Below are 288,358 nucleotides of genomic sequence, written 5' to 3'. Positions count from 1 at the left end.
TGCAGAAGAGTTTAGGTGCTTTATTTGACTGACTGCACTGAAATACACTGCACATAGCTAGCTACTTGCACGGATCACTGTATCACTCCGCTGCTTCGCGGGGAACAACAAAAACAGGGGCGCGCGCGCGCGCGCCTTCGATCAGCGCACTCGCTCACTCTCGGTCACACACCCACCCTGAGCTGTCCCGAACTGAACACATTAAAGACACATCTCTCAACAATAGTATTGCGTCAGTTAGTATAGCTTCAAGTTAGCGTAGATTATCTGTATTTAGTACAGTGGTCAGGATGGTACGTAGGTGTAGTGTTGCTGGTTGCAACAGCACTGCTGGACTGTATAGCTTTCCAGCAGACTTTGGAAACGTTCGAAAAAGAACGTTTCCAAAGAACGTTTGGAAGTGGTTGCACGTCCTTGGCCTGGAAGACCGCGAGTTCCCGCCTAGAGCTGTAGGAGTGTGCAAACTGCATTTTACGCGGGATTGCTTCTCCAACGGAAGTGGAAATGGGCTTCTCCAAACAGCTCGCGCTGAAAAGTGACGCAGTGCCAAACGCTGCTCCTCCTGCATGGACTCCACCACCGCAGCGGTGTCTTGAGGTGAGTGATCAAATATATTTGAATCACAATTTACTGGATTTGCTGGATTTTTTCACATAGCGGCAAAATATGAATATGCCTACAGAGCGCGCGCTATTGACATCAACTCGATAAAACTCATCAGATTCATGTACATGCTTGCGACCGTGTGAGGAATAATAATAACATAATAGTAATACTCCTGGAGAAAATTACCACTCCAGTCACTCTCCATTTTAGAGTCTGACAGCAGCTGTCAATTAATCCGTCACTACGGGTCTCAGGTGCACGCCCCCCCGCTCAGCCCCGCCCTCGTTTTGTCCCCTCTATCCCCGCTGGTGTCTGCCCACTTTTCCAGCATTTTTCAAATATTGCTAGTGGGTGGAGTCAGACTCTGAGCAGGGGTTTAGTTACCCTTTAAAATGAATGGGAGAAATTTAAATGCCCAATGGCAGCCAGCCTTCACCGGATGTAGAAAGGAAGACCCGCCATCCAGGTAAAAGAGCCAATCACCTTTTAGATTAAGACATTACCTGTCAATCATCTCAACAACCAGCAATTAGCTATTCAAGATGAGAAAATTGTGTTTTTTAGCATAACCCGTGGTCAGATTTAACTGCTGATTTGAAATATGTCTTTTTATCATAATCTTGATCAACCGTTTAGGAGATTTCGGTCTTTTCCCATTCAAGTAGATAAGAGCTGAACTGCATTACTAGAAAAAGCCTCCCGAGAGTGTTCCAAATATGGCCGACAGTGGACTGACTTGGTAGAAAAACTTGACAAATTAAAGAAAGATCTGCAGCTTCTCTCTTCTCGAGACAGCTGCATTTTGTTCAGTTCATTTTATTGCATCTAGCTTTTTTTTTTAATTAAATGAATCCCCTTTCTTCCAATTTGCAATGCCCAATTCCCACTACATAGTAGGTCCTCGTCGTGGCGCGGTTACTCACCTAATCCAGGTGGCGAAGGACAAGTCTCAGTGCTACACTCCGCGATCCACACACAACTTAACATGCACCTCATTGAGAACGAGAACCACTAATCATGACCACGAGGAGGTTACCCCATGTGACTCTACCCTCCCTAGCAACCGGGCCAATTTGGTTGCTTAGGAGACCTGGATGGAGTCACTCAGCACATTCAACACATTAGGTGAGCTTTACACTCACATTTTTGTGTTGTGGATTCCAGCTGACCTCATGTCGGTAATACAATATTCATTATTTTTATATTCTATAGAAAATCAAATTATTATGCAACAGGCTAGTACTATCTCAATTCGTCATTGTCACATGTCATATTAAGGCGAACTCACCTTTGAGCTTTTGATAATGGTTTTACAATTTCAGATAACCACCATTACGCAATTATGTAATAATCACGACAGGTTTAGAGAGGAGAATACAATCTTACCACAATGGATTATTTCACCACAGAGCACACTCTTACGCAACACTATATATTGTTTTCATTGATAACAAAAAAATTAATGAACAAACCTGGTCACAAGTATGAATAGCTGCCAGAAGCATTACTGCTCCTGTGGAAGGCCTGTAAATTCTTCTTGCACCAGTTTTTAGAAGACGCGAATGCAGAAATCTAGATGAGGAAAAGAAAAGTGATGTAACATAACCCTGTATTCCAGCAGAAACTGAGACACCTTGTTGCGCTACATACTGTACAAATAAAGACTCAACTAAATACGAAGCATGCAACATTTAACAGCTGTTTATTGCACAGCTTTCTGGAATGCTTGATTCTGATTCGTTAACAACAGCAGGCTGCGGTCAAATATTTGTGTATAATGACCAGCTTACTATATAAATGACTGTCATCCCTGATAACCGTTTTCTTATATACAGTTGTAGCTGGAATGGAGCCACCTGTTTGTTTTTTATTGTTTTTTGACAATTATTACAAATTTAAAATGCTAAACATCACATTATCCACCAATACAAGTGAAAACACTGGAGACCAGAAAACAAAAACTGGCTTCCAGTATAAATCGTGGAACACTTCTGCATTCAGGGAAAAGGTGGATAAGCAAAATAATGTACTGTATAGTAAGCTGCTCATAATAACTTATAACTAGGGCTGCATTAATTCAGTGCGATTAATTTGATTAAAAATAAAATGTTAAAAACACAATTAATCGCAATGCCCCCGGACCGTAATAAGGAAGATTCATGAGAAATGAAAGCTTGTAGTACCACCTGTTTACTCCAGAGGGCAGTAAGTGAAACTTCAGCTGTATGAGCAACACACAGTTTATACAGTGAACAAAACAATCCTTCAGCAGTCAGCACAACACAAACATGCAACACACTTGATGTCTGAACACATGATGCAAATTCGAACTAAAGGATCTCAACGTGTGTTCTAAGTATTCAATTATATTTAACTCGTATATATATATATCATTTTTTTATATTTAAACATAACTATGTATACTAATTTCATTATTAAATATTGAATTATTTTTATATGAGGAGCTTTCTCAGCAAATATTTGTATATGCGATTAAATGCGATTAATCTGGATTAATTAATCGGGACACCATGTAATTAATTTGATTAACATTTTTTAGCGATTGACAGACCTATTTATAACATATTAGATACTGAAATATAACATGCACAATAATCTTACCTGTTTCTAAGGTAGCGGATAAAGTCTGGGTGGTACATTTTGAAATGTTCTACAGTCACATCTTCACCAAAATATTTAAGTGGTCTAGAAGAGATATCGATTATAAAGTGTAAATACATTTCAGTAACTTAAGTGTAATTACCATACAATACATCACAACCAATTCTGTTCATCGTCACATTATAGAGCAAAACAATTTAATTGGAAGAAACTGATCACAATGAGAATTAGACTCATGGATCCATGTAGAAAACATAGAATGTGTTTATTCAAATATGAAAAATGAATTGTAGATACGTTTTGCTGCGCTCAGGGCCTTTCTCAATTATTGTGTGTGTGGCAGCTGCCCTCATAAGTATGTAATCTCTGTCATGATCTGGCAGGAAAATGTATCTAGTTTCCTATACAGAGGGAGATAAAAAGATAGAGAGAGAATTAGCAAAAAACATAGCTGAGCTAATGACCTATTAAAATATTTGACAAACATTCCTCATGGTGAGATAAACACAAAAGCTGTCAAGATACCAGTGGTTACCTTCGTTACTGGTGGTCCCCTGTAGCCTAGGCCAGCATAGCTACGCATGGAGTTTCTCATAGTGTTGGTGGAGAATGTATAAAATGACGTCCTAGATCCCACATCCTGCTCAAACCCCTTAAGAACTGCACCATTCACCCTACAGGTGCGAGAGAGGAGAGAAGCATTGTGAAATAAATATGCACACAATAAACACTATAAATACTTCCTTTAGTTAAAATATATTAATATAAATTTAGATGTGTGCAAACTAAAACACAACAAATCATATTTTTTGTGACACCTTTCCTAAAAAAAAAATTAATTGTAAAAAAATTGTTTCCGTAAGCATATGTTTCTTTATGGGTTAGAATAATTCATAAATTGTCCCTACCTGAAGACATAGTCATGTTCATCGATCTCTTTGCCTTTCATTGATCCATTCAGAATTCCTCCGTTTCCCACCACGGCACAACGGATGCACTGTGATCTGTTCTTCCTCTGTTCCCAGTCGTCGAACATTAACCGATTTGCTGTTGTATTTAAAATTCCCAGTGAGCTCTTTAATACTGTGAAGGACAACAGACACAAAATCCCATTATTTTTCTGGACATGACACTTTACATTATAGTGTCTACTGTATGTTTCACATGTTGCATGCTACTATAAATAGAAAGTAATACCTAACACACCTGATTCGACTTATTAGCTCATTAGTAGAGACTCTAGTCTATGACCTGAATTCTGTGTCAGATAAGGGAGATATCCAAAATGTGCAGTGTTGGGGAGCCTCCAGGAACATGGTTGGGAACCACTGGTATAGGCTATAAGCTATACGTTTTAAACTAGTTTTTTTTTTCTTCTTAAACATAGCTTTTTTTAGCTTTCCAACCAGCGTGACACAGCAAAACTGGCTGTCATAAACGTAAAGCCTTTTTTAATCTAAATATAAATTAAATTGTTATCACTTTGAACATCCTTATTTGTCAGTGACCCACCCTGAATTTATGGGTATGACAACAACATCCTACAAACAAATCCTCATCCAATCCAATCACCCACTGAAGTATATCTATAGCAACAGCATTTGAAGCATCATTCAAATCCATAGCAACGAAAAACACTATTGGATTGTAAATCCAATTCAAATCCTAACCCTGAATTCTTTTATTAAATCAGTTCTTTTCAACTAATCTAGCAAATGCCGAAAACACACATACCATCGAAATCAACGCCTCCCCAGCCATGCGCTCCACTGTAGCGCTTCAACCGCTGGTACTGATCTTGAGTGAAATGCTTTGCCCACTGAAGGACTGGAATGCTTTGATGAAACACCTCAGCAAATGAAGTCTGAGGCACGTGCTTTCTAATGCTGCTTGGACAGTTCTGCAATAATGAAAAACATGGTTTTGACAATTTAGTGAGATTAGAATGTATTCCGGCAGTCAATTTTTTTTTACATTTGAACCAAAAATTTAATAAAAAAATGACAGTTTGAAGTTGAAACAGATGCTTTTATCCAAAGTGACTTAAAGTACACTTGACTTGAGTAACCAGATCACACTGTAAATTTGGCGACAATCAGGGTTGGGGAGTAACAAAATACATGTAACAGGATTACGTATTTAAAATACAAAATATAAGTAACTGTATTCCACTACAGTTACAATTTAAATCAATTGTATTTAGAATACAGTTACATTAAAATAGTATTTTGATTACTGAAGAGATTACCTTGCATTTTATTGTCATTTGTTTCATGTAATATTTAGTCCTTTCGGATGGAACACATTTATCCATATAAATGATGCGATCCAAAGTGCATTTGAACAGCGGTGAAACAATTTCTTATGATTCGTATGATGATTCATACGAGCAGACAGAGAAGTAAGTTTGAAGTTAGTTTGGAGCAGAATTTTTTTTTTCAGCTTTATGCTAAGCTAAAATGCTATTTCTAGCCATTTTACATGCATGTTACCAGGCACGATCATATTTTTTATCAAGAAAATTCACGTTGGATCATAATATCTTTGATATTAGAGCAAAAATTATTTTTGTATTGTTTTCCTGTAAAAATATTCTATATAACAAATATATAAAATATAAAAAAGATTCATTTGATTTAACTTGTTTTAGAAACAACACTGTATACGATATTTATGTTTTTCAGAGGATGTATTTTATGATGAGTTTTTATAGTCAAAACAAGTGAAAAAATCTACCAGTGTTGAAGAAGTAATCTAAAGTATTTAGAATACAATACTGACCTCGAGTAACATGTATTCTGTAATCCGTAGTGGAATATATTTCAAAAGTAATCCTCCCAACCCTGGCGACAATAGGTCAAAAGTTAATCAGCTAAAATCTGTCTATTCTTATTGGATTGCTCACTGTCACCCAGTGGCTGAAGCTGGAAGAGTTGTTGAATGTATAGTAAGTAAAATTGATTTCTAAAGCACACTCAAACATAGCAAAGCTGACTGAAGTGCTGAACAGAAAAATATAAAATACAGTAAATAAAACAAATATGTACAATAAAATGTGACAAGACAATCTCAATTGATATTGCAAAATGCTAGAGAATACAAGTGAATGGTATTAATTTTCTCTTGGAAAATTGTAGGAGTGGTGTGTAGGAGTGGTGGTGGCGTAGTGGTCTAAATCACATAACTGTTAATCAGAAGGTCGATGCTTCGATCCCCACAGCCACCACCATTGTGTCCTTGAGCAAGGCACTCAACTCTGGGTTGCTCCAGGGGGATTGTCCCTGTAATAAGCGCTCTGTAAGTCGCTTTGGATAAAAGCGTCTGCCAAATGCATAAATGTAAGCTTGGATTTATTGCCAAATTAAAATCTTATGTCTATTAGAATGTGTATTAATAAACTTTGAAAGGTAAATTGTTCTTGCCAACTTGGACTCATTCTGAAAGATCCTCAAACAATCTTTAAAAATCTCTTAAGATACATTCTTCCATCTCCTCTCAGCTCTACGGCAGGTCTGCCTCAATGATCAGGTATGTTCATTTAGCCAATGGAAAGATTTCTTTGTTTTTGATTGTTTGTACTTCAGAATAAATAAAAATCTGGTTTATCAGGTAATAAAATCTGAGACTGTTGAACAGAATGAATACAATATTAAAATCAAATCATCAGGACTAGATGTGGTTTGGGCAGTAGATAAAATAAACGATTCAAAAGCATTTTCCTGATAGTGGTCAGAAAAATGAGTAATAGTGGAAGAATTAATAAAACAGGAATAATGGCCAACAGGCCTGACAGTAGATAAAGGGCTATAAGCAGTAATATTGAATTCAATGGGCCTATGATCTGAAAAACATGCATCTTCTCTAACAATATTATCAACAGGAATTCCATATGACATAATAAGATCAAGAAAATGTCCAAGAACATGAGTGGCACTCGTTATATACTGATTAAAACCAAAGGAGTCCAAAACATTATTCAATTCGGTAACCAAGGGTCTACTGGGACAAAACACATGAATGTTAAAATGTCCCAGCAACAACATACGGTCATACAGTGGGACCATAAGAGATAAGAATTCAGAGAATTCTACTATAAAGTCTTTGTCCAGCTTAGGAGGTAATGTAGAGAACGTCCCGACGAGCCAAATGAAGACTCCCATAAACTGTTTTATGCAATGGAGGCTCAGTCGAAGTTTGCAAAAGTGGGACACTTACTGCCCTCCTAAGCCTCACGTGAATACCACCACGATTCCCCCTCTTCCTGCTGCGTTTCCTTTGGAGGGGAATGCAGCAAGATGTCTAATGCATAGTCTCCACAGAGAGATGAAGGAATTTTGAATTGTGGTGATCGTGTAGAGCAGGGCATTCAAGGATAGAATATTTGATCTGGATTCAAGTTTGCCGGTCATAAATCAGCACCAATAGAGAGAATCAATACGCATAATACAGACAAGGCAAACAGATCTAACAGATAAAACAGCAGAAAAAACAGACGAGATAGACGGCAAGCCGACAAACACACTGGCACCATCTTGGAATTATCTCATATTACTGAAAGCTCCAGTTTACGGGTGAAATGTCCACAGGGTGGCGCCAAAAGAGAGTAACATTTTTTGTTGTAAATTATGTAATAAAGTGAACAGGAATGCATATTTTATTAACCATATGCCCTAACCCCAATTCCAACCCTAAACCTAACCGTCAGAATCGCATTCAAGATTGTTTATGTGAACACAATTACTTTCTGGTTCCCTCCCACAATCAGTACTAAAATTAAAGGTGATCATGGTTGAACTGATGCAAAAATGTCTGATAGGGGTTGGCGCTTGTCAATCATTTGGCAGAATGGGGCTGAGGGTGCATTAACTTTTGGAAGCAACATGGCAATTCGTAAATCAGTGGAGTTTTCAGAGTTTCGTGTGGACCTGCAATAACTCACTCAATGTAACTACTATCCTTTCTGGATTTCTGTGGGCTAGTTACTGAATTTGAATGACCATTACATTTGAATGGCCATTTGTATGAACACAATTTGTAAGAACAAAACATTGAATGAATCTTGCTTAACTTAAGTTAAGCAGATGGCTTCTGGAAATTGCACATACTTTCTATTCTAACATAGATACAGATACAGGGCCAAAAACCACTAGAAGCCAATAATAAAACTATAGGCCAAAATCCACAGACAGGCACTTACTGTTTGTGAAGGAACATCGTCCATGGCATACTGGTCACCAAAAAAGTCTGGTTCAGTTGGTTTTGCTGGTTTGATGGATTTTGTCTCATTTTTTGGCACTTGTTTTAAGGAGCTTGTGTTTGAATTTGCATGATCAGGCTTTGAGTTGTCTGATATTGGCAAATCATGAATATCTGATTGCTGGGATGAACTCTGATCTTGCTCTTCAGCACTGGGCAGTTCCTTCTCAGCAGATGTGTGGTAGTCCATAAAGCTTTTGCTCTCATTACTGAAATACCTGTGGGCAAGGAAGGCAGAAAAGTAGACAATGCATTATGTCACTTTCTTTAGCCTAACATTAAAGTTGATGTAAAATACTGAACAATATACCTTTCACAGCTTAATTTGAAGAGACAACTATAAGTTAGCCATCTATGGGTTAATTAACTAAAAAGTGTAAACACTAAGGCTCTGTGGTGCTTTCAAATCATTTTGACCATGCGACACAGCAACATTGGCTCAACCAATGGTAGGATTTGGGGGTGGGACTAGCTTTTTTAGGGGTTTCATAAGTTAATATTATTGCAATTCAGTTTGGTGCTGACTTGCAGCTTGGAGGAAACAAAAATACTGGCCCTAATAAGACAACTAAACTGTATTACATAACAAGACTAGAAATGTTGCACACAGTACAGCAAATGTTCTTGAATGGCCTAATTGTAAGAATAAATCTACATAATGAACCAAGCTCAAAGTTCAGTAAAATATTCAGTGTTAAAATCATCAAGTGAATTTAATTACAGATCAAGTGATTTTACACCCTAATTGATTTTAACACACTGTCTGTTAATGTAACAGAGGATTATAGTATTATACTCTATATCTGTGTTTTCCATTATTACATAACTGTGCAAAGTGATATGATGTAGATATGTTTGGCACCATCATAGTGGGGTATTGGGTATTTCGCAATACTGTTTTTCTTTGACTGCTCTGTCTTAAAGATTTAATCAGTGTGAGTCTATTGTCTTGCTGATTACAAAAATAAAAAAAATTCTGCAATCAATCAAGGTTTGTAAAAGATAAAAACAATCATAAACAACCAGTTATGCAAAAAGGTAATCCACTACAAATTACAAATTTCTTAAGATTCCTTTGCTGATTACTTGATAGTAAAAGTAATCACATTATTAATGACTTTACTTTTAAGTTACATTCTACAACACTTTTCACAGAATGTTTTTTCCTCTCAACTAATTTAATATTCTGTCTACATTTTCCCTTTGTGCATTGTCACACATGAGTCATACACTTCGGCTGTCACATATGTGCAAACAGACATACTTATGAACATAATTCATGTACTAAATGTATTCTACATTAAAATTACTATATCAGAAATATGTGTAACTTAAGTAGTGTACTTAAAAATAATTAAATTAATTGAAAGTCAGTAACTGTTATTGGATTACAAGAATTTAAAATTGAATCTGTTACACTATGTTTTGACCAAAAAAGTAGTTAGATTACAGAAACGAATTACTCAAAAAATATTTAGCATATTAAGATTTACGCATTTCAGTTTCATAACAAAATTTCATCAGATTGAATTGAGTAATATTTAACAAAATACAATTATTCAAACATAAAATATTGAGTTTTTTTATTTATTTATAATAATTATAAAATAATTAATCATAAATTATTTTTTTTATGTACTTTGTAATCAGATTACACCCAACACTGTAAGCGACAACATATGACATCCTTAAAACACTGTATGGATATTTGGGATAATTCTTAACAATGGTTACACAAGGGATCCTGGGTGGCTCAGTGAGTATTGATGCTGACTACCACCCCTCGAGTCGTGAGTTCGATCCAGGGTGTGCTTTTGTCTCTGCATATTCACTTTTAACAACAGATAATTAGTTCATGTTCATTCAGACAGGCTACTTAGAAATGTCATCAAAACACTGTGAAGCAAGTATTATGAGAAAATGAAATACTGATCTTTACAATCACTTTAAGATCACTTTACTGAACGTGTCATTTTGAAATGCCCTAAATTTCGGAATTTGTACTGAATCACAAGTTTTGATGCCTACTGGTGGAATATGCCTTTTCGTGACCTTCAGGGTGTTTTTTGAGTATGCCTGTGTTAAAATTAGCATCTGGGCTACATTTCACATAATAGACCCTACTTTGAGTGCAATGATTGTGTACTTCTCTTGAGCTCACTGGCATTACTAATGCACTTCACAGGATGAAAGAAAGCCAAACCAGAATGATTATATGCCTGGCAGTGCACTATACTGAAGGAGCACTACCAAAGCAGCTCTTAAAGTGATAGTCCACCTCAAAAAGTGCAAATCTTGTCATAATTTAGCTAATCACCATTTAGTGGTTCCAAACATGTATGATCTTTTTTTCTTTCATGGAACACAAAAGATGATTTGTTTTTTAAGAATGTCTGGGGCCACTCTTTTCCATATAATGAATTGAGCCATACAATAGACTGAACAGACTGAAATTTAAGTAATTTAAGTAGTTATTTAAATATGTATATGGTACCAATACAATCACTGTGTCAGGTTTGACATCAATGACGTTTGGTCATAAGGAAACTAAGAACCAATGCCATTTGGCTTCAGTGGCATTGTGTTTTATGGAATAGAGAAAGTCAAACAGGTTTGGAACATGATGAGGTAAATGATGACATAATTGATTTTTTGGGTGAACTACCCCTTTATTGGAGAACAAAGTAAAGTAAATTAGCATTAAATAACTAGGTATAAACAATGGAAAATGTGCCAGCTTGAGGAAGTAGGCATCCCAGGCTTGAATTTGATTTCACCTAAAGTTCCTCCCTCATACCCCAATACTTCCTAACCCATCTAAGGGAGTACTTCCTTGCCACTGTCTCCCTTGGTTTCTCTCTGTGGGGATATCTAAGGTACTATTCATTGTTAAGCTGCATTGACCATTTGTATTGTGAAAAGCACAATCCGAATCCAAATAAAAAATATCTAAAACCTGCACTCACTTCGTCATTGATAAACAAGACAAAGAACAATAAATAAACAAACAAACATAAATAATAAAGTTGGCTCTGCTTCTGAAGCTTACCTCCATAGTGACAAAGAGCATGTATGTGATCTCTGCTCTCTAAAGACTATGCGCCCATGCTGACATCATCAGTAGTTCCTTAATGACTAACAACCACTGCCTACTGCCAAGAAACAGTCAACAGAAGACAACTAAGAAGCCTTAACTTCAAGATAGTTCTGATCTTGTATTGTTCTGCAGTACTCCGCTGAAATAGAAAGAGAGTTTCTTGTATTTGTTGCTTTTGCTTTCTCATTTGAAAGTCGTTTTCTTTAAAGAAAGGCCCTTGAAACTTACATTTTTATAAAAGTGGTATGTACACAAAAACAGACATACACACTCAAGGCTGAAATGATCGACAAAGTTTGAAAAGAAGTCTGTGCGTCAAAATGTTTGGGCTGAATTAACTACAGAAGTTTCACACTTAGGAATCAGGATTAAAATAAACCCAAACCAGAATCAAAACAGTGCTGCCTTGCATGCAAACATTGTAATTTAGTCTGTCTAGTCATCTCAATACCTGTGTTTTATTGCAGTGAAGCTTTGGAAGTTCGTCATTTGCCATGGCACCAGGATCTGCAGAGCCACACATACCACAGTTAACGCCAGCAATCCGATGCCCAATAACACAATGAACCATAGCAATAGCTTCTGGGGTAGTCGGCCTGTCATCGTGGTACTTTCCTCTGGCCTGAGTCACCAAGAGTTCCCCAAAAGGTTTGGTAGGACATGAGTGTTCTCCTGAGGAGGGGAGGAACACTGTTTTGATGAACCTGGAGTTTTAAAGTAAATCTCAAAGGGTTGGCAGTGTTTGTGACCATTAATTCGTCTCTGGGGACACTGGGGAGTCTCCTGTGCCACCGAAGACTTCTCTGAAGGAGAGAAAAACAACATAAGACTGAAACTCCACATGGTGGTTTCTACACTGTAATCCTATTTTAATTAAAGGGCCTGAAAAACCAGCAAGATTAAATCCTGATTTCAGAGTGCATCTTTTCACAAGAAGGTTTAACTACTTGTTTAAAGAAAGAAAGAAAGAATTTAAAACATTTACAACATATTTAAACAATGCAATAATATGTAATTGTTATTATTTTTTAGATTATCAAAATGGAGCACTTCTGATTTGTTTGCAAATTTCGAAGCACTTGTTCAGTTTTGGTCATAATGCCTTCATGCATTGTAAAGTAGAGCTTCTAAGCTTTCAAACGATACCTATTAAACACAATTCACAATGGTATTTTATCAAACTACACAATGATGACTCTAAGACATAATAGATCTTACAGATGAATTTTCTTTTAATGCATGATTTTCTGTAAATCTGCTTTGAAACGATGTGTGTTGTGAAAGGTGCTATACAAATAAAAATGTGTGTTGGTCAAGACTGTAGTTATTAATATTTTGATGATTTGTTTTATTTTTTTGCAGATCCACCAGCAGGCCCAGCCAAGTTTAAAGGGTTAGTTTATTAAAATACTGTTGTTCAGTGTTTATTCATGTAGAAATTAACATTAACCAACATTAATAAATGCTGTAAAAGTATTGTTCATTGTTGTTTCATGTTAACTAATGTTAACAAATACAACCTAATTGTACAGTGATATTACCAGTTTAATTAATCACTTTTGTGTCTCAGACACTGGAAAATAAAGCTGAACTGAGAAAAACAAAGCTTTATATTATAAGTTGTTTTTCCCCATCTCAAGAATTACTGCTATTTTTTCTGTCAAATGTGGAATGGCAAGAATAGTTTTCTGTAAACACAGAAAGAAAGAATGTAAAAGAACAGGGTTGGTTAAAACAAAATTACAATTATGTATTGTTAATACATAATAGTATTTCTTCAAGGGAACAAGCATTACACCCTCAGAAAGTATTTCTCTCAACTGACATCTTGTGATTATGTGTCCGGAAACACAAAGCTTATTTAAACAACACAATTTAATGGTGCAATTGTCAAAATCACTACAAGCTTGGATCTCAGACTGATAGATGAGTGAGAAATCAAATAATTTTGTAACCAAGTATTTATTACTATGTAAATATAACTCAAACTTTTGTGAAGGTCCACACTCTGGCAGATTATTGGCAGTGACATGCATTTTGTGTTTCGCAAAGTTTTCTGCTTCAGTTGTTGTGGTGTTGATTCACGTTGTTTCTAGATTATTGTGCAGAGTGATCAGATGCATTTTAAATAATTGAAAAAAGCTTCATTGGCCAAAAAAATTTACTTTATCACAAAAACCCAAATTTCACTGTTTTTTGGCCCTGTCACAGAATGACCAGCTAACATAATTTCACTAATCATATCAGCACCTGGGAAAGTGTGAACGAGTACTAGTCAGGTGAAATCACTCTATCATTCTGATTGGATGATAAGAGCAGACTGATTGCTATAAAAGGAGGGAAGAAGTGCTTCAAATCATTGTGTTCATGTTAGAAATGGTTACCTCTAACGTAAGACGTGCAGCCATCGTCGCTTTGCATAAAAATGGCCTCACATGCAGAGAAATTGCTGCAAAGAATATTGTACCTGAAAGAACCATTTACCGGATCATCAAGAACGTCAAGGAGAGAGGTTCAACTGCAGTGAAGAAGGCTTCAGGACATCCCAGAATGTCCAGCAAATGCCAGGACTGTCTCCTCCTGAGGAGTCAGCTACGGAATCGTATCACCTCCAATGCAGAGCTTGCTCAATATTGGCAGCAGGTTGGTGTGAGTGCATCTGCACGCACAGTGAGGCAAAGACTTTTGGACAATGGCCTGGTGTCAAGAAGGGCAGCAAAGAAGCCACTTCTCTCCAAGAAAAACATCAAGGACAGACTGAAATTCTGCAGGAAGTACAAGGATTGGACAGCAGAAGACAAGTTCAAAGTTATTTTCTCTGATGAAGCCCTCTTCCAACTGTTTGGGACATCTCGATAGTCTGGATAAGAAAAGGTGAACGCAACCATGAGCCTGTGTTGTGCCAGCAGGGAAGAATCCTGATACCATCCATGTGTGGGTTTTCTTTTCATCCAAAGGAGTGGGTTCTCTCACAATCCTGCCCAAAAACACTGCCATGAATAAAGAATTGTATCAAAACGTCCTGCAAGAGCAAATTCTCCCAAAGATCCAGGAGCAATTTGGTGATGATCCGTGCATTATCCAGCATGATGGAGAACCATGTCACAAGGCAAGAGTGATAATGAAGTGGCTCGGAAATCATTACATTGAAATTTTGGATCTGTAGGCAGGCAACTCCCTGGATCTTAATACCATAGAGAATCTGTGCTGAATCCTCAAAAGGCGAGTGGACAAGCAAAAGCCCAGAAATTGTGATCAACTCCGAGCACTAATAAGGCAAGAATGGATCGCCATCAGTCAGGATTTGGCCCAGAAGCTGATATCCAGCATGCCAGAGCGAATTGCGGAGGTTATGAAGAACAAGGGTTTTGCCAATAAAAGCCTTTAAAAGTTATGAAATGCTTATCATTGTTTTCCAGTATATCATAGAAACATGTGAAAAAATAATCTACAAATACTGAAGCAGCAAACTTTGCAAAACATTTTTACGTCACTGCCAGGGCTGGACTGGCAATCTTGCATGCCGGGCATTTTCCCTGTGGGCCGACGCAATTTTGGGCCTATCGGGGCGGACTTGCCTGCGGGATACCCGAGCGGGCCGGTGGGTCGGCCGCGAAATGTGCAGAATGGGCCGCGATAAGGAAAAATTGGCCGCAAAATTTGTTATACAGAACAGACCACAAAAAAACTTTCCAAAAATGTCTCCAAACAAATAAACATTAATAATTGTAAATAAGAACTAATGACTACACAACAACGACTAAAGGTCTGAGTAGCATGAAGACATGATATTAGAAAATTAGATTTCACAGAATGAGTTTCATTCTGTGCCATTTGAGTCATCATTGAGTCTGTGTCATGTACTGTACGCCATCGCCTGGTGGCCATATGTAACATTGTGCTTCTAGTAGATTATCTAATGATCTATGCATCCAATTACCTGATTAAAGGTAATCGCTTCTAAGTAATGATATGTGATATTTTATGTTCTGCTTATTTTTCATGAAGTTATAAGCAAAAAGGTGGCATATAAGCCAGCGGGCCCACCAGTGGGCCCATCCCAGTGTTTATTCATGTAGAAATTAACATTAACCAACATTAATAAATGCTGTAAAAGTATTGTTCATTGTTGTTTCATGTTAACTAATGTTAACAAATACAACCTAATTGTAAAGTGATATTACCAGTTTAATTAATCACTTTTGTGTCTCAGAAATTGGAAAATAAAGCTGAACTGAGAAAAACAAAGCTTTATATTATAAATAGTTTTTTCTCCATTTCAAGAATTACTGCTATTTTTTCTGACAAATGTGGAATAGCAAGAAAAGTTTTCTGTAACAACAGGCTGTTTCTGTAACTATTGCTCTGCTTTCTGGAAATATTTGAAAAAGATTAAACTACAAACCAAAGTCCGTCCTTTTTAAGACTTTGAACTGCCTGAAATCTCAAGTCAAATTTTTACAACTTTTACAAAAAAGAAAATCTCTTTTAGTTCCTTAAAAGTCAGTCAAATTAAGAAAAGAAAGTTTTCCACAACTTTAAACACAAAGAAACATAGTAAAACCCAAAAGAAACAATATACTGCTGTCAGACAAAGTAACTGTCACCAAAAGAAATGTTTCCGAAACAGTTGACTCGCCCATGTTCCTTTAACTCAAGGAAAACAACCACAATGCACACACAGAGACACACACACACACACACAAAAAAGAGAAAAAAAATTAAAAAGAGGACAAAAATATCTCGTACCTGAGGGGAAACTTCTGTCAGGCGATAAGAATAAGACTTGGGCAGTAGAGTGACCAGTTTAATAAATGAAACTCAAACAGTCACATGCTCACAGGTCTGGAGAGGCGGCCCTATTGTGGAATGAGTAACAGCTGCTAGCAATTGTTCAACTTCCCTGCCCCCTCCCCCAAAGGAAGACAGAGAATACTGTAGAGAGAGAGAGAGAGAGAGAGAGAGAGAGAGATGATTATCACAGAACCGTAAAGAAGGACTTTAAAAAGCTGACAACCGACCAGACAAAAGCAACAATAAAGATATAAAAAAAAACACAAAAAGACAGAAAAACAGATACACATGTTCAATGAATACCCAAGATGACATGCATCAACATGCAGAATGCACCCTAGGTTCAAAAGCCTGTAAGTCTGTCTTGTTATTACACAAGTCACAGCTCCCTCTTTACAATACAAGACAGTAGAAGTAAATAGGTTGCATAATACTACTGGTTTGGTTGCAAAATCAGTAAAAAGCTATAGAAACCAACAGAAGTGCAAAATGCGAGTGTGTGATTGTGTGCACATGATTGACTAAGAGCCAGAGGTGAAAATGAGGTAAAAAATGCTCCTCAAGAATGGGGGTCAGAAGGAAGGAATGTCCTACGAACTCACAGATGTGCATTTACATGTATTCATGAGGCAAATGCTTTGTTCAAAATGACTTTCAAATGAGAAAGCAAAAGCAACAAATACAAGGGAAAACTCTCTATAGAAACTCTCTTTCTATTTCAGTGGAGTACTGCTGAACAATACAAGATCAGAACTATGAGAAGTTGATATATTACATTTCAATGAGCTCTTTATTTATGTTCAAATTTACAAATACATATAAGGAAAAATGCATATCTTAGGTCCTATAATGGGTACCATTTCTTTTAAAGGAAGGTTCCTGCTTCAAAACAAGTTAAGCTCAATCAACAGCATTTGTTGCATAATATTGATTACCACAAAAATATACTGGATATTCCAAAAGCATTAAAATGCATACGTTTGTTTCAAAAGTATAGCCTCAAGAAGCAGACATAATATGGTAACATTTTATTATGATATGATTCCATATTACAGCTTCATACTCATGACGATGGTAAACACTATAAGCCATTTATTCACACTAAAATTACGTAGAACACAGATTTTAAAATACTATACATTAGTCATGTTAACATAACATTTTACGTCTTGTGGCTACTTTTGAAATGGTGAGTATTTTAGTGTTAAAGGAATATTGCTGAATAACACAAAACATTTTCTTAAAAAAAAAAAAAAAGCACACAATTGAGGTTACAGGGAGGCACTAAACAAAAGAAGTGAATGGGGCCATTATTAAGCGCCTCACTGTAACCCAGATTTTTTTTTAAATAAAAGGATAGATAGATCAAATCCATTTTTTTGTAGTAATCCATATTGTGCGACAAATGCTGTCAATAGAGCTTAAATTGTATATATATTCCTTTACCTGACCTGCATTTTATGCATTTGGCAGATGCTTTTTTTCCAAAGCGACTTACAGTGCAATTATTACAGGGACAATCCTCAATGAGCAACCTGGAGTTAAGTGATTTTTATTTAAAAATCACAGTTACAGTAAGGCAATTAGAATGGAAATGAGTGTCATTGTGGGCTGAAGCACATAACTGGTAAACAGAAGGTTCCCAGTTTGATTCCCACAGACACCACCATGTCTGTGGGAATCAAACTGGGAACCTTCTGTTTACCAGTTATGTGCTTCAGCCCACAATGACGCTCATTTCCATTCTAATTGCCTTACTGTAACTGATTTTTAAATAAATAAGGGACGAGTCAAATATATTGGACAGCAAATGCCTTCGAGCTGGTAAACTTGTATTGAAGCAGGAACATTCCTTTAACTTTTTCAACATATTGAATCACCCTTTTAATTTTAAATAGCCTTGTGATGCAACAGTTGAATTATTTAAAACCACAAATATTCCATGTAGTCTCTCAAAAACCTCATATTAGTAATGCAAGTACTGAATTTATTTATTTTTGTTTAAAGTAGTTTAAGATGAATTATAGCATGTCACACCACATGATACTGCTGATGAAACTGCTTGGAATTTCATGTCAACTAATGAAAAGTCTTTAAGGCTTTTTAACTAAAAGGTGTGTCTTCAGACACTTTTTATGAAGATTTCAATGCATTCCACTGTTTGGGTAAATGTTGAAAGTTCACCATCATCAAAGGACAGAAAGTTTACATTAAACAAGCTTTAAACATAATGAAAGGAGCTGAAAGAAAGAGAGATTTGTTGAATATTTTCTGCAGGGAACACAAAAGCCTAACATAAAAAATGCACCAGACGATAGCAGATGCAAAGCTGTGTGGAATGGCAAATTAACTGAGTGGTGTTAAACTTGGTCACTCTTAAGGGGTGGAAAACTGAGATGAAGTGATCATGTAATTGTTTGTTTTGTGATTTGGAAAAGAAAAACAAAAGTCAGCTAATTCATGTTCAAGATTTATTTACTTAGGGAAATAAAAGAAAACTATTCATTTTAATAAACAAAACACAGGACGTGGGTAAAAGAGTCAAATTAAGAGCTACATGTTAAAGGGTTCATTCAATTTACAAAAAAATAAGACATGCAAAAAACAAAATACCCCCAAAAAACATTACAAAAACAAAAAATGAGGAAATATAGGAGTGGTTTGAAGGCAAAATGTTACCCAAACATTGCGACATTAATTAAGTTTATCATTTATGAAAGGCCAGAGTAAGACGGCGACCAGCGCTTGGCTATTAAAGACCACACACACAAAAGAAGGGTTAATTGGCACGAGTGGGATTGACACGCACAGCTCAGGACCAGCATCTGCTGCCAAAATGGACTTCCAACCTTCTCACAATGCATTTGAAACATTCTCAGAATGTTTTTAACATCATGAACCTTACACTGGGGTTCTAATCAAATCTATCCAACTGACCTTGGATGCACATAAGTGTGATATCAAGAGGTGAGTCATGACCACACTCAAGACATGTGTGGCGTGGTTCCATTCAGTAAGTAGGCGAATCAAGGAAAATCTGACATTCCATATCCGTCAAACAATGGTACAACAAAGAGGTAGGACACAATCAATTTCAGTCCAAGGGGTGGAAAGTTGGCTTTTGAGAAGTCAATTAGTTTGAACTAGAATCAACTTCTCTGGCAAGAGTATTGTTTTGGATAAAGAGAAGAGTTTAAGAAGAAGGTATCCAATCAGAATAAACATCTGGGTCACGATAATAGGGTGAACATTTCCTCCCTTTCTGGGTTGTGCTTTTAGCATTGACTCAAAAAGGTTTAGAGTTCTTTTGTAAGCTGTTAGTGTGATACTACCTTGTTGAACCAACAATTAGTTTACATAAAAAAGAGAAACGGGGAAGTAGAAATAGAAATGACTTCATAAGAAGAAACAATGGAGACCAGTTCTTCCCCATGCAATTCATTTGTCTCGGCTCCTCTCTTGGGTAGGTCGCTTGGTATAGATTGAAAAGAGAGAGTGAGAAATTGACAGGCTGTGACTGTGCTTGAAACAACAGCATGAATACCAGCCATATAATTCTCCCCCGGCTCAACAGGATTTCAGTTCCTGGATCAAAATCTTGTGTTTGTTCGAGAACAAAATTCCTGTCAGAGAATCCCTAATTTAACCATAGGCAAGTCCTAAATTCGGAAGTATGGGTTGATAACAATGTTAAGTCATCCCCAACAATGTCCTAACCAGGGGCGATACGACAAGTGTCCAGCGATTTATCCACACTTAATGCAAAACTGCTTCACAGCTTGACACAATTACAAGTAAATAGTATTTTTTTATGTTTTATATATATATATATATATATATATATATATATATATATATATATATATATATATATAAATTTAATGTCTGATGTTGAGCATGATTTTAGTAGAAGAGGTTACCCAACGCAAAGTCTAAGAAACAAAAACCAAGTGTCGATACCACTCGTCACTGTCGCAGATGGTTAGTATAAAAACTCTAGGAAGTGAAAGCTTGCTTGTTTCATTATTGCTTATCTTATCATCTCCATTCTGTCAAAAAACCTTCTAAAACATCTGTCCTATACCTATGCTGTCATCATTCCCTGACATCTGAAAGAGCTGAGCTTCAATGAGTGCTGTGAGTGAGCACGTTTGGTTGTCCTTGGGGCTTCTAGGACATCTCCTGTAATTTAGAAATAGCCCTGAGGGGCACCAGGACAAAAATCCATATGCAGCACATAAAAAGCCAGGGGAGTCTAGGTGTAGTTGCATGTGTGTTTGTGTATTGGAGGGGGGTAAGTGCTCTCCTTTTTAATGTGAAGTTAACTTCTCAGGAATGAGATTTCAGAACCTTTGCCTGTACCACCTCTCCTGTCCACTGGAACCTCCACTCATTTCCCTCCAACATTGGACAGAAAGGGAAGTGGGTGTGTAGTTACAGAAACATCTGGATGAACTTACTGTAGATGCCTTTTTCCAAGGTTTTCCAATTCTTTTTCCACAAAACATATCCAGGTCACCAAAAAAACAAAAAAACAAAGCAAAAACAAATCACAAGAAAAAATAAATAATTCATATTTTGCCTAAAACATTTAAACCTATATTTAGGATCATTAAGATTTTTTGGATTATGACATAATTGAATGGCAATGAAGCACATATCCCATTCAAATAGTCATTACCGCACATAATGAATTCGTAAGTTTAACTTTTGAGATTTTTTTAAATTCTCATAATTTTCAATGCCAATTCTTTTTACTGCAATACGATATGACTGTATTTCAGTACAAAATTACAGTAATACAATGCATTTTTTAAATCAAAATAAATTAAAGGTAAATTCACAACAAATACTACCAAGATGTATAAATACTTTACAATTCATTTAATATATCATTTTCTTCCCGTTACATTAATGATTATTTTTTTTGGCAAATTTTGAGGAAAAAGAGCTGAATTGTGATAATGCTACAATTCCAAAAATCTTAATGGTCCTAAACATAGTTTTTTAAATAAATAAATAAAATTAAAAATAGTCATATCCATGCAAGATAGACACACAAAAGTCTCCAGGAATCCTAACAGAAGATTAAATTCCTCTCTTATTTTGCCCTGTTCTCATGGGAATGCCACAGGTTGCCGTTCTTGATCAGAAGACTGGTGGGAACCATCCACCCCTCTTTCAAGTCTCCGTCCAGAATCCATCAGTTCATCCAAATGACCAAAAGCAGAAAAATGTAACCAGACAGGAATATGGATAAAGAGATTTTTTTCTTTGTGCAAGTGGACTGTATGATAGAAGGGAAGGGGTGGTGGGGGGAGGAGCTCTCAGGGGCTGATGCACCAACATGTCAATCATTTCCCTAGCAGCTGTTTCCTCTGCTGTTCCAACAAAGACTCGAGATGATCTGCTCTCTTCAATGCAGCCTGAAAGACAGATGAGAAAGAGATAAATTAGTCGCGAATCAAAATACTCACAAGACGGTTATTGCATTTATTGCAAGATATAACAGACAAAGTAATTTATCAGATCTCTCATAATATGCCATACCTCATGTTGCTTCCGCAGATTATTAACAGTTTCTTCCTTCTTGAAAATGGCAGATTTCACTCTAGAAAAGGTAGAGAGAACTGTCATTGTGGTTGAGCACAGGAAGTCAATTCAAACTTGTAATTGAACACCACTGCACCATTTAAAAGGAACTAAAAGAAAAATAGCGTATTTTCCCCAAATAGCATATTTTATTTTTTTATAGTAGAGGTAACTCATGATACTGTATCAATATTTTATTACCAAAATAGATTGCTTTGTTACATTTTTACAGTCTCCACCACTCTTTACAACAAGGTTGTATTTGTTAATATTAGGTTAACTACATTAGTTCACATGAACTGATCATTTAGAGCACTTATTAATGTTGGTTAATGTTCATTTCAACATATACTAATACATTTTTAACATTGAAAGATACATATGTCAGCATAGGTAAATGTATTATGAACTAACACTGAACAATTGTATTTTCACAACTTAACATTAACCGAGATTAATAAATGCTGAACAAATATGTTGTACATTATTAGTTCATGACACCTAGTGCATTTAGTCAGCCGGCTGTTATCCCAAAATAAACCCTGACAGGGTGATCAGGACTTGTGATCATGGTTTTGTATCACCCTGAAGGGGCTTATTTTGCAAAAACAACTGGTTGTCTACATTATCCCGCTTATTACATGGTCACTAACCAAATAAACAAATAAATGAACATAAAGCATTGATTTGCATTGGAATTATGTAAATAAGTGAGAAGAAATAAATCACTGAACAGCTGAAATCCGTTTTGTTGGTGTTTATTTTGTAATTAATGTCAGACTGCTAATTATGCATCTTTTCACAAGACTGCTTACCACATAAATAAATAAAAAAATTAACATGAAACAATTGATTTGAGTTTAAATTATTTTATTAGCTTACTTGTCGAGCACAGTGATTTGCGTAGCAGTGGAGAAGAATACCCAGGTGAGCGGTCTAATACGTTTATGTGCGGTTGTTACTGAGCAATATCAGACCACTAGATGGCGCCACTGATTAATCATAAACTATGTTTAGGACCATTAAGATCTCTCATCATGCAAATTAGACAAATAATGCAAAACTACCTTTAACTCTACAATAAAAGCAATTTGCTAGGTACAATTCCAGAACTTGCGGGTCGTGTCTGGCCCCGAAAAACCATTTACAAAACAGCCACAATTGCTGAATTGGCACCTCAATTATTCCCATTCAACCAAAATGCAAACTCAAAACAAGCCAAGTATATATGTTTATAACTTGTTTCTTTAGACTGCAAGAGTTTTGTGTAATAAACACGTTAGAGCCAAGGTACGCTATTCCAGACAATTTCACATCTAGCCTCATCTTCTTCCTCCGGACCTCTCTCACCTTTGGTGTACCTCCACGAGCTCCTCTTCTTTCTCTCTGGTCACTCGCTCCACCTCTAAGCGGAGTCGTGCCTTGGCATCTGATACCTCCATCTTCATCCTCCTGTTTTCTTCCTCCGTTTCTACCAGTCGCTCCGCAAACTCCTGTCTGATCACCTCCGCCAAGCTGCGGCGCTCCTCTGATAATTTATCACGTGACTGTGACCCACACCATGAAAAAAAGAGAGAGACAAAGCTTTTGTAAGTTGACTTGAGAGGAACATGAGAGGAAAAACAGGCCTTAAAGGAATATTCAGGGTTCAATAAAAGATAAGGTCAATCGACAGCATTTGTGGCATAATATTGACTAAAACAAAAATTATTTAGACTTGTCCCTCTTTTTATTTAAAAAAAAAAGCAAAAATCGGGGGACTGGGTGGCTCAACGAGTATTAAAACTGACTACCACCCCTGGAGACGCGAATTTGAATCCAGGGTGTGCTGAGTGACTCCAGCCAGGTCTCCTAAGCAACCAAATTGGGCCAGTTGCTAGGGAGGGTAGAGTCACATGGGGTAACCTCCACATGGTCGCAATTAGTGGTTCTCCCTCTCATTGGGGCACGTGGTAAGATGTGCGTGTCTCACGGAGAATAGCACGAGCCTCCACATGCTGTGAGTCTCCGTGTTGTCATACACAACGAGCCACGTGATAAGATGCACAGATTGACGGTCTCAGAAGCGGAGGCAACTGAGACTTGTCCTCCGCCACCCAGATTGAGGTGAGTAACCGCACCACCACGAGGACCTACTAAGTAGTGGGAATTGGGCATTCCAACTTAGGAGAAAAGGGGATAAAAAAAAAAGAAGCAGCAAAAATCGAGGTTACAGTGAGGCACTTACAATGTAAGTGAATGTGGCCAGTTTTTGGAGGGTTTAAAAAGGCAGAAATGTGAAGCTTATCATTTTATTAAAGCACTTACATTAATTCCTCTGTTAAAACTCATGTATTATTTCAGCTGTAAAGTTGTTTAAATGGTCATTTTATCACACTAAAATCATGTTTACACGCATATTGTTTGTGTCTTGTGTCTATAGTTTTGAAACAGTGAGTATTTTAACGTAAAAAAAAATTGGCCCCCCATTCAATTACATTTTAAATTCTTCTCTCTAACCCAGATCAGGCCATCTGTTTGCATTCTGATTTGCAATGCCCACATTTCACAATCCAATACATTCCTGGCAGATCAAATCAAGTCCTTATAAATTTTAATAATCTCATTTCACTCGAAAATACACCACAATCCAGAGGAACAATGGGTTGTGAACGTAGTTTCCTCTTGACTTTAAACACTGTGTATCAGCTGACCTTGTGTGTTTGAATGTACTATTTGCTTAGCTTTATCACTGAGTGCATGTTATGTTATCTATTCTTACTTGTTCTGCACACTGAAATTTACATTCAGGTGTTCAGTTAAACAGAGACAGTTGAAGGTCAACCAATTTATCACACCTCAACAGGAACAAGCTTGCATATAATACAGCTTTATTGTCTGATTTCTGCAATGTCATATGGCAGCATAAGAGAAACCTTAACATGTTTCTTGTGACACTTACTGAGTGTGTTGCACATGGATTAGGAGTATTATTTTAATGCATGAAAAATGCAACATGGTAATTCAGTGAACATTTTTGAGTGATGGCGCAAACAAGTAATTAAATCAGAGTTCTGAATACATTTCCAGAATAGACTGTTTGAATTGATTTACTGAAATTATTTGAACTTCCCAACTCTGACAGGTTCTTTGCTACAGAAGATTAAAACATCTCACTCACTCACATACTCGCAAAAAGAGATTGTGAAACTAGTCTGATGACATACTTCATGAACGATATAATGTTTACTTATGGAAAATCTTGTGACATACAGTGGAGTCTGTAGATTCATGAGGCCATTATCCACTTTTAATGACCGTGGACAAATAAGGCAAGGTCCCCATGGCGATGGTTACCTTGGCGAGGTCGCTTATTTCCTGCTCTCTTTGTCGTAGGAGTGACTGCAGGTGAAGGAGTTCGCCTTCCATCTCACTCTGTTTCTCTCTCATTTCCTGCTGTTTCTGCAGTGCCGCCCTCTCCGAATGCTCCAGATCTCGGAGCTCTGCCTCATATTTCTCTCTTACACGCTTTATTCTGTACACAAACACACAAATACACACCCACTATAAATTTGCATTCGGCTCTCAAAAACCACAGACCATCTGGCAAATGTCTGGAAGAATTTCAATGATTTAAATGTAAATGGCCCATATTGCACAAACCCTGGCTGCAAAACATGTGTGAAAAGCTCAATATTTTGGGACCACAAGGCTCTCATCTTTGTCAAAACCCTGCTGAAAAGACCAGGATGGCTGTTAACCAGCATTTGTTGTGTTTTGGACGCTGGTCTTCTGCAGGGGATATTGTTATGCAGTACATTTTCATGTCCCTGTCATATATATCATAATATATCGGATAAAATATTTCACTCACAATTTAAAGATTTGTATTATTATTTAAAGGTGTAAATCAAATGAGTTATTTAAGTATTTTGGTCATTTTAAAAGTTTTTACTATGTCCTCAATTTCAATTTCCATCCTATAAAATTTTGTCATAAGCATTTAACTAATAAACTAATAAAAGAAATCAGCAGGGCAAACATTATTAAGTATTAGTCATTGTTTTAATAAATTTAGTTGTTTTTTTGGCATTGTTGGTTTGTCTCAACAAACCACGCTAAAACATTTGACAAAATTACATAACCAGTATGATATTCAGGTTCATTTCAGGTTGACTGACACCCTCATCATATAGCTACCTCTCAATCCCTCACTGAGCAATGGCAAACTTTAGCTCTTTATTTCCATCCTGTTATGCATTGTTTATTTTCTTGCAGTTGTAAAAATCAAATCACAATTAATATGGTATCTGGTTTTAAGTTTGGTTAATATAACCTTTTATATAAATACTTCCTTAAATTACCAAAACATTATTTTTACAGAGCTCAAAAAGGAATAAAAGGAATGACCCTATCGAATGCTAAACCAGAAGCAGACCAGCCCAAACCAGCATTGAAATCCATGCCATTGAAATCCATGCCAGTTGGTCTTTTCAGCAGGGAAATTGGTGGCACATACTGATCAGTATTACAAAATTACATTTACTAGATATTGCATGAGCCATACAGCAACATCCTGTGCCATCCAACTCTCTACAGACACATATGTTCAGGTTAACAGGAAGAGGAAACAAACCGGCTGTCAGCTGATCTCTCAGACTCCTCCCTCGCCCCTCTGGTCTCCTCCTCTAGTTTCTGAATGGCCAACTCGATCTCTTTGTCTCTTCCTCGACGCACCTCATCTTTCAGCTCCCTCTCTCTGCTCAGCAGCCATGATTCCTGTGAGAGGAAACACATTTAGAGATTACAACAGGGACCAGTTAACATAACACACACACACAAACACATGAATGAACGCTAGTCATACACCTTCAGACACTTTGTTTACATAGAGATATTTGTCCGTAAAACACTGGTTTGACCTTGTGTGTGTGAACACACTGAACCTGAGAGCTATGTGAACTAAGATCACAGCAAAGTACTCCGATATGATCTTTTCCTCTTGCTGGCATTAGATGGAAAGACCATTGCCAATTAGTCCACACGCTAGTGAACGTAATCAAACTGTACATTATAATTAATTAAAGGAACAGTCCAGCATTTGTGACAATGTTGAATGCCACAGAAATAATTTTGGTAAAGGTTACCAAAAGATGCTTACAATGGAAGTGAAAGGGGGCCAGTCAATCAGTCCATAAACATTCAAATAAATAGTTTTAGAAGTACAGCCACAAGATGTAAACATAATACATTAACTTCATTTAAGTGTGACATGGTTTATAGAATCTAAGCTGCAAAAATTATGGTCACCATGAGCATGCTAACATCTGAACACTCATATTTGCATATCAATGACTCATGATTAACCGTGTGAACTATACAGGTTTGTATAGTTGAATACGTTAAAGGAACGTTCCAGATTCAATACAAGTTGACCTCAATCGACAGCATTTATATTGTAATGTTGATTTCCCAAAAAAATATTTAGACTCATCCCTCCTTTTCTTTAAAAAAAAAAAGCAAAAATCTGGGTTACAGTGAGGCACTTACAATAAAAGTGATCGGGGCCCATTTTTGAACGTTAAAATACTGTTTCAAAAGTAAAATTATTAGACGAAAACAATATGCTTGTAAACATGATTTTTGTGTGATAAAATCACTTGTTAACCTTTTCTGTGTTAAGTTATTTCAAATTTTACAACTTCATTGCCATGACAATGTAATGTCAACAAACAATACAACTCTAAATTGATTTAAAAATTATGATTTAAACAACTTTACAACTGAAATAATGCATGAGTTTTAACAGAGGAATTAATGTAAGTGCTTTAATAAAATTATAAGCTTCAAATTTCTGCCTTTTAAACCCTCCAAAAATTGGCCACATTCACTTTCATTGTAAGTGCCTCACTTCAACCTTGATTTTTGAAAAAAAAGATTTGAAAGAAAAGGAGGGATGAGTCAAAATAAATTTTTGTGGTAAACAACATTACGTCAGAAATGCTGTCGATTGAGTTTAACTTGTATTGAAGCCTGAGAATTCCTTTAACATTAATGCTTATAAACCAACATGAACTAACAATTAATATTAGTATATTTATAAATTAACATTAACCAAGATTATTAAATACTCTAAAATATAACGGTTCATTGTTAGTTCGTGAGAATTAATGCATTTACTAATGTTAACAAATACAACCTTATTGTAAAGTGTGACCAGAATTCCTTATTTATATGGTTCTTGGGGAATAAAGTCTCAATATTTTCTAAAGTTTATCCTTAACAACTCTTTGTAATAGGTAGTACTTATGTCTGAGATTATCCGAAAGAGAATGAAAGTGTAGACACTGCGACAAAGTCATCTGTATCTCCCAGTTATCAAAGAATCAAAATGTTTTACAACATCTCATCTCTAAATTGCCTCAGCTTTATGTACTTAAACTTGCCTATCACCAAACATTATTCGTGAAAACACAAACTAAAGAGAAAACATACATTTGGTTCATAAATCTAAGACACTCACAGGTGATTGCTTCTCGAGCATGCGTTCTCTCTTTGCAATCATGGGTACATACAGTACTGTGGATTAGGGCTGAAACAATTAGTCGACGTAATCGACAGCAACGGAAATAAAAAAGTGTCGACAAAATTTTTTTTTGTCAAATAGTCGTTTGATGTCATTTATCATAAAACGAGATTATATGAAACTAATGATGACGTGCGAGAGCAGCACTGCAGCTCGCAACTGTTTGAGGAGAGGAAGAATTACACAGCTCACAGTCCAGCTGCACGCTCAACTTTCACAGCTTCAGGTGATGTAGATCACAATGTATAAGGGTACAACATTTTTACAAAAATACAAAATAAGTAAATACAGAATCACTCTCGTTGTGGAATAAGTGGAGCTGGAGCTGCCGCTCCGTTCTGCTGAAGCAAAACTTGCGCGTCGTGTATCTTTAAAGGAAACACCCTGGCTTTACATCTTTAATGCAGTTATATTTAATGTGTTAAAACTTTATTCAAGTTCAAATAATAAGGATGCAGGTCATGTAAATAACTGCAAACTCTGAAACTGGCATTTCCCTGTCAGTCAGAACCTCTTCTATGAGTTGCGTGAAGAGTCCCGATCTAAGGGGGAGAGATTGAAACTGCACCCGGTTGAGGCGTACTCTGTCACGGGCACACGCTTAATGCAGCTAGATTATAACGTGATGGCTCGCAACTTATTGAATCATAATACAGTATGTGTCACTGTGCATTTCTTATCGTGAAGAAAATTGTCAATATGCAGCTTTATTAATAAGAGAGAGTTTGTTAAGTGAAAGTTTCTTGAGTTAAAGATGGATTAAAGTCAACAAAAATGTTCTCCCCATTATACACTGCAACAAAATACATTTTCCAATATAAATATCTAAAAATCCTTTAAAAAAAGATGCATTCACCTGAGAAGCAACATATACGATATTTAGACTTGCGTTTAGAGAATAGATCTTGAAATTAAGTATATTTTGTCTTTACTGCACTCTCAGAAGTATAACCGGGTAAAAAATACTCTTATATACAAAATACACTAACTGTATATTTAAGATACTTTCTCTTAAAGCAAGTGTAAATATCTTATATGTTGCTTCTCAAATAAAAATATTTTTTAATAGGATTTTAAGACTAAGGATTTTAAGACTATTTTAAATGGAAAACAAGACAAAAACCTAATATGTACACAAGAAAACAGTATATAAATTAAGCTCAAAACACATTATTGGGCAAACACACACAAAAAAACATGCAGATTACCTCTTTTTTCATATAATTTTCTTCCCATGTCTGTTTCTCAATCTCAAGTCTTTCCTTCAGGGCCTTTATTTCAACCTAATAAAACATACATTGCAAACACACACACACACACACACACACACACACACACACACACACACACACACACACACACACACACACACACAAACACAAACACAAACACAAACACACACACACACACACACACACACACACACACACACACACACAAACACACACACAAACACACACAATTAGTATAGTAACTAATCAAAATGTATGTGATGAGCCAACATTTTTTATTTACACAGAAACCTCTGCAAACATTACACCAAACACATTTTGAGTTTTATGCCATATAGGAAGAAGGAAAGTCTAAGTTTCTCAAAGCTAGAATTATTATGTTTCTATTTTGAACTGTTCTCTAGATATACTCATTTAAATGTTTGTTGATACAATAATTTAAATGCTCTTTACATTAGTTTAGTGCATAAAACTCAAAAAGTGTCTTTGGCAAAAGTGACTCAAAATGATAAAGCAGGTCACATATGTACAAAGAGAAACTGGTGGTAAAAAAGGAATTATATATTAGGAAAGAGGAAATAAGTGCTACCAGACAGCATGTCATTATTAATCAAAAAGACATTTCCTAATAAAAGATTATTTTTGATAGGATACATTAAAAATAGCTTCTGTGAGCTGACCCTGGGCATTTTGTGGGCATAACCCACAAAAGGCTAGTCAACCAGCATGGTCTTTCTGATTAAGCTGAAAAAAAAAATCACCTTTTGTTTTCACACATAAAGTAAGGCATGTGGGTTTGGAATGACGAGGATCAGTAAAAAATGATACAAGTTTCATTTGTGGGTTAACTAATCCTTTAATGATCATTGAAAAAACTGTTAATGTGTAACAATATGACTAATGGTGTGCATGTGTTACCTGGTGTCGCCTCTCCTGCTCTTCTCTGCTCTTCTCTAGCTCTTCTCGAAGTGCTCTTCCAGCCAGAGAGCTGTTCTCTTCAAGCTGCTTCCTTAAGTCCTCTAGCTCAGCACGCTGCCTGTAAAGCACAAGCACACAATATATTCTTTGACTTTCATTGCATCTCATTTCCATTCAATGAAAGTAAAGGGAGACTGAGGTAAACATTTTGCCTAACATCTCCTTTTGTGTTCCACAGAAGAAAGCAAATCAAAGGGGTTTGGAACAACATGAGGGTGAGTAAACAAGTTAAGACAGAACAGAATTTTCATTTTTGGGCAATCTATCTCTTTAAGGCAGTGACATAACTCTCTTTTGGACACTGAGAGATTGTTTGAGGTGAGTCTCATTTCTCCAGATGTGGTGCTAGAAAATCACAGAGATACGTGAGGTATGTGACTTGACTCATGTTTCTCTCCACTGTAGTTGATCCCACCAGCCTGCAGTCCCGGGGAAACCAACCAATATATAATGTCCCAGGAGCGGTGTTAATAAACATAGCTTAAAGAACAATACACGATCCCACAGTTGATGGTGTTTCATTAACAATTGGGAACACGGTGTGTCACATAAAAAATAATTTGCATTATTATTATTATAATTATTATTATTATGGTGCAGGCAGATAAACAGTGATCTGCTCATGAACCTTTACTTGACCTCGAATCTGACCTTGCTGCTAGCTGTGTGAGTCGCTCTTTCTCCTCTGAAACGTCTTTATAGAGTCGTCTCCTCTGCTGCTGCAGTGCGTTCTCCTCTTCCTGCAGCTGTTTCTCAAACCTGAGACACACACAAATCACTGTAACTTTAAATCATATAGAACCCCAAAGTCAAATTTAAAGGGATAGTTCACCCCAAAAAGTAAATTCTGTCAGCATTTACTCACCCTCATTTTGTACCAAACCCGTATTAAAAGGAATGTTCTGGGATCAATTCTATTTAAGCTCAGTCAATAGAATTTGTGGAATAATATTGATTACCACAAAAATTTCTTTTGACTCATCCCTTCTTTTCTTAAAAAAAAAGAAAGCAAAAATCTAGGTTGCAGTGAGGCTCATTTTTGGAGAGTTTAAAGACAGAAGCTTATAATTTTATAAAAGCACTTACATTAATCCTTCTGTTAAAACTCATGTATTTTGTGAGCTTTTAATTGTAATTTTTTTAAGTTAAAGCTTTAGGGATGGTTGGCATTACATTGTCATGGCAACGATGTTGTAAAATTGGCTATAACTTTACCCAGAAAAGTTTAGTAAGTGATTGATTAGAGTCGGCAAGGTGGCCCCACCCACTTGTGGGGGAAAGCAAAGCCCTGTTACCATAGTTACTCATTCATTATCTATGTGAAAAAAGGGGAAACATATCCAATAGATTTGGCTATTTTCACAATGAAAATCATGACGAAAAGCTGTTGTAGTTTTTTGCACTTCAGACAAAGCTAAAAATCCCCAGAACTGATTTTTTATTGCCTTCCATCCAACAAATTTAGAAGCCTAAAGAAGACCACTGTGATCAATGTGTTGAGCTGCAGAGCCATACAGTTCAGTGATCTCAAGACAGAAGTTTACATTTACAATTTACACTTTAATGTTTTGTCATTTGATTGGTATCTAAAACATTCGCCAGCTGAGGAAGTTAAACCTGCCACAGGTGCTGTTGATACAGTTCTACTCAGTAGTCATTGAGTCTGTCCTCTACACTTCAATAACTGTCTGAATTGGTGCAGCTACGAAATCAGACATTTCGTAGAAGACTACAAAGGACAGTTCGGACTGCTGAGCAGATTATTGGTTGCCCCCTGCCCCCCCTTCAAGAACTATACACTTCCAGAGTGAGGAAATAGGCTGTAAAAATCACTCTGGATCGCACTCACCCAGCCCACTACCTTTTTGAACTGTTGACTTCTGGCCAACGCTTCAGAGCTCTGAGCACAAGAACCGTCAGGCACAGGAACAGTTTTTTTTCCCTCTGGCTATCCATCTCATAAATAGTTAAAGCCGCCCCATTGAGCAATATTTATGTGCAATACACAGTTTAAGTCTATTTATATTATCTAACATATCCTCTTCTGCCATTACATACAAAAGAAAGGACTACAAAGGACTTTTTGCACTGTACATAACATACTGTAGTTTTGTACTTTATATGACGGATTTATTTTAGATTTGCACAACGTATGTGTGTGTATGTATGAAGGTGTGTGTCTGTGTGTATGTACGTATATGTATAATTAGATTTTATTTTTTATTATCTATGTCTTGCTGCTCTTTTTGTATTGTTTTTTGTATTGTTGTGCACTGGAAGCTTCTGTCACCAAGACATATTCCTTGTATGTGTAAGTATACTTGGCAATAAAGCTCATTCTGATTCTGATTTGAACTGCTTTGTTACTTGCATTGTTTTTGTTAATGATGTTTTGAAATGATTGCACACATAAAATAGCCCAAATTTAAGAGGTGAAACCTGTAATATGGCTGATGCAATTTCAAGGAACCTTTAATTACTTTTATAATACAATTTACAGCCTCAGCAGCCAATGCAAGTAGGCTCAAATTTTGGTAAGCTTAAAATATCAGACAAAATAAAACTGTAAACAAAAAATCACAAAGAAGAGGGATTCAATAATGATGTGCAGTAATATGCGATATAACAACAATTATGCCTACAATCATAAGCGGTTTTCATTATTGTCTCTTCTTAAAGTACTTTGTTTAACAGTAAAGACTAATGGAGTATACATTGATACCCAGTACCGTGTACCTAAACATTTTACCTTATTAATTAAACACTTTGCCAAATCGAATGGCAGAGGTGGACAAAGTACACAACCCCATTACTTGAGTGAAAGTACAGATACTACTGGTCAAATATTACTTGATTACAAGTGAAAGTTTTTAAGATGGATTTTTACTTAAGTAAAAGTACGGAAGTACTTGGTTTTAAAAGTACTTGAGTATCAAAAGTAAATTTCCCTTTTTATGTCAACGCATTGTATTATTGTTGCATTTTTTTTTAACACTCCTACCCACCCCCACAAAAGCAGCATGGTAGTGTTCTCACACAGCTCTGGCAGTGTGCACACATCTACAGTATGTTTCTACATTCATCCACATTTGAATCAAGCGGTCATTCAAATTGTTGTAAATACAGACATGACCGCGCACTTTGGCTATAAGTCCAGGAAGACTAAAAAAGACAGTTTATGAAGCTGTCTCATACCTATACATGGTAACTGCTCTCTCTGGCTCAGCGGCAGCACCAATGCAGATTTTAAAGTTCCGGTATGATTTTTGTTAATAAACAGGCGAATCGTTATCATTTAGGAAAGAGATTGTGTGGGTGTTTGAATTGAGATCACAACCTTTTTATGATTTAATCGTGCAGCTCTACACATAACTATAGTAATTTTGCAACGTAACAACAACAACAACAAATATATATAGATTTTAAGATATTAACTTATTTAACTCTTAAGCTCATTTACATTTGAATTCACACATTTGCATGCTAACTAACATCATTGTTGAACCTTACCTATGCGTTAGCGGTGTATCCACAAGGCTATGGCAACTTGGTGGGCAAATCCATAAAAAATTATTAAACTGACCATAGTTCATACTGAACTTTAGCTCTAAAGCACAGATCATTTCAAGCTTTCACAAGAAATTAAAAGTTTCCATACCTCAATATGTTTCCGCAGGTTGGACGGCTAGTTTTTGAAGGCTGTGATATGGTTAGTTTTAAGCAAACAAAGCAAATATTTCAAACGAAACGAATGTTTAACATTTTCAGAAAACTGGAATATATTTCTAAGTATGGCCAAGGGTGCGCGCACTAAGCCGAGGAACCACCGTCTTCCATTTTGCCAACTGATCAGTGTTCAAACAATGCTGGGAAATCATTGAACTTTACGACCCATGACCCTACAAGAGTGATTATTGATAGGCTGTCTGTCACCTGCAAAAAACAATCACGTTTTAGAGAAGATTAAAAAAAATTCACTGTTTTTCAAAGCTGCTAAATATTAACGACTTTCTACTCGAGGACCTTGATAGAAATGTAGTGGAGTGAAAAGTACGATATTTGTCTTTCAATTGTAGTAAAGTTAATGTCAAAAGTTTCCAGAAAAATAATCCTCAAGTAAAGTACAGATACTCAAAAAGTGCACTTAAGTACAGTACTCAAGTAAATGTATTTCGTTGCTGTCCACCTCTTCCGAATGGTAAGCACAACATACCCCAAAATTTTGATTCATTAAAGCACCTTTCTGTCATGCTGTTCCACTCTCCCTTTCTTTCTGTTTGGACATTTAGATGTGTGCGAGCGTGTGTGTGTGTGCGTGTGTGCGCGCGTGTGTGTGTGTGTGTGTGTGTGTGTTTTCCAATAGCAGTATCCAAGGATATGTAAAAGCAGGGTCCAAAATGAACTAAATTAATGTACAAATTGCCTTTGGTGAGTAAATGAACAAGATGATTCACAAGTTGGACGGTAACTTTATAGTAATCCAACAAATGTTTCTAAGAATGACTAGGCCCATTTTAAAGGAATAGTTCACCCAAAAATTAATATTCTCTCATTATTTACTCACTCTCATGACATCCCAGGAACGTATGACTTTCTTTCATCTGCTGAAGATTTTTTGTAGAATTTCTTAGCTCTTTTGGTCCATACAATGCAAGTGAATGGGTGCCAACATTTTGAAGCTCCAAAAATCACACAAGTCAGCATTAAAGTAGCCTAATCCATAAAACTCCAGGGGTTAAATCAATGTCTTCAGAAATTATATAATAGGTGTATAAATTCTCCTCCCTGCTCAGTGAATCTCCACTTTAATTTTCACATTCTTCTTGTGTTTTTGGTGATTCACATTCTTCATGCATATTTTTTATTTTTATTTTTTTGCTCCCTACTGGGCAAGGAGATGGATTTCTAACAAAAAAAGAATTTATTGATCTATTTCTCACCCACACCTATCATATCGCTTCTGAAGATATGGATTAAAATAATAGATTCATATGGATTACTTTTATGATGGCTATATGGACTTTTTGGAGCATACAAATGGTGGCACCCATTCACTTGCATTGTATGGACCTAAAGAGCTAAAATATTCTTCTAAAAATCCTTACATGTGTTCTGTAGAAGTAAGAAAGTCATACACATCTGGGAAGGCATGAGGGTGAGTAAATGATGAGAGAATTTTAAGAGACCTATGATTTAAGCGCAGAGCAATGCTATACACATCATATGCACAAAATCAATAGGCATGGCCATGAAGCTATGACATTTTTGTGCAAGCATGCACTAAATCTAGTGACAAGTAGGTTGGTGAAAATGAGCACACAAAGTGGTAATGTGCTCAGTCATGTGCAATTTAATTTTGAGGTTCTTCTCTGGTCATTGCACCGTCTATGTCCTATTGCATATTTCACACGGTCGTTGAGATTAGCAATGCGCCCAGCGCAGTCATGAAATTAGAGCCCATAATCTCACCCTCACTGATGCAAAAGAGGTGAGCAACTGAAATCAAAGACATATAAAAGGTATAAATATATACATATAAATATAAATAAAAAACATTCTGGCTTTATCGGGACATTTGAGTGTACAAAGTTGTGTATACCTCTGCTTGGCCAGTTCTCTCTCTTTCTGGCACTGTTCATCTTTTTCTTTCTCCAACTGCTGTCGTAGTTCCTCACTCTGCCTGACGTAACGTTGGGCGGCCCTCTCGTCTGCCTGAAGCAGCTCTGCCTCATGAAGAACTCTCAGTTTCTTCAGCTCTTGCTTGTGTTTGGAAATTAGCTTCTGAATCTCTGGCTCCAGACCTGAACACATACATGAAAAGAGATGCTTTTAACATTACACAAACAAAATGTCAGTTTGAATTGGGTGATGTGTCCTAAAAAATATGAGCAATGAAAAATTATGCAAATAAAGAGTTAAGGCCAGTGATATGTGGTTTGACCAGTATTGGGAATATCAGGTTTGAATAGTTTGCTTTGAATCATGTTAAATTACCAGTTTGCTCTGTCTGTCTGTAATCCCTGTTGCACATAGTTTAAACAAAGACAGTCAGAGACAGTTCAGAATAATTTTTTTACAATTTTTGGTGGCATTCATCAATTTTGTTTATATTTTTAGGGCACAGAGAGAAATCACGAATTGGCCACATTTCAGTAAATGAAGCCCAAATGCCGGGTTGAAATGGATTGTTGAAGGGTGCTGTTGTCTGGTTCAGATCAGAGATTGGAGCACTGGTCCATACAGACGCTTTCTGTTGGCCTCAACTGACCTTTCACTGTGATCTCCTTGATTTTTTTGGTCTTGTCATCGATCCATTTCTCCCTGCGGATCTTCTCGGTGGCACTCATCAACTCTTTTAATTTCTTTATCTCCTATTTGGAGGGAGAAACAGAAGAGAAAACATCAGAATATCAGTTTAGAGAGAGCCAGGCCACCTTAGCATTTCTTTCATTCAAGTCAGTGACAAAATGATAACAAAACAGGTACACTATAGGACTTGAAACTTTAAATGAAGCCAAATTAGCTTAGTTTTCAAACAAGTTTCAACCAGTGAAAACAGAAATTTGACATTTATTTTATTTAAGACTCAAATTTTTGCAATCCTGGTACTGAAGTCAGGATCTTTCTGAATGCAGCAATTAATCTAAGAAACATTTTTAATTGAAAACATATATATATATATATATATATATATATATATATATATATATATATATATATATATATATATATATATATATATATATATATATATATATATATATATTATTATTATTCCATAAGAGTTTACAGGAATACAGATTTAGCCTGAATTACAAAATCACTCAGTAGCTGGTTTGGGGGAAAATGCAGGTATGTAGTTATAGACTTCCTGTCTATTTTCATAATCTATACACAGTACAGCACAAACGTTTTAGGCACTTGTTATAAATGTTGTGTAGTGAGGATGTTTTCAAAAATAATGCCATAAATAAAATCAACTAACTTTATACAAAGTGAAGTAAACATAAAAAAACTAAATCAATGTTTGGTGTGACCACCCTATGCTTTTAAGATGCAATGGAGGATGTCAGGTCGTCGATGTTCTAGTGTGGATGAACTGAAAGATTTGGTGGCTGAAACTTGCACCACAGGTTTTACAGAAACGTGTTCATTCTATGCCCAGACATTGTCAAGAAACTCTACAAATGAAAGTAAGGCAAACTAAAAACTAAAACACTTGAACTTGTAATCATTAATGAAGCCATTATCAAGTATCCAAATACTTTTATAAATAAAATACTTGTTTTAACTTTAAACAATATATCTGTTGATCATTTAAAATGTAACAAGCTACTTTTTGTTAAATGTTCTACTTGAAAAGTGTACTTATGTTCTCTTTCTTTACAAGATGCAAATTGCTTTGATGTTTTGTTCTCAAAAGCATTTTTAAGTTCTAAATAATTTTTGGAGCCACTGTGTATATTTATATATATATTTATACAAGTAAGCGCACGCATATATATATATCATGTTTTGATGATTTTTTACAATAACTTTGGTAACAGGGTTGATTGAAATGAAATGAATGAATGAATTGTTTAATCATGATGAATTCTGTCACTAATACAATTTGTGTCAAAACTGAGAAAATGCAATGAGATGCTGCAGTAATGTTCGTAATGATGTTACATTCTGGATGTAAAAATGTAAGGTAAGGTTCAATTACATCTATGTTGACAAAGGTAACCACTCTTGAAATGCAAAGTGCCAACCATGATGGTGTGTTGATTGACATGACATGAGTGTTCCATCAAACAAACCCTCAAAATGTTACTGAACAGGTGCGTGTGCCAACATACAGTAGATCTCAAGGACATCATATCATTATTTCTTCTGTGACTCTTGGTATACGGTTGAGATTTCCATTGAGAATCATGGCTGAATTCCAAACTACACACTTGAGCAAAATTATTGAGGACTATGTACAGCTGTTGCCAAAATATTGGCAGTGACATAGGACAAAATGACCAGCTAACATTGTTTCACTAATCATATCAGCAGCACCTGGGAAAGTGTGAACGAGTACTAGTCAGGTGAAATCACTCTATCATTCTGATTGGATTATAAGAGCAGACTGTTTGCTATAAAAGGAGGGAAGAAGTGCTTCCAGTCTTCCAATATTCTTCCAAAGAATATTGCACCTGAAAGAACCATTTACTGGATCATCAAGAACATCAAGGAGAGATGTTCAACTGCAGTGAAGAAGGCTTCAGGACGTCCCAGAGTGTCCAGAAAATGCCAGGAGTCAGCTACAGAATCGTATCACCACCAATGCAGAGCTTGCTCAATATTGGCAGCAGGTTGGTATGAGTGCATCTGCATGCACAGAGAGGCGAAGACTTTTGGACAATGGCCTGGTGTCAAGAAGGGCAGCAAAGAAGCCATCTTTCTCCAATAAAAACATCAAGGACAGACTGAAATTCTGCAGGAAGTACAAGGATTGGACAGCAGAAGACTGGTGCAAAGTTATTATCTCTGATGAAGCCCCCTTCCGACTGTTTGGGATATCTCGAAAATCGATAGTCCGGAGAAGAAAAGGTGAACGCAACCATGAGTCTTGTGTCGTGCCAACAGTGAAGCATCCTGAGACCATGTGTGGGGTTTCTTTTCATCCAAGGGAGTGGGTTCTCTCACAATCCTGCCCAAAAACACTGCTATGAATAAAGAATGGTATCAAAACGTCCTGCAAGAGCAACTTCTCCCAAAGATCCAGGAGCAATTTGGTGATGATCTGTGCATTATACAGCATGATGAAGCACCATGTCACAAAGCAAGATTGATAATGAAGTCTCTGAGATCATTACATTTACATTTTGGATCCGTGGCCAGGCAAAACCTGTGGTTCTCAAAAGGCGAGTGAACAAGCAGAAGCCCACAAATTGTGATCAACTCTGAGCACTAATAAGGCAAGAATGTATTGCCAACAGTCAGGATTTGGCCCAGAAGCTGATCTCCAGCATGCCAGAGCGAATTGCAGAGGTTATGAAGAACAAGGTTCAACTCTGTAAATATTGACTCTTTGCATACATTGAATGTTTTTGGGCACGGCTGTAGAGTAAATGTTTTAGGCAACATACATGTGTAACCATGCAAAACAAGAAAGGAGAAGCTGTATGAATAAGCACTCCTAAATTAGCCAACTGAATTACATATCAGAATAAACACTTCTGCTAATCTTAAAACCTGTTGTGGCGAGCATTGCGGGGCTGAACGGCATCTGGGCAGAGCAAGTGGGGGGGGCAGAGGGAGTATTTAATGAGAGGAGACAGCAGCAGATGAGAGAGAGAGAGATGCACAAAGCTGTCAGTGTGTGTCTGCGTGTCAGTGGGGTGTGTGCTGAAAAGCAAACCTTTTGTGTACTGCTGAAAAAGGGTGTCTTATTGTGTGCGACTGAAAAATGCAACAATAAATATCTGCGTGTTTTGTCAAGCTGGCCCCAGTTTGTTAAACCTGTCATGTCATGTCTGGTTCATATTTAATCCCAAAATCAAAATAATAAACATTGTTAAGACTATTAAGATTTTTCAAACTTTTGACTTAAGTCATTATTTGAATGTCACTTAAGCACCTCTCATTCTCTTAACTGTATAAAAAATGTATATCATTACTATATCGCAAATTATATATATTATTTGTACATTATAGTATAATTTAAATAGTTATATGTTATGGTAGTTTTTCTTGTACTGGCTTTAGTTTTTATACTGAATCTATGTGTACAGTAATTTTTAATGTATTACAGTAAAAAACCTTTTACAGTAATGATAATATAATGAGAATCACAACTGAGAAAAACATTATTCAAAATGTGAATGTGCTTATGCTTCATAAAGTGTATACAGTACGGCTCCCTACAAACAAAAACAGCAGGCCTGTGTTGCATCAGCAGATAAGGAATAAAAGGATGGAAAAATTATAAAAAAAATGAAGTGATGAAGAGTTAGACAGGAAAATAAGCATTACCTCGCACATGGGACCCAAAATTTGCCACACCTACAGGCAGACGCAAGGAAAGAAACAGAGAGAAATGCACAGCACAGGCAGAAAGAAGAAAAGAGAGAGAGAAACAGTTAGCAGTTGCAAAAGCAATGCAGTAAGGGCACGCAACAGCATACACATGTTAAGGCACAGCAACAGAGAGAACCAAGAACCACAACAAAAAACAATGCTTTAGCATAACAGACATAAAATAGATTGATCGCCCTCTAGTGGCCAATGCGTGCTGATGCATAGACTCAGTCATGGTTTCGACTCTTTAAAAACTTTCAAAACGCATTTTTATGTTTATACGTAGATATAGTTTAATGGTTAATGGTATCTGTAATTTTATGAAGGTATCTGTCCATGTGGAGAAAATTCTAAATAAAGACTGGTGAATCAAACTGCTCGAGATTGTATGAATGTAAGAATCATCTCCTCTGCAACCGGTTCAGGGTCAACTTTCTGCACCGAAATCTCGAAAAAGAACTTTAAACTGAACTCACCAGTTCATGTTGCTCTTGCATCTGTGTGATCTTCTTGGTGTACTTCTGATCCACCTGCTTGAGTTCTCCAACCACCTCCTCACAGCGTTCACTCAAGGCCTTTTTATCATCAATCAGCTGAGAGAGAAATTGAGAAATGCACATTTATAAAGCACAACCTAATTTAACAGACTAGAGCGGTCAGACAAAACCAAGAAAATAAAATGTTTGGTATGTAGGAAAATTTCACAAAAACATGTTCAGGTTATATTTCCAGCTAGATATCAAAAGAATGAAAAAAGAGGCTACTTGACCATTATTTTTACGAAAATTAAGCATAATATACGTTTAGATGTAAACAGGGTGTGTTGAGGTTTTTACCTGGTCTATAAATGTCAGGTGCCGTTGTATCGTAGCTTCATATTGCTGTTTCTGTAGCTGAAAGTTATGACTGAGCTCCTTCTCTGTCTCCTTCACATGCCGGATTGTTAGCTCCCTCTGCTGGGCCTGAAGACACACACATGTACCGTTACATTTATAGTCTGAGCCTGGGCTATCTAAGGCCTTGTTAACACCTGGTATTAAGATGCATTTTATCTGTACATTATCCCTTAAATCTAGCTGGTGTAATATGCACATGTGCGATTGTTTTACCAGTGCTGTCTGTAGCATATTGGCAGTGCGTTTCTTCTCTTCCAGCTCCAGTTTGAGTCTCATCATAGAACCAGTGACCTCAGCTGCCGTGGCTGAGGCTTGTTCTACAACTGCGAGATCCTCCTCTGATAACACCACCTAAACACACACACACACACACACACACACACACACACACACACACACACACACACACATATGAAATATACACTGACCCAACCAAAAACCCTTAACTTCAAATGCTGGAGTTGAGTTGGGTTTACCTCTCTGTGTGATCCAGAGGTGACCGAGCGTGGTCTATCCTGCTCTGATTGCTCCATTTCATCCAGGAAGCTCATGATGCTCTGCAGTTTGGCCTCTGACAGCAAGGCACCCCCATCTGGTAGGGCAGGAGTCTGACTCAACTGCCTGTGCCGTTCCACGTTATCAGTCGTCAGGGAGTTAGAGTCTCCATCCTGAGAATACAGATGGGGAAATTGAGACTGTAAAAATCCACAACAAAAACATTTACTCAAAGTTCTATACATAGTATAGAGAGTATTTAAATCTTGTCCTGTACTAATTCTTAAAGCTGAATTTAAGTGAATCACTGTGATTGCAAAAACTTACTAAGTTTAGCTTAGAGCTTTTTTTTTATTTTTTTACCAACATTAAATCAAAACTGACCCCACTGACTTTGGGGCCATAGGAAATGTAATCGATCTTGAAATCATCTTTGTGTCAAGAGATTGCAATGGCAACACGTACAGTGAAAAAGGAGTAAGTTTGGTCTGTTCTCCTCCAAAACTGATTAGATCACTTCAAAAGACATGGATTAAAACACTGGAGTTGTATGGATTACTTTTATGATCCCTTTATGTTCTTTTTGACACTTCAAATTTCTGGTCACTGTTCACAGTAAACGATGAGAGAACTGTAATTTTTTGGTGAACTCTCTCTTTAAGACCAGACTCACCTCATCAATCCATGCGTACTTATCCTTCCTGTAGCTCTTGGGCTCTGAGAGTCTCTCTGGCTCCTCTTCCAAGAGCTTCAGCGTGTCCAGCAGGTCATTGAGGGTGGTTTTTGACTGAGCCCTGCTTGATGGTGCCCTCTGTCGCTGGTCCTCCATACTCACAGACCTCTGTAGGATCTCCTGAGGGAATGAGGCCATTTAGTCAGCAAAAGCTTTAGCTTTTGGTTCACATCTGGTGGGATTAGAAGTGCTTTGGGGTGAGGGATTACCTGAGAGCACTGAGACCCTCTGCTTAGAGAGCCAGCAGGTGACACAGCCCTCAGATTCGTCACATCATCCAGATCAGACACAATGTTCACATTGGAATCTGAAGAAAGACACACCTTGTGACTTGTAGAAATTTAAGTCACTTTGTTGCTTTATTTCTGATACTTTTTAGTTTTTTAATGTCATTTTATGACTCATTTTGATGTTTTTTGGATGGGTGGGTGGGGGGTGAAATGTTAAATAGATATGGTTTCATGAGATTTCACACTGCTATATACTACTAGAATTAGATACAGACATGTGACCCAGTGCAAATCACACCTGTGTTCTTAGATTTGAGGTCAGTGGGAGAAGTGGGTGAACATTTGGTGAGTTTTTTATGCCCCACTTTCCCAGCATGCCTCAGTGCCTCTATCTCCTCCTCTGCAATCTGCTGCACCTCTGCAGCACGTTGCACTCTTTTCTGCTGAAGCTCCTGTTTTTAACAAAAATACACAGAAATTCAAATAAATAGCACACTTATCAGTGAGAAAACTGTAACTGTGCTAAGACAGACTACAATTATTGTTGCACCTGTATTGCAGTAAGTCGAGCCAGACGAGCTTTCTCCTCTCTGATACGTTTACGCTCATCGTCCTTCTTCTTCAGTGACTCTGCAGGTTTTTCCTCCTCTGCTCTCTGCTCCCTTTCCTATGGAAAATACACCAAATCACTCACAAGAATGTAAAATAGGCTATCTAGTTTAACCAAAGGATTGAATGGCGCCCACTACAAGTCTTCATTTTAACCACAGCAGAGTGAGAATTAATTATAATTGATATGATCAAATACTTTACCTTTTTTTTGGATGCAAGGAGGCGTTTGATCGTATTCTCATTGGCTCGCTTTCTGTTGGCATGGCAACGATACCAACGTTGAATGATAATAGCAGCATGGTTCACCTGTTGAATAAACCTGTAAAAAGAGAGTTTGTTTATTTCTAAATGTGTTTCTAAATGTGCAAAATTCATTTGTAGAGAGTTGCAAACATATAATAATAATAATAATAATTTAATGATCATGATTATTATGGGGTATTGCTGACCTCTCAGCCTCCTCTTCGGTCACCTCTCGTCTGCGTGGCTGACCTGGGCTTCGGGGGCTTGAGGGAGCTTTGTTGTTGGAGCCTGATGATGCCGAGAAGTTCTTTTGAGACTTAGTGAGAGAACCGCTCACGTCTAATGTCACATCATCATTTACTGTGGCTTTGATGATGTTACTGTTCAAACAGAGGGAGAGAAAGTCAGAGAGAGAGAGCAAAGAGTGTAAATGTGTGAACCAATATGGACACAGAATTCTTAAGCACAACTGGAGCACAAGGACTCATGACTAAGAATAGTTCACACAGTAACAATCATATTAAACTAATAATAGACTTACTTGAAGGAGGGCTTCTGATTGGAGCTCTTGGGAGTAAGGGGCTTCTCTGAGTGGTTGTTATGAAGGATGGGGGTCACTGAGTTACCCACAGCTGCTTTATTGCTCCTGAAAGGAATTAATCTCATATATATTAATATAATATAACATAACAAAATATAATATAATATATGCAGATGAAAGGCTTTTAATTAAGTAAAACACATGCACATACAAACAGACCCAAACAGGAGGTAGATGGTGTTTTACAATAGCTATAAACAACTGAACATAGAAATGTTAAAATATAAGTTTGTTTTTTAACAGCCAACCCACCCATACCAAACTAGTCATGTGTTTTTATTTTATTCACTTATATATCAATCCCATAAAGTCAAAACCATTTCAGCACTCTTTTCCAAAATGCAAGCTTGTGTTTTGTTTGAAAAGCATGAAAAAAGGTGTAAAGTGAATCTGATGTGCATGTCTCAGTCATTGTTGTGACCATAGATTTTAAACCCTACCCATTAGGACACACTGTCTAAGTGGTGCAAGAAAATGGCCTTCCACCTGTTGTTGGCAGTGAAGTTGGCAGCCAGAAAGACCCCAGCATCCCTCTTCTTTAGTCCTGTAGGAGAATCCATACTGCAGGTACTATGAGAGCTGCTGGGCACAGGGAAAACTCTCGGCTGGTCATCCTGAAAGAAACAAGATGTCATGCTACAGCAAGGACAGGCAAAACTCCATTACATAATTTTACCACCGTTTAAAGGGATAGTTCACCCAAAAATTAAAATCCTCTCATAATTTATTCACCCTCATGCCATCCCAGGTGTGTATTACTTTCTTCAACAGAACACTATAAGATGGGTCAATATTGCCTTGTATTACCAATATCACCAATAAAATCTACCTTTATAACCATGGTTTCCACCAAAATACTATAGTTCCTACATTTATGGTTACAGTTGACCAAAAATATGAATTACTTGTTTTGCACTAACCATATTTATTTCTGATAAAATATTCTCTAGAATGAGAATGTCTCTCCCCTTAACACCACTATATAGGTTTAGCAAGTAGCAAATCATAGACACACTTTAATGATAACCGAATTGACTAATTTTAGGAGTGTTGTGGGGGAGACGTGACAGAGCAGTGGCTTATGGTGTGGCCAGTACCAGGATGTTCCAGGTTGTTTGGTCTTTGGAAGTCTTGGTGAGGCTGGCCAGTTTCCTCCGTCCATCAGTGCTGCTGTTGAACAGAGCCAAGAAGTCTTCTGTCTGGCCTTCACTACAATAAGATGCGAAAGACGAAAGGAAGGAAGAAGAGAGAAAAGTGTTATACAATAAACACGATAAACATTGTATACCACATGATACTCAAGCTTGGGGCTGACAGGAACAATATTGCCGACAAGGGCAAATATTGAAGGTTCAACTAAAGTTAAAAAAGTAAGACGCTGACAAAAAAAATGTGATTACAAAACTCTCCACCATGGTGCTAGGCTTTTGTGTGTGGTTGCCAAAATGTTGCTTTTCACTTGCTAATGTGTCCTCATTGCTAGGGTGTTGGTAATGTGGTTGCTTGCTAGCCCAAGTAAAAACAGCCCAACCCCTCGACTCTATGATACTCTGGTCCCTAAATATGGCTCCTGTATGGGATTTTTCACTCAATTTCTGTCTGCTCACTGAAAATTATAAATAATATAATTAATGTCCATACAATCACAAACAAGTTGTGCCATTATTGCAAAGCAATCAAATCCTCAATTCTGATTGATCAATCACGCCATCCAGTGCTCAGACTGACTACACATCTGGAAATATTTCAGTAATATTTCAACTGTTATGCAGGTATTGCGAGTAATCTAAGTGCTCGTATCACTTCAGGTATCATCTCAACAATTAAGTTAATTTAATAGTTTCAATTCAATATTTGTTGTCCATTTACTTATTTGCCAAGTAGTTTTGTAATTAATGGCATAATGAGCAGGCAAATGGCCATTTCGATATATGAATAGCAACAGTACTCAGTTTCTGGAGACTCCATCATCTCTTTCTTAGATAATAATAATAATAATAATAATAATATCAAAGCAAATCAATATTTCATGTACATTTATTTATTTGGTTGGTAGCCATATAATAAGCAGGATAATATACAGTGAGCCAGTCTTTATTACAAAACAAACCTCTTCAGGTTGATACAAGACCACTCTGTTGTTTTTTTGTTTTTTTACAGTAACAACACACTGTTTGGACATTACCCCTTACATTTTAAAACTTAATATTACAGTTACAGGATTGTTCAAATTCATATCCCTTTAAGCAGCTAAAAGCAATTATTGCCTAAGAATAAGCACGACTAAAAAAAAACAGCATTAGGAACTGTAGCCTAAGGTTCAAAATATAGTAATTTTTACTTATTCAGTACAAAAACAGGGTCAAATCCAGTCCAGAGACCAGATATCTATCTCTAACTCTGCCCCAGTAAAAACAACCAGACTATCTAGGCTAAACATTTCAGATGAACAAATAAAGGCCCTGTTTTGGAGGTGACAACAGCTGATTTTTGCACACACTAGAGGCCTGCTACAGCAGAGGCTGCTTTAAAAGGAGCAGATGTCCACACGAATATGGCAATCACATCTACCTTTGCATTAAAATTCCACCAAACATTCAACGTGCAGTCTGACCTGCATGTTGGCAGCATCTGTGCTAGCAACTTCAGTATGGATATGTGAGTGGTTTGGGGTAGATGGGGCATTTACCATCAGCTGGTCCAAAGAAAATCAATTCAAGAGCCACGTTCCTCCACGTTTCAAACATTTCAGAGTGAAGAGAGGTCATGAAATGACAGTTATTAAAAACCAGTAGGAAGGGGGGGAGGGCTATTAGGTTGTTCTTCATTTAAAACTCCTGTGGCATCCCAGGATGCAATGGAAGGGGAGGGTAGGGCTGGCAGCTGTTGGACAAAAGAATTTCAACATGCACACACTTCTCCTTTCACTGCGTCCTCATTTGAGTGAAACCAGAGACCCCAGGTCCTCTCTTGACAAAGCTGAGCCCATTCCCTTGTTTCGCGTCTTGTGCTGCAGCCATCGGGCCACAATAGATATTGTCTGGGGAGAACCACAATCACTCAACCCCCAGGTGTTGCTGCTTTAAACCCCCAAACCTTTAAGTGTTGTGGGTGATCATCCAGGCATACCGAAGACATGCAGGCATGTGTCCTAGACCTGAGCTTGCACGAACATGCCATCATAGCAAAAACATCATACATGTTGAATATGCTGTCAGTTAACAGGCATAGAGTATGACTGCACATAAATGAATTTTGGACTGCAAGGAACAGCTGGCATATGTTGATGTAGCTTGGATTCATCTCACGAATACAAGTCTGGATCACCCCAAAATCAAATAAAATTCCAAATTCCAAATTCAAATTACTGTAATGTGTTTATTCTCAATGACCAGATTTTCCTCTATTCCAGGAATTTTGCAAAAAGTGGCTTTCTGAAAGGTCAGTAAATGAGAATGCTGTTTTTCTTATGCCGTTTAAGGGATTAAGAGAAAGTCGTTTAACACACCCATGTTTCTCCCAGAGAATGCAGCTTATATGGTCATATAAACACATTAGCAGCGTTCATAAAGGTTTTTGCATGTGCGTGGAACAGACCAGATAACAAACATCATAGGACGGAACCCAACAACAAGTCAACATTTCTGAGAGTACAGTGGGAAAAGGACATCCACTATAAACTATGCCCATTTGTACACACCATGTAAAATATCTTACAATGAGGGAGTCCTAGAGTTTTACATAATACGGAAGCCCCACTATTGCAGCGCAATTCCGCTGCTGGTCGCAATATAAATTTAAGTAAACAAACACAGCAACAACTCTGAAATATCTGGCAAAAAAGTTTAAATAGCTAAGTCTTCCTCGATTGCCATGTTTGTTATTTACACAAGCATTGCAGAGAAATTAGGCTGCTGTGGAGAAAGCTGCTTACTGACTGAGCCGCCTGTATATGGGAGGAAAGTGTATGTTGCTTTTACAGTAAATGTTAACGGGAACGCCACTTTCTCACAATAAAATGCTTTCTGTTGTCCATGTAAACATAATCAATGGTGATCCTACTATTGTAAATTAATTGACTTTATTACAGTAAAGAATTACTATTACACAATGAGTTATCTTATTTAAATTGTACTGCCATAATTTATAAATACACTACAAATGAAATAATATATAATTTTTTGCATTACAATAATGACAATAAGACTTTTTTGAAAATGAAAATAATGATAAAATACAAACACGTTGCCTAAATAATAGTCATAAATTGTCTTTTACTGGTCCTAAAATTAGCCTTAATTTTCTATATGCAAATATAATTACTTTTGAGGGTGTAATATGACCCAAACAAGATTGACCCACTTATACTCTGCTGTATACTCTCAACAGCAGGAGAACATAAATGACATGACCAGAAATGACAGATGGTTCTGTACCTGGGGCTTATGATGGCCTGCTGGTTCACCTGTGTGGTGCTGTTAGACCGTCGCAGGTTTTTAATTGCTCGTGAGCTTCCCAATCCAGAATCCGTCTGTCAGCAAAAGAGAGTGATAAACAGTAATAATGGCATTCTATACCTACTACAGACTATTAAGCAGGTGTTAAAACACAACTAAATGTGCGGTTAATTCATTCATGAGCTATTTCTACCTGACATGAACCATATGATGACTTTTGTTGGTGCAACCTACTGTAGTCAAGGTGATTAAATCATATTAATTAATACTTTTGACTTGAATAAAATGTTTTGTCAGGTCACTTAAAATGTGCCTCATGTGGTATCATCTAAATTAACTGGTTTTATTCAGTTTATTCAGTAAAGTCAGAAATATTATTTAACATGACTAAATTAACCTTACAACATTAGGTTACACTAACAAAAGTAATTTTTAAGGGTTAGATCAAGTAGAAATGGATTCTGAAGAAAACAATTGCGTGTTACAACCTTTTACAGTGTATGAAATATAGATATCTGCATTTGTCTAAATGCCTAAAACAATGAGCAAAAAAATAAAAAACAACACACACTGTAATTATAATGCTCTCGAATGGTGGTGCCAACAAAATGTGTGACAGTTTATACAGAGTTCACTATGTAAGATTGCTCTTTATCACACATTCAGTCTCAGAGTGAAAATCGTGGGGTAGACAGTCCAATTGTATGTTTTATTTGTAATAAATTTACGTGGTAATGGCAAAAGCGCATGTATCTATTCTGCACGAACACACTGTAACCTGTTAATTGTAATCACTCTGAGGTGCTATGTAAATACACATGTATAACCATCAGTGTTCATACAAAACTCTTATTCAAGAGGCTCATAAAACACACAATTATACAAAACCATGTGAGATGTAATTATCTCGTCAATCATTTCATAATCATCCAGACTCACCAACGTGTTTCGTTTTCCCCGTCCGTCACTGGCCACGGACACAGATATGGACCGAGAGAAGTGTTTCCCTGGGGAAGCACTGCTGGGTCTGCGGCTCATCATGAGCTGAGAGCCGGTCAAGCTGAGGTCCAGTACGTCTCCAGCTGGTCCGGCCTGGAAGGATGCGGATGGACTGCGAGTTGTATGCATCCTTACAAAGACTGATGGACATAGAATATGATTTGGTCATACAACACTTACACACAAAAGGTGTAAAATGGATGCCATTAAAATACACAACAGGTGGTGCTGAATACTATGTATCATATAGACCAAAAGATGGCAATTCAGTATTTTACGCCTGTACTATTATACTGGAAAAGATGCCATTAGACAGCAAAAGCAAATTCATCCACAGGTGGCTTGTTTCCATGGTAACAGATCTAATGGATATACAGCACACAGTCCATGACACAGCAACAGATACCTCAATACAGCATGGTGTATGTATAGAAACAGCACAATGATTAAACATATCAGCAAGTTAATAAATGCAATACTATAGATTTTGTATGTGTAAAACCAATATTCTTTGTATGCAATTCACATAAAACAGTATTCTCTATAGCCATCTTATGACTGAATCAGATACTAAATCTATCAGCGATCAGGTTGAGAAGGCTATCAGAAAAGACTTAATAAAAAAAAAAAAGCTTTTCATTTATGTTAAAATAAACAAAATATAAATAAAATCCAATTTACCTAGTCTTTATATCGTGATTATCTACAGTTCAGAATAACAACAAACAGTTGTTTAAAGCAAGACGTTTTAAAAAAAGGCCTCCTTCAGTTTAAGCTGAGATTAATGTCAATACACAACACGTTGATATATAGATACTTGCAAATATATATCAATAGGATATTTAGTTTATAGTTTCTGTACAATAAAATAAGATTGGTTGACAGTGGTTCTGCTATGGCGAAACTGTCTTTTCTTACACAACTTTTGGCTAGCTTCGCTTTATAAACACGGTGAAAACTGCTGGTTTAAACTGTAAATTCAATGCTTACCTCCTCTAAACTGTCCACATCGGATAAAGAAACTGTGTTTCTTCAAATAAGAGCGTGTTTATTACCGTTTGGAGCGTCTGACAGTGATTTCTCATCTGCCTCCAACTCCTCATCGCAACATCTTCTCATTGGCAACCAGAAAACACACCGACGCCCCTCCCACTGAGAGTAACGATTGGTGGAGGTAGCAACATGTCAGTGGTCTGATTGGCTGCTCATTTTCGTCTCTCATAAATGCTGGGGGTGAGAGAGGGGTGCCGTGGCGAAAGTGCAAGGTTGGTAGACGTGTAGTACTGGTGGCAGATGTGGCGTCAATTTCAGTCAGCGAGATAAATAATTCAGTTTATGATGACTTATTGTGAGGGAGTTTAAATACTTTAAATAAATGCCATGTGCTAACACAAAAATTATGCTAATAATAATACTCATTAATAAATAATAGAAAAATATAAATATTCGATATTTATTTAAGCAATATCACACTCGCAATCATGCTATATGGCCCTAAATCAGCACTGCCGTGATAACCTACGGCACCCGGGCTGTGGCCGAATCACAGCAGTGTTGATTTAGGGCCATATAGCATGATTGCGAGTGTGATATTGCTTATAAACAACAGTTCATTGAACAAGTACATTTAAAAAAAATTAGGAAAAACTGAGTATGGTCATAAAAACGCATTTGTGCATGGAACTACTATCTTACGTGACCGACCAGAATCTGCCTTTGCTGGTTCAAAACAAATGATGCATCCAAGCCTCCCTTAGTAATTAAAAAATGTAACTTCAGAACTAGTATCACGGCTTGTGCTGTTTCAAACAAGTTATTGGATAAACAAGGATGGATGTATAAGTGTGTTTGTGTGTGTGAGAGAGAGAGAGAGAGAGAGAGAGAGAGAGCTTGTGCAATCATTTGTTGCCACACCTGAGCAAAGATGCTGTCAGCTTTCTGAAGGTCAGCTTTCTCAGTGGTAAAATAGTCATCCAAGCAGGGGTATTCATCTCTATTTTGTAGTAGCCGATGCGCAAGAGTCATTACCTATAGAAACCGCAGTGTCCTCTGCCATTATAAACAGTATGTATCCAATGTGGAAAAGTAAGCCGGTAAGAGAAAAGCACCTTGAGTTCTGTAATCAATCAGTCTGTTGAGTCTCTCAGCTGTGATGAGCCATAATGCTGAAGTTGGTTGTTTAAAGCAGTTTAAAGCTATTTCCTATCTTTAGTAATGTAGTAGTAATAGGAGCAATCACGGTGCACTGTGCACTATGTAAACATTGACTAAAGGATTCACATCACCAACTGGCTCATATTACACACAAAAAATTATCTTTTGCCACCACCTGCTGGCTAACATATGTATTGTAAATATAAATATATGTAAAAAGAGACACATAGCCTACATTAGCTCTTAACACATATGCACTGCTCTTACACTTTAGTTTAGGACCACGAACACAAGCAGAGTAATACACACATAGTGAAGCTTCGAAGTGATGATGGTGTCAGACCATCACTGCTCATGGAACGTCTGTCGTCCAATCTGATTCAAGGACCGGAACTAACTGTTGTTTATTGTAATATAATACATTTACATTTATGCATTTGGCAGACGCTTTTATCCAAAGCGACTTACAGAGCCCTTATTACAGGGACAATCCCCCCAGAGCAACCTGGAGTTAATATGCATAGAACAATGAAAAAATAGCTCATTAAATAATTGTAGCTAATTTTGTGGAAATTTAAAAAGTCCCTTAAATAGATGTCATGATTGTCACTAGTTACGCCAATAATTAAAATGCTTAAAAAATTTAAATATGAATATTCTGTATGTATTATAATATAATATGCATAATATTGCAATGAAAAAAAATTCATTAAATAAACAGCTAATTTTTGTAGATTTTTGTACATTGTAGCTAAAAATAACTCAATCTTTTGAGCTTAAAATACATTTCTCACACTGTAAAAACTCTGCTGATCAGTAATACAACTTTATTTTGAACAAATTAAAACAAACGGTGCATAATAAAAAAAAGACAAGCAGCTGCAACAATATTTGTTCAATTAATTCTTGGCACATAAATCATCAAATAATCATACAAATCACTAAAACATTAGAGTGATCGACTTTATAAAGACACATTCACAGTCTGAAAAATTAAAAAAAAATTGTATTCAATCTATTGTATTAACAAAAACTATAAGTCAAAAGAAAGACTTAGGCTGCTGGAATGACAATATCTATCAAGAATCAATTTCCATCAGAAATAACAAAGGCAGCAACATCTGAATGATCTCAAACCTGAACTATTCACATTTGCATTAATCACTTGTTCCCATAATTGATTTATTCCTGTTGGGTTTGGCACAGACAGAGGTACATTTCATTGTTTAAATTCCACAGCAAGTTTCCAGATTTCTGCTGCTTTAGCTAGGGTAATTTCCTCCGGAAGAATGTCTAGACCAGGACAAGATGTGATGTTCTTATTCTCCAAATGGAATTCCATGGTGGACCTGATGCTATGTGGTGGGGCAGATAAAGAGAGAGGAGTGTTTTCAGTGTTTGGTGAGCTTTAGGATCAACAGTTAGCATTGGAATCTATCTCAGCACATGCATTCCTTTTCTTTCTCCTGATGCCTGCTCAGTAGGTACCCATAGTGGGACACACTGACAGATGGGAGCCTGGAGGGGTCAAAGTGTGCCTCTCTTAGGTCTAAAGCCCAACGGTCACTGGGGGACTACTGGGTTTGGGAGGTCTGCACTGTTGTGATTAAGAGTGCTATTCTGGGTATAAGCTTAAAGAAAAGAGGTCTCTTTGTGTTTGTGTAGGGCTTGATATTACACGTTAAAGGGTAATTTTTGGTGTGCTTGCTTTAATTTGAAGAACAATTCCCCTGAATAATGTCATTTTAAGAGTATGATATTCTGGACTGGCTTGATGTTCACTTAACCCTGGGCGTAGAATATGCGGGGGAAGTGGGGGACGTGTCCCCCTCACTTTTAATAAAACCAAAGTTCCTCCCCTGCACTTTTTCATGGTTGGAAAAAAGTGTTCATATAGCTAATGTCTAAATGTGTAAATGCTAAAGTAAAAATTCACTGGTCAATCATACAATTAATGTAATTAAAAATTAGAATCAATTGACAGCCTTAAAATATATATATCTTATATATTTATGTTCGTCTTGCACTAAACATCCTGTCCCCTCTGTTTGAAATGATTGCTATGCCTCTGCACTTAGCAGTTCCACAAGCTAGATATAAAAAGTCATATGCTTCAGTATCATGTTCTGAAATTGATCACCACATGGCTTTCTTGAATATTTGATTTTAATTGATCAATAGCAGTATTCTGTATAATGATTTTTCTATAATGACTGCTAAACTGTAGAATTGACTATTGTCCTACATAGCTGTGCCAGATTTATATATTTCAATTTAAAATCAAATAAACATTTTATGTGCATTTATCTATTTGTATATTAGGTAAGTAGCCATGTTATAAGCAGGATAATGTGCAGTCCAATGTTCATGATTGCAAAATAAATCCCTTCAGGGTTATAAAAAACGTTCTGCTCTGTGTTGGGGACCTGATTTTCTTCTTCACAATAATGAGCTGCGGACTGCACTTTACAGCTTACAAAGTTTTCATCTGAAAAGTTTGCTAAAATGTGCCATCTGACATATGTGAGAAAGATTGTTAGGCCTACTTTCCCTTTTGTGGCTAGTTTGTCTCAACAAAACACACACTCCCAAATTATACCAAAAGGCTGTAATCCAGAAGGCTAGGCTGCAGAATTAAAAAATACAAATCAGTTCTTACTCCCAGTCTGGAGCGAAGCCACCTTCCACAGTGCTGTTTGTCATGAGTTGAAGGATCTCATGCAGTTCCAGAGAGAGAATATCAATGTCTGTGACTCCAAGGAAAACCTTCACCTTCTTTCTCTCCTCTGAAGTTAGTTTGTCTCTAAACTCTTTAGACAGCCGCTGGAATGGATCCTGTGAATTGTGCATTGGTATATTGAAAGTAATTAAAGAGACAGTGAAATACCTCCTAAGACCACTAAAGATGAAAACTTTATTATTATGTTCTGGAATGATGATGGAAAAACCTGAAAAATACCTGACAACACAAAGTTGATTTCTATCATTATGCAACATTTAACTAAACAATCAGATATCTTACCTAGCTATTCAAAGATACTGTGTTAAATAGTCTTTGAACTGTTGGCATTGGCACACACTCAGTATTTAAAACTTGGCACATTTTGACCAAGATTTTCCCTTGGATTTACAACTCTCATATGTCCAATCTCTCTACCCTGTTTAGGGTCAAACAGAGAGGTCACCAGAGGTTAGTGGTAATGGGGTCAGATTAGTGACATTCTAAATAGCTGAGCAGAAAGAGGCTTTTTTATTGAATCCTACTGTGTGCAAGTAGAGATTAGCTGTCATGTCTAGATGTGTTTTTGTTCATGTTTTGTTTTCATGTCTTTTATTTTGAAATTCTAGTTCCTGTTTCATGTCATGTGGTTCCCTTGTCATGTGATTTCATGTTACCCTCCATGTTCATGTGTCTAGTTTGTCATTTTTTTATGGTTATTAGTCTTGTTATCGTATTTATAAGTTCTGTCTGTTTATTGCTTTTCTTGTTTTTGTTTTACCCAATGTCAGATTAGTGACATTCTAAATGTCTGTGTATTTAAGCCCTCATGTTTGCCATTGTCTCTTGTCAAGTATTGTTGATGTAACCTTGTTTGCTAGGTCTAGGTTAGTCAAGTTTATGCCCATGGTAATTGTTCATGTTTATGTCTCTAGTTAGTGTTTTGGGTTTCACGTTTTTCAATAAACTGCACTTGGGTTCTTCATCTTCACGTCATCGTCTTAGTCAGTGCCAACATATCGTTACATATGTTTTTTAAAGATTTTTTTTTTGTGACTTAAGTTATTTGTACATATTGCATTTTAAACTAAACAAATTATCTTGCTTTATTAATGGATTATTTGAGCAATGATTACATTTTGTAATACATTTCAAAGCATAGACTACTTTCTATTGGCTCCTAATACATCTTTATAATCCTATACAAGTGGTTTGAGTTTAGAATTAAAGACCCTGTTTCCACCTGGTATTAAGGTGCGTCTCGGGTGATCCGATCAGACGTATTTCCTTTTAAACCACTTGTAACCAACAAAGTTTAAACTCTTGTTTTAGTGCAGCGGTTGATTGTCAGACGAGGTGCTTCATTGCTGCCAGAACACATACAGGATGGATTAGCGTTTACACATCAAATGTGATGCGCTCAGATGCGTTTTTGACCACATACATATGTGTTTTTGTGATCTGATCACAAAATGCTGACCACATGTGAGCCGATCACCAAAAACGCATCTTAAAACAAGGTGGAAACAGGGTCAAAGTGTATAGGGAGCACAAAGTTAATAAATGTTAGAAATTGAAACTGGAATGTAATTACTATGTTGTTAATCTAAAAATATACTGCCAGTTTACCTGTCCTCTCCTCATCATCTGTTCACTCTTCCAGCAGGTAAGGAACTGCCAGGTGGCCGTGCACTGACTCAGCTGGTTTTCCCTCAAAGCCTGAAAAACACGGTGGAATCAAATTACAGAAGTAGATCCGTACCCACTTAGTTAAAGTTGCTTCCTCAAGCAGTAAACAAAAAGTTAATATGAAGACTTGTGACCAAATTGAAGCATAGGATCCACTTAGAACTGAGTATAAAGGGACAAGACCAGTAAAAGTACACTCAGTTAACTTTAATGTTTGATTGTCTCACCTCATTTATGCTCGTTGAGATGTGTTGGTCCATTTTCAGTGAGTCTCTAAGATAGGATCGCAGCAGAACCCGTGGGTCACCTCCAGTTTTGCCCAGAAAACGAAGCCCAATCTCAACAGCATAAACTGCGTCACACACATCAGTGAATGAGCGCAGCGTGGATCTCATGGAGCTGAGCACAGAGCCCTTTAGTGATTCCTGTCAAACAGATGGACAAAGTGAGGCTATTTAACACTTACAGTTAGCCAAGAAGGTCTACTGAGGCCTGCCATTTTTTGGGTGAAAGTTTAGTGAATTGAAACAAAAGAGGCTGAAAAATAATACCTGAGGTATTTTTGCTCTGACTTCTTTAAGGACTTCTGAAAAATTCTGATGGTGTCTTCTCAGATACTTATCAGTGTCCTGCAAGGGAGATTTTTAATTAGGAGTTTTTACGAGTATTTGGAAACCACTGAACCCTAGCATGACTGAAAGGCTTAAAATGACTCACTGTTTGAATGCGTGGTTTGCCTGCAAAAAATCGTCTGCTGAGCTCTCTCTCAATAGCCTGATGATCATAGGAACTCACTGTTTGCTGGCCCTTCTCCAGTGTGTAATGGCAGTTAGCTAACACCAGGGGGATCAGCTCCCTCTCTGGGTGACACAGGGCTAGCTGACTCTCAGACAGTGCCATCAATGGCACTCCATAGTCACTGGAAGATGAAATGCAACCAGTTGCAATGCATCAATTAAATAAATTTATAAATTAATAAAAAAAAAAATCATACTAATCCATAAAACTGTTGCAATACAAACATTCACAAATACACACCTGTCTTCCTGGTGACAGAGTTTCCTGGCCTCTCTCACTAGACTGTTCTGAGTTTCAGACAGGAGATCTATGATCGCGTGGAGACATGAGCCTGGTCCATGACGACTGAGGGAGAGAAACTGCCCTGGACTATCTTTAGTCATGTATTTTTCACATAGTGCACGTTCCAAACCCACTGAAGCTGGAATATTGAAGCATTCAACAGATTAAAGTGATAGTTCACCCAAAATATTTAATTATCTCATCATTTACTCAACCTCATGCCATCCCAGGTATGTGTGACTTTCTTTCATCAGGAGAACACATTTGATTTTTTTTTTTTTAATATCTTAGCTCAGTAGGTCCTTAAAATGCAGGTGGATGGTGATCAGACCTTAGAAGCTCAACAAAGAACAGACAGTTAGCATAAACATCATCCATTTGACTCCAATGAATAAATTAACATCTTCTAAAGTGACACAATGGATTTTTGTGCGAAAAAGATCACTATCTAAGTACTTTTTAACTATAAAACATCGCTTCCAGCCAGCGGCAGTATGCGTGTGTGAATTATCGCATTGGTATGTTGACGTGAGAACAGACGCATATGCAACACACCTGGAAGAGCAGCGCTGTTTACAAGTGAGAAGGAGGAACACTGTACAGAAGCTTTGTTGGTTTTGGTTTAAATCTGTATTTGTATCTGTTTGTTTACTCACAATGGTGCATTTGTGTGCTTATCCTGGTCGTCTCAACTGAGAGGAGAACGTGAGATTTACGCGTAAAGTCAGCCCTCTCTCGATTACCTCACGCCCATACTGCTGCTGACAGATTTATAGTTAAAAAGTACTTAATTATTATGTTTTTTGCACCAAAAGCAATCATTTCGCTTTACAAGACATTCATTTAACCAATGGAGTTTATGTTTATGCTGACTGTCTGGGATTTTTGGAGCTTCAAAGGTCTGATCACTATCCACTTGCTTTTTAAAGACCTACTACTGAGCTAAGATATTTTTCTATTTTTTTATTTAGCATCTTTTAACACTGAACAGTAGATCAAAGGTTTCTACACCAAAGAGCAGTTGCATAAAGTCGCATTTGTTTTTATGGTAGTCAATACATATAATCCCCGAAACATATACTGATAAATGTATTCGTTTAATGCACTGTTACACGTTGCTTTGGATAAAGGCATCTACCACATTAAAAATGCAAATCTCTCGCAGCTTACCATTATTGGCTATTTCCATTCTGAGATGGTTCCAAAGCTTCATGAAGATCTCCACCCTTTCCGACAATTTCTTCCGATGGTCTATTTTCAATAACAAATTAAAATACATCAATGTCATATATCTACATGAAGTGCATACATTAATTAATCTGTTAATCTCCCTCAGTGAGTAGAGGCAATGACAGTCATGTTGAATAAGTATCACAGACCAGAAGGAATACTGTGTAGCAATGTAGCGATGGTGTGATTCTGGGTTTCAGTGCCTGGAGGCAGCACTTTCATTAGATCAGACAACAGGGCAGCAAGAGCTGGCAAATGAACCAGCTGTCTCACACAGTGCAGCTTAAAAATACAAACACACAAGTGGATATATATTCAGAAACATGCTTTAAAAGTCATTATGAAACACAACATATTTTACTTGTTACCTGACATATTTTCAATAAGACAGGATTTTAAACAAAATAAAAAGGGTGGAACTGGTTAATCCACAAAAAATGTCATTGATTGTGAAAGATGATGTCTATATGACATCATCATGGGGTTGGAAGATAAGAGCGCTTGGTGATGTCAGCCAAATAGGAAAATCAAAAGGTGGAGTAAGTTATTGCATTTTTTAGAAAAATTTTAAAGGCAAACATTTGACAACATGCTGTGAGTTTGGGGCACAACTACCTGTTTGTTCGACATTGGAAGACAGCTAATGTTTAGAAAACATGTTTGGTCATTATTTTTGCAATTGTATTTGACACTGCAAATGAAACATTGCCATTTTAAAAGAATGGACAATACAGCAAACAGCAAAACATTTTTAATTTTAAAAATAACTCTACACCAGTGAAAGAATGGCTAAAAATGATATGTCTTTTGTAAACTTACATTATTGAGATAAAGGGTAAGCAGGGGAGCTTGACTCTGATCTATTTTCTGGGAGAAGCTTTCCATCGTTAGGACAGGTGAAGGGCTCCAGAAGGCAGAGTTCTGGGTGGGGCAGTTAGTGGGGAGATGAAGGATTGTTTGAGGGTCTCCTCTCAGCACCCTCATCAGGGGGTTGTCAGACAGACTGTTATCTGCTGCAATCAGATCCTGAGCTTTACCCAATGTACTGTTTAAATCCTAAAAATATACAAAGGCAAAGGCTCAATTTAACCAGAAAAGAGTATGCATTTAGGTATGATCTATGATTCATTGAACCATGCTTTAACATAAACCCCCCCCCCCACACACACTTTTCTAATGGTCCCTACACCCCTGACATTCACTCATTGCATGCATTCTACAATATCAAGACTGACCTGTAAAATAGGACTGATAACTGATTTACAGACTGTTGTCTCCCACTGCTCTCTGGACCTGCGTGACGATAGATCCAGGACATCACCTAGAGCAGAGAAAAGGTTATCAATGACTCTAGAATTATGCTCTGTCTTGCAGACAAAACCACCATTGTTGCAGATTTTCAGTTGAAGTAATTTAAGACAACACATTACACATGTCTCATGTAAACAATAAGCAACATTTGTAGCATCCAGTTAGGTATTCTGCTTACTTAATTGTGAATTGTGCACTTGTGGATCACTATTACCATTCGTGTGAATTAAAATGTAAGGCTACAGTGTCACAATTTCAAGCATGCTTAACATTAGTCAAGGTCAATATTCAGACCTCTGGTGGTTTGTAGAAACTTGTTGAGGACAAGATGAACTATGATGGCAGTGTCATCCATGTTAAGATTCAAAGTCTTCCCAAGAACTTTCATGTCCTTCTCAAGATGTTGCCAGAGGAACTCATATACATCATGTACAGTTGGATGAATCACAGATCTGATGCCCTGTGAAGAGCCAAAGCATAATTATAACTTAAAGTAAAATTCCAGGTTCAATACTAGTTAAGCTCAATAAACAGCATTTGTGGCATAATGTGACGATCACAAAAAATATGTTGACTCGTCCCTCCTTTTCTTAACAAAAAGCTCAAATTTATGTTACAGTGAGGCACTTACAACGGAAGTGAATGGGCAATTTTTTTCAGAGTTTATAAGAAGAAATGTGAGACTTATAATGTTGTGAAAGCATTTACATTAATTCTTCAGTTAAAACTAATATTTGAGCTGTAAAGTTGTTTAAATCAAAATTGTTTTACTTAAGGGTTTTAGGGTTTACGTTGTTATGTCGTCATGGAAAAAATTTGACATAATTTTCCAAAGAAAAGGTTATACCGAATTTACACTACACGATTTTAAGCCCGATTTTCGCTCCCGACAAATCCTGAAATCGTAGGCAAATTGGAGTTCGCTCCTGTGAGCGACGATTGCAATCAAAGATGTGATTTGAAAGAATCGCAGATGCGTCGCTAATGTCAGCAAGATATCTAGGATGTTAAATATCAGGACCAGTCTGCGATTCCAAATCTCGCAATGTGAAATATGTTTTGACTGAATACAACTGCAGCATTAACGTACAGCCAATGAGAGAGCAAGAAAAGGGTCACGTGAAGTTTCAGTGGGAGGAGTCATGATGTGCCTGCAACAGAACATTAACTAGCAAGGCTGCGGTATCAAGAAAGTCTCATTGGACCAAAGAAATGGAGGAAAAATTTGGGGAATATTGGCAGGGGCACCAGTGCATATTTGATGTTTCATCTGAACTGTACCACAACCAGTGGAGAAAGAGAAGATTTGGAGAGAAATTGTAAATTCTCTAGAACATTCAGGTAAGCAAATTGGTAGATTTTTCTGTAGGAGGTACTTTTTCATATATTAACCAATAACATATATGATTAAAAACATACACATCATATTCTGAAATGCATAACATATGATCATGCATTTGTTTTCGTGTCTCGTGTCTAATTTGGAGTCCAGGCAGAGTCGTCGGGGATTCGTCAATAGTGAAATGTTTTGTAATGTGTTCACCCCTGTCGCCGATTCGTTGTGTAATTTGAAAACACTACGACTTCAAAAACAATACAGACAGTTGTGTAATATGAACGGTATCACGATCCGACATCTTTGAAAGTCGTGTAGTGTTAGGAGGCATTAGTAAATGATTTTATCACACTCAAATCATGTTAACACGCATATTGTTTACATCTAGAGGCTATATTTTTCAAACAGTGAGTATTTTAACATTTATGGACTGGCCCCATTTAATTCCATTGTAACCCAGATTTTTGCTACTATTTTTTTAAAGAAATCCAAATAAATTTGTATGGTAATAAATACTATGCCACAAAAAGTTGAAGTTAAACTTGTACTAAACCCGGAATATTCCTTTAAGTATTACCCAGCAATCAAGGAACTTTAACACAGCTATTCTTTGTTATGATAAACAAGATGATAAAATGCTAATTTTCACACATACTGCCCATAAACAAACTTGAGATAGCTACTTCAAACTATTTTACCTGCAGGTGGTGAATTGCGCCTTGCAACATGGCCAGATGAAGACATAGACGGAGGATACAGGACTGTGCAAGAGACATATTCCTGTATGGGGCATCTGAACGGTTCTCACCCTCCCCTAATATATGCCCTGGTCGTGTCATGTCTGAGACTCTGTGGGACGTGACTTGAGTAAAACCATCCACTGGGATATGTCTCACGCCTCCTATAGGCACTCCACACTCCGCACATTTGGACAAAGCCACTGGTCTGCCACACTAAATAACATCAGAGGGATAAAATACAAAATCACTTATTTCCAGATCTATATCTATCTAGTGTTCATACCTGTTAATGAAAATTACAGAAAAAATGTGAGTTCTCACCTCTCCCACAAAGCAAGCATGATTGTTTTTACACACTACAGGGTAAAAAGAACAAATTAAATCTTTTATCCAACAGTAAACATCATAAAACTGTATTTTTGCAAGTACTATTGTGATACTATTGTGATTGTAAGCATTTTAATCTCTCCAGGAAAAATTATACTTACAGTACATTGACAAATTGCCATCTTGTAGCCACGCTCTGGCTTCACTTGTGTGATCGTCTGGCATAGTTGGTAGAAGGGCTTCCTGAGGAAAAGCAGAGAAACACAACCATTTTAATAATCATTGTGAATAGGTTCCAATATTGTTGCAATTCCCTTACCTGTTGCAACCTATTTGCAAAGCATGCATTACATTTTGACAGGTCCACAAAGCTATCTGCATTAACAGCTCAAATTGTTAATGTCAGACTGAAATTAAGCTTGGGGTTAATTGTGGACCTTGCTAAAAATATACTTTTTTTCCTAAAACGTTTTTATCCCCTATTCTCCCAATATGGAATGCCCAATTCCCACTAATTAGTAGGTCCTCGAGGTGGCACGGTTACCTCAATCTGAGTGGTGGAGGACAAGTCTCAGTTGCCTCCGCTTTTGAGACAGTCAATCCGTGCATCTTATCACATGGCTCGTTGTGCATGACACCACGGAGACTCCACGTGTGGAGGCTCATGCTATTCTCCGCGATCCACGCACAACTTACCATGCACAACTCACCATGCGCCCCATTGAGAGTGAGAACCACTAATCGCGACCACGAGGAGGTTACCCCATGTGACTCAACCCTCCCTAGCAACCGGGCCAATTTGGTTGCTTAGGAGACCTGGCTGGAGTCACTCAGCACACCCTGGATTCCAACTCAAGACTCCAGGGGTGGTAGTCAGCATCAATACTCGCTGAGCTACCCAGGCCCTCACTAAAAATATAATTAAACCACTCTATCCTCACATTTGGCAGATGCAGGTGCTACCCTACAGGCAGAAACAACACAGCATTTGGCAAACATCTCGCATTTTTTTATTCCTATTGATAGTAACGTTACAAATAGACCAGTATAATTTTATTCTGGTGTTTCTGGTGGTCAATCCTTATTACTTCACTGTACAATTAATTAAAAAAAACACAAATCCTACAAAATGTGTCTAATTCATTAGTGTGACTAAGCCTTACTGTCATGTTCTGAGGTTGAGAGGCAATGGAGTGGAGTGGTCTGAGCAGTCTGTTGCCACTGTGAAACACTGCACTAGCATGCACCAGGAGCTCCAGTAAAGAGCGACGCTGAGCAGGAACATCTGCATTGAGACTTAGGTGAGATCTTGGTCCTCCAATCTGATTGGATAAGAGAGCAGTGCAGAGCTCTCTGACATGTCCTGATATGTTCACTCTAAAAAAGTCTTCCAATAACTTTATCTCCTGTTGAGGTAGGAAATCAAATCCTTCATTAATTATAAAACATTGTGGAAGAATTCTACATGCACCTCTACAGAAAAGAGTTGCAAAACTGCATAAACATGTACCCAAAATACATTGTTGTGTAGCCAAAGCCTTGATCTGCCATGCTGGGTGTTTTGCATTCTTACACTTAAAAGTAAAGTGTGTCATTTCTACCAAACAGAATTGCAAAATATGATTTGTATCCAAAAAGGATTCCCAAAAAGTCCTAATTCTCTATTGGTTATCCAACTGTTACCTGTAATTGAGGACGCATTTTTTTTTCAGATGACATGAGATGACAGGTGACCTGTCTGAACACAGCAAGAGTCAGCAAGACGTCTTTCAAAGAGCCTGAACTGCCCGTTGCCTGAAAAAAACAAAAATTATACTCAATATTCAAGGACAATATAAAATCATACATCATATCAACATACATCTTGCCATAGTTTAGCTCTGTGTAATTTTTTGCTAAATGTAAAACTTTTAAACAGAAAGAAACGGTAAGAAAAATATGTTTAAAATGATGTACACTAACATGAGATGAAGACTCATATGAGTCATATCAGTCTTAGAGAAAAAAGCTGCCCTATTCTACATATAGTGCTGGGTGCACAATCATGAGTGCTGCCATGTTGAGATCACACGACCAGCCAATTAATACTCACTTTACATTAAAAAAAATCCCCTGTAATTGGACATCAGTAACAGAACTTTGACTCTAGGGAGAAGCTGTATTTTAGCAGGTACACATTTAATTAGACCGCTGCGATGAGCTCTTTAATTAGCTGCTACATATAATTAACCATTAACTCAAAAGTTTTTTTATATATTGTACTTTATTAATAATAGGGCTCGAGCCCTTTAAAGTTGGATGGCTTTTGATTGGCTGTCAATGATTTTATCATTCATCAACTGGAAGAAAATCATTCTGAAAGTGATCCAAATAATATTATTCCTCTGTGACATTATTGTTATAGATGTATCAATGTCATTACATTTATCGTTCTTGGTGTGAATGGGCCTTATGTTTTTAGTCTTACCTGTAGGAGGTTTTGATCACACAATATGTTTTTGTATATGTTGTATGTTAAGTATAGCAATAAACTCGGACCTGTAGGGCATCTTTGAGTCCATCTGTCCTGCCTTCTAGCAGTACTCGTCCTACTCCATCTCTTAGAATCCGGTATGACTGTCCACAACACAAAAACCGATCCACCTCAGTAGGAATCAACCTCTGCAGAAAGGAGAAAACCACAGTGAGCTGCTAACTTCTTTTTGAAATTCCTTAATAAATACATAACTAAATCAAAAGTTATTGTATTTCTACAGATTTCAAGAACCACTCTAAACTAGTCAAATATTATTTTAAATGTTCATACATGAAGGCGTAGTATCTCCGTAGGGAAGACCCATTCATAATCGGCGCTGTTGATCAGCGCTTGTACACAGTCCATGCCAGCTTGTCTGTTTAGTGTTCGGAGCAGGTAAACTTTGTACCAGTCACTGTCACAGTACAGACACACAGCCTTCACCTGCTCCAAAAGCTTTTTCTCCTCAATATCACAATTACCTGTAAAACACCAAAAATATGCAAGATAAAAAAGCACAATATATCTATCCACCTATAAATACAAAACATTTTTTTAAATGTTTTCTCTTCTTTCCTAATTCCTTTAAGCATTACGATCAAACAAAAATATTTTATAGTGGACAGCTTTATCACATAACTCATTTGAAAGTGATAAATGCATATATTTGAATAAGCTTATATGAAATGGAATAGTTCACCCAGAAATAATAGTTTAATAATTTTTTCAGTCACGAAGTCTGAAATCCGTATGACTTTTATTCTTCCGCAGAACAAAAGTGAATGAATATGTGAATGTGGCAGGGCGGAGGGCGGGGCCGGGTCGTGATCCTACACACCCGGCACCGCCCTCTGCCCTGCCACAATGATGTTCATCCAAAACAAGTGAATGTGGACCAAATTTTAAGATCCAAAAAGGACATAAAGGCAGCATAAAGGTAATCCATAAGGCTCCAGTGGTTTAATCCATGTCTTCTGAAGCAATCCGGGCCTTGTTTTCCAAAAATATAGTCTAACTAGATCATGGAATCCATCTTACGATTCATCTTAGTTATTCAGCATGCTTTCCAAAGCCATCGTAAATAGTACTTGATAGTTCTTGAAAATGATTGTAGATCGTAGATCATTACGAGAACACATTTACAGCATGAGATCTACTTTTCATATTGCTAATACAGTAAGATCTACCATGCAAAATGTAAATATACATTGTAGGCATTGTTGTCACGATACCAACATTTCAGTAGTCCGTAGCCATTTTTTTATTCTTGATGCAAATCTCTTATTTTCTAATTTGTTTATTGGATAAACATGGTTTCAAGATCTCAAGTAATTATCGAGACAAGGAAACAGTCAGTAATAAAATAAGAACACAGAAACAAATTAAGAAAACTGCTTAAAATTTCTAATAGCAGTATCAATTATTCAAGTAAATATTCTTACATTCTCATGGATGACAGGTCTTAACAGTATGATAATAATGCATTCATATTTTATTTTAAAGCTACTAAAGTTATCCATCCAAGAGCAATGAATGGTTTTCTTGTTTTCTAGTTATTTTTTATAACATTAATATTAATGACATATACAGTGGCAGGTCTATCAGGCTGCATTTACACTGCAAGTCCTAATACACAGGATCTGATAAATTGATATAAATCTGCTTTTTTTTTTAAGCAGTGTTTACGCTTACTTGTAAATGTATTGAAAATGTATTTTACCATAACACAGGCGCATATCCACATCTCACAACACACAAGCACACAAAATGATGTCGTCTGTCAGACAGTGTGCAGGGGTTGAGTTTCGAACGTAGGATGGTTGGGGAAGAGTAATTTATATTCATAAGGAGCGATACCTGATTGGACAATTCAAAAATATTTATTGGAGGAAAAGTGATTGAGGGAGGTGCTTCCTGACCAGGAAGAGTTTTCCCTCATAAATATGAATAAATCTTCTTCTGCCATCCTACGTTTTGGAAATCCACTCACGTGGGAGCTGAAATAAAAGGTGATCTTCAACAATTTTGTTATTTGAGTACTTTCTCTCTCCACCCCTTTACCATTTGACCAGTTAATGAGATTGACCAGTGGTTGTCTTGCGATCGACCAGTCATATGCGATCAACATAAAGAGCACCCCTGATCTAGAGTAATCGTGGAGCACTAAGAGCATAATAAAGAGACGAAATTACACTTAATACAATTTAACACAATAAATATAATGAAGATTACACTTAATGCAGAATACAATTAGAATTCTATATCAGGTTTTTGTCTTTTAAGTTTGTCTAATTTTATATTAAACAAAAATTAAAAATAATAATATATAAATGGACAAAATAGATAAATTGTGTGGATGACGAAAACAGTGTTTCAGTTCCTGTTTAGTTCCTGTTTCATGTCATATGTTCCTAGTCATGTGATGTCCTGTTTTCCCTCCATGTTCATGTGTCTTGTTTTTCATTGGTTTATTGTTTTATTATCTTGTTTAGAGTTCTGTTTGTTCATTAGTTTATGTTTCCCCCATGTCTAGTATTTAAGCCCATGTTTACCATTGTCCTTGGTCAAGTATTGGATGTGTTTTGTGCCACGTTTATGTCAACTCATGTTTATGTGAAGTCATTTATGTTTATGTTTTGGTTTATACTCGTGTTTTGATTTCTGCACTTTGTAAATAAAATGCACGTCATCATCATTTGCCAGTGCCAGCATAACCTTACAGAATAATTGACAGAATGAACCCAGCAGTTCGGCTTCTGTGCCTACGTCAGGGGAATCGTCCCCTGGAGGACTGTGTGGAGGACTTTTGCGGTCTGGCCATCCAAGTGGACTTTAAAGAGGTTGCACTCAAGGACGGTTTCCAATTTGGACTTAATAAACCAATGAAAACAAGACACATGAACATGGAGACGAACTTGCAACTCCAGGTGTGGTAGTCAGCGTCTTTACTTGCTGAGCTACCCAGGCCCAACCTATTGACAAACATAGTTGAGAGAGACCAGGAAACTACAGTGAGAGAGAGGAGAATGGGACGGGAACACGACCTGGGCTGGAACTGAACCGCGGTCCGGAATCAAAAACCTGCACTGTCCAAAAAGGTGTGGCTTGGACGAGACCATTTATTTTGCTATCAGCAACTCTCCACAAAATAATCACAATTAAGGCCCACTTACCAATTCTTTGGTTAATAGCTTTGGACAGGATTTGGGCAGCAGAGTCCAGACACATTCTAAGGTGAGCCATAGACAGCAGAAACTCAGCTGGGTCATGCTGTCTAGAAGCTGTCTGTTTACGAGCCAGTCGGCTGAGGAAGTTCACATTCTCCTGCAGACTAGGGTTCTCTTGCGCATCTGCAGCTCCATTTAATCCAGAACAGATTAGGGAATCCTGAATGAACACACATCTTCTTTTAGACACAAACATGCAGAGCTTAAACAATAATTAAACTGGCTCAAAGAAGGATAAAACTGTAACTGTAGATGGAAGTATTAGTGATGACTGCCTTCAATAATAAGTGAATATGTGTTGCAAAGACCCCTGGGACTGGTAGATCTACAAAAGGGTGGGATTATCACACACCTGGAAACAGTTAACAAAGAGCAGATAGAGTTCAGTTCTGTCCTCTTGGTCAAGAAGCTTGTTCTCCAGGTCCTCCAAGTAGCATTGAATGTGTTTTTTCACCTGTTTGAAGCTGGAGAGATTACATTATATTAAACTGTGATCTTGATGAGAAAACTCTAAGTGTTAAGCAAAACTCTCAAAACAGCTTTGAATATGATATCTCAGTACATAAAGTCAATTCTGCATCTTTAAAGTAACAAAAACAGCAAGTTACATCTGCATGAGTGTGTATGTACAGTTTGTGTGACTGTTATTGCAGTATAGAAGTAGGCACCTGTACTGCAGAAGGAGTTTGGGCAGCACAGAGCGCACCACAGGGCTCTGGTCAACACACTCCAAAAAAGGGGTGAGCTCTCTGGTCTTATACACATCTCCTGTAACATATGCACATATAGAGAGTAAATCATTTTTTGTGTTGGATCTTTTCAATGAATCAGTTGGTCTAGTTTACAACACCTGTGTATTTGATTCCTTCATAAACTGGATTGATCCAGCCCTTAAGTTAAATACATAACACTCAATGATCCAGTTTCAGTGATTAAAGGAATATTCTGGGTTCAATACTAATTAAGCTCAATCGACAGTATTTGTGGCATAATGTTGATTACCAAAAAAATTTATTTTGACTCATCCCTCAAAAATTGAGGTTACAGTGAGGCACTTATAATGGACGGTTTAAACCGAAATCTGAAGCTTATCATTTTATAGAAGAACTTGTATTATTTCTTCCGATAAAACTCATGCATTATTTGAGCTGAAGAGTTGTTTAAATCGTAATTTCTACAGTCATGTTAGGGTTTATGGGTTTGTTGACATTACATCGTCATGGTAACCAAGTTGTTAAATTGGCTATAACTTTACTCAGAAAAGGTTAGTAAGTGATTTTATCATACTAAAATCATGTTTATGAGCATATCCTTTATGTCTTGTGGCTATACTTTTGAAACAGTGAGTATTTTATCGTTAAAAATTGCCGCCATTCACTTCCATGTGCCTCAATGTAACCAAGATTTGTTCTTTTTTAAAGAAAAGGAAGAACGGGTCAAACAAAATTTTTGAGGTAATCAACATTATGTCACAAATTCTGTTGATTGAGCTTAACTTGTATTGAACCCAGAACAGCAGACTGGAGGGAAAGATTATCAGTGAATAATGACTTAAATTTTGGTCTTTGTCTCACCCAAAACTATTTTGTAGACTTAGATAGTAGCATACAAGCTGTACGGACAACATTTATGACACTTTTATGGTACTTTTGCATCCTTTAAGAAGCTTAAAAACTGCAGTATACAGTACATTGTAATTGCATGGAATAGAGCGACCAATTACACTCTTCAAAACAACCCCCTTTATGTTCCACGGAAGAAAGAAAGTCATATCAGTTCGGACACATGATGAGTAAATGATGACAGAATTCAAATTTTGGGGTACACTATCCCCTTAATAGACCCCAATGTTATCCACCCACCTTGTGCTGAGATGAGGAGAGAGAAAAGCAGTTCCACCAGGTCCTCTGGGGGGTCTTGTTTATCAGTCAGAAAAAAATGAGAGACCACCTCCAGGAAAAAGCTGTTGCAACATTTCCTAATCTCTTTATGCTGCCTCAGAGCTAAACTGTAAAATACACAGAATCAAACATACAATTAAAACTACATAAATGAAGTGAACGGTCCCTTATAATGAATATAAATTGTAAAGAACAATTTTCTTGTTTCATTTAATGGGTTCCAGAGATTACACAGTGCAGGAGTTAAACTCACTCTACATTTTTGGCGACAGTGGGCTTGTAGTTGTTGGCCAGAGGTTTTCTGCACAAGGGACAATACACAGATCCTGCTGTCTCTATGGATCTCTTCAGACAGGACAGACAGAACACATGCTCACAAGGAAGTGCAGTGGGCTCTGACAGATCTAATCGACACACTGGACACTTCACACCATACCTGTAAAGGAGCAGCACACAGAATCAATAATAAAAGGAATTATAACTGCTAAAGAGTGGATTGGGATGATATGTAATGCATAATTATTATTATCAGCATTTGTTCCTTCTGTACACAGGATAAGCGGTTGACGATGGATGGATGGATGATCTTTTCCCATTTCACGCATCCATTTAACAAACTTTTATTTTTGTTTCTGTATGTTTTTGAGGGTAGTATCTCACCTCCAGGTAAGCAGTGTGATTATTAAACCCCCAAAAAGCAATGATGTAATTAAAGTATAATATATGGTAAATATATATATATATATATATATATATATATAACATATGGTCTGTATGTGCTGCACGCTTCAGAGCTCTCTGCTCATGGTCATCTACTACACACATACACACACCCAGGACATGAGTGATGTTCATGATGAGGTGTTTTCAGTGTTTTCACGCATTCCTTTTGAAGCACGCAGGACATGCAGATTATATATTTATTTCATTAAATCGCAGCCTTGTGGTTTGATAATCACACTTGAACATATTTTTATTTGATTAACTGTGCATTCAAACATTCATTTTTGTCCTAAATACGTCAAATTCCGTGACATTCCACATTTTATAGCTCTTGCAACTTTTATGAATGGATTCAGTGATTTCATTTGTGTTTTCCGCATCACAGAAAACATAGGGTCCTCCTACCTGTGGTAATGGCGATATAAGCAGACTACGATCCTTGAATTCTAAAAAGAATGTACATACCGAGGTTAAGTCCACATCATCACCATGCTACTACCTCGGGTGTGAATTCATTTTCCAAAAAAATATTTGTTGCCTTCAGTTTACAACTGAAATGTTTTTGTAGTTAACACTACAGCAGTGTTGGAACAAAAATGTTTGCACTATATCAATACTTGTACATGTTACAAAATACTTATGATAGTCTTATTATACTAAAATATTTTGCAGGACAAATAATTATTTTCCAGAACATTTTGGCATTTTTCTCATTTTCCGTTACTTTTCTATAACTGAAAAACTGCATTGCAAAATTCCAGGATTTCCAGGACGTGTGGGAACCCTGCCAACATAAAATTAACACAAGTCCTCTGTGGCCATTTTAACACAGTTTTTGAATTGCAAGACCAAGGAATGATACATGAGAGCACCGATATGTTGCTATGGACAACAGTGAAATATAGTTTAGCTATCATTATAGAAACCAATTTGGCAGCTCAATGTCACGATTATCCAATCCAAATAAAGTATTTCAGACAACCATGCAAAAGAAATAAGCTGACAGAAATACATGATGTATTAAAAATGGTACAGGCAAAAAGCTGTTTCTAAAGTCATTAGTTGTACCCAGTCAAATATTACACAAGAAATTGGAATAGCAGTAGTTTTCAATAAAATATAATTTTCTAATACAGCTCAGTAAAATTGAAGTGTACCGCAGTTCTCTACTGATGGACTCATCGTGATAACCATTGAGTATGCGGATGATTTGCTGAAGATTGTCTTTGCTCCTCAAATCAGGAGAACCCTCCATCAACTGTGACAGAAGAAAAAGAAGAAGCATTTCTACTTGGGACTTTTAGGGTTTCTGGAATATGGTTACACCTAAAACTTAACAGAATGTTAATCATGTTTTGTAAAATCATTAATGAACATTGAATTCTCTGACAAAATCTAATGAACGGAGTAGACAGGAAGTCTAAGAATCACCCCATGTAACTGGTTGCAGTGTTTCAGAGTCAGTGCTTCTATCCTCTCATCTCCTAATTTCATCTTGACTATCACCTGCTCAATGAAGGCAGCCACTAGCAGTAACCCATGCCACACAGACCTAAGAGAGAAAAGGGTATATAAAAATTTATCATGACATATTTATGCATCATTATGTTATATTTTGCATAGAATGGGTGATCACGACTTCTTCTGTTTTCAAATTCTGCAACAGAATCTTCTCACTTTATAGTGTCAAGCTGGTTCAGACAGCCTGAGATGCAAAGGGCGCAGTAGCTTGGATTGAGCACTCTCTCTAAACACGGCTGCAGCTGCTCAACTCTACGCAAGAAGGTCCGGCACGCAGATATTGATGTTAAAGGTAGGAGCTTTGTTTCATCAACACAGATACCAATAGCCAGAATGTCCTCACACTGTAATAAAACAACACAAAAGAAATCTCTCTCAATCCCATGAAACGTGATTTCATTTAAATTTAGTAGTTTTATTATACTCAGAGTTATATTTGGTCTGTTAGTAGTTATATTAGAATATAAAAGTACTGTAGTTGAAATAGGAACTGGGATCAAAGACACCAGCCTATGTTGTGTTTTGTATACTGGGGTTCTTAGGTTCCCCCAACAACATCCCCGAGACTTTCTTGGTCAGTTACCTTTAAATTGGTAAACCATGGCCATACTGGTCCAGCTTTTACACTACCACCTCTGAGTTCTCACCATTTCAGGAGCTTCTCTCTTTTGTCTTTGTAGGTTTATGATTTGGACCAGATGAGGGTTAAGCTGAAGTGCATGTGATAATGTGTCCAGACGTGGTGCATAGATTTGGGCTGCTGCAAGGATCCATGATGGAGAAATCTCAGGGGTTACTGACATCTCCTTCTGCAGAGCATACACACAACCCAGCACTGCAGTGTAGAAGACCTTTAAGCAAAGGCACACATACCCATATTAGAACAATAGAACAAACACATTTATTGAACAAAAATACAAAAATAAAACATATGTGTTAATCTTACTTCTAGCTCTTCCTTAGACTGGATTTTAAATGATAGAAGCACATAGTCCGTCAAGTAGCGCTGACCCAACTCAAGTCTCTCTCCCTCTGAAAGTTTATCAATATAGCTGCCCAGTCCACTGCTTGAAACAGCACTAACAAACTGCAGAATCTTTGCTTTGTTGCCTTGCTCAGTGCCTGAAAGAAAATATTTCAGAATTAAAGGAACATTTCAACAAAAATATACAATTATTTTACCATTTTCCCCTACTTATGTTGTTCGAATTCTATATTGCTTTATTTCATGGAACACAAAACGAGATGTTAGGCAAAATTCATTGTCTGGTAAAAAAAGATGCAAAAGTGAATGGTGACAGAGGCTGTCATTCTGTCATTTCTTCAACAGAATAAAGAAAGTCATATGGGCTTGGAACAAAATTAGAGGGGGGTTATAATAGAATTGTAACTATTTGGTGAAGTAACTCTTTAAGCGTTTTAGACGCAGTTAAAAGGAAACGCATGGAGAATATTGTTTTGAATGATTTTTGCATCCTAAAGCTCCATGTGTTCTACATTCAATGCATGTATGTGGTTAGCTAACTGGCCAATTGAAGCCAACCGCAAATGACAGAAAAGAAAATTTACCTAGAATAAACTCTGATTCCTCCCACAAACTTTGGCAGAATTTTTTTATCAGCCAGCTAAAAGGAGCAGCACAGGAACATTCCTCCTCTCCAATGAACAGGTGACACTGCACGTTAATCTCCTGCTCAGGAGCACTAATGGAGAAAAAGACCCACATCATCAGTTCCAGTTAGACATTTGAAAGCTTTTTAATGCCTCTAACAAAAATCAATAAACAGTGCAAAAAATCATTGTAATGGCAGTAACAGCTATCCACACAACATCATAATCTCAAAGTGTCTCTTTGCCATTATGTCTAAATGTAACAAGAGTATTAGAACATATTTTTCTTTAGGCATTCCACACAAGAAATTGCAGTGTTTACTAAGGTTTTTAAGCATTTAAAAATACCTTGCACTTTGTGAAAGGTTTAGGTCAAGGAGTTGTTGATCTTCAAAGATATCAAGCCAGAACTGGACCAGCCCCTCGCTAAGACTTTCCCCATAGAGTAGGTACAAGTTGTGGTCTCTGTCCAACACTTCTAACACTCGTGCTAGAACTGGGGTCAAAACACACTGTGCAATACGCCATAAAGTGTGGCTGAACACAAACAAAGAAAAAAAAAATTCTTTCATCAAAAAACTTTTTGATGAAGCTAGATAGATTAAAAATATTCATACAGACAGGTAGATTTAATTGTATTGTTTGTTACTTATTTATTTTCTTTCTTTCTTATTTTTATTTAATTTTTTTGTAGGGTTGTCTTTTATTTGTATTATGGGGTCTGACGTGGCAATGGAGTACTACATTACCGAAGTGTTCCGCCTTCCTGTAAAGCTTCACGGTTCTTGGCCGCATTGTAGGCCCAGTCATTTGCATAAGGAATCAGCTGCTCCTTCCGTATCAGTGCAATCACCAGCCGCCATAACAACACTTTCTGGAACCGTACTGAAAACACACATATAAACCACATTTGTAGCCATAAACGTGATATATTCTCACACTTTCTATTTTCAGTATTACTTTACAATGATACATATTTAATAGGCTAACAGTGATGGTCCATTAAACTAACTAACCTCCTGTCCGACCAGGGTCCTCCCTCAGAAGACAAAACAATATGTTCATGCGCTCTATACTCCTGGATGTTTTTTTTCCTGTATCTCTTAGTATTGACACAGCTTTCTGGGTGCAGGATCTCACGAGGGACAAACTGTGTAGACATGCTGAATCTCCCTGCCAACCAAATACACATAGTGTTTCAGTAAATAGGTTTACAATTATCTCTGATGCATATGTTTAAAATGTTTCCATGGATCTGTAAGCTTCAAAAGGCATTTACCTTCTGACCTTGTGGTCCAATTTCTTCTGAATCATCAACATCTGTAAAAGAATAGTGTTTGACTTGCATCTCATGATTTTTAAATCATTTTAAAAAAGATTTTCCTTTTTTTTTAAGGAATGGTTGTTCTAATTATTGCATTATAATACCTGATTCCATCGTCTGCGAGATGAGTTTACTAATTGGTATTCCACAAAAAGCCTTTAGATCTAAGCTCATGTCATCAGAATCTCTGAGGTCATCAATATGTGCAGATAGCCAAACTCCTTCAGCAAAAATGATTAAAAAAAATGTAAGAATATTTATTTGACAATATCGAATACCCTGCATATGTTTCTCCAGTCAATATAGTTCCACTTACCTCCTTGAAAGCCTATGTACTTGTTGCTACTCATTGTACATTGCTCCCCAATTCTGGAAAGCTTTGTAATGAACACTGTATAGATGTTGTAGTCATTTGACTTTAGGGACAATATTTCATTCATGGTACAGTATCTGAGGAAAGAGGAGTGACACATGAAAGGTCATACATGCAGATTTTAATATGGCTAGACAACAATTAAAATCCACATATTCTAAAAGTTTTTATTGGGAGTTTTTTCAAACTACCAGCATCGAAGGACTTACTTTGCTGAAGCAATAAGCTCATTTTTCCACAAGGACTCCTCCATGTCCATCTGAACTAGTAGAATATGTAGAGAGGGCCTAGCATCTCTCAGGAAAGACCTGAGGGGAAACAATAGGTAAAATATTTTTGATTTGTGAACTATTTGGGGCTAAAGTGAAAGATACAAATTACTAAATAAATTCTACAAATAGCATAAATCTTATACACTTTGCAGGGTGTTTATAAATTATGACTGATTTGTACCTTATTTTGCTGCAAAAAGAGGCTTCTGTGTCAAATTGGTGTAAAGAGAGCAGAAGAAGCTGTTCAGTGGACAAATCCAAGGCTGGGGCAAGCTTTTTCACATCAGCTCCAGTAAGAAGACTGGAGAATGTTGTTACCTAAAAGAAATAACATGAAATATGAAATAAGACATGAAATCAAGTTCATTACAAGTGGAAATGATAACAAACTTCTAAACAAGGATACATACATTTATTATCTGCAAACGTCTACTAAAGTGAACATTACCTCTAAGAATCTGTTCTTGTCCTGATCGGTCTTGTTCAAATGGCTATCCATCAAGTCTCTGAGAGAGTTATGGCTTTGCTGATGGAAATATGTTCCCTGAAGTTTGTCTTTTTCCTGATTTCCAAATTCTGAATACTTCAGCCTCAGTACAGAGTCTGGTGTGGCACAGTTCAAAAGAAAGCTTTTGGCAGTTTCAAAGGCTTCCTCTTCCTCATCCATGGTTTCAATGGACACCATGTGCTCTTTTGTCCCAAGGTCATGAAGATCTTCATCCATTTTCACAAGCTCAGAAGCATCTCCAAGAATGCCAGTGTTTTTAATTTCTGCATCTTCTGCCTTGCTGTCGACCTCCATTAAGGCACAGTCTCCTTCCACCTCTTCAGGAAATGTCCTCATTTCTATATTCGACTCTGTGTCAGTCACATCTTTATCTTCACCAATTATTGTGTGATAAGCCTCACATTCCTTATCCACTGAAGAGCCCTCTTTACCTGGTACAATGTTGATTTCATTCTTGGACATAGGTTCATTGTTTTTAATAGCTTTATCATGGCCCTGTTTTTGTACTTTCTCTAAAGCCTGGAGGAGTGCACTGGCACAAGCATCATCATGGAAACCAACAAAGGCATCTGATAGGCTGAAGTTTGCTCCAGTAGATTCAGATTGCTGAAGTCTTGAGAATTTCTGTGCCCATTTTTTTAGTTTTTCCAAAACTCTGTGCTGCCAAGGAGTCAAATCTGTACTCCTATTAACTTTGTGTTTCTCAAGCCTGTTTTTTAGAGGAACAGGAAACCTTTTGTAGACTTTTTCCTGGTCCTCCACCACAACCAGTCTAAAGTCCCTATGAACTCTGCACTTTACTCTATGTGAACCAAGCCCCAAGTCGACATACTGCTGTCCACTGAAGTAGACATAGTATTGATTCAAAGCATCATAGAGGCTCTCATACAGATTGAGGAGATTCAATAGGATGACAGTTCGGCCGGTCTCCATGCATGCCTTTATTCGACTAACATTGCGACATATCTGGGCATACTCCTGGTCTTTTGGAAATCCTGAACCAAACACAATTTCAGGGCACGTGAAGTTCTGCTTTGAGAAAATATGGTGTTGGATAATGTACAAGGCTGCATTGTTAGTTGTGAGCAAAAGAAGGTACCGGCACTCTTCGTCATTGTGGTGGTCAAGATTTTGTTCAATCATTTTCAGTGTACTTGGCCTTTGGACTACTTGAAAACTCTGGAAGAGGTCCCGGAAGTAATCAAGTGGATCAAAACCATCCCTTTGTCCGCTGAAGTTTCTCAACACAGCTTCTGCCAACTCACTGTCAGATGGTTCTTGATCTGAATTTTTGACTGTTGCAAAAATCATTTTTACCAAGCTATAATAATCTCGGAGTCCAAAGAACAGTTCATCATCACTTTTACAGATTTTTAGGAAGCCCTTTGCCAACTTTGGCAGGAGGTGCTTGATTTTGAGAAGAACAGTTTTGGAGGATGAGCAGATTCCTTCGGCTGTCTCTGCTAAGTCTTTCTCACTTGGGTCCCAACGGGACACAAAAATGCCTCTATTCATTTTTGCTGGGTCAAGAGCCCAGTTTGAGATTCCAACAAATCCAACTTTCATGTATGGCTGTGGTCTCTCACTGTCTATGCATCCATCCTCTAGAAGAGGATGCAATGTCTTCAGTGGCATCTGAGGAGAGTCCTCTGCAAGTCCTATTTCATCCAGCACAACTACCGATACATACTCATCCAAGTTCTTATCTTTTTGGAAACGGGCACAGTTCCGAAAGGTTCCAATGATCCCTTCAGGGCTTGAGTGAGGGCTGCATTGGAAAGACACCATGTGAACCTCTTTGAGTTTCTTGAATAAGTCACAGTGAGAGGCCTGACGCTGCATGGCATCTGCTACAACAGTCTTGGCAAGAGATTTTGAACTCCCTGGCTTGCCAACCAGAAAGAGGGGGATTTTCATCTCGATACAGACCACCATGAGGAAAACATTCTCTTTCAAAGCTATATTTTTAGCAATTGTTTCTCTTGTTTTTATGTTTTTAAGAAAACAGTCTTGGCATGAAGATATCACCTGCTCCAGTGATTCTTCAGAGTTGAATGGAAAAGGAAATCTTCTACTGACAGCTGAGAGGTAAGGACCTTTGTTTTCAAGTGATGGGTAGTAGCAAACACCCACGGCAAGCACCAAGCATTTTAAGGTCATCCCTTCGCTTTTGATAAAGGAATTATTTGGAAAAATATCCTTTCTGTGGTTATAGAACCAAACCAGGACACACATAGATCTCTCCACATCCCTAAGACTTACAAAGCTGCATTCATCTGCTTGTTTGCGCATATACCTTTGAGAGGCAGCCAGAACATCTGTGATCACTTTCTGGCATGTAAGAGGCAATCCATGATCTCTCATTTGTTTTTGCACAATCTGACGAATATAAGACAGTTCAGTTGAATCACTTAACTGCCCAAAATCCCATACCAGAGGCACCATGCTTGGGGGTAAAGGGTGTACACGGTAGACAAGCTGTCTCATGGGAACTTTACCAAGGCGATCCTCAGTTTCCTCAGCTTTCACTCTGTATCCAAGGCCAGCTCGCTCCAAGCGATTAACCATTGCAATGCTGTGCCTTCTGTAGGGATTGCAGGCAGCAATTATTTTCAGACCAGAATTTTTCTTCAAAGGGTATCCCTGTACAGTTTTGTCACATAGAACCTCCTTGATGGCAAAGATTGCTTCGGTTGTGTTAGCTTCATCAAAAAACAAAACTGTGTCAAGATTGTATTTTTGGCGATTGTTTTGAGCAAGTTCTTCTGCCTCCCTCACCTTTAAATAGATAGTCTCAGATGTAGTACCTCCATGAACTTTGACTAGTTTCATGTTTTGAACATCTCTGCCTTCACGTTGTAGATCACAGAGAAAGCGCACAAGCCGTGTCTTCCCACAACCAGTTTCTCCCATGATGATCACTGGGATCTCACATCTGAATCGCATATGAATAGCCAAAATCTTCATGACATTGTCAGCAGTAAGTTCATACGTAGGGTCTGGATCAAACCGCCCTTTTACCCTGCTTTTTTGTGCTCCAACAACAAAGGATATTCTTTGTATTTTGTCTTCTCTGGGCAGGTTGTCAAAGTCCTCAGAAAGGTTAATTCTTTGTCGCTCAAGGCCTGAATGGAGCTCTTGTGACATCACATTTCCCATTAACACTTTGCCACTTTGTGGATCGACTGCATTGAGAATTGTTCCGCTTTTTCTCACATGAAATCCTAAGAAAGACATTGTCAAATGGTCAGCATTGAAAAAGATGTATGGGTGAGATTCATTTTCCCATCGCTTCCGAATAGTTAGTTTAGCAAGGATATCTGCATTATCTTCATTATCAGAGAAAAAGGAGGGGCTCTGGTCAGAGATGTCAATGGACGGGGATGCAAAGTCTCGAGCCATGTGAATCATGAATTTTACTATGAAGTCCTTGAAGCCACTTAAGTTGTCAGCAAGAAAGTCTGGATCACAAAACGTGGAATCCTCACAGTCTTTAAGTTGAAGGTTAAGAAACCAAGTAAAGTGTTTTAGTTCTGCCCATGATGGGTCCGTCAAGCCACAGTTTGACAAAAGATGATGAAGACAGTCAATTGGATCACCTTCCACAGTCTGAGCTTGATATATGAAACGATCCAAGTTCAAATTCCGATTAAATCTCTGCAAGTATTGGTAAGGTCTCTGAATGCCTTCACTCTGAAACTCTCCCCTATCCATCAGGGGATCTAAGGATGTATACCCCTTTCTTTTTTTCCTGATCTCCAAATTTTTGACTTCTTTAGGGGGTCTGCAGAAGATGGTAGGTAGTGAATGCATAAACCCATAGTGTGTCTGTTTACAGAAAAATATACATACAGGTTAGTGTGAATATTAAACAGCTTTAACTATGATGGGAGAAGTTAAAGAAATTAAAAGGCCAAACAAGAATTGCACCTCATTTTGGGTCTGACTGTTGAGACTGGGACCCCGTTGAAGTGCTTCAATTGCCAACAAGTGAGCTGCGTTTCTCCGCCATATATTTCCCTTACTGTCACAAAGACATCCTAGAACAAGCAATTTGAAGAGAAACTCCTCCAAACCACAACGCACCTGTAGAAACAATTAAATGATTCAAAATATCCTAAATGTCAAAAGAAATGTAGTAAACATTATAGTTTATATTAATGCATGTTATAATATAGCAAACATTATTGAAACTGATCAAACATACTGCTGCGGTATCAATGTGCAACAGCACAGGGTCCTGTTCTCTTAGAGGAGTCAGTCTCTGGAACAGAGTTTGGACAAATCCATCCATGTCAACACAGGGCTCTATGAGTCTGATTCTTAGACAGGTTGCTGTTGGAAAGTCTCTTTTGAACTGTTCAAACAGACGCTTGACATACAGTGACTTCCCTGCATCAAGATTGGGAAGCAATTACAAAGAAAGAAGAGGATCTGCATTAAATATCTTGTCTGTTACTAAATCTATTATTTAAGACATCAAAACCTAATACATACCCACAGCTGGACGTTCAGATGCAATCATCCAGACTGAGAGTTTGCTTGGATAGACACGTGAGTAACGGACAAGCTCAGATGGGATATGAAAATGATGCCGAAGGTAGTTTTTGCATCTTTCTTCAGATATACACAGACCTGTCTGTACCTTATAGTTACTGAAGAAAGAAGGAACATATCTATCCTGGTTTATAGGACAGACCATCACTAGACGGTAATGAGGCCCAGCACTCTTTTCTAGTGTCTCAAAGCATTCCACCATGGCCACACTCACATCATAGGTCAATGCTCCTGGATTGACCAGTGTGTAAATCTTCTGATGATTGCTTACAGTACCCTGGAATCCTAGACATCGACGAAGGAAGATCTCCACCTCCTCTTCAGTTGTCTCCTCCTGGCACATAAATACCTCATCAATTGTAGGAAGAGGATGCTCTGGGCTCTCTGTGTAAAATGACAGTGTGGCAATAATCAATTCTGCTACAGGACACTGGACAAGGTTTGGCCTTCCCTCTAGTAGAATAGGAGGAATCTTGCGTTTGACATGAGTTTGATTCATGGCAGATAGATTGGAGAGGAACCGTGCAAGTGTTTCAACATCCACATGGTGATTGAGGAATCTGGACATGTTCTTTTTAAATTGCTTCCATAGGTCCTCTAAACATTCCATGCTTTCCACAACATCTTGTAAACTGAAGCTCATGGCCATGTCAATATCACTGTTCTGTTCTGATTCCTCTACCACATCATCTTCAACCATAAATTCCATAGTCTCTGATGCTGTTTTAAAGGCCTCTCTGATGTCATTTAAGGTGCAGTCTGGTTTAACAGGGGCCAAAAGATGCCACATTTGTTGTGGCACAGGTTTCCTTTTGATACTGATACTGTTGACCCATTCGCAAAGATAGACAATTTGCTCAGAAGTGTAATGATTTAATACATAAAACTGAGAGCGCATCTTAGATAGATGTGTGCACCAGTCTTTATGCAAGTCCTCAAGGGAGCGACACAGCTTTTGAAGCTCCTCTACAACTTCACCCTGATATACAACATACTTTTGTAACAGCAAAAAGCTAACTTGAATGCAGGTTTGCTCTTCGTGGTTGCATCTTATCTGTGCTTCCCAGTCTCTGAAGATAATATTACCTGATGCACGCAACCGCAGGAGGATGCAACCCATCCTCTGGACACCTTCAAAAATCTACAGGATGAAAACAGAGGTAACTCTTTACAAAAATATACTTAATTTAAATAAATTAATAGTTAGCCCAAAAATGATAATTCCCTCATCATTTACTCCCCCTTATGCCATCTCAAACGGTTTGGTCTTTCTTTCTTTCTTTCTTTCTTTCTTTCTTTCTATCAAATTTTGATGGAGATACCTACTGGTGGAATCTTCAAACTGCTAATATAGGAACATAATTTAGACCTTGTGCTGAAAACAGATGTGATTCACTTTAAGGTCATCTCTTTTACAGGAAAATAGCTAATTGCGCTCTGCGCTACATCATTAACATACAATACACCCAGTCTGCATGCACACACCCACAGATAGTGCAAACACTCCCACCGAAAATCATGCTTAGAATTAGCACTCAAAAATTAGATAAGAGGTTGCGCACGGACGTTGTGCTTTGCACTGCGCACAGTCATGAAAACAGAACCCCATACCTCAAAATAAATGTTTTTTTGTGTGTTTCGAAGAAGTTAGAAAATCATCAGTGTTTGCGATGACATTTGGGTGAGTAAATGATGAAAAAAATTTAACTACAGAATATTATTTTTAAGTGACATAAATCTAGAGGTGCATCATGTGCATGTGAAATGGGGAATCTGGAATGATATTGAGAACATCTATAATATGACAATTTATATTCATTATACATTAGTCATATTTTCAGATATCAAATAGTTTTACATTTATTGCAAAGGATGGTGGGGAGTTTGGATAATGTACCCACTTGAGTGAACCTGTTGACTTGCTCCCTTCCATGCTCCCCTTTAGATGACATCAGCATGAGCTTATTCTGCAGCTCTAAAAGTTCGTTAAGACGGTATGTCTTTGCTTGTGTATCCTTCATCACCTTCACATAAAAGGCATTGTCCAAACCTGTCTACACACATATCACAACAAGTCATTTTTCTATTTTTAATTGGATACTCACAAACTCACCTATTCTACAGAATGTCTGTTTAATATACTATTTTTATTGATTTAAAGAAACATAATGTTGAAGGTGTCAGAAATTCATTTTAAGCCACAGAGCATTTATTTTAAACACATACATTTTTAAACTAGTGTCTACCCACTTTTCCGGTGAAATCCACAGGCCATCCTACATGATACACGCCTCCAGTGTTGATGGCTGAGGCCAGGGAAAGAGAGGATTGCTCAACAGAGCCATGAGTTTCCCTTAAACCTTTTAGCCAGTCCAGCCATCGACAGGAGTCTCTCTGTGTAAAAGGCATAAATTGAAATATTCCATGATTGTTATTTACGAGGTTCAATTTGCATTAACAACACGTGTGCAGCATAATTCTGCATAGGAGAGCATGTTGACTTCTCATTGGAAGATTAGACTACTTCAAAATAATTACTGATTGTTTAAAAAAATGCATTAGACCAAATGAAGTTTAGCATCACAAACTAACCAATTTAGCCAGGAGTTTGTCATCTTTGTCAAGGGTGTCCCATACTTGCTTAGCATAGAACATAAATTCTTCAAATCCTGCTCTATTGGGAAGTGAGTAAAGCAAAGGGCCATAGCCCACCACAGCAGTCTCAAAACTAGCCAGCCTATCAATGTCTGCATCATTCTCTCCAACAGAAATTGAGGCCAGTTCCATAAAGACTTTCAGGTCTCTCAAACCTGGATGAAATCAAAGATTAAAGAGCCCATAAAATATAATGATTACAGATTTGTCCTACATCAAACACTATAACACAGACAAATCTTACTTTGAATTTGGGTTTTTGCCCATTTGATCAGGGTACCACTGTCTATGAATGCCTCCAGACAGGCTGTGTACTGGGGTTTGACATCTGCCAACTTTTGCCTGGCTTTGATAAGATCATCACTTAGCGATCCCAGAGTGTTTTGTCTGAATGTGTCGTCTCCCTATATATAGAACATTAAAACTTTCACAAAACTACACAAAAACAACTACATTCTAATTATATTAATGATAAAAATCGACCTCTTACCACTTGAGTAAGGCTACATATATGGCTGAAATCTCCTTCTAATCCCAACCCATCTTTTATTTTCAGTATGACCTCAGCAGATTTAGCAGCCTGATGAAGCCATCTATACTCTTGAATCTGAGTGAGACGATGCTCTAGCCAGTTCTCGTCCAGATCCTGAATTCTCTTCAGCATAGTGGCCATTAAAATAAGCTCTTTCTTTAGCCGATCTCCTTCACCCTGATCCCCACACCAATCCAAAGCCTTGTCCACCTCTTCAAAACGAGCTGCTCCATTGGCAATCCGTTGACCAAGTTTGAGGAATTCAGAGAGACAAGGCCTCCAGATTCTGTCATGGACCTCTGTAAAGTCTAGTGAAATTGGCTGAGGACCAGACATTGTATTTTCAAGATCTTTTGCTTTTTTTTCCCATGAATATAGAAGAAGGTTACTTGTCTTCACTTCATGCATCTCCCGTGCCATGTCATGTACCAGCTGATTAGCACCGTAGTATAACACACGCCTTGTGTTTGTTTTGTTAAGATCCTCTTTGGAGAAATATGTCTGCACTTCAACCAATTTGTCCAGTGCTATTGCCTGCAGGTCAGTTTTGACCATTTCATCAAGGAAAGAAACTTCAGGTACTGTTGGGACATTTGTGTCCACAATCAAAGTAGGAAATATCTTATTTTCATCTTAATGAAAATGATCTTACTTTAACTAATCTCATCAAAATCTTTAGAAAGCTATAAAAAGATATACAGTATGTGACCATTTTTTCATAAGGTACCTTCCTTACCATATATAACATCAGCAATCTTTCCCAGCATGTTAATGAGTATGGTCATGTACTCCTTCTGTTCTTCAAAGGCTTTCAAGTCATTTTCTCTTTGGCTGAGTAACTCTAAAACATTGATGGACACATTTTTGTCTTTGTTGTTCTTCTTATCTAATACAAACAGAAACAAAAAAGTTAATAGCCGGTCCATTATCACACCACTGTAGGTAATGACAAATAGCCTAATGAAGTACATGATAAATAAAATGTAAATAAAAACAAAATACAGTCTATAACACTTACACTGACTGGACAGCTTCTCAAATTGACTCTTATATTTAAATATGGTCTTAAGGTGGCCCAGGGGTAAACTTCCCTGGCAAAGGTTCTGAATCAGAGAACCCAAGGATGACTGGCTATTTGCGATTAAATGGCTGGCATCATTATCCAAATTCCACTGATTCCATTTGTCTGCAGAAATTAAATGTAACTTACAGTGTTAATGAACTGTACTTGTGGGTGACGTATGATAAAAGTTAGGATCATGAAACTTATGAGAGCCAATCACTGCACCTTGAGACAAGAGGAAGTTGATTGCTGATTGGGGGTCCAGCAGTCGACCTACATGATCCTCACCAAAGCGAGCTGCTGACTCCATAATAATACAGGACAATACAGGTGGTGAAATGAGCTTGAGATTGTGTAAAAGGTCTCCTTCCTTCTTTGCCTGAAAGCAAAAGGCAAAAAATTATTGAATCAAGAAAAATAAATAAATGTCTAATCTAAAACATGTTCTGTTATGAAATTGTTCTGTTAAGGGAGAAATAAATACAAGTAAACTGCAGCACTGATAACAGTACAGTTATTTCAGCATTAATGACTTCTTTACCTGACATTTGTTCTTAATAGCAAGCTGACACATATCTTGGAAACAAGACTTAATGTTTGCATGATTACTTTCAGTAGTCATCTCCATACAGCACACCACAATCTTTTCAGAATCAGAGATCTGTAGAGCAAAACAAGGCAGGTCACATGCTTTTAAGTACAATTCATACACCAATGTACATGCTATTACAATGTACATGCTATGTTAAAATAGTTTAAAACATACCTGGTCCACCCTCAGTCTCAGGTCTCGGTCTAATAAAGCCTTCCAGTACTCAGAAAAACCTGGTAAGGAGCACTCAATCCGATACAAACCGTTCCACAACTACAATGAACAATACACAAAACCAAAAATTCATTTTATTTAATAGATAGCTTGTGTATGTCCTTAGGTACATGTAATTTCTTGCTTTGTAAAAATGCTTTGAAAAACAGAACTACATAAGATGTTAAGTCTTGTTGTCAGTATAATCTGGTTTATATTTCTCAGTCGGGTAAGAAAAATAAGCTTGTTCACCATATAAATTTCTATCTAAGACTCTCTTGTGGTTGGTTGGTTGGTTTAACACCCCCACCGCATCAACTGTTTTATCATCAATAAACAACCTTTGACTACTTTACAAATGTAAATTGTAGTATTTCATGTAAAGTAAATGCACCAAAAATGTACATTAGAATACATTTATGTAAAGTATGTATTTATGTTTGTGTGTGATTTGTGGATGGGTGGGTAGGGTTAGATATGTGGGTTTGTGTGGGTCAAGTTCTGCTTAAACCACACATACACACGTTTCCATTGACTTACACTGTTTATACATTGAGCTAATAAAATCACAACTTTTGTGTGTTTTTGTGTGAGTGTTTGTCTGTGTAAATATATTGTGCTACTGATATTGATTTGTATTGTTTTCACACAGTTCTGGGTCCTGGTGTCATTTAGTAATGTTTTGACACTGCATCACAATTTTTAAAAATACATTTTCTGGCGTATTACAGCTTTCTCATAATTCTTAATATTCTTTATATATTCTTTATCTTTCGAATTGACCAGTAACAACTTATTTGCTACTTTTTATAGTCTAGTTCAAAAATACATTAAATTAATACTTTTCACATTGTCAGATCCAAATCAACTCTGAAAGACTAAAGTTAAGTTGAGGTAAATCTGTATTAAAAGTTTTAGCGGGTCGAATTGACCTGTTACTGCATTCAAGAGATAAATGCGCTGATATAATAAACCTGTATTTCTCTGGGGTAAGACAGCTTAGACATCTGCATCAGAGGTTGGTGAAGTAGATCATTTCTCCATTTACTTAAACCATTTAGCATGTAATTGAAGTTGGAAAAAAGCTGATTTCGCTGCTGTTTCATTTCCTCTCCACCCTGCAAGATGGAATGATTTGTTTAGTGGGACACAATAACAACCCTTTAAATGAATCAAAAGAATACCTTAAAGACACAGTACCTTTGAAAGCAGATCATGCTGGATTTCAACCATTTTAAGCAGAAGCTGGAATGACAGCACTGTGACATTGTATTGTGGGACAAGTTGGACAATCTTGCAAGCACTCTTGTGAACATTTCTGCAACACGCAACAATTAAGTCCAATGATTTGGACTCCATGATTCTGATGATTATAGAAACAGAACAGTAATAAACGGCTGTCCTATACAACAACAAGAAGAATGCTAAGTGGAATGAACCCCATTTGTAAAGAACTTCAATGAGAAAATGTTTATACCTTCCTCTTTCCTCATCAACCCTCTTCAACAAAACGTTCAGGACCTCTTCAGTTGCCTGCAATTTAAAATGAAGCTCTGGTTGGTATGAAATTGTATCCAAATACAAAACCTCTATGACAAGTTATGTGCCCATATACCTCCAGGTTTCTCTCTCTGCGATTGTGATCAGTGTTTTGTTCAATCTCCTTCATTCTGTACATCAGGCTCTGGATCAGATATTCAGGAACAATTCCTGTCATCTGGGCATAATTAGGGATGTCCTCAAAAGCCACCATGGAAAGCCAGCTAATCAACAAGTAAGGCTTATCTTTGGCCAATGATAATTGATCGTGGATCAGCTCCAGGACCATCCTACAGATTTTTAGAAGAACACAAATAATACATATTCTTTTTTTCTTTAGATCGCTGAGAAGTTTTGTCTCAAAAAGTCATTTTGAGAATTAAAAGTGATGCAATAAAAGTATTTAGACAAACCTCCTCTTGTCAGGTTTTCCTCTAATATTCTCTCTAAAATCATGGTAACATTGTTTTTCAAGCCCTGCCCATTCTTGCTCTTCCATAGCTAAACCTTGATCTGATTTTGCCCCTGGCTTTCTTAATAAATGACAGACAGGAACAAGTAACACTAGTTCTGAGATCAGCTTCTGTGCACACCGGTTCATCAGCCCTTTCACAGTGCTGCAAACAAACCAAAATCATACATGATTATTGTCAGAGATATGCATTCTACATGTAAATGTACAGCAACTACATTATGTGCAATTTTTCAATTGAAATGGTTATTCTCTTGAGAATTAAATAATCAAAATGATTTTTTTTTATTAAATTAAAGAAACAAAACATTTTGTTGAACCATTTTCATCCAAAATATCTTGACACTCACAAGTTGATTAAAGGCAGGGTAGTTTGTATTTCTCCAGAAGTACTTTCAAAGACAATTTGGCAGAGTTTGCCCCATTCCTTTGTGCTGAGATCCACATTACAGCCACAGCACACTTGAAACACTGAGAGCGCCACTTCCAGAGATTTGATCTCTGCTGAGCTCTGTGAAATTTTCCCTTCTGATTCTCTTTTCAAAATCCTGACCAGTTTTTCGGAAATTAGGTCTGAGACCTAAAAAAAAGAGGAATCAACCTACATTCATTCTACTCTGTCATACAATCATTTTTCAAAAAAGGAATAAATCTACAGAAAGGTAACACCTACTTTTGTTTGAAAAGGGATGAAATCCTCTGGGAATTTCAAACGTCTCATGACTGACTCAAAGTCTAATTTGTAATGGTTTAGGTGTTGAATAAATGTCTTGTTGTCGTCATTGTTAAATGACTCCCATTTTTTAAACACTCTGTCCCGCAGCACAACAGCAGAGGTCTCCCAGCCTTTGCAGAGTTGTTTTTGTCCAGTCTGAAACCAGTTCTTCACTCTTTCTGAAACTGATCTTGAGCTTGAACTTATATAACCTTCATATAGGTGCAGTTCTTGACAGAAAATACAACATCAAAGTTCAGGTGTTAGTATCACATACAATAACTTAAAATTATCTTCTGTAAAACTTTTCAATACTGTACCTTTTATTGCATTGTCACAAGGGACAAAAACATGTCTCGTCGCTATTTCCTTAATGATCCCTTGTTGGTTCTGCACTGCATACATATATTGTATAGCAACACCTCTTTTAATGCTTTTCTCAACAGAAATTGTTGCTTCAATCAAATAGCCATCTTGACTTAGATCCCTTTGCAAGAAAAATAACAAGACAACATTTTCAGGAATTTCACATGAGTCACAGGCTCTCATGCAATGAACATTGATTGTGCTTACTGTAGGCAATGATCTACATTATTTAAAATAGTAGCGTACAATGGGGCTAAAGGCACACCTTAAGTAAAGTTAGCTTTTTTCTAGTCACAAAATGTATCAGGATTCAAGAAATACATTTCTTTTAATTGAATATTGATGGAGAAACATAATTTTGCTGAAAAGAGATAACAACAGAAGGTTGTTTTAAATACAATTAATTAAAAAAAACTTTACCACACCTGGGGTAAAAGGGTCCCTCACTTGGGGTAAAAGCCCCCCAGGGTAGTGTAGATACCGGGGCAATAGATATAGGGCACAATTTTTCAATTAACAAATTAAGATAATGCTTATTTTAAATAACCACTTTAGTAGTTAACCATAATTTCTTGTTCATTTCAATCACATTTGACATTTCATTACATTTCTCAATTATTCTATAAACAAATGAATCTCCACTGTGATTTGATCAGTCAATGTGAGCCCACTTTGAAAATTTTCATATTAAATCTATCCCCCCAACTTAAGAAAAACAATGTGCTTTAGAGGGGCCTTTAGTCCCTGCAACAGGGGGGCTTTTTACCCCAAATGCTATCCTTTTATGTATTGGGCAGTTAATTAAATGTTTTTTAAATAAACATCTTGAACAAAATTTAAAATTTAAAATAAGTATTTTATCTCAAAATAAATGTGATAAGTTCCAGGATATTCATTAGCTACATAAATCTGAAACATTTTGAAAATGATTAAATATTCAAAATGATCACACGGGAAGTCGCATGCTGTTTCCGAAAGTTCCGGTACCCTAGGATCAGCAACAGTATGCCGACTCACTGACATGCCCTATCTCCCATCGGACATATCTGAAACAGCTCAATAACTATTTCTTTCCCTCGTGGCACTACTGTTAGAGCATTGCATCAGTTGCATGGGAGAGCACAGTTCAATACCCATTCAAACAAGGAAGTAATCACGTTTTTAAAAACAATCATGAGCGAAATAAATATGATGCATTTTTATCCCTAACATTGTATTTTTTCTCTGGGATTTGGATGGGGGTAGATTAAATAAAATAAACATTTCTCTTCACTGTTTTACACCCTGTTCAGCTGAAAACAATTATTTTTACAACTGGCTTCTGGAGACCTCTCCTGTATATAAATGGTCACACGTTTATATGCTCTGAAACACTTACCGCTTTAGCCTCTAGAGGCAGTGTTATCAAATTTGGTCAACGTTTTCAACGCTAAAGAAAAATTGGCACAAACATGCCGAATTTTATGTGAGATCAGGCTGAAATATTAGATCAAATGTAGTTTATGCTATTTAGTGTTTTGGAAGAAAATAAAATCAAAAGGAGCCTTTTACCCCTCTTAGCTTTCAGCCCCATTGTACCCTACAACAACAACAACAACAACAAAAAAAGAGTATATCTTCAACAAAAAAGAAATTAACGAGTAACTTACTCGAAATGTGTAATTTGTAGTTCAATGTTTTCATTCCCATAAAGGTCAAGGAGCAAAATGGTGTCATGTTTTCTGTTAAATTTGAATCTTTTATCCAGAACTGCAGATATGTAGAAAGTAAACACCGGCTGATTGGCTGGACCTCTTACGGGGGAAGGTTTTCTGTAAGAAATTATTTTTAAAGAATGAGAATGTATAAGAAATTATAAATAATATTTATGCCAGACACTTAAATTAAGCAACATTTTGTCAACCTCTGAGTTCCTTTGCCTTCCACTGGGCTTTCTTGATTTCCTGTCTGATTCCTCTTTTCCTTCGAGTCTTTAGTCTCACTCCCGGCTGCTGCAGCTGCTGCATACGATTTTGGTCCTTCAGCTCCTGACTTGTCTGTGGCTTTCTGTGACTCTCCTCCATGTTTCTCCTTTGTCTCTGTGTCTTTCTGCTTGTCTCCATCTTGTTCTCCACCACCATCTGACAGTTTGGTACACTTTTCTTTTGTCGCCTTCGTCGGCAATGCATTTTCCAACTTTCTGTTATCCTCTTCAGGACTGTGTTCTGTCTGCTGTGATGGCTGTGTAGTCTCTGTGTTGCCATTGATCTCTGTTTGTGTCTCCTGTGTTGCTGTACTTGCAGGTTCTGTTTGAGTCTCTTTATTTTCCACTTCACATGAGCTTGTTTGAGTCTGAAACTCTTTGCTCAAGGTTTCAGACTCTGTTGTGTCAGTGCTGTGCTCTCCATGGCTTCTGGCTCCGGCCGGGCCTTGTTCACCAACATGTTTGGCTTTCGTTTGGTCCTGTGAAGGTTTTTTGCCTGAAGATGTGCTTCCACCAGGGAGTTCCTCTTGGGGCTTCTTCTTCTGTGCCTTTCCTTTCGTTGCACTCTTTCTTTTTCTTGTCATTTTCTATGCTATCACAGCTTGTGGTCCTCTTGGTAGTTGAAAATAAAAGCAACAATAACATTAATGATAAAAACAGCCAGTTCCTATTTAAAATAAATGCTAATACGTTTACAGTTTTTTCCATAATTGCTAAGACACATTTCTTGAAACCTTCACCCATTTTCACACAGCTTTAAAGACAAAACCAAATCTTCCAACTACATTCACAAAACCTGTGACTCTTCTGGCAAAATCAAAACCATTTAATCTGTGCTCAAAATCAAACAATGCTTTAAGATCATACTCACAGTCAACAGATAAACACCACAGAGCATTCTTTAGACACTACATCGTAAAATGGAGAACACAGTCTCCAGGGCATGTAGTTACAGATTTTTTTTATTTTTATTACTGTATATAATAAATGCATTCTGCAATTACTGTAAAAAAAGTAATCACAATTTAGTACAGTGAATTTATTGTATACAGTAAATACTGCAATAACACAGTATTGAATGTCTGTATATTTAGCACTTGCATGCTGTAAAGTAAAGTTGTCCTTCCACCCTCATGTGGCAGTCTTGCAATTCAACAAAAAGGGAGAATGCACTTACAAATGTATACATACAGTGAAAATAGTAATGGACACTACTTCTAAAATGATGTATGATAAGAAAGTTTTTCTTTTTTTTCCCCAGACCCCTTTCTATTGACAAAGTGATGTACTTAATCAAAAATGTATACAGTAAACTTTCAATGACCAAAATACAGTAAAAAACGAAACAATTATCTGTTCTCTTCTCTGAATGTCATGATATTGGTTTGATCACATCATTAGAAAAAAGTGTGAACATTTTGAGTCATTGTGTAAACGATGACAATTGTGTTCTAGTTGTGTATTACTTCTGCCGCCCGTGTTTACCATTTTGCATCACAGTGCGAAATGCGTTTTAATGAGAGAGAATTTGTTTAGAGCTTTGCAAACAAGAGTGGATGAGATTTGCAAATGGTTTCTAACTAACTGAACTTGTTTAAGATTTCGCCAAAAGAGTGACTGATTCGAGAAATGGGTTTAGGCCACAGAACATTTAATTCAGAGAATGGGGTTTAGTGTTTTAGCAATTCAGAAAAACTGTAAGCGATTCCTTATGAAAATGTACCATGGTAGTACCTCTAATCAAAAACGAGGGGCAGTATAGTTTCAAAACACAGTATGTTAAAAGGTGCATTCAGTAATTTTTACACATTAAAAAAGAAATGAATTATACTTTTGAAATGTTTGGTGCCCAAGGAGTGGAAGAGAGTAGACGCAGGTGTAGAATCATTGAATCTTTTAATTACAAACATAGGAGTAGAACATACGCTGGAGTGGAAACAAACATAACCATTCAAACATTACCGTTCAAGGACTGACAACTAATGATCAAAACTACAAGGTATACATACACAGGGAACTTAATGAGGGAATGGCATACAAGTGGGGGTAACAAGGAAGTGATTAGGGCAGTGGATTCTGGGAAATGTAGTGCAGGAGAAAACTTCAAAATAAGAGTCCTTGAACACGGTGGAGACAAACTGTGACACATATGTATAAAATCATCACTACTCGCATGAGCTGAGGATTCTAGTCATATCAGTAACCTTATTAAAGCTGTTCTACATGGGGCAGTGGCGCTCTCATGGAGGCGGCCATTTCAGAATCACATGATCAGTGGAATACAACCCGCTTAATCTCAGTAACCATCTTGTTACACTTTTACTCTTAGATTAAATTAATCATGGCTGATTGTGAATCGTGAATTTCTACAATGGCATCTGTAACTGAAAACTGTTGATTTTGAATGATGCTGCATGAACACTACTTGGTGTCCCTGTAAATCCAAAATGAAATGAGCAAAAAGTTACAGAGTGTACCTTTAAGGATACGACTTGTCCTGACAATAGACCTTATTCACGCTATCTCCATTTTTTTTTTTTTTTATGGGAATGACATCAAGGCTGTGAGGGATAGACACAGTTTCTTCAATGGGCTGTACTGCTGTTTAAAGTGTTTTTGGATCCTTCCGTGGACAAAACATTGATAAAATATCTGTTCAAGAGCATTCGGTATACCAAGACCTCCAGACAACATGAGTTGTGGGAAATCAAATGTGATCTAGGAGCTTTATACAGCTTTATACCGTTTGTGCCATTGAAGAGACTGTAAGGCCTTGTCGACACAAATGCATTTTCGTTTGAAAACACATTTTTTCTCTCCATTTTGGCCTTCCGTCCACACTGAGATGCCATTTTTTTTTTTGCCGTGGATGGAGAGCGTTTTGAAACGAAAATGCCGTTTTCAAATGTACCCGGATTAATGTAGAAGTAGCCTATCCCTACTCAGTCTATCCGTATCCCTCTCAGCCTCGTTGTCATTCCCATTCAAAATCAAAGATGGCGCTAGCGTGAATTTTATGAAACAGCTACTAAAGTGTTTTATGCAAGGCATAGTCAATTTAGGGATGGGTGATACCACTTCATTTCTTTTCAATCCGATACCAATAATTGAAAGTCCAATATCATCGATTCCAATACTTCTATTAACAATTTTTTTTTTTTGCGATTTCTTGGAATAAAATTGGTAATTTAAAATACAATTTTAGTCATAATTCGTTATTCTTTTTTTTTTTTTTTACATTTGTGAGCCTAAACTGAACATTATTAGACTTCTGTTTTGTTTACCCTTACAAAAATTAATAAGTAGTAAAACCATGTTTTCAACCCCCCCTCCTTATTAACAATAATTATGCAGTTATATATATGTGTGTGTGTGTGTGTGTGTGTGTGTGTGTGTGTGTGTGTGTGTGTGTGTTTAGCAGAGAAATACATTTAAAGTGCAAATTATGGTTACAACAGGGAAGCTTGTGCGTCAGACGCTGGAGATGTCCCGCCCCTTAATGAAACGGAATATATGATTGGTTAGCAAACATCGAATGGAGACTGAAATGAACGTTCTGATTGGTGGATCAGCTTAGTCGGACTGTCTGTCTTGCCAGTGTTGTCAGTTGTGTTCCCGCAACTCCGTGCGCATTTAGAGAGAATCTCTGTACACTACATAATTCACTCAAGTGTGCTGCGGCATCGCTTTAGTAGATTTAAAGTTCCAGGTCAAAAGCCTGTTCGTTGTTCAGGCGGATATACGTATAATCACTTATTGCATGTGGGCATAGCGAAATCCTAAAAAAGATAGTATGAAAAAACTACTATGCAGAAGCTGTTTCTCTGATTTCTTTCATTACCTCTACAAGACACGGATCCCTCTTGTTTGAACGAGCCTTGTGACGGCGCGAGCGCTTGTCTTTCAGGATGCATGTTAACAGGAGCGAAATAAGAAATAGTTCCCCTCATGCACAAGTAATTGCAGCCTAATCCTTTTTATTTCACTTTAATGATTATTGTTCATGGTAAACAAATAATAATACCCCTAGTTAAAATAAATAATATAATAATAATACAATATTTATAATCGATATTTTGTGTAGGCTACTATGGCTTTACTGCAAATACCATTTAAAATATTGTTACTATACAATGACTATGGTAAATTAGAGAACATAATGTGATTTAATAATGAATGACAGTCTTAAAACGTATTGCCTCCTCAACCAATCTTACTTAAATCATCTCTTCTACACCAGTAAACAACTTCACTTCCACGTAGATCCTCCCAAGTTTCGTTTTTCCAGAAATGATACTCCCTCAGGAGAAATGCATAAAGGGTCTCAAATATAGTTGTTTGACAAATTAAACTTAAACTAAATTAAAAGCTAGATCATCGTGATATATTTAAGGACATTATATGAATCATGAACTAAAGTCATCGTGTCCAACAAGCCAGGTGTATATTAAGATGTTGCAAACAAAATCTATCGTGCCATACCTGCATAAATGGAAGTTTTAGAGATTCACTCTCTGAGCGATTGGACAGTCATCTTCACCTCTCAGTAAACGGACCGTCTGATGTTCATCCTCTCTTATGGTTTTTATAGGCCTAGTATTTGCACGTTCACTTTAAGTTTCGTTTCACCAGCTGGTTTCGACAGACTGGTGCTGCCTTTTTTCCTCACGTGTTTGTAGCGCGAATTTACCAATGCATCTACTGTGAAGACTTTGAATCATGGACGGCTGCAGGGCTGGGCTGCCGGGGCTTAAACAACGAATGTTTTCATTAAAGCCCCAAATGTTTTGATAATCGTTTTGTACTGACGTCATAAGTACCAGTGCTTGGGTATAAAGTTGATATGAAAACGTATTAAAAAAAAATATTTTAACATTACATTTTAAAGTTAGGGTAATATAAGCTACTGTATATGACTTAATGAGTCCTATCTTTCTATGGTATTGACAACACCAAATACAAACTCAATTCAGTACCCATGCGCTGTCTAGTCGGCAGCTGCTTTCCAGTTCTCAAGTTGCCTTTGTGTGCGCATGCCAGAAGAGTGCTCACTGCACGCGATTGGCTGTGTCTAGGAAGCTGTTGAGTTGGTCCATCTAAATATTGGTAAGTACCAAATATTTAGTTGTATAACCCTGAAAACACTGAGTAATATATACAGATGTATTCGAGGAATTTGCTAACTTTAATGTCAAGAGCAAGGACATTTGAATGTTTAGCAAAACTCTTTATTAAGACACGATGCAATAAATATAGCAAACTTTAGGCAATCTAGCTATTATTTTCCCTCTCTAGTAACAATTTAGCTGGTTTACAAACTGCTTTCTTGTAAATTAACTTAAGCACCTGACGAATCAATGAAAACTATACAGCCGTATGTACAATGTGTGTCGAACTACGGAAAGCCGAAATGGACAAATCGACGCGTTTTAAACATAGACTGTAAAAAAAAAGTATTCAGTTTTAAAGTAGACATTATTAGCAGGCACGTGCACACATAGACATCAAAAGGGGCTTGAGCACCTGCCCTTTTTATTCCTGGAGAGAAAGTGCCCTTTTTTCTGGGGTGCTTTTTTTTTAAGCAGCAGCGGCGGCCCCTCCCAGCAGTATTTTTCTTGGCTTGTGTTGAGGTGAGTGGCGATGAACAAAAGATTAAACTACCAGTGCCTCGAATTTACTGCCGATTAGCCAAAGACAAATATAGTTAACCTGTGTCTTGCTAGTAGGGTTGCCACCCATCCCTTAAAATACGGAATCATCCCGTATTTACAAGTAAAATGATGCGTCCCGTATCAAATCAATAAGGGACGCGATTTTTCCCGTATTTTACATAAGGCCCACACAACGTTGAGTAAAAACTTTAAACCTGCTTCAAACCAATGCGCGACCAGTCAAAAGAGAGCGCGCTGCATGTGAATGTCCTGACTGTGTCTCACAGAAAGACGCGCGCCAGTATCATGCGCATGCACAGACCGCGCGCCAGAATACAGTTCTCTTTCGCGCTTGAACGAACAATAACACACACAATTATGCCAAAATGTCGTTTGTCAAGTATCTTCATAACATAAGAGCAGTCTTATGATGGACATAAAGAGTTGTGAGAGAATGAGGCGCGTGTGAGATCCGCGTCTCAGCAACGGCTGCTCTTAAAGGGCCAGCATCCAGTAAAGCTTTCTGTCAGAAAAGTTAATCAAAGAACAAAGGGAACAGAGAAAATTACTCACTGCTCTTGACTAAAGACCCTGCGTAGCTTTAATAAAGATTAGTCTATATATAATTTATAATTTATGCATCGCAGACTGTCTGATAACTTCATTCAATTCTGTATATGTCCTACCTGTTAGACAGGAAGGGCACAGGTAAATATGACATTTATTATGGGTTTATGTGAGGATTGTTTGAAGTTCACTTAAATTAAAAGCTGTTTTATTTTTTGAAGCCTAATAAATGTTTTTTAAAAATTGAATACTAAGGAGACCATGGTTTCTGTGTGAACTGATTATTTTGTAGACATCTTTTGAAAATGAAACAATTGCTTGAGTTTGAGGAAGATAAAATTAATTAACTTTTTAAATAATTTTTTTAAAAAGGAAGTCAGAGTTGTGTTAATATGTATACTTTTTTGTTTAAAAAAAGTAAAAAAATATGTAATTATGAGAAGTGCCCTTTTTTTTTCACTTGAGCCCCTGTCCCTCAAAATGTCTGTGCATGTCCCTGATTATTAGCATACAATTTCTGATCTTCAAGTGTATATGAGACAAATGTTGGTGAGCCTTTTTTTGTTTACTACATAAATGACACAACATAGATGTATTCAGGTATTTATTATAAAGTGTATTATAGTCTGATATTTAATCAAATGATGTCCCCATATCCACAGAGGACTTCACTAAGCGCCACTGACCTTAGTACCGCCCCTGCTTTGAATATTAAAAGATTGTTACGGGTTCATAATGTTGATGGCCACAAAAAAATCATTTCAACTCGTTCCTCTTTTTCTAAAAAAAAAAAAAATCAAAAATAAATCAAGGGGCAAAAATCGAGGTTACAATGAGACACTTACTACATTTATCAACATTATGCCACAAACTTGTGCCGAACCAGGAAAATGTCTTTAATTAAACACACTGACCTAATTCAGCTTGACTTTATCGTTTTTGTTTTTTATATATATATATATATATATATATATATATATATATATATATATATATATATATATATATATATATATATATATATATATATATATGCAATTACAGGAAAATATTAATTAGCACTTAAATATAACAAGGTTTTATTTATTAACAGAACATAAACGATGTATACATTTTCATTATTACATGGTAACAAAAATGTAATGCTAATAATGTTCCCTAAAAAATTAATATTGAGGCATTAAAGGAGACTTTCAAATTTCTCTTTAATTTTCAAGGTCTTACACTGTTGCCAACAGAGTGTGATGTTTGTGTACAGTAGTTTATGCTTCAATTTAGTTCACAGAGAATTTCATATATTTACATGCACAGACAAAAGCCTTAATTTTCTGGCATGTTTTCTTCATTGACACCATTAGCATTCAACTTGGATGTGGCCAACAACAAGAAACCAACAACTTTAGAAAACACAGAAACATATATGAGACCAGCCATACTAATTACTACTTCTGATATTGATCCAGATCAAACTCATGACATGATTTAAAGGTATTAAACAGTATTGAGTAAAATGTGAACATATAAAGGGCAAAATTTAGGATCACCCTCACGTTGTTCCAAACCCATGTGATTTTAGAACACAAAAGGAATGTTACGGACTAACAGCCTCTGTCACCATTTACTTTCTTTGAAACATGCATTGAAAGTAAATGGTGACTGAGGCTGTACAGGTTGGGAACAACATTAGGGTGAGCTATAATGATGACAACATTTTCATTTTTGGGTGTACTATCCCTTTTACACTTTCGTTAATTTGTTCCCCTTTTCTCCACAATTTGGAATGCCCAATTCCCACTACTTTGTGGGTGCTTGTGGTGGCACAGGTAATCACCTCAATCTGGGTGGTGGAGGACAAGTCTCAGTTGCCTCCGCTTCTGATAGTCAATCTGCGCATCTTGTCACATGGCTCGCTGTGCATGACCACGGAGACTCACAGCACGTGGAGGCTCATGCTACTCTCCGCGATCCAAGCACAGCTTACCCATTGAGAGTGAGAACCACTAATCACAACCACAAGGAGGTTACCCCATGTGACTCAACCCTCCCTAGCAACCAGGCCAATTTGGTTGTTTAGGAGACCTGGCTGGAGTTACTCAGTATGTCCTGGATTCGAACTCACGACTCCAGGGCTCAACGTCAATACTTGCTGACCCAGGCCCCCTGAGCAAAGCATTTATTGAGTTTTGTGTACAGTTAACATCCCCTATCCTCTTCCACAATCTCAAAGAACTCCCTCTCTGTACAGGCCAGCAGTTCCTCTACATTCTCCTCCCCTTCTCCCACTTTCTTCCGATCCTCTTTGCTCTGTTCAGAGAGGCTGCGTTCTACGATCCATAATACGATCTTTTTTTGTAATATATAATATAGTGCTAGACTATACAAATACATAGGCCTATAGGCCCTATATATTATATTATATAGCTGCTACTGCCCCGGAAGGTGCGTGCCTCGCTTTGTGTACAGCAAGTTTTTTCCACCACAGTGAAAAGGGTTTTGAAAGTCTAAACGCCAACAAACATGGATTGAGGCGGAATATTTCGTTAGATAAAAACATGTTGTGAATTTTGGAAATTATTACATCTATCCTTTTTCAAAACATGTTGACTTTTGGACTTTACAACGCTCTGGAGTTATTGGAAACAATCCTATGCAGCCACCACTGGAATCAAAATCCATGAATAAATGAATCTGTTATATTAATAATAAACACCAGGACACGAAATTTTAATTCTAATGAATGTGAAAATATATTAGTTCATCGACAACCACAGAACTTGCTATTGTAGCTGATTACAGATACAAATGTGATTATTTATATTAAATTATTCTCCTAAAAGGGGCCCCTTTTTGTTCAAGTGAGCCCACTTTTAGGAGAATTCGTTCATAATGATTTTACAGCATACTATTTTCCATAGTTTTACAGCATGATATTTTTGCTCACAGTAAAACAAATATTGCTTTCTAAATCAGTTTTCCCACAGTTTAGCGAATGTTCATATTCTTTATTAACCGCTTTGGCCATTTTGGGTTAGGCCTATATGTGTTTCATGTCTAAGGTTTTTACTATGCATTGAAATACACTTTGGTGATGTTTTTATAAGCTATTGTATTGATTTGTTTTTATTTTACAAAGAGAATAATTTAATATAAATAATCAAATTTGTATCTGTAATCAGCTACAATAGCAAGTTCTGTGGTTGTCGATGAACTAATACATTTTCACATTCATTAATATTAAAATGTCGTGTCCTGGTGTTAATTATTAATATAACAGATTCATTTATTCATGGATTTTGATTCCAGTGGTGGCTGCATAGGATTGTTTCCAATTTCCAATAACTCCAGAGCGTTGTAAAGTCCAAAAGTCAACATGTTTTGAAAAAGGATAGATGTAATAATTTCCAAAATTCACAACATGTTTTTATCTAACGAAATATTCCGCCTCATTCCATGTTTGTTAGCGTTTAGACTTTCAAAACCCTTTTTGAAGATCGTATAATGTAGGACTATTTGCGTTCGCTTGGCGCTCCATTTGATCCATATTATTCTATTTTATTCAATACATTTTTAGGGTGATGACGCCATAAAATATGACGACAGACATTATAAGCTTCATTCTAAAACCTCAATAGAAGTTTCGAATGTAAATATGACATGACATTTGGTACAGTCTAGTATGAACGGTCAGAATGACCACTATGGCCATTCTAGTAGTTACAGAATTCCGGTAGTTCTCGTGTTAAATGCAAGTACAAGTCTATTGGTTGATTAGTGTCCTTTGGAAGATCAAAGCGTGTCTCAGCCATGACAGTATTACAAATGTCATAGACAGTAATGTCTTTGTATTGAAGGCCAAGTTTAAAATATATATTTTGAGGGATCTCATTAATTCAGAAAAACAGAACAAAATAATTAATGAAAAATTATCTCATAATTCTGAGATAATTAAGTCGTTAATTCAGAAAAACAGAGCAAAAACTTTTTTTTCCATGAAAAATTATCTCGTAATTCTGAGATAATTAACTCGTTAATTCAGAAAAACAGAGTAGATTGTTTTTTCTCAAGTGAATGCAATACACTTCCGTATGCTTCAGTGTGAGATGTTACAGGAAGACATTATTGACAAACTTTGAGGCTAAGAGTAGGATTTTTCTGGTTAAGCAGGAGATTCTACACATCCAAGGTGCCATCCATCTTTACCATGAAGAAGACTGAAGGTCTGACTGGGCTCCAAAAGCAATCTAAGAGAGAGGCCATGTGATACCTGTAGTAAGAGATTATACATACTGGCACCTGTGCAAGCAGTTAGGCCAAGCATCTAAATCAAACTTATATCAAATGTCTACCGAGTGAACTGACATGGCTTAAAAGAACTTCAAATCAATCATAACATTGTCTCAATTCCATTGAGATTGCAGAAAGGGCAATGTTCCCCTTCTTACTAGGATTCAGCACGAGTCTCTCCATGGGCTCACTCATGTTATGAAGCAAAGTTAGCTCATTGAAGTTGAAGAAAGTGTGGAATCTTGTCAGTAAGCTCTTGCAACAAAATAGTGTGGAGAAAAGCATGTGTCCATCAGCATAACACTGCAAGGAAAAATATATTTACTGTAGAATTCACCCAAAAATTTGACCATTATGCTTTGCAGATCTACATCAACTTGCTGTATACAGGATACAGTAAGAATTTGTTCATCATACAGTAATAATGCTGTGAAAACTACAGATATTTTTTACAGAGAGAGATGTTAGACATAAATGTTCACCGTAAACCTTTCTCAGTCACCATTAACTTTCATTGTATAGAAAAAGATGCGATGAAAGTGAATGGTGACTGAGGCTATCCTTTTGTGCTACCTGGAAAAAAGAAAGTCATGTGGGTTTGGAATTACATGAGGGTGAGTAAATGTTTATTTTCCTTTTAACTTGACAGACAATTAAAATCTCAAAGTGAAGTCCTCTTTTTTACTTAAGAAGTCAAAACCATGTGCTTAAAGGGAAAAAGCTCTCTCAATCCACAATAGGTTTAAATTATAAGACTATTTAATTTCAGTGATTGGCACACTGATTGTATGTATATATATATATATATATATATATATATATATATATATATATATATATATATATATATAAATTTACTACATGAATGTACAATAGTTAATGTAGATCTGTGTATAAATGTTTTTAAATATTGCTAATGACAGTAATTACATAGTGTTACCCATGGGGTAAGCCAAAACTTATCACATAATTTGCTGTATGTCTCACCTCATCAGACATTTCTTGTTGCACTGTGTGCCAACAATACATAGATCCTCATCTATGAAGTTGGCATCCAGGGTGGGGTCAGGGGGATGTCCACGTGAACCACAGTACTTTTGCTAGTTACACAGTTGGCCAAACTCACAGCATGTTTTTGTGAACATACATAATCAAATTTGAATGCTAAAGGTGAAAATAGTGTGAGAGGAAGGCATGAGAAAAAAATGGAGGATCATAACCAGTCAAAAGGTTGAACTCACTTATTACACTCACTTATTACACACTGAAGTAATTTTACCCTGAATTTATGAGAATTCCTTCAGTAATAACAAGCATCCAAGGTTATCTATAGGCAAATAGTGGCCACTTAGAAGCTAATATTTAAGATAGTTTCAGTTTGATTAATATTTTTGGTCACTACAAAACTCCCACATTTCCACTGATGTTATTTCAGAGTTTAACTATTACATTAAAATGTGGAAAATAATAAATGTCAAAAAATTATGGACTGTACAAACTTTTGACTGGACATCCAAGACTGAACCTGCAATATTTATAATAGCAGCAATAAATTGTCCATGCAAACAGCTTTAAACCAATGTCTTCAGGTCTTTAAAACAGACAGCTATCATGAAATTGATAGATACATTTCATAATAATCAATTCAGTGCTTGCCACACTGTCAAATATTATTGAAAATGTATGGCCAAATTCCTAAATTAATCTACAGTGATTCATAAATACAGTAGTTTGCTGTTAAAAATGTTGCATTCTGGGAGATCAAGAGCAGGCTCACTGTGCAGTGAGACAGTCTTAATAGAAGTCTTAGTTTAATTTTGTGTTTTGTTATCAATAGTTGTGTTTTGTTTGAAGTCACCATCATGTTGATTAGTGTTCTCTTGAGCTGGCACCTTGGACCTTCTTTATTATTATATTATGTCCTTCCAGCCTGTCAATATGTGTTTAAGTAAATCACAAGTTGTTGCACTGTGCTACTTGGAAAACAAAACCTAAGGCCAGGCTGAATATCTGATCCTACCTTACATGTGACAATAGTGATCAATTACACTAAAAACATAAAACCAAAAGCAGTAAAGGTTATTTCAGCAAAATGACATCAGCAAATTGAATGTTTGATGTTTCTGATGAACTTACAGTATAGTTTGATTTGTTAGCAAGACACGCACAGAAATCAACTCTCGGCATACAAAACGCAATAATGACAATAATTAACAAACTTACTTTTACATAAAAATTAAAAAGCTGAACATTAAAATGAAAAAGTAACTTAGACTGCAACAAAAACAGTAGTTAGTTAATGTTTTTCACTCCATTTGACTGCAGTTCAACAACATTGCCACTACAGAGCACTAAATAGTGAGCGCCAAAAAAAAAAGAACCCACTGTGGGTCCACTAAGGTCCATCATACCTACTAATGGGCAAGATAAAGATCACAGATTTTGACCTGGCCCCTGTGAATTTAAGTATCGACACTGCAATTGCCACTTGTGGAATTATTTTACTAAAAATGCACAACCTTGAGTGGCTTTTTTTCTTGTTTTAAACAACAGCAATAGTTATATAACTAATAAAAGACTGCCACGTACAATAAATAGTCACATTTACTAATTATTATAATCAGAGAGAGAGAGAGTGAGAGAGAAAACCATTTATCAGCCAAGTAATACAGTTCATTAAATGCATTATATTCAGTAAGCATATAAAAATATTGTAGGCCTAAATACTCCATAAATCTCATATCTTCTCACCTGACAAACATAAGAGATGTAAATCACACACAAATATACATTTTTCTACCTAGATACAACATAATGGATGTCCAGTAGGCAGAAACCTTATTCAATCCTAAACTTGTGGATTATCAGGTTTCTTAACTCTTCGCACAACTACCCTGTTCCTGCGTCCCTGCCTTGTGCCTGGCTCAGAGGCAGCAGCTGGGTTTCCCTCTCCCTCTGGAGGTGGGCGCTCCGCTCTGGGAGGTGAGGGGCTCCTGCCTGCTCGTGTGTCCTCCACAAACGACTCTATGCCGTCAAACTTTGTAGTCAGCTCTGCTAGTCTTTCCTTCAAGGAGTTAAATTCCTTGTAGAGGTCGTTCAGAGCTTCAGATAATGGTTCGATCCTAGAAAGATTACAAACAAAACGAACAAGTAAAAGGCAAAGTTATATAGAAACCTTTGCAACAACAAAAAAATTCTGTATCAGAACACACAAAATGTTCAAATGGAAAAAGCACACATCACAAAAGGGTAATTGAGGGGACCTGGGTAGCTCAGCGAGTATTGACGCTGACTAGCACCCCTGGAGTCCTGAGTTGGAATCCAGGGTGTGCTGAATGACTCCAGCCAGGTCTCCTAAGCAAACAAATTGGCCCGGGTGCTAGGAGTGTTGAGTCACATGGGGTAACCTCCTCGTGGTCGCGATTAGTGGTTCTCTCTCTCAATGAGGTGCGTGGTAAATTGTGCTTGGATCATGGAGCGTAGCATGAGCCTCCACTTGCAGAGTCTCTGCAGTGTCATGCACAACAAGCCACGTGATAAGATGCGCGGATTGACGGTCTCAGAAGCGGAAGGCAACTGAGACTTGTCCTCCGCCAACCAGATTTAGTTGAGTATACGCGCCACCACGAGGACCTACTAAGTAGTGGGAATTGGGCATTCCAAATTGGGAGAAAAGGGGATAAAAATTTAAAAACTAAATAAAAATTAAAAACCACAAAAGGTAATTGACAACTTTCCTTTTGATTTTCTGCTCTTCAGCCAAAAATCCAGTTGCACACATCTAATAAAAACACACAGACACAAACATACCTTGCATAGTCTGGTAGCACTGTGCTGTGGTCATTCAAAAGGAGGTCTTTGACTTGGGTCATGATGGCATATTTCCAGTTATCCAAGACTAAGGTGAGGTTGGCACATGCTCTCAAGTTCACCTTCTCAGCTAAAGAATCAACAAGAATTACCACTGAATATACTGATGGAATAATTCACCAAAAATGTTTAATTATCTAATCATTTACCTACCCTCATGCCATCCTTTTCTTTCTTTAGCAGAAAGATTTTTTTGAAAAAATAAATCAGTTCTGTAGGTTGCAAGTGAATGGTGACCAAAACTGTATAGCTTCAAAAAGCATACAGTAAATGCACCATAAAAGTGATCAGTATGACTCTGTTAAATCCATATCTTGAGATGTGATATGATAGGTGTGGATGAGAAACATATCAATAATTATGCCCCCCCACTTTTTTTTTTTTTTTTACTATAAAACTCACATTCTTCAAATTCTCACAAGCAATTCACATTCTTCACGCATATCTCCACCTACTGGTCGGGTTGTAGTAAAAAATATTTATAGTAAAAAAGGACCTAAATATTGATGTGTTTCAAACTCACACCTTTCACATCATGGATTTAACCACTGGAATCATAGAGATTACTTTTATTTTATGTGCTTTTCAAAGCTTCAAAGATTTGGCCACCATTCACTTGCATTATGGACCTAAAGAGCTGAAATATTCTTCTAAAAAAACTTAGCTTCTGTTCTGCAAAAATGCAAAAAAAAAAAAATAACTAAAAAAAGTCACATCTCTGATGGCATGAGGGTAAGTAAATGATGAGAGAATTTTCATTTTTGGGTGAACTAATCCTTTATATATATATATATATATATATATATATATATATATATATATATAATGTATTTCTTCTCATGATATGAATTTATGAAACCACTTCCAATTGAAATAACTATAGAACAATTTAAGTCACTAATGTAGAGAAAGTGCATATTTTTTTTGCACATATCTCATGTAGTATTTTACCTTCAGCTTTGTAATCCCACTCTGCATTCTGTCTGTTGCTCCTCTGAGCACCTCCCAGTGAAAGAGCAAAGAGTAACAGCAGGAGACAAGTCATTCCTTTTTAAATACAAAAAATAACAAACTTATAACAAATCCAAAAACTCTCTTGACATTCTTCACATAATGGTATAGTAAAATGTCATCAAATGCAGTGGGTTCAAAGTTGGCAGTATTTTAATAATAATAATAATAATAATACAAAATTATAATCAGCATAACAATTGAGTAAATTAATTGTAACATGAATATTGAGAAATCTAGTCACAGGTTTTTTTTTTTTTTACATGTGAGTTACTAAGACATCCTTTATATTTCTTTATTTTACATCAAAGCTTACAAATCGTATTTCCTTGTTTAAATATGTTTTTAAAAGCACAGATTTTATTCCATGAATAATGAAACATATTTTGCACATAAGACTGTTTCAAGTTGTATACATTGGTGCAAATAATTACTTACCTGAGACAGGAGATATGTCATAAAATGCAATGAAATTCAGAAGTAGCCTGAATATTAGCAAAACATGCCTAACTGGTTTTATATACCATCTTATCCATCTAAACCCGCCCTTTGGTTGGGGTTGTGTCTAAAAGAGCTGTAATATTTCAATGCTTTACCCACCTTGTCTCACCAACACAAGTACAGAAACCTGGGATCCATCTGCTTTTCCATGGTAATGTATAGTCAATATACCTAACAACACTGCAATTACAGTTACTCACACAGGCTGGAAGGTAAACTCTAGAACCCTAAACAGGGTCATGGCAAGGTCTGTGTGACTTCCCACCCATTCCAAACATCCCAGGAAGACCCAAAATAATGCTTCTTTACCAGGGCATTGTTGGGAGGCCACTACACCAAATTGTTGTAGGCATGATATTTTTTTTTATCAAATTCTGAAAAATGAATCACTAGACTAGACCTGCAAGAGTAAGTGGATGAGCATTTGTTAAAACACTGGCTATTACAAATACATAGCCTATTTTCACTGATGTGGATGTGTCCACACATGTTCACATAATTTTAAGCCATACTGACCGCGACATCAACATAACAATCACCTCTTTAAAAAAAATAAAAAAATAAATAAACTGAGTTCAGAAAAAAAATATTATTTTGTGATGGGAAAATTGCTGAGAGGCACAGATAAAGAATTAAATTGAAAAGAAGAAGATGGAACTGTCTTAGTGGGTTCCCACTCTTTTCAACCAATGAAACCTATTTCCATGAATTTTCCATGAGTTGAAAGCTAATTTCCATGCCCAAACATTTAGCCTTTCAAAAAATAGCACTGATAATCGCAAATTTGTATAGCATATAATATATATATATATATATATATATATATATATATATATATATATATATATATATATATATATATATATATAATACAACAATGTTTGATAATAGTTCAACTGAATACATTTCATTTTAAATGTATTCAATACAAACACATTGCGTGAATCCTAAAATGGGCGGGAATTAGCGTCACGTTGTCTCTGGTTGTCAGGTATTCAATAACGTGATATATTTTGAACTCTTCACCGTGTGTCTATAATCCACTGCAACGTTACGCCCTGATTAAATATTTGAGGACAGAGCATAATTAATAAAAAATATATTACTGTAATATATATATATATATATATATTACAAAGCTGAAGGTAAAATACTGAAGGTAAAAAAAAATATATATATATATATATATAAATTATTTTTGTCATGGCTTTGAAGATTTTATTATTTTCCGTGACAATTTCCTGATTTTCCTGCAGATAGAAGATTTAAGACGTGCAGGTAAGATGCGTTTGATGTTGATAGTTCACTCAATCATTCCTGCGACTCATCTGCCACGCATATGGCGGCTGGAGGTGAAACATCAGGTCGTTTCTTTAACCCTTGTTTCTAATGTTGAACAGAAACACTCAAATCACAACTACAAAAGACATGAATTGAAAGAATACATAAGAATACCGTAAAGTTAGTCATTATTGAAAAATAAACCCTGACATAGTGTTTATTAGTTGTTTTATCTCCCTGAAGGGGTTTCATGTGAAAGGTACTGGCTTATGAACATTGCTTTTTCCCAAAACAAAATTGCGTTCCTCACACGTTTTTCTTTAATTTCCTAGTCAAATGAGGAGTAGTGATGGGAAGATCGGATCATTTTACTGACTTGAATCTTTGAGTCTCGTTCAGCAATATGAGTGAATCTTTATTCAAGTAATTTCGTTCATTTGAGCAGAATTTAATTAAAATGTTACATTACTAATTATTTCTGTTTCCTGAACAGCGCCTATATGGCTTTCACAGCAACACAAAATGAACAAATCACTCTCTGAGACTACTGGTTCTTGTGAGTCACATAAAAGATTTGTTCAAAATGAATGAATCGTTCATGATCGACCCATCACTAATGAGGAGTTTTTGATAAGGTTGAGTTGCACTCATAAATGAACCTATAACGAAAGCTTTAGATATTACTACACTACACATTTCTCCATTAAGCAGAACCTTTATTTTAAGAAAGCATCCAAAAACCTGAATACAACCATATGTGCTGTCTTCAAGGCCCCACTTAACGTATGGGATATGTAAAGCCTTTGAAGAATGTCTACAGCTATGTACAGTATATGTCATGCAGCACAGGGCCCCATTCTGGTATTTCCCAATATGGATTTGAATTACATACAGACAGTAGCTTCTATGTTAAAAGATAAACATTAACATATATATGTACAACAAAATCAGTAAAAAAAAAAAAAAAAGACAAGACTACTGTATCCAAAAGAATCAGTTTTATTGTTGAACTATTCTCTCTGTATTTAAAATTCCAAAACCAGTTGACAGCACAGAAGTCAGGGCATCTCTTCTTGCACTTTGTGACAATGAAGTGTAAGCACAGCCATCTGCAGCTCAGGGAAAATATATACTTTTATATCCTCACTCCAAAATGCAAGTCATCTCAACTTTTTAGAACAAACCCCAGATTAAGAGAACAATGTGATTTTGACCAACGTAACTCCCTTGAAGTGAACTAGATTGCATTTTTAAAAATGTCAGAGACAGAAATGATGGGTGAGTCTGAGAACCAGGAAACCCTACAAAATATTATGCAATAAAACACTGCAATGGAAACATCTAGATCACTTAATTTTAGAGGGCTGAAATTTTCCTGAATGCATATTTAAGGGATTGCATTTTTGGGCTTGTTTCTAAAATGCTTCAAATCTGGACCAAATAAAAATGTCAAAAGGTGACCGTTCTTGTCTAGAGAAGAATTCATCTGTTGACCTCTACTAACCAATCGGCACCGAGCAAGATCTATGAGGCTGGTTAACAAAATAGTTGCTTCTTTTTCAGAAATCAATTCAAATCAAGGCAAAAATGTAAATTAAGTAGACTCAAGTTTCAAATTGTCATTTTATATCTGTTGTTCTGTTCACTCCCTATCAATCAACCGCTTTCTGAGCCAGGTGTGAGAAACCTGGCTCGACAGGTGGGGAGTGAGCATTTTCAGAGATGGCTCAGACAAAACCCTTTGAAGATAAAATGACACAGGCTGCTATGGGGCTGAAAAGTGAAAAACAACAACAACAACAACAAAAAAAAAACACTTGGACTTGCACCAGGGGGGATGGAATGGGAAATGGATGATGAAAGAGGGATGACAGTGAAATGGTGCAGAAAAGGGTACCAGAAGTAAAGCTGAGTGGCTACAGTTTTAGCAAAGCAAACATATACCATTCCACATTCAAAGCATAGCTTCTTAAGCCTTCTGAGGTCAAATGTCAAACTGCAATCTTGATGAAATGGAACTGCTCTCTGGATCTACGGCAAAACCAAACATTCAGACTTCAATTTAACCAATAAGCATTTAGAACTAACTCAAAAATACTCACCACCAATCAAAAGTGAATTGTGAAAAATAATGAGAAAATAGAACGCACATTAAGAAAGTGTTCTGAATGTGCAACACTACTGTTGAAAATCAAAGAAATCAGTGCGATGTGAAAAGGTCAGTACAGTGTTTATTGTACAAGTTTTGGTGTGCAAGCTAACAGGCCGAACACTTTTCCTGAAAATGAGATTGAACTGCATTTCTCTCAACATACAACTAGCGTCAAAAAAAGTTTCATTTGAAATTAAATAACAGTATTATTCCATCTCTGTTTATTATATACACAACATCCTCAGTTGGAGTTGGGGGGATTGATAATTTTTCACCAATGGTGCCGAAAAGTTACATTGGACCGCTAAGGGAGATGAGATGTGTGGAAGGAGCTTTGCCCAAATAAAAGTCCCAGAATGCACTGGTTTCACACAGAGAGTGCTACATGGGTACAACCCATATTCTTCAGCCACCAATCATCGAAATAATGCAGCTCACGCATTTGATTGGCCGCACATTCAAGTACATGCCGGCATCGGCATTTCGGATTTGAGGAGTTAAGGATTAGGCATACTAAAACGGCAGAAATACAGGAAAGCACTCTCTCACTGCTGTTCCCGGTGGGATGAGTGGTGCAGCCCGAATCTGAAGGTTTTTTTTTGTTTAGCTTTGAGGCAAACTACACATCTCGCAGTGCTCAGTGCCAGGCTGGTTCATAAAGGTGCAGTGGAGGCAGGACCACACAGCTGATGAGGATTGTGGGACAGCTGGCCCGCCCATGGCATAATCCAGAGATCCAGATGGCTGCCCGCCCACTGTGCCTAAGATAATGAATTGAAGATGGAGATAAAAAGAATGAATTCAGTCCTTGATCAAAGTGCATCAAAAATGGAGTTCACAACTAATAGGCCTATTTCTCCAGAAAATCCTTTATCACTTTTCATAGGATTGAAAAAACAGCAACTGGTGAATGGCAAGATTGAGAACATAAACAATGGCATGAATCACTTGACCAATTAAACTCTTTGCTGTGTTAATGGCTCTAGCATCTGGAACTGAACTTCTGTTGTGTTTGGGGAAAAAAAAAAATTGTTCAGTCACTGCTCTCGCAGTCTCATCGATTGCAACCCATGCTGATTGCCACCAAGCATTTTTCTACACTCTAATCTGAAAGCTCGATAACTCCTTTTAACATCTTTAACTTTCAAACGAGTCAAATGATTACTCTAGGCATGAATCTATAAATGCCGTCTGATAGCTTTGTATAACTACTCACTGCAGAGCTGCTCAATGGTGGCCCACTGCTCGGATTTCTTCCAGGTCTGAGCCAGTTCCTCATTGGATGTCTTCACTGCATCCAGCAGAAGCCCAATACTGTCCTGTAGACATAAAAAAAGAAAAAGAGGGGGACTGTCAGCTTTGTACAAGACAGAAATGCAAAACCAGAATATTTTTCCCAGAAGAGGGAATAAGTCATCGAAACATTGCTTAATCTATTAATTCAGCGGCATGCGGTCAGCCCCTTCAAAGCCTTCAGAGAAGGGCTGACATGAATTGAGGCAGCAATGTTAATCAATTAATGAAAAGCTCTTCCTCGCATCTATTTAACAATGTATTTGCATTTAATAAATAAATGCATTAAATTACAGAAATATACAATTTCAAAAACTACTTAAATGTAATATATCTTCGCATTGTTTCTTCTAACGGAGTGTAAGTAGTCTGTGACAGCCAATCAAATCACACTGTAGAGCTGTCACAATGTGACCCTTCAGAGGACATTTTTTGAAGGGTTGTGTGTGATTCAATTGTAGTAGCAGAAATTCTGACCAGTCAGATGTGTTCATTTCACAATGAAGGTTGGCCTTCAGCTGTTTGCCCCCTTCACAGTTCTCGGGAGAAGTGGTTATGCCACTGAATGAATGAATGATAGAAGGGGTACCTGGTTAATGCACCACACGCCACTGATTAAATTGCATGGGAGCATCTGTAGCTGTGTGCCATTCTCTTCTTTTATTGTAAATCATGACCTTTTTTGACAGTGCACCTGCCCTGATTGTTTGGATGTGCACACAACTTGCGTAAAAAAAAAGAAAAGAAAAATATATTATTGTAGGTTCTACTCAAGAACTATAAGCCTCTATTTTATAAAAACAGTCTGCTGCCATCACGCTTTGACTTCACTGATGTACACATGGAGGGCACACATTTTGCAACAAAGGTACAATTAAGCAATAAGTACGAGAAGCCATATACCTGTACAGAAGAGGTAATATTGATTCATATGGGTATATTTAAATTGTAATGTCCACTCTGCTGACAAATGAAAATAATTAATTTTCCAGCTAATGCTGTTAATTATACAGGGGACTTGTAACAAGGTACATTCTGAAAATAGACATTTTACTAATATTTTATTAGTTTTTAAAAATTCTTTCAAAACAAAGTAATGCATTTAATCAATAAACATCATTTTATATTTAATATATACATTTTTTTACATGTTTATTGTTTAATTGCATAATTTTTTATATTTACAAGTATTTACATTGATTTGTTGAACACGTGCTAAAAACCAGTACTGTCTCTTTAACATAAACAGCATTTCCGTAAAGTGTTTGTAAATGGCCGCATGTTAACAAGAGACTTGAATGTCTTTATCTCATCTGAGCTATGCATGATTAGAAATAAATGTAACCTTTTTGTTGTTTTGATCAACAGCTGAAGAACAAAAAGGGTATTAAGAGACATTATTCAATGATAAATGGGTCATGTGGATCGTCTTTGGACACTCATTACACACAACGACTTTATTCTCAACATGCAGTGAAAGGATCTTGCGATTACTCCACCATACTACACAATTATTGATAAATGAAATCTGAACATTTACAAATGAAACAGTTGCTGAATATATACATTTTAGCCGCATACGTTGAAAGTTGGTTGCAAATGTGAATTATCTGCTCTTATTGTACTGGAGGGTTCCGCTTAGAGTAAAGATCGATCTTAGAATTTAAGAATCGATATCAAGATCATTTAAATGAAGATTGTGATGCATCAGAAAATATATATTTTTACCCAGCCCTAGAGAGAAGATAAAATCTTTTTCAAGTCACCAATAAAAAATATAAACAAGGTCACTTTTACACACCCAATCTAGGTTAGTTTAGGGAGGGTTAAGAAATTACACAGACAAGTGTTATAAATTGTAACAGGAACAGCAAGCTTTCATTAAAAGACTACTACTCAACTCTTTGAGGAAGTCACTGACTCAAGTCTTCATTGTCAGGTAAGACAATACGATAAACATGAGGCAAGTAGCTCAATAAGTGAATAAATTAATAATTAGGCAAATAAATATCAATACATATTGAAATGCACTACCTGACCAAAAAAGTGTCACCGTTTGGATTTAAGGCAGTGTTATGATCTGGGGTTTCTTTAATTGGTCTAAGCTCAGCAATGTTATGCAGCAATAAAATGAAGTCAGCTGTCTACCTGAATGACCAGGTCATCCCACCAATGGGTTTTTTTCTTCCCTGATGGCATGGGTAAATTCCAGGACGACAATGCCAATATTCATTGGGCTCAAAATTTGAAAGAGTGGTTCAGGGAGCATGAAGAATAATTTTCACACATGAATTGGCCTCCACAAAGTCCTGAACTTAACCCCATTGAAAGAATTTGGGATGTGCTAGAGAAGACTTTACGGAGTTGTTCGACTCTCCTGTCTTCAATTCAAGATCTCGGCCAAAAATTAATGCGACTCTGGACAGAAATAAATGTTGTGACTTCACAACAAGTTGTCGAAACAATGCCTTGCTTTGGGCCCAAAGCTAAACGCGGTCCAACGAAATATTAAGAGTATGCAACTTTTTTTTTTGTCCAGGCAGTGTATAAAAAATATCTTAAAATATATGTATACAATAAATTGTATTCCTTATTATGTTTCCCTTTTCCTTTCTTCCTTTTGACTTGTAGATTGAAACCATTTAACATGTTTCAGAAATAATTATTTTTATTTATTTTTTCAGTTCATTTTACCATCCAGGTAAATTTTAATAGTTTCAGTTCAGTTAGATATATTCAGCTAAAATCAGAGAATCACAAATACTTAAGTAGATAGAGGCTCACACAGAGAATAAAATCTACCTGGATGGTAAAAAGAACTGAATCTTTTAATAAAAATAAATAATAATACTAATAATACAGTGAGGAAAATAAGTATTTGAACACCCTGCTATTTTGCAAGTTCTCCCACTTAGAAATCATGGAGGGGTCTGAAATTGTCATCGTAGGTGCATGTCCACTGTGAGAGACATAATCTAAAAAACAAAATCCAGAAATCACAATGTATGATTTTTTTACTATTTATTTGTATGATACAGCTGCAAATAAGTATTTGAACACCTGAGAAAATCAATGTTAATATTTGGTACAGTAGCCTTTGTTTGCAATTACAGAGGTCAAACGTTTCCTGTAGTTTTTCACCAGGTTTGCACACACTGCAGGAGGGATTTTGGCCCACTCCTCCGCACAGATCTTCTCTAGATCAGTCAGGTTTCTGGGCTGTCGCTGAGAAACACGGAGTTTGAGCTCCCTCCAAAGATTCTCTATTGGGTTTAGGTCTGGAGACTGGCTAGGCCACGCCAGAACCTTGATATGCTTCTTACAGAGCCACTCCTTGGTTATCCTGGCTGTGTGCTTCGGGTCATTGTCATGTTGGAAGACCCAGCCTTGACCCATCTTCAATGCTCTAACTGAGGGAAGGAGGTTGTTCCCCAAAATCTCGCAATACATGGCCCCGGTCATCCTCTCCTTAATACAGTGCAGTCGCCCTGTCCCATGTGCAGAAAAACACCCCCAAAGCATGATGCTATCACCCCCATGCTTCACAGTAGGGATGGTGTTCTTGGGATGGTACTCATCATTCTTCTTCCTCCAAACACGGTTATTGGAATTATGACCAAAAAGTTCTATTTTGGTCTCATCTGACCACATGACTTTCTCCCATGACTCCTCTGGATCATCCAAATGGTCATTGGCAAACTTAAGACGGGCCTTGACATGTGCTGGTTTAAGCAGGGGAACCTTCCGTGCCATGCACGATTTCAAACCATGACGTCTTAGTGTATTACCAACAGTAACCTTGGAAACGGTGGTCCCAGCTCTTTTCAGGTCATTGACCAGCTCCTCCCGTGTAGTTCTGGGCTGATTTCTCACCTTTCTTAGGATCATTGAGACCCCACGAGGTGAGATCTTGCATGGAGCCCCAGTCCGAGGGAGATTGACAGTCATGTTTAGCTTCTTCCATTTTCTAATGATTGCTCCAACAGTGGACCTTTTTTCACCAAGCTGCTTGGCAATTACCCCGTAGCCCTTTCCAGCCTTGTGGAGGTGTACAATTTTGTCTCTAGTGTCTTTGGACAGCTCTTTGGTCTTGGCCATGTTAGTAGTTGGATTCTTACTGATTGTATGGGGTGGACAGGTGTCTTTATGCAGCTAACGACCTCAAACAGGTGCATCTAATTTAGGATAATAAATGGAGTGGAGGTGGACATTTTAAAGGCAGACTAACAGGTCTTTGAGGGTCAGAATTCTAGCTGATAGACAGGTGTTCAAATACTTATTTGCAGCTGTATCATACAAATAAATAGTTAAAAAATCATACATTGTGATTTCTGGATTTTTTTTTAGATTATGTCTCTCACAGTGGACATGTACCTCACGATGACAATTTCAGACCCCTCCATGATTTCCAAGTGGGAGAACTTGCAAAATAGCAGGGTGTTCAAATACTTATTTTCCTCACTGTAAATATAATAATAATTTCTGAAAAATATAACATTGCAATATGGTTTCCTGTTTCTTTTCAAGGTTAAAATTAATTTATTTTCAGTTAATCTTATCTTGACTTTTAGGATGCAACCATAATCCATTTCAGAAATGCTATTTTTTTTTCTCCCAGTTCCAAACGGGTAGATTTTATTAGTTTTGGCTCAGTTCACTTCTCTGTGTGATCCTCGGTCTACTTATTTGTGATTCACGGTGTTTAGATGAAGATCTCCCATTCAGTTTAATGCTGCAGTAGGTATAGCTGCAGCCCAGAGATCTCCAAATAGGGGTGGAATCTCCAAAAGAGGGCAGGGTAACTCCAGAAGGGTTGGGGTTTCTCCAGAAAGGGGTTGGGCCAACTCCAAAAGATGGTGACACATAGTTAGGGGCTCTGTATATCTTTGCTGGCTGTGCTCCTGCCCCTTTTTGGAGAACGGCCTACAGTTATATCCTCATTTAATGGGAGTTGTTGCCCATTTGTGTTGATATATCACAGTCACACACTAGGGGGAGTTGTATTCAATCAGTGTTTTTAACCATGCATTAAAATAGTAATAAAACAACAACAACCGGAGTTGTAGTACAAATAAAATAAAATATCCTGAATAAGATCTCCTTTTCAATCTCCTTTGCTGACTGATTATATTCAAAATCTAACCGCCAGTCATAAACAGAAAAATATTTAAATGAGTCGTAAGGGAATGAAGTAGGGGGGCGTTCATCAAAAAAAGGTTGAGAACCACTGAATAGAAAGAGTTCTAGGTGCGTGTGCACCACAGCATGTGTAATGGCTATTAAAGGTTTAAGAAGTGCACGCTCGTTAAATTAATACTGCAATTCACATGAATACTTTTGACATTATTCAAACTGAATTTAACAGGGGGTTACACCTGGAACAACTTTCAGGAACCAAAAAAAAAAACTGGGGACAGGCTTATAAGTGTCGGAATAACTAAATTAATACAATAAAAAACAGACCTGCAAGGGCATGACCTCATTGGTGACAAGAAAGAGGAGCAGGTGGAAGTCTGAGACGATGTCCAGGAAGGTTGTGGAGGAAGAACACTGGGAAAGATATGTTGCTAAACTGTGGAAGTCCTGCACATACAAAAATAGACACTCTTTTAAGTGAACATTTCGTGAATGGTGTACTTATGGAGGTGCGATGCCATTGTAAATATTACAGTTTTATTAAAGACAGTAAACAAAGCCAGGGTGATTCATGTTTTCAAACAGAAGCAGATATAGCCATCTGCAGATATGATGGATTGAAAAACAATGCGGTGCGCATACCTGAGTCTCTCCCAGAGCATCTCTGTTTTCAATGGGGAAGCGGAGAGTGGAAGAGAACGTGAACACTGGGTCTTTTGGGAAAGTTGTTGTGATCTGAAACACAGAGGGTTAAACCGCAATGTGAAACATAAGACCAGACTTAACTAAAAGTACAGTAATGCCTTGAACTGTAATCTATATTTTAGCATTAATTAGTTTGAAAATTGACTAATACATAGACTAAGGTGTGAGTGTAACAAGAAGACAATTACTCACATCAATAATCAAGTACTCCACTGGTAGCGGTCGAGCTAAATATGTGATGTCATTGCCGAATTTGTCTTTATCCTAGGTGTAAAAAGAGATTTAAAAAGTTAAAACCGTATACCTTTTTGAAAACTAATCTGCTGCATTCTTCCGACAGAAATAAAGCTGATACAAGACTGTTTATGCCCAAAGCAAGAGAATTAGGGCCCTTTTCCACTGCAGGAACTAAAGGCCTTTTTAGGTACTTTTACCCTGAACTAGTACTCGTCATTTTTGCACATGAGGAATTAGTCAAGTCAAGTGTTTTTTTTTATTGTCGTTCAACCATATACAGTTAGTACAGTACACAGTGAAACTAGACAACATTCCTCCAGGACCATGGTGCTACATAAAAACAACATAGGACAAACACAAAACCACATGAGACTATATAGGTATTTCATTTAGTTGTGTAAAGTGCACGTGCAAACGTGTGCATAATGTAAGGGACAGTACATTACATTTAAAAAAATTAACAGGACAACAGGCTCAGTGAGAGACAGTGCAGCGCCGACCAGTACACAGTAGTGCAAAAAGATGACAGTTTCTAAAAGTGCCAAATGTAAACATAACATACTATGAGATGAGTGCTCCATTCACAAAACAGTTATTGAGGTAGCAGCCAGGTATTAAGTGACAATAATTAAAGTGCAACTCAGGACACGTGTGTGTGTGTCAGTCCAGTAAGTATTGAGGAGTCTGATGGCTTGGGGAAGAAGCTGTTACACAGTCTGTCCGTGAGGGCCCGAATGCTTTGGTACCTCTTGCCAGACAGCAGGAGGGTGAAGAGTTTGTGTGAGGGGTCACCCACAATTCTGGTTGCTTTTCGGATGCATTGTTTTTTGTAAATGTCTTTGATGGAGGGAAGAGAGACCCCGATGATCTTCTCAGCTGTCCTCACTATCCTCTGCAGGGCTTTGCGGTCCGAAACGGTGCAAGTCCCAAACCAGGCAGTGATGCAGCTGCTCAGGATGCTCTCAATAGTCCCTCTATAGAATGTAGTGAGGATGGGGGTTGGGAGATGGGCTTTCCTCAGACTTCGAAGTAAGTAGAGACGCTGCTGGGCTTTCTTGGTAATAGAGCTGGTGTTGAGGGACCAGGTGAGGTTCTCCACCAGGTGAAAACCAAGGAATTTGGTGCTCTTGACGATCTCCACAGAGGAGCCGTCGATGTTCAGCGGAGAGCATTCACATTTTGCTCTCCTAAAGTCAACAACCATCTCTTTTGTTTGTCTTGCTCCGATGTCCATGTGCCGTAAAAGTCGGGCTAAGTGACAAAAATAGCACCATTTTGGATCCGGAGTGGCCGCTGCGTGCTATCGCGCCGCCATCTTGGATCTAGGATCCAAGAGTTCCATAGAGTTCCAACTATAGTTACTCATAGCCGTTAAAAGGGACTTTAGACAGTGTTGCGTGCATGTTACTGCATAGCTAACTTTCATCAAGACTTCCTTTTTAGGTCATTGAGTAAACAGTTCATTACAGTATTTATTATGTTAAATTATTAAAGCCTTAATTGTAAAATATTGCATTGATAAATGGGTTTATAGTGCATTTTGAACAGATTTACATGTTTAAAACAGGCTGCGCGCCTCATCTCTCCTCTCACTGCGGCTTTAGGGATGCAGCATTTTACGCACGGCTCACGCTCCCAGTGTAAAAACTGTAACCTAAAGACACTGCATATGATATCTGGAAAATGCTGCGTTCGTGGTCTGTATAAAGAGGTAGGATGAAAATAAGGTGCGTTTCAAACCGTTCTGAGACCAGTTTTCTTAAAGAGTTCCATTCATTCAAAAATCACTGTGACGAGGAGGAGGGCGTGGCCTGGCCATGAGGGTGCATCTTGTGTGTATGTTGTGTTGGAAGTTTATTTGTATCATTAAAACTTTATGTTGACCACTAAGCCAGGTCCCAGCTTCCTCCATTCCCGACCAAACAGAGATCTTAAGCAATCACTTAAGCAATTAACTGATTAGGCAGCAAGGCATTTGCCTACGTTTTCAGATGTAGCCACAGTGTGTGTAAAACAGCCCTAACAAAAGTGTTGCTACAATCCTGTCATCCTCTGTCAGTGTTGTTGCTGCTACTGAATCACATGTGCAAACAATGTCAGAACAAAATTGGTCGACACTAGATGACGTCACTACAGGGGTTACTTTTGAGAGGGAAAAATCTTGTTGGGTGTGCCGTTCCTCTTTAGAGTTCTCATCTAAATTGTTCCTAAGGGAAAAGTACAGGGACTGTATGTGGGAAAGTGGCTACACAAGATTTGGGGCAACACAGACTGAAGTCACCAGGAACTGTGTGACTGCATGACATATTCCAGAGCTATGCATATCTGTATGCATGTCTATGAATCATTATGCATGCAGCCTATGTATTGCGCAGCATGCTGCGCGAATGATTATTTGTATAGGTGTCAGTTCTGTACCTTATAAAAGACATCAGGGACATACTGCTCTGTGCTGGACTCTTTGGCATAGCCAAGTTCAGGAGCATCTCTGCAGGGAAGTAGACATTCATCCCTCACCAGAGCCATGCACTGATTGGACACCTGGTACCCTTCAAAGTGAACCTGGTTATCGGGACCACCTGTCAACACATTATGGTTTTGTGAGTCAAGTCACCTTGGCACTTCATGTTAGCAGGATGTGCAATGCACCATGTAGCATGCTACGGAGCATTTCAAATCAATCACATATGAGATTTTAAGTTACATACTATGCAGTAGAGAGCAAGGTCACTCATTATGTTTTAGAACGGAGCTCATGTTCAGTGCTCAACATTACCCAATAATCAATTCTACATCAAGCTAAAAAAAATGGACATTCGGAGTCAGTATATGCATTATAGGACATTTTTATTTGTCTAATTTAATTTGTGAGAACCAATAGTCATAAGCTCATAATTCCTTTAGCACTAAACCTGTTCGTCAGGTACTAATAAAATACTCAAACAATTGCCAGAGTGATTCATCAGTCACTAACCAAATACCATACAGATCAAACAGCTGTTTGACCCAGTCAAATGTCATTGTTTAGAACCACACTGTATAAAGGATGAGCAGTAGTACATCTTGCGAAAGAGAAAGCTGTGTACCTGTTGCAACCACTGTAACAAACTTGGATCCAAAATGCCCATCTGGGGAAAGCCGACATGGGTTGGCATGTTGGTTCTGGAAGTGCCCAGCTGTGATGCACTCCTCTGCACTCAGAAAGTGGGAGTCCTTGACAGAGGGACACATGTCCATTCGCCAATCACAATGTGAGGACGCACCATGCGGTCAGTAAAAGGAGCAACTCCCCAGTAATGTCTGTTTCTGGTATGCTTTAGATATTTGGCGACTTACCTTGTTTCTGCTGTAGCGGACAGTGCCTATCCTTGTGTCCTCTGACAGTAGATCTGTAAAAATCCACCCCACCTAAAATCAAAAGCCAATAAAACAAAAACACCTTTCATTAGAGCTTTTTAAAAATCAGGAGGGTAAAAAAAAACAAGATTAAATGACCTCAAGCTGCATTTTTCTTTTGCATGAAACAAACTGTTTCAAGATTACTTAAAGCAAATAAAACAGATTAAAACAAACCCAAATGAACTGTGATATGATGCGTAGGACCTGAGGTAATCTTCACTTCTTTTATGCATTACTATTTTTTGCACATATCCCGGACGAGCCCCCATTTTTAAAGAGGTATGGATCTCACCTTCCGCAGGCCCAACTTGGCAGCAATTTGCTCAACTGCTTCAGCCTTTGGATCCTCAATAAACTCAAGACTGTTCTGGGTTCCAATCTGAGACAAAGCACACAGGTGAGAAGAGGAGAAAATTTAGATGGCATAGTAGACAGTCAGTGGTTTCTATTCCCATATACTAATTAGCTACAAAAATTACAGTGATTAAATAATACAATATAGTACTACTTTATGATTCCTTGACAGGCATTTTAGATTAATCAGCAGACACTGACAGTGAGTTCTGATATTCTCTTTATCATTGATCAGTTCATCCATCCATCATTGGTTTAAGGCACACAAACATTAGCTGTACGCTCAATAACCTTGACCTCTGTTCTTCACAGAAGGACAAAGATTTCTTGCTCACTTAAAAAGGGTTAGCCTACAACTGCCCTCTTGTGTTTGTTTGATACCAGTTTAGCTACTGCTGTATTTGATGTAAAGAATACTGAGACACAAGCCAGTCAGACCTACTATAAGTCTCTCACCTGGGGTGGTTCATAAATGGCAGCCACCTCTGCGCGGATACCAAGAGGGATGTCTTTGTGCTCTGTGTAGCGACCATACAGGTAACCCATCCGCTGGTTACCCGTCTTTCTCCAGAAGTCGAGAAATCGGTCAGCAATGGTGTGGTTCTCGAACATTATGTTGTCCACATGTCTATATTTCTGCAACACAGATTTTTTTGGTAGTTCAACAGACAAAATTACAGAAATACAACACTGCCCCTCAGGGAGTTCTCATTTACTTGCTTGAGCAGGAAACAGAAGCGGAGGGCTCGTTTTAGGGCAAGAAATTGATTTCATGACAGTTTGTCTGTGTGTAATATAAGAGCTAGATGAAAGTGAAGATGCTTGTGATACAGACTGAGAGTAGCTGGCTACCTGTCTGTTGAGGGTGATGGCGCTGGGCTGGCACTTGGTACAGATGCCCTCTGGCCAGGGCGGATGCCCCTCACAGCCAGATTTAATCTTACAGCTAATGTTCTCAAGTGCAACAAACTTCCCCCTAAGAAACAAGAAATCTTGAAAATTACACGGTCCCTGTGGTCTTATTAGGTTATAGAAGAGAGTTCCAAAAAACACTTACTTGTCTGCACCACCAGTGAGTTTCCGTATGTAGGCATGGAAGGACATGTGCTTGACTGGTGGGTCAAGGTGGTTTAGATAGTCTTCATCAAAAGGCTATTAAATAAATGTATATATTTAGAACAGGGAAGATGAAATTGCAAAAGTGTGCTATTAGTCTTAGGTCCCTTTAAGAGGTTTATGCCTTATGTGCAGCGCTATGCGATACATCATATGCCCAAAGTCACTGGGCATGGCCATGAAGTTTTTATATTTTTGTGCAAGTATGAACTTAGTCTAGATGCAATTGGGTTGGCAAAAATCGGATGTCTAGCTGTTTCAAGTGCAATTTCATTTGGTGGTTCTTCTCTGTATATTGAACCATCTGCGTCCTATTATATAGTCCATTCCCTGTCAAGCAATGTCAATTAATTTAGCCCATTCATAAGACTTAAATCTTCTTAAAATGTTTTAGCAATAATCATATTGATCTACGGACACACAAATCATGGTTAGTATTAAAACTGATCAACAGCTCTTTGATATCATCTGCTGGTGGAATCCCCAAACTGCAAATGCTTAGCTCAATGACCCATTTCTCAGGTAAATATGTAGTAGTGGTGTAGTGGTCTAAGCACATCACTGGTAATCTGGTAATTAAGGACACTGGTTCGAGCCCCACAGCCACCACCGTTGTGTCCTTGAGCAAGGCACTTAACTCCAGGTTGCTCCAGGGGGATTGCCCTGTAATAAGGGCTCTGTAAGTCGCTTTGGATAAAAGCGTTTGCCAAATAAATGTAAAATGTAAATAGCAAATTGTGCAAGCCCTCCCATCTATGCCCACTTATGCTTCATGCTGACAGGAAAATTGTACTTAGAATTAGTGCTCTCATAAAAATTAAGATGTAGTGCATAGTCATTGTGCGTAGCGTTGCGCAAAGTGCGGTCACGAAAATAGAGCCCTTAATTAATGTTACAATGGTGTATTAATGAAATGGTTCATGCAAGATAAAGTTATGTGATTATTTACTCATCCCAATATCAAACCTGTATGAAGATATTTTTTATTTATTATGAGATTTAAGTCATATGTACATAAGTATTCACAGCCTTTGCTCAATACTTTGTTGAAGCACCTTTGGCACCAATTACAGACTTAAGTCTTTTTTGTGTATGATGCTACAAGCTTGGGACACCTATTTTTGGGCAGTTTCTCCCATTCTTCTTTGCAGGACCTCTCAAGCTCCATCAGGTTGGATGGGGAGCATCGGTGAACAGAAATTTTCAGATCTCTCCAGCGATGTTCAATCAGGTTCAAGTCTGTGCCACTCAAGGACATTCACAGAGTTGTCCTGTAGCCACTCCTTTGTTATCTTGGCTGTGTGCTTAGGGTCGTTGTCCTGTTGGAGGTCCAGAGTGCTCTGGAGCAGGTTTTCATCAAGGATGTCTCTGTACATTGTGCATTCATCTTTCCCTCGATCCTGACTAGTCTCCCAGTTCCTACTGCCACCACCATGCTTCACTGTAGGGATGGTATTTGCCAGGTGATGAGCGGTGCCTAGTTTCCTCCAGACATAACGCTTGTCATTCAGGCCAAAGAGTTCAATCTTTGTTTCATCAGACCAGAGAATTTTGTTTCTCATGGTCTGAGAGTCCTTCAGGTGCCTTTTGGCAAACTCCAGACGGGCTGTCATGTGCCTTTTACTGAGGAGCGGCTTCCGTCTGGCCACTCTACCATACAGGCCTGATTGGTGGAGTGCTGCAGAGATGGTTATTCTTCTGGAAGGTTCTCCTCTCTCCACAGAGAAATGCTGGAGCTCTGTCAGAGTGACCATCGGTTCTTGGTCACCTCCCTGACTAAGGCTCTTCTCCCCCGATCACTCAGTTTAGCCAGTTGACCAGCTCTAGGAAGAGTCCTGGTGGTTCCAAACTTCTTCCATTTACTGATGATGGAGGCCACTGTGCTCATTGGGACCTTCAATGCTGCAGAAAATGTTCTGTACCCTTCCCCAGATCTGTGCCTAGATACAATCCTGTCTCAGAGGTCTACAGACAATTCCTTGGACTTCTTGGCTTGGTTTGTGCTCTGACATGCACTGTTAACTGCGTGTCAGTTAACTGTGCACCTTTCCAAATCATGTCCAATTAACTGAATTTACCACAGGTGGACTCCAATCAAGTTGTAGAAACATTACAAGGATGATCAGTGGAAACAGGATCCACCTGAGCTCAATTTTGAGTGTCATGGCTGTGAATACTTATGTACATGTGATTTTTTTCATTTTTTATTTTTAATAAATTTGCAAAGATTTCAAATAAACTACTTTCATGTTGTCATTATGGGGTATTGTTTGTAGAATTTTGAGGAAAATAATGAATTTTATCTATTTTGTAATAAGGCTGTAACATAACAAAATCTGGAAAAAAATGAAGCGCTGTGAATACTTTCTGGATGCACTGTACAATACAAGACATTTGAAAGAATGAGCTCTTTTGAGCTCTTGACAGACATGGTCACTATGAACTGTCAATGTATGGAACATTTCTCCTATCATGTTCAACAAAAAAAAAAGCAACATACAGGTTTGAAAAACCTGAGAGTGAGTTCTGTACATAACAAAATCACATTTTCTGGTGAGCTATTCCTTTATCCAGTGTTGTGAAGACTCTCTGAGTTGCACATCTAGAATAGACCCATATTCTATGATGACATTTGTACCTCCAAAGGTACGCAGTGCACACATTTCCCCATGGGACCATGCCGGCACCTAAAAAACAGTGATAACGAATGCCTTGTATCAGAAATATTAAACACACTGCAGTTCTCATAGAAATTAATTATTTAAGGAGTTGAATAATGCATTAGACCCACTGTAAAGCATGGCAGAAAAATAACTTTGAAAATTCACCAGCCCTGGGAATACGAGGCTGTAAATCATTTTCCTGTGTAAAAAGGGAAGGGAGTGTCGAAAGAGAGGCAGACTCACAGCTGTGGGTCTCTGTTTCTGTAGATCTTTCCCTCCTGTTTGGACAGATACTGGTCGATCTCATCTTCTGGGATCTGTGGTGCAGAGTGCGAGCGGGATAAGGAAGATGAGGTGGAGGAAGAAGGGAAGGAGGGGAAGGAAGAAGAAGTGTGAGGCTGAGCAGTGTCCATATTCTCACTGGAGGGACCAACTGAAGATGGGAAGAGGAAAAGCATGTCGCCATGCCTAAAAGACAAAATAAAAACAACTTTGTGAGAATGGTCACATTTACTGGTATGTAAAACGCTAAGACACAAGCCTACAAACGCACAAATTAACAGAATAAACTATCTCTCTCGGCTGCACAATTACTTGATTTTCAGTAAGCTGAGGGCCTTGTTCTGTGACAGGACCTCTTCAGTCTTGTTCCGGTTCATGTAGACTGAGAAGCCATTTGAACTGAAGCCAAACTCTTTGGCAACCTAGTAGAAAGATAAAGGTTAAATCACATTGTCTCTGTTTATTTGATTTAGGAGAACAAAATGAGCAATGTAAGGAGCAAAATGATCAAAAGTGACCAAGTCTTTCCTTCTGTTCCTGGAATGTTTTCTAAAAAGCTATATGGCACTTAAGACCATGCTATTTTGCAACACTCTTTCTTGATCACGTTGAACAACTAATAAGTGGGAAGTTAGAACTCAAAGTTTTGAGTGCAGTGTCAGAACCATATCCGACAGAGATATATATCAGGCAATCAGACAACCAGTAGAAGCCCAAAATCAATGCTAATCCAATCAGCAAAAGCTTTTATTAGTTGCTCATGGTGCTCCCTCCTAAATTTAACCTGTAAGTATAACATACCAGCCTGGAGATGGATGCAATTGTAAAAAATTCAGCATGAACACTAGGGCTGAAATTATTAGTCTGCATTGGCGACAATATACATTGTCGACGAAACTTTTCATTGCCGAATACCGGTAGTGGTTTGATCTCATTTAATGTATCATGAAATCACATTAAACTCTAACAATGACACGCGAGAGCAGCACTGCAGTTCATGCTTGACTGAGGAGAGGAAAAATTACACAGCTCACAGTCCAGATACCTTCCAAACAGCTTCATGTGATGTAGATTGCAAAGTATGAGAAAATTAGAATGCAAAAATACAGAAGTAACCACTTTACTGAACCACTCTCGTTGTGGAATAAGTGGAGCTGGAGCTGCTGCTCCGCTGCAGCAAAACTTGCATGTCGAGCATCTTTAAAGGAAACACTACATTACATCTTTAATTCAGTTATATTTAATGCGTTATAGATTTAATAAAGTTCAAATAATACGGAAGCAGGTCATGTAAATAACTACTAACTCATTTCTCTGTCAGTCAGCACCTCTTCTATGAGTTGCACGAAGTGTCCTGATCTAAGGGGGAGAAATTGAAACTGCACCCGGCTGTTCCCTTGACGCTGGTCCCTTGAGCGCGCATGCTTAATGCAGCTAGATTATAACATGACGGCTCGCAATTTATTATTGAATCATAATACACGTGCCACTGTGCATTTCTCATTGTGAAAAAATTGCCAATATTCAGCTTTATTAATAAGAGAGAGTTTTTTTTGTGAGCTAAAGATGGATTGCTAAAAAATAATGGATGAATGGGGGGAAAGAGCCATGTCTTCAATGCCCAAATGCTTAATAAGTATTATTAGAAGAAATGGTGATGTTACACAGTAGTAAACACTCGACTGTCTTTGATGCAATTATCTGATTTGATATTAGTGTACAGTTGAAGTCAGAAGTTTACATACACTTTAGCCAAATACATTTAAACTCAGTTTTTCACAATTCCTGACATTTAATCATAGAAAAGATTCCCTGTCTTAGATCAGTTAGGATCACTACTTTATTTTAAGAGTGTTAAATGTCAGAATAATAGTAGAGAGAATTATTTATTGCAGCTTTTATGTCTTTCATCACATTCACAGTTGGTCAGAAGTTCACATACACTTTGTTAGTATTTGGTAGCATTGCCTTTATAATTGTTTAACTTGGGTCAAATGTTTTGGGTAGCCTTCCACAAGCTTCTCACAATAAGTTGCTTTGGCCCATTCCCCCAGACAAAACAGGTGTCAGGTTTGTAGGACTCCTTGCTCGTACATGCTTTTTCAGTGCTGCTCACACATTTTCTATTGGATTGAGGTCAGGGCTTTGTGATGGCCACTCAAATACCCTGACTTTGTTGTCCTTAAGCCATTTTGCCACAACTTTGGAGGTATGCTTGGGGTCATTGTACATTTGGAAGACCTATTTGCAACCAAGCTTTAACTTACTGGCTGATGTCTTGAGAAGTTGCTTCAATATATCCACATAAACGGTATGAGATCTACTTTTATATTTAATTTAATCACTGTAGGATAATAATGGGCTCATATAAGTAAATATGCTCTTCAATTTTTAAAAGGGGGAAGAGACAACTTCCTGTAGATTTTGTTGCTGACATCAACAAAAATAATGACACTTGATGCATGTCCTTGTACTGTAAAACCATGAACAAACCTATGCAACATAAAAGGAAATGCAACCCAGGATACATTAAATACAGATTATGTTTAATCTATGGCAGGTCGACACTTGATTTCCAATGTAAAATCTGTCCTGAAGCAAAACCAGTTGAGAACCACTGAGATAAAGGTACAGACAAGAACAGTTTGGCCTCAATGTTGCACCTACATTATATGTTAATTATTAATAATCATAAAACATTACTTTAAAAGCTCACACAGCGGATGTTATTTTTAATTTAGTAGTTCATTTAACATGATATGCTAACATGTAAACTAACATGCTTTAGTTATATAACATGTTATAGTTACATGATATTTTTTATCATGTTTATAATTCTGTTTATTATAATTCTGTTAGATTTCTTATTTTTTCTATTTATTTTCAAAAGGGAGACTTTTTTTTAACACATACTTCAATAAAATAAATGGTTTCAAGTGTCATTTATAATAAAGTGTTTGCTCAAAATAAATAAATTAATAAAATAACCCTTCTGTTTTCACTAATAATTGTAATTGTGTAATACCGTATACCGTGAAACTTTCTGAGATGGTTATCCTACTGTGAAAATCTCATACCGTTGCAACCCTATTAGCAGCACAGTCAAACATTTTTACTATACCAAACCATTCTCCAGGACAAATAATTATTTTCCAGGACATTTAAGTACTTTTCTCATTTTCCATTACTTTAACATGATTGGAAAATTCCAGGTTTTCCAAGACGCGTGGGAAACCTGGATAAACATATGATTATTTCTTGTGTGCATTTTATGAAAAGCAGTGTGTAAAGCCTGCCTTGACTAATTTAAACCAGACTTTTACAGTAGAAGGTAAATAAGGGCACAGAGCCAAAAAGGAGATAAAAGTTAATATAGCCTTTAAGAGTCACAAAGAGCCACTTGTGGGTTTTTCTTTTTACCTTCTTGAGGAACGCTGCAGCTGTCTCACGCTTCGTTGATGGGATTTTTTTCATTCCCCCTGGAGACTGGACACGGATGACCTGTCAATGAATAAACATAAGGGAAGAGACACTTAAGGTTAATGCAACAGGAATGTTTGTTGTACAGTTGTGTGCTTGATTCTTAAACAGATCTCGTACACAACTTAAGAATATTTTTTTTACAATCCTATGGCAAGTATTGAACCAGGATGAAATTCCATCTGTGAAAGCATTTCTGACACTTCCAAAAACAACCCATAACACCACAACCAATGAATTAGATCCAAACAAGCCAGTTAAGAAAAAAAAAAAAAACAGGTGGCTGGAGGGAAGACCTTAGACATTGGACATTCGATAAACTGCCACAGATAGCCACACGTCTCCATGTCCAAACACTCGCTGAATGCCTATTGCACTTTTGTTTTTCACTGTAAATAACTATTGGTAATTGTTTTACCATTCTATTCATCAATCAGCCTTTCATTTTTTATTTTAGAATATGACTCTCTATGTACAGCTATTGGTAAAGTGCAACTGGACTTTTTTTTTTTTTTTAAACATCATTCATCCAGTTCCTTCTTTCACTTGTCACTTTGTACAAAGTCAGGACAAAAGATAATTTGAAATTCAAGACACTTTCATCAACTGTAAATACACCTACCAGATATATACAACTGAGGGGAAAGAGTTTATTTCCGTATCTCACATTTATGGCAGTATCTTCATCTCCCTACTGTTAATAAAAATAAAATTCTGAATCCAGAAATAAAGTAAGTAAAAATAAAATAAGCAGCAGGCATAAAATTACACTGACTCATGCAGTAATGTCTGTGCCAAGCCAAATTATGTCAATCTCAGCAGAATTAATAAAGCACAGCAGTGAATCATAAATTAGTCAGATTAGTATAAGACACATATAACAGTTGTTTTGAGTGTTTAATGTGTTTTTGAAGGATTTGGGCTGAGTCTGATCATTAGCATCATGCTAACAATTCTGCTGCCTCATCAAAGGATGACAGACTTCACTCAAACTCTCTTCATACACGTACAAACAGTCACTTACTATGTTTTCTGTCATGTTGATGAGGTGAGCCGTCCCTCCTAGTGTCGCTGAAATGACAGTTCAAGTGTTTAAATGACGCTGTTTATGTAATGTGATCTGTTCGGATCTGACTAGCGATGCCAAACTCACAGAACCGGTGCTACATGTAAATGAATCCGGGCTGTGACGGGATCCTGCTTAAAGTGACCGGACAGAAACAAGGAAGTTCCATGTTCTGTTCCTGTATTTATTTTGGTTTATTTTTTAAATAAACTTTAAAGGAATAGTTCACCCAAAAATGAAAATTCTCTCATCATTTACTCATCCTCGATGTAATTATCAAAGAGATTATTGTAGTTACAAAGATGTGTCACTAGATGGCGATGTTACAAAGGTGCATCTAAGTAATGTTTATAATGTTTATACATAGAAGAAGAACATCCTTCGGCGGCTGTTTCTCGTATGGTAGGCTGCGTCCAATAAATCCCTTTTCTTTCTTTTTTTAAAGTTGGTTAAAAAATATATTTTATTGGTGACACAACTATTTAACAGCAATGGCAATTTACTTATACTCTCGGAATTCTAAAAGTATCTTTTAAGGAATTTATAACTGTGATTGATGCTATACCTTTTGAAATTATTTAATTATTAAAATATAACATTTTTTCAAGACCAAATATTGACTTTACTGTTAAGTTGGAAGGTATACTTATTTCAGATTAAAAAATAATAATAACAGCTATCATAGGAAAATCTGTCAAAATTGTGCAGCTCCATCAGCCAAAAGTGTTTCAAAATATTAATTGGGAAGAAACCTTTAAAATTACAAGAATATATTGTGTGACCAATATGATTTGTGAGGTCTCGTTTTAAGATTATTCACAGGATTTACCCTGTTAAACAAGTTATTGCAAGATTTAGGAAATATATTGATTTAAAATGTGCTTTTTGTAACATTGAAATTGAAAGCATTGTACAGCCGTGGCCAAAAGTATTGGCAGTGACATTCATTTTGTGTTTCGCAAATTTTTCTGCTTCAGTTGTTGTGGTGTTGATTCACGTTGTTTCTAGATTATTGTGCAGAGTGATCAGATGCATTTTAAATAATTGCCAAAAGCTTTATTGGCCACAAAAACCCAAATTTCACTGTTTTTTTGGCCCTGTCACAAAATGACCAGCTAACATCGTTTCACTAATCATGTCAGCAGCACCTGGGAAAGTGTGAAGGAGTACTTGTCAGGTGAAATCACTCTATCATTCTGATTGGATTATAAGAGCAGACTTTTTATATAAAAGGAAGGAAGAAGTGCTTCCAAGCATTGTGTTCTTGTTAGCAATGGTTTCCTCTAAAGAAAGACGTGCAGCCATCGTCGCTTTGCATCAATATGGCCTCACATGCAAGGAAATTGCTGCAAAGAATATTGCACCTGAAAGAACCATTTAGCGGATCATCGAGAACTTCAAGGAGAGAGGTTCAACTGCAGTGAAGAAGACTTCAGGACGTCCCAGTGTCCAGCAAGTGCCAGGACCATCTACTCTTGAAGAGTCAGCTACAGAATCGTATCACCACCAGTGCAGAGCTTGCTCAATATTGGCAGCAGGTTGGTGTGAGTGCATCTGCACGCACAGTGAGGCGAAAACTTTTATACAATGGCCTGGTGTCAAGAAGGGCAGCAAAGAAGCCACTTCTCTCCAAGAAAAACATCAAGGACAGACTGAAATTCTGCAGGAAGTACAAGGATTGGACAGCAGAAGACTGGTGTAAAGATATTATCTCTGATGAAGCCCCCTTCCAACTGTTTGGGACATCTGGAAAATCAATAGTCTGGAGAAGAAAAATGGAACGCTACCATGAAGGTGCGTACACACTGCCAGCGACTTTGTCGCTGCAGGTCGCCAGTGGCTGGCGGTGAAGTCGCTAATGGGCGTTCCCACTACTGGTTGCCTAGTAACGTTTATAAATGACATTCACGGATGTCATTCCATTGCTGTTGACAGCGAATCTCTTTTCTTGCCACTAAAAACAAACATTTTGGAGGGAAAAGACTAAATATAAATGGAATCAGTACATAAAATGCTTTATATCAAAGATGACTGAGAAACAAGGCGTGCTGTTTGCCATAGCGGCTGTTTATCTGCGGCATGCAAATGCTGTCTGTGTCCATAAAATCCCCGCGATCTCAGATACACCTTTCCCCCCAGTATTTTTCTTAAAAATGTCTTTGTACGTGGGAAGAGACATATCATAGAGCACTGGAAAATTTTGCGCGCGCGATGTCGCTGGCAGCGTGTACGCACCTTGAGTCCTGTGTCGTGCCAACAGTGAAGCATCCTGAGACCATCCATATGTGGGGTTGCTTTTCATCCAAGGGAGTGGGCTCTCTCACAATTCGGCCCCAAAACACTGCCATGAATAAAGAATGGTATCAAAACGTCCTGCAAGAGCAACTTCTGTCAAAAGATCCAGGAGAAATTTGGTGATGATCCGTGCATTTTCCAGCATGATGGAGCACCATGTCATAAGGCAACAGTGATAATGAAGTGGCTCAGAGATCATTATATTTAAATTTTGGATCCATGGCCATGCAACTCCCCGTATCTTAATCCCATTGAGAACCTGTGACCAATCTTCAAAAGGCGAGTGGACAAGCAGAAGCCCACAGATTGTGATCAACTCTGAGCACTAATAAGGCAAGAATGGATCACCATCAGTCAGGATTTGGCCCAGAAGCTGATATCCAGCATGGCAGAGTGAATTGCAGAGGTTATGAAGAACAAGGGTCAACTCTGTAAATATTGACTCTTTGCATATATTGAATGTTTTTTGCCAATAAAAGCCTTTAAAACTTATAAAACGCTTATCATTGTTTTCCAGTATATCATAGAAACATGTGAAAAAAGAATCTACAAATACTGAAGTAGCAAACTTTGCAAAACACAAAATGTATGTCACTGCCAATACTTTTGACCATGGCTGTACCCCTTTTTTTTTTTTGGACTGTATCTATACAAAAATGTGTTGGTGTGATTTAGAATATTTTATTAAGATGAATACGGGTATTGATATGCATTTAAGGAAAGAGGTTGTTTTGTTTTATTTTCATAGTAAAATTGAACATAAAGCATAGTATATTATAAATGTATTGTTGATTTATGGAAAATATTTTATTCATATATGTAAATGGTCGTCACAGAAACCAAACTTATCACACTTCAAAATAGAAGTAAAATAATACTTTAATATATTAACTGGAGTAAAAGACAGTAAAGCACTACAAAGTATGAATACTTTCAAAGTATAAAGCCTTGAATATTCCCTTTTGAATCTTAATATTATATGCATTGTATATTGTATAATTTATAGCCTTTTGAATTCTGTATATTGTCGATATGCCTTTTTGTTAGTTTTTTTATTATTATTTTTGTTTTGTTTGTTTGTTTATTTCTGATGCTTTCAGTTGGTTTGACTCTCATGTTATATTGATTAAAGCAATAATAAAGAATAAAAAAAGGCTGCGTCCTCCGAGGTCGCATTTGTTGGCCGCATACGTCATCGAGGTTGTCTCGATTCAGAAAAGCGACACTTCGAATGCGACCATCTTTCACGGGAATTCGGAGGATCCATGAGGTGTATCATTCGTGGGCAATCACAACCCACAATGTTTCGCTTCAACGGAAATGTAAAAAAAATGACGCCAATTTGCCCGTAAAGATGATTCAAGTTCAAGTACCACAGTAGATGGGTGCAGAGTATATAATATGTATAATTATATAAATATATAATTAAAATAAAGTATTTGACTAAAAGTACACCTGTTAAATCTATTTTCTTTTCTCTTTATCTCATTATAACTCTTCTAAAATGTACCTCATGCATTCCCTTCCAGAGGAACTTTGTTCCCTTCTCACTCAAAGCGCTCGCGCTTGTTAAAGAGTGGCGTGCTGTCATAGCAACCATGTTACGGCTGTTTCGGTTTGTCCTACGAAGGCCATCTCGTTTAAACGAGGCTTGTTTAAAGGAGGACACTCGGTATACTGCAGCCTTCAAAGGACGCGTTCTACCTAGCATGCAGCCTTTGAAACGAGAGACACAGCCAGTATTAGCTATACAAGTCGTTAAAATTGCGTGTTTTGGCGTAATATGGGGTACAGAAGCACGATTTATGATTCCAATAGGATCCAATTGAATTGCTGATTTGAAATATGTTCTTTGATGTAATCTTTACCAACCCTCTTTTGGTCATTCTACAGAAACGTCCACATTTGAGGTAGCAAAATGCCTGAAAACAAATGCTGTTTTTTAAACATTTAAACCTAGCTTACCATTTTGGTCAGCCAAATGTTATTTCTAAATATGTTTTGCACATGTAGTTACAGGCACAGAAGGATTATTATAATGCAAAAAAATTAAGGTTGTAAAAGAGATTTAGCTTTTACTCATTTAAATCAGGTCTGTGAAAAGTGTGATTGTTTGGAATTTACTCATTTGCAACATCGTAGTTTTGCTACAAAAATCCAAATATTTGAAGAACAGACGTCAAAATAGAATGTTACAATCCTTAATATCCTTACTCTTGAATGAAGACATAGTCAATTCATTTAAAATCAGTTATATGTCAAATATGACAAAAATCACCAGTGACACAATGAAGCTGCAAAGATGGTTATCCTCCAATATTAATTACTGAGATCAGATTACAAATTGAGTATTTGTTATAGAAATTAAAGATTATCACTGACACTTTAGAAAAATATCTTTAACAACTTCTTTGAGTGTTTAAAAAAATTAACTTTAGGAAACTTCTAAAATCTCAATAAATAATAATAATAATAATAATAATATTATATATATATATATATATATATATATATATATATATATATATATATATATATATATATATATATATATATATATATAAAAAACTCTTATGCCATTGTCTGCTTCTAGTATGTTTCTGGATTAAGAGGGTGTAATTTGGGACTGTCCTCAGATAACTAAAACATGGCACCTTTCCACCTGATCCACCTATGTACAAGTGCCCCATGATGAACCTCCAGAACCCCTGCTCAATCTGAACTTATCACTTGATCAGTGCCAGGGGCTCTGGAATTAATCAAATAATCACCATAACAATAACTTCATCTGTAGATATTGCCAGAAGCTCCTCTATACATGTTTGGCCATATACAGTACCTGAATAAAAACAACAGTGACAAATACAAGTTATAATCATGAAATGTGTATTAATATGTGCTATTTTATGCATTATAATGTCATGAACAGCATTTATTAAAGCTTATTCACATAAAGTTATCACTGGTGTTGCTGGAAGAGTGGTAATAGATAGGTATATATAAAATGAAAAGATAGGTATTTTATAAAACGGCAGTTGCATTACCTCAAACTACATGTTGCTAATCATGCTGTATTCTATAAATCATGTCATTTAATACATTTTTAAATGACATATTAAATGACAATATTTTATTAAAAATACATGTATTATTTTATAATAAAATCGGTCATACAAGTGACATCATCTAAAAGCCTCAAATTAAATTATGGAAGAAATTAGGACATTTCAAGTTGATAGGAGCTGCACTGGCATGACTGGAAATAGCCTCCGGTGAGCGTATCAAAGATGGCTAACAGTGGACTGACTTGCTAGAAAGACTCTGACATCACACCTGGAAGTGGTGGCAAAAAGACTGGCACAAACAGTAAACCAAACCTGTAGTTAGCTGGCCCAACAGTTCTCAGAAAGTTAGCTATAACCTTTAAATTGTCCAGTTAAGCTAAATTAAATGTTTTCTGTTAAAAGAAGGCTTCACAGAGGGCTTTAATTTATCAGATTCCATCAGCTGTGGCTGACTGGACTAAGGAGAACATTTCCAACTTGTGGTTTTGCAGTAAGCATATATTTAACATGTATGTTATTAACTAATAAGGAGTTACATTTTGTTTGTTCTCACCCAAAATCGATTAGATCACTTCAGAAGACATGGATTTTAAATAGAGAATTTAACTTATTTTATTTTTATTTAAAAAATAACATCTAAAATCTATAATATGTCGTGCCCATTTTATATCTTTTGAATACACTGTATGGACACATGAGCTGCGCTAATGCAAATTTCTTGAAAATTAAAAAGCACTGCATTAATTGCATAGTTCACCCTAAAATGAAAATGTATTAAATCACTCTCATGTTTTTCCAAAACAACTTTCTTAAGTCTATAACTTTATTTCTTCCATGGAGCACCAAAGGATATGTTACGCAGAAAGTTAGCCTCAGTCACCTCCACTTTCATTGCATCTTGCAGTACAAAACTCCAAACAATGTAAGAAAATATTGACTGAGTTTAACATTCTGCTTGACAGCTCCTGTTGTGTTCCACTGAAGACAGTAAGTCAAAGACTACTCTGCATAAAACTCTGAAGAAGGACAGAATGCAGTTGAGAAGATTCGTCAAATCAGTTCTAAGCTTTTTAACAGCAGAACTGGGTGCTAGTTTTGTAACATTTTGAGGGTACATTTTTGTAACATGTCAAAAACTGCATTTTATTCCTGTAGCCTCAACTGAAATAGTCAATCAGGTTATATTCAATCACTTTTGATTAAAATATAAGAACATAGAAAAACATGGTTTCTTTATTTTTTTATTTTTATTTTGATCTTATCCTGTAGAGAGTAAACTTCACTCCAGTCACTGAAGTTTGCAAGAGTCAACCCTCAAACATGGTAGAGACCTTAAGAATTCATGAGCAGCCTGAAACCATTTACTGCAGAATACTTTACAATAGCAGAACTTCACACAGAGCTTGAGATTTTAGGACATATATTGTAGGACATGAAAAGGATCTGGGCGAAAAAGAACCTGTAACCATTCATGTGAAAAACATTACTTTGACTGTACCTTTTTAAATGTAGAATTTACTTTGAGAACATAGAAAATTAAATGTTTATTTTGGATATATTCTTGACTGTGTTGGGAAATGGGCTTTTTACTACAATTCACTAAATAAGATAAAGAAAATTTAACTAGTGGCTAGATGGATGGATGGATGGATGATGGATGGATGGATGGATGGATGGATGGATGGATGGATGGATGGATGGATGGATGGATGGATGATGGATGGATGGATGGATGGATGGATGGATGGATGGATGGATGGATGGATGATGGATGGATGGATGATGGATGGATGGATGATTGAATGAATGACTAAACAAACACAAGAGCCTTAAAAAAGAGCATGCAAAAAACAAAAACGTAAACACAAGCTCAACACAATGTTAATAAAGCGAAAGAAAATAAGAAGAAACAGCCATATTAATGGCTCAAAATTAAATCCAAAATAAATCTATGAAAGATACAGGACATTTAAATGAAGCTATTTATAAAATTATAATCGACAACATTATACAATTAAATATACAAATGGAAAAAATAATATATTTGATATAAATAACACTAGTAAAACTAAAGAGGGACATGATGATGACATAATGCTAATGAGATATGATGATAATGACGATGTTGATGATGAAGGATCAAATAGCACTAAATGATCATGAAAGAGAAAAAAGACATCCACATGACAGCCCAATACTGCTTCCTAACCAAACCTGATACATTTACTGTTACTGAGAAATGTAACTTTAAATGAATGCTAGTGTTACAATCATAATCATAATCCAGGGTGTGATTTCTGCCCAACAACAGTGTGCTTGACCAAAATGGTATTAACAAAAAAATAATAATAATCAAATCAAGCATTTCTTTTCCAGAGCATGTCATTAAGGTTACACACAATGCACAGAAAATAAAAAGTATATGATGGTAGAAAGGCTGAAACTTCTTTAAGGATCTGCAGTTGTTGAAATTGGGTGTTATTGTATAGTAAATGGAGTTACAGATTTGGGGATTGTTCTACTGTAAGTGCAGCATCTCAGCCAAATTACTCTCAGTGTTGGTCGGCAGGGTGTCTCATCTCTACAGGACTTTGATCTTCTTTTATGATCTCGGCGAAGGTGGACAGGGGAAGCACCGAGGCACGTGAAACGAGAAGCCGGACATTTCACGGGTATAACACTTGTTTTTGCTCACTCTGAGGCTGTTTTACTTGTTTGGTGTTTCAAAAGAAAAGAGGGAGGAAGAGTGGGAAAAAGAAAAATAGTGCACAGAAAAGATAAGAGCAGCAGTGCGCCTTTAAAAACGAAACCCAACCTGACAGAATACTGAGCAAAATACAGATGTGTTTTTGTCCTAGTATAAAGCAGATGTGGAAAATGTACTCTGCCTGCAAGAAAGAAGTGAAACCAGAAGGATGTAAAGTCAGACTGATATTTTTTGTTGAGTGTTTTTCCTTGTTTTTCTATTTTTATAAATGTTGCAGTTTTCTGTGTTTATTCTGTTATAAAAGTAGGAATGGTCCACTTGGAGACGATGGCAGGTGGTTTATAGCACATGACAGGAAGGGGTCTAAATTTCACAGATGATGATAGGATGGTGGTGGCTCAGATGATACCATACTGAGCCAACTCGTGAAGTTCCAGATGATTGAAAGCCTCCCAGGGGCAGATGACTGTGATATCTGTAGGAAAAATCACAGCAACGTGAGTTTGATGAAGGGAAATTAACCTAAGCTGCTTGAAGGCAAGGTAGCACTCAGGTCTGCCTAATCATAGTGAAGTCATACATGTCATACAGGATATGTAATGATGCCTGGTGTAAGATGCTTGTCTGGCATACACTGTCTGATTAGACTAATCGTTTCAGACAAGGGCAGCTTAGAATAGGTGGTAGATCACGTATTTCACATTGGCAGAATTGGTCCAGCAAAACACATGATGAGAAATGCAGATTATACTTACCAGTGCCTAAACCTTCCATGCCAGGGATATCATCTCCGAAACTGTAAATAAAAAATAACATTCGATTTTGCAACAGTCACACTTAAAGTTTTTCTACACCCTTTGGGGAAAAAAAGTGGTTAATTTGGGTACTAGAGACTACAGGGTACTTTATTCAACTCCATATAGTGCTTTATTTAATTATTTAATTTTAGTCTATATAACCCTTTTATTAAAAGAGGCACATTTAGAATCGTTTTGGCACAAAATCTATTTATGATCCCATGTTTGGAACCCCTAAAATGTTCTATGTAACACCTTCAAAAAGTAAAAAAAAAGTTAGAGGTAGAGGTTCAATGAATATAAAGGTTCTATATAAAGCTTGTATATGGAACTCTTTCAGCTGGCAACAAAGAACCCTATGGGGTTCTTTTAATTTAATCCTTATAAAAGGTTCTATATGGAACATTTTAAGGGTTCTATACATAAAAACAGTTAACTCATTTAAGGTTCTACATAGTATAATTTGTTTTAAGAGTGTATGATGGAATTCTATAATATTATTGTAATCAGTATCATAGCAGATTACTCCAGTGTACTGTATATAATCACAAATCCATTATCATATAAACAAATCTATGATCCAATTTTGTTTAGTTCTCGCACTACAAACTTACCCTTGCACACCCTTCTTTGGTGGCTTGCTCTTGAACTGACGAGTCTGCCTCTGCTTGAACTTGGGCGGTCCTTTGCGTGGCGTTGCAGGGCCACCGGTGACACGGGTGGCTGACTTCATATCTGGTTTGGGGGGCTCAAGATTCATGGCTGTTAGTTTCTTTTGGTCGCTTTTCTTTGTATTCGCTCTCCGTGACGAAGTGCTTCAATCTGATGTAAATAAGAAAGACAGGAGTGAGTTTATTGTCCACAACCAATGACATATTGATTATTCTATAAATTGGGGTTGGCACGTGCTGCAAAAGAGAATTATGTTTAATATTTTTTTTCCTTTGAAAGTAATGGCCCATAACCAGGTATACTATAAAAACACTTAAAAGCACATTTTAAATATATTTTTAATTACGCATTAGAGACCATGTTGTTTAGGAAGTGTAATTGCAAGGTTAAACTGGCTAACTTTTTGCATAATAAACATCTTTGCAGCCACAGGTCTTCATATCTTCCAGACCTCAGACTGAGAGAACTGTATCCATAATCTTCTTACTAATGATAATACTCAAATTCAAATCCATTTTCTGCTGTTATTGAATGTCTAACATGGCACGTGCTCTAATAAATGAGCTCAGGTAATGGGTAGGGTGACCCATTTTGTGTAATCCAAGGCTTGGATTAATAAATGTCCCCCACCCCATCTGATGGTGGCAATCTGCACTTGGGTTAATCTTATTAGAGTAGGGATAACACCAAACTTGCTTAGCCAGCAAAATATAAGAGTCAAAAAAATGACCTTCAAGTATATTCGGCAAAGACAAAAAGGAATGGTGTTACAATTATGTCAACACTTTATGTTTGCTGTTTAACCAACATTGTGGATCAGTGTTTTTTGGAAGAGAGATTACAATAATTAATTCTAGCAAAATAATTACATTTTATTCATAAAATAAGTGGTTTATACACAAATTCTTAAATAATTTTCATGCATTTGCATTTCATAATAATAGAAGTCCAAATGAATATTCAAAACCTTTAATTTATGAATGTTAATTATAATACATTCATAATAATAATGCTGTCTAATTTGCTTCACTCTAGAGGAAATTCCACAGAATAAATGTAAACAATCCACTTTTTATATCTTTGAAATGTATCATAGGAAATGATTACACAGTTCTCTGGAATATCTGATTCTGATTGGTCAATCACAGCATTCTGTGGTCAAATATCTTTGTTTATTGACCACTAAACTGTATAATTAATCATTGTCCAATGACAACCGATTTCCTAAATATCTGTGCTGATTTCTCTTGTATCGCTCTGGTTACTTCTGACATAATTAAATCATAATTGATTAATTGCCACTCATTACAATTTCTTATCCATTTATTTATTTGGATAGAAGCCAAATAATAACATACATCCCTTCAGGATCAAACAAGACCCCAACACATATTATTGCTTGCTAATCTATTATATGAAATTGTCTGAGAGCCCACTGTTGCATTATAGCATTATGTAGCATTTAGACTTCAAGACTCATTGTATCTTTTCAACCACACAGCTACATTACAACATTATATTATTACTGAGCAACCCATTGCATATCACATAATTCCATATTCCATTCTTTTACTTACTGATTTGTTGTTTGACAGGCTGATGACGGGGTGCGGTTGCAGCACTGTTGAATATGTCTATCCTTTGGAGGAGTGGATGTTAGTGCTGGGCTTTCTTTAGGAGTGATGATGGGAAGACAGGTCTTTTATATTCTCTTCCCCCCTTAGAAGATTAGGAGGGGGACGCCTCTTGCCCCTGATCCCCTTGACTGCAGACAGACACAATGTGTGTGTGTAAATATGTTTAGTGGGGCATGTGTTTTGAGTAACTTCATGTGCATGTAACAACTTGTTTATACACTTTAGTTGTATTTATTTCCTATTGTGGTGAAACATAATGATCACCAAGAGGCATATAAACTGTATATACGTGCCTAGAATGTTTTCTAAGGTAATTTGTTAAATGTTTAACAAATAAAATAAAAAAAAACTGTGACCATTTGTCAAAAAAATGCTGTCAGGTATTCTGCTTCTTTCTCTCATATTGTGCATAGCAATTATGCATTCAGTAGCATAGATAAAACTTAATTAAATTGATTCAATTTATCTACTTTCAGATTTTTTAATATTTTAACATTTTACTGCCTAAGATTAAAGAACGCTTGAAGAAATTTGTTTGTATTTATCAATAATCATATTTATACAAAAGAAAACAAAGACATGTGACAAACAAATGATTCTAGAATGATTCTAGAAAATGTTAATTGTATGTAATGCTTGAGATGGGATTTGCTGATATAATATCATACTGTAATGTTATAATGGAAATATAAAACTGGATTGTAGCTTGTGTTTGACAGTTGAGAGGTCTTCTTGGTCAGTCTTGCTTGTTCTGCAATATTCTATCATTGTTACGCAACAGACCCACATCTGTGTATGTCTGTTACATTATCCTGTGGATCTCATTGGCAACTCATCCTCAAGACTTTAGCATTTTTAGAGATCAACTTCAGCTCATGGTTCACTTTGGACTCCTCCAAAACTACTTTCAGAACAGCACAAAAACTGTTGAAGGTTCTAGATTAAAGGTTGGAGGTTTAATTAGTTGATTACATGGTCAGGATTACTTTGCCTCGTTAAGCTATCTGGCCATCTGTATTGGTAATGTGTTTTTTAATTTTTTTATTGACAAGCTGTTGTCAGTTCAGTGATGAGATTAAATCATTCTGATATAATCTGTGATTAGGATCAACACTCAATAACAAATTTAATTACTCCTTTGTTCGGCATTATTGTGGGTGGGTAGATCATGTTATTTTTTTATATTTCCTCCACAGAGCATTAGATTATTTTATATTATCAGGTTTTGTTTGAAAATTGTAGAAAGTAAAAATAATAATAAAATAAAAAATGTCCACGCTGACAGTTTGGCATAATTGTAACATATATAAAAACTTTGTAGCAGAAATAATTAAAGTGTCAGTATCTGATAAAAATGTTTATAAAGGGATTTAGGGGTCATTGGGTTTTCATAATTCTAAAGCTGTCTGTGGGTCAGAATTTGCCCCCATGACCTCAGCAGAAGGTTGTGGGGTCGAACGTGCCCCTCACTCTGTCTGTGGTTAATGAGATATAAAGAAGAGACACAAGAGAGGACCTTGATCAATGATACAAAGCCAATGCGGTACTGTGGTTCATGTGTTCTAACAATTGATAATTAGTTTGAGCTTGACGCCATTCAACCAATCACACACACACACACACACACACTACTACAGTATATACTATGTATGTACAGTATATATACATATATATATATATATATATATATATATACAGTCTATTCTGCATATATTTAGCAATGCAAGTACAGTGTGCAGGATGTAAATAAACATTCAAGATAAGGTCATAGAATAACCCATATTGATTGAGGACAGATCTGAAAATTGAATGGGAATTGTCCCCCTAAATGGTGGTTGGTTATGGCCCTGTACATATGTAATTTTGAATCTGGAGGAGAATGATCATTCTAAGACCATATACTTTTTCATACAGTATAAATAGATGAGTCAGAATATAAAATAGCCCTAATATCCTTAGTTATATTAAGATATAATTGTTTTTCAAGTGTATTATGTTTGCATGCCTAAATATATTTAAAGTCTTATTAAAGGAACAAACTACTCAAACTTCACTGTCATTAATGACCCCCATGAATCTGTCCATAGTGAAATCTTGTCCACAGAATATCTAACCACGATTCACGTCATTCATCACAAATCCTTCAAGCAGATTGATCATAGCCCAGTTCCCTGGCCTCAGCTCGGCATGTGGCATCAAGCCTTCATATGCTGACTAACGGACACACAGATCAGGATGATTGTCGTCAAAGAAACCACTCATTCAAATGCTGGCCAATGTCATGAATAATCTTTGCTGCAAGGCAAACCTGTTGGATATTCAGAGCCAGGCAATGTGTCCTCTAATGACATGAGACCTTATCAGAGAGAGAAACATATGACCCTTGTCAGAAATAAGCACTTGCAAAAAAGACTTAGCATTATTATTATTACTACTACTATTAAGCATATTTAATTTTTCTTATTTAAACCTGGGAGTACTCATAAATTCTAATAAATAAACAGTGCATTAAGCTGGAAAAAGAATGCAAAAAAGGACGATTTTGACTAGCGGACCTACTGAATGTTTTATAAAGAAACACCTTCATTTAAACCAAGTTTCATACTTAAATAGACTACCTGGCCAAAAAAAAAGGTTGCATACTCTAATAATATGTTGGACTGCCTTTAGCTTTGATTACGCCATGCATTCGTCGTGGCATTGTTTTGACAACCATATGCAACGTCACAATTCATGTGAGAAAATGATTCTTCATGCTCCCTGAACCACTCTTTCACAATTTGAGCCCAATGAATCTTGGCATTGTTGTCCTGGAATATGCCCATGCCAACAGGGAAGAAAGAAAATCTCAACCTGGTCATAACCTGGTCATTCAGTACATTCGGGTAGTCAGCTGACTTCATTTTATTGCCGCATATTGTTGCTGAGCCTAGACCTGACCAATTGAAGTAACCCCAGATCATAACACTGCCTCCAGAGGCTTGTACAGTGGGCACTATGCACGATGGGTGCATCGCTTCATGCGCTTCCCTTCTTGCTCTGACATGCCCATCGCTTTGGAATAGGATAAATCTGGACTCATCAGACCACATGACCTTTTTCCATTGTTCCACAGTCCAATCTTTATTCTCCCTAGCAAATTGAAGTTGATTTTTTCCAATTAGAATCACTAACAAAGGGCTTTCATGTGGCCACACAGCAGTTAAGTCCCAATCCTGTAAGTTCTCATCGCATTGTGCTGTGAAAATGTTCTAACTTTTACTATTAAACATAGCCGTGAGTTCTACGGTACATTTGTTACGATGTGACTTCACCAAGCATTTTAGTGATCTCCGATCATGATCATTCAAGATTATTTTTCAGACCACATATCTTCCACGAAGCTGACGGCTCACCTTCCAGTGATTTCAGCAATCTCTTTAGTTGTTTTATTTGCTTGATGCAGAAAACAATTTCCACAATCACAGGATACGTCTTCCGAGATGGTTGTTTAAGAAACGAGAAGCTACTTACTGCATCAGTTAGAGTTAAAAGAATTCTTGTCAGCATAACATATTAATCACTGCAATAATGATAGGCTAAATGAATAAAGAGGCTAATGATTGGAATAATGATCCAATCATAGGCTCTTAAGTATCTGCTTATTTAAATCCAAACTGCGACTTTTTTTTTTTGGCCAGGCAGTGTATGATTGACAAGCATTTCAGAAGGATTTTAGATTAACTGGATGTTATTGTTGCCTTTCCATGTAAATGTTACATATTCTGTTCAGTTCTGTTCTGTTGGTTATGGTGTAACTCGAATCTTGAAAGAAGTTTGCTCTTATTTGAGCCAACTTTATAAAGATGCGAAAAACAACAACTTTTACATTAAGCCATCATTTTACTCAACAAAATAACACATATCAGTCTTTATAAATACAACAATAAATAAGCGAAAATGTGGGCTTTCTCAAATGTATTAAACAAATATATAAATACATCTTATAACATTTAATACCATTTTTAGCATGACATTATAACACCACTTTATTAGCAAAAAGATCTGTCATGCTTCTCTATATATCAAGGCCTTATCATGAAAGTAGTCTGACGTCAGTCCGTTCTGGTAAGTGATACTGAACATGTTCTTATGTATGACTTTGAAAATTCACAATTCTGTTAAAACACTTCCATATTTATTTCCATTGAAATTAACTGTGCTACAATTTGTAAAGATGCTAAAACATCAGATATAAATTTGACACAAGCATATAATCAAAACTATTATTTTCATAACATTTACTGTAAAGACAAATTAGACATCGAACTCAAAATCCAGGCAACAACAATGCAACCTCAATCATTTGATTCAAGCTCATGAACCCTGTAGGACTTTATTGCATTAGTCAGTTGTATGACAGAAATAGCTTTGGGATAATGTACCACTGTCTTAACAAATAGACTTTTTGTATTGAAATCGTTTTTGAGACTTTTTGTTTAAAAATAGTTTGCTCACCACACATGCTGAATCACTACCACTCATAAGGGTCAATGAAACATAACCTGTGAAGAACAAGTCCATATCAAATTTAACCTCAAAATCCAAAAAGAAAAAAAAGAAGTTATGTATCCCCAAATTCTCATTAGAATAATATGTATTTATTTAAAGGGATATTTCACCCAAAAATGAAAATTCTCTGATCATGTACTCACCATCATGCCATCACAGATGTGAATAACTTTCTTCTGCTGAACACAAGCAAAGATATTTAGAAGAATATCTCAGATCTGTAGGTCCACACAGTGCAAAAGAATGGATGAATAGGGATAGTGAATAATCCATAAGACTGCTGGAGGTTCATATGGAATATGAAACAATATGATAGGAGTGGGTGAGAAGAAGATCGATATTTAAATCCTTTTTACCAATTATCCTCCCTGCCAAGTAGGTGGCGATATGCACAAAGAATGTGAATCACCAAAAACACAAGATGAAGAATGTGAAAGTGGAGATTGATAGCAACTTACCCATACTTATATAGCTTCAGAAGACATGGACTTGACCACTGAAATTGTATGGATGACATTCATGTTGCAAATACTTTCATACCCATTCACTTGCATTGTATGGACCTACTTGGCTGAGATATTCTTCTAAAAATCTTGATTTGTGTTCTGCAGAAGAAAGAAATTCATACACATCTGGGTTCATTTTTGGGTCAACTATTCCTTTATAGCATAAAGGCAGTACAAAAACATTACCATGATATATAATACAGTAAAGTAATATATAAATATAATTATATATATATATATATATATATATATATATATATATATATATATATATATATATATATATATAGGACAAAATATATAGAGTAATCACAACAAATTTAATTATAAGTCATAAAAACTCAAAAAGTAAAATGTCTTGATGCATTGTGGTTTTAAGAATTTGAGTCAATGTGCGACTGTTATAAAAATAATGTCACAATGCAAAAAATCTAAAAAAGTCCTAAAAAATAGGCTGATTTTTCTTTAGGCAAAACATAATCTTTCTTTTTTGATTTTGAAGTGAAATATGACCCAGACCTAATTTTCACAGGCTTTGAGAGTTTCACCTACAAAAATTCACTCCTGTTCTAGTTGTGCAAATATCTTGTTTGCTGCTACAAAACACTGATTCAAAATTCAGGGCCTAAATCTATCACCACCATCATCATGACTTCTTCATCAGTTTGATCTCCATTTTAAGATAAGTCTTCAGGTTGTCATCGAGAACGTTCTCCTCAATTGCTTCCAGAGCTCTGTCTCCACCATCACTGTAATATTTCAACAGCTTTTCTGCATGTTCGATCCACACACAGTTATGACAGCCGCTCATGCAACAGCAGGTGGGGGGAAATGGAGGACCCTGGTCTGCTGGATCTGAGACAGTCTGTGTCTGGTCCACACTATTGAAGGTGGACAGAGACTCAGGGGTTGAACATTGCAGTCCACAGGCAGTGAAGTGCAAAGTTTTGCTCTGAGAGAGCACAGTCCAATGATGGGGTCTGTACTTGATGAGGGCCATGTAGTAGTAGCACAGCTGCAGGAAAAAGTAACAAACATGGGGGTAATGCCAGTAAGGGTGGACTACTGGACTGACAATACACAACCTTTATAGGCCATATATAATGTACAGATTATGCTTTAATTCACCAATTGACCACAATGAATTGTCAGGACATTACTGATGTAAAAAAGAGCACCATTACTATTTGAAAAAAGTTATTTTTTATCAAATCTAAACAGGTCCCAATTATTCCTGGAGTAATCATGCTAAATTGCTAATTTGGTACTAGAAAGTCACTTGCCATTATATCAAACACAGTTGAAAGATATTTGGTTTGTTAAATGAAGCTTAACATTGTCTTTGTGTTTGTTTTTTAGTTGCCACAGTATGCAGACTGGCATGTCTTAAGGTCAAAAATGGCAAAAAATAAACTGCTTTCTCAAGAAACTCATCAGTCAATCATTGTTTTGAGGAACGAAGGCTATACAATGCATGAAATTGCCAAAAAAATAGATTTCATACAAAGGTGTACACTACAGTCTTCAAAGACAAAGGATAACAGGCTTTAACAAGGACAGAAAGAGATGTGGAAGTCCAGATGTACAACTAAACAAGAGGATAAGTACTGTACATCAGACTCTCTAGTTTGAGAAATAGACACCTCACATGTGACAGCTTCATTGAATTCTACCCGCTCAACACCAGTTTCATGTACAACAGTAAAGAGAAGACTCAGGAGGCCTTATGGGAAGAATTGCAAAGAAAAAGCCACTTTTGAAACAGAAAAACAAAAAGAAAAGATTAGAGTGGGTAAAGAAACACAGACATTGGACAACAGATAATTGGAAAACAGTGTTATGGATCTTAACCCCATTTAGCTTTTGTGGGATCAGCTAGACTGTAAGGTGTGTGAGAAGTGCCCGACAAGACTTGCCACATCTATGGCACGTGCTACAGGAAGTGTTGGGTGAAATGTCACCTGAGTATCTGGAAAAACTGACAGCTAGAATGATAAGGATCTGCAAAGCTGTCATTGCTGCACGTGGAGGATTTTTTGATGAGAACTCTTTGAAGTAGTATTTTAATTTTTTTCAAATAGTAATAATAATTTTTCACATTATTAATGTCCTGACTATACATTGTGATCAGTTGAATGCCTCTTTGGTGAATAAAAGTACCAATTTCTATCCATAGAGCAAAATCTGTACATTATTCCAAACATCAAATTACCATAGTTACAGTTGGGTAATTCCAGCTGTGTAGTACATTTTTCTGTGTCAATCAAATATAGGATAATCACTGAAATAAAAATTTTTTAAAGATGGATATCAAAGTATTAAACACTTTTGGAAGTTGACTTGCATTTTACATGCATTAAACATGTGTACATGCTTTACTCCATCTAAGACTACTTTAAACTGCATTTTTTAATCATTATTTTGTCATTATTATACATGTAGTTTTTATGAACGTATAATATTTAAAAAACACATGCAGATTTGTACTTTTCAAACACATTTGTTACAGGACAAGATCATTGTGAGGCAAAATGGTGATTAAAACTGGTATATAATTCATATAAATTGTAACCTTCAATCTTTATGTTGATTAAAATGTAATCTCATGGACATGCTATGTGTCAACTATCAATTACAAAGAAAAGTTAGCGTAGAGCACGGTAATATACATTTATTATCCTTATACAGTTATATAGCTTTAAACTCGTACAGCACTAAACACATTGTATTTACCAATTTATTAGTCATTTTTATTTTTCAGATCAGACTATTGCAGGCATATAGGCGAGGCTATTAGGGTTTTATTTACAAACCCACCCTCCGCAAACTTGAAGGCATCGCTGGAGTTGATGACAGCTCAGACAGTTTCTTTGGGGAACGGCATGTTTTCCATAAATAAAAGAGTCTATCTGCTACAAAATAATAACAATAAAAAAAGTATTTATAAAATGACACAGCAGACAGCGTCCATATTTGAGTCACGTGTGACCTCTGTTGTGAACGACGGAACGTTCCACCAGACTTAACCAATCAGAGTGAAAAGAGAAAATGATGTGAGCCAATTATAAATTAAGAGACGTATCAGGGGGCGGGGATTAAGGAAAGCGCAATTAACCTGCACTACCGAGTATGTCCAATAGATGCCAGTAATAGACTTAAATGCTGCACCTGACATGGAAAATCTGATAGCAGAATGCTTTAAAATTGTTGTATGGACTACCACAACAAATTATGGCATACTTTGACGTTGCAAAAAACAAGGAATATATTCGAATTTTTCAATATTTAAGGCTAGTTACATCAGACTTGCTTTTAAATGATACATTTATTCACAAAGCAATTGCGGTTTAATTAATAGCAATTATAAAAATAACACGAATACTGTATTATTTCAATAGAACTAATGCAAATTGTAAACATTTGTACGTCAGTAAACTGACATGGCATTTTGACATGGATACCTTAGTATTATGGTCAGCCTGGTTGTGAAGTATCAGTTATGCATGTGATCATTAGATCATTCCCACAGGACTGTGTGTTTAGAAACAGAACACACTGCACCCCCGAGACCAACATCAATTCTGTTGGCATGGAAACCATTAATTTTCAGAATATAAACTACCAGTAAAATTTGGACACACCTACTTTTTCTATATAATGTTCTAAAATATCCAATATTCTATATAATATCAACTAATATACTATACTAATATATGATACCAATCTATAAATATACACACATACTGTATGTGTATGTATGTATGTATGCATGTGTAATATCATATTGTTATTAATATTATAATGAAATAGAATAATAATCTCAGCTAATTCAAGTCATATTTATTATCATACAAGATACCGATACTGATGACTCATAAATAGTTACAAGCGCTCTCATAAACAAACAAGTTTTATTCTAGGGAGGAAACAAGGCTTGGTTTCCCAATGATTATGTCTAGGAAAAACATAGGCCTACTTAAAGGGAGGAATTTTTCCATTCTTGGGACAAGTTTAATCATGTTTTGAAAGGTGAATACATTATGCTATCAAAAGTATTAATTAATAGGCAGCTAACCTGATAAGAAAGCCTGACATATTATGCAATGCCATTATCTCATACAAAAATACATGCTAGTTCCAAGTTTATGCTGTACTCAGTGATTATCATTATGGAGACAGTCATGTAAACTTTTGGGGTCTTATCAATCACAGGTGTGTCTGATACAGTTTAGAGATTGGCATGGTGTTGGCATGGCAAAATGATCATACATGTCTGAGCTGTAGGAGCTGTAGGAGCATAGCTAGTCATTCAATTTGGACAGTAACAGAATATCTTTAATAATGCCTTGTTTTCAATGTGCACAATGGGTATCATTGAGGAAAGGCATTTGTAAAATAGTAAGGTTGTTTTTCAAAAAGCAAACAGTGAATATTTGAATGTGAATATGGACAGCTGCCTGGACTAATCTGATGAGAGAGCTTTTCTGACTGTGAATCAGTAACTATGTATGGCTTGTGAGTCTGTCCCTAGATTGAGGGGGAAAAGGTCCTTGAACACACTTTCACACACAGACACACACATACATATATACGGAGGGTCACACACACACACACACACACACACACACACACACACACACACACACACCTAGACACACGCAAACACATTGAGCTGGATATCTTTCAAATGAGTTGCCATGACAGCCATGGATTCTCTGTCTACCTTGGACAAATAGGTTGGACACATTTCCAACAATGACTAATAACAAAACAAGGCATTTGATGGTTTAGCTAACAGACTTTAGAGTTTAGAGTCACACGTAGAAAACAGAAGCATCTCATACATTCAGCCCCAAATCAGAAAGGGGCATTGTAAATACATTAATCAGTAATCCTAACGATAGAAATGCTCTTTGCAGCACAATAAGCCCTGGCATACTTTCTGACAAGGTCTACACATTCCTGACCTGATTCCTGAAAACACAAAACATATACATTAATAATGAAACCTTAATAAAATTCAAAATTTTCTATTAATATTTTTCATAAATAAATTCTGGTATTATAACTCAGTGTCAGTGTGCTTTGATTAAATATTAATAACCCACAAATTCCTCTTTTACAACATGTTTTTGCTAACGTTATCACTTTCAAAATGTTTTGAGGTTGAATGCTACAGGGTGAAAGATCTCAAAAATTCAAATAATTGCCTTAACTAACAAATATTATTGCCACATAGCACATTATTTACAGTCAGTATTCTTGTGATTTGTGCAAAAAATATTTTTCCAGATAAAAATGTATCACTGTGATTTACCCCCATAGCTAAAGTACTGACTTTGACAAGGCCAATACTGTATATGTAAGTCGTGTCTATAATGGAAAACTTATTTAGACCGTAAGAGAAAATGTGAAATGTAAAACGCTCTTGTGAGTGGAATTATTTTCGTCTGTCACGGATTCAGCATTTTGCCCTGATACAGTTCAAGCCTTCGTTGCTAGTTCGAAAACGTCACTTTAGAGCTAGTAATGGAGAATGGCAAGGCTTGCGCTGCTTTACTGGAGCACTCACTGGAGAAACAAGTTAATGCATTTGTGCATGCGTCTAAGAGTTTGTGTGTAAGTTTGCTTTTGAGGGTGCAAAAGAGAGAAGCTCAGAAACTGAGAGAGATTGAATGTGGGATTACCTTATTTTTTGCAGCTCTCGTCAGAATTAACAACGCTTCAAAATAGCCAAGATCTTCTCAGCAAGTTGTAAACCTTAACAACTGTTTTCAACCCTACTGAAATGCAAGTGTGTGTGCTGACATGAAAGCTCTGTGAACTTGCAATTTTAGTTTCAGATAATGTGATTCCACATTTTCTGTTATGTCTGTTTGGCTTGTTGTATGGAATCATTCAAAATTGTTAATAACAAAAAAGAATAATCAGACCAGGCTGTGTTATTCCAGTCTTCAACTGTCCAGATTTGGTGAGCCTTCTGCAGCCTCAGCTTTCTGTTCTTGGCTGGTAGAAGTGGGAGCCGATGTGGTCTTCTGCTGCTGTAGCCCATCTGCCTCAAGGTTCGACATGTTGTGCATTCTGATATGCTGTTCGGCTCACTGAGTTACAGAGTGGTAATCTGAGATACCGAAGCATCTCTGTCCATGTCTGAACTAGTCTGGCCATTCTCCGTAGACCTCACTTATCAACAAGGCATTTCTATATGCAGAACTGCTGATCGTTGGATCATTTTTGTTTCTGGCACACTTCTGAGTAAACTCTAGAGACTTTTGAGCATAAAAATCCCAGAAGATCAGCAGTTACAGAAATACTCAAACCAGCCCATCTGGCACCAAAAACCATGGCACGGTCGAAATCACTAAGATTACTTTTTCCCCCATTCTAATTGATGACGTGAACCTTAACCGAAGCTCCTGACCCGTATCCACATGATTGTATGCATTGTACTGCTGCCACATGATTGGCTGACAAGATAATTGCATGAATAAGTGGGTGTACAGGTGTACCTAATAAAGTGCTCACTGAGAGTATACAGTATACACAGTTTATACACAGCTATTAACTGTTTCTTTTTTAAATATGTTCAGATTTTTAGTAGAAAACATGACAAATATACTGCGAAAGAGAATGCTCCTTGGACTGTGATGTCTTTGAAAATAAAGTTATTGCTTCCAATAAGAAGACTTTTATTCTTTCTGGACCAATACAGTGACACAAGCTCGCTTTAACACCTGCTGAGCCAACACACTAGACAAACCTGGAACTCTCTGGGGTTCTCTTCCTGCTGCATGGCATTCTGATTCTCTGCTAAGTCATTACACTCGGTGCCACCCACACACACTTCTCCATGTGTCAACAGTTGTTCAGCAATTCTGAGAAGTTGAAAATGGTCTGCACTGTAAATTCTGTATTTATACAGCACTCCACAATCTGGTATTAATAACAAACAATCTCTCTTAGACTGAGTTTTTAAGAATTGCATTTCTCTGTATTGACTTCATGTTAAAAGAATGGCTCATCCAAATATTACTCACCTGAGGGTGATATGTTTTGTTTTTGTTTTTGCATGTGTAGGTATGTGTGTGTGTTTCTTTTTTTAATTGGCTCACCGTGTACAGAGGTGACCATTTGGATTGTGTACAGCTTTATTGCATTCTAAATGTGTTGTTGCATCACTTGCTTTCACAAGAGCAGAATCCAGAGTTTGGTTACGTGCGTGTGAGGGTCTTCAGAGGGTCTTTGGCTTCCGTCCTGTCGAACCTGTGCAGGAACATTAACCTGGTTTCACACAGGTCCAACTTTGTCCAGCTCAAAACAAAGACAGCACTGTTCCCCTCCCTTCCCATCAGACTGGCTGAGACAGTCACTGAATGACACCTTTGTGACAGGGTGAGCTACTCTGCTATCTTGTCCAAGACACACACACACGCACGCACACACACAAACACACATGCGAACGCACGCACGCACGCACGCACACACACACACACACATTTTAAGGTAAGAAATTTCTGCACCCCTAGTGTCACCATATGGAACTGAAAAAAAGAATGATTGTTTTCAAACATGTTTCCAGAACACTTCCCTCTTCTTTCATTGTTCGGACACACAGATGATCCCTCCCCTAAAACACATCATTGGTTGAGCCAGTGTTGTTGTGTTGGGCTTGTTGGGATGCTCAAACAAAGAGAGTAAAGGCCCAGGTATACTTCCTTTTTTTGTGTTCCCTATCAAACCGCAGCTGGTCGACCGCATCTCCTTTTTATCTCTTCTGACTGTGAGCGAATACAAATGCTTTTGACACATTCACACTGTGACTGTTTTTTTGTCACTTTTTTATTTAAGTCAACAGCAGGTGTATGCGCACAGATAAGGACTTTCGTCAAATTTCAGATTTCAGATTCAGATTTTGTACAGACTGTGCTGATGATGAAATTTACATCACTCATAATGTGCACGGAGCTATCAACAACACGGACAACTGAAATATAATTTACCATAATGTTTTGTTAGCACCACAGAACACAAAGGTGTTTACACTTTTTGGGCAGGTCATCCTACAAATGGCTTTCTTATATATTTTACTGTCACATAAAATCACACACTTCAGCTTTATACAAACAGTAAATTCATGGATTTATTGCATCTGATGCCTGAATTTGTTGTAGAGGTTTTTAGAGTGGAAATCATGTTCAGCTAATGAAGTCAAAGCTATAATAATTGCACAACAGCTTCCTGTGTCATGATGCTGTTGTGTGTAATGAAAAGTCACAAGGTACAACAAATTGAATCCCAAAAGTGATATTGCAAGGGCAACCAGGCAAACAAGGACTTGGAGTCATGAGAACGGTCCAATTAAGACCAAATGAAGAGCCAGTCAGCCCTTGTGGGAATATCAGTATTCCCTTTGAAACGTTTTGGGATGCCTTCCTTTTAGATATAGAGAGATTGAAAGATAAACAATCTTTGATACTTTAAGCAAATATGACACAAGATTGGGCTTGAAATTCTTGAAGACAAAGTCAAATCAGTGAAAGAAGGAGCTCAGTCTTTAGAAAATGTTCTTTGTTCCCATCTGAATAGCAATCTAAGAACTGTTTTATTTTACATTTATTTTATATGGTTCACTATTTTGTTTACAGAGTCACAAATAATGGTACGAATGCAATTTAAAACATTCAGTAGGGGCAAGCTAGTTTGGTACCAAATGGTTAATTGTTTTTGATAAATGTGTGTGTGTGTGTATATATATATATATATATATATATATATATATATATATATATATATATATAGTAGATGTTATCATAATATATATTATAGTATATTATATTATATATTAATATAGTTCATGTAATTATTTTGTTATTATTATAATTATAATTAATTATACTTGTAATAGTTAATTGTTTTCTTTTATAATAGCTCATTGTTTGCTTTTTATCTTATATTAGTGCTATCTGCTCTGCCTTATCTATTAAAATGAGTTTTGCTGTTGTAACCTAATCCATTCAGGTTGATTCAGTGAAGTTAAGTATAGCCTAATATTTTTAACTTGAATTAAACCAGTTAATTTAGTTGTTATCACATGAAGCGTAATTTTAGGTTAATGTTTTATTCAGTGTACAACCGCATGGGATTTGTGCTTTTAAATAAATTAATGGGACACCAATTTGTACCTTATTTGTAACAAGTGTCCTATACCATAAGCATTTGCAATTGTGAGGATAACACATATAATCTTCAGAAAGCAATTTGCAACATACTACCAAGTTGCTCTTTTTTTTTTTAAATATGAGAAGGATTTTATTAGACCTTCCCTTGGGCAAACAGCATTACTTAACCCGCTTTGGATGATATGTTTGCTTCAGATATGATATATTCTTTGGAATATTGTATTGTATCTCGGTGACCCTTAAACTGCCTTGATACACTATTTAAAGCAACAGTTTTATAGGCAAATAATATGTTCCGGCCATAATACTTAACAGTGACAAATGCTGAAGTTTTATTGCAACATGTTTGTTCAGTCACCACACATATTCAGCTCATGTTTACCCAAAACCAATTTAGCATTTACAGCTGACATAAATGTCACTATATAAACCATTAAAAATAAAGTGCACCAGCTTCTATTCATCCAAGTCCTCCCAGCTTGAAGCCAGCACTTTATAAATTAGTCCATGGGCGTGTGGTTGAAGAACTGCAAGGTGAACTGGAATTTAAATGGGTTGACTTGTGTCAAAGAAACTTAGCAAACATGACATGCCCATTCTGGTTCAATTTTATACCTTCTTTGTTTTTCAATATGAGTTTCACATACTTTAGGTTAAATTACAGATGAATAACTTTTGAATCACAAAAATGACAAAGATCTTTTTCAGTGCTGTTAAAATGATTGTTTGCATGATACTGGATAATACAGAAGAGAGAAATAGCTTAGATGGGTGGGTTAGCTTGAATGAGGACTGTATAGTCTCTATAAACTAGATTACTGGCCACGTGGATGTCCTTTTAAAGTCCATCCTCACCTGAAAGAGAACAGCAAGTTCATTGTGAGCATGGCTTGAGGTGGATGAAATGATGTCATAATGTAAACAATGTAAATGTGTTTGTAAACAAGGATCCAGTTTCAGGCAGTGTTCAGTTGAGGTTGAGTATTAAAAATGACCTGAAGTGAGGATGTCTATTTATTACAGTAATTTGTCCATTTATTATTAAAACTTTATTCTCTTCTGTATTTCTCAAATATGTTTCTTGCTTTGTTCAATACAGAGTCCTCAATACCATAGGCTTAGTACAGCAGTACAACCACTTTTAAAAAGTGGACAGATAAGTACAGGCAAGGCTGTTTAGCCAACAAACAGTTATGTTATAAAAGCTTCGTCCTAATATGTTCCACCACTTTTCAAGTTTGAACAACTGTGTTTACATTCACAAGAAAATTAAAAATAATATTGGAATATGGTTGTGTTCCCAGTTTGTACCGTATGCATCATGTAAATGCATTAACCTGTTTGCCAAAACCCAATTAAGTCAATATTCTGATATCTATAAATCATCAAAAGTCATTATGTTTATGAGGTTTATACCAGTATTAATTCACATTTTTTTTATCATGTAAACATCTTATCTGGGAGACAGTAAATCCGGTATGTGCTTCCTGAAACTCGAAACACTGCCCCCATTGTTTTTTACAGTATGGGCATGTGTGAGCTCCAGTTTCTGGACAAAATGTCCACAGAGGGGCTTCACAAGTACCATCCCTCAAACTCCAAACTTAAACCTAACCATCAGTGAGTAAAAGCAATCTTGGAACCTCTGAATCGTGCACATCATTGATTATGGAAAAGTATAAATGATTGAATAAAATTACACTAATGTGCATCCAGAATTACTCAAATGCATCGTAATAAATGGCAAGAGAGCACATCTCCCGTATTTCCAGGAAAGAATGGCAGAAAAAGAATGAGCATGTCTCAGTTTATTTAGGTTTATTTCACAGTATATTCAAGTAGCTTTATAGCATGAAAACCTTTTGAGAATAATGGCTTAACCAGAAAAGACCTCAGAGACAGTGTGGCAGAATTGCAACGTTTGTTTAAAGCAATTAAATGATTCCTACATTATTTATATTAGAAATGGTAAAAAATGACATAACAGTAGCCAAAACTCTGAACTGTCTCACAACAACAGTTTTGTAGGAGGAAGAAATCAGCCTGATCTCATGAACATTACGCGAACATGGCAACATTTTTGCTCAATTAACCTTCACCAACCCCTAAACCGAGTGTCATAAAAACAAAAAAGAGGTGAACAAAACAGACATCCTAACCTAAACCAACACCTAAACCTAACCGATAGTGTTGTAAAAGCAAAAAAAGAGATGAACACACAGACATCCTTATGCTAAACCATCACCTAAACCTAACCGATAGTGTTGTAAAAGCAAAAAAAGAGATGAACACACAGACATCCTTATGCTAAACCATCACCTAAACCTAACCGATAGTGTTGTAAAAGCAAAAAAAGAGATGAACAAACAGACATCCTTATCCTACACCATCACCTAAACCTAACCGATAGTGTTGTAAAAGCAAAAAAAGAGATGAACAAACAGACATCCTTATCCTAAACCATCACCTAAACCTAACCGATAGTGTTGTAAAAGCAAAAAAAGAGATGAACAAACAGACATCCTTATCCTACACCATCACCTAAACCTAACCGATAGTGTTGTAAAAGCAAAAAAAGAGATGAACAAACAGACATCCTTATCCTAAACCATCACCTAAACCTAACCGATAGTGTTGTAAAAGCAAAAAAAGAGATGAACAAACAGACATCCTTATGCTAAACCATCACCTAAACCTAACCGATAGTGTTGTAAAAGCAAAAAAAGAGATGAACAAACAGACATCCTTATGCTAAACCATCACCTAAACCTAACCGATAGTGTTGTAAAAGCAAAAAAAGAGATGAACAAACAGACATCCTTATGCTAAACCATCACCTAAACCTAACCGATAGTGTTGTAAAAGCAAAAAAGAGATGAACAAACAGACATCCTTATCCTAAACCATCACCTAAACCTAACCGATAGTGTTGTAAAAGCAGACATGAAATGAAAAGTACAATTTCTGAAGCAACCACATAATTTTATGTCACTTCTATGATACTTTCATCTCACGTGTCAACTTGCGTGCTTGGCTCAAACCGGTCTAAAGTCTAACTCCATCGGGTGAACTACCACGAAAGCTAATAATATAGGAGGAATACGTGTGTAAATGTAAGTGGTCTGTAACAAATATACACTCAACGAGCACTTTTTTAGGAACACTATGGTCCTAATAAAGTGCCCAACATGGTCATCTACTCTTGTAGCCCATCCGCTTCAATGTTTGACATGTTGCGCATTCCAAGATGCTATTCTGCTCACTACAATGTACAGAGTGGTTATCTGAGTTAACACAGGCTTTCTGTCAGCTCAAACCAGTTTGAACGTTCTCCGTTGACCTCTCTCATTAACAAGGCATTTTCGTTTGCAGAACTGCCACTTAATGGATGTTTTTTGTTTTTGGCACTTTTCTGAGTAAACTCAAGAGACTGTTGTGCATGAAAATTCCAGGAGATCAGCAGTTACAGAAATACTCATAGCAGACCGTCTGGCACCAACAAACATGCTATGGGTTGAAATGTCCTGACCCGTATCTGCTTGATTTTATGCATTGCACTGCTACTACACGATTGGCTGATTAGACAATCACATGAATAAGTAGGTGAACAGTTGTTCCAAATAAAGTGAGTGTATTTTCAGTATGATAGTTCACGTCTCTGTGGATATGCATCATTGGCAGTGAACGTGACCACAGACAGGTGAGCTGTGAAATCAAGTTCAACGTGTTTTAGTTTTAGGGTTGTTACAGTAATCATTTGTCTTCTTTCGTTCCATTCTGGCAGCCAGATTGCCATCATTTACATAAGAAATATATGTTACATAATTCAGCAATGTTAAGTGGGCGGAAACGACTGAAAGTGATACGTCCATAACACCTACTCATTCAATGTACCAAATGTCCTCTTAGAATGGAATAACATTAAGTGCCAAACACAATTTACAATCTTGGTGTAGATAAGATACTTGTCTCTGGTCATTATGTGTGCTTTCCCCTTAAATACCCAGGATGCTAAGTTCTCAATGTGAGGAGAACATGCTGATCACATTACCTAAAGATTCAGCATCTAGAATTTACTGGCAGCATTTTAACATTTGATACACGGATGGGACAGGCTGCAGGGAAGACATCCAAGAAGGTTGCCAATAGTTGAACTTGTATCCAGCAATGAAGGTGATCAGAGACATCCTACATAATGTTCTGTCCCAGAGAGGGGGTCATTTATTGTGACTGTACCATAGGATGGGATCTTGCAATCACAGCAGTGTTAACTATGAGATATAATGTATTTTGGTGAATTGTGTGAATATATGAGATGACCAGAATACTAATTGTACAATTGGAAGATGGGCTGTTGCCATGTTTTCTCTGTCCCTTTATAAAAATCCCATTAATATGTTTTAAAATACCAACACAGTCTCAAATAAATATTTAAAGATATGGAATCGTAAGATGGTTATTTGGATTGGGGTTCAATTTAGGACACATTTTCATGGTTAGGTTTAGGTTTTAGTAATGGGTTTAACTGAGGAACTGTTATTTATTTTGCTGTATATGTGTCTCACCAACAGCTATACTCAATTTCTGTTGATGACACACTTAGCATTCTCCCCGAAAGCAACATGATATTTAAAAATGTCTATGTTAAGCACCTATATATACAACACAGAGGCTAAGAAACTGAACGGTGCTGTTACAATAATAATATACAATAGCCCAATAAAGTTTTCTCAGCCCTAACACATTGTTCTCTGTTGTAGGGTGTGAGAAAACACGCTGGCTACTTTCAGACTGACTTGACTTTTTTTGTGTTATGCGAGGTATATCCTGTGCTTCATGTGTAGCTCAGTCTGACATATTTCTGAAAAACTTATCAGTGGTATATGCAAATCTCATCAATGCACTGTAAAAAAAAAAATATAATAAAAACAAATCTGTTGTTTTCACAAAAAACAACCAAAAAAAAAAACTGGCAGCCATGGTTGCCAGAATAATTATGTAATTTTTTTTTTTACAACTTTACAGAACAACTTGTACATTTTAAAACTGTTGTTTTTACCGTATATTTTATGTTGCAGTACCGTTGTTTATATTATTAAACAGTAAACTTAATATTTTAACCTTCTGAAACTATAAAAATCTGCTTTTCACATTAAAATGTGAAAAGTAATTATAGGAGGGCACATGATGACATGAAGTTCATCAATAGTGGCCCTTCCAGGATTAATGACCAATAAACATATTAGAGACAGTGCTCAGTGTCACCCACTAAACTCCACATGTGAAATTTAAATTATGCAATAAACATAAATTAACTACGTCAGATATAACACAGAACACCCCAAAATACATAACTGATATTTAAAATAAGAGGAAACATTAGTATTCCCATAAAATATAATGAAATGTACTGGGTCACACAGTGAGTTCTGGAAAAATTACGGTAAAAAAACGTAATCGGGCGATTACGTTTTTTTACCGTAATTTTAACAATCATTTTCCTTAAAAAGTATGTACTCTCTTGTTAAACATAACATATATTTTAACCATATTTATTTGGGAAAATCATCTAAATAAAACATATTTTTACATGTATTGTCATATATTGTACGGTAACTACTCGTTAACCAATTTAAAAAAAATTTACTTTAGCATTTTTACAGACCTTTACCACTAAAGTTATGGACATATTTTACAGTGTGGTTAAGGAGAAGGGAATTTTCCATTCGACAAACCTCCCTTAGGGAAGTTGTCCTCATGGTGTCCCTTTGACCAGGTCAGAAAATAAATACATCAAATTTCATATTGAATTTCTCGTTTATTTTTAATTTGCTGAAATTTCAAATTATGTACAATAATAAGCAGGACATTCAATTTGAATACAGTCTGAAAAAAGTAATGAAATCATAACGCATTTCATGGTGCAAGATTTTCTCAAGAATTTCACATTGACAAATACAAGGTCGGAAAAACAATGTAATAAACATGGATGCTCTTTTAAACAGATGCTGCACCAAATTATTGTGATTGCAAATGTTTTTCTTTTATACAGAATATATATATACAATTTTAAATTAAGGCTTTTGCATATTTAAGGTAATGCCTAACTTCAGTGTTTATACAAGTGATACAAGCAGCATTTCTCCTTATGCAGGATGAGTGATGGTAAATAAGAGCAAATGTATTTTACAGTCTTTTGTTGGTCTGTGCTTATTTTGTCTTAATTAACAAAGCTGGTAGCATTGCAGTAGTCTATACAATCATTGGTGTCAACTAATCTTTTTAATGTGTCCCTTTAATGTGAACAAAAAAGCCATACATTGTGTATCATGAAATTACACATTGTCTTTCAATGGAGCAAACTGACTTACTGTTTGCCAGCTACTCAAGTTCACGGCAGTTGGTCCATGCAGCCAAAAACAGTAATGAAATGAAATCACAAAATCATTATTAGAAACACCAAGGAGGGGAAAAATTAAAACTGGCACTGGAGCTGATCACTGGAGTCTTCTGTGGAAATTCCCCTACGGTGAGAAAAGAGTTTACATTTAGATCAAATATCAAGACAAATTATATAACAGTTTAAAAGGAACAGTCCACCCCAAAATGAAAGTTCTGCCTTCATCCTGTATGACTTTCTTTCAACAGTAGAACACAACAGCAATGTTGAAGAATGTCTGGAAATAAATGGCGACAAGGGATGTCAAACTCCAAAAAAATTACAAAAAGCAAAATAAAAGTACAATATCGTCCAGATGACTTGAGCACTATATTTCAAGTCTTCAAAAGCTAATAACATAACAATAACATTGTGTGATGAAAATTCTGAAATTTAAGTTAAGACTGATAATCACTGATAATCTTAAATCAACCACAGCAACCACAGGCTTTAAAATCTTATTGACGTTCATTTATATTCAAATGTGTGCATCAAAACTTGTCGGCCCAGTGTTGACACTAGAGCTACGTTGAAGAGAAGATCATCAGTGAATTACGTCTTCAATTTCAGTCTGTTCCTCAAAGCTATTGAATGGCTTCAGAAAACTTGGAATATAATGCACAAGTGGTATGGCAAGATGGCACCTGTGTTTGGCATTGCCGGTGCCTGCTTACCTTGTTTTGTCCTACCTGCACTGTGTGTTGCTCTGTTTTTTCTTCTGCTTCTTAACGATGGACTTGCTGCTTGGGTGTACGTTCACCAGATTCTTTTATACATTAGATCGTCTATGGTGGATCATAGTTTTCTGTCTCCATGGGCTGATATTCCACAATCTTTGCTGCCCTCATTTGTGCCTGCAACCGGCCATCCCGGCGAAGTTCCAGCAGACACCGGAGGAAGCGAGGGAGAAGGGACATAATACAGGTGAAGCTGAGGTGATTCTTGAAGCAAGTCGTAGGAAAATGCCACTGATCGCTTCTGATGAATCTTGCCTTGGTTTTTCCTGCTGCTTCCTGGAATGATTTCCCCTTGCCCGTTGCTAGAAATGTTAGATCCTCTTGTCTCCATCCTACCTTCCCCGACACTCATGTGGAGATCTTTTTCTCTCCAGCTAGCGGATTTGACTTGTGCGGCAGAGTGAGTCCCCATCAACTGCGCACCTTTTCCCGTTGTTCCCCCCGGTGAAGACCAGGACTCTACACCTCTTAGAATGGTGCTGGTGAATGCTCGCTCCATAACTAAAAACCTTTTGTGCTGAACAACGCCATTCAGTCTAAGAAGTTAAAGACTTTTTGGTTGTAACTGAAGTCTGGCCGAGGAATATGGAACATGCCCCCCTTATGTGCCCAAAGTATTACACGTTTATCATCCTGCCTAGTATCTCAGGCCGTAGTAGAGGACTTGCTGCCATGTTCAGAAGTTGTTTTTTTTATCAGTTGTTGAGCACTGGGTCTTTCTCTTCTTTTGAATTACAAATGATTACAGCTGGACATACTAATCCTTTTTATGGTATTTTAATTTAACATCCACCCAGCCCAAACAGCTTCTTTATAAATTAATTTTGTGATTTTTTGTCATCTATTATCAAGCTATCTAAAATTTCTGATTATTGGTGACATTAACATTCATATTGATAATGCTTCTGATAAATATGCTTCTAGCTTTATTGATATCACTGAGTCTTTTAATGTTACTCAACATGTAACTGCCCCTACACACATCAGAGGGCATCCTCTGGACCTTGTTTTTACTCCTGGTTTAAATATTGATTCTGTTGTTTCTGAAGATCTTCTAATCATAATTGAGGATTCTAATAATAACAGTGTTATATTTACCTGTCTCTTAAAAACTCCTAAAACTATTAACCTGTCGCAAAATTGAGCATTTGTGGAAATCCACCCATCTAAGTTCACTATCAGTATTTAAAATAACTTTTAACAGATTTTAATAATATGGTTAAGGATGCCAGTTTTACATACTTCTCTAACTTTATTTCAAATAGTAGATCCCAAAATCCTGTTTGACACCATTAGTAACATTGTCTCTCCTGCATCATCTGCTGCTCCAATTTCATCAGTTGATGATTGCAACAACTTTCTCTCTTTCTTTGTTGGTAAGATAAATGCCATACAAGCAAACATCATTCAATCTTTTCCCCCCAAAATACCATGCCCTTGCCGGCCAACAATCCTGGAGATCTCCTCTAGTCCCTTTGACATTGTACCCACTGCTTTGCTTAAAATTTTTATTGATTCCATTGGTCCTTGTGAGCTCTCTATAATCAATTACTCATTGACATCTGGTCATGTCACATCCTATTTCAAACAAGCCGCTGTTCAACAACCACTTATCAAAAAAAACATATCTTGACCCTTCCTTGCTCCAGAACAACAGGCCTAGTTCTACCTTTTATAGTGGTCTTGGATGAACACAACATTTTCAATAAGTTTCAATTTGGTTTCCGTCAGTTGCATTCAACAAAGTGCGCTTCTCAGAGTCTCAAATGATCTGTTAATGCAGGGTGATGCAAGAGAATGTCCTGTATTGGTACTACTAGATCTCAGTGCCGCTTTTGATACTGTGGATCACGGTATATTAACTGAGAGGCCCAAGCAGTGGGTGGGTATCTCCGGAACAGCCTTTGAGTGGTTCTCATCGTATTTATCAGACAGGACTTTCTCGGTCACTGTTCATTATTATGAATCATCAACAGAATCTCTATCTTGTGGTATTCCCCAAGGTTCTGTCCCGGGCCCGATGCTGTTTGCATTGTACTTAATTCCTCTCGTGCAAATAATAAGACATTTTAAAGGTATTTATTACCATTGTTATACATATATATTAAATTATACATTTTGTTTAAGCCTCAAAATGTTTCAAATCTGCCTGTTCGTTTGAATTGCCTCAACTCTTTAAAAGATTGGATGGCAGATCATTTTCTACAGCTAAATACAGAGAAAACAGAAGTTCTTATTTCTGCCCCTGATAGCATTGTCCCAAAAGTGATAGAAAGTCTTGGCTTTTTATCTTCTTCCGTTAAACCTACCCTCCGTAATCTAGGTGTCTCTAAAGGCCAGGCTTTAATCTTGACCAGCATGTAAATAGTTTAGTTCGCTCCTTTTTCTACCAGCTGAGTAATATTTCTATAGCTGAGATGATTACATATGTGTTTATTTCCTCCCATCTTGACTATTGCAATTCCCTTTTCACCGGTCTTAGCAATACATCCCTGAACCGATTACAAGTGGTCCAAAATGCTGCAGCCAAGCTTCTGATCAAGTCATCTAGAGGGTCTAATGTAACATCAGTTCTGAGTTCTTTACACTGGCTTCCTATCAAATTTAGGATCCAGTTCAAGAGTCTTGTGTTTATGTTTAGAGCCTTGCATGGCCAGGCACCTGCCTATATAAAAGAGCTACTGCAGCCATATAATACCAGTAGGAATATGAGGTCATCTGATCAGGGTTTGTTGGTTGTTCCTCGCTCCAGGCTCAAGACAAAAGGAGACTGTGCTTTTGAGGTTGTAGCTCTCATAAACTTTGGAACACTCTCCCATTGGACTTGAGATCTGTGGACACTTTTAAAAAGCAGCTCAGCTTAGACTTGCTCTTTTTGTTTAAATTTGTTTGTTTTTAGTTAGTGTTTTTGTCTTGCATCATGTTTTTATCTGGTTGTCTGCATTTATGTCTTTTACTCTGTTTCTTATTTGCTTTTTAGTCTTTTATTGTGAAGTAATTAGTGACGTATGTTCTTGAAAGGTGCTATATAAATAAAATGTACTTTAACAGTACTTTTATGGTGCCTTTTTAATTTTGGAGCTATACAGTTGTTTCATTGTATAGAAAAAGCAGCACAAACATTCTGCCTAATGCACTTCTGCCTAGTGCTCAATGCTTTGTGCTCGGTGCATTGGAACAACTGGAGGGTGATTACATAATGACAGAATGTTCCTTTTGGGGTGAACTAATTCATAAGATATCAATGTTACATATAAAACTAAATATTATACAAATATAGTGAAAATTAAAAAATAAAATGATTAAAAAAAGTGTAAAATGTAATTTTCAAACAGTGGCACACATCAAAACATGCCCTCTTTCACAGAAAGAGGAAATTAGTGTTTGTAAACACTAATTGGAAAATGAAGTTATTATAAAGTCATGAAAAATGAAAAGTCCGAAAAAATCCAGTTCAATTTAAACTCTACTTAACCACCACCAGAGTACAGCATCCACTTGGATGATACGATGGAAGCCATAGTGCACCAGTACACTCACCAAACACCAGCTATTGGTGGAGAGGAGAGAGTAGGTTTTTTGAGCCAATTAATGGATGGGGATTATTAGCAAGCCATGAATATTAAGGGTCAATGGGGGAATTTAGCAAGGACACCGGGATTATACCCATACTCTTTTCAATATGTGTCCTGAGATTTTTAATGACCACAGAGTGTCCGGACCGCCGTTTAATGTCTCAGCCGAAGGATGGGGCCTTTTTACATTATAGTGTCCCCATCACTGTACTGGGGCATTAGGACTCACACCGCAAGGTGAGCACCCCCTGCTGTCTCCCTTATACCTCTTCCAGCAGCAGCCTTAGTTTTCCCCAGGAGGTCTCCCATCCTGGTACTAACCAGGCTCAACCCTGCTTACTTTCTCTGGGCAACCAGTCTTGAGCTAGAGGGTGATATTGCTGATGAATGACAAGGAAAAGAGGGAGAAGAATTCCCCACAGTGATGTGCAATAGAGAGAGCTGATAAAGTGTGAGGCGCCAGAAGACCAAGGTATTTGAGAAGAAAAGTTCAAGGACAGTTACTTAGTCATGAAACAGAATGATGACAAAGGGGAAGCTTTCACTGTCCTAGATGGTTTGGTTAAGCAAACAATTATTTATACTGTATATATGTGGCAAAAAGAAACCATAGAGGAATGTAAAGATGTTCCACTGTGATATTTTCCATGACAAAGAAGCACATTTTCCACTAAAATTCACTCCACTGTAATGTGTCTGGGTTTGGAATTCCCATTATATTTAATGTTGAATCTCAGTCCAATTACTTATGTATTTTTGTGAAAAATTATTTAAATGAGCATATATTAAAAGGCAGTACAAAAATTACAACAGTAGAGTATAAACACTTTACTATATATATTGTACACATACAGTACATATATTAGGTCTGAGAAATGTAACTTTTAATGTATGAGACTAATTCATGCGTAAAAAATTTTTTTTGTTGTTTTTTTACTTCCTGAAAGTTTGCGTGATAGGAAAAAGGTGTCCCGAGTTGTTCGTTGCAGGCTACTCAGCCTTACAGGCTCCGATAATTATGGGGCGGGGTTAGGGTATCTTCTGCCTGCCAGGAACAAACCCAAGCACCTTTGCACATTGGGCGAAACTTCAAAATTGTTTTCGTTCAATAAAAATTGGCACATACTTGACTAAATTTGGCATATATAAAATTCAAGGAGGTACACGCTCAACTAAACTGCACATCCTAGCACAGAAACTGATTGTGTTAAGCAGTACATGCCAATTCATTACGCATGACGCATGTCCCGGGCATAATAAACACTGGGACGGATTTACCGTACGGAGAATGGAGACTTCACCCACAAACCAGGCATGCGAGAGATACGGGCAAGCTGCTGTTTCTATTAACATCGCCTATTAATGCACAATACTGTCAAAATTGAAACCGAGAGAGACCCAGTGTGTGCGCATTACAGAATTAGAAGGACCTGGCCATTCAGTAAGCTGCAGACAGGTGTACTTGAAGACACTGAACGGCAGCCAGAGAAAAAAGGTTTCGAGATTTAAAACTTCATATAATTAAACTTGAGCGTTCAATATGTTTTATAGAACTGCATGTATAGTGTATAATAATGCACACGTAAGATCTCTTGCCAATAAAGTTTTATATTAATTTAATCTGCCCATTTGATCCTATTATTATTATTTTTTTAAATCTCGCACTGATCAGCCACAACATTAAAACCACCTGCTTAATATCGTGTAGGTCCCCCTCGTGCCACCAAAACAACTCTGACCCATCGAGGCATGGACTCCACAAGACCTCTGAAGGTGTCCTGTGGTATCTGGCACCAAGATGTTAGCAGCAGAGACTTTAAGTCCTGTAAATTGCGAGGGGGGCCTCCATGGATCAGACTTGTTGGTCCAGCACACCCATAGATCAGTGGTTCTCAACCTTCTTTTAATGAAGGCCCCCCTACTTCATTCCCTTACCCTGATTCTCGCAAAGCTGCTTGAGTTCAAGAGCAGGAGCTTTAAGAGCTTTGTGCTCACGCTGCTCTGTCCATTGAGCCGTATCCATTTACTGAGCCATACAGGTTGTGCGCTGTTGTGCCCAGATGAACCTGGGTACAAATGTGTACCAAGCTGTTTAATTGAGAACCAAGTGATATACTCCAAGTCTAGATAAACGTTTTAATGCAAAGAGGAACTTGACTAGATTTGATATTATGACTGATAAATGCCCCCCCATTTGTAACCTAACTCCCCCCTCGCTACTAATTTGCTCTCAGCGCCCCTTGGCATCTTTTGAATGCCTGTGGGCGGCAGAATTTGTAGACCAAGTCAACACCTTGTCATGTACAATTATTGCAGTGTGGCATGATAAATTATCCTGCTGAAGGAGGCCAATGCCATCAGGGAATACCGTTGCCATGAAGGGGTGTACATGGTCTGCAGCAATCTTTAGGTAGGTGGTACGTGTCAAAGTAACATCTACATGAATGCCAGGACCCAAGGTTTCCCAGCAAAACATTGCCCAGAGCATCACGCTGCCTCCACCGGCCTGACATCTTCAAATAGTGCATCCTGCTGCCAACTCCTCCCCAGGTACGTGACGCACACATATGCAGCCATCCACATGATCTAAAAGAAAATGTGACTCATCAGACCAGAGCACCTTCTTCCATTGCTCCATGGTCCAGTTGACACTTACGTGCCCATTGTAGGCACTTTCAGTGGTGGACAGGGGTCAGCATGGGCAGTCTGACGATGCACTGTGTGTTCTGACACGTTTCTATCATGACCAGCATTACGTTTTTCAGCAATTTGTGCTACAGTAGCTCTTCTGTGGGATCGGACCAGATGGGGTAGCCTTCACTCCCCACTCCCCATGAGCATCAATGAGCCTACCACTTTTGGTAGGTACTAGGGCTGCCCCTGACCAAAGATTTTCCTAGTCAACAAGAAGTTGTTAGTTTAAGCCATTAGTCAACTAGTTGTAACATGTTTACAATATTAATTTAATTACTTAAATATATATTTATTGGGGGCTTCAGAAAATAGTTTGAGTTCCAAGGTTGAGAAAGAATGTTATAAGTAACATTGCTAACACTGTTCTACATTACAGAGAAATAATAAAACATAATAATGATTTTATTTAAATTAAATATAAATTTACAAGCGCACACACGAAGCGAGCCACAAACACTTGGATAAGCCTAATAGCACATATTTATCTAGGTTATCTAATGTTAGAGCGAGCGGCCATGCTAAGTGCATTGTAACGAGATAATACATTTAATTAACTTCACCTGTCAGTGGTTTTAACGTTGTGGCCGATCAGTGTATATATTTTAACATTTACAATTTTTAAATAAATGATGAACCAATTTCTTGCAAGTCCTTTAAGACAAAGTGTAAAGTAAATATATTTATGGTGATTTTTTTTAAATGTTTGTTGTAATGTATCATGTAACAATTTAATAATACATTCATTATTTAATTATAATTTAATTAACTTGTCCTGGCTGCAATGTCACACTGAAAAAGCATTTTTATGCTAAAAATATTTTTGTAATTAATTTCGATTTTTGGGGTGAAATACAACGTTCCACATATAACATGGAGAACTGGTCAAACAACTGCCCCAATTCAATACACCAAAGCCCTGCATGCATGTTGAAAGAGAGGACTGACCACAGATGAATTTGAAAGAGCAATAGACAGACTGGAGGGACCCAAAGCACACAAATACTATAATGCTCTCAACGTACATTTGAATATATTTGTCTCATATCATCAAGATTTGATGAGGGGCTGGTGTCGCCGCTCTGGGCTCTGGGTGGAGTGCCTGTGGATGCTCGTGGAATTACACGGTCATGAGTTTCCCCCTGTTGCTAAAGCCAAAAACACAGGTCGAAACAGATGTTCGCAGGTGAACAACAAATGCAAAGAAACATTAATATTCACAACATTGAAAGCAAGATGTACATGCAGTTGGTTTGATTTGTGGAACTTGGAAAATTGTGGTTTTACTTTATTTTTGTTTGTGATCAGTGACCACAAGTCTTGGTGGTTGTATGCATTGTCAAAACAGTAGTAAATTGTGTACACTCACATTCCCAACTCCTTTGGTGATGATGGCTAGCTCTGTCGGCTGGTACACACTATTTCGGAGCTGGCCGTTATAGCCGCTGTATGGTGACAGAGGCATTTTACCTGAGAATATAATGTTAAAAACAATTAGATTAAAAGGCTAAATATATATATATATATATATATATATATATATAATACTGTGCAAAAGTCTTTTGACACTTCGAGTCAGTCTGGGATTAAATGAAGAGATAGAAGTAATTGAGACTCTTGGTACATCTTTTATGCCAACAACCAAGAAAAACTGTGTCCTGGTGTACCTAGGCAAATTGGTGCTGTTTTGAAGGCAAAGGTGGTCACACCGAATATTGATTTAGCTTTATGTTTACTGGACTTTGCATGACATGAATTGATAAATGAAAACTATTTATGACATTATTTTTGAAGATATTTTATTTATTATGCAACATTTTTCACAAGTGCCTAAAACCTTTGCACAGTACTGTGTGCACACACGCACACACAAGCACATTAATGCTTGTTTAGGTTTTTTGGAGGAGAGGCTCTTACAACTTCAATCGATAGAGGAAAAACATAAAGATACTGGGCAAATGGGATTGTGACATGACCAGGAGGTGAATAGTAACAAATTACTTAAAACAAATTAATTAAACTACTCTCATTACAGTACTTCAGTAAATATTTCACATTTTTCTACTTTAAAGTATAAATAATAGTACTTTTACTTGAGTTGATTAAAAAGTATTCAACTTCACTACAGTTATTTTTCATCACAATTAGAAAGTACAAAAAAATACATATTTCTGAATTTTTGGGAAGAAGAAAGTTATGAGTGCTAAATATGTTTATAAACGCTCTGGGCATCCCACGACAGAAGCCCACAGGGCACCACATCATGAGCGCAGCAGCTCTCATAAACTGCCGCCAGTGTCTGGTGATATTCTGCATACTTCATTTTATTCTGGAAAGGGGCCATTCATTCAGGAATGAGGGAACTGTCTGAACATGTTTAACCACTGATCAAACTTCACTTGTTTTTAAGTTAGGCAATGTTTTAACTGAGTCAAACATTAACACAAAAGATACAATCCCAATAGTGTCGGAAATTAACAGTGACTCTGGGCAAAAATGCCACCGAAATGTACAAAAATATCCCCAAAATGCCCACGCAATGATTTCCCATGTTTTATTAATAATATTTGTCATAGCTACAATTACATACATTGCAATCTTCTTTTGACTTTTCACTGAACATCATTTTTTTTCCAGCTGGCAGGTTCCTCGCACCATCGCGCGCACAGACATCTGCTCCCATCAATCCGCATCAGTTCGGTATTGTACTCCCGCTTTAAATTCTGTGACCGCTCACCCTTCTTGTTCAAAATAAACTGACCTAGCGGGTAACACTCTTGCTCATGGTGCTGTACTGTATGTACTTCCCTGCCCTGTGCTGCAGTTTATCTGTCTGAAAAGCCTCACCTGGCTAGAGGCCAAAAGTGCACAAGGGATGGATGTTAAAGAAGGTATGAGAAATCACAAAACATTATGTAACCAAATGCTACAATTTACTTAACAATATCTCAATATGTTAATTTAAACCATTAAACCAATAACCATTGTTAATCAAGACTTTATTATAACAACTGCAATACAATAATACATATACAGAACAGCCACTTTTAGTGTTTGAACAAATCATATCTCTCACTAAACAATGTGTGAAATATAATTTTTGCCTTATTCTATTCAGTTGCCATGTAGGAGTCGATAACAGTTTGCATAATATTCTAATTCCATATCTGTATAATTGCTGTAATATCAGAGAATAAATTCTCTATAGTTTTGCACAGTATGTTCACTTATTAGTCAAAACAATTGGACATACGTGAATGAGAATAAACCTGTTTGTCACAATGCACATTATGTAGTTTAGAGAGGATTTAGAGACATTTAAAATGTTACAAATGGCTATTTATATTTCAATAAATGTTGTATTCTTAAAATGTTCTGTTTGTCCAGGAATCCACTGGCAGCAATGCAGGTCTTTGGCATTGAGAAGCTCCTAGTTAAGGCCCTGAGGAGTCGGTTTCTCAAACTAGAGACTCTAATTTACTTGTCTTTTTGTTGTGCATCTGGCAGTCCACTTCCCTCTCTATCCTGGTCAGAGATTATTTTTTCCATACAGTAATGCGTGGAATGGAATTCATCTCTCTAAAACAATAGACTTTAGGAGAAAATAGAATTTCAGGAGAAATGTTTCTTTTTGCCTATATTTAAAAACCAAAATTTGACTTGCAAGTGTAAAGCAACTTTTAAGAACTCAATACCTAACCAAATGGGGAAAAAACCCACTGTATTGTGATTTTCGGATTGTAGCGCAACCATTTTCAATTGTTCTAATAAGAAGAAAATGTTCTTGAGTATCAAATTAGCAATTTAGAATGCTTTTGTAAGGAATAGGTGACACAGTTAATGTTTGCCTTCACAGGTAAAGAAAAAATGGAATAAATACAACTTAAAACAATTATTTCAAACCTTAATAATAAGTGAATTACTATTTCTTCAGTAGCAGTACTTTTACTTAAGTAAAAATAAATCTGTACTCTTTCCACCACTGGACATGACATAGGGCAGAATCGAACCATAGTTGTTCAGACTGAGAATTTATTTAACTGAATCAACTGAAGTATTTCACATAAATTGACAACACACTGTTTTTTATATATGGTTAGGAAAAAATGCCCCTTAAAAGATATATAATTGTCACTGAAAATAAATCCCACCCTCCAAAAATCTGCTAAATCACATATTGGAGGCAAAGAGCAACAATAAAATTCCAAATGTTGTCAAGGCCAAGATGGACCTCAATGTCATTTAATCGGTCTAAACATTATGAATATTACTAAGATATGCGTTTATCATAACATTTTAAAAAATTACCTCAAGTTATATTAAATGCCAGATATGCACGTCTATAAAGTGCATGATTAGCTGTGGTTTCATCAATTGGGTTCGATAAGGTAGGACTGATTCAGTGAGATAGAAATGCCCTCTGTGAAATACCAAACAACTGATAACTGATAAGGTTGCCACACTTCTCTATGGATACATGCTAATGTAAACACATGTTTCATGGTCTCTACTCATATTTACCAGGTTGGGACATGTCTTCCATTTCACCCTGGGTACTCATTTACTAATGATGTATGGTTCCTCTACTTTCAAACTCACCCTGTTTAATACAACTGAGATGGTGAAAGCAACACAGACTTCAAAGCATTCTTTTTATATAATAAAACCACAAATGCTATGCAAATATTTATGGACATAAGTTCAATGTCAGAGTCAGACACTACGGTATGCTATTGATGGCCGATTCAAGACACGCAGCTGTCTTGAATCGTAAATAAGTTTGACTCACATAAGAAGTTGAAGAGAAGCTAAGACTGAATAGCAAATGTAAGGAAAGTCTTGGTTACATGGGTTAAATTCATGGGAATAGAAAGGCAGCACAGATATTTGCATGTTTGGCTCGAGGAAACAGAAGCAAGCAGGTGCAAGGAAAAAGAGGAGAGAGAGAGAGGAGAAAGAATGGAACGAGGAAGAGAGGACAGAGGAACAGTGTGCACTATGAGGTATGGTCAGATATATGACTGGAGTGGATTCAAACATCTGCATATCAAATTCAGGAGTGTAACAGCAGATATTGTTGAAATCCGGCCCCGTTTCCAGCATGCTCTGTTACTTTGTCCTCTCTCAAAGTCACATATATCCTCTGTTCTGATCTTATGTTAACAAATACAGGTATATTGCGTTTCAGATATATTACCCACATTTATTTGAAATCTTTGATGAGATTCGGGGGCAAATATTTTTTAATAAAGTAATATTGCACTTTTAATTTTGTCCTTTGCACTTTTGTCCTATTTTTTTATTAGTTTATAGTAATTGGCATGTTACATAGATGTACATATTGTCCAAGAAGTATCATATCAATTAATAGTGTGAATTAAGTTTGGGAATTAAGAACTGGTTCTTATTCAGGAATGGTTCCATTTTTAAAGAAATATTAATATCAATACAAGTTAAGGTCAGTCAACAGCATTTGTGGCATAATACAGACTACAATGAATAAATAATTTATTCTTGTCCCTCCTTTAAAATAAAAAGAAGCGAAGATCGAGTTAACAGTGAGGGACTTGCAATAAAAGTTAATGAGGCACATTTTTAGAGGGTTTAAAGAATGAAATGTGAATGTGACAGGGCGGAGGGCAGGGCTGGGTCGTGATTATACACACCTGGTCCCTTATCAGGCTAATTAAGCCTCCGAGAGGGATAAAGGCCAATTATTTGTCAGTGGTGCGGGAGAGAGAGATAGTTTATGAACATGTCCGTCGTGTGTGTGTGTTTGTCTTTTGTTTAAGTTAATCATTAAAATATTATTTATATCGTCAAGCCGGTTCTCGCCTCCTCCTTCCAAGATTTCGGCACCAGTGTAACACAGTTCAATAGAAAGGAGGAGGCGAGAACCGGCTTGGCAATATAAATAATAGTTTAATGAGAAACTTAAACAAAAGACAAACACACACACATGAGAGAAATGTTCTTCATGTTCAATTGGCCTTTATCCCTCTCGGAGGCTTAATTAGCCTAATGAGGGGCCGGGTGTGTGATGAAAACCTGTAAGGTCATGTACAGTAAGTGGCAAGTGCCTTAAATAGTGCTCCTATATCAGGTAAAGGCCATTAATGGTTTAAGCAACAAAAAAAAAAACAAAAAAAAAACAAGAAACATAACGCAAACAGTGAATACGAAGATTACCACAAATAGATTTTTGCCCTGTACCCCAATTTCCCATGTAAACACCTTTATTGTCATTCTTACCAGGTTATCCAATGTGCACATGCCGGTTTAAGTTTGACATAAAAAGCAGACAACAATCCAATGCTTTCAAATCTCATACAGGTTTCTAGTGTTGGCAGTTTTTTTTTAATAGGCTGATTTTTGGTAGTTATCAACATATTGGTGTACATGAAAAGGCATTCATTGTTTCCCCACATAAAAAAAAATCCATATTTTACTAGCCTTTTCATGGTATATGGCCCTTATGTGATTTTTTTTACATATGTGGCATCAATGACATGCCTCAAGATTAAACTAACAATCAAACTAAAATAAGCTCTTATGTTCTACCTCCAATATCGTCAAACTTAGATTGATACTGATAATTTAAATAAATGTAAAATAAATACAAGCTTGCAGTTTGATACCTTCAAAGCAAACATGCTATCCACGTGAAAAAGTTAAATAAAAATAAGCATTTTTAAGTAGTTACCTGCGTTGGGTTCATCCATAGAGAAGGCCTTATTTTCCACAAATATCCTCTGTGCACTTTGCCCCTTCAGAATGTTCTCGTACCCTTTACTGGGGTACAGATTTTCCTCAATGGCTAAATCATCATCTTCATCTTCACTCAGACTGCACATCACTGGTATTGTGTATAGCAGTACAAAGACCCACGCGTTTGATACCAGTGTGATTGCCAAGGTGGGGTCATCCCAAGTTGGCCCTCCATGCTTTGGGTTCCCATAAACATACATGACAATCCATGCCACCCAGATGCCCACCGATAACAGTGCTGTGACCAGGATGGGGCCTCCATCCTTTCGCCAACGCTTGTGCTTACCTGCCAATACGAGCATGGATGCGACCACAACTGCTAGCAGTAGATTCAGCACATAAATGAGAGCCATAACGAAATCCTTATTGTCAATGTTACAGGAGACAGTCGTGGCATTACTCAGGATTCCAGTGGCATTCGTGGGGTTCCGAACAATCGTAATGATAAGCCATTCAGTGTTGATGATAACTTCCACCAGCCAGAGGCCCATGGCCCCGAGGCACCAAACCCAACCTCCAGGCCCCGAGTTTCTCCTAGCCAGTATGTTCAACCTCACAGATTGCATAAGAAGGCAGGAGAAGCATCCTGCAAACAATATGCCAAACAAAAAGCGTCGGGACGCACATGTGGCAAAGTTCTTTCCCACAATGAAGGCAAATGAGAGGGCAAAAAGTCCAAACGTGAAGATCAGGAATCCTGCATGTAGCCCCATTGAACTGCGCCATTTCCTATCAGTGATGAAGGGAAGGCTGGCCAAAAGAACGAGGAGAAGAATGAGGGTGGCCACCAAACCAGTAGCTGCGAACGCCTCTACTACAACACCCCAGACTGTGCTCAGGTCACAGAGGTTGAAATAAAGAGAGTCCACATTAGTGCCACAGCCCCTGGGTATCGATGTCTGTGCCTGTGATCCAGGCAAGAAGCAAACGGCAATGAAAAGTGGAAGGTAAAGATGCAATTTGGAGGTGAGATGATCCATGGCTTCCAGCACCTAAGATCAGACACATACAAGAGAGAAAAGCAAAAATGAGCAGAGTTACATCAAAAAAACTACTGCCTGCTCATATTGACTCTGACAACAAATCCTCCCCTTACACACCCAGAGAGGGAGTTACAATGTCAAAATAGTCACAATATTATCAAAGCCATAAAGGTTACTGGTTCAGACTCTACAATGCTCCCTAAATCAGGCCATTCGGTCTGCTCTCTGAGAGCAGAGATTAGTCATTTAGAAAAGGATTTCCTTCACTTGGAAGCTTATGTTTGTTAACCATTAACAAGACTATTAAAAACATTTCGAAACCTTTAGGAAACGAGTCAATCAGATAGTGAAAATTAATGGCAAATTCACATCTCTTAGAGTGGATTATCTAAAGCAGCTTGGCTGAGAATTTCATTTTCTTTTACAGTAGTTGTTAGATCACACACAAGCACCCAAATAATAAAGTTCTTAACGGACAGTTTACCCCCAAAGTAAAAATTTAAAGACAACATAAAAATAAATTTATTCAAGCTCAAGTCATTCCAAACTTTTATGATTTGCTTCAGTAGAACACAAAAGGAGATGTTAGAATAAATGTTTGGGATTGACAACCTCAGCCAACATTCCCATTTAATTTCACAATGTATGGAGAAAAAGATGCAATGAAAGAGAATCATGACTGAGGCTAACATTCAGCCTAACATCTCCTTTTGTGTTCCATTTGTAATTTGAGTTTAAAACAACATGAAAGGGAGTAAATGATGACTGAATTTCCATTTCTGGGTGAACTATCATCCAGGATGTTTCGATAAATTCAACCAACCAATGGATTACTTATAGTTGTCTTGTCTCTGCATATTAAAGGTTTAGTTCAACCAAAAATGAAAATTCAACATTTACTCACCCTCATGATATCCCAGGTGCGTATGACTTTCTTTCTTCAGCAGAACACATTTGATAGAAAAATATCTCAGTAGGTCCTTAAAGAATATTTTGGGTTCAACACAAGTTAAGCTCAATCAACATCATTTGTGGCATAATGTTGAGTACCACCAAAATTAATTTAGAATCATCCCTCCTTTTCTTTAAAAAAGCAAAATTATGGGTTACATTGAGGCACTTGCAATGAAAGTGAATGTTGCCAATATTTAGAGGGTTTAAAAGCAGAAATGTGAAGCTTATAATTTTATAAAATCAATTCTTCTGTTAAATCTCATTCATTATTTGAGCTGTAAAGCTGTTTAAATCGTAATTTTTACAGTCATTTTAGGGTTTGTTGACATTACATTGTAATGGTAATGAAGTTGAAAACTGGCTATAACTTACCACAAAAAAGGTTAGTAAGCGATTTTAATCACACTAAAATCATTTTAACATGCATATTGTTTGTCTTGTAGCTTTACTTTTGAAACAGTGAGTATTTAAAAGTTTTTAAAGACAATCTGACTTCAAAATTCACCCCTGTTCACTTCCATTGTAAGTGCCTCACTGAAACCCAGATTTCTTTTTTTTTAAAAGGAGGGACGAGTCAAAATACATTTTTGTGGTAATCAAAATTATGCCACAAATGCTGTCGATTGAGCTTAACTTGCATTGAACACGGCATATTCTTTTAAGCATCATCGTATGATTAATGCAACTTTTTCATAAGGCAAAGGTGACAATGAGAAAATGCAACATATAACGCAGGACTTCCAAACATGTTATCTTAAACAGATATTAATGTAAAATTAAATAAAATCAATTCCTGTTATTGTCAATCAACCATATACACAAGTGCATGTGGGTGAAAGTCTTGGGTGCGGTTCCAAGCAACATAGCAGTATGACAATACAATTACAATAAGCATCATATACCCTTTGCTGAAGTAACAACTGGTTGTAATATAATTACATAATTCTATTTACCATTTATTTATTTCTTTATGCTGGGTAGAAATGAAGATATATACAACAACTTTGTGATTATTTTAAAAAGTAATAGGCTAATTTGGAAGGAGCTATGTCAGGTCCTATGCCCAAATGTCCACTTCTCTGGATAAGCTTAAATATTTTTCTCTGGCTAAATGTAAGTATTTAGCATGTAAAAGATTAGTGTCAAAGATAAACTGTACAACAAAACCCTCTGTAAGATATGACACCTGAAATTCAAATCAGTCTGTGTTGAAACCAGTTCCTCTTGTCATGTGTAGGTCTATAGTTGCACCTAATTTTCACATTATTCTCCATCTTTCATTGAATATGATCATTAGACACAATCTTTCATAATTGACTTATCTAAGACTTAGAATAGCATTAGTATATGCTACACTATATATCGTTATTATTATTATTATTGCATTGCGATACTGCAGATATTGTTGAATTTTGTACGATAAATTGCTTACGCTACTCATTTGTAAATCGCTTGAGAAAAGCATCTATTACATGACTTAATGAAATGACAATATTAACTTAAGTCTCCACTTGAACACAATTACACACTTCATTTCACAATGGTCAGACCTCCCTTTTCATTAATGAATTAAGTATAATAATTAAGTATAACAAATCTGATTCAATCTGGAAAATCTCTGGACGTAGTTTACACATCCATGCAAGCAGATAATAGATATAGAATATTAGTAATACACAAAATAATTGTGATGCAGATAAGACATTTTAGAACAACGTAAACATTTTAGCGTTCTCCTATGAATCCCTAATCAACTTAACTATTGACGGTCGTTTGAGCCAATCACATCATCTAATCCGTAACATCGCACCAATCAGATCGCAGCAGAGGCTCTATGGCAGACACTGCGGCACACCTGTGCAGGTAAACAAAGATTCCCTTCATTTGATAAATATAACGGGATTATTTGACAGATAACTCAGAATTTTACCTGATTAATATCTTATAAACAGACAGTTCCTCTTGGTTAACGCAAATCTAAAAAAAGCTAAAAAAAAAAAATTAATCTAATAAAAAAGCCACAAACTCGGCTCCGAATACTAATTAACACAGCTACATTTCACGGTGAGTCGTAAACCAATAATCCAGTCAAATAAATTAAAAAACGATTTTTTTGGTTTAGGTTCAGAGTGGAAACCTGATTACGAAAAAATAAACTCACCTTTTGCAGTGAGGTGTAGATACGGCGTCGTTTCTATGTCGGGTCGTTGGTGTATGATCACAGTTTACCTGTTCCAGCAAGTGCATGAAAACAAATTAGACATCACGACACCAAATGTGCCACAGAGCTGAGGTGAGGCATTAAACACAGAAAAAAAAGAATGTTCCCTTTGTATCAAAGCCAAACAGACCTTCGAAAAGCTTCAAGGATAGTCGAGCACAAACACTTCGCGAGTTTTGATTGGTTTTTGCCGTCGCTGATGGGACTCAAACTCTCGGTTTCTTTCGCGCGCGCTCACATACCCGCCTGCCCTGCACGTCCGTCTCACTGTCGAGAGCGCGCCTGCATGCACGACCTGGAAAAACAGACGTTGGAAAAAATATTTTAGTGGCACTTCGGTGTTAATGGTGGAGACTAAGTGTTTTGTCAGCAGTATTATGAAACTGACATAGTAATGCTTATTACGAACATGGGTTGAAATTAACTTTATTTTATGCAAACTTTTTACACTATTTTATAACATTTTCACTAAACCAATTCCTCATGTGAGCAATCATTTTCAGTTATCTATCTATCTATCTATCTATCTATCTATCTATCTATCTATCTATCTATCTATCTATCTATCTATCTATCTATCTAAAACGTCTTACAAAGTAGTTTTGAAGCCACAAGACTGCATAACTCCAGCCTACACAGGTAAATCAGACAATGGCATTGTTTCTTGTTCTTTGTATGGTTCTCGGCCTGAACAGACATGAGAAGACAATCTGGATTTTAAAAAGAATGCAAAAAGAAAAAAGTCTTTGCATGCTTTGATTGCCACTCTAAAAGTATGCTCTCAGATGCCCAAACTCATATAATATGATCGAAACCCATTGCTCATGCATAAAATGTTTCTAAACATTTCTAAAATTTTGCAAATCTTCATCACTTCTATATCAAAATGTTGTTTTGATATACAGTTGAAGCATTATCTACATTCCATGTACAAGTAGAAAAGTACCTCAGGTTCAACACTATGGCTTGTGAGGATAACTTTATAGATATGTAAACATTGCCATCTAGTGGTATATCATTTTTAAAAGTGACTGCAAACCACACTGGAGTAAGTACTGGTGCTTGTTAAAGGAATATTTCACACAAAAACACTCTCTCATCATTTACTCACTAGTTGTGTATGACTTTCTTTCTTCTGCAGAACACAAAAGAAGATTTTTTGAACAATTCTGTAGGTTCATACTTTACAAGAAAATGGTGTACAGAACTTAGAAATTCCATAAAGCACATAAATACAACATCAAATTAACCCATAAGACTCAGATGGCTAAATCCATGTCTTCTGAAGTGATATAATAGGTGTGGGTGAGATACAGATCAATAATTAAGTCTTTTTTTCTTCTTTTGGGTGAACTATTCATTGGCAAGCATACCATTTCTCAGAATTATGGTTAGGGATTGAACAAACCTCTGACCCTAAGTATTAAACTTTGGTGCGTAACTCATCTACTCTTTTGGTTCTGTATAAATGAATTACCATTTGGATGTACATGATCCCCCTCCTAATGTATATTAGATACAATCATGGTACATTTTGTAATTGTTCTCAATAGCCCATAATAACCATTTTATAATTTATAGCAGTTATCAGAATAAATATTCAATGTGGTAACCGAAACCTCAGGCATGTGCTGCTTATTCTTGCAATGTGAAACAGACCTTAGTCTATGTCTGGTGCTATTGTGTATAAATTATCACTTTTTGGGCGACTATCTGATTAAGATGCTTGAGGAAGAGAGTTAATAGATTCTGTTCATTGTTGGGGTGTTAATGTTTTCTGCTGTAATAACAGGATACTGTAGCTGCAGGTCTTGATGCTGCAGTGTGTGTGTGCGTCCCAAGTATTATAGACAGCAAGCGATAGAGAGAGAGAGAGAGAGAAAGTAAAAGAAAGTTAGAGAGTGTGATTGTGTCCTAGAATGACTTTTAAACCTGAGCACTTCAACTAAGAGGTCTGGATTCTGAATGTTTTGAGTGCTTTTATTACCAAAGAACTCAAGCCACATGAATAGCTTTATAAAGACATTTAATTTCCAATCAGTATGATCAAAATACAACAACTGTTATCAGTGCTCATGTTCAGTTACACAAAACAAAGGAAAGCTTGCGTGTTGCAATACAGCATTACTATGAATTACAACACAACTCCTAAAAGATGATGCATCATACAAGTCACATGCCATTTTGTTTGAGATATTTGTAAAGCTCAACATCGTTACATCACATTGCAGAGAAACATGTTTAGAGATGCAACTTTGAAGTAGTACCATGTGTTGAAGTGGACTGTTTTATTTTACACATGTGAAATATGACTTTAAAGGAATAGTTCACCCAAATAAGAAAATTATCTCCTCATTTACTCCCATAACCCTCATGCCATCCCAGATGTGTATGAGTTTCTTTCTTCTACAGAACACAAACAGATTTTTAGAAGAATATGTCAGCTCTGGGGCCATACAATGCAAGTGAATGACGGCCAGAACTTTGAAGCTCTAAAAATCACAGCATATAAGTAATCCATACAACTCCAGTGGTTTAATCCATGTCTTCCACAGCAATCTAATCTGTTTTAGGTAAGAGCAGACCAAATATATAACTATATTTTCACTATAAATCTTTTTTATAAATCCTTGGGGATCATAATTTCAAGACTAATTATACTTCTTAGCGCCATCTAGCACTCTGTGCATGCATCAAACACTAGAAAGTGTAATGTTCCTAGAGACTGCAATGGCAAGATTTACAGTGAAAAAGGAGTTACATTTTGGTCTATTCTCACCCAGAACCGATTGGAGAAGTCATGATTAAACCACTGGGGTCTTATGGATTTGTTTTATGCTGCCTTTTTGAGTTTTAGTCACCATACACTTATAGTGTATGGCCCTACAGAGCTGAGATATTCTTTTGAAAATCTTAATTTGTGTTCAGCAGAAGAAAAAAAGTCGTACACATCTGGGATAGCATGAGGGTGAGTAAACGATGAGAGAATTTACATTTTTAGGCAAACTATTCCTTTAATTAATGAAATGGGGATGCAGTTTCTCTGGCAGACAGCAACAAGCAAACAACTGTTTTGCAATTGCAATCAGTTCGTATTTCATTTGATTTATCTGATGTAGATCATTTAAAATAGCTTTTAAAAAATCATTAGTCAACATTAAATCAAAATTGACCAGATTATCTTTCTTAATATACATCCCTGGTCCCCATTGTGCATGATTAGTGCATATTATTCCAAGAAAAAAAAACATTTTCATTATCTTCCCTCAGAAAGTCAGCCTGTCAAATCCTTCCCAAACAACTTTCAACTCTCAACCTGTTGACCCTTTTCACGCTAGTGCCAGCTTTGTAATGGGAAGGACAACGGACCGTGAGGGATAGACTTACTGTCTCTTCTATGGTACGAATGGTTTAAAGCTGTATAAAGCTCCTAGGTCACATCTGATTTTCCATAACTCATGTTGTCTGGAGTTCTTTGTATACTGAATGTTCTTGGACCGACATTTTATCAATGTTTTGTCAGCAGAATGACCCAAAACACTTTAAACTTCAGTACAGCCCTTTGAAGAGGTGGTAAGTCTATCCCTCAGAGCCTCGTAATCATTCCCATTAAAAATCAAAGATGGTGCTAGCGTGAATAAGGTAAAGGGTGCCACTGATGTTTCATTAAAAGAACACCCACTTTTAATAATCCAGTCAATACCCAATGGATAAAATCATGTAATCTACTGTTTCCCTCGGGAATGTTTCACATTACGGAAGTAAAAAAAAACACTTTTTAGCATCTTATCAGTTCTTTATTTAAGTTTAATATGTAGCCTATAATCTGGTGGTACAATTTTTATTTAGCATGCAAGGGGATAGATAGGAATGTTCAAAACCAGATCAAATGTATAATTTGTTTTTAATACTGGGCAGTCTGAATGGGCATGATGAAACCTTTGATTGCAAATGTAATTTCATGTTGATTACATTGGCGGCCCGTGCATTTTAAGTCTAGGCCTTCAGTGCGATTCATGCCATTAAGAAACAAGACACCTTACACTATGAAAAAATATTAAATTATTAGGCATGTTACTCCAGCAGAGAAGGCTTTGCTGGCCCTAAGAAATCACCAATGGTTGACTTTAACAGATAATGTTGGAAAAGAGGCAAAATGGATGTCTGACTAAAAAAGACCTCTGTTCCAGCAGGTCTTTAACAGCTCTCCAGTTAAAGCTGGCTTCAAACAAAGCAGGTTCTTTATGGTCTCTCTAAGTATATAGACTCTCTCTTATTCTGTCAGTCTTCTGCACACATTAAGGCTTCAGTGATAGATGTGCTTTCTTCTCAGGCATCTGTGTTTGTGAGGCAGCAGGGGACTTTTTCAAAGAGACAACATGTGGTAACATCTGCAGGGCCAGAGGCTCCCTCTCATGATTGTGGAGGGAGAGTAAGGATGAAAGAGAGAGAGAGAGAGAGAGAGAGAGAGAGAGAGAGAGAGAGAGAAGGAAAAATGAGAGGGAGAGACAGGATGCAACATCGGTTGCTGAGAAACACAAGTGCACTAAAAAGAAAAAAGGGGATGAGAAAAGTTCATAACCAAAGCTAAAGCTACTTTTGAACACAAGACCTTGAAACATAAAGTAATTTGTTTTCTATGCATTTTTGTTGCTCTGACTCTCCTCTGTAATTTGTCAGCATAATTAAATTAGAGGTGGCTTTTAAAGTACCTTTTAGCTGAGAGTATGCTTCATTAAATAATTAGGCATAAAAAGGCCATCAAAACACATTTAGCTAGTTGGAGCAAAGTTATCGTAGATAAAGTCAAGCACACATTTAATTTATTTTTGCAGGCATTCGCCTCCATTTCACCATTCCCTTCAGATTTACTGAAATTAAATATGCACATACTTTAAACATTAAAAGACTGTATTTGGCTGGTGCATAAGTAAAAACATCAAGAATGTGGTCATTTTATCCCAACTTTTCCTTTCCATTTATACTAAGCTCTTGTACATTTACATTTATATTTATGCATTTGGCAGATGCATTTATCCAAAGCGACTTACAGTGCACTTATTACAGGGACAATCCCCCCGGAGCAACTTGGAGTAAAGTGCCTTGCTCAAGGACACAATGGTGTTGGCTGTGGGGATCGAACCAGCGACCCTCTGATTAACAGATATGTGCTTTAGCCCACTACGCCAGAAATTTGTGTTGTTTGCATGTGTGTGCTAGTGGCTTTGTTCAGTAGATCCTGAGCCCTTGGGATCGGTCTGTTTGTACGGTGTCTTCAATCGCTGTTCCCACATCCAACCCCTTTTTAAGCCCCAGCCAGTCGCCATGCACTGAAAATAAACAGCTAAGCCAGAGACTGCACTTTGCTCACCAGGGTTAAAAAGCTTGACCATCTTGCTCTGTTTCACTGAACTGGCTCTGAATGGGTTTAATGTCGTCATGCAAAATAACCTTCAGTTGCACGAAGGGTCTGGACCAGAACATTATGTAAACATGTCTTTCTTTTGTTTGATGAGAAAAGGAAATGCTTGACTAATTACATGTGTTTTCTCATATGGAATATTTCTAAAGTGTAGAATGTATTAACATGTCTTGTTTCAGTGGGTTTAATTCTACTTAATGACTTCAACTCTAACACTGTGAAGACCTTTGACATCTACAAACATTTTATAGTGAGGAATGATGCAGGAATGATATATACATGTTTAGGATCTTATATTAAATACTGTTGAAACACTCGTTCACCTGCAGCATGAGTAACAAATTAAAATTAACAAATTATACTTAACATTTAAAAATAACACATTTTAAAGGGATAGTTCACCTAAAATTGAAAAATTGTCATGATTTACTCTCCCTCATGTCATTTCAAGCCCAGATTACATTATTTCTTCTATGGAACACTAACGGTTTGGCGTTTGAATGAATGTAGACAAAAATTATATTGAGAGCTACAGTCGGGTCAAGTATGATTTGATGATAACAGAATTTTCATTTTGGGTAAGATATTTGGGATAGCCATTTATGCAAAATAACATGACAGTATTCATTTGTTGAGACAAATATATTTGTTTCATAAATAATGTCTGTTTTCTTATCCCCGCAGTGGACAGGACAGTAAATAACATAGAAATTAAAATCATTGTAAAATTAAGTTTTTCTGTAATGGTTATGTCTGGATGGTGGAACAGTTAATTGGAAGATGTCCAGGATGTACTGAAAATTACTTTTGTCTTATGAGCATATGGTTTGTGAAACCTGTTTTGAAATTCCGTTTAGTGCACTAGTGGTGTAGGAATTACACACTTCACCTTTAAAAAATGAATAGTTACCCCAAAATGAAAATTCTGCCATTATTTGCTCACCCTCATGTTGTTCCACCCCTTATGACTTTCTTTCTTTCATGGAACACCAAAGATGTCAGGCAGAATGTTATGGACTATCCCTTTAAATAAGAGCTAAAATCCTTCACTTAAAGGTGAGCAGGATTACAGGTTTATGTGTGCACTTTTGGGTGAGAGTGGGGTGACCTCTCTCTGACAACGTTTGGTGCCACTGGAAATAGAGGATGTAGAGGCATTAGCAGGGGTGCGCTGGTGATGAAGGGGCTGGCGTGGGTGCAACGGGGCCCCCCGAAATAAAAAGACGTCCCTCACTGCTGCTCTGAATGGCTTACTGACAAAACAGTACAAAAAGAAATTCACAGCAGTGTTTAGCATGGCTAGCATATTAGATAGGTCATACGCGAGATGCACGCGCCAATCTTTGTGCACTGATGACACATAGAGATGATAGAGCACCACTCCGGTACGAGGAGCCCACAGTACGGCAAACACTGAAGTCACTGCCAACAGCATAGCTGTGGATTTGCCCAGCTTGCCTGGCACTGCCAACTGCTGCCCACTCTCGTCATGGCACATTTGCTGCTGCTGTCTCTTCCGAAGCCTTAGGATGATCAAAGAGTTTAAAACCAAGAAGATGCTGCATGGAAAAAAGTAGATAATAGTCACATGGGTCCAGATCAAAGTAGTATCCATGTTGTTTGGTGGGCGGCTGACCCTCCACATGTCGGACCACCAGAAGAATGGCACGCCAGATGCAAGTGCTAATATGAGCACCGCCGCAATGATTCGCCTAGCCCGTGCCGGGTAGCTGATTTGGCGGTGGAGCAGTGGGTGGCACAAAGCAACGTAGCGGTCAACTGTGATTGGTACCGTGGCCCAGATAGAGGCATGGTTAGCAGCAAACTCAAACATGCTAACCGAGCGGAGCAGTAGCACAGGGACATCTCGATGGAATACGGCTGTTTCGAGAATGAAGCCCACAAAGATGATGAAGAGCTGGCTGAGAATGTCCGAGCCTGTTAGAGCCAGAAGATAGATGTACAGAGCCTTCTGAGTACGAACAGCCAGCCGGGAAAGAGCAACCAATGTTAGGATGTTCACTGAAAAGGAGAAAATTGGAATTAGAAAGAATAAGAATATAATGAATATTCTATCTATCTATCTATCTATCTATCTATCTATCTATCTATCTATCTATCTATCTATCTATCTATCTATCTATCTATCTATCTATCTATCTCTCTCTCTATCTCTCTATCTCATCTATCTATCTATCTATCTCTCTCTCTCTCTCTCTCTCTCTCTCTCTCTCTCTCTCTCTCATATATGCAATATCACACTCGCAATCGTGCTATATGGCCCTACATCACCACAGCAGTGTTGATGTTGTGAAAAGATTAGAATAGTAGAACAGCCAGCCCTGCAACAGATGTCATGGCCCCCACAAATCCCCTACTGAAAATCATGTCAGTCTGAGATTACATAAAGAGACAGAAGCAATTGAGACAGCCTAAACAGATTTCTCAAAGAAGCTTGGTACATCCTACCTGCCGACAACCAAAAAAAACTGTGTCCTGGTGTACCTAGGATAATTGGTGCTGTTTTGAAGGCAAAGGTGGTCACACCGAATATTGATTTAGCATTTTTATGTTTACTGGACTGTTTGCTTGATGATAGTTGATAAATGAAAACTATTAATTACATTATCTTTGAAGTGCCTAAAACTTTTGCACAGTACTATATACAGTATATATGCTGTATATATATACATATATATAGTGGGACATGCAGGAAGATGCCCTCCGGGGTAAGATGATGTCTTGACCATAGATGGCATGGGACTAAATCTCACCTCACCACCTTTATTGAATATCTGTGCTCCTCTTAACTTTGATATTTCTTCTGAATATCAACATTTGTGAGATTCATTCCATCCAAAAGTTTTCCATCCGATCTAATTTTGTATTATTGGAACATAGTGATCTGTGATATTCCTTTATGTTAGATATGAAATGTTTTATGTCTATTTGTTAATGGGGCATTTGGGTAAGATGCCCTCCTCAGAATGGGGCAGAAGGTTGTTTCTGGTGTCATTATTATTTAATTTAACAATTCTTATAACGTATGGGGTTATTGTTAAATACTTCCATGCATTAGATGTACATTGCAAACATCTTCTCAATATAATAGGCTAACTGAGAGGAATTCAGTCTGAATTCATAGTAATGCTATATATGATATCCCTTCAATTAAAATAATATATCAGCCAATCGTGTGGCAGCATTGTAATGTATAAAATCATGCAGATATGGGTCATGAGTTCAGTTAATGTTCACATCAACCATCAGAATTTGGAAAGGTGTGATCTCAATGATTTGAACTCTGGCATGATTTTTGGTGCCAGACAGGCTATTGAATATTTCTGTAACTGCTGATCTCCTGGGATTTTCACACACATCAGTCTCTAGAGTAGAAGAGAATTGTGCGAAAAACAAAAAACATCCAGTGAGCTGCATATCTGTGGGCGAAAACGGCTTCTTAAACAAACAGGTCAGAGGAGAATGGCCAGACTTGTCCGGGCTGACAGGAAGGTGACAGTAACCCAAATAAACTTTCATTAGAAAAGATCGATGCAGAAAAGGATTTCTGAAAATACAACACGTTGAACATTGAGGCGGATGGGATACAGCAGCAGAAGACTCCTCTGGGTACCACTACTGTCAGCTTAGGAATCTGAGGCTACAGTGGGGCACAGGCTCACCAAAACTGGACAGTAGAGGATTGGAAAAACATCACCTGGTCTGACAAATCAGAATTTTTGCTGAGGTACGCAAATGGTAGGCCCACTGCAGCCTCAGTTTTATGTTCTTAGCTGACAGATGTGGAACCCAGCATGGTCTTCTGCAATCATGTTGTGCATTTTGAGATGCTATTCTGTTCACAAAATGTTCTAAAATATAAAAGACTCTAAATAATTAAGCAATATCACACGAGCAAGAGTGAGATATAGCGATATGGTCCTACATCAGCACTGCTGTGATTCGGCTGAGTGCCGTAGGTAATTACAGCAGTGCTGATGTAGGACCATATAGCACAATTGCGAGTGTGATATTGCTTATATAGAACAGTTCAATGAACGAATACATTTTAATAAATGATGTATGTGTATGGCCATAAAAATGCATTTGTGCATGGAACTAATTTATTACGCGACTGATCAGAATCTGCCGTTGCTGGTTCAAAACAAATGATGCGTCCAAGCCTCCGTTTGTAATTCAAAATGTTCACTTAAGAACTAGTATCACGGCTTGTGCTGTTTCTAACAAGTTATTGGATAAACAAGGATAGATGAATGGATGTGTGTTTTTGTCTGTGTCCTTGTCTGTATGTGTGTGTGAGAGAGCGAGAGAGAGAGAGAGAGAGAGATCACCTGTTGCCACACCCAATCAGAGATGCTTACAGCTTTCTGAAGGTCAGTTTTCTCAGTGTAATATAGACGACCAAGCAGGGTATTCCTCTCTATTTTGGGGTAGCCTGTGCGCAAATGTCATTCACTTTAGAAACAGCAATGTCGATGTCCTCTGCCATTTTAAACAGTATTGTATCCATTGTGGAGACTCACAGAGTGCTGTTCTATGTAAACAATGACTAACGGATTCACTTTACATCACCAACTGGCTCATATTACACACAAAAGTGATCTTTTGCCACAACCTGCTGGCTAACAAATGTAATTTCAAAACTAAAGACAGTAACTCCAAATACACATGCACTACACTTACGCTTTAGTTTAGAACAGCACGAACACAAGCAGAGTGATACACACAGTGAAGCACAGTGCTGATGCTGTCACACCATCATTGCTCATGGAACATCTCTCGTCCAATCAGATTCGAGGACCAGAACTAACTGCGGTATATTTATATATATATATATATATATATATATATATATATATATATAAACTTATTTAATTTTATTTGATGCTGAAGGACCAAGGAAGTCTTGCGGATTAAGCTGGTTGGGGACACCAGGGTCCTACTGTATGCTTGGGACCACCATCCATATGACAATATATGCTGGTGACCAGGCAGCATTGCTTGTGTTTTGAGCCGGGACGTTATAAACAGAGAGGGAGTGAGGCCAGAGAAGGGAGGAATAGGGAAGAGAGATAGAAATCAAGGGCAAAGAGGGAGTAGACACAGCAGGATTGATGGGAAATGAAAGACTAGGGGTCAAATTTAGAGAACATGCCAGGTCCTGGAACATTTGCCCTGATTTTCCACAAAGATAAGAATATACTTAAGCCAAATTCAGTGCTGCATTTGTTCATTGACAAGACAGGAGATAAGTACATTTCAAGTGTTTAAAAAAAAAAAAGAGATTTATAAACTGCAACTATTTATGGAACTTACGGTCTAGACACACGTCTCCATTACAGAGGCGAAGGTGGAATGACACTGGAGAAATATAGAGAAGTTCACTTAAAGGGATAGTTCACCCAAAATGGACAATTGTATTGTCCTTTACTCACCCTCATGTATTTCCAAACACTCATGACTTTCTATTTTGCTTGGAACACAAATGGAGATGTTAGGCAGAATTCCTCAGTCACCATTTACTTTCATAGTATGGAAAAAAAAAGATGCAATTAAAAGTGAATGGTGACTGAGACGGAACCTTCAGCCTAATGCCCATTTTGCCTTTGTGTTCCACAGAAGACCAAAAGTCAAACAGGTTTGGAACAACAAGAGGGTGAGCAAATGATGACAAGTTTTCCTTTTTGAGTGAACTACCCCAAAATTCTGTTATTTCCTCACCTTCATGTCCTTATAAAGCCATATTTAATCATTCAAAGCTCCTTTTTGGAGCTTGAAAGCCAATGTGACTAAAATATTTTGAAATATTCTTTAAAAAGAGAATATGGGTTTTTAATTACATGTAGTGAGTAAATAATAACAATTTCATTTTTGTTTGAACTCTTCCTTGAAGTTTAAGATATGTCACTATTCCATAAGATTTTTAATTCATCTCATAGATGCCACTACATTCACTCGAAAGCAAGTAAATTGATTTAAATTGGCTCTTGTCATCTGTCTGTCACTCCAGTCATTTAGCAGTGTATGAGTGTCCTTCAAACAAATCAGTAATTCATTGTTAGTCTAGGTAGTGATTGATTTATTGATTGATTTTCTTTTTCTCGGGCAGCGTACGCACCAGCCTCTCCTGACACGAGCGTTGTAAAATGGTTATTTTATGTCTGGTCTGATATTTGTCTCACTGAATGATTCTTCTTCCATCAGAGGATGTAAGGTAAGGAAGACCTGATTTCACTTGTGCTTAAAATCTACATTTCATATATTTATTTCATATACAGTATATTTATAATCCATGTCCAATATTTTAGTGAAATACTATTTTAGTGAATATTTTATAGGCGATGCCTGTTATTTTTTTAAAGGAACAATTCTTTCTCCTATTCCAGCTTAACCTTCCTATTCTGTATGTAATAAAATTGTTTCACTCATCTGTGCATTAAAAGACTAATTGACTTATAGAATACACACAAAAAATTAAATAAATTGGAGTTGATTCGTTCTAGTCTAAGTCTAAGTGGTCGTTAAAAAAAGGCGACATCTTTGCAGTTCGCGGTCAGAATTGACCAACCATTGGAAATGAATGGACAGGGCAGTTTCTTTTTATTTTTTGTCAAGTACAATATAAAAATAAGCCACAATCAAGGGTGTATATTCCAGGGGGATTATCAAAACAAGCAAGTACAACCCATCAGGTGTGAGAAACCTGAGCAACATTAGTCAAACCAATCATATCATTTTGCAGCAGGACTATCTGTTTTTGTCCAACCAATTGAAGATGCGGGGAGTGTTCGGGAAACCTGTTTGAAAAAAGTCATGGTGACACTAGTGATGCAGAAACTTTGTCTAAAAAGTGCAACGTTATTTCTGTCAAATTGTAGTTGCATCTGGATTTTTTCTTATCTTCTGCTACACCGCTTTTAATACCCATGAAAGCTCCTAAAGAAATCCAAACCGAACCACATTTATAGGTATTAAAATATATCTTGTACAAATCTCGTACCTGGCACTCCTACACACAAGAGAATGCTGTAGTAGATGACAGGGATGTAAGCCAGCACACACTCTGACCTCTCCGCAGTGCTCCGTTCATTTTCCTGTTGGCCAGGCGCTGTGCCATTGTGCCAGTCAATCATGGCTTCTGAGTTCCTCTTTTGACAGGACAGAGAACAGGAAGTAAATGTTTAACTTCTCACTCATGTTCAAACATGACTTAAAACTCACATCACACCAAACGGTAACTGAAATCAAGGTAAAATAATGTTGTGCTGTTTGTTTAGTGCATCAACAATGCACACATACAAAGAAAATAATATACTTAAGCCAAATTCAGTGCTGCATTTGCTCTTTGACAAGACAGGAGATAAGTACATTTCAAGTGTTTAAAAATAAAATAGTTTTATATACTGCAACTATTTATGGAACGTAAGGTCAAGACACACGTCTCCATTACAGAGGCGATGGTGGAATGACACTGGAGAAATATAGAGAAGTTCACTTAAAGGGATAGTTCACCCAAAATGGACAATTGTATTGTCCTTTACTCACCCTCATGTATTTCCAAACACTCATGACTTTCTATTTTGCTTGGAACACAAATGGAGATGTTAGGCAGAATTGCTCAGTCACCATTTACTTTCATAATGTGCAAAAAAAGATGCAATTAAAAGTGAATGGTGACTGAGATGAAACCTTCTGCCTAATGCCCATTTTGCCTTTGTGTTCCACAGAAGACCAAAAGTCAAACAGGTTTGGAACAACAAGAGGGTGAGCAAATGATGACAAGTTTTCCTATTTGAGTGAACTACCCCAAAATTCTGTTATTTCCTCACCTTCATGTCCTTATAAAGCCATATTTAGTCATTCAAAGCTCCTTTTTGGGGCTTGAAAGCCAATGTGACTGAAATATCTTGAAATATTCTTTAAAAAGAGAATATGGGTTTGAAATTACATGAAATGAGTTAATAATAACATAATTTAATTTTTTTTTTAACTCTTCCTTGAGGTTTAAGATATGTCACTATTCCATAAGATTTTTAATTCATCTCATAGTTGCCACTACATTCACTCGAAAGCAAGTAAATTGATTTAAATTGGCTCTTGTCATCTGTCTGTCACTCCAGTCATTTAGCAGTGTATGAGTGTCCTTCAAACAAATCAGTAATTCATTGTTAGTCTAGGTAGTGATTGATTTATTGATTGATTTTCTTTTTCTCGGGCAGCGTACGCACCAGCCTCTCCTGACACGAGCGTTGTAAAATGGTTATTTTATGTCTGGTCTGATATTTGTCTCACTGAATGAATCTTCTTCCATCAGAGGATGTAAGGTAAGGAAGACCTGATTTCACTTGTGCTTAAAATCTACATTTCATATATTTATTTCATATACAGTATATTTATAATCCATGTCCAATATTTTAGTGAAATAGTATTTTAGTGAATATTTTATAGGCGATGCCTGTTATTTTTTTAAAGGAACAATTCTTTCTCCTATGCCAGCTTAACCTTCCTATTGGTGGTCGCTAAAAACATCGACATCTTTGCAGTTCGCGGTCAGAATTGACCAACCATTGGAAATGAATGGACAGGGCAGTTTCTTTAAATTTTTTGTCAAGTACAATATAAAAATAAGCCACAATCAAGGGTGTATATTCCAGGGGGATAATCAAAACAAGCAAGTACAACCCATCAGGTGTGAGAAACCTGAGCAACATTAGTCAAACCAATCATATCATTTTGCAGCAGGACTATCTGTTTTTGTCCAACCAATTGAAGATGCGGGGAGTGTTCGGGAAACCTGTTTGAAAAAAGTAATGGTGACACTAGTGATTCAGAAACTTTGTCTAAAAAGTGCAAAGTTATTTCTGTCAAATTGTAGTTGCATCTGGATTTTTTCTTATCTTCTGCTACACCGCTTTTAATACCCATGAAAGCTCCTAAAGAAATCCAAACCGAACCATGTTCACAGGTATTCAAATATGGGATTATTTTTGTTTATAGATGCGGTTGTGACTCTCTTTCATAACCAAACTGTGTGATGGGCCAAAATAATAGCCAGCCTGATTAATTAGCCATAATTCTTTTTTTTTATTATAATAATAATAATTATAATAATAATAAAAAGATTTAAGATTTTTGCCTTTGGGCAAAAACCATGCCAGCTTTGTTCATCCTTGTTTATGAATAATAATGAAAAAAATAAAAATGTAAAATGAGTGTTAGTTTGATTTCAGAAATTTTGTGTATGTCCCATTTGCATCAAGTTGTATTATTCACTCAAATACATTTAGTCTATTTTAAGGTTTACATGACAAATATCCAAGAAACTGATTTAAGGGTATGAAACTTAAATACTTCAAATTCATTCTTAATTCATAATTATGTAGATTATTGAAAGATTACTTAATTCAGTTGGATGAAATCCCATTTGAATGAAATGCGTACATCTTAAAAATAAACTAAAAGGTAATTTTTTTTTTTTTTTTTTTAACCACGCCCATCTGTCACCCTGCTCTCTAGACATCAGCATTCAGCATTAAAAAACCCATTTAGGTTGAGAATGAACTGGTCCATATTCAGCCCAAATGTGACTGACTACTGTATTCTGCTGCTGTGTGAATTCAGCCCAAGTACAGTATGAAGCACGGAAGTTGCAATATTTTTAGCATTGAATTTGACTATGCTATGGTCTTCTAACAAGGTCATTGTGTTAATGACAGAGGCAGGTAAACAACATATTAGAACAGATGGAAAGAGATCAAAAACACTCTGTCATGCATCCTCTCCCATTAACTCTTATCTCTTCGCTCTCTACCTTTCTTTCTGTGTTAAATCATGATGTCACCACTGCTGACCATAACTGGTCACCCCTGCTAAACATGTTTATTTGCTTTCAACACCTGACCAGCATAGAAAGCAGAAATTATTGCTTTGTTATGTATTTTTCCTTTAAACGCATGACATCATCTGGTTTTATGAACATATTCTCTTGCTAATGTGTTTTGGAGTAACTTGGAGGTTTTTACAATATTACAATATAAAAAACATTTAATTGTACATTTTGGATTTGTAGTATGCATTTGTTGTTTGTGACCACAACCGAGTGCTCTGGAGCCATTGAAACTGAACTGCTATGTTTGAAAGCCATTCATTATTTCCTCCTGGCAAACAGACAATATAAGAGGGTTTATGTTGTGGAACATGATTGCCTGTTATGATGGGCTGCTTCATCGACTATCTTGCTTAGGTGGACAAAATCAAACACTGGGTGAGAACTGGAGACAGGAATGACTGATCTGCTGTCTCTGTATAATTACTTAATCTGTCTTTGCCTTACTGAGGAGTTCTGTGGGGAACACAGGCAGAGAGCAATTCTGAAGCACTTCTTTTCACATTTTTGCAAGTTTATTTGTGTGTAATTATCATTATCATTTTTTTTTTTTATTTTTTTTTAGGGAAAATACACAATGTTTCATTAAATGACAGACAAAACATAGACATTATTGTATTTCTGGTGATTCTAATATTATTTTGCGCAACATCAACTGTACCTAATAGCACATGTACAGGGTACAATGTAGGGCTTCTGTTTCAGTTTTTCTTTTCACCGCAGGAAGTACAATTAATAGTTTTTTTAATTTTATTTTCTCTTTTGTAGTAGGTCCAATAATTTGGACCTGTCTGAATAAGTTTAGTAATCTGATTTAAAAAAATAATTTCTTGTGATAAACATTATTTAAACATAACAAATAGGTAAATAAAATGTCAAATTTAATGTTAAAACAATTATGAAAATATAACTACAAAGTGCTTTTCATGTCATGATATTTTATCTTAGATAAACCAAATAAGACAATTGTGTTTTAAAAGTTAGTTTGAGGATTTGTGCATTTATTGCTTAAAAATAAATAAATTAATTAATTAAAAGATTAGTGCCCTATTTGTGGAAAGTGCCAAATAGTAAAATCCTCAAGGACGCAAGAAGCGTCTTTAAAAACGTTCACTTCCAGTGGAACATAATCCCATTACCGCAGACTGTTTATTAACCGTGGTAATAAATGTTGTAATGAGACTTTTATGACTCTTTGTGATTTACAGTATCACTCTACTGCAGTTTTGAAGTTTAGTGGATGATTTTAGTGGATGATAAAACAACAGGTGAATGTGTGCTAGGCTACAGAAGAGAGGCTATTCCCGAAAGGCTTTAAGTACTTTAATACTACTTATGTTGTTTCCCCTCTGAAAACATCTCTGTCCACGATCACTCATTTAGGAGATCCACATTGGGGTGGAGCTTGTGGCTGTGTGTATAAAGGTCTTTGTGAGTGTGTGTTTATTGCATGTGCCACTTGTTTTTTGAATTTTAGCAGAATGTTTGAGGAATAAAATTCTGCCATTAAACACTGTAATGATTCTAATGAGAAATTCCAATTTCCTCTCTTCATACCAAGTGGTTTCGGGAAAGTGATAAAATCCAATCAATGTGTTTATGTTCTCCAGGGGTATAGATCTTTCAAAAGGCAACTTGTTCCCATGCATTAGACATGCCTGTTGTAAAAAAGCCTTTAATATAACCACATTTCCAGGGGGAAATCTTTTGTTGATTTTATTTGCTTTTTCAGTGGCAAATGTAGTTCCCATCCACAGGCTAAAATCTAAATCAGGGTTTTAAAAAGATTCTTGTGAAATGACTCATACAAGCTGTTTAAGCTCAAAGCATGATATTTTACCTTATAGCACGGCCTAAACTACTACATGAATACTGTCCTAGTTCAAATGTGTTGCCCTAAGGGTACCCATGCAATTCGTCTATGGCTGTTTAAACAGAGAAGCGCCTTGAGCATTAAAGCACAAAAATGGCCAGTGAGAAAGGATGTTTTTACTTATTGATGCACTATGGCTCTGTTTAAACAATCCAGTGGGAAATCACCCCATGCCGTAGTAATGATTTGCATGTATCATTAATGCCCAACTGTGCACTCATAGTGCAGTAAAACATCCACACTACTGCATATGCTAGGTAGAATTGTGATAACAGGAACATCAGCTGTTTTGATTGTGTGGTCTGGTTTATATAGCCATGTAGCCTCACAATACATGCCCTGTGTGTGATACAAAATTGTAAAACCATTAATTTACATTTTCTTTATACAATGTGAGTGGTGCTTGCACTTGCTCAGGGTGATGTAGGTGGTTTCCATGATGTTGCTAGCCTATGCAGTTATTAAAGTGTTCTTAGTGGGTGATAGTGTGTTGCTGTGAAGTTGCTAAAGTGTTCTAGGAGGTTGCTAGAATGTTTTGGGTGGTTGCTAGTATGTTCTGGATTGAAAAAGCCCTTCCACAAGCCTCTACATTAGAAATGTCTGAGGTTGATGCTTCAATATGAATCAATGGGATTTTCTCACCCATTTTATTGTTCATCAGACGAAAATTCAATCTCACATCTCTTCTCAACAAGCACGATTGTGCATTCACGTCCATTGCACAAACAAGTTATGCAAGCACCACAAATGATTGGTGTCATTAAAAACCAAAAATGGCCATTGTTTTTGCAGTTAGGGATGTGCAGTGTCATTGTGTAGGGTTTCAGCTCCCTCTCCCTGAACGTTTTGCTATAATCAACACTCTCAGTTATTGATATTGGGCCGGTAAACCTGAGACAACATTATGAGCTCAAGGACAACGGTATAGCAATACATGTCAGGACACACAGGAAAAAAAGAGTGTCCATTTAGTTGTTTTCTAAAAAGAGGGAATTAAGATGCAAAGGAGAGAGAAATGGAGGAACAGAGTGTGCATGATTATTCAGTCCCTTGAAAAGCTGACAAACAATGGCTGAAATTTCCCAAAATGTTACCACAGCCATTTAGAACATAAGAGTACCTCTGGATTTCCTGTAGTTCTTTGAGCAAACATTAAGATGATATAATGCAGAGAACAGACACACAATGTCAAGTAACTGACTTATGTTCAGAATGATTACGCTGGTTAACTGCGATATTAAAAGTTTGGTCATAGGGTATAAATAATGATGGAGAGAGTACATTCTACCAGTTTAAGGGTAGAGTAGCTGATATAAAATACTTTTGGGAAATTGACATCCTGAAGTGTGACTAAACTGAATATTTGTTCTTTTAAATATGTATTTGTCTCACAGCAGGACCATTTAAAATTAACCAGTGAAAGCAAAATGGTCATAGAATGGTGAAAGAAATAGGAACCAGTTATGGAACCTAAAATACATACTTTCCCTTTAACATTCATATCAATTTTAACCTAAAATCTTGATGTTGCAAGTGGATCAACTATCCATAAAGAAACAAAGAAATATTCTCTACATTTATTTTCACCCTTTAACCTACAATAATCTGGAAGCATTTTTGCACATTACAGTCCCAAGAGTTTTAAGGGGTAAAAGATTAAATTAGTAATTTTAAAATGTGGATTAAAAATAACAGTAATTAAATTCAAGATCAAAAGGACATAAATGTAAAAACAAAATGAAAAACAAAGGGTCTCTTTTTCCCTTAAATTAGACCAATTGACAAACTGTTTTATTTTATGTTGTGATTCACAAGCTTTCAGTGCCTATTTTGTCAGACACTTATTGAATGCACTAAATTGAAAGTACAATATTTAAAACTATTTATAATATTCATGCCTGCAACTGTATAAAAATGAATAGATCTATCAATGTAAAGGGTAAAGATGAAAGAGGTTTCCTTACCCTCACAGATCGCTGCAGGTCCCCATTCGTGGACCCAAACCCCTGATCCAACAATCCTAACCACCGATGCCCAGCCGCAGAGCCCTTGAGCAAGACAGGGAGGAATAGTAGAGGTCTTTGAAAAACAGAAACATCACTACAACAGGCAAGTGGGTTCATGAGTAGGTTATGGAAGGAGTTAAAGAGAGAGAAAGATAGAGAGGCGAGAGAGAGAGATAGATAGAGAGAGAGAGAGAGAGAGAGAGAGAGGAGGGGTGAAGCAAAGAGAGAGAATGATTTCCATAGGGAGGATTTTGGTAAATGAGTGAAGCATAGAGAGAGAAGGTGAGAGAAAGCCGGAGTGAGGGATATGGAGGTGTATCATTCATTGGGAGGTGCAGCGCAAAGACACATGAGGAAGGGGGTGTATAGTTTCACACAGCAAAGCAGACCCAGGGGACCTCTTATATGCTGTGTGTTCTCCGAGGAGCTCTTCATTCTGGCGGTGATCTAAAACTAAAATGAGTTTAAATCTTAATGTAGCCTCTATGTTCCTTTCCGAGCTTAAACCATTTCAACCAGTAACTAGAGTGATGCTTCCCTGTGCAAAACCTTTTATGGGTGGTTGCTAGGGTGTTACTATGAGGTTGCTAGGGTTTTCTGAATGTTCTTAAGTGTGTTGCTATGTCATTGCTACAGGGTTGTTGCCTACTGGCTTAAGTAAAAAAATCCATCCCACATATGCTCAGGTCGTGTCTTCAATGTATGTTTATGGGATTTTAAATCACTTTTTTCATCTGCATATGTCCAACCGATTAGAAATGATACACCTTTCATCAATAAGTTACACAATTTAGGTATTATTGATCTCTATAGGACAAACGGTGCAGGATGAGTAACGTGCTGTGGCATAGTTATTGCAAAATGAAATGACTCTTTACAGGGATTGTGGCAGAGGTGAAATGTCCACTGAGTGGCGCAGTGACGGATGTAGGCATGGGCGACATGGGTACCCTTGCATTTGAGGGCAGCATGAGGCACCCACACGACAAGTGAGTGCCCTGAACTCCAACAGCCATCTCATTTACAATCGATTGCTGAAGTAACCATGTTGTTTTGTGGTGCTTCGATGACACTTTCGTCTCACATGTCGACTCACCTGCTCTTCGTGACTCTTAAGCTATGCAATTTGATAGTATTTGAACAAGCTTATAAATGTTCTTGGTTATGTAACATGAACATTAAAATGTATTGCCTTACAAGTCATGCAGTATTGTAAAAGTTTTTAGATGTCATAAATTAGCATTGTGTGAGGAACAGAGCAAAACGTGTTTATAAACTGATAATCTGCACTTTAACAGGTGATTTGTGCAGGTTAAAGGTAACAAAAGTAATTGCTGTTTTAGTGCCTCATTGTATATTTCACAAGGAATGTGCCGTGATACATACGAGTGACATAAACAAATTTTTGGGGTTTTTCAAGTATGAGCAATATTGTTATGCATAAGGCAAGTCTCATTAATTATAAAAATGCTAAATAATCCCCCTGCTGACCAGATGAAGCTCTCCAATGGAGCATAACGTCACATTTCCAGATGGATGGAACAAAAAGTACATGTTCACCACCATCTGGACACAGGAGGAGAGAAAGTGAGCAAGGTGACTGAACAGTGATCATTAAGTGTTTGATGAGCTGTGTCTCAACTGGCCTTGCACCACAGCAGAGGATTAGCCAAGCAGAAAATGAACTGTGTGGTTTTTTAACCCTACACTCTTCAACCCGCTGAAGCTCTCACTCTGGAGGGCAAATCCTCTGAAGGGATTAGGGCATAGGGATGAGCTCTTCGGAATGGAACGTACCCTAGGAAAGTGAAACTAAATTGGAAATTGACTGAGCAGGGAGGAGAATTTACAGAAAAAAAGACTTAAATATTGATCTGTTTCTCACCCACAGCTATCAAATCGCTTAAACATATATGGATTTAACCACCAGAGTCATCTGGAGGGCTTTTATTTTGCCATTATGTTGATTTTGGAGCTTCAAAATTTTGGCACCCATTCACTTACATTGCATGGACCTAAAGAGCTGAGAAATACTGCTAAAAATCTTCGATTTTGTCCAGCAATAGAAAGAATCACATCTGGGATGGCATGAGGGTGAGTAAATGATGAGAGAATTTTCATTTTTGGGTAAACTATTCCTTATGTGTTAACTTATATACATCTTTTTAATGTTAAGAAATGTGTTATTATATGAATAAATAACCATTAACCCAGATTGATAAATGCTGTAAATAAGTGTTGTTCATTGTTAGTTCATGTTAACTTTGCCATTAACTAATATTAACAAATGCAACCTTATTGTAAAGTGTTACCAAGTAAACTATAGCAAGTGTAACACATGAGCAGTATATGATTTGTCTGTTGTCATTTGTGCGTACTACTGAATTTATGCAAGATGTGCATCTATTTAGACTTAAAAAGTGCCTGAGAAAATACACATGTGTTATGTGTAGCTCCATATGTGTTTGACAGCCAGTCTCATGAAATATCAGTGTGGAAGTAATGAATCCTGTTCTATATGCCTATGCATGCCTACCAGTGCAAGAGTATTTTATGTTTGCAAGTTATGCATCAAAGGGCTTGTTCTAACCGCAGAGCTCCGCTATCTGCTAATGTTGTTACACTAGCCATACATCATATTTGACATTTGAGATTTCAGAGACACTCCAATAAAGCATTTCACATATTCTTTTAAAAGAATACAGGACGTCAAGCATCTTTGTGTGGTCTGAACTTGGAATCCATGTCTTGATACAGTAGTTTAATCGTGAGGGCCAAACCCAGCAGAGGAAAAAATGTATTTAATATTTTCTGTCATCCAGAGTGTCATTCATTATTTACTATCTACATGTTCTATGAAGCTTCTGGATATGAGAACTGACACATGTAGTTATAATATAAACATATTCATGTTCATATGTGTATCATTATGCATGTACCTATAAGTGGGGATTAGGGGACTGTGTGTATTTCTTTGTGGTACTGTATTTGTTTGTTGTACATGCAACAATTTGATTCTTGTTATTAATCAATTTGAACTAAGCAACAAGGTTTTATTTTGTTATATTGTGTACTTAGTGTCTATAGCACTCGGTGTGGGAGTTTTTGGCATTATTCAACACAGGCCTACTTTTTATCCCTGAAAAAAAATACATGTTGGTCCACTTCACACAAGAGCAACTACTGTGATGTCAAGACAGGTTATTTCCACTATATCCACACCGCAGACTTCACTTTGCTTTCTGTAGCTTATCTATATTTTTGCACTAAGTGGAGAGGATGAATTCATACATTGAGAAAGAAAAATTGGCAAGACAAACTCATCGTTGAAGCACTTAAAGATAATCTTTAACACATTAATTCATAACAGCATATAATTTCATTGCTGTGAGCCGGTTTTACAAAGACCAACATTATTAATGTGGATTTAATTATCTGCCATTTCTGAGGCATGTGGGGGAGATGAAGGCAGAGAAAGAAATATTAAAGGAACAATAGACAGATGAATGAGTGGAGAGAACTGATGCAAATGAATAATTGAAAGAGGAACAAAAATATAAAGGCCCTTTTTGAGAGGGATTATGGATTATTAATGCTGTCTTTGTTTCTATAACAGCAGAAAATCAGATTCACAATGCAAATTTCTGCATAATTATTGCAATTTAATTATTGCTCTTAAGACAAGACTGCCCTCTAGTGACAATAGTGATTCACTAAACACGTGATTCATTTAGTTAGGATAATGTTGGTAATTTCCAAATACATGTTAATATTATTTATTATTAATATTTACTTAATTAAATGTAACAAATACTTATGTACTAAAGTAGGTAAGTATTTACTAAGTAATTAATAGTATACAAGTACTTTATACTTTTAAAACTAATAGTAATAACAATAAAACGAAATAATAGTAAAAAAGTATTATAAAAGTATTAATTATTATTACAGCTAAATATTATTATTATTATTTAGTATCATTTAATAATTTTATTTGTATAGCAACTTTCTATGAAGCAAAGAAATACAGCAGTATTTTATAAATAGAAAAATATATTTTTTTAACCATCAAACTAACCGTTATAAACAATTCAATTAACTGAATATAAATGTTATTGTAATTTTAATAAATAAAAAATATTTAAAATGCATTATAAAACATAAAAATGCTGTCCTATATGATAACTAAATAACACACACACACACACACACACACACACACACACACACACACACACACACACACACACACACACACACACAAAACACTTATTGTTTGTATTGTTTCATCGTTGTAGACCTGGGAACAGTAAGTATTATTGTAGGGTGTTAGCACAGATATTACAGCATACTGTAAGTGATTAAGTGATCAGTATAATTAAGCATTTTCATCTTCATGCAAAAGAGCAACAATGATTGACATGTGTGACACACTATGGTGTGTATATTTATTTATGTTTTTTTTTTGTTTTTTGTTGTTGTTTTTTTCATATATGACTTGCTAATTTATACTCCAGTCAGTTTCACTCATTAAAGAGCAAGCAAGTCTTGCTGACCTGCAGTTATATTGATCATTGTTGATGAGGATATCAGACTGAGTGATATAGTGACCCAGTATGGCTCATTTGATCTCTCTCTCTCTCTCTCTCTCTCTCTCTCTCTCTCTCTCTCTCTCTCTCTCTCTCTCTCCATAGGACTCAATATTTGACCCAATTGGCACCTGATAAAGCAATACTGTATATGTCCTCTGCCATTCAGCTTTGAATTGGAGCAAAGTAATTTGAAAACATTTTAAATTCATCATGAGGATGCTGTTTAAAGACAGCATGTTGAAAGAACTGCCCAATACAAATGAAAAGACAGCATGTTTAGAGTAAATACATTTATCTTTGTTGTTTTTGTTTGTTTGTTTGATTTTGTATTGTATTGTCTTGAACTATTTCTATTTTACATTGTGTTCTTATACATAATACTAATGACAACAGTAATACAATTATTATTTTTATAATTTGTATTATTATTATTATTTACTTAATTATACTTAATTAATGTTACTATGTGTGGAATAGGTAAAAAGCACATGCTCTCTTGATTACCATTGAATTGACTTCAGCCCTTTCATCAGATCTGGTAGACATTGACCTTGCTTTGTCCCAATTAAAATCAAATCAATTTTTTATATACACACAACCCAATGTAGCCCTGAGAGGAATCCATTCACTGCTATCAGTTCAGATCAGGCTCAAAATCTGCCTGATAATAGCCTTAGGGATCTCCTACGTAAATGATTTACCCAAATATTACTTGGAAGTCCCTTTAATCTCATGCATGCAAACCACACACACTAGACTCTCACACACTTACATAAACACATGCACGCAAGCAAGCACACACACACACACACACACACACACACACACACACATCTTGTCCCTCTCTTGCTTATCAGGCTTATCGGTCTCTCTCAGCACATTTCCACCGCTCCTTTGACTGGCAGTAAATAAGTGACATACCCTCTAACTAGAGGCTCTCTGGCATGAGTGGATGTCCTTACATTCAAGGAGAGAAACAGACTCCAATCCCTCTCTTGATCCTGACTGTGAACTGCATGTAATAGGATCCAAATGTGCAATCTGCCTGAGTGACTGGCAGGCTAAATGCTCAGCATAAAAATACAATGTAAGAGGGTCCCAAAAACTGCTGGGTGGCATGTTTTGACAGTTCTAATATCAGGAGAATTTCAAACTGATATAGGCATTATGCTGTAAAATGAACCAGAGTTCCAAAAAGAGATTCTCATAAGTTCATTTCAACTCATTACAACTAATTAGTGATGGTTGATTGCTAAGGTAATCATCATTATTATGATTGCTTATACTTAGGGTACCATTTGTGCTCAAGTTGTGTGGCTTATTAAAAAGAAGTGTATTATTTATTTTCTAAGTGATTAGAAGGATGAGTTTCACCTGGCGGATGAGAAATATAGTGCAACAATCCCTTAGACTTGCATTGAAAGAGGAGCCCAAGCCATATCTGGAGTATCATTGAGACTTGAGGGTAGGATCTTTGACTTGGGACAGTAAGCAACTACATAGCATGCAGAATACCATAGCAACTGCATAGCAACGGCCTAGCAACCACTCAGAACACCCTAGCAACCGTATTGAAACATGCTTAAAACAACTCAGAACACTTCAGCAATTGCATAGCAACACACTAGAAACCATCCACAGCACCCTAGCATAGTGGCAATAAGTTTTGTTTTTGTTTTTCAAGTACCACTCGACACTGTCACAGTCTCGGTGAGTCCACCGGTTTGTTCCATTTGTGTTTATTTTATTTTCATGGCTTGCGGAATCATGCCAACTTTCAGCTTACGAGTGGAACATGACTGTGGTTTGTTTTCTGCCTATATTTACCCCATCTCTGTTTCGTGTTCACTCTCTCTCTGCCCTAGGTCCTGTTGCTTGTTTTCTGTATTGGTTGCCAGTCTTTGCCATTGTGCCCGAATTGTGGTTACCTTCCTGTTGGTTGCATCGCTCACATTGACACTTCACCTGAGGATTCCTCATCTGTTATTCTTCTACACTGGATCTGCTCTTCACATTACCATGATGCACACAAACCTACGAACACACTAACCTCAACAGGATTCCATGCGGATCTGCGCTCCACGCTACCACAACGTATACAAGCCTACGAACACACTCTCCATCTCCATGCTGCAGTCGATGCCGGGTCTCTATCATGCTTCGCCAGCTCTGCTGTGTTTAATATTTAATAAAGTCTGCTACTTTGCCTTCGCACTTAGATATCTGGTCTCTTCCTTGACAGAACAATCTAGCCAGGATGGATCCAGCAGAGGACATTAACCTTCGGTCTACACTTGCTCAGCAGGGAGTTTTGTTTGTATCAGCAGGACCAGATCTCTGCCTCCATAGAGATGACGACATCACTGTTTCAAAAACAACACTGGTCCAAAAACTTCGCCTGCATCTCGAACCCAATTTCACTGCTGAAGCTCCCACACTGGCCTCGGAGGTTCCCACTAACATCGGATGCTCGGAAACCCGTCTCTACCCTACTGCTCCATTCTCAAGTGAGGCGGGGACATGTCGCACATTCCTCTCCCTGTGCTCAATGTTTTTCTCGCTGCAGCCCTCTGCATTACCCTCGGAGACAGCTAAGGTGGCTTTCGTCATAATGCTCCTATCTGGAAGGGCCAGCAAGTGGGGAACTGCTATGTGGGACAATGGCCGCTCCTGCTGCTCATCATTCCAAGAATTTTCAGCAGAGCTCCGCCGAGTTTTCGATCGTTCAGCCCAAATGGAATGATCGAGCGCAGTGGGATCAGTTCCTGCATGGGTTATCTGATTCCATCCAAGATAAAATTTACGCCTTGGAGTTGCCCCTCCGTTTTGATGACCTGGTGTATCTGGCCATTAGAGTGGACCAGCATCTCGCGCTTCAACACAGCCGACGTCGCTCTCCACATCCCAAGCCGGCTGGCCATCACCACAACTCCACTCCTGCTGCCGGTCATCAGAACTGCAGTCCGAGGTGGATCCCATGCAGATCGAGAGGACACAGCTGTCACCAGAGGAGAAGCAGCGGTGCATCACCAAGGGATTCTGCCTCTATTGTGCTGGAGCTGGTCCACTGAAATCCACTGAGCAAAACAGACTCTTCTTCTGACCTGACTGCAGTACGGACCGACCAGTCATACTGTCTCTGCGGTGGAGTGGAGGGGAATTTCCGGGATGTCGGCTTCCAGATGGAGGATTCCGGTGGTCACGAGCCCATCACAGCCCATTCCATCAGCGTCACACCCCTGGCCATTGTCACACATTCCACCAAACCACTTACCTTCATCTCTGGCAATCACTCCTGGTCCAGTCTCCGACATCACAGGTGTTGTTAGGGCATCCGTGGTTGGTAATGCATAATCCTCACATTGACTGGTCAACTAATTCTGTTCTTGCCTGTAATCCATATTGTCTGTCCCATTGTTTTAGCTCTGTGGTCTCTCCTGCCCAGTCTTGTGATTTGTTTGAAGATGAAACAGGTATTCTTGGATTAATCCAGAGTACCTGTGTTATACCATGATCTGAGGGCAGTGTTCAGTCTGTCCCGCGCCACAACCCTTCCTCCTCATCGCCCGTACGGTTGTGCAATCGATCTGCTTCCTGGTACTTCCCTACGAGTTCAGTTATATTCACTGTCTGCTGCTGAGAGGGAGGCCATGAATAAATACATCAATGATACTCTACCAGCCATTTCAAGGACCATGTCCAGCATGTCAGATGGGTGCTTCAGCAACTGTTAGAGAACTGGGTGTTGGTTAAGGAGCATGGATCTGGTTAAGGTCAGAGCAGTTTCTGACTGACCAACCCCAGATTCCCGAAATCCTTGCAAAGGTTTCTGTGGTTTGTCAATTTTTATCGCTGTTTCCTTTGAAACTACAACCAGCTGACGGATCTCACATCAACCCGTACAAGTTTTTCTGGTCCCCGTAGGCTGAAGCAGCATTTTCTAAATTAAAACAAGAGACATTTTGCTTAACACTCCTGACCCTTCACTTTAGTTCGTGGTGGAGGTGGATGCATCAGAGGTCATGTTGGAGCTGTTCTGTCGCAGTGCTCTTCCTCGGATGGGAAGATGCATCCGTGCACCTCTTCTCACACCACCTCTCACCAGCAGAACGGAATTACGATGTCGGTATTAGAGATTTGTTGGCTGTCAGATTGGCCTTGGGTGAGTGGCGCCACTGGTTAGAGGGTTCGAGAGCCTGTGTTGCGTTGCCTCTCGTATTCGTCTTCTTGGAGCTCTCATTTAGTCTGGGTCGAGTATGCCCAAATTCCTTACTGTCATCATCTATGATGACCCTTCCAGTGCTGCCTAGGTTACCAGCCCCCTCTGTTCCCTGCCCAAGTATCTGATGCCAAGGTCCCATCTGCAGACACGTTTATTCAACGGTGCCTTCATACCTGCCGGATAGCCAGAGAAGCCCTCCTCCGGACTATAGTACACATTTGGAACGTCACCAGTCTAAGCCCCCAGCCTATGTCTATGGGCAGAAGGTATGGTTGTCTTCAAAGGACATCCCACTCTGTCTCATCTCATTTTTGAAAGAAAATGAAAATAAAATACACTTAGACTAAATTACCATTCAAGAAAAGCATGCATTAATTTATGCATGCAAATGCTTTTGCATGAACACAGTTGCAGCTTTCAGTTAAAATTCCATTCCAACAGAATAGTTCATGATTAGAATGCCATGGCTCACTACACTCAACATCTGAGGCCTTCACTGGATTTATATCATGAAACATTGAAAAAGAGAAAAGTCAAAATCAAAGCTGTAGTCATGGCAACTGGCGTTCCTGCCCACTCAAACGAATTCCCTACCCCCTATAGGTTCCACTGATCGATAGGATATGTGAGGGAGGAACTAACCCAAAACAAACACTAACCTACATACCAGTCATGCACTATAAGCTATATGCCACATAAAGTGGTCCGACAGAGCATCCATCATCCACTGAAGAAAAGGAAGAGGAGGTTGAAACAGAAGACAATTCAATTAAAGAAGAGTAGAGGGTAGGAAGAGATAAAAAGAGGAAAGTACAGAGAAGAGTACATTATCAGACAAATAAAGATGGCTTATGTGTTGGAGAATGTGCTGCTTGCTCAGGTCTACCTACTGTTCTTGCTGTTGGCTGGCTGGTCCCATGTGCAACCTGTCAATGGAGGTAAGGGGACCTCTCTTGCTCTCGTGCCCAGATGACAGACAATGTGGACATTAGCGGGGTGGTGCATGGGGATGTTCAGAACACTGGCGAGGGAACCGTAGATACATTTCCCGATATAAAAGGAATTAAGGAAAAGTTGCAAGCAGCAGTGGGTAATGTTGCATGTTAAGAGACCAAGATATTTGAATGTGTCAGTTGTTAATGAGCTGAACTTTATTTAAAGGAATAGTTCTCCTTGAAATAATATTTTTGTTGTTCCAAATCTGTATGACTTTAGTTCTTCCATGGAGAACAAAAAGAAATATTAGGCAGAATGACAGTCATCATTCACTTTTACTGTATGAAAAAAGATTAAATGGAAGTGAACAGTAACTGAGACTAACAGGTTGTGTAACATCTCCTTTTGTGTTCCACCGATGAAAGAAAGAAGTGCAAACAATGCCAAGGTCATGAGTTTGATTCTCAATGAAAACACATACTGATAAAACATATACCTTGAATGCATTGTAAGTTGCTTTGGATAACAGCTTCTGCATAAATCTAAAACTTTAATGGAACATATAAACATATAATTTATATATTTTCTAATTTAATGAAAAAAATTATAATCCATTATTAAGCCTTTCCTTTGATTTCTATTATTATGTTGTGTTATGTTATTAAGGACCTGTTTTATGATTCATAATGGGTCATACATTGTATGCTGTAAACTTATAGGAAACTAGGGTACTATAAATGTGTTGTTCACACGCACGGACACACAAAACACCAAAGCAAACAAATACATGCACACAAATGGATGTAGGCAGAGGCGGACTGGGAAGAGAAATTGGCCCTGGATTTTACATAGGAACCGGCCTAAAAGTTGTTGAGCGGGGGTGGGGGTGGGTTTGTCAATGAATGGGGGTGGGGTGTCACTGTCCTTTTCTGCATATCGCGGCCATTTCAGCAAGCCGCAGTCCATTCGCCTGCGCAGTGGCCCGTTTCAGCCAATCGCCACCCATTCAGCCCTGTTTCATGGCCAGCCCACCAGGAAAAGTTCCGGTTCTCCCTACGGCCAGTCCGCCCCTGGATAACTCGATTTCTGAAAACTCTGCAATGATACCCAGTCCAGTATTCAAGGATATGCACAGTGTTGGGTAAGTTACTCTAAAAAGTAACGAATTACTAACTAATAATTACATCTTCTACAGTGTAATTAGATTACTGTACTAATTACTCTGTCTGAAAAGTAATTGCATTGCTTATTTCTAATTACTTTCTAAAACCATTATCAGATGAAAAATACAAGGATAGACATGAAACTGTTCTTTTAATTCTTTCAAATAAATTATGTAAAATAAAATATATTATTCATGAACTGGCCAAAGAATTTAAGGGGGCAGAGTTAAATTAGAAAACATATATTTTAACATTAGACGTTAAATTTCGATTTTTAATTCACTATTGTTTTATATAGAATTGTTCTATAGTCTATACAGTATTTAACGCAATTACATCAGAAGTAACCGTTTTAAAATTGTTGAAAAATTAAGAGTAATCCTTTACTATTTTAATTGAAAAAGTAATTTAATTACAGTAATTAATTACTTAGAATTGCATTACGCCCACTGGAAATGCATGAGTAAATGTTTATGAGTTGGATGATCATTTTGAGTTTGCAGATCCACTTGCCCATAATGAAAATACATGCTGTTTAAACAGACTTGCTCCCATCTAGGCAAACATGAAGGTTTTGTGATCAAGACACATTTAGGTGTCATTTTAACAATGGAAAAGTGGAAACAATGAGAAACCTGCATGTTCTGTAGCATGTAAAGCTTACTGGCTTTCAAACTAGAAAACCACAACCTGTTTGAAAAATGTATGAAAACAATACACTTACCTTCATGTTTCTAGCTTCATCTTCTTCTAAAAAATACAATAAAACTGAATGCATTCTTTTAGTTTTTCTGATTAATAAAAAAAATCACACTTTTCATTGAAAAACAAAATCTGAATGTACTTTTTCTCAATTGGCCAAAATTCTTCTGTTACCAACTGTATATTTTCTTCTTTTTTTTTAAGAATAATTATATAAATATCCAAAAATACAATACAATACAAAACAAAATAAAAAATAAATTAATTTACTCGTACTCATGTCGTTCTAAACCAGTATAGCATTTTTCAACCGAGGAAGACAAGGATGAGGGATGAAACGATCATGATTGTGACTGTCAAGTTCCAGAAGCACATAAAAGCTGTCCATATTACACATGTGCTATATTTCAAGTCTTCTGAAGCCATACGATAGCATTGTGTGAGGAACAGATCCAATATGAATGTCAATTCACTAAAAATCTTCCCATTCACCCATTTGAATCTATTGCGCTTTCAAGAACATCTTGGTTGACATAAGTGCAGTAAACACATCTGAAACCACACGATTAGATAAAAAGGTGAAGAAGAAATTGCACACAAACTTCATTGGTCCATGCACCATGGCAAATTACATTAATGAGCCAAACAATTATTGTTACAGTGGCTAATTTAAATGTGTAACAATTAACAAGATTTAAGAACGGGGATGTCTTCCTTAGAAAGCCACTGGAGTAGTCACTCAAATTGAAATATATCTGAAAATTTGCATTAGAAAGTCAAAACTCTATGTAGGAACTTTTTGTCTATTGGCCAACATTGTACTGTTATTTACTGTATGTTTTAAATTTGTTTTGTAAAAAAAAATTATATAATTATACAAAAATACAATACAATATTAATACAAAAAATATAAATAAAAAATGTATACTACTTTTTAGAGCAAAATATAGTACTTCAACCAGGGCTAGACTGGGAAGAGAAATTGGCCCAGGTTTTTAAATACCAACTGGCCCAAAAGTTGTGTTCGCTGTCCTTTTCTGCATATTGTGATGCCGTTTTGTGGACCGTTCTGAATAACAAGGTGGCTCATTTTAGCTTAATGCTGCCCATCCGACCCAACGGCCCACTTGGTTCTTCTGATGGCCAGTCTGCCCCTGATTTTCCCCAAAGTGCATCTGCCCACAGGAAAAGGCCCGGTATGCCAGATTACCAGTCCAGCCCTGGCTTCAACCACACACACACACACACACACACAAAACATTTACACATACTCATGCTGTTGTAAACCAGTATAACTTTTTTCATCTGTGGAAGACAAGGATGAGGGATGAAAGGATCCTTTTTGTGAATTTCAAGTTCCAAAAGCACATAAAAGCACCTTATAATCCAACCATATCACACATGCACTATATTTCAAGTCTTCTGAAGCCATACGAAAACTTGTTTGAGGAACAGACCCCAATATGAGTGAACAGAGAAAAAGTCGAAGAAGAAATTGCACACAAACTTCATTGGTCCATGTACATTACATGAATTACATAAATTACATTAATGAGGCAAACAAGTATTGTTACCGTGGCTAATTTAAATTTGTAAAAGTGAACGAGATTTGAGAACGGGGCAGTCTTTCTTTGAAAACCACTGGTGAAATGTAAATATTTCTGTATCCGAAGCTCAAATCAGATCTGACAATTTGCAGAGAGTCAGAACTCTAGGTAGGAACTCTGCTTGTTTTTAAATTGAAGTTCTTTAAAAAGGTGGCGCGGATGTGCAACACGCTGAAAATAGTGAAAAGTGACGCAAAGGTCAAAGTCGTCTGTCTAACGCATGTTTCCATAAGAAACAGATGGATGCAAACGCACATTATGTGTGAATGGCCCCTAAAAGTCACCAGTCACAGGACCTAAACAATGCATGTATTACTCTTCTTACGTCACTTTCTGCAGGTTTAAGGGCAGAGGGACTGGCAGAGGGCACCACAGAAGTGATAAGTCACTCGCAAGGGCTGGTGGCACGGCTGGAGGGCCTTCTTTTGCTGGGAAATAACAGTGACATTTCCCTGCGTGTTGAAACAGTGGATGCAGATGAGGTCAAGGTGATTCAAGCCCACACGCTGATTCTGTTGCTGCAGAGCAAAGTGTTTGATGGGATGCTAGGAAAGCGTAATGGCAGCACACTAGTGCTGCGCGAGATGGCAGAATGCACTGCTGTGTTCGATAAATTTATCAGGTGAGTACAAGGTGAGGGGGGACTAGTTTACCAGATGAAAGAGGGACAATTGTATGTTGGGCTTTTTGTAAGATCACTGGGTTGAAACTTTACAAATTAGTTTTTTCCTTCTCATTTGAATATATTTTATGGTAGACCTTATGGTAGCACCAGGCAGCTTTTATCTTGATAAATCTATAATGGCAACATTTAGTGTTGAAGAAATATTTCTGCCAAAAAAAAAAATTGTGGTTCTTATTTACTTACTCCAAAATCATTCCAAATCCATAAGCTATGGACCTTATTCACAGTGGCACAATTTTGTATTTTTAGAGGGAATGAAAACGAGGTTGTGAGTGTGAAGTACAGACTTATCATTTCTTAAATGGCAAACACTGTAAAAAGCTGTATAAAGCTCCTCGATCCCATCTGATTTTCCACAACTCATGTTGTCTGGAGTTCTGTGTATGTTCTTGGACAGATATTTTTTCAATGTTTTGTAAGTAAAAATCAAAGACGTGAATAAGGTGATTTAGTTTGTCTTTGAAAGACAAAAGGAGACTTTTTGAAGAATCTCACACAGCTCTGTACAATAGTATACAACATTTCCTAGTGTCTTCAGCTTTTAAGCTCCAAAAAGGACTAAATAAATAAATACAGATCCATAAAAGCTGTATTGTGCACTATATTCCAAGTCTTCTTAAGCCATTCTGTAGCTTTTTGTGAAAAACAGACCGTAGTTTAGTTTGTTATTCACTGAAAATATTCCTTTGAATGTGAATGAGATTTCAAAGAGGGGAAGGTTATCAGTGAATAATTATAAAATTTTCTTTATATTCCTCAATCAAAGCTATATGGCTTCAGAAGACTTTGAATATATCGAATATGGCCCACCAGCAAGTGGTGGCACACACTGTCCTTAAAGAATAAAGATTCAAAACGTGTGCTTTTATGTTTTACTGAAAAAAAAATATTTAAAAAATATCACAGCATACAGGTTTTGAACAACATGAGGAATGAGTAAATAATTACTGATTTTTGATTTTTCACTGAATTCCTTTAAGCAAAGCTTGAAATCTAAGAGTCTCCAGAATTATGTAAGAACAATGACCAATAGTGATCTGCTAATAACACTTGAATATTTAGTGTCAAGCCTAGAGTTATGAGGCATCATACATTAAGTTGCAAGCTGGGTCGGTGGGACCTAGCTGATACACTTTATAAAAAACTTCTAAGCTCTGTGAATTGTGCATATGGGAGGAAAAACTTTTAGTGATGTACATCCCAGCATGTGAAAACCTCAAACATGTTGGGGCATGATGAGTTATAAGAACGTTCCCATTTTACACTTGCCTAAGAAGACTCCCTCTAAAGGCCAAAACTGGAACTGCAACCTTCCAGCTATCACCAACTCAGACCAGCATAGGATAAGAAAGATCATGAAACAACAACGATGAATGAACTCTCTGCTCTTACATAACCCAGCTTTGAAATGAGAAGGACTATACAGGGCAATGTAACAATTGTGATGTGCGGCTAGCGTGAGAAGATATTTTGGAGACAAGAGCATAAACCGCCTACTCACTTATTGAGAATGAGCCAAACTTTTTGTTTGGGTTTTTATTTCCTTTACAGCGACCCAAGGGATCAGACAACAAAGATACAATCAGCATTTTAAAGAAGGAAAACAAGGCAAATTTATGTGGAATAGAGATAGAGACAGCATAGACTGTACTGTGGTACACACCACAAAAAGCTCCCTTAATTCAGAGAGATGCATAATTATAAAAGGGATTAAGATTTTGAAAAAGAAAATGTAAGAATAAGCTCCCTTCATTTAATGACATGAGTTGAAATTTTAACTGAATTCGCCCCGCTCCACAGGATGTTGATCTGGAATGACAGGAAGAGGAATTTATTTGAAAAAAATACAATAATAAAATAAAATCAACACAATTACTCATTAACTTACAATTAGGAATTTGATTAGTCCAACACATTGTTTTGCAATAAAACGTATTGCCTTTTTATTTCCTTTATTGCCTGTGTATTCTCTAAACTACATTAAAACTGTCAAAACAATTAACAAAGCCAAAAATGTTTACTAAATTGCTTTCAGATAACTTCAGAAGTCGAGTCCGCCCCTGGTCCAGTGTTTAAACAAAGATTTTGGATGAACTGTAACAACTGAACTGTAACACGAAGGCTTTAGTTGCCAATTAATTGAAAGATGTATTCCATTTTAAGAGTGTAGTCCATCAATAGACCAAGGTGATGCAGGTTGAGATTAGTGAGGTGCATCGCAGTTTAACCAGCAGGTCATTTCAGTGAGGTCCAAGGTTCAGGCAGTGGCATATTAAATATCGCATGCCTTATGGTTGGAGCTGGCATCACTTCATCCCCTTAAATCCATCTTAATAGATTGAAGTGATGTCTGGCTGGCACTGGCTGCATTTAGTTATCAACACTCAGAGACACATAGCAGAGGAGTCTGACACCAAACAGGAATGGAGGTGGAATCCCAAGGTTGAGACAGGGAAACAAATAGAATAATAGAATTCAATATTTGTTATTAGTTATAGAGCATGATAAATGTTTTTAGTTCCAACAGACCTAACTAAAGCAGCCTAATTGTGAGTTGATGGATAAATTAGGAGTATGCCTGGCTAAATAGATGAGTCTTTAGTCTAAACTTAGTGAGTGTGTCTGTATCTTGAACATTGTTAGGGAGACTATTCCATAGTTTAGGAGCCAAATAGGAAAACCTCCTTCCTACCTCCTTTTGTGGATTTTGATATTCTAGGAACTATTAACAGGCCAGAATTTTGCGATCGTAATAAATGCAATGGAATATGGAGTGGCAGAAGGTCACTTAAGTAATGTGGAGCTTGCCCATTCAAAGCTTGGTATGTAGTTAACATCATTTAAAAAATGTATGTGTAACTTAACAGTTAGACATTGTAACGATGATAAAATGGGGCTAAGCTGATCATATATCTTGGTTCTAGTCAGCACAAAATGGCTGCTGGCTTCAACCAATTGAAGTTAATTTAGTGAACTTGCAGGACATCCTCCCAGTAATGCATTACAATAATCTAGTCTTGAGGTCATGAACGCATTAATTATTTTCCGGCATCAGCAACAGAGAGCATATGTCGTAACTTAGCAATATTTCTGAGGTGGAAGATACATACAAACATTGGAAATTTGATGTTCAAAAGGACAGATTGGAATTAAATATAACACAAAATTTCTTCGCTGTAGAAGACGGTGTAACAGTACATCCATCGAAAGTCAAATTATATTTTAGAGGCTTATTTTTAGAGGTTTTTGGTCCAATAATTAGTACCTCTGTTTTGTCGGAATTGATTAGAAGGACATTTCTGGCCATTCAATCTTTGATTTCATTGATACACTTTGCTAATTTGGAGAATTGTGAAATTTCGTTGGGTTTCGGGGAAATATAGTTGGCATAACAGTGGAAACTTATTCTACAATTCCTGATAATAACTTCCAGGGAAAAGCAATGGCCCTAAAACTGATCCCTGTGGCCCTCCATACTTATATTTTGTTTGATTTGACAATTCCTCATGTAAACAGAGAATGTGGTAGCGGCCTGCTAAATAGGACCGTGCTAATGCAAGTCCACAAAGAGAATGTCGTGATCTATGGTGCTGAAGGCGGCACTAAGATCTAAAAGCATAAAGAGAAATGCAGCCGCGATCAGATGATAAGAGCAAGTAATTTGTAACTCTTATAAGTGCAGTCTCTGTACTGTGATGGGGCCTAAATCCTGACTGAAAATATTCATATACTGTATACTATTTCTCTGTAGAACTGAACATAGTTTAGAGGACACTACAATTTCTAGTATTTTCTACATAAACGGGAGATTTGAAATGGGTCTATAATAGGTCTTCTTAATAAGCGGTTTGATAACTGCCATTTTAAAGTTTCTTGAGACATGTCCTAAGGCTAGCGAGGAGTTAATGATATTAAGAAGAGGTTCTGAGGGGGTCTGATAGCTCAGCGAGTAAAGATGCTAACTACCTCCCCAGTAATCCAGGGTGTGCTGGGTGACTCCAGCCAGTACTCCTAAGCAACCAAATTGGCCTGGTTGCTAGGGAGGGTAGAGTCACATGGGGTAACCTCCTCATGGTCACTATAATGTGGTTCTCGCTCTCGGTGGGACACTGCCAAGGAGAATAGCGTGAAGCCTCCACATGTGCTATGTCTCTGTGGTAATATGCTCAACAAGCCACGTGATAAAATTAGCAGATTGACTGTCTCAGGCGTGGAGGCAACTGAGATTCGTCCTCCGTCACCCGGATTGAGGCAAATCACTACGCCACCATGAGGACCTAGAGTGCATTGGGAATTGGGCATTTCAAATTGGGGAGAAAAGGGGAGAAAAAAAAGGATGAAGGGGTTCTGAGATTACAGAGAAAATGTTATTAATGTATTAAAACTAAAATTTTGAATTCATTAAATACAAATCTTTATAATTTGTAATAATACATAAACATTTTAAACAATATTAAAATCAGCTAGTTTGTCTGGAAATCCTTCATATTTTGTGTGTATGATACTGTGTAGGGTTTAATCTGATTAAAAAGTAATTAGCAACTGTAATCCAATATCAAAAATTACAGTAAAACCTTACATTTTAAATTCTAGTAATCAGAAAACAGTTACTAAATTTCAACTAAGGTAATTACTTTTAAGTACATTACTTGGGTTAGACATATTCCTAAAACAATGTATAAAACATGTATAAAACATTTAAAATAAGAATTCATATGTTCATGCAGTATCTGTGTCTGTTTGTGTTTTTGTGACTGAAGATTGTACGAAAGTGAACGATGAAAGAAGTATAGATGATATCTACAAGATGCATTGTAGAATAATGAGGGCATTGCTTTTCTCTTCTATAGATATCTGTATTGTGGTGAGCTATCCCTGCAGTTGGACCAGGCAACACCACTGCACAAACTGGCAACCAAGTATGGCATATCCAGCCTCCAACAAGGACTAACCCAGTACATGAGCCAGAACCTGGCCAGCGATTCTCTGGGTGGTCATGTGGTGAGTTGGTACCAGTATGCGACGACAGTTGAAGACACCTTGCTGAGAGACAACTGCCTTCAGTTTTTGTCGTGGAATCTGTCGTCTGTGCTTCAGAGTGCCGAATGGCCATCTGTTAGTGTGGAACTACTAATGACCCTGTTGCAGCGCTCTGACCTAGTCCTGAAGAATGAGCTGGAGCTGTTTGAGGCTCTTGAAATTTGGCTCACCCAGAATGATCCGGATAGCCTGACAGCAGAGAATGCCCTTCGCCTAGTACGCTACGCCATGATCCCTCCACGCGATCTCTTTCGCCTCCAACGGAATTCGCCGATCATGACACGCTACCATGAATCAGTACGCGATCTACTCTATATGTCGTACCAGTTCCACTCGGCATCACCCCTTCAGCTAGCCAAGTTCTTCGATATGAACTGCAGCCTATTCGTACCACGCAACTACCTCTCGCCCATGTGGGGGTCTCAATGGATCATTAGCAACCCAGCACGGGATGACCGCAGCACCACTTTCCAGACACATCTGGGTCCAAGTGGTTTTGACTCGAGTAAACGGGTGACGTGGAATGCTCTGTTCTCACCCCGTTGGCTCCCTCTGAGCATGAGGCCCTTATACACCGAGCAGGGTGCCATGCAACCACCAAGGCCTGATGGAGGAAGCGCTGTTGGCCGCCCTCGTATTATCATAACACCTACTACTTCCAGTGCAGATTTTGCAGGCGTGAGCTTCCAAAAGACTGTACTTGTCTTGACAAAGCAGCAGGGCAAACTCGTGGTGCGACATGTATTCAGCTTCCACCAAAGCACAGAGGAGGTGGGCGACTTCCTGGCTGATGGGGACCTGCTTCATCGCACATCTGAGCACCTGGTGGATGGATCGCTGTACTTGCACATCATTGTAAAGCCTATCTACCAGACTCTTATACCAACCAAGCAATAATATAAGACACAAGTTAAAAGGAAGACACACAAAGCATGATTTTAGAAGGTCTGTGCAGGGAAGAAAGGTCTAATGAAAGCTCAGCTTAGGTCTAATGTGAATAAAGGTACTAAAAAGCCATTTCCACTCTCCTTACAATGCAAGTTAAAGGCAAGGGTTTACTCTACAAAAGTGTAAAAAAAAAAAAAAAAGAAACACACAAGTAAGGTTTATGGCAGTAGTTCTCAACTGGTGTTGCTTAAGGACCCCTATTTTTACATTCATTCACTGCATGAGCCAAGCGGTGACCCAAAATTTTCCAAAAGTAAACCCATACAGAAATCTGATAGTTGGCCATATATACAGTATATGAACACACACATACACACATGGATGCACACAGTGTTGGGTGTAATGCATTACTATAACACATTTTTTCAATTAAAAAAGTAAAGGTTTACTCTTATTTTTTCACTAATTTAATTACAGTTACTTCTGATGTAACTGTGTTAAATACAGTATAGACTATAGAATAATTCTATGTAAAACACACTGCCCCCTTAAATTCTTTGGCCAGTTCATGAATAAAGTATTTGAATTTATTAGATTTATTTGAAAGAATTAAAAGAACAGTTTTACATCTATCCTTGTATTCATCTGATTGAGGTTGATAAGGGTTTTAGAAAGTAATTTGTAATAAGTAATGCAATTACTTTACAGACAGAATAATTATTACAGTAATCAAATTACACAGTAGAAGATACCATTAGTAGTTAGTAATTAACTACTTTTTTAGAGTAACTTTCCCAACACTGCAAGCACACACATAGAATTTATACATATTCTAATTCCACCTGGTATTTGGGGAAATATGTAACATACTGTATATGAAAACTGACATTTTTGTACTATTTTAAAATACATGTTCTATATACTGAATGTACAAATATGTGACTTTTTATATCAGTGGAACCATAAATAATCATATACCATAGTTGATATATGCGTTTTACAGATGTTGCATTGCATACATTTATATTATATATTTATTATATTACATTATATATATTTATATTATATATTTAATGGGAACAAAAATGTCCTTATAATGAAACTTAAAATGAAAATTACAAATATGTTTATAATGGTAATGCATAAATATTAATATTAATGGATCATATTTTGTTTTACCTTGCATTGTTTTGTTCATGATTTTCGAGGATGAGGGCATGCCATGAAACATGTTTCTCAGAATTATTTACCAACTGACAGCGGAATTTGCACCAAAATACCTCAGAGTTTGATTGGACCCGCAGCCATAATCAACAGTAATACATATGGGGTGCGTTTTCTCCAATTTTGAAACTTTTAAAAAGTCTATTTATATTACAATCCTAACAATACATGATTATATAGTTAGCTGGCTTTTATTATTTGCATTAAGCATTATTTTTCCCTTACTGTTTGCGACCCTACCAGAACAGACATGAGACTCCTTTTTGGGTTGTGATCCACCAGCTGAGAATCACTGGCTAATGGCATACATGTGCTAAATTAATATAGGCTTTAACATACACTTAACCTCCCAGACATAACTCATATCACAGTTGCTTTTTCTGCTTGAAACCACAAGCCCTTTCCTTTGTAGGGAAACCAAACCTTGCACGTATGTATCATGGCCACATCCTCTGTCAAACTGGACTTGTAGTTTAAAGAGAGTCTAAGTGCACAGAATCGAAATAAGCATGTAGTAATCAGCATATTATTACACATTGTACATTGTAAATAGTCACATTATGACTTCTTAGTTCACTATAGGAAAAAAGAAAGAAAGACACTTACAAGACCACAATAACAACATTGTTCTGAAAATGTGACTGAAGAATTAAATGTGCTATATTTAAAGAGATAGTTCACCCAAAATTACAGGCAGAATGTTAGCCTAAGTCACTGTTCACTTTCACGGCATGTTTTTTATTTAATTTATTTTTTTCAATTAAATGAAAGTGAATGGTGACCGAGGCTATCATTCTACCTAACGTTCCACAGAGGACAGAAAGCCACACAGGTTTGGATAAACATGAGGGAATGAGTAAATGATGAAAGAACTTTCATTTTGAGGCAAACTATCCCTTTAAAGTGTTTCTAGGTGCTACTGTAAATATAATGAGAAATATCACATCTCGTTCATATTAATAATGGTTCGCAATGTCACACAGAAGTGTAGGTTTTTAATGATTTAGAAAAATATGTTGGGCTATATTAATTAGACTATAATAGCTACACAATTAATAATCTATATGATCCTATTTTTATGTCCATACTAATATATATATACACTCACCTAAAGGATTATTAGGAACACCATACTAATACTGTGTTTGACCCCCTTTCGCCTTCAGAACTGCCTTAATTCTACGTGGCAATGATTCAACAAGGTGCTGAAAGCATTCTTTAGAAATGTTGGCCCATATTGATAGGATAGCATCTTGCAGTTGATGGAGATTTGTGGGATGCACATCCAGGGCACAAAGCTCCTGTTCCACCACATCCCAAAGATGCTCTATTGGGTTGAGATCTGGTGACTGTGGGGGCCATTTTGTACACTGAACTCATTGTCATGTTCAAGAAACCAATTTGAAATGATTCGAGATTTGTGACGGTGCATTATCCTGCTGGAAGTAGCCATCAGAGGATGGGTACATGGTGGCCATAAAGGGATGGACATGGTCAGAAACAATGCTCAGGTAGGCCGTGGCATTTAAACAATGCCCAATTGGCACTAAGGGGCCTAAAGTGTGCCAAGAAAACATCCCCCACACCATTACACCACCACCACCAGCCTGCACAGTGGTAACAAGGCATGATGGATCCATGTTATCATTCTGTTTACACCAAATTCTGACTCTACCATCTGAATGTCTCAACAGAAATCGAGACTCATCAGACCAGGCAACATTTTTCCAGTCTTCAACTGTCCAATTTTGGTGAGCTCTTGCAAATTGTAGCCTCTTTTTCCTATTTGTAGTGGAGATGAGTGGTACCCGGTGGGGTCTTCTGCTGTTGTAGCCCATCCGCCTCAAGGTTGTGCGTGTTGTGGCTTCTCAAATGCTTTGCTGCATACCTCGGTTGTAACGAGTGGTTATTTCAGGCAAAGTTGCTCTTCTATCAGCTTGAATCAGTCTGCCCATTCTCCTCTGACCTCTAGCATCAACAAGGCATTTTTGCCCACAGGACTGCCGCATACTGGATATTTTTCTCTTTTCACATCATTCTTCGTAAACCCTAGAAATGGTTGTGCGTGAAAATCCCAGTAACTGAGCAGATTGTGAAATACTCAGACCGGCCTGTCTGGCACCAACAACCATGCCACGCTCAAAATTGCTTAAATCACCTTTCTTTCCCATTCTGACATTCAGTTTGGAGTTCAGGAGATTGTCTTGACCAGGACCACACCCCTAAATGCATTGAAGCAACTGCCATGTGATTGGATGATTAGATAATTGCATTAATGAGAAATTGAACAGGTGTTCCTAATAATCCTTTAGGTGTGTGTGTGTGTATATATATATTAGATCACAGCTCTTTGCATGTTGGAAAAGATCATGTATGTTTAGCATTCACTCTCCTGTATAACAAGCCACACAATAAAATGCAGTGTCTATTATAAGTTTGAGTCTATCATTGATTTTTGATCAAAGATTATTCAATTACATTTTATTGAAATCTGTTATGAAATAGAAATGTATAAATATTATATATATATATATATATATATATATATATATATATATATATATATATATATATATATATTTTTTTTTATATATATATACATACATACATACATACAATCAATTGTGTGCAAACGTATGCCCATGTTGCAACAGGTACTCGTACAGAACAGGCACAGAAAAGTGTAGGCCTCCTCCTCCTTTACCCGGCGCATACCAATTACGTGGAAACTACCACTCCCATGATTCCCCGCTTCGTCAGGCAGGAAGAACGTGTGTAAGCAGGGGCTCTTACTGATCCAAGTTAGGAGCTCTCAGCTGCTAGCCTTGGCCCATCATGTAAGTGCCTGCCGAGGTTTCTTTGCAGAGCGCTTGCAGAATTTACCCCGTTTTCTTTGCTTTTTGCGTGGCGTGCAATTGCAATCTCAGCTTTTGCACGGAGAAGAGCGCATCCGACGCCCAAAGGTACGGAGTGCATGAAGATCGGAGCTTGTATGTTGCACCATTGTTGCAAAGCAAGCCGCTTGAAGCCTCACTGCGAGGACTAGATGGAGGGAGGGAGCGACAAGGAAGGCAAAGTCTTTTGTGCTTCCCCTTCCCCCAACAACCCGAAAGGGGAGATGTCCGTGCCAAAAGCAGGTAAGTACTTTTTTATTGAACCGATCCGTGCAAAACCTCGGAAATGCAGTCAGAGTTGCATGCATGGCTTGCAAAGTGCACGGCTGCAGCTTTGTCGTGGCTAATGCATCTTAAAAGTTTGATAGCTGGCGAGGGTCACTTGCATTTCCTGTTTTAATGATATGCCCTTTTGCAGAGTTTCTGGATACTCCCCTTATAAGACACGCGCATTGGCGCTATTTGAATTGTAGTTATGCCAGGATTATTAAAAGATACGCCTTCTTTTTCCGTGTTGAGGAACTGCCAAGAGATTGTGCAAGGGCAACGTTGTCCGCACCCTAATTATTAACGCGCACGAGGCGATTTATTTTTTCTTTAGAAAGAATGTTCGACGTGATGTCATGCAGGTTTCGGTTGCGCTCTGGAGATTGAAATTCGCTCGCAGAACTTCTGGCGTTGTTGCACGTGAGGTGCTTTAAGATAATGCTCCGGGTTCAATACAAGTTCAGCTCAATTAACAAAAATATTTCGACTCGTCCCTCGTTTATTAAAAGAGAGGTTCTTAAAAATCTGGGTTGTGCAGTAAGGCACTTACAATGGAAGTAAATGGGGCCAATCCCTAAACATAAAAATACTGACTGTTTTAAAATGTAAAGATGATGAGTGTAATATGATTTTGGTGTGATAAAATTGCTTACAAACTTTACCTGTGTAATGTTGTTGTCATGACAACGGGATGCTGATAAACACTGTATTCTGGTAAGTGCTGTAACTTTTGCAAATTCCTGATTTCGTCACCCTACAATCATGTAAACATGTACAATGTTTATGTCTTGTGGCTTTACTTTTGAAATGGTGTGTCTTTTACATTTGTTTACAGACTGGCCCCATTCACTTCCATTGTAAGTGCCTTTTTATGCCTTTCTTTTTTTTTTTAAATAAATGATGGAAGAGTTTAAATATGTTTTGTGGCAATCAACATTATGCCACTAATATTGTCAATTGAGCTTAACCTGTATTAAACCCGAAACATTCCTAAATTGCATAAAACTTTGTCAAATCGTGTCTGGATGTGCAATGGGTAAATGGAGACCTGACAGTCAGGCTGTATGCCACGTTTAGCAGATCGAGCAGGAAAGTTATGCTGAACTTCAGACATTTATTTATTAGTTGCGTGTTCTTGTTTTCCCCATCCATTGGTGTAATGGAAAATCATTTGGACGCTCTGTCATGCAAGCTTTGTTCCAGCAGTAATGCATAGGTAGAGGTTGCAAAAATAAAGAGCTAAATATAGTTTTGTTGCGAGCGTCTGCTCTTGCAAACAGTTCAAGGAAGAGGATTCAAATGTGCTTTCGAACCTCAAGTCTACATGCAAAGATGCAGGAAATTTTAAGATGCAAAAGACAGCTGACAACCAATGAATGCAAGATTTTTCTACTTGTTTTGCTTTTAAAGGAGCAATTAAAAGCAATTCCATGGAGCCCTTGTAACATATCTAATGTCCCTGCTTGTTCATGGTAGTACAGTATAAATCCTGTGTGTGTAAGGTTTCTCACATCTTGGGCTAAATTGATGCACATGCAAGAGCCCAAATCAATGCAATGGGCAGGAGCTGCTATTATTTGCTTCTGCAACACTGTGGGCCATTCCGATCCATGTAGTGACCACAGCCACCTCTTCAATGACTTGAGGCTGATTGCAATGCAAGAGAGTTGAAATTCTCAGAATAGAACACTCATGGGTCATATACACTGATCAGCCACAACATTAAAACCACTGATAGGTGAATTGAATAACATCGATTATCTTGTTACAAGGGCACCTGTCAAGGGGTGGGATGTATTAGGCAGCAAGTGAACAGTCATTTCTTGAATTTCATTTGATGGAAGCAGGAAAAATTGACAAGCATAAGGATCTGAGCAACTTTGACAAGGGCCAATTTGTGATGACTAGACGACTGGACAGGTCTTGTGGGGTGTTCCCGGTATGCAGTGGTGCCAAAAGTGGTCCAAGAAAGGACAACCGGTGAACCGGCGACAGGGTCATGGGCGCCCAAGGCTCATTGATGTGTGTGGGGCACGAAGGCTAGCCCATCTTGTCCAATCCCACAGAAAAGATACTGTAGCACAAATTGCATGATAGAAAGATGTCAGAATGTGCCCATGCTAACCCCTGTTAGCACAACCGAAAGCCCCTTCAAAGGGCACGTGAGCATCATAACTGGACCATGGAGCAATGGAAGAAAGTGGCCTGGTCTGAATCACGTTTTCTTTTAGATCATGTGGATGGCTGGGTGCATGTGCGTCGTTTACCTGGGGAAGAGATGGCACCAGGATGCACTATCGGAAGAAGGCAGGCTGGCGGAGGCAGTGTGATTCACTGGGCAATGTTCTGCTGGGAAACCTTGGGTCCTGGCATTCCTGTGGATGTTACTTTGACACATACCACCTACCTAAAGATTGTTGCTGACCCCTTACACCCCTTCATGGCAACATGGCAGTGGCTTCTTTCAGCTGGATACAACAAGTACGATCCATGGAGGCACCTCTACGCAACTTACAGGACTTAAAGGATCTGCTGCTAACGTCTTGGTGCCAGATACCACAGGACACCTTCAGAGGTCTTGTAGAGTCCATATCTTGACCGGTCGGAGCTGTTTTGGTGGCACGAGGGGGACCTACATGATATTAGGCAGGTGGTTTTAATGTTGTGGCTGAATGGTGTATTTGTAGGTGTGGTGCAAGAATGTGTGATACACACCGATGAGGTGATTTTTCAGTGTTGAAAGAGCAGTAATTGCGTTGTTGTGTAACAGTGACACACCTGATGAACATTTGAAGAACTAAATCCCTGTGATCCCACCTCTCCGTCATGCAAACAAACACAGAGCAGGGAGGGTCCGGATTGTGAAGGGCAGAGTTTAAAGTGCTCCTTATATAGTGTTTAGGCTGCATGTTATTGCTGCAAATGTTAGACACCAGTTTAAAGAGAAACCTAATGCAGACGATGGGGCCCCTTTAAATAATGCAATTCTGTATTAATTTAAAGATTTTTTAAATAAACATTTTAGTTGCTGATTTTTACAGTGCTGCATGTAATGCATTTTTTTGTTGTTTTTTAAAAGCATTTTAGTTATGCATGCAAATGTATTTTTAATGCATGGATTTTATATGCACATTTTAGATTTAGATGCATGCAAAACTGGATATTATGCATATTTTCCCTCGTACAATTTATTTTTAGATGCGTGCAATACTGCTCTTAATGCACGGATGTTTTACATAGTCCACAATACTGCTTTTAATGCATAGATTTGATTTACCCATGAATAGCCTAGATTTGTTACATGCATTTTAGTTTTAGATGCATGCAAGACTACATTTAATGCATGTTGTTTTAATGCCGACTATTTAATGCATTGGTTTCTTGCATGCACTTTATTTTTTGGTGTTCTTTTAAATTGATTGGGTTATTTAAAATGTATGGTTTCAGTTTCCTGGACCATGCATTTCCATGTTAAGTTTTGTTTTTCAGGTTGCAGTTTTTTGTATGCAAATACCTTTATGCTGCATAACTCTCTGAAAACTGAAAGTGTGATTTCAGAGCTGATTTGAAACAAATACAAAGCATACTGTGAGGGGATGGAACTTTGAGTGTTGGCAACTGTTTTTCTGGGCTGGGAGCAATCCCTTGGACGAGCAGTTCCCTCGTGTCGGGGGGGGTCTATGTTGTGCTTGATGGCCTCTGGTTCACTGAGTTTTAACTGCTGCTGTGGATGAGCTGTGCTCCATTGTGTGCCCTACTCTGGCCCCAGCAGTTCACATAGCAAGAAGCTGTCCCTGCCATGCCTTTCCCCTGCAACCTGGCCTGCTGCTGTGCAGTGTAGCCACCACATTCTAAGGTTGTGCGATTCTAACAAAAATAATAATTGTCTATTATTTCCCTTGACATTGCAATTGCGACTAATTTAATGATTAATAGAATTTATTTTAAAATACACATTTTTGTATGAGGCATTTGCATGCCATATTCTTTATATAGGCTACATATTCAAAATCAATTTCTTAAGTCATTAAATCAAGATGAAATAGTAAACAGTGGCTCTCTTAACAGCATGAAAAGCAACAATGTATTTCAAGTTTTTAATAAATTATACCAGAAATCAGACATCAGACAATTATTGGGTAATGCTCCACTGCTGCAAAAAATGAGACACAAAGGCAGTAGACCTAAATGGAACGCTGTAATTGGCATTTTATGCAATTAGTTAATTGTTGCAAATGTAATTGTAATCTTGTTTAAATGTGCAGCCCTAACATTGTCATGCCCAATTGCTAAATTTGTCATGCTAATAGCTTCAGTCGCAGAGGAGCTGAATCCCCAAATTCGACAGCTCAATTGTTGGTAACCATCCAGCCTGGCTGTGTTGTTTTGGTGCAATAGCAGAAGGATTGTTGCAAGCATTGTGCAGCTGATTCCCCCAACCTTTCACCCTTGAATGTGTGCATGGAGAGGACACCCATACCGGCCCTTCTCTCCAGCATGCTATCCCATTCATGCATGCATGGACACACATGCTTGTATGATGCCAATCGGGGCATTCAGAACCCACACTGGATGGTTGCATGCAAAGACACAGGTTTGTGCCTAGGGCTGCACAATTAATAAAAAACAAAAATGTATATTAAAATATATAGTCAGTTACAGCATTCCGTTTAGGTCTACTCCGATTTCATTAACATTTTCTTAGCAGTGTAGCGTTGAGCATTGTAACCAATCACAGAAATATCTGTTGCTTGTTTTGTGCATAATTTATTCAAAATTTGAATTTCAGATTTGGTTTCCATGCAGCTAAGAGGACTAATGTGTAGTAGTCATAAAGTATATTGTATGCAGATACCAGCAAAATAAGTATTTTAATGGAAATGAATCACAATTTCAATGTCAAGGGAAATTTTAAACAATTGTGATTTTTCATATTTTTGTTTTCATTGAAATTTGCAGTTCTGTTTGTGTGCATGCTGCAAATTAGAGCATGGTATCCATGCTGGATGGTTGCATGCAAATTCCGGTCTGCAAGTGGAATGGTTTGCACCCCAGTCTATATGGCTAATGCATTACATAGGTTTTTATAAGTGACTAAGCTATGTTTAATGGGCCACAGAGCTTAAAACACTAGGAGTGTCTTTCTGCTGAATCGCTTGGGAGTGACTATAATAATGGCTCTCAGGGAGGCCCTATGAAGAGGCCCCTCTCTGTCTGTCTTTGTCTCGCTCTTTCTCTGTGGGATGTGAGCTATGTTGGGTCACAGGAACTGCAGTCTGACATTGATCCATCTTATTGCAGACTTCTGAATAATTGACCACTTTTAGGGTTTTCTCTCAAAGGCAGCCTGGGTGTGTCTTACAATAGCATTACCAACAGTATTACTTTTCCACTAAGAACTGCCGTTGCTTATTATTAAAGGGATACATCCTTCGTATCCCTTAAACATTCCTGTTAGTGTTTGTTCTAAACCCCTAACCCTAAGTATTAAAAATCTGAAATTAATTCAGCCTGGACTGCTTAATGTACTGACTGAAATTTGTGTTTTGTAGATAACAATGTGTTTTTGTTGTTGAAAATATTTAAACGAGCAATGCGTGAAAACAAAAAAGTAGAGAATGAAAGCATTTAAGCTCACGAAAAGTGAAGAAAAAGAAAACCGCTAATGAAGTACACTAATGTAGTTAACATACAGGATGAATATAAACACTTGACATATCATAGTTAAGTTTATATTTTATCGTTTTTTTTGTTGAAAAACTAGCATATCCACATGCTCATTTATACATACCATTTTAAATGATGGAATGTCCTCGGATGCCATGTTTGTTGTTTACAGAAGCGTAGTGGAGATTACGTTGCTACGGGTACGCTACTTTCTGATGAGCTGCACATATATAAGAGATAATTGTACACCGCTTATCCAGTACATTTAATCAGGAACCCAGCTTTCTCACAATAAGCCACGTTCTCACAATAACCCGCTTTTCTGGTGTCCATCTGAACGCACTAACAGAACCGTTTGCTCAACAAATGTGATCAACTTGTGTCCACACTCAACAGCGCCACCCAGTGCATTCTGTTATAACTGCCAGTTTTAGTATGTGTGTTTAGGATTTAACATGCATCTCACTGTATATATGGCTGACAAAGCAAAACTTTGCGAAGTTCTAATATTATTTTTACTCTTTGAATAATTGTTGCAGAACGAATACTCGAGTATTTGACTACTCATGCACATTCCTAGTAAATAGCTTTTGGTTGTCATCCAGTGAGGCCAAAATGTGTTGAATATTAAGGCATCCCATACTTGGCCTCTCCTGCACCATTGTGTAATAACCTCTCACATGCAGGAAATAATCTCCTTCAGCAAATGACAAGACTAATTTACTCAAGGGTGCAAAGTTCTCTGCAGGATGCAGGTCTCTATTCAAATTGACTCTTTGAAAAATTCTGGTTTTATTAAGGTCTTTCAGATTGCATAATGAAGTTCATAAGATTCAGTGCTCTTTTATGCATTCCATGGAATGGTTTGAACTACAGCCTGTGCAATTTTCTCTCTTTTCAGTAACCAAAATGAAAATTGTAGCACCTTTGAAAATGGTGTGACACTGAGCAAGGGACAAATTCCTAATCTAGTTTCAATGGTGGTTTTTAATGGCCACATTTCTGCCGTTAACACATTTGTCTATTGCTTAAATTGGTGCATCTTCCAACCAATTATGCTAAGTGCAAAATAAAAGGTTCTGCATCATACACAGACCACTGATTGTGACTGCGGCAGTGTTTCATGGAAGAAGTCAAGCAGAGATTGAGTGTAAACAGGTTGATGAACCCCCCTCAATAAATAGGGGAGATTGTTATCACTAAACATTATGGTTAATTTAATTTGAGAGTTAGACCAAGAACAATTATAGCTGAAGTATGTACATTTTTCTTTGTTAAAATACTTTATCCTATCCAGATATGCAGAAAAAACTATAAGTTTTCTAAAAAACTGTAGCAGTTTGACTTTGTAGTTCTATGAAAATTCCTCTTTAATATTATAAATGCAGCACTGGCCCGATCGGGCAAATGACAGTTCTAGCAACTGGCCCGAATCTTTCTCACAGTGGCCCTGGGCCATCTTAGAGATGTTAAAACCCCTAGACTCTGAATTAACCAGGAATAGTATACTGAAGCTTTATAGCCTTTTCTAAAGCAGCAAGCACCATCTTAAGAGTGTGCCGCTTTAGGGGGCTGCATACTTACAGCCAATAGTGGTACGGAGTAGATGGCACAGCTGTAAGTATCTGAAGAATTGAGATCTGGGAATTCCATACCTCTGTATAATATTTTCAAAGGATCTCAATGCTCCATTTTCATAAAGGTCACCCACCGTTGTAACAACCTTACAAATCTGTTCTGTCCAGCAGAAAAGGGACTTGGTAATGCACAATTTAGGGTTTAACCAAATACTTGCAGCAACGTTCAGATAAATGTCCAAATTGAACATGTGAGAAACTTTTGTCCTCATTAAATGCATGTGTGAGATAACGTTATGCGTCTTTACTTCTTTGGGCGGCTTGGTAGAAAGACTTTGCCATGGCAAGATAGGAGCAAGGACCTCCTGGTCAATGAAGAGCCAGGGAGGAGCTCTCTCAGGTGGAAGCGACCAATGTGCCAAATGTCTGAGATAAAAAGCAGAATAGTAAAACTAAATCTTGGGGAGACCAAACCACCTTTGTCAATTTGCCTGTGTACAATTTTAAAATGCATCCAAGGACATTTACCATTCAAGATAAAGGATTTAGCTATACTATCAAATTGTTTAAAAGAGGGGAACTTAAGTGGGGAGAGACTGTAGAAGGTAGTTGATTTTTGGAATATAATTTGTTTTAATAACATTAACCTTCACATCATAGATAAATGTATTGAAGCTCATGTGCTAACAACACTCGAAAACATTTCTATTAAGGGATCAAAAATAACTAACTAAATCACACAAATTTGCTGGGAATAAAATGTCCAAATACTTAATGCCCTGTTTGGGCCACTGGAAGGCACCCAGATGGAAAGCCATTACTAGGCAGTACGCTGTCAGAGCAAAGCTTCAGACTTTGACCAATTTACTCTGTATCCTGAAAACTTAGAAAAGGAATTAATAATTCTGTGGAGGCAAGGCATAGATCTAGTAGGGTTAGAGACGTATAATAAAATATCAACTGTGTAAAGCAAAAGCTTATACACCACACCTCCTGCCTCGACCCCTGGAAAATGATCTTCCTTTCTTATTGTGGCTGCTAATGGTACCAGGGCTAGCTAGAACAATAATGGGGAAAGGGGGCAACCCTGCTGGGTGCCCTTGTCCAGAGTAAAATAATCTGAGTCTGATCATTCGCCACTGACCACATGAAATTGATGAATCACCTAATGTTATCAGAAGAGCTATGGCTCCGAATAAACCCCACTTGATCTGTATGTATAAGAGAAGTCATAACTTTACTCAATCGATTAGCCACATTTTTGACGTTATCTTTTACATCTAGCTGGATCAGGGAAATTGGACAGTGACACTTACACTCACTTGGATATTTGTCTTGATAAGAATTGGAATAAACAGTTTTTCTCTTGTCTCGGCAGGATTAAATGCTTCGTTTACAACCTGACCCTTATTGACTGGCAGTATTAAAATAGTCAGCATTTGACAACAGTACTACTGATGTTTATTTAGCTATTTATTTTATTTATATTCATTCTTTATTTTAATGGTCAGCATTTGACTTAATACTGAACATAAATTACTGATGTTTATTTTATATTTATTGTATTTTTATTTATTCTTTATTGAAATGGTCAGCAACTGACTGATACTGAACATAGAGCACTGATGTTTTTTAAGCTATATATTGTATTTTCATTTATTATTTATTTTTACATTATATTTATTTATTTAAAGAATTTGTTGACAATGTATAATAATGTCAAATATTCTTTGATAAAAATATTTGTTTAAGAAAGCAGCCTTCAAAGTACCTTTGCATAGTCATAATCAGTGCAAAATCTGTGAACAATCCACATGGAAAAGGTCCGTTTTCATTCCAGCTAAAAAATGAACTATATCGGCCACCATATCATAATCAGTGAATTTGTCTCTAAAATCATTAATGTATCGGTCTCAAAAATCCCAAATCGGTCAGTCTCTAGTGGGCATATACATTCATGGCAACCCAAAGGAAGAACAGATAGATGCACGTTGTGCACATTCTTTCAGATTTGGAAACTGAATCTTGACATAATTACAAAATATGATACATTATATGGAGTTGCTTTGCAAAAGTTGCAAGGCGCAGTGTGTGCATGAAGTGATGGACTTTGTTCTGACTGCTACCGGGTCTTTGACATGTAATGGCAGTTTCTGGTGCCCCACTAGGGTTAGATGGTGCCCCCTAGGGAGTTTGTGCCCTACGCAGACTAAAAACACACTACACACTGCAGCATCAACCTACATTCAACAGCAGGCATATATGCCGACGATGTTCACAGATGAGGACTGTTCACTTTTTGAGAAAATTAGGGTCACGCACGGACAGGCTTTGCAGACTGTGCCGATGTTGAAATTTGCTTCATGCTCTTAGCGAGTGACTGGCAACGATGGCAACTAAAGTATACTTTGGCCTTTGTACCATGTGACTGGAGAATTGTGGCAGCCGGTAGCGATTCTGCAATGCTGTTTATACCATGGTATATCCACAATTCGATGTTAAAAATACAACACCAAGCTGAAAACCACAATCTGCTTTGTGAACTGTCACGGTTTGGCACTTCCAGCATAAACAACTTCACTGATTGTAATGGGACCAATTTAGATTTGATTTGTCAGGCTGCACTGCTCGCCTGACACGTCTGGACATGGTAACTTTAGGATGTTTACAGATACCAAACAATATTGTGAATTGTTATTAAGAATTCAACTGATATACGATCACAGGTGTGTAGGTACAGGTATAATTACACCGATCAGCCACAACATTAAAACTGCCTGCCTAATATTGTGTAGGTCCCCCTTGTGCCGCCAAATCAGCTCTGACCTGTCGAGACATGGACTCATCAAGACCTCTAAAGGTGTCCTGTGGTATCTGGCACCAAGATGTTAGCAGCAGATCCTTTAAGTTCTGTAAGTTGTGAGGTGGGGCCTCCATGGATCGAATTTGTTGGTCCATCAAATCCCATAAATGCTCAATCTGATTGAGATCTAGGGAATTTGGAGGCCAAGTCAACACCTTGAATTCTTTATCATGTTACTCAAATCATTCCTGAACAATTTTTGCAGTGTGGTAGGGCGCTTTATCCTGCTGAAAAAGGCCACTACCATCAGGGAATACTGTTGCCACAAAGAGGTGTGCATGGTCTGCAACAATCATTAGGTAGGTGGTACGTGCCAAAGTAACATCCACATGAATGCCAGGACCTAAGGTTTCCCAGCAGAACATTGCCCAATGCATCACACTGCCTCCACCGGCCTGCCTTCTTACCATGGTGCATCTTTCTTCCATCTCTTCCCCAGATAAACGACACACACACACACACACACACACACACACCCAGCCATTCAAATGATCTAAAAGAAAATGTGATTTATCAGACCAGGCCACTTTCTTCCATTGCTCCATGGTACAGTTTTGATGCTCACGTGCCCATTTTAGGTGCTTTTGGCTGTGGACAGGGGTCAACATGGGCACTCTGACCGGTTTGCGGCTACACAGCCCCATACCCAGCATGCTGCAATACACTGTGTGTTCTGACACCTTTCTACCTTGACCAACATCAAGTTTTTCAACAATTTGTGCTACAGTAGCTCTCCTTAGGGATCGGGCCTGACAGACTAGCCTTCACTCCCCACGTGCATCAATGAGCCTTGGGAGCATGACTTATCACCGGTCCTTAATGCTTGTCCAATTTATGCCATCCATAAATGTTATTCACTTCACCTGTCAGTGGTTTTAATGTGTGGCTGATCAGTGTATGTGAACATTTGTATTTTTCAATGGCTTCAAGTGCGGCTCATCCACACTTACAATGTATTTTTGTTTGAGACTTGAATGTTTTTAACTCAAGTGTTACTTTCATATTGTCATACATTCACTGTATAATGCAGAAATCAGTTGGCCTGTAATCGTAGTTGAATGTTAGAATGAAACACTCTGCGTGATAGCTGGTACTGTTATTCATCTCGGACTGAAGATGTCATGTCAATCCATGCACTGCCTCTTGTCAGTCGGTGTCTTTTTAGAACAGGATGCACTGAGAATCAATGACGACATTAGTTCTAAAGCAGTGCCCCCAGCTGCTGTAACCAAAAGAGTCTGCCATCTTTGGAAGTGTAGAGTGTCTTTAATACTCCCAGTGCATTCGGAGGGGCCAAACAGCCGGCAGCTTGAAAGAAGTTATTTTCATCTCGCCCTCTCTCTCTCTGTCTCTTTCTAACTCGCTGCCCTCCTCTGGGTCCCTGAAATTCCATCAAAGAACCATTGGGATTGTTGGAAATCTGGGCAAAGTGTGTGAGTGTGTTGTGAAAAGGGCTGAAATGATTAGGCGACGTTATCAACAAACACATTTTTTTTTTTTACATTTTCATTGTCTTAGTCATTTGATCTCATTTAACATAACATGAGATCATAGGAAACACAAATGATGGCACACGTGACCAGCAATGCAGCTCATGCCTGATTGTAGAGGTGAAGAAAACACAGCTCACAGTCCAGGTGCTCTCCAAAATTTCCAAACAGCCTAAAAGGTGATGTTGATTGCAAAGCATGAGGGAATTATAATGCAAAAATACAAAGTAAATGCAGAAGCACGGTCATCGTAAAATAAAGTGGAGCTGAACGTGCACGTTTGTACCAAAAATGCTCACGCTAATGCGCACTAGGGCTGCACGATTTGGGGAAAATGTCATATTGCGATTATTGAGGTTAATATTGCGATATGCGATTGCGATATAATAAAAAAATGGTATCATGAGTCAACTTGCTTGGTTATCAAGGAAAATGCACAAATAGGTTACTGATAATGCTGAAATGTGTGTTTTTCAACTCAAACATACAACGACAACTATAAATGCACAGTGTTTTCAAATTAAGATAATATTTTTACAAAATTAATAATATATTTGCATTACTGCAAACTTTGCAAAATTTTCTCAATATTACACCTAAATAAAATAGAACAATAAATAAGAACATACAAATTTTCACGAAAATAAGATTGTGCAAACAAACAGGGACATTTAAGCAGGATGTAATATGTACTTTGTATAAACTCTTTTGAAAAGGAAACTGGATATAAAAGTGTGGTTCACTCAATCAAACCACTAAAATTGTTGTTGTTGTTGTTGTGCGCGTGCGTGTGTGTGTGTGTGTGTGTGTGTGTATATATATATATATATATATATACAGAAATATATATACAGAAATATATATATATATATTACACATATATAAGCTGCAGACAGCGGGGGTTTCGAGCATCTCTTGTTAAAGTGCGCATCAGCCGGTGGAACTTTAAATCTCTCCAGGTCTCGACTCCCGCTCAGATTGGGTCTCTTAAGCGACTGGCTGAAGCGGCTCTGACTGCACTGAGAATGACAGTTTTGGAGTTTATGCTTATTTACAGGTCACGCTCCCGTATTATATTAACTTTAATTATTGATTTAATGAAGACATATCGCCAAGCTGTGATCTGTGTTTCTGTGTTATTTTTTCTGGCCACCAGTTAAGCGTCGGTCTGCTCAGCATCCATCTTCACCTGATTTCCACGCTGAAATCCGGAAACTTGCCACTCCCTAAACTGAGATTGACTGGTCATCTTTTTATTAGCAGTGTAGAAAATGGGCAAACGGCTCTCAGAGAGAATGGGCTGTCACATCCACACATGCACTTATTTATTTAATAAAATTTGCCGTCATATAATTGCACAGGCTGACATCGCGATTGCGATATGATTAATCGTGCTGCACTAATGCGCACCTGAACGGTCATGTATTTCAAACTTCTGCCAAAATGCCCGTCTTGGTGAGGTATTCATGTAAACACAGAGAGTGATGTCTAAAGTGAACATAAAGAGCAGAGAAAAAACAGAATTGTATTAAAATTTTGGACAGTATAAATGTAAGCTACATTTCTGTCACAGAGAATTTAGTTGATTGCATTGGTACACTATTGGGCATCAGTCATAATTTTTGAAAAATATACAACATAAACTTTGACATGTTACTTGAGCATGTAACATAAATGTCCTTTTTTCTTTTTTACTTGGACAAGTGAATGACCAATTTACTTGTCCGGAGGACAAACTCATGAGAATGCTTTATGTCGAGCCCTAATTTAATATTTTTAAATATCTAAAAATACTTAAATATTTAAAAATACCTGGCAGAGGTTTGAACAAGTGAGAAAATACACATATACAAATTACACTTAAATATTCCTTCTCTGAAAGCAAGTCTAAATATCTGATATGGTGCTTCTCAAGTAAATGTATCTTGTTGTAAGGATTTGTAGATCATTTTTAATGCAAAACGAGACAAAAACACTTGCAGTGAATATATTTTTAATTTAAGATTTTCTCCCCAATTTGGAATGCCCAATGGTGGCGTAGTGACTCTCCTCAATCGGGGTTGCAGAGGGTGAATCTGAGTTGCCTCCGCGTCTGAGACGTCAATCTGCGCATCTTATCATGTGGCTTGTTGAGCGCGTTACCACGTAGACCTAGCGCACGTAGAAGGCTTCGCGTTATTCTCCGCGGCATCCACGCACAACTCGAAACTCGCCCCACCTAGAGTGAGAACCACAGAGAGCAAACACCACATTATAGCAACCATGAGGAGGATAACCCAATGTGACTCTACCCACCCAGCAACAGGGCCAATTAGTTGCTTAGGAAGTCTGACTGGAGTCTCTCAGCACGCCCTGGATTCGAACTTGTGACTCCAGGTGTGGTAGTAAGCGTCTTTACTCGCTGAGCTACCCAGGTCCCCTGGCAGTGAATTTTTTACTGAATTAAACGTAATAAAAATCCAAGTTTTTCCCCTTTTAATTCAGTGAATGTCTTTTTAAGAGGTATGTCATTTAAAGCACTTCTAAAACAACTTTTCAAGTCGAGGCACAAGCTAAATATTCGGTTAAGAGCTAATGATTAATCGTCGCAGTAATCACCTGAATAGTCGAATAATCGTTCTAATAATCATTAGATTAGTCGATTTATCAAATTAATCATTAGTTGCAGCCCTAGTTATGAAGGACAATAACTGGCTGACTTAGTTTTCTGGACTGCAGACATGTTGACCCCCTGGGTAGATGACCGGCAGTCAAGCAAGCTACAGCAAATAATCTCAGACATGAACTGGGGTAGATAAAGTTCATTTTACACCATTGTGGGAAACACTATGGGAATTGTCCCTGCATGCATTTACATAGCTAACGGTCACCCGAGCCTTGTTTATTTTCCTGCTGTCCCCGACACTATCGGAACAGACTTGTCTTGACCAAGCAGTTGAGAACCTATTGTCTAAACCCTTTATGTCCCGAATAAGAGAATGAATTCATACAATCTATATTGAAGGCTTTTGTGAGCATGTCTGACATACCTGAACACATGCGCTTTTAATTACATTTGAAGGCTGAGATCAGCAAAAAAGCTGGGTGAATATGTCTTAGTGTTTTCTTCAGTTGTTCAATATATATATATATATTGTTGCAAAATCTGCTGCCCAAACATTGCTTTATGAAATTGAGACAGTTTTTTTTTTCTCCTTGTTGAACAAAACCTTTGTTTTCTGCCAATTCTGCATGATTATATAATCTATTGGTCTTATTTGCCTTTTCTCATTCTCTTGTTCTCCATATGCAAGCACTTTCATATACTGGTATCCTGTGCTGTCAGTCCTTTTGCTTTTTGCTTTACTGCCTGTTTTTGGATAACTAAAAAATTTACGTAGTATCTTTTTAAACGGTTTACTTGAATGTAAAGAAAAAAGATGCAATATGTGTTTAGATGCATGCATGTGGTTAGTTCTTGATAGTGCTGCTGGTAATTTTCATAGTCGGTTCAGTGTGGATGAAAGTGGTTCTCCAATCTGTTGAACATGATGCTACTACTGGTCCTGGCAGCTGTGGAGGTGCCTCTGTCTCTCTCTTCTTCACTCTCTCTGTCTGTATACACCTGCAGTCTAAAGGTACATTCACACTCCGTGTATTACATGCACTTCCATTCCATTTCAGTCAGGCTAAAACAATACAGTAATTCGTCTTTTTCAGCTGTCATCGAAACCTTTCAGTCCAACTGAAATCACAACAGTCCTGGATAATTGGATTGTAGCTTGGCTTCGTCCAGCCTGTATACAATCTATTTGTACCACAATTGGCCTCTGCGTTGTGTACAAGCCCCGAAACACTGAGGTGATGATGTGAATTGAACTACCTCAGCCGAGGTCCTTTTCCTTAAATATTTGATTAGGTATTGTGTCATGTACTGTATATTTCAACAGGCAGATGAAGATTGTTGATCAACTACGCAAAAATCCCTAGAGCTCGATTGTAACTGTGCATCTAAATATTCTACTAACTGGCAGCAATTAAATTGCTGGAGATGGTCAAGCCACTGTGCATTTGGTCACAAGTAGGCATTACTAGAATTTAGTTTGCAACTGTATAACTCGGATAATCGTTATTAGGATTAGATACAGTGCATTCATAAAGTATTCTGACTCCTTCATTTTTTTCACATTTTGTTATGTTGCAGCCTTATGCTAAATGCTTTAAATTATTATTATTTTTCTTTTTTACATAATTGACATAAGTATTCAGACCCATAACTCTGCACTTAGTTGAAGCACCTTTGGCAGTGGTTACAACCTCAAGTCTTCTTGGGAATGATGCAACACCTGGATTTGGGGATTTTATGCAATTCTTCTCTGCAGATCCTCTCAAGCTCTGTCAGGTTGGATGGGGACCATCAATGGACAGCCATTTTCAGGTCTCTTCAGAGATGTTGGATTGGATTCAAGTCCTAAATCTGGCTGGGCCACTCAAGGACATTCACAGAGTTGTCCCTAAGCCATCTTGCGTTGTCTTGGCTGTGTGCTTGGGGTCATTGTCATGTTGGAAGGTGAATCTTTGGCCCAGTCTGAGGTCCTAAGCACTTTGGACCAGGTTTTCTTTAAGGATATCTCTGTATTTTGCTGCATTCAGCTTTGTTTCAACCCTGACCAGTCCCCCAGTACCCTGCCACTGAAAAACACCCCCACAGCATGATGCTTCCACCACCATGCTTCACCGTAGGGGTGGGTGATTTGACCAACATCTTATATCATGATAAGAGTAATTTAATATCATAATAATGGTATATATCAATATAGTAAAAGTTTTCTGGAAAATCTATAAACATTGGTTTAGTTTATATATTAAATAACCATATTGCAATGCCTATTTTTGGAACTCCAGTCAGGGAATTAAATACTTAAATCTGAAGCAAGACATTGTCAAAGTAAATAAATAATCAACTTCAAAAAAATTTAATAAATCAACCTTATCAAAATGCTAAATATAACAGTATGCCACATTTCAGTTTATATGTTGTTCACCAATATTATTATTGTTATTATTATTATAAACTTTGCTCAAGAAACTAAGAACAATGCGAGAAAGAAAATAAAAATGTATTGAAGAAAATAAATATAAATTCTTGCTAATTAAATAAATGACCAAATTAATGCGGAGTTCAACAGATTGCTTGCATTACAAGTGATTATCTTTGTGCGAACCACAGTTGCACCTGTTTTCATAAAAAATTTTGGTCCTTTTTCCTCTTTTTCAGAGGACCTTCATTTTCTTGACCCGTTTTGGAGTAGTCCCTTTCTGTGGAGATTTCATTCTCCATTTGGGATTTTCCTGGGTCAAAATTATTGAGTAGCATGAGTGATCCCACTGTGTTCATGGGAACCTTCAATACTGCCAATTTTTTTTTTTGTCGTCTTCCCCAGATCTGTGCCTTGACCCAATCTTGTCTCTGTGCTCTGCAGGCTGTTCCTTTGACCTCATGGCTTGATTTTTGCTCTGATACATATTTTCAGCTGTGAGACCTTATATAGACAAATGTGTGCCGTTCTAAATCATGTCCAATCAGTTGAATTTGCCATAGGTGTACTCCAGTCAAAGTTTTTGTTTAGTCTTTATGGGGTGTCGAGTATAGATATATGTGGAAAACAATTAAAGCATTTTAGCATAAGGCTGTAATATAACAAAATGTGAAAAAATTACGGGGTCTACGTACTTTATGAATGCACTGTATACAGTATATTCAAACTTTCAAAATGAATGGTTTAACGCATACGATTTAATTAAGAGTTGTTTTTTTCTTTATCATGATTAATGCATTTACCGTTAATACAGCATGAACCAGTTGAAACACTGGTTGGAAGGGAGGAGCCTTTGTGTATACCTGGAGTCATTTCAATGACACACACATCACAACAAACACAAAACAGAAAATCCACATTTGTGATAAAATTATGAAAAAAGGACCTCTTAACGCTTAAAAATCATGACAATCAATGAGACGTTTTTGTCCGCAAGGGCTTTTCATTTTGAGTTCAATGTGGCGCTTGAGGCTCTGGCGCAAATCATGCGGCTTCACAATTGCTTTAACCAAGCGTATAGCCACAGTCTGCTGGCAGATTAATATTGTGGAGGATTAGATGCCCAGTGCAATGCATTCTTTCAATTAGTCAACTTCCCACTCAGATTTTGGGAAATGTTTAATGTTATTTGAATTAGTGCTGTTTAGTGCTATTTAAGTGTATTTCTATCTTTTCACTGTGGTAGGCTTTGTTTGGAAAATGTTAATAAAGCATTATATTGTTACGTATTATTTTCTTTTCTTTCCTAAGATGCAAATAAATGCATTTTGACAGTAAAAGAGTTATTCATAGGGTCAAATTTCACTTTCAAATATAGAGAGAGCAAAATAATTTTTTTTAAACCGATACAATACCAATTATTTGTATGTTTACTAGAGCCCGACTGATATGGGATTTTTGAGACTGATACCGATTTTATAGGGGGGAAATTCATTGATTACCGATATGGTGGCCGATATAGTTGGAATGAAACTATACTGCCTGAATGATGTGATTGTGCAACGTTTTGGACCGATATGACTATGCAAAGGTACTCCGAAGGCTGCTTTCTTAAATATTTTTATCAAAGAATATTTGATTATTATTATTATAAATTTTCAACAAATTCTAGAAATGAACACTGAGTTCAAATAAAATTACAATAATTAGCTAAATAAACATCAGTACTGTATGTTTAGTATCAGTCAATTGCTGACAATTTAAATAAAGAATAAATAAAAAATGTAATAAATATCTAAATAAACATCAGTAGTACTGTTTAGTATCAGTCAAATGCTGACTATTTTAATACTGCCAGTCAATTAGGGGCAGGTTGTAAAACAAGAAGCATAGCTTCTCGGCATTTAGACCTGCTGAGTCAAGAGATAAACAGCGGCAGCGGTGTTGCACTGTACTGTGCTATGCAAGTTCAGGGGAATCTTTCAATGGTGGAAAACCAGACTTTTAAATATTACATTTTGTAAATTCAATGACTGGAATTGTTCGGTTGAAGGGGGTTCCAAACTGAATCCTAAACAAAACAGTTTGGTGAATACATGTTTACACATTAGCTTCCACTCAGCTGACAAGGTATGAAAGTAGCTGCATTGTTAGCTAGTTAGCTATAAGCTTGTTGTCATGGAGAGTAAAAGATCGACGTTGTTCATTTACTTTTCATCATTGCGCCTCACCAACTAGGTAACAACGTAGCGTGAAATCAACACTCAACAGACACAGTCCACTACCGCACTGTTTTCTGCTGAGCTGCAAAAAGATGCTCGATGCTACCTTACTTACTGCTCTGGCAAACAGCTTTAATGATAAACATGAGTGACATGGTTGTCAGGGACAGCGTTAATGTCATATTAGTTATATTTATAAGGGGAAATAATGGAGTCATTGTATATTAATGTTCCAGAATGTATTTCACAAACTAGTAAGCAACTTACCGTGAAGACACCACTTAACTCTGGACTATCTGCAGAACCACCACCATCAGCAGAGCCATCGTAAGCTCAGCTCTGTAAACTATGGAGTCGGAGTGTGCTCTGCTGTACAAACTACATTATGACACCAATTCTAAATCATCTCATACATTGTTTTCATATCTGCACCTATCGGAAAACATATACGGCGATACCGATATGTCTGAGAAAGGCTAAATCAGTCAGACACTAATGTTTATATATCCGATAAGCAGAACCGATTTCTTTTATAATGTTTTTTATTTCATCTGTATTTTACAGGGAAAATATTCAACAGAAAAAAGTTCAAACATATTATATTTTATTCATAATAACCACATGTCATGTTTTTATATAATAACTACAACAACAATAATGATTTCATCTGATTTCAAACAGACAACATAAATGGCAAGGAAGTCTACCAACGTTGCATGAATAAAATCTTCCATTTTAAACTTTTTATAGCAGCTGGCTACAAAACACCTGCTGACAGAGCTGATGGTTTTTGTTTTACAGTGAGTAGCGCATCTGAAGCTTATCATGCAGCAAATTACACAAATCAATGCTCTCATTGTCACCCGACACAAAACTATTTTAGACACGTTATTGAGAGTATTTTGCCACGTTTGTTTACACAAAACTTTTACTAGAACAGTGTCATGAGACTTCAATATACACACCCACTGTGTAATGATTGGCTAACATCTTGAAGCACAAATGTAACCCCTTACCCTAACTATTTGAACTTTTTTTTCAAGAATAAAAGAATGAAAACATGCTAGTAATTTACAAAATCACAAAAAGCACACAGTCAGGCAACCATGAATTACTCCACTGGTATTTAGGGTTGGGGTAGAGTAAATTAAGTATGTATTCCTCTTCACTGTATAACATAATTTACAGTTAAAAGTAACTTTACAACTCACTTTTGACACCCATCTGTGGGGATTTCACCTGGAAACTAATGCTCCAATGTGCCCATACATTCAAAAACATTTCCAGCGTTGGTCACCGCATGCAGTGCTTCGTATTCCGGTGAGAATCTCTTAAGAGTTTAGCTTAAGAAATGTCAGCCTACTGTTTCCGTATTCACAAGAAGACCAGTCTGTCTGTACATTGGAGAATGGATATCTGCTGTCTGGCCAGACAACCTTGTTACTGTGCTAAATTGCTGGGATTTTGACGTGTAGCAGCAGCACTTTTCATATTTGGAGAGTTTGAAGTGGCTGTTTGCAAAGTTTCCAAAGTCACAGCCTTTTTCTGACATCACTGATTTGATGAGTATGAGGAAGGCTAACGGGTGTGTACCCTAATGTGTCAGCATGTGCAATTTAATGGATTATGTCTTTAAAGATAGAAAATCGCAGGAGTTGGCTGCTAGGGAGTAATGTTGTGGCAGATATTTAGGCAGTGCTGACCGGTGATGCACTGTCTGCAGTCACACAATCATTTTGTGGTTTTGTACCATCACTTTAAAAGGGTTTGGAGGCCTTTTTTTTTGTGTGTCAGCTTTCTGTTGCTATTTTTGTGTGTGTAAATGCAGGTGGGAGGGGCTCAAAACAACTCTTGCAGGTAACAATAGTGTAGTGGGCTATTGGCTACTACACGGCATATGCTGACATAATACATAATTCCCTTAGCATGCTAAGGCAGTAAATCTCTTTATCTGCTCACAACAAGGTGTACTTTTTTGCATGTGGAAAATATGGGAAGTGTCTGTTTTTATTTAGTGTCTGTGGGTTTGGTGTGGTCAGGATCATTCTGAAGCCGCTCCTTGAGCTTGCAGGGTTTGTTAAGGGTGTAGTGAATCTTTGTTTTAGAATCTGTGTGTGGAGCCACTGGTCAGTTTCAAATTGTATCCAGAATTTTCTGCTGCCCTGAATCCCAATTGTGGGAATAGCCACATTTTTTTTTAAATCGATTTATAATGTGTTAAATGCTTTTCTTACTATGATGGGCACAGACATAGAGACTACATGAGTCCAAAATGAATAAAATTCCAGATGCAGTTTTTGCTAAACATAAATCCCAATAATAACCAGAAAAAATTAAGATTCTGTGTATAATGCTGGACTTTTAACAATAAACAATCCCTAAACATACTGGGGACTATTATTATGAAATGACAAAGACTTTGCCCTGTTACAGCCCTTTATTAAGTACTGTTTATCCCAATTATGTTTTTAATAGCCAATATATTCACCAGATATAGTATTTTGTATACTATTTAGGGATGGGTGAGATTACCAAAATCTTATCACAAAATAAATAATTATTTATCACGATAACAATGTACTCCATATCATGGTAAAGTAATTTTAGTTGGATATTCCAGCTTCTTCTACTTCCTCTTCTATAATTTTGTCTTTATTTGGAACTTGACAAACATAATTTAAAAGTAAAAACATTTTACATTATGCCACATTTCAGTCTATGTTGATGATGATTATTATTATTATTATATTATACATTTTCCTCGAGGAACTTTACATAATTTCAAAGCAATACAACAAAGAAAATAATACATAAGTAAAAAAATGTATAAAACTTATAAAGTCATCTCCATAGAGCTTAAATATGAATATCTAAAGGCAAACATGGCCGGTCTGTTTTCCTATATCTAATAGAATTTGAACAGTATTATAGTGAAGGTGATTATGTTTGATTATGACAATGATTTGCATGCTCCAGGGATGGCGTACTTGACACTCACATAAAACACAGATGCATGTGTCAGAGTAGAAGCAAACTTTGCGCTTATGAACTAAAGATGAATGTCATTGAATTTGCTGAATTTTATTGAAATTCTCAATGCCTGATGATAAACCTTGTCCATGTCTCTTAAAGTCGCATGTGAAGCCCTGCCCGCTGATACATTTTCACACACCATGCGCATTGATATTTACTAGGGCTGTCGATTTAATGCGTTAATAACGTGCGATTAATTTGACAAAAATTAACGCGTTAAAAAAATTAACGCACTTTAATCGCAATGCTTAACTGAGAAATTCAAGCTTGTAGTACCACCTGTTTACTGCAGAGGGCAGTAATTAAAATTTCAGCTGTGTGAGCAACACACAGTTTATACAGTGAAGAAAACAATTTATTGCGTTCAAAACACTTGATGGAGCACAAATGCGATCTTTAAGGGATCTTAATATGTGTTTAAAGATTGAGTATTAAACTATATTTAACTCGACACAGTGACCTAAACATTTTATTTTTATGATGCAACACACCCCAGACGCGACACAAGCATGTCTGACGCAGGTTGTACGGTCTTTACCTCATACATATTTAATTACCAACGAGGTTAAGGAGGTGTCCTTTAAACTGTTACACCGTTTTTACCCAGTCAATCTTTATTTAAGAAACATGCTCCCTGAAATAGATCCACTTTGCTCCTTCTGTAATGCTGTGATTAAAAGTTTATTTGTACGTACCTCTATTTTAACTAGTTTTTCTTTGCTTTATAAAGACGTTTTATTTGGTTTTCACAGATTTGATAACTTAAACCTAAACAAACCCTCACAATAAATCTCCAACTGATTGACAAATTCACTTGTGAAATGGATTGCTGTGAACTGTATGCCAATGATTGACTTATGATCAATAATATGGTAGTAAACAATACATTGTATTCTAAAGCCACTTTTATATTGTCTTATCAATGATGAACTCTTCTGCTACAAGAAAGTAATGCATTTTAATTATCTGAATATTTGTTTATTTTATATATATATATATATATATATATATATATATATATATTATTTTTTCATATTTACAGTTAACTATGTATACTTATTTCATCATTATATATTGAATTATTGTTATATGAGGGGCTTTCTCAGCAAATATTTGTATATGCGATTAATCGTGATTAATTAATCGGGACACCGTGTAATTAATTTGATAAAAATGTTTCATTGATTGACAGCCCTAATATTTACATATTGCAATAAACACGATATAGCAAAATCACACTTTTTATTGTCGCCACAATATATATTGTCATATCACCCAGCCCTATGGTATATATATTTCACCCCATGAGGTTTAATGAGGAATATGGTGTACAAGATATGAAGTTGGAGATATGTTGTATGTGCTGACAGACTTGCTTCAATTCAGAGCATTTGATTATCTAATTCAAATAACAAAATTTGCATTGAATTAGGGCTAGGCGATATGGCCAAAACAATTATCACAGTATTCTTTTTCATATTGTTTGATATCGATATTTATCTTGATATACATTTGCACATTGCACTTTTTTTATTTCCAAAAAATCCTAAACAGTCAAAATAGTCTCTACAAAACTGCATTGGGTGCCAAGAGACTGCAAAAGCATTGGGGTTTGAGGGATCTTCTACTAAAATATAAAAATATTTTATAGAGTTTATCAATTAAGTGCAGTTGGATATGAATGTTAAAAGACCATTGGTTCATTTTGAAGCACAGTGACAGCAGTCCAGTCTATGTTTGAATATTGTTACGTTCAGATTATATATATATATATATTTTTTTTTTTTTAATTTAGATATATATAGAGCATAGAAGATATATAGGACATTAGATATTTAGGGCATAGAAGCCCTTGTGACTGAGGAATGACACTTTTCCACTGCATGTTACAGTTTGGTTCGACTCTACTTGCTTTTCTGAGCTTACTTTTCCACTGCAGTTTAGTGCCATCCCAACGTAGGTGGGATTGTAGGCTGATCGTCATAGTTGCGCAGCCTCTACTGCCGTGACATCTTAAATGTGACACAAACATTACTGAGCATAAACCATAACATGACTGCTAGCTGTTAGCTACTAGCTCATTGTGCTACATAAAGCAGTTGTTGCATGTTGATTTTACACAAGTGTAACAGTTGAATTGGCCTGGTTGTTTTAGAAGCAAGCTTCCAGTAGCTGGTCAACTAAAGAAAGTGACATTTTCAAGCAGAGTATTGCATTAACATACCAACTTCCATCGTGGACTCCAGCCGTGGCTGAGTTCAGGGCACTCTCCCTTCCATTGCTCGCCGGTCTAGATAGCGACCATTTGGTCTAACCACTTCCACTTTTCCTTGATGTTTCTGTAGTAACTTAAACATTTTTTTTTTACCTTTTCCCTTCACTGTTGGCGCTCTACAGTGGAAAACCCCCAAAAGGCGAACAGATTCGAGTTGTGCAGTGGAAAAGCCACATATGGGGGTTTAGGGGTATCCCCTAAAAGAAAATGTTGAAAATGTCTGAATGGAATATTTTTATATTTTTTTAAAGTGATAAAGACTAGGCTACCAACTCGTAATTTTATTATCTTTCCTTGTCATCCAATAGAATTCTATTTATTCATTGTTAAAGGCTTGTAGCATGCAGATTAATAAAGCAAAATTTAGAAGGGAAAAAAATTATGGTCTAAAGGCGCTTTGGATCCACATTACCTTATGCAATGCCTCATGTCTACACACTTGCGTGGAAAAGAGGCAACACGTGATTGATTGACCGCTTTATTAATCCTGTAGGGGAAACTCACCACCAGTTCAACTCACATATACAAACAGCAAACAATATAGAGATTGCATTCACAGATATCATCAAATGAATAAAAAAACCTTAAAATGACAATTGAAGGCTCGTGCGGAGTGGGACAGGGCATAAATGAAGTGTGTTCGGTGCTAGAGAAAAATATTCAAGAATACAGCGCAGAAAGATCTGAGCTGGTGTACACAGCACTGTTGTTTTGTCACACTGCTCACTAGAGATGATGACAGGGCGCAAAGGTCATGATGTCTTGTGGGTCCAGATGTAATCAATCCAGGCTCAGATCACTGTGATCGGCGTAGCCTATTCGTTAGCAAGGCAGCTAACGTTAGCATCTTTATACAGTCTGAGAAAGCCGAATTGCTTTCATTTTTAGTGTCATGCACCAGGTCGTCTAGATGTAGACCAAAGCAGGACCTTTTGTTTTTTATTAATTTGAGCATAGATTTTTGCCAATATCCAATTATTCCAAAAAGCGGTAAAATCGATATATCGGTCTACCTCTAAAATGTATTGCAGTTGCACACACCAGGGTAAGAATTGGCTCCTTTACAATTCACGAGTTGCAATTTGAATTTTATTGAACGTTGCATTGAAAAGTTGATTTGACAAGAAGAGGAATTTACAGAATTGCAATTTATAGAAATTCAACAATCACACAACAGAGGAATTTCAGTACCTCACGTGTTTTTCCACCATAAAATGAAAGTTAATCACATTTAAATATAATCAAATACTCTCAGTAATGCCATCTATAGACACCTATTTCTAGGTGGCATTTCAAACATTAATATCATCTAACGTTTCAAGAAATACCCCATATGTTGTATGATAACTTGTGTTTTGCTTAATTAAAAAAATGTATATTAAAACCTACACTAAAAGCAGTAGTATGAATTTTTTGAATGTAATTCTATTTTACTTCAAAATTGAATTTAACATTTTAATTGCAATTCTGCATCTTGTTTGCCACCACTTTGAATTTAGTTCAAATTAGGAATCAAATTGACATTCTCAATTCAATTCTAAAAAGGCTTACAACTCTCACACACTGAACTCCTTCAGCACAAGTTGTACCTATAGTTTGCAGTCAGTTAGATGGTGACGGTGTGTTGTGAGCTGCTCATGTGCCATCAGGTATGTGGATCGCCCCACTTGGGTGTCACTGATGATGGGTCACGCCCGTGCAATAGCACCTGGCGGAGCAGCTCCGATCTGCTCCAGATGGAGAGAATGCACCTGGCCCTGCCGTCTCGCCTGCCTTATTCACACGTGTACTCTCTCTCCACGCACTCTCTCACTCTCTCTTATTTACTCAGCCAGGATCTGGAGTCGCTTGCGCTGTCTGACTGTAAGTGCTCATCTAATTGGTAGTCTCGGAACTCCATGGGGAACAGAAATAAAGGAAAGGGCTTGATGTCCTTCAGGACAAGCTCAGAATGCCTCTTTTGTTAAGCTTGTCCTTTTGGCTATTTATTTTTTTCATTTCACATAAAGCCTTTATTGCAGGCAGTTTTTTCTGTTAAAGGGATATTTTTCATAACAAAAGCAATTCACAAGGTGAATCAAAATACCTCGGGTGACTTTGATGTAGTAATTACTTTTTCCCCTTCTTTTTTCCCCCTCAGCAGGTAAAAAGAAGCCACCTCTCCGGCTTCCAAAAGATGTGTTTGATAAACCCCAGCCTGCACCTACGTAAGAGTTAACATTAATTTCAATGCATTTATAAAGTATTGGGATCATTAGGCTTTTTTACTGAGAGCATATTTTAATTAATTTATCAGCTTTGTGTGACTGTGTAAGTCGAATAGATTTTTAGTAATTAAGGCTTGCATTACTTAGTGAGTCATTTACAGTGTAAGATGGGGCACTCAGTGGGATTTCTTTATTGCACAGACCCCCAAGAGACCTGGACTCCAAAGCCTGCGTTACCATTGGCGAAAAGGTACAGCTCATCACCCTTTCTTTAATTAAGTCAGAAAATAGAGCTCTTTTCACTCACTGTATCTTCTGTATTTCACAAAAAACAATTTAATTTTTCCTTCCTATTATCACCCATTTATCTCCTCCTGTCTTTTCTTTCTTTATTATTATTTTTAAAATCTCTTAAACCCCTTTTCGGTTTTGTATGGTTCATTTATATAGATTATTGGTTTGACTGACCGATATTCACACTTTTCAACTTAAATGGTTATTGGTTCTTTAATTTAGTTTTTAGAGATAAAAGGGAAATCTCATTCTAAATCTCAATAATGTTGTTATTTCTATTCTTAATTTTTTTTTATAATGCATATGTTTTTTTTTTTTCATTCCCCCTCCCCCGCATCCTTTTTGTATGATGATTTTTTTTTTTTACTTTTGTTGGTCAACAATAATATTGTTATTGTTAAGAGTCATTGTTATTATTATTAATATTAATAAAGTATTCATATTAATCTGTTGTAGTAGTTTAATGATTCAGTATTTTCAAAAAGTAAAAATACAATGATAAATTGATAAGACACTTAAACATTACCGGTCAATTTCAGTTTTTGTGAAATTTGTTTGGAGTGCTTTATGTTAGTACTATCTGTTATGCAACATTCTGTTCCAGGCAATGAAATATAGCCTCTGAGATGTTCCTAACAGAGATTTAAAAGGTTTTTTTTTTAATAATGTTTAATGCTGCAGGGTTTCACTTCACCCGCAGCTCTTCCTCATCTGTATTATAAAGCACTAAGAGCAGAACATTAGATCACCACCTGTAGTCAAAGCTTTGTGGCTAGTAATTTGCATTCTTGTCCTAAAGAGATCGAGTTATCACATATTTTCAAATGAATTATTTTGCATTGCTTTTTATGGTGATGTTAGTCTCTGTACCGAGCATTGATATGAAAGGTTGGCTCAGTTAAAGACCCGCGGGTCGTAAAGAATGGCCCAGTGCACATTACTGCCCTTTTGAATTCAACTGATTGTAGGCAGTCTGGAATGCACTTTACTGTCTCTCAGGCTGTAAAATATTTATTTTGAACTCATCAAATAAGTGGAATTTTCCATTGGCAAAGATGGTGGCCTTTAGTCTGGGTACCAAACCTGAAGATTAAGTAACTTCAGTCGTTGTTCTTTGAAAAAGTTAGATTGGTGTTCTTTTGTGAGGAGCCGTGTTTTGTAACTTTAAGGTTCATGTTTTTTTTTGTGATTGCCACTGATGGCAAGCAGATAAATTAATAGGAACATTTTATCTTCAGGGATATTCAAGTAGTCTTGGCATGCTTCCATTTCAGTACTTTGGCTGGGTGGTGGGACTGCATACAACGTGCAACAGTAGAAATGTCAACCATAGAAGTCACGACAAGATTATTGAGAAATTGACATTACGACTGTACATGGTTAGGCTATCGTTTTTCCTTTAAGTGTCTTTCAAACTGTCTGATACATGAGCTTCAGTCTATCTGTGTGAAACTCTGTTTTGCATTTGTTCCCATGTTGTGTCTTTAATTCTTGTTTCCATTAATCTGCGATTCTCTATTCATCTGAGTATTACCACTCAATGAAATAGAATTCATTGTTGCCCTATAATTCCTTTAACACGTGTGTTTTGTGTGTTCTGAGCAGAACTTTGTGGTGAAAGCAGATGATTTGGAGCAGATTGGGGAGTTGGGGCGAGGGGCGTATGGAGTGGTGGACAAGATGAGACACGTCCCCAGTGGCGTAATAATGGCAGTAAAGGTGAGTTCATCCAGGTCCACACTATCCCCACACCACGCAAAGTAAGAAGTTTAATTACCTTTATAAAATTCATTATTTTGTCTTACCTGTAAAATTATAATGACTTGCAATGCTTTGAATTTACATTTTCATCATTTGCAGCGTATATCAGTATTTAATTCACTATGATGCTTAATAACTAAGCAAAAAACCATGAGAGGCTTAACTGTGATAAAATAACTTTATATTGTGGCAACCACAATATAAAAGACACTCAATGTGTGGAGCGAATTAATTTAATTATAGGCTATATTAATAGTATATAAATATTTTTGGAATTAACTATTCTTCCATAAGTAATATAGTTATTAAGCTTAAAGGAATATTCCGGGTAAGACCTCATTTGTGGCTTAATGTTACCACAAAAATTAATTTCGCCTTCTCCCTTCTTTTAAATACTCATTGTTTCAAAAGATGTCAACAAATTGCATGTTAACATGATTTAATGTGATAAATTCGCTTACTAACCTTTTCTATGTAAAGTTATATCCAACAGCTTGTTGACATGACGAAGTAATGGCGTAAACCTTGAAATGACCGTAAAAAAAATAGCAATTTAAACAACTTTACTGCTCAAATAATACACAAGTTTGAAGAGAAGATTTAACGGAAGTGCTTTTATAAAATTATAAGCTTCACATTTCTGGCTTTGTTTAAACCCTCCAAAAATGGGCCACATTAATGTCCATTGTAAGTGCCTCACTGTAAGGAGGGACAAGTCGAATACATTTTTTGTGGTAATCAATATTATGTCAGAAATGCTGTCGATTTGAGTTTAAAGTCCAAAATATACTCAGATTTTGGTGTTCGCTGTCCTTTTCTGAATAACGCAGTGGCTTATTTTATCTTATCGCGGCCCATTCGGCCGGTTTCACGACCGATGGCCAACCTGATCAGCGCCGAAGCGCGTCGGCTCACCGGGAAAATGCCGGTATGCCAGATTACCAGTCCAGCCCTGACAGTAGAACGTGTGGTTACAGGTCTGCATCTGTCGGCATTTTGCCACACCTTTGAAAGCAGCTCAGTCAGAATTTCAACTTGGAAATCTGTTTTACAATGTTTTTATACCACTATTAATTAACAAAAATGTATTTGTTAATAAACAAAATGTGAGTAATAAGCATAACATTCATGTCCCAAAAACACCATTTAAAAATGCATGCATTCATTTACAATAAGATTGCCGGATGTGCTGACACGTGCTTTTCCTGTAGCGGATCCGGGCCACAGTAAACACACAGGAGCAGAAACGGCTGCTAATGGACCTGGACATCTCGATGAGAACAGTCGACTGCTTTTTCACTGTTACCTTCTATGGGGCCCTCTTCAGAGAGGTACAAGCACACTTTAGCATAATTACTGTACATTAAACCACTCCACACAGTGTGGGGGGAGAACAAATGCACTAACATTTGATGAGTTGCATTTATTGCTTTGTGCCTGTGATGATTGGATTTTATCATTTACCGCCTTTAGCTGATGAAGTCATTGTAACAAAGTAGCACTGAGGACAGAGCATTTAAGTTTTGAAAAGTTCCACATGAAGTCGTACAATGGGAATGTTTTCAGTCATTTCCTGCTGTATCATTTTTATGTTTGGTTGTTGTTATGTCTCACTTCCAAACCCCAACTTTTTTACGTTATTGGCTGGTTCTGTTGTCAGGGTGACGTATGGATCTGCATGGAGCTGATGGACACCTCTCTGGATAAGTTTTATAAGCAGGTGCAGGAGAAGGGTATGACCATCCCAGATGACATCCTTGGGAAGATCACAGTCTCTGTAAGTTCCACCCCCATTACCTGTGGGCTCGTCTTTGCCAAACTCTGATTGGCCAGTTTTTGATCTGTGAGTCTGAATTTGTATGAGCTTTAGTTTGAGTTTGTATTAAGATGCTAATGAAGGTTTATATTACACAATTGTTGATTTTTAGCATGTCATAGCCAGCTGCGGCAAGCAACGAGTACCAGAACGTCTGTTTCTTCGGTTGTATTGCTGTGGCGTTGTTCTGGGTAGCCTCGTCCACAATGAAATGGTCCAAAATCCTTTACATAATTGTTAATTAAACCTCATATGTTCTGAATGGCTGTGTTTGTGTCATGTAGCGAAACAGTTTCACATTCAGCTAGGACCGATAAATTGTTGCGACTTGTTAGGACATGGTGTTAAAGAGTTAAAAACATGCTTGACGTTGGGAATGAATGAATGAATGCATGCATGCATCAGGAGACCACTTGTTCAAGGAGAGAGATGCAAAAAAACTCCCACTGCATTGCTCTAATCCACCCTTCATTATGTCCATTTCTTGACATTAACAATTATTTTTTTTTTAAATTGCATTTTAAATTGCTACAAATGTAATTTAATGCAAGTCATTTATTGTCTCCATCTCTTCCATTAACTTTATGGAAAGATCTGTTGATGCGGTGAATTAATTGATCTGATTAAAGCTGTAAAATCTCAACACGTTGCTACAGATTTAATGCTAAATATGTTTAATGCTTGATTTTTAGTTTTTTTTTTTTTTTGTTTGCATGCCCAGTACCTGAGCAAATGAGATTGTTTTAATGCGACATAACTCCAGAGCTACTCCAGTTGTGTAATGAGCCTGATGTTTTATTTCCCCATTGCAGATTGTAAAAGCATTGGAGCATCTCCACAGCAACCTGCAAGTGATACACAGAGGTGAGATGGGACTGAGATGAGCACTTTGCTCAGAGATTGAAAATGATTTCTGGGCTGTAAGTGTGCTAAAAGTCTGAATGAACCGTGATAAACTTGTGGTGCTTTCTTTTCCTCACAGTGACAGAAAAAATTAGGCCATGTTCAGAATGGAATATTAGTTTACTTCTTACTGAATAATGTCCAATCTGTGTGCGTTTTTGTTTTTTTAGTTTTTTTTTAAAGAGAATATTAAGGAGTTTATTCCACAATACACTTTTCAAACAGAAGTAAGCTACATAGTTTTTATGACCACTTAATTTAGCATGTGATTGCCGTCCACTCATCTTGAAAATAACATTTTTATTTTTGAATTATTGTTACATTGTGTAAAAAAATAAAAGAATTGAATTACTTCCATTTAATTTATTACACTGGATATGGGAGGTCAAGTCGAATTGTGCAGTATGAAAACAATCTGTTGTATTCTGCACATTGTGGAAAATACAGGTATTCTATATGTGCAAAACATTTGCATACTATGCACATTATACATACTATACACTGCAGCAACTGTTTGAATAGTATAGTTGTATGCAACTTTGAACAAAGCCAGAGACTATGTATTTGCTTTGGATGGTGCCAGCACATCACCTACTTGGTTGATAGCATAGTAGAGAGATGACAGGAAATGATTAGGAGAGTAAGAGGAATAAGATCGGGACCTGTCGCAGGCAGGATTCGATCCTGTCTGGAGCAACTAGACCACTGATCGCAATTCTCTCTGTCTTTCTGTCTCTTCCTATCAATCCAGATGTGAAACCCTCTAATGTCCTGATAAACATGCAGGGCCAGGTGAAAATGTGTGATTTTGGCATCAGTGGGTACCTGGTGGATTCAATGGCAAAGACAGTGGACGCTGGCTGTAAACCATACATGGCGGTATGTCTAATGCTGAGGCTTCCTTTTACTTCACATCTTCTCATAGTCAATTTCACAAGACTTGAAATAATACACGCAATGCATTTAACTTCCTTAATGTGAGATGATTCAGAAAGAAACTGGATATTCAGCAGAATCTAGTGTAGGGCGATATTTCATGTCGCCCATCAGGTTGGGATTCGATTTAATTAGAGTTAACCCTCGGATGTTCATTAAAGGCCGACACCTTTACTGTTCGGGGTCAGATTTGACCCCAAAATGTAGTCATACATTCAAATGATTTTCTATAAAGGTAAGAATGTCGATAAATGAATTTGTGAACTATGGCTATGTGAACACAGAGGTAATTTCAGAGGTGGAGAAACTTTTATATGATGAAAATTTGGTGATGAATGTTTATTATTTTTTTATTTATTTATGTAGAGTCAGTGAAGAACATACATTATTTTGTTAAAGTAAAATCGGGTAATTTTTTATTTGACGTTGTTGTGAAATATAAATTTACTGTCTTTACTGGAAAAAAGTGTTTTATTGAGAGTGTGTGGAAAGTTTTAACATCCTGCAAGTACTGCATATTTAAACCTAAGAACTGTTCACCGAAGTCCAGATTGAGTTAGACTATAATCGTTCAAAAGCTCTGAGACAATGAGACATTGATGAAGTCTGAGTTCTCTGAGTATAAAAGACACTGGGGATTTAGAGGATTCTCCACACACTCCTTAAAAATACTATAACCTCAGGCTTTCGTTCACAGAGCCTGTGTTCATACAGAGAGTAGAAATGCGCTTTTGGATTTGTATGAATGTGTGGTTGGTGGGTTGTGAATAGAAAGGCATACTTGTGTCTTGAAAGGTAGGTGTGCATGCAAAAGTGACTTTTTCTTGTGTATTTCACATATCTCATGCTTGCTTGTCAGTGTAACTCAATTTATTACACTAGACTTCCACTTTTTTTTCCTCAATAAATATTTTTTTTCTCTCTCATTCACAGCCTGAGAGAATCAACCCTGAGACCAATCAGAAAGGCTACAATGTCAAGTCTGATATTTGGAGTTTAGGAATCACAATGGTAGGTCTGAGTGACCTTATGTCATTTTTAAAGGAATAGTCTACCCAAAAATGAAAATTAGCTCATCATTTACTCGCCCTCATGCCATCCCAGATGTGTATGACTTTCTTTCTTCTGCTGAACACAGAGTTTTAGAAGAATATTTCTGTTCTGTAGGTTCTGTAGGTCCTCACACTGCAAGTGAATGGGAACCAAATTTTGAAGCTCAAAATAAGCAAATAAATGGTGCAACTCCAGTGGTTATCATATCTTCAGAAGTGATATGACAAGTGTGGGTGAGAAGCGTGTATATATATATATATATATATATATATATATATATATATATATATATATATATATATATTTAATTATATAGTCATATAATTTTTTTCTTAAGACTTTAAATCTCCACTTTTACATTCTTATGTTTTTGGTGATTCACATTCTTCATGCATATTGCCACCTACTGGCCAGGGGGGAAAATTACAGTAAAACGTGCATTAAGAGGACCTACACAGTTTGTGTTCCACAGGACAAAGAAAGTCATACACATCTGGGATGGCATGAGGGTGGATAAATGATGAGAGAATTTTCAGTTTTCATGTGAATTATCCCAATACGATTGTATTGCTTAAAGCTGAGGTTTGTCATTTCTACGCTAGTGCCACGAAATGGAATGGCAAAATAATAACTTGGTAACACTTCACAATAAGGTTCCATTTGGTAACATTAGTTAACATGAACTAGCGATGAACAATACTTTACAGCATTAAGTAATCTTTGTTAATGTACATTTTTGCATATACCAATACATTTTTAAATAAAAAAATTGTATGTGGTTAACATTAGCAGGGTTTTTCCTGGCTTAAAATGAGGCAGAGGTTGTACCATCATAATCATGTGCACACATACACTTGTACCATGCCTTCCACTGCCTGAAGCAAACACTTTTGAAGAAAATTACAATTATCAACTTATTATTATTATTATTATATTGCATATTTAATTAAAAAAGCTAACCTGTTCAACGTTAAATTAAATACAACATAACAGCTAATGTGTTCATTTATAGTTAACAAATTGCAAACTTGATTAACCTCTAAAACCGTTAATAAGGTCATCTCTGATCTCTGGTATGTGGGTGGGTATGGTGGTAAGGGATGATGTGTAGAGACCAGTCGGCCACTGTCTTAAAGCTTGGATTGGACTGATCGCTTAGATCAGGGGTCGGGAACCTTAAAATCATGTTAAAAATCAAGTGGCTCACCGGGTATCTCACCATTCACCAACACATGAACGTTTGAAACTTTTTAGAGAGAATTTTCATGACACCGTTTTGATTTCCTTTGTCCCGAGTTTGTCGTACAGCCTACTCCTGGTGAACAAGGTTTGAAATGCACACCCACCAAATTCTGATTTTTCATGCAGAGTATTTTGCTGATGTACCAGCCACTGTGGAAGGCGACCTGTAAGACTTCTCAGAGTGATATATTACAAGAAATTAGACACAAAGACATGCATTTGATGAAACGTGAATATATTTTGAAGAACAGATGAAAGAAAAGCAGCCGATATGCGACAGATTTTATGTGCGCAGTGAGCTCCGCTGTTCATGAGTGCAATGACAGTAATATAAGACACGTTCACCTTGAATCTAAAATTTATTTTTATTGTATTTTATTTAGGCAGAATTAACTGTAGGCTATTACCAAATGCAATACAAACACGATAAGAACACACATTTGGCAGCATATTTTGGGAACACATGGGAATTTATTAGGCTTATTTATAATGATGATTATTATAATTATATTTATAATCGTCTGTTTGTTCTTAATTTGTTTGCTATTAGTAGTTTTTCCACCTGTAGATGGTAAATGTTTGGATTTAAGTGGTTAAACAAACCTATATATAAGGTTTGTTTAACCACTTCGTTATTTGAATTGATTTTTCGTTTCATTTAAAGTGTAATTTGAATTTAGAAATGTCTTTTTAAGTTTTTTACAGATCGCCCAGCCCAAAATGGAAGTCAAATGTTTCATGAACAGTTGTAAAATGAAGTACATTTTTTGGTGAACCGCACAAACACGGGCACTCAATTCCAAATTGCAACATGTTACCTATTAATTTTTGCATATTTGTTTGTTTTTGAGTCGTCTATAGGCAATATAATTTTTTTTTTTATATGAAAATTGTAAAGTATTCATTGTATGGCTCCTTTGTGAAAAAAGGTTCCCGACCCCTGGCTTAGATTGACAGGTCTTGATTTACCATGCGCACCACTGAAAGAGTGCTGGATCTTATTACTTGTTACAAGTAATAAGATCCAATTACAAATGTAAGTAGTTCTTTGTTTCAGTAAAACCCTCAAATCACTTGTTTGAGAGTATTTTAAAAAAACTTGCTTATAGATATCAATACACATTTTTTCTCAGATATAGTTAACATGATTGTAGTCATCATGTCAAGCATGAATAATTAACAAAATGAATAAATAAACTGCATCACTTTCTCAGCAGTGTTGTAACATTAGAGCCTCCAAACATGAGATGTACATGTTTGAATTTTTGAGAAAATTAAGATTATGCGTGGTTGGTCATTTTTAAGTCACTGAAATTAGGCCATGAAACACATACTAGATTTTGTATACTCCAGTTTTCGCTCACAAAATGTACATTTGGGAGATACATTTTGTGTTATGCCGTATCGGTTCACGCTCTTCTCTTGAGGTAAATTCACAGCGTGTCTTCTTCCAAAAACAATAATGAGCTCAAACGGGAAGGACTGTACCTCTCGTTGGTTTCATACGGAATACACAATCAGAGAATATCCGTTTTTGATTTAAATTGGTTCATTTTAAAGTAGACAGTTCAAGTTTTCTATTGACATATTTCTCATGTCTGCAAGGCAAGTATACGCTGAGTTTCGGTTCATTTTCGTGACGTGCATCAGACAGAAGTTCACAGAAAAGTTCACCGGCAGAAAGCGCATCCTGTATAATTTATTTTACAAAACCACAAAGTTTTGCTGTTATTGTGTGTGTGTGTACAGAAATAAAAGTAAACCCTTTATAGTTTCGAATGATGTCTTGGGGTGTGTTCACACTTGTAGTTCGGTCCGCTTGGTCCGGACCCAAAAAAATTAATTATACATTTAGTCCTGGTTCGTTTAGTGTTCTCACTGGCATTTTTAACAACAAACCTAACGATACAAATCCATAGACATCAGGGAAAAGTCACGACCTGATTGGACCACTTTTATGACGTATATTTTCTGATGGAACTTACCGAACATCCAAAACAATGCTGGCGAAATGCGCTCGTTGGATGTATATGGTGGTATTTTTACCAGCTGAGAACAATCGGGTATGAACCAGGTATACTTGAGGTCAGTATTAGGCAAATTACTTCCTGTTTCTGGTCCGTTTAGACGTCTTTGGTCCATGTTCCGTTCATATATCAATCGAACCGTACCAGAGTTCGTTTGGAAGCAGACCGAGACCCACTTGTCTCGGTTCGCTTGTTTAGTGTTCACCAAGGTTCGGGTGACAGCGTTCACACTTGTTCAAATGAACCACACTAACAGAGCAATCGCACCAGAGTTCGTTTTAATCGAACCAAACCTACCAAGTGTGAACTCACCCTTATCTGTATGACCGAAATTGAATTTTTTTTGCTGTTATCAGGGAAAATGTCAAGTAATCGCACTGGCGCCTCCGGTGACCACAGAGGATTGACTATGTTATGTTATCAATATAAAATAACATCTCAAACAGGAGCAATTCAAATATTGAATTTTGGGGCATTTCCGACCCTGCACAACGTTATTTTGAGCCAACGACTGATTAGCTTGCTGTTAAGTTTAATGGTAAGTAAAGTTCTACTGGCTCTATGGAGATTTTTTTATAGTGGTTTAATTTCACAGCAGTGGCAAACAATGTCAAAGTTTACGGCAAACATGATCCTTACCTGGCTGTCACAAATGATGGCTGGTCAGATAGACTTCGATGTTGTAGTGGAGGCTGTGACAAAGAATTTCAAAGAGGGGGAGGGTCAGGGGCTCGTGTGGTCTCGCAGAATTACAACTTAAATGCAGATGTCGGGCACACGTTTAATTGAGAATTGATGCCAAGGGCTACATTTACATAAAAACTAAAATATAAATGGAAAAATAAGAAATTGCTTGCAAAAAGGTCACTTATCTAGTGAAAGACGGCAGGTGATTTTCAGGGAAATTTGACTGAGGTGGCCGCCTCATAATTCTCTATGCAGGAAAAACCCTGATTAGCTAATGCGCTGTGAACTAACATGAATTAACAATCAATAATTGTATTTTTGTAAACTTACATTTAACAATGATCAATATATTTGTACAGCATTTATTAGTTCATGATTAACAAACATAATCTTATTGTTGAGTATTACCCATAACTTTTATTATTGACATTAATAAGTTATATTACCTTGTTTAATGCTTAACAGATCATTAATCTGTTACTCATTATATAATGTTTAATAATAACTTGTATTGGTACTAAATGTGTGGCACTTGTGAATTTCTGTGGCATATGTTGTTTTAAAATAAAATCAGTGGTGTTGTCTCTGTCTTCGTGGGGTGTGATGGTTTGTAATGGTTTTGTTGTGACATGTACCTTTTTCAATCTTATCAGATTGAGCTGGCCATTCTGCGGTTTCCCTATGACTCATGGGGAACGCCATTTCAGCAGCTCAAGCAGGTGGTGGAAGATGCGTCGCCCCAGTTGCCAGCAGACCGGTTCTCACCCGAGTTTGTGGACTTCACATCACAATGGTGGGAAAGCTTTTACAAGCAAACACAAACATGCATATTTAGAAATCAAATGGCTTATTCTGGAGTTGCTGGAGTGTTGTGGTTCAAACTTCTTTCTGTCCTTCTTTCTCCGTCTCTCCCTCTCTCTCTCTCTCTCTCTCTTTCCTTTCTTTAAAAAGGAAAAGTATATTTAAACACTTGTATTTTAAAGTCGATTGATTGATTGATAGATATTTATATATACATGCACATTATATATATAAATGTAATAATTTTTATGATTAGATAAAATGTTTTGTGGTTCAAACTGTTTCTTTCTTTCACTCTCACTCTTGCTTCATCTCTTTTACACACACACATACATATATATATATATATACATACATACATTTTATAATTTATGATAATATAAAATATATTTAAAAAACCTCTGTAGTTCATTAATCACTATACCTTTTATTGTATTTGAAGTTGTATTAAATTGAAGCTGGCACATGTGTTAAGAGAGGATCAATTTTGATTTCGTGTTGGCTGTAAAATACAGTTTTAAACTATATATTCATTAAACATATTTCAGGTTAGACAAGCCATGATACATAATTTGCATTCCTTTTACAACATGCTGTTCACTTCTGAAATCTATTCAGGACTAACTCGTTTTTAGTTGGTCCATTAACACAATATGACTCGCATACGTGGGCTGATTACAAATTAGATTCTGTTGAATGCCATTTTCTCCAGAGCGTCACCATCACTGCATAGTTTCATGTAAGTGACAGTATTCTCATTCATATCTGTAGTGTCGGTACACACATACATATACACACACTTTACAAATATCTTGACACTGCATGTGTAGTAAGAAAGTGAACAGGATGTTGAAACCCTGATTGCATCCTCTCTTTCACAGTGTGTGGGGAAGTTTTTGCGGTTTCTCTGGGTGCTCCAGCTGCAGCCGTGTCTGCATTTGCGGTTTCGAAGTGTGTGTCTAACGTGCATTTGTCTGTTTTTTTGTGGTTGTGTTTCAGCTTAAAGAAAAATTCCAAAGAGCGGCCAAACTACACAGAACTAATGGTGAGTTTTATACTTATTGAATTTTTGAAGGTTGAACTTCCCTGGTTTGAGCTTTAGGTGTCAGACTTGCGCTTTTGATACGGGTCTGCTAAACCTGCACTTTGAAGTTCGTAGTGATGTACAATCAGGGAGTAATGATGCTGTTATCTAGTTTACATGAAATGTCAAGAAGTTACACAGTGTGACACTTCATGTGGAACTATTTTAAACAACATTTTACTTCTGTGCTTTACATGTTTTTTAATAGATGCATATTAAATGAGACTACATAACATAATGTGTTTTTAAACATTTGTAGGTTAAGAAAAGAAGAAAAAAAGACAAAAACAAATTGCTTAATTATTATTATGAATAACAGAAAGGCTGATTAGTCAAAGCATTTAAAATAAGCATTTTCTCTTTTTGTTATTTTTATATATATATATATATATCCACAGAGCTGGAAATGTCAAATATATGGTCAATATAAATATTTTTAGTTGTGCTCAGCTCTAGTTTTTGACAATATTAATGATTAAAATCTTTTCCATTCCCAGCAACATCCTTTCTTCACCCTCCATGACTCCAAAGACACCGACGTGGCTAGCTTTGTGAAGAGCATCCTCGGGGACTGAGTGCATCCCTCTCGGCAAAAATTGTGTTGCCGCGGGGGGAGGGGAGAGACTGGACTGTTTCAGAAAAGAAAACACCAATAGCAAGACTAACACCTGTAAGACACGCCCACCTCAGCTACCAGGAGTGTACATGCATTCAAGAGGGGCTGGGGGACAGAAACTGAGGGGGGCAGGGCGTTTCCTAGCAACACACCGGAGTAGGGCATGGGACGGGAATCTTAGTACGTGTGTGCATGTATGCGTGTGAAATTGCGTGTGTGCGTTTGTATGTGTGAATTATATGCCTGATTGTATGTGCATACATGAGCATTAAAAGGTTTTACAGTCCCAAGTCTTATTTTCAATTCACACTTAATCAATTGTTCAATCGTAGTCAAAACTGAGCTTTACCTCTCAATCCAAAAAGCAGTTTTAATATCAGGTGAGTCTGTTATAGATGTATGTTGAGTTTTCCCCAGTGGCACTTCAGTGTATTCAACAACCAACAACATCTGGATCTCTTTAAAATAAAATGAAATATAAAGAGAGAGAGACTGGTATAGATATATTTATCTATTATCCATATATGTGTATATACTCCAAAAATATTTCTTGAATTTGTTTAATGAGTTCATTAGGACAATATACTGTGTTGGCTGCAAGGAGTAAGTTATATCAAAAGAAAAATGGATGAATGAAACATCTGTTTCCTCTGTATTTGCAGAAGGCTGCATCATTGAAGGCTGATGTCAGATCAGTTTAGAACGCAGTTGGAATAGTGAGGGTCAGGAACTAGTCCCACAGAGCTGTTTCTGAATCAGATGTTAAAGGATAGTTAACCCAAAAATGAAAATTCCATAATTTACTGTTTCTGTCACCGTTTTCTTTTTTTCTACATTTTAAAAAGGCAGAAGAAAAAGTAAAACAGGTTTGGAACAACAGGGTGAGTAAATGACAGAGTTTTCATTTTTGGGTTAACAGTCTCTTCACTGGTCAGAAGTGAAGATCTTTGCTTTGCCTGCAAATCCTAATTGCAGTTTTTGCAAACACTGCTTTCCAAATACCCTCCACGAACTTTGTGTGTGAATGGGTGTACGTATGTGTGTGGTTTATTTGCTACTTGTCTATACCAAGGTAGTTTTGGGGCAAAAGGTATCTATCTGTTGGCTACATCTAGTCCTCTCTGTTCTGAGCCAGTCAAAAAAAATCTCACTCTTTTCAACTGCAATCAAACTGGAAATGATTATATTATTATTATCTTATTTTATTATTATTATTATTACACACACTGCATATGTATTAACCGTAATGAGGTGTTTTGCAGTTTCTGTACGTGTTGTAACTGCTGTTTTTCTCATTGGAAACTTGACAATTTCATTTAAATTTTAAGGTTGTGTGCAGGAGTGTGTGTGTGTGTGTGTTGAAGTACGAGCGTGTGTGTGTACATGTATGCATGTGAGTGTTATATACAAGTCTGAACACACGTAGCTGACACTTTCAAAGCCTCACTGTGACTCGGAAGCCTGATTTTGTGCCTCTTTGTAGAAAAAAAGCAAAAAAGAATTCACCTACAGTACATTCATACAAACTACAAAACCCACGCTGCTTGTGATACAAAGACATGCTTTGCTTTCCTCAGGCTTTGGATTGTGGTGAGGGGTCTGTTGCTTTGCTTTCTGGGCTACTGATTTTATTCTCCCGAAATATTCTGTAAGATGGAGATGATGTATGTGTGCATGTGTGTTTGTTTTGTTTTGATTTTATGTTTTATTTCTTTTGGGTTGTTAGGGTCTATTTTTTGTTGTTGTCTTGTGACCACTGTATAGAATGGATAACACTGCTGATTTGCCTGTAATCGTTCTATTGTTTGATTCAAACATAAATGTTATCATATCTTCGCTGCTTCTTTGGCTATACGTTACAATTAAATCATGTGTCTTTTGGGGGGTGGGGGGATTCGTACAAAACATTCCTATTGTACACAAATATTCTGCATATATCCCCATATGTATGCAGAATATTTGTGTACAATAGGTATGTGTTGTCAAACTTCACAAAAGTTGATTTATACTGATGAATCTTATGACACCTGTCAAGAAAATATCCAGGTAAATTTCACCCCCAAAAAATAAAATTATTTATTCAAAATTCTGTTTATAAATAGAAGTTAAAAAGTGGCAAAGAAGCTTAGTTTAGGACCTTAAAGGGATAGTTCACCCAAAGAATCTCATTTACTCACCCTCATGCCATCAAAAATGTGTATGACAGACTTCTGCAGAACAACATTTTGCCCCTGTAGGGCCAAAAATGTGAAACTTTGAAAATGCATAAAAGTAATCTATAAGACTCCAGTGGCTGAGAAACTGATGAATAATTAAGTCGGTTTTTACGATAATTTCGCTGTAACTTTCTGCATATTGCGGCTCCGTTTTGTTGTCCGTTATGCATAACGCGGCGGCGCATTTTAGCTTAATGCGGCCCATTCAGCACATTTCGCGGCCGGCCCACTCGGATCTCACGATGGTTAGTCTGCCCCTGATCGGCCCCTTAAGTGCGTCGGCACACTGGGAAAATGCCCGGTATGCCAGATTACCAGTCCAGCCCTGGCCATTCCCCTTGATCACATTTCAGAGGTTTTCAATGGGGTTCAGGTCTGGAGATTGGGCTGGCCATGACAGGGTCTTGATCCGGTGGCCCTCCAGCATTGCTGAAGCACCCCCAGATCATCACCGATCCTCCACCAAATTTCACAGTGGGTGCGAGACACTGTGGCTTGGAAGGACTCTCCAGATCTCCGTCTAACCATTAGATGACCAGGTGGAGGATCGATGATGATATGGTTGTGCTTCAGCAAGGCTGGAATCATACAGATTCATCTTTGTGAAGGATGCATGAATCAAGACACATAAGGTTATCTTGGAAGAAAACTTGCTTCCTTTTGCTCCGACAAGAATGTTCCCCAACTCTGAGGATTGTTTTTTCCAGCAGGACAATGCACCATGCCACATAGCCAGGTCAGTCAAAAGTGTGGATGGAGGACCTCCGGAACAAGACCCTGTAATGGCAAGCTCAATCTCCAGATCTGAACCCCATTGAAAATCTGGAAAATATATCATGGAATGTGATCAAGAGGAAGATGAATGGCCACAAGCCATCAAACAAACCGAGCTGCTTGAATTTTTGCACCAGGAGAGACAAAGTTACCCAACAGCAACGTGAAAGACTGGTAGAGAGCATGCCGAGATGCAGGAAAGCTGTGATGGAAAATTAAGGTTAATCAGGGATGAATATGAAAACACGGCCTCTTTTTTTTTGTTATTTGGACCAGTTGTCATTTTCTGCAAACGAATGCTGTAATTGGCCATATTTTTATTTGGGAATTGGGAGAAATGTTGTTAGTACTTTATATAATAAAACAAAAATGTTAATTTATCAAACACATACCTATAAATAGTAAATTCAGAGAAACTGTTACTTTTGCAGTGGTCTCTAAATCCATATATATATATTATAATTATTATTATATTGAAATGTGCCCTGGGCAAGTTTTGTGAGAATAACTGACATACTAGTTTAGGTTTTATGTTATATATACGGTATATGCAAAAACAATTATATGAAACAAATAGCAAATTAATGAACACCTAAAACATGCAGGAACTAACGTACCACTTCACAGACTTTTCTAGTTCTAGAAGTTTCTGTTCTCTGCTAAAACCGATGACTGCTGGATGCCACCAAAATCTTTCCACTCCGTCTGCCTCCAAAATCTTTCCAATCCGTCTGCCTCATTCATCCATATGATCATTCCCAGCCATCATGTGTTAAAGGTATGGATTAGCTAAGTGAACACTGCCATGAGATGACAGTATAAGTAAAGACATTTAGCACATGACCTTTGAAAAAGAATATATTTTCTATCTGTCAGTCTCTATCCCAATTTCTTCTCCCTTAAATGCAGTTATATCAGTTCTTTATTATACGTCACCTTCTCTTTGATGAAAGATTTAGAGTTAGAAGATTATTCTATCACACATGGTCTTGTGACTCTGGTGTCCATCCCAAAATCCCCTCAGTGGCCACACTATTTACTCAGTGTGGCAAGAAACCGGCCTGAACACCCATGAAACATAATGCAGTTCTCATCTTCACAGGTTGTCCAATCCTGTCAAAGTTATTATGTAGGTGGAGGATGCAACATTTGTTGAGTTTTATATTAAGTTACATTTGAGACTCAACCTATGTGCCATACTTTCTGGTATTATCAGATAGTTCGCTATGCTCATTGCTTCAGTATACAGTACATTTTAATCTAGTAATAGGTCCTTGGTGTGAATTTGTGAATCCTCTATTGGATAAGCAGCAATTTATTATTTTTTTTTTCAAGAGGGCCAGTTGTATATATTCTTTATTAATGAATGCAACATTAAATGAATTATTTCATCAGATATCCATGCAGGACGCCATCATATAATTATTTTACTTTGTGTTTGACCCTTTATGCCTGTTTTTTGTCTTTTCTTTCTATCATCTGTTCTTTGACATGAAAATGGCTAGCCACATATACACACACACTGTATGTGACAAAAGTTGTGTCTCAAGGAGCTGTGTTTTTGTTTGATTGTTAATTAAAGGTTTACAGACTTCCATGTGAGTGTCTCTATTTGCCAGCTCTGTTATACCCATGCTGTTTTTTGAGCATGTGACCTTAACAATACAATGGAAAACGTGTCCCACTTCTGTGCAGTTTTGGTTTGTAGACTTCTGATTTAACCAAGTACTCTCAGAAAGTATGATTCAGACACATTCATCTCCTCTTTCTATAATATGAGAATAAGACTTGCATGTACATCCATGTGACTGATCCAATGAATCTACGGATCTGAAGAATTCAAGGAAATGTGATGTCTATTCCTGTTCCGATGCCGATAAAGCTGGTGGGAAAATCACTTTAGACTGGGGGGTGCAAACCTCTCCTAAACTTACTGTGTTAGGTTTTGTTTTGTCCGAGGCTAAAATGGTTGCCACCAAAAATGAGATGTTTTGCCATGATTTACTCATCTTCATGTCCTTCCAAAGCTGTTATTTAATTTTTTCTGTGAAGTTCAAAAGAGGAATCTGAACTTCTGTTTTCCAGAAGGGGAGTGGATACATTTTTACTGTCGAGCTCCTAAAAGACAAAAAAAGCACCTTAAAGTATAATAAAAGTAGCCCAAAAACTCAGTTCAACATACTGAGATCGCTCACTGATAATCTTTCCATAGCTCTCAAATGTAATTTGCACATATGTATTTCCTAATTTGCCACATTTGTTATCAGTCACATGACATGCAGGAATCAATTCTGTTTGCAATTACAACAAATGAGGTGTGGCTTGTCTATAAATGGCATTTTTCTTACCGAGCACAAAGCACACATGAGATTTGTGAGCTACGGCGGAGGGGAAGATTATAAGTGAGTAACGGTTAATATTCCCCACAGAAAATTATCCAATGGTTTCAGAAGACTTGGAATATAGTGACCATGTCGTATGGACTACTTTTATGGTGCTGTTTGTCCATTTTGGAAATCCAATATTGTTACATGGAGAGCAGTCATACATTTTGCCAAACATCTAATTTGCACAACATTTAAATGAGAAGAAATAAAAAAGTTTGAGAGTTTGAATGACATTTGGGTGAGGAAATGATGATTAAATTAGAATATCTGCAGCCTTTAAACAATGGATGCGGTTAAAATTGTGTTTATTGCATCTCGAACATTCTAAATATCCTCGTGTGCAGAAGTTTGTGCAAAGTATACAGCATGTGTGGAACTCGGCAGTAAATGCACCGTTTGCTTGAGTTTGAACTGTCACATTTTTGTGTGCATACAGGCATTAGTAAAAAGAGCAAAGTGAGTTTTTAGCTTAAGGACCTTGGAGCCTTTTTGTTGGCCATTTTTACTGTTTTTGCAACACTACTGTGAAGTTCAGCTGAGGACAGTTACCATTATTCAGCTGGATCAGGGGACAAAATTGATGCTTTTTAACATTTTACCCATTAACAAGTATGCTGCAATTGAAATAGAAGGCAGGATGTCCTCAGAATGTTTTCTCTTAAATATTTTTTCCTCTGTCGTTAAAATTGCTGTTGAGAGAAGAGTTTGTCTACTTGTCTTTTCTCTAATTTCAGTTCAATGCTTATAATAGTGGTTCTCAGCTGCTCGGTCACAGATCTGTTCTTAAAGGGTTGCAGACTGTATAGGGAAAAAACGGTGCTAAATGGAAATAATAAATTACATCATCTCACCATGTAATTGTGCATAATTAGATTCAATTAATTATAATGTTCTACTGAGAACCACTGATTTAGAGGTAAATGTATTTGTGTGAATATTCACTTATTTTGTGCCATTGGGGGGCTCAATAAAAAGATGTTTTACAATTAAAAATATCAGCTTTTTTGATTATCAGTCATACCAGAAAGAGGACTTTGAAACAAGTAGGCTTTGATAGGGACATTTAACACATGGCTGTGCTCCAGTCTTTAATCAAAACTCAGGCTTTGACAGATGGAATGAGGTTTAGGCTGCAGTCACGTAGCATTGTGAGCTAGTGTATACAGTAAGAGGGTCATATGAACTCATTGAACTTGTTGAGCGTATCACACATTTTAAAGAAAGCCAAAAACAGCAGACGACAGACAAAACATGGCAAAATAAAAGCCTGCCTGTCCAAAAACTCTGATGAAAAAGAGTGAGGATGACCTCATATGGCTACTATTTACTGTCACCTGCTTTGAAGCGTTGTATGTTTTGACACACATTCCTCCCCCCACAATATGCAGTTAATGTCCCGTTTGGATAGAGGAGGTATTTATAGCAGAGAAGGACTACTTCAAGGCCTCTGTTTCAAGATCTCTTCAGATATTTCTTCACACAAATGCACTCTCTCACATCTTAGTGCTGATAAAGAGGAACTGTTCAGTGATGGAGACCTTTACCTCTATTTAGAAAAGGGGGGAGGATTGTTTTGTATTTAAAAATAACTGTTTTGATTGATTTTTGAGGTCATTTTTCTGGGTAAGAGAGGTTTATGAAGTGTCTGTGTTTGTGTAAAGAAAATCTTGTTGCTTCTTCCCTTCCCTTGGTGTTCATTCAGACTTTGGTGTTGCACGTAAAAAATAAATAAATAAAAGTTTTTCAACGTTTCATCGTAACGAAGACTTGCTTAGAATGACATTTATTCTAAGCAAAAGTCTTACATGTGTAAATGTTACATTTTTCAGTTTTACATTTTTCATAAAACATTTTTAAAAGTTTGAAAACTGAATTTAGGTTTCTCGTGATCTTCCAAACCTTTTGACTTAAAGGCTTATGTTTAAATGCTTGAAGTCAGTTTTGTAAAAAAATATGTAAATGTGTTATCTTTACAACATGTCAACATCTTTACAAAACTAAATTGAATATTTTTTAATTGTAGAGTTGAACAGGATGGTAAAGGAAAAGCAGCCACCAAGTGGACAACATGTATAGAAACTAATTCAATATACTGTAGTTTAAAGCATCCCAGGTGGCACCTCAATTAGTGTTTTTTTTTGTGTGCTTTTTTGTCAATACATGATTCCAATTATCTTTAATAACTTTAGTTGCTTTACTAAAATTTTAAAGTGTTAGCAAAATAGTAATAAAGAATAAATACGTGTGCCAAAAATTTGCACTGGTAGTGTTGGCATTCTTTGAAAATAAATGTGATTATCTGCAAACTATAGGTAACTATATCATTGTATATTTAGCAGATTAATTCAGCTGCCTTGGCATTTTCTTTTTTGCCGGGAAAGCTGTTTACCCACTTGGAACACCAAATTGTTTCCTCTTTACATATGAGAATTCACGGACTAAGGGTCATAAACACAAGACCTCCAGAGGAAGTGTGAAAATATGCCCTGAACAAGAGCTCTGTTGTCAAACATTGTAATTTATGGATACACTCACAGAATAATGTATTCTTTATACGTTCCCCCATTCTCCGCTTTTATCTTAGAACTATACAGATCAATAATAGATTTGCTTTTCCTAAATTCACTTTTAAGACCGCCTGATTTGCGCAGTTTTCTTCCCAGAGTTGATGTATTCCCTATTGAATCATTAGGTTTGGGGTGAAAATAAAGAAGAAGAAAAAAGGGCATAGAACGCAACAGTCTGGTTCCGGATGTAAAAATCCAATTCATTTTTATTATTATTATTATTCTTTTTAATAATAGGCAAATATATTTTTGACCCCAACTTACCATGAGCTCCAAGGTTGTTAATTGATGGCATATGCTTCTGTGAAGCCATCAGTGCACATTATTTCAACTTCATTTATATAAAAAAACATGTTTAATAGCAGCATTCCTGCTGAAGAACTGAACTGCACAATGATCCACAATCAGAGAACACAAAGGCTGCAAAAGAGCCCAGCAACAATCACCCACTCCCATGACGCTGTGTGAATTATGTAATCGCTTCTCCCCACACTCTCAAACTACTTATGTATTTGAATATTTTGTGCTAAAATTATAATATATAATTTATAAATAGTTTCCTTTGTTTTTAATTTGTCGTTTATAGGATTTTAGTTCATTCCTTTATAAAGGTCACAGTCATGTACCTTTTTTTGGCTTATTTTCAAATACCTTTTTTTTTTTTCAAATTTTTGTCTGTAATGTTGTAATTCACATTGGAGCTGGTTGTTTTGGTTCATGGCTTAGAACTAATTTATTAAGGATTTTTTGGAATCCCAATCGAAAAAATAAATGGGAAAAATAACGAACGAAGATGGACGAAAAAGTGGGTGGGCACTGTTGCACTCTATAGGCTTTAGTTTTTGTCACATCCATGAACATGATTTACTACATGCTATTATTAGTCAGTAGTTGGTTGTATTAGGGGGAGGGACATTCTCATTAGTCAGAGCATTTGATTCGACAAAACGAGTGAGTGCAGTATGAGTCATCTGTTGACCAGGAAGAGAAACACTGTACATTTGATCTGCTACAAGTGTCAATGCTGAGGCGTACACAAGTGGTTGATCTCAAAGTCACTACTCGGCTAACTCAGCTACGAAGTTTTGATTTCATGTGGTCTTAAGTTGTCTATCAGAAAAAAAGCAGACAATACACCTAAGTTTGAAGTTTAATTATCGGTCGTGGCAACATATTTGTTAACCTGTGAATAACGGTGTATGAAATTGTATTATTATTAATGCTATTCCACAGCTTTGTGCACACACTTACACCTTTACACACATGTATAACATTCATCATTGTGAGTGTGTTTCTCAGTGGGACTCCACATAGCGTGAGGGGCTAGTTTCCCCTCTGTGCCCTGGTTTGAGTTTCACTATATAAAGGACCAGCTTCCCATACTGACAGCTGATGATGTCATGGAAACTGTTATGATTGCACTTAAAAATGGAAAATGATTTGTAATGAAGTGCAGCTCTCTCCTTCGCTTTACCTTCCCTCGTTTTCTTGAGGAAATGGGGAGGGGGTATTCTGTGAGCCCTTGCATTCATTAAACCCATCTACCAGAGCTGAACTCACTACTTTTTTAGATATTTATGTATTTACGTAATCCAGAGCAGGGCGCTTTGTAAGACCCAGTTAATGTTGAATTTTAAAAGTGGGCCTCAAGTAAGAGAGGGTTTTAAAGCACATTTCACATCCTTTGCTGCTTTTCAGGCAAGGCACCGTAAATTGATTGCAGTACAAAAGGCTCCTTGACCCGAAACTCAAGGTTTCTCCAGACCTTTATTTCAAATTGTCCGGTTCTCAGGGCAGACCGCTCAAACAAAAAAGCTGGCTGAAAAAGACCTGAGGGCTTGTAAGACTTATGGGACATTGTTAAAAACTAAGTGGGTATTTTTGATATTCGCACAATAAGACATGTCATAAGCACCTTACATAAGGAAACAATCTAATATGTGTAAAAAAACATGCCTAATTCACATATTATACTATTATACATGCAACAGCATGTACATAACAGCATGTACTGGCAAAAAAACACAACATTAGGTATCCAAGAGTAAAAGTCCCATTCATTTTCTGCAAAAATTATTTTTTATTTTTTAGCGGATGTTTAGCAAAAACGTACACCTAATGTAAAAACCTTTAAAGACAGACCTACATGAGCTCTGAAGTTAAGCAATGATATACAGTAGGCTTTTGAAGAAGCCACAACACTGATGAGAACCTTAAATTGTTACTTTTTCAACCTGAAAAGACCCATAAAAATAGGTTCATAATTTAGTGAGATTTAATAACATTTTTACATTGAATAAATCCATTTAATTGAGATATAAATCTACCACATGAAATATTTTTTTTAGATTACCTGACAATTTTTTTTTTACAGAGAAGTCAGATTTAACTTCTTTTTTTTTCTCCTGTGTAGTAGGCCTAGCCACGTTTCCTGTGAAGAACTTCACTACCCATAATCCAAAAGATAGATCCACCAATCAAAGAAGTCGATGTTGACATAGAAATGGAACCGAAATGTAACAGAATAAAACAGAATTCTTAGCAATAAATGTAAAATATATTGCTTTTATGATTGTAATATACTCAAAAGTATAGTAGATTTACATTGTTTGTTTGTTTGTATTTAATGCCATGCCAGCTTCTATGGCTGCTTTCATAGTTCATCACATTATACTGTTGTTTTTGAGTCATTATGTAATTTGCAATGCTTCATTGGATGAGTAATTATTGACTCAATGCAAAGTACCTTTGTCTTTTACGCCTTTGCATGTTCTTATATGCTTTGAATTAAAACATGTAATGTTGTAATTCATCTTGGAGCTGGTTTGTTTGTTACATGGCATAAAACAATATTGAAGAGAGAGTTCTTTTTTGAAGATAATCAATTGGAAATAAAAACAGTCACTGTTGTGCTCTATTGAAGGCCTTCTGTATGTATTTGGTGCAAATTTGTGCCAAAAACAGCAAAAGATGTATGTGTGTTGTTGATAGAGATCGTTAACATCACGAACGGATGAATGGGGTGGAGGGAGATGAGTTTTGAAAAAAAAGAGGGGGGATAGTGCGTCGGGGTGGTCACAGTGTTGCACCTGCAGTGGAGTTGCTTCTTGGGAAAGGGAAAAAACAGGATATGTCGCTTAAACAACATCCTGTTACAGCACCCCCTCCTCCTTGGTGCGTGTGTGTGTGTGTGTGTGTGTGTGTGTGTAGTTATTCATGGCTCCTGAGAAAAGTAGGAATGAAATGAATTAGGATGGTGAATGGAGAGTGGGTGGTCTCATCTCTCAATTGGGTTTCAATGATTCTCTCACAGTCATCTCTTACTTCATTCATTTTACCTTAGGGGAAAACCCATGAATAGTGATGTATGAAAGAGAGAGATAAATAATGAGTGTGTATATGTGCATTTCCTTTGCTTTAAGTGATAGTCTGAGTAAGTGGCCTTTTTACTGGAATCAAAGTCCTTCCTTTTGTGGAAAACTCACTTCATGCCATAACTGTGCTGTCTAAAGTTAGTATAAAGGTGAAAGAGTAGCACCATCATTTCCTTTTGGAGATAAAGTGAGTAATTACCGCACGTTTACACGGATGTCCTGGTTCTTATAATTTTAGTGGCTTGTCAGCGTCTTTACTAAACTAATTTAATTTCTTGTGAAAAATATTTCTTCTTTATAATAAAAGCATATTCAACAGATATAACATAACTCTGATTTAGTATCACTTTTTTACAACTTCACCATATGCGAATAATCATCACATTTGTTATCACATATATAGACACACACACATATATATATATATATAAAATAAAGCTATGAAATAATGTTTTTCATTAATTGTATATTCTACCTTTGGTAATGTATCACCATATAATTCACTCAAATGCTTTGAATATTAAACGATGACCCACAAAGTTATTTTTTCTTTTGTGAACAATGCTGACATATAACTGTGCATGGGGCAATTATGTAAAACTCTTTAATGTTTGATGTCACTGTACAGCATTTGCACCATTAGTATTGCAATCTGACATTAAACATTACATTTGTACAGAAATAACCACTGAAAACATGTGATTTAAATAAGCAACATATTACAAGACATATGTGGAGCCGTTTCACTACTTAAACACAAAAAATGACCCGAAAATAATCTCAAAATACAATGGCTAAGGGGACCATATTGCCCCATTCACTTGCACTGAACGATTGATACAATTGCTCTGTTACGCTCATTACAATGGGGAAAAACTCAAACTTTAGAAAACTTGACATATCTTTTAAGCTAATTAATTATTTGACATGAGACCCAAAGAAGATGAAGCTTAACATGTTTTGACATGAGAAATGTTGGATTTTACAACTGTAAAATGTATCATACCTGAGAAATCAGGAGAAAAGAAGAAAAGACACAAATTAGTGGCTTTTCTCAGGCATGGCTTGTCAGAATCTGAGTAGAACAACAACCTAACCCGAGCACGACGGGGCCCGAGAACTTGACAGGTTTCGGGCTGGGTTCGGGTAAGTTTTTCAAGTAGGACTTCGAGTTCGGGTCGGGCTCGGGGGTTGTAATTAATAAAAAAATAAACAGGCTTACCGAACTTGTTTCGTGCACGCGCTCTCACTCACAGACACGTGCGAACAGACGAGTTCGTTTTCCCAGGTAGCTCCCAGGTAGCTTGCAATTCGTCAGCGTTAGCAGGCAAGACCAAGTAAAAAAAGATTACACAGATCAATCCTTATGGAACTATATTTCACTTGCTTTGCAGTTATGTAAGCTTACCTGCACAATAAGAAGAATGCCAATTCAGGGTCAGTTTTGATCCCCAAAACCGAACGAAGGTCCCTCCAGGAATCAAATTCCCTGCAGATGTTCCCTCTAGTTTTCTCTCAACCACGATCACGTTCCCGCTTTGCCAGATAGAATTCAATAGATACATGTTTTTTTTTTGGTTTACTCTGAGATTGTGTGGGAGTCGGTGTTGTGGTGAGAGCTGAACGTTTGCAGGATTCCATCTCTAAGATAACGTTACTTAGTGTTGCAGTTTGTTGTTGCTGTTGAATAGAGGAGGAATATCCCTGAGGCAAGGCTCTCAGGAGCGTGCATAATCCTCACATTCTTTGGATTTTCCCGGCAAACCGACCCACTTCCTTCGCATGAAAATCAGCCTACGGCAACCTAGAAATTCCGGTAAGGGCTCATTTTTTTAAGTTGCGTTACAAGCCGTTCACACATTGGCAAAAAAAGAGGTGAATATTACATGAAAATTGTTACATACTGCACCTTGCAAGTTTATGTTTAAATTTTGTTTTCAATCTAGGATTGCTGTGGGTTTTCCAAGTTTTATTTTATTTTGAGTTTTTCCAAATATATTTAGTTTTTATTTTAGTTCTAGTATTTTTTTGGAGTGCCAAAAAAGTAAAACAAAATAGCATTATTTCAAAGAATTATAGCACAACACACGTTTCAACCATGCTATTTCAAAAAGAGATGTTTTCTAGGTTTCAAATGATCAAATCCAGTGGCGGGCTGTGCATTTCATTTCTAGGCCTTCATTGTGATTCATTCCATTAAGAAAACACAGTTTCACAATGAAAAAGACACTCTATGCCTTTGGGCATCATACATTATGTTGCAGCAAATCTATATTATAGTTTCATATTTAGACAAAAGGTTTTTAGTTAATTATGAGAAAAGTTTAAGCATCATTTGTATGCAGTTACCACTTCATTTGATATCTAATTGAATATTTTTTTTATAATATATGTTTAATGTGTGAGAATTTTTCATAAAAAATTTTGCTACAAGATTTAAATATTTTTGCTGAATAAAACATTTAGATAAAACACTAGATGTTAGCTATTCTGTCTGATTTTCTGATTGTTTTAAAAAGGTTATACTGTATATTTTCTGGGTCCTTGAAGTTTCAAATTTTACTTATTTTAATAAAAATTATTATTGTATTTTTTTCAGTTAGTTTTGGATCCACAATTCTTATAATTGTGTTATTTTTATTTCAATTAATTTAAGTTTATATGTAATTTTACATGTAGTTTTTGTTTAATCCTGTCTAATACGTTGTTATAATATTATATTAATAATATAGTTTACAGCTGACATCAGAACGGTGGTTTGATTTCTATTTTTACCAAATCTACCCAGTTAAGTGTTTCAGGACCTAAAAAAATTGATTAAAGGCTAATTATGTCTCAACTCATGGAGGCTTTTCATACACATGCCTTTTTTTCCTAAAGGAAAGGGTCGTGTGAAGGGAAGTGTGCATATGTGTGTGTGTGTGACAGTTGTTTGGCTAAGGGAAGGTAAAGTGTTAAAGTTATTTGCTGAGAGGGAGCGTGGTGTTTAAGGGGGCATCCTGTTCACAAAACGCACTTCCTGTCAAAACTTTAGCATGCCATAAACACAACACGAGAGGGAGAGAGGTGCAAAATTCCGTGTTTGAAAGATGTAACAGGTTCACCAATCTCAATAGTCAAAGGAGAGAATAATTCAAGATAAGCCTGTAAGAACACTGATAAAGTTTACATGTAATGCAAAATCGGGGTAATAGTAAAAATCTACATTTGCCAATAGTTATTTCTTAAACTGTTTTAACTGTTTAGGACCTTACCTCGATAAAGAAAAACTGTTAAGGTGTTTACATGACCACACACGTTGTTAGCTTATTAAGCATAATCAGTGTAAGAAGGTGCATGTAAATGGGCTCTTTGACATGTGACTAATTACTTTAGATCCACAGAAATGAGCTGATTGGCTGATTGCACCACAAGAAAATGCACAAGCCCTTCATAAGCGACTATCCTGAGCAGTGATGTAAAAGGCAGCAGAAAGGGAGAAATATACATTTCATGTTTTCAAGAGTCCTCCAAATGAAAATCCGGCACTTGTAAAACATTTACTGTACTGTAATAAAGTATTAGCTGTATACAGTATGTTGTTTGCAAAAAATATATATATTTTGACAGAATGCATGGCTACTTTTGAACGTTCGTCAATAGAGCAAGATGCTTTTCGGAACTAGAGGGTGTAGTTATTGCTTTTACCGGCAGGAGTAAAAACTTAGCCTAGGTTTAGACTGTTTATTCTGGTGGTCTACCCTCTGTCTCACTCTTTCTGCAAGCTCTCCTCATGTAGCTGACTGTGGGAACAGGACTCAGCTGATCACATTTATTAACCAGCAGATCTTTCTTGCAGCAGCTGCTGCAGGTGCATGGCTGAAAGACACACGCATACATGAATACACTTTAGTTCTCGCACGCAGCCAAACCACAAGGCTTGATCCTTGTCATTTTGACCAGTTGGCCTGCCGATTACAGCCCATAAAACATGTGATATCATTACACAATTATTATCTGAAATAAGCCAGATGATGTAGCAGAACTAAATGAAAGCTTGTTCCAGCACCAAACCGTTTCATTAGGGAGCTTCACATGTGCCCTCCATACTCTTCTTGATGAAAGGATTGAGCTGTAATTGGGATAATAAAGGAAATAAACCTAGGTACTATCAAAGACAGCTAAGCCTTTACATGTATCCATGCCAACTTTCTCTCTCTCCCCTCCTTTCTTTCTTTGCCAATGCCCTCATTTTCTGGCACAGGGGTTGGTGTCTATATTCCTTTAGATTCCTTTGTCTAACCTTAGCTTATACAACCTGTTTTTTTCTCTCTCTCTCTTAATGGGTATCCAAGATGACCAGGTGTAAGTGAAGATGCATGTATACCAAACAGAACTTTGCAGAGTTTGTGTATGTCATCCTGGCAGTGCAGTTGTCTATGTCTGTCTGAATAAACACCCTTTCTATTGGACAAAACGGACTGGCACACATTCCAAAAAAGAAAGAACATTGGTGTTTCTTCAACTATGGGCACTTTTGGCTCTGTGAACTTTTAGGGAAAAAAATATTTAAAAACACTTTTTACAATTTTGGTAGTTTATTTGATTTGTCCCCTGACAATTTCCAACAGTGTATGCTCATGCATCACAGGAAAATTATATCATTTTGCCTTTTTTCTGAATCGTCATGAACATTTTCTCCACCATTTCATTTTTTTCACATCTCAAAATATGTATTTTTTTTTTAATGTCATTCTATGTCATTATTTTTAATAAAATTAAGATAATAACATGGCTAGCATTTCATGTACCCTAAGAAACACAATTAAATAATATGTTTACACTTAATTTAATATATTAAATAAATTGCATAATTTGAAAATTAACACTAAAAATGATTCTAAAATAATAATTATATTATTATTATTACTAGTAATAGTATTATTATTATTACATACACTGCCTTGCCAAAAAAAAGTCACCATTTGGATTTAAATAAGCAGATACTTAAGAGCCTATGATTGGATCATTATTGTAGTGATTAATATGTTATGCTGGCAATAACTCTAACTGATGCAGTAAGTAGCTTCTCATTTCTTAAATAATCATGTCGGAAGACGTATCCCGTGATTGTGGAAATTGTTTTATTGTGTTTCATAAGGGGCAAAATATTGTCCTGCATCAAGAAAATAAAACAACTTAAGAGATTGCTGAAATCCCTGGAATTGGGTTAAGAACTGTCCAACACATTATTAAAACCTGGAAGTATAGAGGTGAACCGTCAGTTTCACTGACGAAATGTGGTCGGAAAAAAATCTTGAATGATCGTGATTGGAGATCACTAAAATTCTTGGTGAAGTCACATCGTTAAAAATCGACAGATGAACTCACGGCTATGTTTAATAGAAAAAGTAAGATCATTTCCACACACACAATGTGACGAGAATTTACAGGATTGGGACTTAACTGCTGTGTGGCCACATGAAAGCCCTTTGTTAGTGAGGCTAATTAAAAAAAAAACTTCAATTTGCTAGGGAGCATAAAGATTGGACTGTGGAGTAATGGCAAAAGGTCATGTGGTCTGATGAGTCCAGATTTATCCTATTCCAAAGCGATGGGCATGTCAGAGCAAGAAGGGAAGCGCATGAAGCGATGCACCCGTCATGCATAGTGCCCACTGTACAAGCCTCTGGAGGCAGTGTTATGATCTGGGGTTACTTCAATTGGTCAGGTTGAGGCTCAGCAACAATATGCTGAATGTACTGAATGACCAGGTTATCCCACCAATGGGTTTTTTTTTTCCCCCCTGATGGCATGGGCATATTCCAGGACAATAATGCCAAGATTCATTGGGCTCAAATTGTGAAAGAGTGGTTCAGGGAGCATGAAGAACAATTTTCACACGTGAATTGGCCACCACAGAGAGGCATTTATGGTATATAACAATTAAATAATACTGCATATAATAATGCATTATAAAATTATGATATTAATAATACATATTACTAATAACATTATAAACATTCTGTTTATAAGTGACATTTATCTTAATTTTTATATTTTTTCTCACACATCATTTCTAATCTCTAATTTTTAATATAAGGAATGCTCTTCTCTCCTTAATAACAAACTGTACTAACTTATAAAATTTTTGATCTCACTTTATTTTACAGTGTTCATGTTATTGTGTATTTACGGTGTAATTACTGAGTAATGCCAGTGAAATACATGTAATTGCTGTGTAATTGTTAGAGCTGCTTGTATATTGTAATTGTTTTAACAATGGTACTTAATAATAGTTGTAACATGTAATATGTATAGGAAGGACACTGTAAAATAAAGTGTTACCAAACCTTTTTTAGTGGCAAAATTGTTGAACAGGAAAATCATCAAAAATTAGATAACATTTTAATAACTATAAAAATCAAGAAAATAAGTTCTCAAAATGTTATCAAATTTATGATGATTTTTCATGTTTTAAGATAAGGTAACAAAATCTATACATAAAAGGCATTTGAAAAACGTGCAAAAAAAACAAGGAAAAACAATGAATGTATGGTATAAATTAATGTGACCTTCGTGTAACTAAAAGAGAGAGAGAGATAAACTTCTTTTAAGATTTAATCAAAATTAACCTGTGGGACACGAAAGTGTGTGTAATTGAAGAGACACCAATACATTACGGACCATGCATAGCAAACAGACACTTGCACAATAGGCACATTCCACTGTAAGACACTGTCACAAATATGCAGGGGATCTTTGCATGATCCCTTGCTCATAGATCCTGCAGTGCATAGCCCATCACTGCAGTGGGGCAGATGATGGTTTAGGGCACATTAGTGCAGGAAGAGCTTTGTGGCTTTGTGTGCCACAGTGAGGTTGTGGCTTTGTGGCTTTGTGTGCCTCAACAGTGGATTGTCCCTTACCACTACCAGCATAATTAATATCTTTTGTTATTTTTCATTGTCTGGCTGGCAATGAATGATGATCAGATTTAACATCATCAGGTGGGTCATCAAAGGTCACTTATATATTTTCTGGTATGGTGCCCCCCACCCCCCTCAGGATACTTCAGGGTAATCTTGAGTAGAGTTGAACACACCCTATCTAGCTAGAATCTAACATTTGCTCATTTGTATTCAAGGGGAAGAAGTCAAGATAGGGGGTTCATGAGTTCACTCATCTGTCTGCAGATGCACTCATCTTGTAACAAGGTTTTCCTTTCACCGATCACGAAGCTCCTCGATTTTAAGCCCACAAGGCATGAATCCAAATATTAGTTTGACGTATTCCCTTAACCCATTACGGAATATCTGGAAGTTTTATGAAAGTATCAGTTGGGCTGTGGTTAACTGCTTTGACTTTCAAGGGCCAAGAGGGATTGGCTCACATTACAGAGATACTTCCAAACTGAAACATTACCCTGTGACAACCATTTCCCCTTCCACTACCAACAACAACAACAACTTGTCCTTAACATTATCATGTTCAGTGTTGGGGAGTAACTAAATGCTACTAACTTAACTACATGTCTTTAGTGGTGTGACAGTAGCTCAAAATAATGTAGCTTATCCATTAACAAGCTTATTGTTACCATTTCAAACACGTATCGTGTAGCACAAAATGCTACATAGATCGTTTTTATGTCAGAATGTATTGCGCACATAGCTGAGCGGAACGTTTAAACCAGCTAAAACGAATCGGTTACCTTACGTAACCACGGTTCTCTCTAGAAGAGGGAACGAGTATTGCGTAAGCTAGCTTACGCTATGGGAAAGATTCATCTTTTCTGAGATATTGAAGCCAAAAAATTATCCTTAATTTTGTATCCATTGTCAACGCAGTGCAGCAACTGCATACTTTGAGCGGGCTAGCTAGCGAGCTCATAGGTTGCTCTGCGGCAACTGCTGCAGCCTATAGACGAACTTGAGTGAACTTGCGTCCAATGACAGGTGCCCGCGCCGTCACTGCATCAAAGCCCGCCAAAATGGGCGTGGCTAGAGTGCATATAAGCGTAAGTTCGTAGGCTGGAACCCTGGTTTTCATTGAATGAAGCGAAAATCGCTCGTGGCGCGAGCACGGCCGGCTACGCAATACTCGTTCCCTCTTCTAGAGAGAAACGAGGTTACGTAAGGTAACCGATTCGTTCTCTTACGAGAGGTTCTCTCCTATTGCGTAAGCTAGCTTACGCTACGGGAACCCATTGTCAACGCCGTGTGCGCCAAGCATCCACTGCATGAGCCCCGGGGGTGAGGGGACCCGGGGGAGCCCTTGTGAGTGGGGAAATAATATTTGGCCGGCAAGAGTGCGGGCCAGTGTGTGTGTAATACATAAGCACATAGTGGGAAGGAAAAGACAGAGCGGCGGTGCCGGTCTGTGTGGAATGTGTCCCATCAATGCAGCTCACCAGGGGAGCTGTAGCGTATTAAACCGCTAGTAGTTTCGCCTGCAGGGCGGGCACTTCCAGATTGTAAAATCTGACAAAGGTGGAGGGGGAAGCCCAGCCCGCTGCCACACATATGTTGTGAATGGAAATCCCCCTGGACCATGCCCACGAGGAGGCCATGCCTCTAGTGGAGTGAGCCCTAATGCCTAATGGGCATGGTAGGTCCTTTGACGCCTACGCGGCAGCAATAGCGTCCACTATCCCTCTAGACAGTGTCTGTTTCGAGGTGGCGAAACCCTTGGTGCGCCCTCCGAACGAAACGAAAAGCTGCTCAGAGCGTCTGAAAGAGGCGGAGCGCGAAGTATACAATCTCAGTGCTCTGACTGGGCAAAGGAGATTGGCGTCGCGTTCGCTATCGGATGCTGGCAGCGCCGATAGGGAAATTATTTGTGCTCTGAAAGGAGTACCGATCACCTTGGGGACATAGCCGTGTCTAGGCTTTAAAATGACCTTGGAGTCACTTGGTCCAAACTCAAGACACGCAGCGCTGACAGACAGCACGTGAAGGTCTCCCACACGTTTAACTGATGACAGGGCAGTCAGAAAAATGGTTTTGAGTGAAAGGTATTTCAAATCCACGGATTGAAGCGGTTCGAAAGGGGGGGCTTTCATAGCTTCGAGAACTACGGAAAGATCCCAAATAGGAACCGATGGGGGGCGCGGGGGGTTCATCCTTCTAGCTCCCCTGAGGAAGCGGATGACCAGCTCGTTTTTTCCCAGTGACTGGCCGTGCAGGGGTTCAGCGAACGCCGCGATGGCAGCCACGTACACTTTGAGCGTGGATGGGGATCTGCCCTTATCCAGCAGCTCTTGTAAAAACACGAGCAGCGACGACACCCCACATGTCCGTGGGTCCAGGTCTCTGTCGGTGCACCATTTTGAAAACACAGACCATTTGGACGCATAGAGTCTTCTCGTGGAAAGGGCTCTAGCGTGTATGATAGTGTTTATTACTCCTTCTGGCAAAGCGACGGGTAGTCGTTGATCACCCACGCGTGCAGCGCCCAGCGCTCTGGGTGGGGATGCCAGATAGTGCCGCGAGCTTGAGAGAGGAGATCTGCTCTCACTGGAATGGGCCACGGGGCTGTCAGTGACAGCCGCGTAAGCTCCGGGAACCATGTCTGATTCTCCCAGCGCGGGGCTATGAGGAGCACCGAGTGACGCGTTTCCCTGATCCTCTGCATTACCTGTGGCAATAGCGAGACGGGAGGGAAGGCGTAAAGCGGGCGGTTGGGCCAGTCCTGGGCCAGCGCGTCCTCGCTTTTCGAGAAAAATACTGGGCAGTGAGAATTCTCTTCTGACGCAAAGAGGTCTATCTCTGCTCTGCCGAATATACTCCATAACTTCTGGACTGTTTGAGCGTGCAGGGACCATTCCCCTGGGGAAATATTGTCTCTGGACAGTCTGTCCGGGCCGCCGTTCAGGTGGCCTGGCACGTGCGTCGCCCTCAGCGAGCGCAGGTGGCACTGGGACCAACTCAGTATGCGTTTTGTCAAATGGAAGAGGTTCCTGGATCTGACACCGCCCTGACGGTTTAGATAGGATACCACAGATCTGTTGTCCGAACGGACCAGGACGTGGTGACCCTGAATGACCGGGAGGAAGCGCACGAGCGCGTACTCGACCGCAATCATTTCCAGACAATTTATGTGAAGGAGCTTTTGATACCATTCGGCCACTGCCCAGGGCTGCAGAGCTGAGATACAGGTCTGAGTCACTCTGATCGGCTGGCGGCCCGTGGCCCAAGCCCGGCGAGACGCGCGGGTGTTTAGCCAATGCTGAAGCGGGCGCATGCACAGTAAGCCCAGCTGAAGTACTGTTGCGGCTGAAGCCATGTAACCTAGCATTCTCTGAAATTTTTTCAGAGGCGTGAGGCTGTTCATCTGAAAGGACGCGGCTAGTCGCTGAACACGGCGCGCGCGCTGTGTAGATAAGCGAGCCGTCATCGCCATGGAGTCTAGTTCTATTCCAAGGAAGGAAATTGCCTGACTGGGCTGTAGTGAGCTCTTGGTCCAATTGACTGCAAGGCCCAAACTGTTCAGATGACTGAAGAGAACTGTCCTGTGAGACAGAAGCTCCGTATGTGACTGTGCCAAAATCAGCCAATTGTCCAAATAGTTCAGAATTCGCAAGCCCTGACTCCGCAGGGGTGCGAGCGCCGCATCCATGCACTTCGTGAAAGTACGGGGTGCTAAAGACAGGCCGAACGGAAGGACGGTGTATTGATAAACCTGGCCGTCGAAGGCGAATCTCAAGAATGGCCTGTGACGGGGATTTATCTGAATCTGAAAGTAGGCATCTTTCAGATCGAGAGAAATAAACCAGTCCCCCTGGCGCACATCCACGAGGAGTTTCCTGATTGTAAGCATTTTGAACGGTCTTTTTGCGAGCACCTTGTTCAAAACCCTGAGATCTAATATTGGTCTGAGGCTGCCGTCTTTCTTGGGGACAAGAAAATAACGGCTGTAAAACCCCGACTCACTCAGAGAAGGTGGCACTCTCTCTATGGCCCTTTTGCACAGAAGGTTTGCTATTTCTGAACGAAGCATGCAGGCTGCTTCCGTGTTCACAGTCGTTTCGAGCCGCGCTCTGAAGCGGGGAGGGCGGCGATCGAACTGTAGCAAATAGCCCTGTTTTATTGTGCTTAACACCCATTTGGAAAATCCCTGGGATAGCTTTCCATGCTTTGAAGCGTAACGCTAGAGGGTGAATGGCCAAGTTGCCCTGATTGCCGCACACAGCGAGCTGAACAGAATGTGTGAGCGCGCTTACTGTGCGTATGCATGACTGCTCGCAGACAGCAGGGACAGGCTGTTCTGTGAGTGACTTCCCGATTGAGGTGAATGGGGAAAGAGTCACATCTGTGAAGTGATGCGCGAGCATAGTCACGGGCATTGTTGACAGAGAGGTGTTTGCTGGCCGTGTGACAGAGCGGGCAGAGAAGGGGCGAACACGGATTCGTGGGCGCGTTTATTGACTCTAACACTCGAGCTGGCTGTGCCTGCTTTATGTGAGTGGGCTCTGATAGGGACACGGGAAGTGTAATGCTTGTGTGTAGGGGTGAACACTGGATTGTGGGCACATTTTCTACACATAAGGCATGTTTGCTTTTCACAAAATTTATTTTGTTCGCCGTGAAAACGGCATTTGAGTGCAGGCAAGCGGGCAGTATCACCGGCTTGTTGGCTGCTGAATCCACCACTGCAGTAGCCTGAGAGAAGGGGACTGACAGGGGGCGAAGCTTTGACTGTGGTCCGGCCGCGGCGGGACTGAGCCGTCGTTTCCTTAACAAAGCTAGGAGGACTTCGGTTGCTCAGGTTTCAGCGCAATCTTAGGCCGAGGCCCGCAGGGGGGGCGGCGGTCTGCGGCGGCTGTCTGAGCGCGTTCTAGGGCGGCCGCCCTGTCGACGCTGAGAAGTCTGGCTTTGCTGAGCTGGGCGCTGTGAAGAGGCTCGTGCAGGAGGCTGGTCACATGGGCGGCCTGCAGAGGAGCTAGCGCGACGAGGCAGGAAGAGATTCATGGCTTGGGTGGCTTTCTGGACTTCCGAAAAACGGTCAACAATACCACTCACCGCGGAACCGAAGAGACCGGACGGAGAGAGCGGCGCGTTGAGGAACGTGGAGCGCTAAGCTTCTCCCATATCGGCTAGTGTTAGCCATAGGTGTCTCTCGGTCACAGTCAGCGCGGCCATGCACTTCCCTAGGGCTTGAGCTGCAGCTTTGGTGGCGCGAAGGGCGAGATCCGTCGCGCTCCTTAGATCTGAAACAGACTCTGGGTGCCTGCCTTTCTCATCCCATTCTCGGAGAAGGTCCGCTTGGAGGATCTGTAAAACGGCCATGGAATGCAGAGCAGATGCGGCTTGGCCGGCGGCGGCATAGGCGCGGCCAACACAGGCGGAAGTAGTTCTGCAGGCCTTAGACGGGAGCACTGGCTTAGACCGCCATCTCGCGGAGGACGGACAAAGGTGTGCTGCTACCGAATCTTCAACCGGGGGGATGGAAGAGTAGCCCCTCTCGGTGGCGCCGTCCACCAGAGCAAGAGAGGTGGAGACGTGGGATCGGTTCCTGGCCGAGAGAGGCGCGTTCCACGATTTAGAGAGCTCGGCGTGGAGTTCCGGCAGGAAGGGCGCGGCCCGGGCCGCGGGCGCCGCGCGGCGGCGGCTCTGAAGAAAGCAGCCGTCGAGTCTGTTGGGAGCCTGCTCAGAGGGCGGTAACCACTCGAGCCCGAGCGGGTCCTGCTGGATTCCTGGGCCGAGGAGGAGGCTTGGGAGCCTGACCACTCCTTGCTGTCCGAAGCCATGATGGAACAGCAGCCCTTATCCTCTGCCTCGTCATCCGAGATGGCAACTGCGCATCCCGGGAGGGCGGGGAGGGTGAAAGCGAGGCTCGAGGGAGAGGCTCCGGCGAGGTAGTCCCTTCTAACACCGGTTCCGGCAGCCTTTGGGAGCGGCGCTTCTTTCTGCGCGGCGAAACGAAAGGCGGCGCGGCGGATTCGGTTTTAAGTGCTTCGAGTCGAGCCCGCAGGGTCGACATCGGAAGCTCCTCGCAGAGGTCGCATCCGCCATCAGCGAGGGCGAGCTCTGCATGTTCCAATCCCAGGCAGAGAGCGCAGATGAGGTGGCGGTCTCCGGCGCTGAGAGGGGCGCGGCATGAGGCGCAGGTGGTGCGAGGCATCTTAAAAAAGACGCTCGTTGCTCTTTTTGTGAAGTTCGCTGAGGAACTTGCTTGCTCTAAAAAGGATACGTCGCCGGATGGCGTAGCTCGCAGGATGGCTGAAGGTGGCGAAGACGGCCGGCTTCTTCGAGCGCTGTCCAAGCTTGCTAGATGCCCCTCGAACGGCAACGCGGCTTCTGCAGTTCAGAGATGCGAAGAGCTTCGCTGAATAGATGAAAATCAGGGTTCCAGCCTATGAACTTACGCTTATCTGCACTCTAGCCACGGCCATTTTGGCGGGCTTTGATGCAGTGACGGCGCGGGCGCCTGTCATTGGACGCAAGTTCACTCAAGTTCGTCTATAGGCTGCAGCAGTTGCCGCAGAGCAACCTATGAGCTCGCTAGCTAGCCTGCTCAAGGTATGCAGTTGCTGCACTGCGTTGACGGATACAAAATTAAGGATAATTTTTTGGCTTCAATATCTCAGAAAAGATGAATCTTTCCCGTAGCGTAAGCTAGCTTACGCAATACGAGAGAACCAGCAAACCTCACTAGGTTGGTTTGATAAATAGTTAACCCTAAAATGAAAATGATCACATCATTTACTCACCCTCAAGTCCCCCAAATGTTTTTTGACTTTCTTTGTTCTTCAGAACACAAACAAAGATTTTTAGTTTTTAATTCAAGTGAATGGTGACCAAAAGTTTGAAGCTCCAAAAAGCACATAAAGGCCACTTAAAAGTAATCCATATGACTCCAGAAATGAAATCCATGTCTTTTGTAGCAATCCTGTCAGTTTTGGGTGAAAATTGACCAAAATATAACTTCTGTTTCACTATAAATCTTCAG

The 288,358-nt window shown here is 37.5% G+C and overlaps 10 protein-coding genes across 15 annotated transcripts in view; 2 read left to right on the top strand and 8 right to left on the bottom strand.

Moving 5' to 3' along the window:
• Window positions 1–16,508, bottom strand: part of LOC127633793 (alpha-N-acetylgalactosaminide alpha-2,6-sialyltransferase 2-like) — a 25,324-nt gene extending 8,816 nt beyond the window's left edge. The window contains exons 1-9 of one of the 2 annotated variants that reach the window (XM_052113107.1): window positions 16,331–16,508; window positions 12,033–12,384; window positions 8,426–8,702; window positions 4,963–5,128; window positions 4,137–4,311; window positions 3,764–3,902; window positions 3,526–3,629; window positions 3,229–3,312; window positions 2,079–2,178 (exon numbers count right to left, since the gene is read on the bottom strand). In XM_052113107.1, the coding sequence (XP_051969067.1) occupies window positions 2,079–2,178; window positions 3,229–3,312; window positions 3,526–3,629; window positions 3,764–3,902; window positions 4,137–4,311; window positions 4,963–5,128; window positions 8,426–8,702; window positions 12,033–12,184 (1,197 nt within the window). In that variant the 5' untranslated portion in view covers window positions 12,185–12,384; window positions 16,331–16,508. Of the gene's footprint in view, window positions 1–2,078; window positions 2,179–3,228; window positions 3,313–3,525; window positions 3,630–3,763; window positions 3,903–4,136; window positions 4,312–4,962; window positions 5,129–8,425; window positions 8,703–11,533; window positions 11,657–12,032; window positions 12,385–16,330 lie in introns of those variants that run through there. The other variant, XM_052113108.1, reaches the window with a different exon arrangement.
• Window positions 16,509–20,266: 3,758 nt separating this feature from the next.
• On the bottom strand, window positions 20,267–51,189 carry cep131 (centrosomal protein 131). Of its 3 annotated transcripts, none has more exons than XM_052112550.1 (27): window positions 51,114–51,189; window positions 49,999–50,198; window positions 49,039–49,133; window positions 45,700–45,811; window positions 45,089–45,216; window positions 44,543–44,647; window positions 44,208–44,381; window positions 43,960–44,077; window positions 43,697–43,813; window positions 43,445–43,598; window positions 43,126–43,223; window positions 42,857–43,036; window positions 42,165–42,356; window positions 41,902–42,039; window positions 41,629–41,754; window positions 41,269–41,385; window positions 40,748–40,777; window positions 37,011–37,113; window positions 36,342–36,543; window positions 31,394–31,501; window positions 30,683–30,800; window positions 29,741–29,815; window positions 26,583–26,725; window positions 25,304–25,481; window positions 23,318–23,514; window positions 21,926–21,986; window positions 20,267–21,801 (listed from the first exon to the last, which is right to left on the bottom strand). In XM_052112550.1, exons 1-27 carry the CDS (start codon window positions 51,175–51,177, stop codon window positions 21,730–21,732), a joined length of 3,405 nt encoding a protein of 1,134 aa, XP_051968510.1. In that variant the 5' UTR covers window positions 51,178–51,189; the 3' UTR covers window positions 20,267–21,729. The 3 variants fall into 3 exon arrangements, with proteins under 3 accessions (XP_051968510.1, XP_051968512.1, XP_051968511.1); XM_052112552.1 differs by having other exon boundaries at window positions 51,049–51,176; XM_052112551.1 differs by lacking the exon at window positions 40,748–40,777.
• A 1,835-nt stretch (window positions 51,190–53,024) lies between these two features.
• Window positions 53,025–91,870, bottom strand: LOC127633153 (E3 ubiquitin-protein ligase rnf213-beta-like). The gene is made up of 62 exons (XM_052112035.1): window positions 91,227–91,870; window positions 90,973–91,134; window positions 89,278–89,444; window positions 88,916–89,187; window positions 88,593–88,822; window positions 88,184–88,387; window positions 87,847–88,060; window positions 87,709–87,764; window positions 87,432–87,594; window positions 87,206–87,349; window positions 86,193–86,291; window positions 85,968–86,087; window positions 85,652–85,805; window positions 85,382–85,549; window positions 85,100–85,249; window positions 84,322–84,944; window positions 84,076–84,235; window positions 83,765–83,986; window positions 83,427–83,566; window positions 83,078–83,230; window positions 81,117–82,317; window positions 80,827–81,011; window positions 80,550–80,705; window positions 76,560–80,447; window positions 76,293–76,429; window positions 76,049–76,147; window positions 75,783–75,916; window positions 75,571–75,687; window positions 75,422–75,462; window positions 75,159–75,315; window positions 74,892–75,027; window positions 74,491–74,679; window positions 74,101–74,234; window positions 73,478–73,653; window positions 73,179–73,382; window positions 72,688–72,875; window positions 72,442–72,562; window positions 72,168–72,268; window positions 70,541–70,723; window positions 70,249–70,400; window positions 69,055–69,154; window positions 68,739–68,850; window positions 68,333–68,546; window positions 65,451–65,641; window positions 65,183–65,305; window positions 64,328–64,438; window positions 63,808–64,050; window positions 62,806–62,887; window positions 62,639–62,673; window positions 62,276–62,530; window positions 60,536–60,701; window positions 60,166–60,251; window positions 59,750–59,986; window positions 59,080–59,212; window positions 58,871–58,951; window positions 57,659–57,839; window positions 57,338–57,539; window positions 57,172–57,249; window positions 56,848–57,045; window positions 56,561–56,650; window positions 54,872–55,047; window positions 53,025–53,567 (listed from the first exon to the last, which is right to left on the bottom strand). Exons 1-62 carry the CDS (start codon window positions 91,868–91,870, stop codon window positions 53,432–53,434), a joined length of 15,174 nt encoding a protein of 5,057 aa, XP_051967995.1. The 3' UTR covers window positions 53,025–53,431.
• A 17,559-nt stretch (window positions 91,871–109,429) lies between these two features.
• Window positions 109,430–130,430, bottom strand: LOC127633810 (nuclear protein localization protein 4 homolog). Its single transcript, XM_052113130.1, has 17 exons — window positions 130,293–130,430; window positions 129,209–129,289; window positions 126,101–126,210; window positions 125,750–125,974; window positions 125,482–125,530; window positions 122,785–122,879; window positions 122,580–122,703; window positions 122,184–122,363; window positions 121,666–121,752; window positions 121,311–121,382; window positions 121,061–121,187; window positions 120,393–120,553; window positions 117,930–118,001; window positions 117,675–117,767; window positions 117,360–117,479; window positions 111,820–111,922; window positions 109,430–111,364 (listed from the first exon to the last, which is right to left on the bottom strand). Exons 1-17 carry the CDS (start codon window positions 130,305–130,307, stop codon window positions 111,207–111,209), a joined length of 1,872 nt encoding a protein of 623 aa, XP_051969090.1. The 5' UTR covers window positions 130,308–130,430; the 3' UTR covers window positions 109,430–111,206.
• A 6,906-nt stretch (window positions 130,431–137,336) lies between these two features.
• Window positions 137,337–141,545, bottom strand: LOC127633665 (retinal rod rhodopsin-sensitive cGMP 3',5'-cyclic phosphodiesterase subunit gamma-like). Its single transcript, XM_052112902.1, has 4 exons — window positions 141,448–141,545; window positions 139,813–140,020; window positions 139,157–139,197; window positions 137,337–138,876 (listed from the first exon to the last, which is right to left on the bottom strand). The coding sequence occupies exons 2-4, from the start codon at window positions 139,956–139,958 to the stop codon at window positions 138,800–138,802; spliced, it is 264 nt and encodes an 87-aa protein (XP_051968862.1). The 5' UTR covers window positions 139,959–140,020; window positions 141,448–141,545; the 3' UTR covers window positions 137,337–138,799.
• Window positions 141,546–146,927: 5,382 nt separating this feature from the next.
• Window positions 146,928–149,541, bottom strand: LOC127633849 (oxidoreductase-like domain-containing protein 1). Its single transcript, XM_052113196.1, has 2 exons — window positions 149,382–149,541; window positions 146,928–147,579 (listed from the first exon to the last, which is right to left on the bottom strand). Exons 1-2 carry the CDS (start codon window positions 149,400–149,402, stop codon window positions 147,211–147,213), a joined length of 390 nt encoding a protein of 129 aa, XP_051969156.1. The 5' UTR covers window positions 149,403–149,541; the 3' UTR covers window positions 146,928–147,210.
• Window positions 149,542–161,525: 11,984 nt separating this feature from the next.
• On the bottom strand, window positions 161,526–180,373 carry LOC127633566 (G-protein coupled receptor family C group 5 member C-like). 3 transcript variants are annotated; one of them, XM_052112757.1, is made up of 6 exons: window positions 180,242–180,373; window positions 180,052–180,119; window positions 175,889–176,945; window positions 170,555–170,655; window positions 170,211–170,333; window positions 161,526–162,267 (listed from the first exon to the last, which is right to left on the bottom strand). In XM_052112757.1, the coding sequence occupies exons 3-6, from the start codon at window positions 176,931–176,933 to the stop codon at window positions 162,241–162,243; spliced, it is 1,296 nt and encodes a 431-aa protein (XP_051968717.1). In that variant the 5' UTR covers window positions 176,934–176,945; window positions 180,052–180,119; window positions 180,242–180,373; the 3' UTR covers window positions 161,526–162,240. The 3 variants fall into 3 exon arrangements, with proteins under 3 accessions (XP_051968717.1, XP_051968718.1, XP_051968716.1); XM_052112758.1 differs by having other exon boundaries at window positions 170,211–170,327; window positions 180,052–180,354; XM_052112756.1 differs by having other exon boundaries at window positions 180,052–180,352.
• A 5,926-nt stretch (window positions 180,374–186,299) lies between these two features.
• On the bottom strand, window positions 186,300–199,390 carry LOC127633257 (probable G-protein coupled receptor 142). Its single transcript, XM_052112209.1, has 3 exons — window positions 199,278–199,390; window positions 192,555–192,702; window positions 186,300–187,555 (listed from the first exon to the last, which is right to left on the bottom strand). The coding sequence occupies exons 2-3, from the start codon at window positions 192,685–192,687 to the stop codon at window positions 186,600–186,602; spliced, it is 1,089 nt and encodes a 362-aa protein (XP_051968169.1). The 5' UTR covers window positions 192,688–192,702; window positions 199,278–199,390; the 3' UTR covers window positions 186,300–186,599.
• Window positions 199,391–208,937: 9,547 nt separating this feature from the next.
• On the top strand, window positions 208,938–219,405 carry btbd17a (BTB (POZ) domain containing 17a). The gene is made up of 3 exons (XM_052112204.1): window positions 208,938–209,071; window positions 212,881–213,163; window positions 218,077–219,405. Exons 1-3 carry the CDS (start codon window positions 208,978–208,980, stop codon window positions 219,161–219,163), a joined length of 1,464 nt encoding a protein of 487 aa, XP_051968164.1. The 5' UTR covers window positions 208,938–208,977; the 3' UTR covers window positions 219,164–219,405.
• A 3,737-nt stretch (window positions 219,406–223,142) lies between these two features.
• map2k6 (mitogen-activated protein kinase kinase 6) lies at window positions 223,143–267,692 on the top strand. Its single transcript, XM_052112210.1, has 12 exons — window positions 223,143–223,515; window positions 249,825–249,891; window positions 250,093–250,141; window positions 251,791–251,904; window positions 253,158–253,277; window positions 253,607–253,723; window positions 254,575–254,626; window positions 255,417–255,544; window positions 256,535–256,612; window positions 261,264–261,403; window positions 262,411–262,456; window positions 262,993–267,692. Exons 1-12 carry the CDS (start codon window positions 223,425–223,427, stop codon window positions 263,068–263,070), a joined length of 1,080 nt encoding a protein of 359 aa, XP_051968170.1. The 5' UTR covers window positions 223,143–223,424; the 3' UTR covers window positions 263,071–267,692.
• The last annotated feature ends 20,666 nt before the right edge of the window (window positions 267,693–288,358 follow it).

Source organism: Xyrauchen texanus, chromosome 40, assembly GCF_025860055.1.
Source record: "Xyrauchen texanus isolate HMW12.3.18 chromosome 40, RBS_HiC_50CHRs, whole genome shotgun sequence".
NCBI classification, from domain to species: domain Eukaryota; kingdom Metazoa; phylum Chordata; class Actinopteri; order Cypriniformes; family Catostomidae; genus Xyrauchen; species Xyrauchen texanus.
The sequence above is the reverse complement of the archived record's forward strand: the minus strand, read 5'-3'. Positions and strand labels throughout refer to the sequence as shown.

Bases quoted from the DNA above. Each gene is read 5' to 3' on its own strand.
- cep131 (XM_052112550.1), bottom strand. From the start codon at position 51,177: ATGAGAAGATGTTGCGATGAGGAGTTGGAGGCAGATGAGAAATCACTG. The intron at 31,502-36,341 runs GTATACACAACT...TGTGTGTCTCAG, and splicing joins AGAGAACTGGCCAAGCAGAG to GTTTGAGAAACAGCTGCAGG. The intron at 26,726-29,740 runs GTAATCTGCATG...TTCCTCTCACAG, and splicing joins AAAATTATATGAAAAAAGAG to GAATCATGGCTGCTGAGCAG.
- btbd17a (XM_052112204.1), top strand. From the start codon at position 208,978: ATGGCTTATGTGTTGGAGAATGTGCTGCTTGCTCAGGTCTACCTACTG. The intron at 209,072-212,880 runs GTAAGGGGACCT...CACTTTCTGCAG, and splicing joins TGTGCAACCTGTCAATGGAG to GTTTAAGGGCAGAGGGACTG. The intron at 213,164-218,076 runs GTGAGTACAAGG...TCTCTTCTATAG, and splicing joins GTGTTCGATAAATTTATCAG to ATATCTGTATTGTGGTGAGC.
- map2k6 (XM_052112210.1), top strand. From the start codon at position 223,425: ATGGAGGGAGGGAGCGACAAGGAAGGCAAAGTCTTTTGTGCTTCCCCT. The intron at 223,516-249,824 runs GTAAGTACTTTT...TTTCCCCCTCAG, and splicing joins GATGTCCGTGCCAAAAGCAG to CAGGTAAAAAGAAGCCACCT. The intron at 250,142-251,790 runs GTACAGCTCATC...TGTTCTGAGCAG, and splicing joins GCGTTACCATTGGCGAAAAG to AACTTTGTGGTGAAAGCAGA.
- LOC127633566 (XM_052112757.1), bottom strand. From the start codon at position 176,933: ATGGATCATCTCACCTCCAAATTGCATCTTTACCTTCCACTTTTCATT. The intron at 170,656-175,888 runs GTAACTACTTAA...TTATATTCTCAG, and splicing joins TATGGATGAACCCAACGCAG to GTAAAATGCCTCTGTCACCA. The intron at 170,334-170,554 runs GTGAGTGTACAC...TTTTGGCTTTAG, and splicing joins TCACCAAAGGAGTTGGGAAT to CAACAGGGGGAAACTCATGA.
- LOC127633257 (XM_052112209.1), bottom strand. From the start codon at position 192,687: ATGATTGACTGGCACAATGGCACAGCGCCTGGCCAACAGGAAAATGAA. The intron at 187,556-192,554 runs GTACGAGATTTG...TCTCCTTTTCAG, and splicing joins CTTGTGTGTAGGAGTGCCAG to TGAACATCCTAACATTGGTT.
- LOC127633665 (XM_052112902.1), bottom strand. From the start codon at position 139,958: ATGAATCTTGAGCCCCCCAAACCAGATATGAAGTCAGCCACCCGTGTC. The intron at 139,198-139,812 runs GTAAGTTTGTAG...TTTTATTTACAG, and splicing joins CCAAAGAAGGGTGTGCAAGG to TTTCGGAGATGATATCCCTG. The intron at 138,877-139,156 runs GTAAGTATAATC...TTTTTCCTACAG, and splicing joins CATGGAAGGTTTAGGCACTG to ATATCACAGTCATCTGCCCC.
- LOC127633153 (XM_052112035.1), bottom strand. From the start codon at position 91,870: ATGACAAGAAAAAGAAAGAGTGCAACGAAAGGAAAGGCACAGAAGAAG. The intron at 72,876-73,178 runs GTGAGAACTCAG...GTTTTATTACAG, and splicing joins AGAGAGAAGCTCCTGAAATG to TGTGAGGACATTCTGGCTAT. The intron at 64,051-64,327 runs GTAACAGTTGGA...CTACCTCAACAG, and splicing joins AAATGCGTCCTCAATTACAG to GAGATAAAGTTATTGGAAGA.
- LOC127633810 (XM_052113130.1), bottom strand. The intron at 125,975-126,100 runs GTAATTGTGCAG...TTTGTCTTTTAG, and splicing joins CTCAGCTTACTGAAAATCAA to GCATGGCGACATGCTTTTCC. The intron at 111,923-117,359 runs GTCTGTTTTTTA...TTATGTCTACAG, and splicing joins ATGAGGTCATGCCCTTGCAG to GACAGTATTGGGCTTCTGCT.
- LOC127633849 (XM_052113196.1), bottom strand. From the start codon at position 149,402: ATGCCTTCAAGTTTGCGGAGG. The intron at 147,580-149,381 runs GTGGGTTTGTAA...TTTTTCCTGCAG, and splicing joins TGCCTTCAAGTTTGCGGAGG to CTGTGCTACTACTACATGGC.